At 46.1% G+C, this 288,358-nt stretch overlaps 1 protein-coding gene across 1 annotated transcript; it reads left to right on the plus strand.

Annotated features, from left to right (window-relative positions):
• Nucleotides 1–71,399: 71,399 nt before the first annotated feature.
• Nucleotides 71,400–220,093, plus strand: synpra (synaptoporin a). Its single transcript, XM_086001502.1, has 5 exons — nucleotides 71,400–71,677; nucleotides 115,408–115,532; nucleotides 171,566–171,764; nucleotides 204,810–205,001; nucleotides 217,170–220,093. The coding sequence occupies exons 1-5, from the start codon at nucleotides 71,654–71,656 to the stop codon at nucleotides 217,482–217,484; spliced, it is 855 nt and encodes a 284-aa protein (XP_085857628.1). The 5' UTR covers nucleotides 71,400–71,653; the 3' UTR covers nucleotides 217,485–220,093.
• The last annotated feature ends 68,265 nt before the right edge of the window (nucleotides 220,094–288,358 follow it).

Raw genomic sequence — 288,358 nt, forward strand, 5'->3', positions numbered from 1 at the left:
GCTCCGGCTCTAAATTCTGGGTTGACATCCAGTGGAATATTTGCGTCCGTGGGTGTGGGTGGCCCCCCCTCCTTGTATAGCTTGTGGGAGCCCGTAAAACCCTCCCGCCATAGGACTAACCGCCCTAATGCCTGGTTCAAAGATGGTTACGGTCACGGAATGAGCGTTAATCATGGCCATAAATCCTTCCACCACTTCATACAGTTCCCCAAAGGGAACAGTGTGAAGACACGTATGACGACGACATTGCTAAATAAATAAATGGAATTAAAAAAATTCTTTTAGGGCTTTTAAAAGTCTTTAAATTGCTTTAATTCTGTTTAAAACTACTTCAGATTACTCAAAATAATGTAAACATTTTAAAAAGTTTATAAAAGTTACCAAAATCTTCAAAAAACTTCCAAAAACCTATTTAAACTGCTGCTTTGCATGTAAAAATGCTTAGCAGCTTGACAGAAACATTGGGGGCGTGTCCAGTGAAACTGAGACCTCAAGGGGCGTGTCTCACTTGCACTGCACGCTCCTGGCTTCGCGCTGGCTGCACTCCTGGGCGGCGTGACGTCATACGCTGCCCGGGATTCTTCTTCTGGAAACACCAATTCCAGGCGTCCCTGGAGCTGATCGGCAGTAGCGCGGGGTAAGTGTAAATACGGGGCTTGCACACGCTGCAAGCCCCGTTCTGGAATTTCTGGGCCATTGAGTCCATGAATGGACCAGCAAAATCAATATGCACCCGTTGCCATGGAGATGAGGGCCACTCCCATGGGTGTAGAGGGGCATGTGGTGGTGCATTTTGGACCTTCTGGCATCCTGAGCAGCTCTTTGTCAGGTCCTCGATTTGCTGATCGATCCCCGGCCACCACACATAAGCCCTAGCAAGGCTTTTCATTTTCACCCCTCCCAGATGACCTTCGTGAAGCTCATTGAGCATTCTCTCCCTTAACTTGGGTGGAATTACCACTCGGGATCCACACATCAAGGTCCCCATGCATACTGACAGCTGTTCTCTTCTGGATGAGAATGCTGGCAACAGTGAGTTGCCATGTGCTGGCCATCCCTTCACCGTCAAATCATATACCCGAGACAGTGTAGGGTCATTTCGGGTCTCCTTCTCTATACCAGCGTTAGTTACTGGCAAGCATTCAATTATAGTCGAATGAAATATTTCAACAGGATCCACTGCTGGTGCTTCCTCCGCAGTAGGCAGTGGCAGGCATGATAGCCCATCAGCGTTTCCATGCTGTTTCGTGCCCTTATACTCGATTTCATATTGGTGCGCCCCTAGCAAAAGGGACCATCTTTGTAGCCGTTGCGCAGTCATCACCGGAACGCCCTTCTTTGGATTAAAGATGGAGACAAGTGGTTGGTGGTCAGTCAGCAAGGTGAACTTCTGCCTGTGCAGATAGTGATTGAACTTTTTCACTCCCCACACTAGGCTGAGGGCCTCCCTGTCAATCTGGGCGTAGTTACGCTCGGCTGAGGTTAGTGACCGAGACGCAAAGGCTACTGGCCTCTCCGAGCCGTCCGGGAATTTGTGCGACAGCACCGCTCCAATGCCATAGGGTGATGCATCACACGCCAACCGAATTGGTAGTGCTGGGTTGAAATGAGCCAACACCTCTTTTGATGTGATCAATGCTTTGCTCTTCTGGAAAGCTCGTTTACATTCGTCACTCCACTTCCATGGTACCCCCGTTTGCAGTAGAGTGTTCAGTGGGTGTAGTACGGTAGACAAATTCGGCAAGAACTTATGGTAGTAGTTCACTAGCCCAAGGAACGACCTCAGTTGTGACACATTTTCCGGTGCTGGAGCCTTGACTACTGCCTCAATCTTTTCAGGGGACTTATGTAACCCCTCTTTATCAATAACGTGGCCACAATACGAGATCTGCTTCTGGAAAAACTCGCATTTGTGGCGATTAGCTCGGAGCCCATATTCCTTCAATCTAGTGAGCACCTGCTCCAGGTTGGCGAGGTGATCACTGTCATTTTCGCCCGTGACCAGGATGTCGTCCAAATAACACTGGGTCCCTGGAATCCCTTGCAGGACTTGTTCCATTGCCCTTTGCCAAATAGCCGGAGCTGATGCTACCCCGAACACCAGCCGGTTGTATTGGTAGAGACCTTTAGGAGTGTTGATCGTGAGGTACTGTTTCGAGGCTTCTTCTACCTCCATTTGCAGGTACGCCTGGGCCAGATCAATCTTAGTGAAGCGTTTCCCTCCAGATAGCGAGGCGAAAATATCTTCAATCCGCGGAAGCGGATATTGTACAGTGTGAAGGACTGGGTTCACTGTCCCCTTAAAGTCCCCACAGATGCGAACCTTCTTTGGTTCCCCAGGCGTATTACTCAACGACCTCTTCAATACAGGAACGATGGGTGTAGCCCACTCGCTCCAGTCCACGTTGGACAGTACTCCTAAACGTTCCAAACCTTCCAGCTCTGCTTCGACGGCTGGGCGGATCACATAAGGTACCAGTCTGGCCTTAAAAAGCTTTGGGCTTGCATTTTCCTTTATTTTGATCGTTGCTGTTATGCCTTTTAGTGTTCCGAGTCCCTGCTGGAACACTTTTTCTGCGTCAGTTAGCATTTTTCACAGTCGTGCAGGTGTGACGTCGTCATCCTTTTTGGCATCTACAGTCAGAGCTTGTATGGAATGCCAATCTAGCTGTATCTTCCGGATCCATTCACGTCCTAGTAGTGGTGGTCCTCCATCTGGCAATACATATAGGTCCATTTTTGGTGTTTCCTTGCCGTCACATATAACGTTCACCCTTATTTTTCCTTTGGGGTAGACTTTTTGCCCCGTGTACGTCTTCAAGACAATTTTTGTATCTCTCAAGAGTATATGTGAGAATAGCCGCTTGTAGTCCCTTCGGTTTATGACTGTTAGGGCTGATCCTGTGTCCAATTCCATTTTCACTTGGACTCCTGCTATCTTGAGCGTGACCCAGATAGTTTGGTGATCCTCCGTTTTGATCACATTATGTAGTTTCAGACAACCCAGCTCCTTGCTTCCGGAGTCTGTATCACTCTTCTGTTCGTCTGAACTACTCTCCATCACCTTATGTACCTTCATGTACTTCTCCTGTGGAGATTTCTTGCTGCTGGTTTTCTTTCCCGACCTGCAGACTCTTGCTATGTGTCCTACTTTTCCACACTGTCTGCACACTTTGTCCTTGAACCAGCAATCATTATGGTCGTGTGTTGTTCTGCCGCAGCGATAGCACTTCACTGTTCCGTATGACATTTCATTTGTGCCATATTCTTGCGGTCTCTGTTGTATTTCTGCAGCGCCCCGTGCTGCTGCTTCGTGTGATACTGCCATGCTGAAAGCCTTGTCCAGCATAAGATGTTTTTCTGATAGAAGCCGTTTCTGGGTTCCTTCACTTTGAAGCCCACACACAAACTTGTCCCTTAAAGTATCTGCTAGTCCCGTTCCAAACTGGCAGTGTTTCGATAGCTTGCGCAGTTCCGTTAAATACTCAGCATTACTTTCATCTTTATGCTGGTTCCTTTTGTGAAACTTAAATCTTTCTGCTATCAGCAGCGGTGTGGAGCTTAAGTGGTCCTGTAGGATTGACACTATGTTTTCAAAATCCTTTTCTACTGGCTTCTCTGGGGTTACTAGGTTTCGTAGTAAGCCATACGTTTTTGCACCCATTGAATTCAACAATACCAGTGCTTTCTTGTCATCTGGCACTTCATTCGCCTTGCAGTATACTTCTATGCGTTCGACATATGTCGTCCAATCTTCGACTTCATTGTCGAACGCTGTGATACTGCCACTCTTCGGCATTTTTGGGTGTGGTTAGACTGGCTTAAAATGGCGCCTCACGCGCTTTCCTTTCTTCCCCGCTGCGGCTTAAAATGGCGTCTCCTGCGCTGCTGCCAACGCCGCTCTCGGCGGTCCTCGTGGCAAATGGCGACGCCTTGTGGGTTTCGTGCGCTGCTCCTGCGCTGCTGCCAACGCCGCTCTCTGTGGTCCTCGTGGCAATGGCAGCGCCTCGCGTTTTCCTGCGCGCCTCTCTCCCCCGTTGACGCTGCTCGGCCCTTGACCACCGGCTGCGCTCTGCTCTCTCTCGCCTCTCTCACCCGTTGACGCCGCTCGGTCCTGAACACCGGCTGCGCCCTGTGCGCTCTGCCCTCTCTCTCTCCCCCGTCGACACTGCTCAGCCTTTTTCTGTGCCGCTCGGTCGGGCTCTAGCCCATCGCTGTCCAGGAAGGGTCTGCGCAGTACCTGTTGCCAGCCCGTTTCGCTGGACCACCGTGACTGGAAAGCCAAGCCTGGCTCTCGATAGCCTCCCCTGCGATGCTCAAATCTCCGCTGGATGACTGGGCGGTTGCCCGTGGTCGACGCCCGTGCTTCTGGACTCGACCTTCTTCCACTGTTCTCCAGGAGTGAATCCCTGGGAGGTGATGCAGAGTTGCAGGTAGGTTCGAACTTGCTCGTTGCCACTGTTATGTCCGTGTATAATCAGACACAGACTGCGGAGAACGGTACAAATGGTGTGTGATAAAAATGCTAACTTCCGGGAAGTTATGTCATCACTTCCTGTGAACTATGAACTGTGAACTATGAACTGTGTACATACCTCACTTCCTGTCATATGTCACTTCCTGTTGGACTGGTATAAATACTGGTCTGTTCAGTATTGTAAGAGGCTTCTACCAGAGGCATGGTAAAGACCTCTCTTGTATATAGTGTGTTTATAAGTTACTTAAAGTTTACTTTAAAGTTACTTGATGGTAAGTCTCCTTTTTCTTACATCAATTTAAGTAACTTAGTATTTACACTGACAAATACTAGACCTTCAGACAAACTCGGAAGTTAAGGATCCAGGGAACCACCCATCATGGAGAAAATCCTTAGACCTATTCGTCTGGACTTGGACCCGAATACACCAGCAGCTGGCAGGGTATGGAAGCATTGGTATCGTACTTTTGAGAATTTTCTGGATGAATGTAAAGTGGATGCTCCTGCTAAATTGAAGATACTTGTCAATTATGTGACCCCAAAAGTGTTCGAATATGTTGATGACTGGGATAATTACGAAGAGGTGATTCGGGCACTTAAGAAACTGTATGCGAAGACCCCAAATGAGGTCTATGCTAGACATCTACTGGCCACAGCCCGACAAGGGCCAGGGGAATCAATTGACGAATTCCTGCAAGAACTTCGCAGGCTCAGCGTAGATTGTAACTTTCAGGCAGCCTCAGCTGAGCTGTACCGCCAAGAAATGATTCGTGATGCTTTCATCTGCGGGATTGCCTCTCCATTTATACGCCAGCGTCTACTAGAAAGTAAAACACTTGAGCTACAAAAAGCTTTTGACCTAGCTTGTTCACTGGATTTGGCAAAGAGAAATGCAGACCTCTATCAGCTGCCCAGATCTCGATCTGCTGCTGTAGCTGCAACCAGACAATTCAAGCGGTCTCAGGTGAACCCTATCATGGGGGAATCTAATTCTGATAATTCTGATGAAGAAGAGGAGGACGACCCCACTTTAGCAGCCTCTTGGCAATCTAGGAAGGAATGCTTCTTTTGTGGAGATGCTTTTCACCCTAGGAAAACCTGCCCTGCTCACAATGCAATCTGCAGTTATTGCGGGAAAAAAGGACACTTTGCTAAAGTTTGCCTATCAAGGGCCTCTACGAGGGCCAATCCAGCTAAGACCTACCGAACTGCCCCAATTAGGGCCTATCAAGATGCTCCAGCTAGGACCTATCAAGCTTCCTCTCGAGCTCTCTCCCGAAGAAGCACACCGAGAGTTTTAGCCACTCTCTGTGCAACGACACCAATTACAGCTGCTTGCCCACAGAACCTGTCTCAGGCAGCCACAAAAATTTCAATTAAAGGGCATACCTTAGATGCCTTAATTGACTCAGGAAGTACTGATAGTTTCATTAAGGAACAGATTGTTGCGAAATTGAAACTACATGTCTTCCCATCGGACCAGGCAATTGCGATGGCCCAGTCATCACTTAATACCAGAATCTCCGGCTTTTGTGTTGTTGATATGACACTTCATGGTCGTATGTATCCCTCCACCCGACTTTCGGTGCTCAAAGACTTATGTAGTGATCTCCTCTTAGGGCTGGACTTCCAAAAACAGCATAAGAAACTCACCATTGAGTTTGGTGGATCCAAACCCGGACTTACTATTTCTAATATACCATCTAAATTACCTTTTTGTGCATTATCAGCAGCTTCACTTGATGAACCCTCATTATTTGCCAGTATTCCGCCTCAATGCCAACCGATAATAACGAAATCACGGCGCTTTAATCAGGAAGACCAATCTTTTATTGCGGCTGAAATCTCTCGACTTCTAGCAGAGGATATCATTGAACCATGTTCGTCGCCCTGGCGGGCTCAAGTCGTCATTGTCAAGAACCCTCTAAAACCTCACAAACAGCGACTATGCATCGATTATTCGCAAACCATCAATCAATATACCGACTTGGACGCCTACCCATTGCCACGCATTGATGATATGGTTAATAAACTGGCCGAATACAAAGTGTTCTCAACTTACGATTTAAAAAGTGCCTATCATCAGTTACCCTTGAAGGTCTCAGATAAGCAGTACACAGCCTTTGAGGCTAATGGACGGCTGTACCAATTTCGTCGCCTCCCATTCGGGGTTACTAATGGAGTGGCTGCCTTTCAACGGGCAATGGATGGCCTGGTTAAGCAGGAAAACCTAAGGGACACTTTTCCCTATCTTGATAACATTACCATTGCAGGTCACGATCAACAGGAACACGACTCCAACCTCCAAAAATTTCGGGATGCCCTCCATCGCCGTAATTTGACCCTGAATGAATCCAAATCTGTTGAGTCGCAACCGACCATCAACATCCTTGGCTACTGCGTAGGCAATGGTATCATTAAGCCAGACCCAGAAAGACTTCGCCCGCTCCAAGAGCTCCCGTCACCTAAGAATCCGGCTTCTTTACGTCGGGCTCTCGGTCTGTTTGCATACTACGCTAAATGGATTCCTCATTTTTCGGACAAAATCCAACCCTTGCTGCATGCTAGATCATTTCCACTGGGAACAGTGGCTGTTGCAGCCTTTAACCTTCTCAAAAAACAGTTGGAGAAAGCGGCTCTTCACTCCATCGATGAGAATCTCCCTTTCGTGGTTGAATGTGATGCCTCGGAGGTGGCGATCTCGGCTACTCTGAATCAGGAAGGTCGTCCTGTAGCATTTATGTCCAGGACCTTACAAGGTGCCGAGCTACATTATCCTCCGGTTGAGAAAGAAGCCACAGCCATCATAGAGGCAGTACGGAAGTGGAACCATTTTCTAGCTCGCCAGCACTTTACATTGATCACGGACCAACGATCAGTCGCCTTCATGCTCGATAATCGAAAACGAACCAAAATTAAGAATAATAAAATACAACTTTGGAGGATGGAACTGGCCTCTTTTGGTTATACCATTCTCTATCGGCCTGGCAAGGAGAATGTGGCCCCGGACACCCTCACACGGGCATTCTGCTCCACTATGTCATCCTCCACTCTCATGGATGTCCACAATGGTTTGTGTCATCCTGGCGTTACGCGCATGCTACATTTCGTACGATCACGGAATCTCCCTTTTTCCACTGGAGATGTAAAGAAAATATGCTCAGAATGCCGGCTTTGTGCGGAATTAAAACCTCAGTTCTTCCGCCCCTCAGCTGGTATACTCATACATGCAACCCAACCGATGCAACGACTTAGCATCGATTTTAAGGGCCCAGTGCCCTCTTCAACTCGGAACACATATTTGCTCACCATGATCGACGAATATTCACGTTTTCCGTTTGCCTTCCCCTGCTCCAATATGCTGGCGTCCACAGTAATCTGCTGCCTTGAGCAGGTATTTTCTCTCTGTGGCATTGCGGCTTATATTCACTCAGATCGGGGTCCAACCTTTATGTCAAGGGAACTCAAGGACTACCTCTCAGAACGGGGAATTGCTACAAGCAAAACAACACCATACCATCCCATCGGAAATGGGCAGGTAGAGAGGTATAACGGTATCATCTGGAATTCCGTACGTCTCGCTTTAAGATCTCGGGGCCTACCAGACCAGCAATGGGAAACAGTGCTTCCGGATGCATTGCACTCTATACGGTCCCTGCTTTCTACAGCCACAAATACTACACCTCATGAGCGGTTCTTTGGATTCCAGCGTCGCTCATCTCATGGGACATCACTCCCGTCATGGCTAACTACTCCTGGACCTGTATTACTCCGAAGATACGTTCGGACGTCTAAAAATGACCCTCTCGTAGACGAGGTTGAACTAACCGATGCCAACCCCACCTATGCAAACATACGATATTCCGACGGCCGAGAATCTACCGTATCATTACGGGATCTGGCTCCCTGCCCACCAGGACCTAGTGGGACATCGGGTGATGGCATTTCACCAGGAAACTCTTGGGACCTATCGGGTACCCCTCTCCAGGATCCTGATCGGACACCAACTAGCTTGGTGCCGGTAGAACCCCGTGCTCAAGGTTGCGACCCTCCCAGTACCGCGCATGAAAGTACTGATCCGCCACAGACCAGCTCTGCACCTCCCTCTGAACAGAGGCAGTCCGACTTTGAACCTATTGGGGCTCGTACTCGAAGCCATGATCTCCCCGACCCTTCACAGGGCAATCCAGGCCACACAGACTCTGACCAATGGCCAACCGCATGTAAGCGGACCAGCGACCCTCTACGACGGGAATCCAAACGGGTGCGACTCTTCCTTGTTCGGCGGCTGCGGACCAAAAGGTAGACCACAGCCTTCTAATCCTGCAGGAGGGAAGAATGTGATAAAAATGCTAACTTCCGGGAAGTTATGTCATCACTTCCTGTGAACTATGAACTGTGAACTATGAACTGTGTACATACCTCACTTCCTGTCATATGTCACTTCCTGTTGGACTGGTATAAATACTGGTCTGTTCAGTATTGTAAGAGGCTTCTACCAGAGGCATGGTAAAGACCTCTCTTGTATATAGTGTGTTTATAAGTTACTTAAAGCTTACTTTAAAGTTACTTGATGGTAAGTCTCCTTTTTCTTACATCATGGTGTTTACTCAACGTGGTTCAAACTGCAACTGAAACAACAGATTACTACTCAGTGTTATATACAGGTGTGGTCACTGCCGGTACTATAGTATACATGAGCTGTAGAAAGTAGTTCCCCCCTTAAAGGTACATACATTACAGGGGGAGTTGGGGACTGGGGAGGCGGAGTCGGGGACGAGGAGTCGGGGACGGGGGAGTCGGGGACGGGGAGGCGGAGTCGGGGACAGGGGAGGCGGAGACGGGGGAGGCGGAGTCGGGGACGGCACTTTTGCAACAACTGATGTCAGGCTAACTGAGGATTGGGAGCAGTTTAGGATTCAGCAAAGGAGGACAAAGGGATTAATTAAGAGGGGGAAATAGATTATGAAAGAAAGGTTGCAGGGAACATAAGAACTGACTGTAAAAGCTTTTATAGATATGTGAAGAGAAAAAGATTGGTGAAGTAAAGCGTAGGTCCTGTACAGTCTGAATCAGGGGAATTTATAATGGGGAACAAAGAAATGGCAGACCAATTAAATACATATTTTGGTTCTGTCTTCACAAAGGAGGACACAAATAACCTCCCAGAGATGTCGGGGAACATAGGGACTAATGAGAGGGAGGAACTGAAAGAAATCAGTATTTGTAGGGAAATGGTGTTAGACAAGTTGACGGGATTGAAGGCCGATAAATCCCCAGGGCCTGATAATCTATATCCTAGGGTACTTAAGGAAGTGGCCCTGGAGATAGTTGATGCATTGCTGGTCATCTTCTAGAACTCGATAGACTCTGGAACAGTACCCATGGATTGGAGGATAGCTAATGTTACCCCACTATTCAAAAAAGGTGGTAGAGAAAAAGCGGGGAATTATAGACCGGTAAGCCTGACATCGGTAGTGGGGAAAATGCTAGAGTCCATTATAAAAGATGTAATAGCAGAGCACTTGGAAAGCAGTGACAGGATTGGACAAAGTCAGCATGGCTTTACAAAAGGTAAACCGTGCTTGACTAATCTACTGGAATTTTTTGAGGATGTAATTGGCAAAATAGATAAGGGAGAACCAGTGGATGTGGTGTATTTGGACTTTCAGAAGGCTTTCGAGTTGGCAGATAGAAAGCAAAGAGTTGGAATAAACGGGTCGTTTTCCGAGTGGCAGGCAGTGACTAGTGGGGTACCGCAAGGATTGGTCCTAGGACCCCAGCTGTTCACAATATATATTAATGATCTGGACGAGGGAATTGGATGTAATATCTCCAAATTTGCAGAGGACACAAAGCTGGGTGGGAGGGTATGCTGTGAGGAGGATGTCATGAAACTCCAGTACGATTTGGACAGGTTGGGTGATTGGACAGAAACATGGCAAATGCACTATAATGTGGATAAATGTAAGGTTATCCACTTTGGTGGCAAAAACAGGAAGGCAGATTATTATTTGAATGGCAATAGATTAGGAAAAGGGGAAGTGCAAAGAGACCTGGGTGTTCTTGTGCACCAGTCGCTGAAGGTAAGCATGCAGGTGCAGCAGGCGGTTAAGAAGGCAAATGGTATGTTGGCCTTCGTAGCAAGAGGGTTCGAGTACAGGAACAAGGATGTCTTGCTGCAGTTGTACAGGGCCTTGGTGAGACCACATCTTGAGTATTGTGTGCAGTTTTGGTCGCCTTATCTGAGGAAGGATGTTCTTGCCATGGAAGGAGTGCAGCGAAGATTCACCAGGCTGATACCTGGGATGGCAGGAATGACGTATGAGGAGAGATTGTGTCGATTGGGCTTATACTCACTGGAGTTTAGAAGATTGCGAGGGGATCTCATCGAAACCTATAAAATTCTGTCAGGCCTGGACAGACTAGATGCAGGAAGGATGTTTCCGATGGCCGGGGAATCCAGAACCTGGGGTCATAGTCTAAGGATAAGGGGTAAGCCATTTAGGACTGAGATGAGGAGGAATTTCTTCACCCAGAGAGTGGTGAACCTGTGGAATTCTCTGCCACAGAGGGCGGTGGAGGCCAATTCATCTATCTATCTATCTATCTATATATATAAATAAACGGATACTTCTTTCTGTCTGTCTATCTGTCTGTCCTTCTGTCTGTCTGTCCTTCTGTCTGTTCTCACGTGTGCGTCTGTCCGGCTATGCGCTCGAAAGTTATAGAGCGTACCTACGCGTGCGTTACGTCGAAAGAAAGCTTCCCTTTCCGAAACGGTGGTAAGCGTAATTACGTTTCGGCTGGACAAAAATCGCGCCCGCGGTATCCGAAAAACGTTCAAAATTCCGCTCATTAGCATCTCATTATCCGCTCATTAGCGACAGAGTGACCTCGAGGTCGACCAATCGTACGCCGGGTTCCTGGCGCGTGCGGCCGGGCCCTCCTACGGTCGAGTGACGGGACGATTGACCAATCCTACGCTTTGGTGACCTGACGGTCGACCAATCGGTGCGTGTGTGGGCGGGCCTTATCGTTCTGAACCGAGGTGAGTCGCCGCCATCTTGATTCCAAACTTTTCCTTTCTTTTTCCCGCTTTCTGCGTCTTTCAAAAAAACGTTGCTTTTAAAACACATATTGTTTTTTAAAAAAGTTAATTACTTTCTAAATCTTTTATCTAATCTCATTAATTTTCCTACCTTTCCCCGTTTTTCCAGGTAGGCCTCGAAGCCTCGGCCTCTCCTCCGCACCCACGCCCGAGCTAGGCACCTCCCGGCCCCAGTCAACAAGCGGCCCCCGATCGCCGCCATCTTTGTGAAGGCTGGAGGGGCGGGCCTCAGCCGAGTGCCGCTACCTTAGTAAAGGGTGCGCGCGCAGCAGGAGCAGCTGAGACGCGGCGTCTCTCTCTGTTCCCCGCTCGGCTCGGGCGGGGCTCTCGGGAGTGCTGATCTCGGGCGGGGCTTGGAGAGCGGGAAGGGTTACCCCGGCAACCGGGCCCGCTGGCCGTCTCTCACAGCCGCAATCGGCGCTCTTCAAGCCAGCTCGGGAGGGCGGGGCCATGTCAGTGCGTGGGGCGGCACGGAGCTCCGTGGAGCCATTGCCGGCGCTGGGCTTGGGTGCTTTGTGGCCTGCGGCCGAACAGCGGCTGCGGACCTCGAGCTGACCGGGGCGCTGGACTCGGCTGGGCCATGTCTTTGCGGGTGTTCGCCTCGGCCAACGGCATCAGGGTGACGGCCGAGGCCGCCAAAAGCGTCCAAGGGAACGCGTTCATCCAGGTGCCGAGGCCCGGGCCCCGGGGCGGAAAGAGGGATTGGAGCGGGGGATGAGGGCTCGGGCAGGGGCGAGGGAGAGGGGGGAGAGAGAGGGGGGAGGAGGGGGAGGTGGTGAGAGGGAGGAGGAGGGGGTAGGGAGGTGGTGAGAGGGAGGAGGGGGGGTAGGGAGGTGGTGAGAGGGAGGAGGAGAGAGAGAGGGTGGGGGGAGGGGAGAGAGAGGGTGGAGGGAGAGAGAGAGAGAGAGAGGGTGGGGGGAGGGGAGAGAGAGAGAGAGGGTGGGGGGAGGGGAGAGAGAGAGAGAGGGTGGGGGGAGGGGAGAGAGAGAGAGTGGGGGGAGGGGAGAGAGAGAGTGGGGGGAGGGAGAGAGAGAGAGGGTGGGGGGAGGGGAGAGAGAGAGAGGGTGGGGGGAGGGAGAGAGAGAGAGTGGGGGGAGGGGAGAGAGAGAGTGGGGGGAGGGGAGAGAGAGCGAGAGGGTGGGGGGAGGAGAGAAAGAGAGAGTGGGGGGAGGAGAGAGCGAGAGGGTGGGGGAGGAGAGAGAGAGGGGGTGGGGGGAGGAGAGAGAGAGAGGGTGGGGGGAGGGGAGAGGGTGGGGGGAGGGGAGAGAGAGAGAGGGTGGGGGGAGGGGAGAGAGGGTGGCGGGAGGGGAGAGAGAGGGTGGGGGGAAGGTAGAGAGAGGGTGGGGGGAGGGGAGAGAGAGAGGGTGGGGGGAGGGGAGCGAGAGGGTGGGGGGAGGGGAGCGAGAGGGTGGGAGGAGGGGAGCGAGAGAGGGTGGGGGGAGGGAGGGAGGGAGAGTAAAGCAGGGAGAGACGGGGGAGGGAGAGAGAGTGTGAGGGAGGGAAAGAGTGAAGGGGTGGGACAGGGAGGGAGAGCTTACCTTCTTCCTTCCTTTGCAGGGGTCCATCGGGCCACCTTCCCCTCCGTCGCGCTCTCTCTTCCCCCCCAGTCGCTCTCTCTCTTCCCCCCAGTCGCTCTCTCTCTTCCCCCCCAGTCACTCTCTCTCTTCCCCCCCCAGTCGCTCTCTCTCTTCCCCCCCGTCACTCTCTCTCTTCCCCCCCCGTCGCTCTCTCTCTTCCCCCCCCGTCGCTCTCTCTCTTCCCCCCCAGTCGCTCTCTCTCTTCCCCCCCAGTCGCTCTCTCTCTTCCCCCCCCCGTCGCTCTCTCTCTTCCCCCCCCAGTCGTTCTCTCTCTTCCCCCCCCCAGTCGCTCTCTCTCTTCCCCCCCCGTCGCTCTCTCTCTTACACCCCCCAGTCGCTCTCTCTCTTCCCCCCCCAGTCGCTCTCTCTCTCTCTTCCCCCCCCGTCGCTCTCTCTCTCTCTTCCAACAACAACATGCCCTCAAAAGACCCTCGGCACCGCCGGGCACTCCAGCTAGTTTAATATAAATCAGAGAGAATCGTGGTCAGGGCCAAGTCTAGAATAAAGGTAATGAAAGGAAAAAATTAAATGGTACAAAGACAAAAGAAAATGAAAATCTTTCTGCTCCACATACTACTACAGCATTACTCAGGTATTGAGCTGTTCCCAGTGAATCCCTTAAATTGGTGTAGGTTGGCCCGAGTATGCCTTGTGTTCGGTGATTTTGCAGTACATAGAATATTACAGTTTCTGACAGGATATCAGAATCATATCAAGCAGTGTTCAAAATTGTTTTTCAAATGAGTTATAATTTCCCTGGCTAGTCATTGTACTCCTAAGTAAAGTACTAAAAGTACTTTAAACACCCGTTTAGCATCTGTCAGACAATGTTTCTAGTTGACAGTATGTGATTAAAATGGGAATGTTAAGAAGATGTAGGTGATGGTTCCAACTTTTTTCCCCACTGATAGCAAAACCAGGGCAGTGATATCATAGCTGAATTATTAACTGATTGAAATCCACTTCACATAAGTGTTTTCATTCTGTTCACTCTGGGCTGATTAGATCATATCTTGTTCTACTAAAAATATTGCTTATGAAAACATAAGAGTAAAGTTCTGTACGTGCTAGTTTGGTGTCTTTCAAGCAAATGGCCTTGAATTCCATTCTCAGGACTGCTTGACGGTCATGTTTGCTTGCTACACTTAGGATAAATGTTATCAGTTGTCAGTGGAGACAGATGGACAAATTCTTGATATGACTTTTATAACCTTGGCATCAGCATACCTCCTTTCAACTGTTCACAATATTTTGCGTGCCCAAGAAAGTGAATTCATGATGGTGGTGGGGAAATCTGGTTAAACAATGTAGGAGCTGAAAGTGCAATTCTTAGCGCCCATAATGTAAATATCAATTGCGCCATCCAGATAGTAGTGAAAGTTCACAGTAATATTGCAAAATCTGCTCTCAAAATTTGGGCCGATTTTCCGAATGTGTGCTTTTGACATGGAGCCTCATCTGCTCCTGTAGCTATGGGGTTGTCATGGGTACACTCTTCACTATTTTTCTTTTTTACTTTTAACATTGACATTGGGACACACCTTTTATGGAGGGAGTGTATCCATGTTTGTAAAGGTCGGTACACTTACCTTAGCACTTCTGATACCAGCAAATTTCTTCCTCAGTTGATTCCAGGTATGACAGACTTAGGAGTGGGGTAGACGTTGACTGCAGGCATGTTTCGGGCCGCCGCTGTCACTGCTCCATTTGGTTCTCCTTGCTGCTGCTGCATCTCCCTCTCCACCCTCAGGTATCTGGAAAGGATGATTCCCATCCTCCAAACTTTCTAGCCCTTCCCTGGTGAAAATGTTGAATTCTAGAATAAAATACAAGAACAACAGCAACAACTTGCATTTATATAGTGCCTTTAACATAAAAAAAAGTCCCAAGGCATTTTACAGAAGCATAATCAGACAAGAAAATTAACATCAAGTCAAACAAGGAAATATTAGGAGGGGTGACTAAAAGATTGGTCACAGAGGTGGGTTTTAAGGAGGGTCCTAAAGGTCAGAATGTGGTGGAGATGTTTAGGGAGGGAAGTCCAGGGCTTAGGGTTTAGCCGGCTAAAGGCACAGCTGCCAATGGTGGGGGCAAAGGGGTTTTGGGATGCATAAGAGGCCAGAGTTGGAAGAACACAGAGTTCTCGGATGGTTGTCAGGCTGCAAAAGGTTACAGAGATACGGAGGGGTGAGGGCATGAAGGGATAAAATTTGAGACATTCGGGGGCCGGGAGCTATTTTAGGTCAGTGAGCACGAGTGATGGGTGAGTGGAATTTGCTGCTAGATAGGATACAGGCAGCAGAGTATTATATGAGCTGAAGTTTATTATGGGTGGAGGAAGAGAAGCCAGCCTGGAGAGTATTGGAATAGCCCAATCCAGAGGTGGCAAAGGCATGGATGAGGGTTTCAGCGGTAGATAGGCTGAGGCAGCGGCGGAGGTGAGTGATGCTACGAAGGTGGAAGTAGGTAGTCTTTGTGATAGAGAGGATCTAGGGTCAGAAGCTCGAGGTCAGTTAGGATGTCGGGGTCATATAAGGTGCAATATAAATGCAAATTCTATGTTCTTTAATGGCAAGCAGTAATTCTTTAAGAGCTACTGGCTTGGCCAATTTTGTGCCTTCCAGCCAACTGGCATTCAGGCCTGCCTGGCTGTGCATGTTGTCCGTGTGCAGGCAGCATTTGAAAGGGAGGGGCTTGTCTTGCGAAAATTAGCAAGGCAAGCTGTCCCCACTGTTGGCATCAGTGCATCTGTGCCACAGGCAAGCACAGCCGCTTATTTGCTAGACTCACACAATTACCTAGAAATGGACCTGAAACAACAACCCTGCTTTAAACATGAAGGGGGAAAAATTGGGTATCACCCATTTTGGGGTGCTAAAATCCACTGGGCGCAAAGTTTAGCGCCCGGCGCTAATTATCACTTCCGACTGCAAAATTCGCCTCTATCGCCCCCCTGGAGGTGATTTGAGCACTAAATCAGGTGCTACACACCTCTCTTAAGGCGCAAACATCGGGGAGCGAGGCGCTACCGAAGCTCAGGCGATGTCAGTTACCATGGAAGCCAGATAGACTGGCGCCGTCCAGTTCTTAAAGGGAAGGGGCCATCTTGCTGGCCAGCCACACCCTACTCATTGTAGCCTTGAATCGCGACCTGGAGAGACCTATAAAGCAATTTGTTGGAAGCACTAATGGATAGACCCAGGGAAAGACCTCGGCGCTTAGGAACCTCAAAAGTGGTGCTGAGGGCCAAAACTCCTTAGGACAGCGTTAAATCTCTCCAGAGGTCTCTCTCCTTCTCAACCTGCGTGTACCAAAAATTTTGCCGACAAGAAAAGGTAGGAAGCGCCTGCCTTTAAATAGCGCTCCCCCAGCCCCAGCCCCTTCCCCTCTGCCTGTCGTTCCTAGCGGCAGGCGCTAAGGCAGGGGACGTGACTCAATATCCGGTCAGGGGCGCTACTGGGGTGTTGCGCGCTTGATTGATGTCACGATCTGCGGGCGCAGGAGATCATGGTGGTAGTGTTTAGCACGGCCGCAAAATGACTGGTCAATTTCGTGAGCGCCGCTAAAATTGCCACCCTCGGGCGCCAAGTTCCTAGCGGGAGGCGCTAACCAACCAAATCTTTCCCCGAAGACTCTCCAGCTACCATATATTCTTTCCATCACTGTCTCTATGGTAACATCTCTCTCTCTCTCTCTCTAAGGGTCCTTTCACTAATAGCAACTTCCCTAAATGTGCATAATGTTATCATCCTCTTCCCCATGGTATTCAGCCAATGGCACTCCTTTATTCATCTGATTAACATTAGCTCTTCCCAGCCTGCTCTCTGTTTCTGTGGTCATGCCATAGACTTTCCAAAAACAGTCACAAATACTGACATTTGTCAATATAATATTCATACAACTTGTAGGTCTGACATCACAAAATATTCCTGGCTTTGTGTGTTACTCATTCAAGTCACCTTGTTTAAGCTTCACAATTGCATTTAATCTGATTCTACTATTTATTCTCGATTTAGCTCAGCTTGGTTTTCATGTTACACAGACCAAACAAATGAATACTGTCAAAATGATGCTGCATTTTTTGTTAATTCTTTGGACTGTATGCATAAGGCTCATACAAATCATTACAAATTGCTTTGAGATTAAATAAGGGACCGCATCTTTGGAACACTGTGGTAATTGTAACTTGCCAAAATTGGCGTTTACAGGCAACGGCCTCAAAACGGGGACGGTAGACTTGCTGTCCTGTTAACACCAGTGATAGACCCCTGTGAAAGTGGCTGTGGGCCAAACACTGGGCGGCCGATGCGCCTGCCTGTTTCAGGCAGTAGGCCCCTTTTAATATGCAAATTGAGGTCCTATGACGCACATAGGAGCCCGATTGCCACTTTAGGACAGAACTGGTCGGAGCGTGCCCCATGCACTCTCTGGCCTGTTTCACTGGCGATAGAGCTAAGTAGGTCCAAAAAAGGTAAGTTTTATTTTTGTGGGCCCGGAGGAGCAGGAGTGCCACCCCAGGCTCTGGCCTCTTCGCCCCGGAACTGGCGCACTCCGCTACCCAGATGTGAAAATTGACCCAACTGTCCCCAATTTAGAACTGGTGCAGTCAGCTGGTATAGTCAGATATTCTGTAAGTTTGTAAATAATGTTTGTCAGTGTTAAACTGTACTCTGAATATTATTATTCATGGTTATAATATAATTACGGCAACTGTGATTGTAATTGAGGTTGTAACCATATGGTAGTCAGAGTCGCAGGTCAGTACAGTATTGTGATAACAGTTACACAACCAAAGCTAAACTGTCACTATAACCAGTCACTTGGAAAGTTATTATCAGAACTGCAAGTCTACAATTAAGGCATATGGAACTAATTGCCAAGTATTTCACTGTAAGAGATGAATATAATGGATGTGTTTTATAAATCAGTGGGAAATATAAATAACTGTAGGCTTTTCTTATTGCACAATTGCTGTCCATTGACTTGTTTACTGTCAGGTTAAGTTTATTTTAAATAAATATTTTTTTTCGTTGAGTTAATGGTGTTCTTAATCCATCTTTAGTGCTCCTGGGCATATGGCCACAACAAAGAAATGTTAGCAAAGCTTCAGAGCATGTAATCTTTCTTTATAAAGCTCATTTCCTGGCAGTTCTGGAAGGCTCGGATACTGCCTAGTAATTCAGTGATATGTACAGACACGGTCACCTCCACATCCCCGACCTGTCCGGGTGTGCTGCCCGCTACCTGGCTCGTACGCACCGTTCACCCCCTCCCCCCCCCCCTGGTAAAATCGAGGCCAGTGTGCCTGAACAGAATAGCTGTGCAACAACTAGGGAAGAAAGAAGGCTTATGATAGACCAAGGGTGTAAGTGAAGAAGGCTGCAAAGAGTGTTACCTGTAAGTTGACAAGCAAGTACATTCCTTTCTGTTGCACTTTTTATTTCCTCCTCCAATTTCTTCCCCTTTTCTCTTGAAGACACTAACTCATGCGGGGCTACAGTTCCACAGGCACCAAATGCTTCCCAGCAGGTGTCACTGGCTGACAGTCAGTAGTGAACATAACCTGGCGATCGAAAAAGGTAGACACAGACAGACCCGGCTACCAAGAGAGGACAGGATATGCTCTCACTGCAGTCAGGGAGTGGTGGAGACAGAGATGCACTTCCTCACAGCTTGTAGAAAATATCAGGGCATAAGGGAGAATTTCTACCCAAAATTCACAAAAATATGCCCGGAATTCAAAAATTTGAATGACGACCAAAAACTCCCATACCTACTAGGGGAAGAGAGAAATTGCATAACACTAGCGGCACACTATGTTACAGCTTGCCATAAACAGAGGGTCAACCAGTAAATATAAGAAAAGAGTATATATAAATTATATGAAAGTATATATTTATACATTCAGGGATATATCTGTTTATACACTGTATGGATAGATCTGTATTTTTGTGAACAAACATGAATGTTTTCTGATGCTTTGGCAACATAAGATGTAACTTGTCATGCCAATAAAGCGATTTGAATTGAATTGAATTGAATAGTAGTGGGAACCTACTCCGTTTTTTCTCTTCCAAGCCAGAAATGCTAAGGCCAATTGTTGCACTCTTAAAGGCTAATTTATATTATCGGGACAATGGCAAGGCCATTTTTATTGGCTATCCCCTGTTGCCCTGAGAAGGTGGTGCTGGCCCTTCTTCTTGAACTGCTGGTTTTTTACAACCAAGTGGCTTGCAAGGCCACTTTAGGGTGTGTGTGCGGTATTGGGCTCCTCAATATAGGAAGGATAGTGAGGCTTTAGAGAAGATACAACACGGATTCACTCGGACACTGCCTGGTATGAGGAATTACAAATATGAATACAGGCTTGAAAAACTGGGGCTTTTTTTATTTGAGGAACACAGATTATGAGGCGATGTGATAGAAATGTTCACAATTATAAAAAAACGGGACATAGTAGATAGAGACAGAGGGGGTAATTATAACCCCCAAAATCGGGTGGGTTTGGGTCGGGTGGGAGATTAAAATGTTAAAAATCTGGATCAAGAAACCAACCTGCCCACTTCCAGTTTTAACAAAAGCAGGACGAGGAGCGGGCGACCAATCCGCTCTCAGGAGATGGGTCAGTCATTGAAATCTCCTGGGAAATCTGTGTGCCTTCATTTTAACATGATTTCTATTTTTAATCACTGTGGGTCAGGTTTCCTGGGCCTTGGGAAACCCAGGAGACAAAATGAGGCGAGAAAGGCTAGATTCACCAGGTAGGTGCCTTTACAACGCTGCTTGTTGGTCAGGAGGAGCAGGAGTATTACCTCACCGCCCAACAAGCTAACCTGTAAACCCCCACCTCCACGATCTCCCCCATCACCGACCCCCCCCCCGCTGATCACTAATCCCACTCATCACCAACCCCACCATCACTGACCCCCGACTTACCTGCAATCTCTGACTCTCCCTCGACCCTCAGGATCACCCCCAATCCTCCCTACCATGTTCTGCAGCCACCTTCCCCCCCCGTGCACCCCCCGCCCCTGCGCCCCTCCACTGCTCTTGGGTTGTGGCCTTGTGCCGCAGTATTTTCCTGCCTGACAGGAAGCCAAACCTGTCAATCAAGCTGGTTTAGGGTGGGGAATCTGTTTAAAAAACACACACACACGCCATAGAGTTAAAACTCCACGATGTGACCATAACTCCTGCTCCGAAACCCCGCTCCAATGAATATCGAGGCCAGACCAATCCCAGTTTTTGAGTGTTCACGAACATGTAGCCTTAGATACAAGAGTAAATATGGGATTTAGTACAGCGGGCAAGAGCAACGTCTTTACGCAGAGAATTGGGAGGCTGTGAAATTCACTTTAGCATTAGTGCTTGAGGCAGAAACTACATCAACATTCAAGAATAGCTTGGATAGGTGGATGAAGTAAAAGAGAATGACGGGATATGGGAACAGGACATGTACGTGTGATTAGGACTTGTTTGCTGGCATGAAGGGTGAACACTAACTTGGACTGGTTGGGCCGACTGGCCTGTTTCTGTGTTGTAATCTCTATGTACTTCTATGCAAGAGGCAAAAACTTAATCTGGCACTGGAGTCATGAGTTGGCCAGAACAGTTAGGGGTGGCAGGTTCCCTTCCCTGAGGGACATTAGTGAAATAATTGCGTTTAATTTTCATGGTCAGGTTTTCTGAGGCCAGACAACAAATTACCAGATTTATGGATGGCTAAGAGGAAAGGGAAAAGGAAAGAGAAAGAGGCATACAGGATCATAAGGAATACTGCACTGTAAACATTTTAATAACTTGTGTTGAAAATGGATCTGAGTTGTGCACAAAGTTTAAATTCTGATAAATAATTTTTATGAAAATAAAAATGTAAATATTACAAAATTCAGTTAACTTTAAAGGTGCAAGTCTTTACTATCATCTGGTGAAATTATTGTTCTGCAAATTACATACTAGTGATACATAAATATAGATCACCTGGAGTGATGCCCTAAAATAAATTCTTAAAAAGTTTAAATTAATGACAAAATTCAAATATTTTAATCTGCAGGATGTGGCATTTAATTAGACTCCATTTTTGAGCAATGATTCGCCCTGAGGGTCGTAATTAGAGATGCATTTTTGGTGCTGTGTTCATTTGTACTTCCTCAATTAAAAAGCAATACATTTTTTATGTTTCACAGAATGGTGAGGTTTAATAAACCGTAACTTTGCAAAAGTGCTCAGACTAGTTCAAAAAGTATTGTCTCTGTTATTTTCAAAGTATCTCTCCACAAAGTTGGGCTGATGTGGAGAGTGATAGTCATACCTGCTAGAGAAGTCACAGATTCAGAGCAGAGATTTGAATAGTACTTTTATTTAACACATTTTTACTGATAATCTAAAGATTACTGAAATGAGCCCTAAAGTTCTCGTAGTAGCATCTCCCAAATTTCTGATGATATAAACATCAGAAAGCTCAATCAGTATGATAGCTTGCTTTACTATTTCCCCCCTCTCATTGAAAGAGTATCACCAACTAGTTAATATTATATTTCTCATTAATTGGACTGATAAATATAGTTAGCCAATTTTTTATTTTCAAAATTTATATATAAGCTGCTTGACCTTGTTTTAGACTCCTTGACATCTTCAAACTTTTTCTGTATTACACCAATTTACATGTTAACTCGTCATTTGTCTCATTGTGGTTTCTGGTATCTTACTGTTTGTTGTTATGTAGCCAAATACAGCAGCCATTTTACGATCAGCTGTGTGCCCTGTACGCCTACAGATGAGCCCTAACTATTTCCAGCGCAGAATGAGAATCCACCCACCATATTGGTCCTTTAATGCCTGCAATCCAATTCTTGGGCCATTGTCTTTCATTCTGGGAGTCACTGCCTTTCACATGGTAAATGGAGTTGAGGTACAGATTAGCCATGATCTAATTGAATGGCGGAACAGACTCGAGGGGCTGAATGGCCTACTCCATTCCCTATATTCCCACACATGGTTTGACCTCACTTTTTCCTGACTCAGTGAGATCTTGTTAATCTTCAATACTACATTTCAGAATTCTCCGGCCACTCCATTCTCCAGCAACTCCGGTGTTGAAGCCTGACAGGATGCTATGGTGAGGGAGAGCGAAGTGTTCTCATGTGATTGTATCATATTGGAAAAAGAAAGGAAGATCTGCATTTTTGATCTACCATAGAGTTTTCGAACTCGGAAGATAATTAGATTGCTGGCTCCCTGCTCCACCCTTTAATTGTTGACTTAATTGCTTATTTTCTACTTGAGCAGTAATACTTACCATCTGTTTTTAATTAATAGCATAAAATACGACTTAGTGGTAATGACACATAAAGTACTTACTTGTTAACATTATTATTGTTTTGTCATTAAAATACTTTCAATACTATGATTCCAATAAAGTCCCGATTGTCATTGTGTAAATGTATCGGTCATTAAAGTGGGTACAATTTTGATGAACATATGATACTTGACAGAATATTTTCATCCTGCCCTGGGCACAATGTAGAGCTGACTTAAACTGCATATAAATCAGTGAAGCCTGCACCAGTGTGCTGATGGATTCATCATTGTTAAGGATTTACTGGGAAGAAATGGACACAGGAAGCGCCAGGTTATATCAGGGTTGAGGCTCTACCCCTCTTCTGAATGCACCTTCTAAAAAGCTATTTTTAAAGATAAGTGTCCTGAAGGGAACAGATGTCTTTTTTTGAATCGTTGTCATGTTTCTTTTAAATAATAATAAAAAAGAGGAAACACTGCACCCTGACTACATTCCCTCATGCCTGGCCTAAAATATGTCTTTAAATACACTGCTGTGAACTACTGATAAATTTAAAACTCCACATGGGGTAATCATCCATCCGGAGTGCTGCAGGCAAGTCCCTGTCACGTGGCATGACACGAGTTCCTAGCACCAATGCAAAAAAGGTTAAAATCATATTAATCCAGGCAATGGAACAAAATCCATTGCTGCAAAATACTGTTTATGCCATTTCTGACTGAAAAGTACTAGTGCTCACAATGTTAGGTTCATGCTTGTCAAATGTTTTGCATATATTGTAAATCACATTACATTATAAATTTAAATAAATGCAACCAATAAAATAATCTCCAGATTTTTTCATAATATTCCTAACTGGGAAATTAAACTCAAATCTTACCTAAACTGAGGTGAAGGTAGTAAACTGAGAAAAGGGAATCAACATGTTAATCAAATTTATTGTTAATAATTAAAACTAAAAATTTACACTTCTGACTTACAATGGGATTTCTAAGAACAATATAATGGGTAAGAATAAATGTTCAATAGAAGTGTCATTCAGCAACAGAAAAGTAATTGAATTTGAGACACTTATATATATTTCCTTGCAATAGACATATTATTCATTGTTCCAGCCATGTATTTTCAATCATTTCTAGTGTGAATATTACCTTCAGATGTACCATGAATAAGTACAGTCTTTCTAGCAGAACATTACCTGAGGAAGGAAGAAAAAGTCATGATTTATAATGTACATAACAATAACAGCAGTAACAAAAAAGCTAGTATTTCTCATAATGTATTTTAAGTTCAATATAATCTGAAATACTCACTGGCTAATGATACATTTATGTCTATGTTTTGATCTGTAGTTGCAATTATGTACATTTTTTGTTTTTGATTGATGCTGCACCTAGTATAGCCTGGGAATCACTTATGGTCACCTCCCTCTTGTGGTCCTCAGCAGATGTGCTGTCCCATGTGTCTCTGGATCCCTATATATATATGGAACCATTGAAATTTCAGCACAGAAGGAGGATGTTCAGCGCAGTGTGCCTTTGCTGGAGTTGGCTATTCAATTGGAGCTACCCGAATTCCATTTCCCTGGCCTACATATAGATAGATATATACATACATAGACAAATAAAAGGGAAAAAGCTGCATTAAGTGAAAACATTTGGACCTTATAAATAAAAAAAATGGATTACCTTATAAGTGAAGCCAATCAGAAAAAAATTAGACCTTAGCCAAAGGGGTGAAATAATTTTTAATGGAAATGGGAGATTGCCTATTTTTCTCCATAACTGACAGCCCACTGATGACATAGCAGCAGTTTAGTAACATGTGGTTTCTGAGAATATCATTTTATTAGTGGATACTTAATTACTAATGAAAACAGCAGTTCTCCCAATTTTTATTAAAAAGAATCATCCGCAAAGTAACTTGACGCAGCTTTGCTATGCAAGGAGACTTTGCAATTCTCTAGAACTAAGGATCATCTCAGGATAAGGGGTCGACCATTTAAGACTGAGATGAGGAGAAATTTATTCACTCAGAGGGTTGTGAATCTTTGGAATTCTCTACTCCAGAGGGCTGTGGTTGCTCAGTCATGGAGTATCTTTAGGACTGAGATCGATAGATTTCTGGACACTAACGAAATCAAGAGCTAGGGCGGGAAAGTAGAGTTGATGTTAAAGTTCAGCCATGCTCTTATTGAATGGCGGAGCAGGCTCGAGGGGCCATATAGCCTACTCCTGCTCCTGTTGCTTCTGTTCTTATTTCCTAAATTCCTGTCGTGCTGAGGCACTTACATTTTGTTTCTAAATGTCCACAAAAAGCAGGACAAATCCAATCCGGCCAATTACCACCCCATCAGTCTACTCTCAATTATCAGCAAAGTGTTGGAAGGTGTCGTTGACAGTGCTATCAAAGAGCATTTACTCAGCAATAACCTGCTCACCGATATTCAGTTTGGGTTTTGCCAGGACCACTCGGTTCCAGATTGTATTACTACCTTGGTCCAAACATGGACAAATGAGCTGAATTCCAGAGGTGAGGTAAGAGTGACTGCCCTTGACATCAAGGCAGTATTTGACTGAGTGTAGCATCAAAGAGTCCTAGTAAAATTGAAGTCAATGGAAATCAAGGGGAAACTGTCCACTGGCTGGAGCCATACCTAGTTCAAAAGAAGATGGTTGTGGTTGTTGGAGGTCAATCATCTCAGCCCCAGGACATCGCTGCGGGAGTTCCTCAGGCCCAAACATCTTCAGCTGCTTCATCAATGACCTTCCCTCCATCATGAGGTCAGAAGTGGGGATGTTTGCTGATGATTGCAGAGTGTTCAGTTCCATTCACAACTCCTCAGATAATAAAGCAGTCCATGTCCTCATGCAGCAAGACCTGGACAACATTCAGGCTTGGGCTGATAAAGTGGCAAGTAACATTCGTGCCACACAAGTGCCAGGCAATGACTATCTCCAACAAACGAAGATCTAACCACCGCCCCTTGACATTCAGCGGCATTCCCATCACTGAACCCTTCACCATCAATATCCTGGGGGTCACCATTGACAGGAAACTTAACTGGACCAGCCACATAAATAATGTGGCTATAAGAGCAGGTCAGAGGCTGGGTATTCTGTGGCGAGTGTCTCACCTCCTGACGCCCCAAAGCCTTTCCACCATCTACAAGGCACAAGTAAGGAGTGTAATGGAATATGCTCCACTTGCCTGGATGAGTGCTACTCCAACAACACTCACAAAGCTTGACACCATCCAGGACAAAGCAGCCCACTTGATTGGCACCGCATCCACCATCTTAAACATTCACTCCCTCCACCACCGGTGTACCATGGCTTCAGTATGTACCATCTACAAGAGGCACTGCAGCAACTCACCAAGGCTTCTTTGCCAACACCTCCCAAACCTGTGACCTCTACCACCAAGAAGGACAAGGGCAGCAGACACATGGGAACACCATCACCTCCAAGTTCCCCTCCAAGTTACACACCATCCTGACTTGGAAATATATCACCGATCCTTCAACGTTGTTCGGTCAAAATCCTGGAACTCACTCCCTAACGGCACTGTGGGAGTACCTTCACCACACGGACTGCAGTGGTTCAAGAAGGTGGCTCACCACCACCTTCTCAAGGGCAATTAGGGATGGGCAATAAATGCTGGCCTTGCCAGCGACACCCACATCCCATCTTCACTACCAAACTACCAAGATGTGATAAATCTATTGTCTGAACCAGTTCACAAATTTATTATTCCTTTTCCATAGAAAAAAAAGCTTTCAATGGCACCCTCACACCAAGGACTATTTCCCATATGATAAATATGTGTAGATTGCATGCTCCTGTGCCTCAGGTCTGTAACCAGTCGCTAGGTTTGTTCTCTATTCGTGTAGAAGTTACTTCACCTCTACTTGGTGAAATCTGGAACGTGGCCTAGCTGTGCCTACCTTAGTGAGCAGACTTTGAAAAAATGACTTCAAATAGCATTTGCTCTTAATCTTTTCATCTACAGTAAAACCATTACTCTCTCCCATCTTGGTTGTTCCCCCTAGTATGGCCCCCAGCTACAATCCCTCAAGTCCAAAGGGTGCAGATTTGAACATATCTGATAGACAACTGGTTTAGCCATCTATACTAGATTTAGCTGGATCACATTAAGTGCTATGAGGCCTGGCTCTCCTCTGCCAAAACTGCTCCCTGCCTCAGGATCAGAATGCAAAGATAACCCCTGGCTTCTTTTTTCCACTACCGACCGTCAACCTTCTCATTATACCCCTCTCCCCTGCCCCCTCCACCCTTACCCTCAACAAATGTGAGGAGCTCATGGATTTCTTTATCTCCTTATTCTTTTCATCCAACAACAGAAGAGTACTGGTTGCTCAGTCAGTGTAATGCACACAGGTGTGTATCGTGATAGGGTGACGGAAAGCAGTTTGCCTTTGAGCCAGTTTAGTCATTAGTGTGTAATTACATAATGTGTTCTACCATGAAATGGGTTGTCCTGCTGCAGATGCCATAGTTCAGAAAGGAACAGAGAACAGCTGAATGATAATTAGATGTCAAAGCTAATTATCATGATTATGACTTTCTAATGGCCATAGGGAACTGGTATAGACCTTACCTATAGATGTGACAAGAGTTCTCTTTTTAGAATTCTTACCAGCAGTGTAAAATTCAAAAAGAATAGAGAACATTTGTTTTAGTGACATCACAAAGTGACATTTAAAAAAAAAACTTCCCAAATATGATTGCAATTTTTCCACTCTTGTGCCTTGTTTCCACTGTGTATCCTTTTCCAGACAATAGAATGAGGAAGTCTGTTGAATTTCTTGATGACAGCAATGCTGCTCTGCGATTAACCAGCAGAAGGTGTGCCTGAAGGGTGCCTGAAGGGTGAGTCAGGCCATCTCTGGTAGAATACTTCCGAGTATACTGTGCTTCATCCAATCGTGGAGCTGAAAAGTGGCAAATCGGTCATGATTTAGGCATGGGGATTTGAGTGGCAGACAGCTGTAAGATTCAGTCTACATCTGTCTGGTTGGGGGAAAAGTTGCTGGTGGTTTTCATTTTCTGACCAGACCATAATACGATAATAGAGAGACACAATAGTCCCCAAATTACACCTTGGTCTCTCCCCTTACTCCTCTAGCACCTTCTCCTCCTTTAAGCATCTCACCTTGATCCACCGCTCTCACCTCCTTTAAAATCTTTGTTCTCCACCAACCCACCCCCAAGCTCCACTCTGAGTTTCTCACTGAGTTATCCTCACTCCTTTCTTCTCTTAGCCTCTGCACTGAACAATTCCTCATCCTCGGTGATTTTAATCTCCAACTCAGCTCCGCTTGCCCTCTCTGCTCTGATTTCACTGCCCTCCCGTCCTCCCTTAACCTTTCCCTCCATATAAACTCTCCTACCCATATTCATGTCTACTGCTCTGACCTTGCCAGTTCACATAGCCTCTCTACTCCCATCATCTTAATCACAGACATGGCCATCTCCGATCACCTCCTTATATCCCTCAACACTCATATCCCCCATTCCCTTCCAACACAACTTCTTTCTGTGTCCACCCCTGGAAACAAACTCTCCCCAAGTCACATACAACTGCACTTTCATACTCCCTGTGTAGCCTTTGGCCCTCCATTCGCCACAATATTGCAGCAGATGTCGATCTGCTTAATCACTCCCTCACCTCTGCATTTGATGCACTGATCTACAGTAAAACCATTACTTTCTCCTACCTTGGTTGTTTCCCCTAGTATGACCCCCAGCTACACTCCCTCAAGTCCAAAGAGTGCAGACTTGAACATATCTGATACATAACTGGTTTAGCCATCTATCGCTAAATTTAGCTGGATCACATTAAGTGCTATGAGGCCTGGCTCTCCTTTGCTAAAACTGCTCACTGCTCTGGGATCAATCTGGAATGCAAAGATAACCCCTGGCTTCTTTTTTCCACTACCAACCGTCAACCTTCTCCTTAAACCCCTCTCCCCTGCCCCCTCCACCCTTACCTTCAACAAATGTGAGGAGCTCATGGATTTCTTTATCTCCAAGCTTAAGACCATCTGATCAGCTGCCTCTGCCGCATTACCCCTTCTCCTTGCCCACTAAGCCAAACCTCTCCCAAGGTTTCCTCCTGCCTTAGCCCTAGACCTGTGTTGTTTTGAAATGTCTCTCCTATCTCTAAGCTCATCTTATCCATGAGTCCCACCTAATACTCTCTTGACCCCATTCCCACTAAACTGATGACCACCCAACTTCTCTTCCTGGCCCCAATGCTAGCTTCCATTGTAAGTGGTTCTCTCTCTTCATGTACTGTGCCCCTCCCTTTCAAAACCACCGCCATTAGCCCTTCCTCAAAAAACCTACCCTCGACCACGCTGTCCTTGCAAACTACTGCTCCATCTGCAATCTTTCTTTCCTCTCCAAAGCCCTCCCATGTTTGAATCTCTCTAATCAGCTTCCCATCTCTGCTACAGCACTGAAACAGCCCCAATCAAAGTCACAAATGACATCCTCTGCTACTCTAACCATGGTGCACTATCCCTCCTCATCCTTCTGACCTCTCTGCAGCCCTTGACATGCTCAACCACACCATCCTCCTCCAATGCCTCTTCTCCCTTGTCCAGCTGAGTGGGACTGCCCTTACATATGCAATTGTAGCCAGAGCATCTCCACCAATGGCTTCTCTTCCCGTCCCCACACTGTTATCTCTGAAGTCACCCAAGGGTCTATGAAGTGCCCTGTGAAGTGCCTTGGGATGTTTTACTACATTAACTGCACTATATAAATGCAAGTTGTTCTTTATTCTCGACCCCCTTGCCAACGCGGAGGCAGCACACCTGAGAGGGAGCGAGAGTGGAGCCTGAGGATATAAAGAGCGCAGCAGAGCGAGGCCCGAGAGAGGAGGCAGCGGACCTGACAACAAAAACAAGGAGTGATGTCACAGGAAAGCAGGGAAGTGATTGGTTGGTCAGTATTTCTCTCTTTATCTTGGGCATTGGTTTAAATTAAGAGCCGGGATTAAAAACTAAACGTTCAAAAAGCGGGAGCTGATTGGTGAGTATCTGGTAAGTGTTTTTTACTTGGCTTTCTTAAAGTTTTTAAGTTTATTCCAGCTAGGTTAGTAAATGGTCTGTTTATTAGAGGTATGGCAGAGCAGATCACACCCATGGAATGCACATTCTGTGCCATGTGGGAAGTCCTGGACACCTCCCGTGCTCTGGACAACCACATGTGCGGGAAGTGTCGCCAGCTACGGCAGCTCAAGCACCAGGTTATGGAGCTTGAGTTGCGGCTGCAGTCATTGCTGTGCATCTGTGAGGCTGAGAGCTACGTGGATAGCACATTTCGGGAGGTGGTCACCCCGCAGCTTAAGAGTGTGCACGCCGAGAGGGAATGGGTGACCGTCAGACAGAAGAGGAGGACCAGGCTGGTAGTGGAGGAGTCCCCTGAGCCCATCTTGCTCACCAACCAGTATTTGGTGTTGAGTACTGGTGAGGGCGATGGTTCCTCTGGGGAGTGCAGCCAGAGCCAAGTCCACAGCACCATGGAAGGCTCAGCTGCACAGGCGGGGGGAAAGAGGAGAGGGAGAGCAATAGTGATAGGGGATTCAACAGTTAAGGGAGCAGACAGGCGTTTCTGCGGCCGTAGACATGACTCCAGGATGGTATGTTGCCTCCCTGGTTCCAGGGTCAAGGATGTCACTGAATGGCTGCGGGGCATTCTGAGGGGGGAGGGTGAACAGCCAGAGGTCATGGTCCATATCGGTACCAACAACATAGGTAGGAAGAAGAATGAGATCCTGCAGGCAGAGTTTAGGGAGCAGGAAAGAGGTTAAAAAGCAGGACCTCAAAGGTAGTAATCTCTGGATTACTACCAGTGCCACGTGCTAGTGAGCACAGAAATAGGAAGCTAGAGCAGATGAATGCGTGGCTGGAGGGATGGTGTAGGAGGGAGGGCTTTAGATTTTTGAGGAATTGAAACCGTTTCTGGGGGAGGTGGGACCTCTACAAGCCAGACGGGTTGCACCTCAACAGGAACGGGACCAATATCCTCGTGGGAGGGTTTGCTAGTGCTGTTGGGGAGGGTTTAAATTAGCTTGGCAGGGGGATGGGAACCTAAGTATAGAGTCAATAGGGAGGGAAGAAAAACATGGTATTGGAAAACAAAAACGTAGAAAGTAAATTGGAAGGACAGAGGAATCAAGGGCTAGATAGTAGTCAACAAGGAGGCTTGCCTGTACTAAATGATGTTCCCGATGGCGGGGGAGTCCAGAACCAGGGGTCACAGTCTAAGGATAAGGGGTAAGCCATTTAGGACAGAGATGAGGAGGAATTTCTTCACCCAGAGAGTGGTGAACCTGTGGAATTCTCTACCACAGAAGGCAGTTGAGGCCAATACATTAAATATATTCAAGAAGGAGTTAGATATATTTCTTAAGGCTAAAGGGATCAAGGGATATGGGGAGAAGGCAGGGCAGGGTACTGAATTTGGATGATCAGCCATGATCTCATTGAATGGCGGAGCAGGCTTGAGGGGCCGAATGGCCTACTCCTGCTCCTATCTTCTATGTTTCTATGTTTCTATATATACTTCAATGCAAGGAGTATAGCGAACAAGGCAGATGAGCTGAGGGCACAGGTAGATACTTGGGACTATGATATTATAGCTATTACAGAAACGTGGCTGAAAGAGGGGCAGGTATGGCAGCTCAACATTCCTGGTTACAGAATTTTCAGACGGGATAGAGAGGGAGGTAAAAAGGGAGGGGGGGTCGCGGCATTGATTAAAGAAACTATTACAGCTGTGAGGAGGGATGATATGTTGGAGAGATCATCAAATGAGGCCATATGGGTCAAATTGAAAAACAAAAAAGGGGCGATCACACTGCTGGGAGTATACTACAGACCCCCAAACAGTGAGAGGGAGATAGAAGAACAAATATGTAGACAAATTTCTGAGAAGTGCAAAAACTATAGGGCAGTAATAGTAGGGGATTTCAACTACCCCAATATTAACTGGGATAAAATTAGTGTGAAGGGTATAGAGGGTGCGGACTTCCTAAAATGCATCCAGGAGAACTTTTTTAGCCAGTATGTAGCAAGCCCAACAAGAGGGGGCAGTTCTGGACTTAGTTTTAGGGAATGAAGCTGGGCAGGTAGAAGGCGTATCAGTGGGGGAGCATTTTGGTGCTAATGACCATAATTCAGTTAGATTTAAGGTAGTTATGGAAAAGGACAAGGATGGACCAGGAATAAAAATTCTAGATTGGGGAAAAGCAAATTTTGCTAAGCTCAGAGGGAATTTAGCCATAGTGGACTGGAAAGAGCTACTTGAAGGTAAATCAGTGTCAGAGCAGTGGGAGGCATTCAAGGAGGAGATCTGGAGGGGTCAGACCAAATATGTGCCCTTAAAGCAAAAAGGTGGGACTAACAAATCTAGAGCCCCCTGAATGTCTAGGGACATACAGGGTAGGATTAAGAAAAAAAGGGAGGCGTATGACAGATTCCGAGAGCTAAATACTCCAGAATCTTTAGAGGAGTACAAAAAGTGCAGGGGTGCAATTAAAAAGGATATTAGGAAAGCAAGGAGAGAGCATGAAAAATTCTTGGCAAGTAAAATCAAGCAAAACCCAAAGATGTTTTATAAATATATTGAGTAAGAGGATAACTAATGAAAGGGTAGGTCCTATTAGAGATCATGAGGATAATCTGTGTGTGGAGGCGGGAGACGTCGGTAGGGTTCTTAATGAATACTTTGCGTCTGTTTTCACAAAGGAGAGGGGCAAAGCAGACATTGCTATCAGGTGAGAGGAGTGTCTAATATTAGATGAAATAAACATAGTGAGAGAGGAAGCATTAAGGGGTTTAGCAGCTTTAAAAGTGGATAAATCCCCAGGCCCGGATGAAATGTATCCCAGGCTGTTAAGCGAAGCAAAAGAGGAAATAGCAGAGGCCCTGACCATCATTTTCCAATCCTCTCTGGCTTCAGGTGTGGTGCCGGAGGACTGCTAATGTGTTACCCTTGTTTAAAAAGAGAGAAAAGGATAGACCGAGTAATTACAGGCCAGTCAGCCTAACCTCATTGGTGGGAAAATTATTGGAAAGAATTCTGAAGGACAGGATAAATCTTAATTTAGAAAGACACAGATTAATCAAGGATAGTCAGCATGGATTTGTTAAGGGAAGTTCGTGTCTGAGAAACTTGATTGAATTTTTTGAGGAGGTAACAAGGAGGGTAGATGAGGGTAGTGTGTTTGATGTAGTGTATATGGACTTTAGCAAGGCTTTTGATAAGGTTCCACATGGCAGACTGGTCACGAAATTAAAAGCCCATGGAATCCAGGGCAAAGTGTCAAGTTGGATTCAAAACTGTCTCGGAGGCAGGAAGCAGAGGGTAATGGTTGATGGGTGCTTTTGTGACTGGAAGGCTGTTTCCAGTGGGGTTCCGCAGGGCTCAGTACTAGGTCCCTTGCTTTTTGTGGTATATATCAATGATCTAGACTTGAATATAGGGGGTATGATTAAGAAGTTTACAGATGATACTAAAATCGGCTGTGTGGTTGATACTGAAGAAGGAAGCTGTAGACTGCAGGAAGATATCAATAAATTGGTCAGATGGGCAGAACAGTGGCAAATGGAATTCAATCCGGAGATGTGTGAGGTAATGCATTTGGGGAGGGCTAACAAGGAAAGGGAATACACATTAAATGGTAGGACACTGAATAGTGTAGAGGAGCAAAGGGACCTTGGACTGCATGTCCACAGATCCCTGAAGGGAGCAGGTCAGGTAGATAAGGTGGTTAAGAAGGCATACGGAATGCTTGCCTTTATTAGCTGTGGCATGGAATACAAGAGCAGGGGTTATGCTTCAACTGTATAAAACACTAGTTAGGCCTCAGCTAGAGTACTGCGTGCAGTTCTGGTCACCACATTACAGGAAAGATGTGATTGCACTAGAGAGGTACAGAGGAGATTTACAAGGGTGTTGCCAGGAGTAGAGAATCTTAGCTATGAGGAAAGACTGGCTAGGCTGGGTCTGTTTTCCTTGGAACAGAGGAGGCTGAGGGGAGACCTTATTGAGGTGTATAAAATTATGAGGGGCATAGATAAAGTGGATAGAAAGGACCTATTTCCCTTAGCAGAGGGGTCAAAAACCAGGGGGCACAGATTTAAAGTAATTGGTGGAAGGTTTAGAGGGGATTTGATGGGAAATTTCTTCACCCAGCGGTTGTGGGGGTCTGGAACTCACTGCCTGAAAGGATGGTAGAGGCAGGAACTCTAACCACATTTAAAAAGTACTTGGATGTGCACTTGGGATGCTGTAACCTGCAGGGCTATGGACCAAAAGCTGGGAAGTGGGATTAGGCTGGATAACTCTTTGTTGGCCGGCGCGGACATGATGGGCCGAAATGGCCTCCTTCCGTGCTGCAACTTTCTATGATTCTATGAACATCTTCTTTAAACATTAAAACAAAAGCAAATACTGCGGATGCTGGAAATCTGAAATAAAAACAGAAAATCCCAGAAACATTCAGCATGTGTGGAGAGAGAAACAAAGTTAATGGGGGAAAAATTCAGTATCGCCCCATTTGGGGCGCCATTATCGGCCGCGCGCAAAGTTTAGCGCCTGGTGCTAATTATCGCCTCCGACGGCAAACTTGGCTTTTTATCGCCCCTGGAGGTGATTGGAGCACTAAATCAGGCGCTTCACACCTGTCTTAGGCAAAGGCCGAGGAGTGAGGTGCTACCTCAGAGTGCTGGCGAAGCAAGGAAGGGCAAATCAAAATGAACCTGCAAAGTGCTGCTCAGTACCCAAAACTCCTTCACACAGCGTTGAATCTCTCCAGAAGTCTCTCTCTCTCTCTCTCAGAATGCGTGGTGCAAAAATGTCACCAACAAAAAAAGGCAGAAAACGATCGCCTTTAAATAGCGCTCCCCCAGTCCCTTCCTGACTGCAAAAGGCTCCCCTCAACCTGTCGTTGCTAGCGGCAGGCGGTAAGGCAGGGGGCGCCACTCACTATCTGGTCCGGGGCACTGCACACTTGACTGACGTCACGATCTGCCGGCGCAGGAGATCGTGGCGGTAGTGTTTAGCGCCGCCGCAAAATGTCTAGTTAATTTTGCGAGCGGCGCAAACATCAGCGTGCCCGGGTGCTAGTTGCTTTGCGTCCCATTAGCGCCCTCTTAAGGCGCTAATGGGAGGTGCAAACAACTGAATTTTCCCCCCAATGTTTCAGGTTGATGACCAGTTCTGATGAAAGGTCTTGCTGAGTGTTTCCAGCATTTTTCTGTTTTTATTTCATCTGTAACATTGCTTGCCTTCACCCTTGCCTCAGCCATTTTGTTGCTGAAGCCCTCATCCAATCCAATGTCTCCTCCAGACTCAACTATTCCAATATTCTCCTGGCTGGCTTCCCATCCTCCACCCTCATAAACTTCAGCTCATCCAAAACTCTGCTGCCCGTATATAAACCCTCACCAAGTCCCATTCACCATCACCGCTGTCCTCGCTGACTACATTGGCTCCCTGTCCCCCAACATCTCCAGTTTAAAATTCTTATCCTCATGTTCAAATCCTTTCATGGACTCGCCCCTCATTGTTCATAAATCTCCTCCAGCCCTACAACCATCCCCACCCCCAGGTCTCTGCATTCCTCCAACTCTGGCCTCCTCTACATCTCCCACTCTCTTCGTCCCACCATTGGCGGACGTGCCAGCCATCAATGATCTAAGCTCTGGAATTCCTGCCCTAAACCGCTCTTCATTTTCACCTCTCCCTCCTCCTTTGATTTTGTCTAAAACCTACCTCTTTGACCAAGCTTATAGTCACAACCCTAATATCAGCTTGTTGACTGAGTGCCGGTTTCTGTCTGAATATTTAAATTAGTTTATAGTGACACAAATGTCTTGTATTATTTACATCTCATGCCACATCCATGGCATCAGAGTTTATGATGATCTTATCATGAAAGGTGCAAGAATGTGCAAATGAACGACTGAGGATGACTAAAGATAAGCATCCTTATATCCTCATAGCTTTCAGGTTCATTTTGGGTTTTTTGGACCATTGATAAATCGGCTTTTGCTGTTGGCAGAAATTGAAACGTAAATAACTCTTCACTCCACCACCAATTTGTGAAAATAGGTTAATGAGATTCTGCTCTGAGTTTTAATAATGTTGCTAAATCACTTCTAGTGGAGATAAGAGGATTTTTTGAGAATTGGAACCCAGTGTCGCAGTAACAATGCATTTTGTATTTTGAAGCAAACATTCTTTACATGCAAAACCTCTTAAAATCAGCCTCAAGGTAACCTATTTATGAAGTTTTTCATAAAGCTTTTAGCATAATTTTATCATAAAGCTGAAATGTTGCACAGAAACAAAATCAGCTTAGTGAGAAAAAGGAATCCAAATATGTATCTTTGTCTGCAGAAGCAGTGTGATTATTGCTGGCAGATGCCCAATTTTCTTATAGGCTGCTGATAAATGACATTTTCCCAGACTCTTTTTATTCTATTGCTGAGGTCCCGAATTTAATGGAGGAGGCAGGATGGTGGCGGGAGAGCTGATTTCCTGGTTTCAGTCCCGCTCCCAACTTCAGCCGCTCTGTAGATGTGATTTTCCCTTGATTGGCCTTGTTAAGCCCGCCCCGCGGGCTTCCCGGCCAATTAACAGGAAGCGGGTCCGATGACGTCATTTGATGACGCATCATCGGCCGGTTTCCTTAAAGGGACCACGTCCACATGGAGTTTGACAGTTGTTCTGTCAGTGTTTGACAGCATTGAGGTGCTTCAAACTCTGACAATCACTGCACAAATTGAATGCTTGCACCCAGGCTCTCCAGTGACCCCCTCCATATGCTTATGGAGGGAGTCACAGCACGCAGGGAGGTTCTCTTCCCTTCTAAGGGCGGAAGAGACCTCCCCAGGACACCGACGCAGTCTGGTTGCACATTGCACAGGAGGACACAAGCAGGGATGTCTTCAGGGGTCCCAGGCTGCAGTGGCACCAACCTTTCAATGATCTCAGTGGACCACAAAACGTGACTGCAAAGCCACACTCAAACTCACCCTGCTGTGCCACTCAACACATTCCCATCACTCTGCCTTCCATACCCTTCTCCTGCACATCCTTATGCACACCAACTTACCTTGCACCTCCACCCAACCCTCTCTATCTATTTTATCACTTCCCCATCTCACGAGCCACCCCTCACACTCACCCTCATCCTACTGCAAACATACCAACTAACAACACACAAGGGTAGGCACTTGAGAGGTTTAGCCAATGTCATGTGAAGTTTCTGGTAATGTGTTGTCATACAGTGAAATCTATTTTTCCAAAAGTGGCCCTATTTGGACAGATCTGAGTGCACATTGAGAAGTGTCTTACTGAGTTCCAGTGATTGTTCAGACATAACTTACCCCATCCCCCCGCCCCCGCTCTAGTGATGAGTGTGCATGAAATGGCTTGGACATTAAAGGGATGCTTCACGGTGCTGGTGCGGGATGTTGTCAACCCAGCGCATCATGTGGCAGCCAGGGTTTACAGCGTCAAGTGAAGAAAATCTGGCCATGGTGATGCCATCGCTGGCCTCCTGGGCAGCAATGTTGTCGGGCTGATGGCCTGTGTCCAGTGCAGCATCAGGTGATGGCGGAAAAGGTTGGTGATGTTGTTGGTGATGTTGGTGTTGGGGATGATTGTGGAAGGATTCGGAGGACCAAGGTCTGATTGTTTCATTGGCTCCGATGTTGCTGCAATAGATGGCAGCTGCAGGTGAGATGACAGAAGCGATCTGTCAATGGTGAGAGAGGTTCTTCCAATGAGGTGGCACTGGACATACAGTTAGATCTATAAACTTGTAAGCTAAAGAAATCTCTATACAGGTACACTGGCCTAGAAATTCAGTGCCCTTAGCACCGATTTTGCGGCGCTAGAGGGCCTAGCGCTGCAATTGGCGCCGGTTCCTAAATTGCCTGGGGCCCTTCCGCGGCGATAGACCGGTAGCGCTGCGCCGGCACCGATGACGTCATCGGTGTGCGCAGCGTCCCGGTTGCCGTGGTAACCCGGCCCCAAGCCGAAATTCAGTTGCGGCCGCCTCGCCAGTGGCAGCCGCAACTAAGACTCCGGCAAACGAGTGTTGCCGGAGTCTGCGCCGGCGCTTTAAGGAGGCGCGGCGGCCGGCCGCTTTCCCGCTGGCCGCCTGCCCGCAGCTCCCTCCCCGGACTTCTCCCCCCCCCCCCCCGGAACAGATGCAAGCCCGGCACTTGTCTGAGGTGCCGGGCTCATTTTTGCAGAGATTTGCGCGGGCCGCGGCCGGGTGCAGGCAGCTCCTCCTTAACGGAAGGAGGAGGCCTGCACTTCCTGAGCCTGCCGCACCGCAGCGGGCGCCGCAGCGCCGGAGTAGCGCCGCAATGCGGCGCGTTGTGCCAGTTTTCAGGCGCTAAAACCCTTCAGTAGCGCCGGCAGCCGTTTGGGCGCGGCGCTACTGAATTTTTGGCGCGCGCAAAGGGACTTAGCGCCGGCACTAACTTCCGGCGCTAAAGCCCTGGCGCAGCGCAAACTCAATTTCTAGGCCACTATCCCTTATCCGAAAGCCTTGGGACCAGCTGAGTTTCGGTTTTCGGAATTTTTCGGATTTCAGAAGGTATTATAAGACTGGGAAAATTGTATTTAATATAAATTTTAAAAGTTCAGGCTACCTCTTGCGACTGTTCCGTGTCTCATTCCCCTTCCTGCTTCTCTGGAAAGCCGGATATCGACCTACTCCTACTAAGCTGGCCCGCAAATCAGGTCAGGGGTCGGGTGGGGGGGAGAAAAGAATATCGGACGGACCGCGGTTCAGGTCGGGGGGGTCGTGGGGTCGGGGGTCGGGTGGGGTCGGGGTGGGTGTCTGGGGGGTCGGGGGGGAGAAAAGAATATCGGACGGGCCGCAGTTCGGATTGGGGGGGGTTTCGGGTCGGGTGGGGGGGGAGAAAAGAATATCGGACGGGCCGCGGTTCGGGTCGGGGGTCGGGTCGGGTCGGGTTGGGTGGGGGGGGGGAGAAAAGAATATCGGACGGGTCGGGGGTCGGGTCGGGTCGGGCCGGGTGGGGGGGGGAGAAAAGAATATCGGACGGGCCGCGGTTCGGTTCGGTTCGGGTCGGGGGGAGAAAAGAATATCGGACGGGCGGCTGCAGCTATCGGACGGGCCGCTGTATTGTTGGGTTCACTCTCCCGGTACCTCCTTCACACTGCCCAGCTCGGCCTGCAATCTCCTACCCAGGAGGGAACTCTGTGACCCTCTGCCCTGCTCAGCGTAAGTCGTGCGCCACTCTGGTCATGTCGTGCGCACGACTTATGCTGAACGAAAAAACTTTCAGTTTTTAGAGGTTTTCGGTTTTCGGAAGTTCGGATAAAGGATAGTCTACCTGTATATATTAAAAATGTAGTAACCAACATTTTCTGTGCTCTGAAATCACCATTTGCAACATGGCATCCTTGACACCACTTCTGCAGCTGTCAGCTTTTCAGAAACATCAGAGCAGACTCAAAACACGGCAGATTTAGTTGGCGTGTTCCCTGAACAGTGGGTAACCCATGGGGGAGAACGTAAAATAAGAAGTAAGCCTCAAAATAGTCTTAAATTGGCTCTTAACAAGCCATTTAACTAGCTGAATTGTCTCCCCCGCTGCTTGGTGTCGGGCCAGTTCTCCGCTGACAGACCCGACGCCTGGGAGACTCACGAGGAGGCGGGTTTCCTATCTGTTGTCAATCTTTCCTATTTTGACAGCGGACCCGCCGCCAAACCCGCCCTCTGAGCGCTATTAAATTTGAGGCCTGAGTGTCCTAAAACTCTAATGCTCTATTTTCCTCTGGGTGTCAATTTAAATTTAAAAGTAGTTGTGAGTAAATAGGTGAGCAAGCCTTTTTGTTTTTTATTACCATTACAATGAGTGTTACTCACAACTATGAATAAATGAACAAACTTGCATTTATGTAACACCTTTCATGATACTTCAGGCCATCCCAAAGCACTTAACAGCCAGTGAAGTCTTTTTGAAGTGTAGTCACTGTGGTAGGGAAGCACGGCAGCCAAATTGACCACAGCAAGATCCCACAAACTGCAATGAGATAGATGACCAGATAATCTGTTTTTAGTGATATTGGTTGAGGGATAGATATTGGCCAGGATATTGAGAGAACTCCATTACTCTCCTTCAAATAATGCCATGGGAACTTTTGAGTCCACCTGAGAAGGCAGGTGGGGCCTCAGTTTAATGTCTCATCTGAAAGACGGCACCTACAACAGTGCAGCATTCCCTCAGTACTGCACTGAAGTATCAGCCTAGATTGTCTGCTCAAGTATCCAGAGAGGGGCTTGAATCCGTGACCTTCTCACTCGACGGCGAGAACAAACATTTTTATAAGGAAATTAACGGGAAAAAGTGTGCCTATTAAGGGCATGTTAACTACGCTAAGTTTTATTCACAGCCTAAAATGGTTGTGAAGAAATTAGTGGAAATAATGTGCTTATCGAAGGCTTGTTATTTCCATTAACAATTAAAAAATTGTGCAGAATTGCATACAGGGAAGTGGGGAGAAGTAGTCTTAAAATCCAATCAGAACATGAGTCAGCCAGCTTAATGAACAAAAGAATTGTAAGTATCGCCACATTGTAGTGCAGCTTAAAGTTTTTAAACTGTTACAGCTACATCTCAAATTATTGTTTGTATTCTTCGCTGGATTTTTATAATTTAGTTTCTGTTTGTAAACAAAATGAATCCACTAAATTAATTCATAGTTTACTTTGTCTTCTACAAGCAGAGAAAAATGTATTCTGGAAAAGAGACTACGGCAGTTTTATAATTTTAGAGGATAATGAAAACATGGAGCCTCCTATTCCATGAACACTGAACCTTGTGGGTAAATTAGAATTTTCTCTATTTTCATGGAACGCTTACATGCAAGTTTTATAGCACTCCACAGCTCCATTATCAAACGTTTCATCTATTATACCACTTAAGTGGCTTTTTAGCTACTTGAAGTGTAACAGTAACATTACTTGAGTTGTAATTGGTTGGTGTTTTCTGTCATTCCTGCAAACGGAATCACAAAATTGCCTGCAGGAAAGTTAAGCTCAGCTGTATTATTGATTGGCAACCATTAAAATCTACAAAAAATACAGTCATTTGCTCTTTTATGGAAAGGAGAAAAATATGGCCTCTGAATGTTTATGTATTTGAGGGGCAATCCAGTCCATTCCCCGCTTTAGAACAAAGTACACAGCATGTTGCTTACTGTGCCATTAGAATGTGGTACAGTGGAAAGTAATACTTCTTTGTAACAAATACAAGAATTTAAAAATGTTATTTACCAAACCACTGAGCAAAATTCAAAATTTGAAATGTAAGATCTGTAGCACTTTCCTATTACAGCTTAAGCAGGGTAAATTTTCGGTTTCTGCAATGGAAATATATGCTGGGAGAGCACATCACAAACTAATGCAATCCAAGCACATGATTGTCCATCCATTCATTTACATTTACCCAGATGGATTCAATCTTCGCATATGTTTGCTGTACCTTTGAAATTATGAACTGTGGAATCTGATCTTTAATGAAAGTCTCTGTTATAGTCCTAAACTGCTTCTCAAGAGTCACATACTATACTTAAATTATTCAATCTAAGGGGGAAAATCTCAGTGGTTCATTTTTCCCAAGAGCAAAGCCATACACCCAATGGCCCTGAATTTATTCGAGGATTCTGCTGAACTCCTACTGGTGGGACCCCTGCAGAACCACTGAAAAAAGTTAGGGACCCTGTTACATCTGATCTCCCCTGACTCCAGGAGGTCTTGGTCTACCTAGTAAGTAGTGCCCACCCCTTACAATACCAAGGGGGCAGAACTGGGGGTGGGGAATCTCCGAGCTTGGAGTCGCCACTTCCTCAGCCCAGAAGGGACCTAGCATTTTACAGGAAGCCACTATGCCAAGCATTGAGGTATAACGGCCTCTGGAGGGACTTAAGTGGTCCCACTGAGGGAAGCGGCCTGCATCCCTGAAGAAAGCTCAGGTTTAAAAAAATTAAATTGGATCATTCCCCTTACACAGGGGCTAAGAGGAAAGCGTATGGGTCTTGGGGAGGGGTCCTTGGCAGTCCCTGATGATAGCGGGCGGGAGCCGGATTTTCTGCCACATTGGCAAGGTGGATGCTGGAGATGTGCCCATAGTGTTGTGGGCACCCACCACCCACCCCATGAAAATTTGGTGCAATGCTGCTGACCACACAAATTCCAGTTGGGTCAGTGCTGGTGGGCACCAGTGGGTGGAACCTCGGCCTAACTGCTGGGATCACAGCCTGTGGATTTTCAGTACCCCTATAATATTGGCCCAGGAATAAATGTAATTCATAGAGGAATATTTTGCCCATCTTCTAAGCACTGCAATCTTCAGGGAGAGATTAGCTCTGTACAACTAAATCAAATATCCAGTAATATCAACAGCCTCATCACTGGACCCAGGAGGTGGTAGTTCTTTTATAAACAGATTTTTCAGTAATTGAGTTGTAATAAAGCATCTTTATACTCTGGGTTTATGAATAGCTTAAAGCAATATCACAGAACAAGAAATGCTTGCACACAATTTGTACTTTTGATGGAATAACCAATTTGATGGCAGAGTTTCATCAGCAAATCAATGTCCTGAATCCACTGCAACACGTTAGCCTTTTGAGGGCTGCAATAGCTGTCCTCCTCCCTGCAGGGGCAGTGTTAGGGCTGCTCAGGCTGTGCATTTACACTGGGCCCCGAGCCAGTCAGCGGCTCCAAGTGATCCAGTCGCCGTAACCGGCCTGCCGCTGCCAGCGTTGGTCAGTCCAGCCAGGCTGACTCTCAGAATAATGTACTCCGTTTCAGCATGTCTGGTCTGTGTGGATCTTTCCCGTCATCCGCAAAGTTAGTGGTGGTATTAGGATCATACAACCCATGCGATTGTACAGTCAGGCATCCCTAGCCAGCCCAGTCCCTAAACCGAACCTTTGCACGGGGCCCCCGCAAGGCAGATCATGCCCCTGCTTCCATGGTGCCAAGTTGACCAAATTCCATTCAATCGAGGTTGGCAGGCGATAGCGGAGAGGGGGGGCCTCTGAAGGGTCCAACAACAACGGAGCAAACAAAACATCATTCAAAAAGCCGACCTTTTCTCCTTTCAGAGTGGCCTACAGCAATCCCTTTAAGGACCACTGGCTAGACCGCTCTACCTACAGTTCTACGGGGCTGGATTATAGGAACAGTGTCTGCAGTTCAACGGTCTAATTTAAATGAAGGCCGAGGCCCAAAGTCGAGTGCCCCTCAGGCCTATGCATTCAGGCACAGGGATCAGTGGCTGCTCCCAGTTTGCACCAGCAGGCGAACAAATTTCTAGGCCGTAGTGTTTCCACTGCCTGGATGAGTGCAGCTCAACAACGCTCAAGAAGCTCGACACCATCCAGGACAAAGCAGCCCACTTGATTGGCATCCCATCCACCACCTTAAACATTCACTCCCTCCACCACCGGCGTACTGTGGCTGCAGTGTGTACCATCTACAAGATGCACTGCAGCAACTCACCAAGGATTCTCCGGCAGCACCTCACAAACCCGCGACCTCTTCCACCTAGAAGGACAAGGGCAGCAGGCGCTGAGAACACCTCCACCTCCAAGTTCCCCTCCAAGTCACACACCATCCTGACTTAGAAGTATATCGCCGATTCTTCATCGTTGCTGGGTCAAAATCCTGGAACTCCCTCCCTAACAGCACTGTGGGAGTACCTTCACCACATGGACTGCAGCGGTTCAAGGCGGCGGCTCACCACCACTTTCTCAAGGGCAACTAGGGATGGGCAATAAATGCTGGCCTTGCCAGCAATGCCCACATCCCATAAACGAATAAAAAAAATCACCCTACCGAAGTCCCTTCTTTCTACTGCTGTAATTGTGCCTTTTATCAGTAGTGCTACTCCCCCTCCTTTCCTAATTTCCATATCCTTTCCAAAGATCCTATAGCCTGGAATATTTAGCTCCCAATCATGCCCAGCTTGTAGCCAGGTCTCTGTAATGGTTACTACATCATACCCTTTAAGCTGAATTTGTGCTTTTAGCTCAGATGAAGAGCTTCTACTGGTTAATGAGTGTAGCTTGGCATACGTGCTCTGTAAGGTATGAATCCATGGGTCCTACAGCAGCTACCCATCTGATTGTAATCCTCCCTTTGTCCTGTTGCTGCTCGTTTGATGCCACCTCAACTTACTCCTCCTCATTGGTGCAATGGGCTTAAGCTGGTGCTCCTTCTTGACTCTCCCTATTAACATCTCCTGAAGTAGATGTATCTGGGCTTGTTTGCAAGTCTGGAATGCTTGGCATGTGCTGAGATGATTGTATTATTTTCTTTGTGGGTTCAATGACGAGACATTTATGAAAGAGAATGTCTTTTTATCTAAAGTTTGTTCAACTCTGGTTAACAGCATTTACAGGAGACACCATGCTAGAAATCCATCTAAAACGAAACTAAAACTAAACTCTTTGTCTCTGTCACATGCCCTCTGCTGGTCAGGCATAAGTAATCAATCAGGCAACTATGCTGGTAAGGCATCATAATCAAACAGGCAAATACCATCACTATTTGCTGATATCATTACATCTCCCTTTCTTAAAACAAAAGTATTTTACTTTTATCTAACAACATGTTTTCTTTGTATTACTCTGCATTTTAACTGTAACACTTAATGAACTTACATTATCATTATCATTATCAAGGTTTTTTAACCTTGCTTTGTGTGTTCACATGAAATATGTAAATACACTAGAACTTGAAGAAAGAATAAGATAACATTACTTCCTTCTATAACAATAGTCCTTAAACTTGCTCAATGAGTCTCTCAGGAGGCTTCACGCGTCTTGAGGATTTTCTGATTGATTGTCCTTGAATCTGAGTTGTTGCCTCAGATGATGTGTTCTCAGCTGTGTGATCAGGTTGTTCAACAGTATCAGTCTTTTGACCTGCTGTGTGATCAGGTTGTTCAACAGTATCAGTCTTTTGACTTGCTGTGGCTGGTCTCATGAGAAGATCCCGACGATTTCTTCTCAGAACAGCACCCTCATCTGTCTGAATGGTGTATGATCTTGGTTGGACTTCACTCAGGACAGTTCCCTTCTGAGTCCATATGTTTGTTTTGTCTTTGAACCTTACTTGGTCACCAGTGTGGAGTTCAGGTAGGTTTTGTGTTCCTCTGTCATAGTAGTACTTTTGCTTTTCTTTCTGTTGTTCTTTGAACTTCCTCACTTTCTCCCCCTCTTTAGTTTTCAGGAGGTTCTCCGGGATGGGTAGGTTTGACCTTAGCCGACGTCCCATAAGGAGTTGGGCTGGTGACATACCACACTCGAGCGGTGTTGTGCGGTATACAAGCATGCTCTGGTAGAAGTCAGTTCCACTGTCTTTTGCCTTGTACATCAGTCTTTTCACTGGGGCTGCTTCCTGCTCCTCATTGGTACCAGCTTTCTCATTTTGCAAGATCCCTACACAAGGAGAAAGGACACATATATTAACATTGGATATGAAGCTAACAGCTGTGCACATAATACTTAGCCACTGTGGCACCTTGCTGCAGAAGGAGAGATGTGGCTGTCTGACTGTTATGGTAATTATGGTAGTTACTGTTGCAATTGGCTTTTTCCTGCGGCAGATTTTCTGACAGACAGCAATGGATAGTAGGCTTCTGTGTTTTTCATGTGGTTTGAACTGAAGTGGTGTACCACATAATTTGAACTAGAGTGACATTGTGAAATGCTATTTGAACTATAGTCTCATATTGGGTTTCAATCCCTGAAAATGTTACAGGAGATTAACATACCTAGTATAAGGTTCTACCACCCTTTCAAAGTTTAAATGAATTTCTGGTGCTCACTATTCCCTCTAGTGGTTTCCTGTGTCATCTTAACTCTTTGAATATGTAATACAGGTAGTATTTTAATGTACCTTAAACCCACTGTTCTTAATCTTGAGCACTAAACGGAACAGCAATTTCTTTCACTGTGGTTTGTAGCAAATAGATGCTTTAAAGAAAAATAACTTCAAACAGAGAATACTTTCCCTGATCTAGGTACATTGAAGTGACTAGCCAGTACTGACGTTTCTTAGCTCATGCACTTTGTGATTGAAATTTTTCCTCACTGCTGATCCATAGAATTCCCTAAGGGTTTATAATTATATAGCTATTTTCTACACTGGGATAGAAGACTGCTCCCTGATAAAGCACCGAAGGCGATCGTTAGATAAGGTGCATGTTAATTGCTAGTATTAAAATACTTTCTTAAAATTCAGACTGAATAGAAGCTAAATAATCAGTTGGATTAATGAATTTTAATAAGCTCATTAATGAAGCACAGCTGGAAGTTTAATGGTGGATAGCTTTTGCCTAATTCGTCAGGTGGGAAACCCACGGGTTCGGGTGGAACGCTGGTTTTACACCCCGCCAATATTACTCTGCATTTTCAATAGAGAGTAAAATCGGGCTGAGTGTAATACCAGCATTTCACCCGATCCTATCAGTTTCCCCACGGGCGGTTTCGATTACATTGCCCCAATATGTCTAATGTACTTGTGTATTGAACAATGGCACACTGGGTACGTCTCCAACTTGGACAAATGCTGCTTCTGCAGGCATGTTTGCAGAATACATGATAACATGCTTGTGAACAAGTGTGTATTGCCCCATTCATCAAGCAGCATAAAATGAATTACTTGTGAGCCTGACTCCACTAGTTTTGTAACGTCTGGTGTTACATGATTAAGTAGCTAGATTAGTTTCTGTCGTGCTGACTTCAATTATTATATTGCAGCTGGGACAACACTATTTCAGCTTTGAGCCATCTACTTATGTGGTCTGATTGGAGGAAGTGAGTATGACTTGGCTGTTTTCCTCGGATTTTTATGCTATAACTGATGAAAAGTCAGTGATGAATAGCCTAGTATAATAATCAAATGATGCATTCTGCATGTGCAGCTTTAATAGCAGGAGTATGAATCTCAAATACTACTATCGGAAATACCTTCAAACATTTCTATGCAGCCTCCATGGAAGGGGATTCACACTGTTTCTAATTTCTATGGGTTTTTTATTACATGATCTGCTCTGTCTCTCATCTGTCATTAAATACTTGTTAATGTGCCACTTTATGTCTCTCCACAGTTTAGTTCTCATCCTCAGCAATCTCTTTCTCTCTGGCTGCGTTGTCATCAATCTCCTGGTCTCTTTCACTTTGCTGCTGCTTTCTCCTTAATGGAGTTGTTTAATTTAAATTGGGTCACCTGGTGTTCTCTTTGCTAAATAGTGATGTATGCCATGGAGAAACCTGAAGTAGAGAGACTAAAACAACGTACACATTAAATCAGAGACTTTAAAAATGATAAAACCAACAATCCATGAAATATGATATACAACAGTGAATTGCGGAAAATAGAGAACACTTGACATGAAAGAAAGAACTTGCATTTCTATAGCGTCATGCTACCTGAGTGCTATCACTGAACCGACATGAACTTGATTCATTTCTGCCTTGAGCCTTGAGTGAATTATGTTGTCTTCCATTATCTGCTGCAACTTGCCACTCCCTGCCCTGTATTCTCCATGAGGTCGCTATAGTAATAGTTCTCAATCAGAAAATTAATTTGTACTTAATGAGGTGGAAATGTTCACTTTTAAAAAGTCATAGTACAAGTCTATTTACAAATTCTTCCATTGAATGAGCTTGATCAGATTTTATTTTCAGCTCCCTACACAATGTTGTTTCCACCTGTGTAGTTCCATGGCATTTCATGTTACTGATCACAAGACACACAGCAATCAAATGGCACCTAAACCAACACAATTGCAGTGCAAAATGAGCAAAAACTAACATATATATAGCATCTTTTGCATAACAAAGTGGCACAAGGCACCCTACAGGAAGTGCAGTGGAGACCAAACAGGGAGTAGGAGAGATGATAGTGGAGATGACTGAAAGCACAGCTGAAGAGGTATATTTTGAAGAAGCTTTTAAAGGAGGCAGGACTGAGACAAAAGTGAGGAATGTTAAGGGAATAGATCCAGAATGCAAAGTAGTGGGGCTGAAGGCTCTTATCACTGATGTGAAGCGAAGGGAGAGGGAAACACATAGGGTGCATGCAGGGGTGTTAGACTGGAGAAGATTGCATAGGTAGGACGGAGCCAGGCCATGGAGGGATTTACATTGACTTACATAGAATTTACAACCTAGAAACAGGCCATTCTGCCCAGCAGGTCTATACCGGTGTTTATGCTCCACAAGAGCATCTTCCCATCTTAATTCATCTCACCTTATTAAAATTTCCTTGATTATTTTATTTTGGAGAGTACAACCAGCACTATGATTTGCACTAGTGTCTGAGCAATCCTCAGGCCATCTGGTTCAGGCGTGCACTATTTGCTAATTTCTACCCCTAAATGTCAGTCATTTCAGAGCTAACTTCAGTGATTTAAGAAGGGTAGATTGGAAAAGGTGATTGCAGGGTAAAGCAGTAACGGAGCAATGGAAGGCATTCAGGGAAGCAAAAAAGACTTACATTTATACAGCGCCTTTCACGACCTCAGGACATCCCAAAGTGCTTTACAGCCAATGAAGTACTTTTGAAGTGTAGTCACTCTTGTAATGTGGGAAACACAGCAGCCAGTTTGCACATAGCAAGCTACCACAAACAGCAATGTGATAATGACCAGATAATTTGGGGCGGTCCATGGTCCAGAGGTCCATGGACATCCCTGTTATGAGGACTGTCAGGAGAGAGATGGGTCCTCATGGCTCCGCTGATGAGCAGCAAGGTGCTCTCCAGCTACTTGCTAGCAGAGAAGTGCGGGTGGCCCATGAGAGGGATGTTGGTGGGAGGCAACATGCAAGTGGGGGGCTCCTCTCCAAGCGCTCAAACTTCCAGCCCCTTGCCAACCCCTCAGTCAGAGCCCCAGATAAGCACCCAAGCAGTGATAGCCGAGTCTGCCCCTGTGCAGCCACAGGAGGAGCAGACTTTGGCGGGGCCTTCACAGGCTCCAAAACCCAGAGGACAACCGCCAAAGGCATCTAAGCAGGCGCAGCAGGGAGGTGAGCAAGGTGCCTCTACGTCTGCTGAAGCCACAGGAGGAGCACAACTTAGAAGCACACGTAAGAGAAAGCTGACACATAAATAAGCACAGGAGTTCTCATTTGGGTGTTCTGATAGAATTCATTGTGAAGTTTCTGTTCTTTTCTTAACTTGCAATAAATTAATGTTGCATGAATGTTTGACATCGTTGCCATATGTGTGCTGGCAAGTTGAGGTGGCACAGTGAAGGGTGAGGGCACCTTATATGTCCAGCAATGCAGGTGACAGGGATATAGAGTTAACACCACATACTTGCAGCCTAAACACAGAATGTGTCTAGCAAATTGTTAAATCACCAACCTCTGACATTTGAAATTGACCAGATTTGAGAGTGCAGCTTTTAGACTGCAATTGCAGCTGTGAAGTTTCCAGCTCATTGGTGTTCACAACACACTTACCTGGCGTGTTCTCTGAACGTCGTGAAACCCAACCCAAAACTTGGAAAATTGCAAAAGGCTGTCAAAATGGCTCTAAACAAGCACTTAACAAAGAGTTAAGTGCCTTAAATCCCTTACCCGCCTCTAGGTGTCGGGTCTGTTGTGAGATCGCAGACCTGGCAACCCTGAAACTCAGACGGAGGGCGGGTTCACGGCGGGTTTCCAACCTGTCGTCAATCTTTGCAACTTTAACACCTAACCCGCCTCCGAACCCGCCCTGAGTGCCGGCAAAATTGTGGCCACTAAGTGCAAGAGGTCAGCTGGAGAAAAAGTTGGGCCGATTAAGGACCCAAAGGGAAATCTTCAAGTAGAGGCAGAGGACATGCTATAGTATGAAATGAGTACTTTGCAACTGTCTTCAAAAATGAAGCTGATGATGTGAAGGTTATACTAAAAGAAGAAAGGGAAGTTATGGACAGGATAATCTATATATATAAAACAGTATGTCTCTCTGTCTGTCTGTCTCTCTGTCTCTCTGTCTGTCTCTCTGTCTGTCTGTCTTTTTGTCTGTCTGTCCGTCTTTCTGTCTGTCTGTCCGGCTATACAATCAAAAGTTATAGAGCGTACCTACACATATGTTATATCAAAAGAAAGCTTATCATTAGGGGACTCTCATAGGCGTATTTACTTTTTGGTCGGACAAAAATTGTGCCGACGGTATCCAAAAAACGTTCAGAATTCCGCTCATTATCCACTCATTAGCATCGAGTGACGTGAAGGTTCATTGCGTGTGCGGGCGGGCCATCCTAGAGTCGAGTGACGTGACGATTGACCAATCCTACAGTTCAGTGACCTGACGGTTGACCAATCGGTGCGTGTGTGGGCGGGCCTAATGCTTCTGAGTTTAGGTGAGTGGCCGCCATCTTGATTCCAAACTCTTCATTTCTTTTTCCCACTTTCTGCGTTTCTTTTCAAATCTAGATTTCCAGCAAAAAAAAAGTTGCTTTTAAAACACAAATTGTTTTTAAAAAAAGTTAATGAATTAATTAACCTCTATAATTTTCCTACCTTTTCACCATTTTTGCAGGTAGGCCTCGAAGCCTGGGCCGCTGTTGCCCAGCCATGCCTGAGCTATGCACCTCCCGTCCCGCTCAACAAGCGGCCCGCGATCGCCACCATCTTTCTAAAGGCTGGCGGCGCGGGACTGAGGCGAGCGTAGCCATCGCCGCCATCTTAGTAAAGGCGGGCGGGGCGGGAGTCAGCGCGCGCGTCAACGTCGGCCCGGAGCGTGATCGAATCGGAGGTCTTGAAGCCGGCTCGGGCGGGGGGCGGGGCTCGGGAGGGCAGGAAGGGGGGGGAAGGGTTACCCCGGCAACCAGGCCCGGCCCTCTCTCACAGCCTCAAGCCAGCTCACGCCCGTTCCCAGGGCTTGGCTCCAGCGCAGACAGACCCAGCCGCAATCGGCGGTCTTGAAGCCGGCTCGGGAGGGCGGGGCTCGGGAGGGCGGAGAGTGGGGCTCGGGAGGGTGGGGGGCGGGGCTCGGGAGGGCAGGAGGCGGGGGAAGGGTTACCCTGGCAACCGGGCCCGGCCGTCTCTCACAGCCTCAAGCCGGCTCACGCCCCTTCCCGGGGCTTGGCTCCATTTGTGGCCGCGGGCCACTCACCCTCTCTCTCTCCTTCCCTCTGTCTCTCTCTCCTCCCCCCCTCCCCTCTCCCCCGTCCCCTCTCCCCCCTCCCCCCTCCCTCTCCCCCCCTCCCCCCTCCCCCCTCCCTCCCCCCTCTCCCCCCTCCCCTCCCTCCCTCCCTCCCCCTCTCTCTCTGCCCCCTCCCTCCCCCTCCCCCTCTCTCTCTCTCCCCCTCTCTCTCTCTCCCCCTCTCTCTCTCTCTCTCCCCCCCCTCTCTCTCTCTCCCCCCAGTCTCTCTCTCCCCCCCGGTCTCTCTCTCCTCCCCGGTCTCTCTCTCCCCCAGTCTCTCTCTCCCCCCAGTCTCTCTCTCCCCCCAGTCTCTCTCTCTCTCTCCCCCAGTCTCTCTCTCTCCCCCAGTCTCTCTCTCTCCCCCAGTCTCTCTCTCTCTCTCTCCCCCAGTCTCTCTCTCTCCCCCCAGTCGCGCTCTCTCTCTCCCCCAGTCTCTCTCTCTCCCCAGTCTCTCTCTCTCTCTCTCCCCCAGTCTCTCTCTCTCTCTCTCCCAGTCTCTCGCTCTCTCTCCCCCAGTCTCTCTCTCTCTCTCTTCTCCCCCCAGTCTCTCTCTCTCTCTTCTCCCCCCAGTCGCTCTCTCTCTTCCCCCCAGTCGCTCTCTCTCTTCCCCCCAGTCGCTCTCTCTCTTCCCCCCCAGTCGCTCTCTCTCTTCTCCCCAGTCGCTCTCTCTCTTCTCCCCAGTCGCTCTCTCTCTTCCCCCCAGTCGCTCTCTCTCTTCCCCCCAGTCGCTCTCTCTCTTCCCCCCAGTCGCTCTCTCTCTTCCCCCCAGTCGCTCTCTCTCTTCCCCCCAGTCACTCTCTCTCTCTCTTCCAACAACAACATGCCCTCAAAAAAGCCTCGGCACCGCCGGGCACTCCAGCTAGTAATAGATAAAGAAGACATAATAAAAAGATTAGCATTACTGAAAATTGGTAAGTCACCTGGTCCAGATGGAATACATCCAAGGTAAAAGAAGCAAAGGTAGAAATAGCAGAGGATTTGGTCACAATCTTTCAATTCTACTTGGATACAGGAGTAGTGTCGGAGGACTGGAGGGTTGGTAATGCTATACCACTATTCAAGAAAGGGGAGAGGGATAAACAGGAAAGTATGGGCCAGTCAGACTCTAACCATCTCCCCTTGACATTCAATGGCATTACCATCGCTGAATCCCCCACTATCAACATCCTGGGGGTTACCATTGATCAGAAACTGAACTGGACCAGCCATATAAATACTGTGGCTACAAGAGCAGGCCAGAGGCTGGGAATTCTGCAGCGAGTGTCTCACCTCCTGACTCCCCAAAGCCTTTCCACCATCTACAAGGCACAAGTCAGGAGTGTGATGGAATACTCTCCACTTGCCTGGATGAGTGCAGCTCCAACAACACTCAAGAAGCTCGACACCATTCAGGATAAAGCAGCCCGCTTGATTGGCACTCCATCCACCACCTTCAACATTCACTCCCTCCACCACCGGCGCACTGTGGCTGCAGTGTGTACCATCTACAAGATGCACTGCAGCAACTCACCAAAGCTCCTTCAACAGCACCTTCCAAACCCGCGACCTCTACCACTTAGAAGGACAAGGGCAGCAGATGCATGGGAACATCACCACCTACAAGTTCCCCTCCAAGCCACACATCATTCTGACTTGGACCTGTATCGCCGTTCCTTCACTGTCACTGGGCCAAAATCCTGGAACTCCCTTCCTAACAGCATTGTGGGTGTACCTGCACCATATGGACTGCAGCGGTTCAAGAAGGCGGCTCACCACCATCTTCTCAAGGGCAATTAGGGATGGGCACTAAATGCAGGCCTAGCCAGCGACGCCCACATCCCATCAATGAATAAAATTTAAAAAAACATCGGTGGTGGGAAAGATATTGGAAACTGTTATTGGGGACAAAATAAACTTTCATTTGGAAAGGCATGGGTTAATCAAGGAAAGCCAACAGGGATTTATTAATGGCAAATCGTGTCTGACTAACTTGATTGAATTCTTTGATGAGGTAACAGAGAAGGTTGATCAAAGTAATGCAGTAGATGTTGTATATATGGACTTTTGGAAGGCATTTGACAAAGTGCCACATGGGAGGCTTATTAAGAAGATGGAAGCCTATGGAATTAAGGGGAAAGTGGCGGTATGGATACGGAACTGGCTCAGTGACAGGAAGCAGAGGGTGGTGGTGGATGGATGTTTTTCAAACTGGGAGGTGGTTTGCAGTGGTGTTCCCCAAGGGTCAGTTTTGGGTCCATTACTCTTTACAATTTTTATAAATGACCTGGACTTAGGTGTAGGGAGCAGCATTATAACGTTTGCAGATAATACAAACTTGGCAATGTAGTAGATGGTGCTAAGCATAGTTGTAGACTGCAGCAGGATGACATCGACAGGATAGTTAAATGGGCAGAAGCATGGCAGATGGACTTCAATGTGGAGAAGTGTGAAGTGATGCACTTTGGGAGAACTAATATGGAAAGACAGCATACTATAAATGGCATGATTTTGAAAAATGTAGATGAGCAAAGAAACCTTGGTGTCCATATACACAAAGCCGTAAAAGTGGCAGGGCAAGTTGATAAGGTGGTTAAAAAAGCATATGGGTTACTTGGGTTTATAAATAGAGGAATAGAATATAAAAGAAAAGAGATCATGTTGGAACTTTATAAATCACTGGTTAGGCCTCAGCTGGAGTATTGTGGACAATCCTGGGCACCACACTTCAGGAAAGATGCAAAGAGTACAGAGGAGGTTTACCCGAATCTTACCAGGGATGAGGAACTTCAGTTATGAGGAGAGGTTGGTAAAGTTAGGAATGTTATCCTTGGAACAGAGAAGGTTAAGAGATGATGATGAGAGGTTTTGAGAGTAGATAGAGAAAAACTATTCCCACTGGCGAGTGGGTCAATAAACAGAGGTCATAGATTTTAAATCATTGGCAAAAGATCTAGAGGGGAGATAAGGAGAATTTTTTTCACTCGGAGAGTTGTTGGGATCTGGAATGTACTACCTGAAAAGATGGTGGAAGCTGATTCCATAAATCATTTTAAAAGGGAGTTGGACAGGTACTTGAGGATGAAGAACTTATAGGGTTACGAACAAAAAGCTGGGATGTGGGACTAAGCACGATTGTTCTTTCAGAGAGCCAGCACGGGCACAACGAGCCGAATGGCCTCCTTCTGTGCTATATGTTTCTATGATTCTATAATGTCAAAATTACTCCAGAAATGGGAATGAAATAACTGATGACTGGGAAAGTCTTGTGAGTTATGGTTCCTCGACATGCGTGAGGTACATTATGCCATTAAGTATTAAGCATTCTGTTTATGCCACAAGCATATTGTAAAACATTTTTTTTTTTTTAAATTGACTGTATACTGGTCTCACTAGACGTGCTCTTAACTAGTTATCCAGCAAGTTTTAAACACATTCAAATAATTCCTCGAGAAGCCAGTTTGCTGTTTTGAAGCTTTACTTGAACAAATTTGTGAAACTGTAAACAAAGACAAAGTATGTTTTGTACATAGAACTGAGTACTATACATTAAATGTTACATAAGATATAAACATATTTATAACAATAGAATAGACTAATTGTATAACTAAATGTCCCTTGAACTAAACTTCTGTAAATACCAACTAATAACTTTTTATAAACAAGGTACAGGAAACTTTCTGATATCCGGCACTGACAGGACCGAGCTGGTGCCATACCATCAAAAGTGCCGGACATACCAGCGTTAATGTTGAAACATACGGAACTGAAAAGCTCCGTGTGAATCAACAAACCCTGTTGCTTAGCAACAGCTTCAAAACAGTTGGCTGCAGCTGCAAGCGTCTCTAGCTGAAGCTGTTGCTATAGCTACAGACCTTGCAGTGCCTGACTGGGAAAAAAAAGCAATGAGAACTAAAAAAACTTATAGAAAAGGGCTCCTGATTTTTGCCGTTAGATCGAGTATTCCGGACATATAACCTCCGGATAAACCAAAGTTTCCTGTATTGTCAAATACTACACTGACAAAGTTGCTATCATGTTAACAAAGATACTCACAGATATTGCGTCTGGCCTAGCACATGAGATGAGATGGCACTAGATTGAGAATCCCTCATGGAAGATTCTCCATTACTCAGTCAGGTTCTTCCTGGAATTCTACTTCCGGGTTCAAACAGGAACAAGAGGTCAACTGACCTCTTGCAGTATACTAACACTGCTATACAATAACTACCACCAGAGGGTGCTATCTGCATGTAATAAGTCCAGAACACTCCCCGTCTGGGGTCATTAGCGACTCCACATAATCCTAACTTTACTTGTCACTGGGGTCCTCTGGCAACAAAAGAAGGGCCACCTCAGAGACAGTCCGTCGGTGTCGACGATAGGATACAGCTTCCGTAGACTGCTGTGAGGGGGTAGGTTGCATTCTGCTGCTATGCACTTCAACTCTTCTGAGTAACACTCGTGTTGGACACTTCATCACAAGGATTTTGGCTCTCTTGAGCTCCTCTTCAGAGGGACTCTTACGACAGATGTGCCACCCATGGCAGCTACTCTCTTGTGTAGACTGGGAGAAGGTACGAGCTATGTGGGTTAGGCGTGCTACCATCTTTATGAGAGTGTTCCATTTGGAGAAACGCTCAAAGCGTTTGGTGCTCATCAGGTCCTTAGAGATTTGAGTAACATTCGCTGTGACTTGTGGGCGTATCTCGGAGTCAGAAACAGGGTTGAGGAGGTCGAATGACTCATTGAGTTCGGAGAAGTGTGGGGACGGATCCTGAAGAAAAGCAGGTCCTGACAGCCAAGTTGTGCTGCTGAGAAGGGACGCTGTTACAGATCTAGACCCATGGCCAGCTGGGTTCAGGTCTGTGGGGACGTACCTCCACTGGTCGGGGGATGTGGACTGTCAAATACGTTGGACCCTGTTGTTCACGTATACGTAGAACCGTCTACTTTGGTTATGGATGTATCCCAGCACCACTTTGCTGTCTATATAATATGTGATGCTGTTGAACTTCAGATCAATCTCCTCTTCTATGAACTCTGCAATCTCAACTGCTAATACTGCTGCGCACAGTTCCAATCTGGGTATGGTGAGGTCTGGCTGGGGTGCCAACTTGGCCTTACCAAAGACGAAGCCGACTTTGCTTTGTCCATCTTGAGTGGTGACCTTCAGATAAGCCACACCTGCAATGGCCTTAGCGGATGCGTCTGCAAAGACACAAGGCTCTTTGAATTGGGCATTTGAGGGAGAGAAGGACATATAGGAGTGAGGTATTCGGATCTCCTGTAAGTCTTGGAGTGAGTCTCTCCATCTGTCCCACTCTGCTTCCATCTCTTCAGGGAGGGGTGAATCCCACTCTTCAGCGCATGTGGAGAGTTCCCTGAGGAGCAGCCTGCCTTGTATGGTGACAGGGGCTAAGAAGCCAAGAGGGTCGTATAGGCTGTTGACTGTAGAGAGCACTCCTCTACGTGTGAAGGGTTTCTTGTCATCTAAGGCTTGGAACGTGAACGTGTCTGTTGCTATGTTCCAAGACACTCCTAGGCTACGCTGTAGGGGGAGGTCATCAGTGAAGAGGTCTAGATCCTTGACGTCCTTAGCACGATCTTCAGGGGGGAATGTCTCCATCACTGCTGGTCTGTTAGAGGCTATCTTGTATAGCCTGAGGTTGGATAGTGCAAGTAGTTCCTGGGCTCGTCCGAGGGTACTGATGGCCTCTGCTTCGGTCGGGAATGACTTCAGTGCATCGTCGACATAGAACTCTCGTTCGATGAACCCTCTCACATCACTGCCAAAGTCGTCTTCTTCTTCCTCGGCAGCCCTCCTTAGTCCGTATATGGCGACAGCAGGGGACAGGCTATTCCCGAAGACATGGACGCGCATTCTGTAGTCCACAATGTCTCTGTTGGGGTCGTTGTCGAGATACCACAGGAAGCGGAGGAAGTCTCTGTGGTCTTCCCTCACCACAAAGCAGTGAAACATGTGCTGGATATCGGCAGTGATGACGACGGGCTCTTTCCTGAATCTCATGAGTAACACCAAGAGGCTGTTGTTGAGATCGGGCCCTGTGAGGAGTACGTCGTTGAGAGAGACTCCCTGATATGGTGCACTGGAGTCAAACACCACGCGGATCTGTTCCGGCTTTTTGGGGTGATAGACTCTGAAGGAAGGGAGGTACCAACACTCTTGGCCTTCCTGGAGTGGAGAAGCTATCTCTGTATGATCGTTGACAAGCATTTTCTTGACAAACTCTAGGAAGTGTGCTTTCGTCTTCGGCTTCTTCTCTAGTGTGCGACAGAGTGAGTTAAGACGATTATAGGCATACTCCCTGTTGTTTGGCAGCCGTCGTCTGGGGTTCTGGAAGGGTAAGGGTGCAACCCAGCTGTTAGAGCTGTCACAAGAGACCTCATTGTCCATAATCTGGAGGAATCTCATGTCGTTGATCGATGGAGCAAGTTTGTGGTCATTGGCGGTGTGACAGAAGACTGACTGACCCGGGTTCTCTCCAGTGAGCATCATCTGTGTGCTGTCTGTGGAGATCGGCGCTGGGGGGTTCTGAGGCTGGACTGTATGACTGAACTTCTCTGTCACTCGGATCTGACTACTGCATCGGGTAAGGTAGCTTGGACGACCATTCGCCAAGGTGGAAGTCTTGAGTGTGCTCACCTGAGATGGCTTGTGAGCGCCCTTGAGGCACACGTCTCCAACAACGACCCAGCCGAGGTCTAGCCTTTGGACGAAAGGGGCATCATGTGGACCGTTGATCTGTTTCCTTATCTTATGTACCCTCAGGATGTCCCTTCCCAACAACAGAAGTATGCCTGCATCTGGATCAAGAGGTGGGATCTCGTCTGCAATGCGTCTGAGATGACGGTGATGATGAGCTGCATTCGGAGTGGGAATCTCAGAACGGTTGTCGGGGACTTGATTACATTCGATGAGTGTAGGAAGGGGGAGGCTAATCTTCCCGTTGGCTGACTCAATAACATAACCGCAGGCCCCCCTGCCGGCTGTCTCTGAAAGTCCAGCACACGTCTTCAGCGTGTAAGGCGACGGACTTCCTTTGACCTTGAAGATGTTGAAGAACTCGGATCTTGCTAGAGAACGATTGCTTTGTTTGTTTAGTATGGCATACATCTTTTCAGATTCTTGGCAACGTCCTACAGGGTACACGTTAACGAGGCATATCTTGGAGCATGCTCTTGCACTCACTCCTTCTCCACACACCTCGGTGCACTTGGATGTAATCTCCGGACCGGCAGCTCCCTCTCTCTCCCCGGCGTGCTCTGAGGCGGGAGGAGGTGACTCTGACTTCCAAAGGAGCTGGGCCTGGGTGGAGTGCTGAAATGTGCCGATCACTTTCACATTCTGTGCATTTTGCATCTACCTTGCAGTTCTTGGCAAGATGGTTCGTGGAAGAGCAGCACTTGAAACATATAGAATTCTCTTTGCGATACTGTTTGCGGTCTTCCAGGGACATCTCTCTGAAGCCTCTGCACTTCTTTAATGGATGCGGCTTGTTGTGGATGGGCATTCTTTGCTCATATCCTCAGCTTTCTTCTGATCCTTCGTGTTCTCGGTTGAAGACACTTACATTTTGTGGACAGATATTGGTGTCTTTCCATGTCTGTCAAACTTGTCTCTTCTGGCAAGTGCTGTGTGGGAGGAGAAGAGGTTGAAACTGGGGTCGTTCCTGGCTTTGGCTTCTTTACGGATGAATTTGGCAAACGCGGAGAATGGTGGGAAGGTAATGTTGTGCTTTAGCTTGAACTTTGACCCAAACGATATCCACTTCTCCTGCAGGTTAAATGGAAGCTTCTCAATGATGGGACTTACCCCTCTGGAAGTGTCTAAGTACGATAGGCCGGGTAGGTAGCCGTCCTGCTTTGCGGCTTCGAGTTCCGACAGCAGATCTCCAAGGTCGCGGAGCTTCTGGGGTTCCTTATTCGTCAACTTCGGAAAGTTCTCCAACCTGTCAAAGAGAGCCCTTTCAATGGCTTCAGGCAAGCCGTAGCTTTCTTCCAGCCTCGCCCAAGCCTTCTTCAACCCCGCTGGCGGATGTCCCACATTGACCGCTTTTATTCTGCGTGCCTGTCCGGCGGACTCTGGGCCGAGCCATTTGATAAGGAGGCCGAGTTCTTCTCCTGCCGACAGGTCTAAGCCCGATATGGCATCATGGAAGCAGGACTTCCAAGCCCGATAATTCTCTGGCCTGTCATCAAACTTGGTTAACCCTGTAGTCACCAGCTGGCTGCGTGCAAGGTATTTGGCAAGGTCGTAGGTGCTGGGACCTGTGCCAGGGTTGCCTTGAGTAGGGACTCTGTTGGGGGTCTCAAGGAAACGAAAGGGGGTCTGCTGCTGACTTTCTCTCTTCAGCGTTCTATTCCTCTGCACCGTGTCTTCCATTTTGCGGCTTGAGGCACGCTGTCTACTTTGACCTTGGTTGGCAACTTGGGGCATGTTATATGAAGTGTTTGCATCTGTAGAGATGTGCGGGCCTTCATCCCTCTCTCTCGTAAACTGTATGTTGGCATGGTCGCTCATGTAATCTCTGGTGCGCTGTCGTCGACTCTGCCACGGAACGGGAATTAAAGGTTTGTAAGCTGTCCCGGGATCAGCTCCCTCCAAAATTGCCTCGAATACTTGTGCCTCAGCTAATGCAGCATCTATCTCTTTTTGTTGCTGCAGAGCATCTAATGTGGCTTGGAGTTGGGCCTGGTCGGCTTGGAGTTCAGCTTGGAGACGGGCCTGATTAGCTTGGAGACGGGCCTGATCAGCTTGGAGACGGGCCTGATCAGCTTGGAGTTCAGCTCGGAGTTCAGCTTGTTCTACTTTTATTTCTATTTCTCTGTCGGCATGCGCAGCTCTGGCTTGAGCTGCTTCCAGCTTAGCCCATGCTTTGGCGATGGCCATGCTTACTCTAGAACCACCTGATGACCGTGAACCAGCTTGTGATCTGTAGTAACCGGAGCTTATAGACCGATTGTCACATTCTACAGTTTCGTCTGACTGTTTAAGGTCTTCTACTCGCTGAGTAGCGTTTTTGGTATTATCTTCTGACATGTTGATGTGAGGTAAGTGTGGTGTACAAGGTGAAGACTTAAGCTGGCTCTGTCGTGATGGCCTACTCTGAGTTCCTGCTTCTCCACTCTTCATAGCTAGCCGTATTGCTATCTTTTTACTAAACTGGTCTCGCTAGATGTGCTCCTATCTAGTTATCCAGCAAGTTAAACACTTATTCAAATAATTCCTCGAGAAGCCGGTTTGCTGTTTTGAAGCTTTACTTGAACAAATTTGTGAAACTGTAAACAAAGACAAAGTATGTTTTGTACATAGAACTGAGTACTATACATGAAATGTTACATAAGATATCAACATATTTACAACAATAGAATAGACTGTATAACTAAATGTCCCTTGAACTAAACGTCTGTAAATACCAACTAATAACTTTTTATAAACAAGGTATTGTCAAATACTACACTGACAAAGTTGCTATCATGTTAACAAACAAAGATACTCACAGATATTGCGTCTGGCCTAGCATATGAGATGAGATGGCACTAGATTAAGAATCCCTCATGGAAGATTCTCCATTACTCAGTCAGGTTCTTCCTGGAATTCTACTTCCGGGTTCAAACAGGAACAAGAGGTCAACTGACCTCTTGCAGTATACTAACACTGCTATACAGTAACTACCACCAGAGGGTGCTATCTGCATGTAATAAGTCCAGAACAGACTGCTTTAAATGGAAACTATTGTATTTCTTACTATCTAATGGGGGAGAAATTTGGTATCACCCCGTTTGGGGCGCAGTTATCGACCGGGCGCAAAGTTTAGCGCCTGGCACTAATTATCGCCTCCGACTGTAAACTTGGCTTCTATCACCCCTGGAGGTGATTGGAGCACTAAATCAGGCGCTACACACCTCTCATAAGGCACTAACGCTGAGGAGCGAGGCACTACCTCAGAGCGCAGGCGAAGCTCATGTGATGTCAGTCAGCAATGGAACACAGACACACTAGCGCCGGCCAGTTCTTAAAGTGGAGGGTCAATCTTGCTCTCCATCCACACCCTGCTCATTGCAGCCTTGAATCTCGGCCTGGAGAGACCTGTACATCAAATCTGCTGGAAAGAACAATGGAGAGACCCAGGGATAGATGTCACAGTGCAGCCCCCATTGTCTCTTCTAAATTGATGCAAGGAAGATCAAATCAAAATGAACCTGCAAAGTGCTGCTCAGTACCCAAAACTCCTCAACACAGCATTGAATATCTCCAGAAGTCTCTCTCACTCAGAATGCATGGTGCAAAAATGTCGCCAAAAGCAAAGGCAGGAACCGGTCGCCTTTAAATAGCGCTGCCCCAGTCCCTTCCCGACTGTAAAATGCTCCCCTGAACCTGTCGTTGCTAGCGGCAGGTGGTAAGGCAGGGGGCGCCACTCAATATCTAGTCCGGGGCGCTACCAGGTCATTGCACGCTCAACTGACGTCACGATCGGCGGGCACAGGAGATCGTGACTGTAGTGTTTAGCGCTGCTGCAAAATGTCAATTTCACGAGCGGTGCAAACATTGCCGCACCCGGGCGCTAGTTGCTTTGCGCCCCATTAGCACCCTCTTAAGGCACTAACGGGAGGCGCAAACCAACCAAATTTTTCCCCCAATAAGTTTATGTGAGGTTCCCAATCTCACCATTTTAAAAAATACTCTGCTTTTCTATTTTTTCTATCAAAGTGGATAGCTTCACATTTCTCCACATTATATTCCATTTGCCATGTTCTTGCCCACTCACTTAGCATGTCTATATCCCATTGCAGCCTTCTTGCATCCTCCCCACAACTTACATTCCCACCCAGCTTTGTATCATCAGCAAACTTGGCTATATTACATTTGGTCCCCATTACAAATGTAATGTCATGCATGTTGGTAGGGCCAACATAGAATAAACGTATCATTTGCAGGGAACAATACTGAAAGAGGTTGAGAGAGAAAAAGATCTAGGAGTTATTGTGCACAGATCATTGAAGGTTCATGACCAATGTATAGGGAAACTGTAGTTTATGCTAACTCAGTCGATCAAAACCAGTCTAGAAGATCATATGGACCAGGTGTTATCTATAAAGACACTTACCTTCTATATGATGGGATCTCTGGCCTAGTCAAGAACCAGTCCAGCTCCCTCATGCAGAGAGTCAGCACCCACCACACCAGCCGGCAGTGAGGCTAATTTTTCTCTGGGAAAAAGAAGAACCTCCTAACATCCCATCTATTCCTACTCTTACATTGTTTAAACTCATGTCCCCTTATCCATCAATAGGCATGCTATCTAAAGTAAGCAGACCAAGGTCCTTGTACCTATCTGAGTATCTGAGTAGCTCAGATTCTTTAAGCTAGGAATCATTCATGTAGCTCTCCTCCGGACCTTTTCCAAGGCCACTATATCATCCGCCATGTAAGGGGACCAAAACTGGGCATAGTACTCCAGCTTTGGTCTGAGCAGCGATTTGTAGAGTGACAAAATAGTGTCCTTTGCTTTATACTGAATGGTTCTGTTAATAAAACCTGTCAGTTTAACTACAGTTTCTCTACATTGGTCATGAACCTTCTGTGATCTGTACACAATAACTCCTACATCTTTTTCTCTCTCAACCTCTTTCAATATTGTTCCCTGCAAATGATACCTGTATTTTGTGTTGGCCCTACCAACATGCATGACACTACATTTATCTAATGAAATGTTATTTGCTATTGTGTGACCCACTCGCCTAACACATCTAAATCTTTTTGTATTTGATTGCACTCCTCTACTGTCTTAAACCTTGCACAGATTTTGGTGTCATCTGCAAACTTACTGACCACACTCCTAACACCACTGTCCACGTCATTACTAAAGGCAGTGAACAGTAGCGGGCCTAGGACTGATCCCTAGGGGACAGCACTAGTAATGTGCCTCCAGGCTAAACCACATCTGTTAACTACAGTTTTTTGGCTGCGGGATTGGACACAATTCCTAAACCAGCGTTTCAAATTCCTTCCGATACCACAAGATTCCATCTTGTGAAGTAAGCTGATGTGAGGTACCTTATCAAAGGCTTTGTGAAAGTCGAGGTTGACAATGTCTACCGGATTTCCCTCATTCACTGCCCCAGTGTTTTCCTCAAAAAACTGTTGACCAAATTTGTACGGCGCAACCTATTTTTCCATAATTTGTATTGTGAATTTCTAATGGCCCCTTAACTTTCCCATTGATCATAAAGGGCATCTCTTATGATCCCGTCTAGCATCTTCCCAATAATGGATGTCAGGCTAATATGCCTGTAGATCCCTGGCTCTGATTTGTCATCTTTTTTGAAAATAGGAACTACATGAACTAGCTTCCAGTCTATTCCAGCCTGAATCTGTTTAACTATTGAAGATGTGGGCAAGGGGCTCACAGAGTACGTGTCTCATAGAATGATACAGCATAGAAGGACGCCATTCGACCCGTCGTGTCTGTGCTGGCTCTTTGGAAGAGCTATCGAACAAGTCCCACTCCCCCGCTCTTTCCCCATAGCCCTGCAAATGTTTTCCCTTCAAGTACTTATCCAATTCCCTTTTGAAAGTTACTATTGAATCTGTTTCCACCACCCTTTCAGGCAGTGCATTCCCGATCATAAAAACTCGCTGTGTAAAAAAATGTTTCCTCATGTTACCTCTCGTTCTTTTGCCAATCACTTTAAAACTGTGTCCTCTGGTTACTGACCCTTTTGTCACTGGAAACAGTTTCTCCTTATTTACTCTTATCAAAACCGTTCATGATTTTGAACACCTCTATCAAATCTTCTCTTAACCGTCTCTGCTCTAAGGAGAACAATTCCAGCTCCTGCAGTCTCTCCACATAACTGAAGTCCCTCATCCCTGGTACCATTCTTGCAAAATCTCTTCTGCACTTTCTCCAAGGCCTTGACATCCTTCCTAGAATTGAACACAATACTCCAGCTGAGGTCTAACCAGTGATTTTTAAAGATTTAGCGTAACTTCCTGTTTTTTGTACTCTATGGCTGGAATTTTCTGGCGTCCATGTGGCCGCGATTGAATGTGGGTCAGGAACGAAATTTGAAAAACCTTGGAGCGGTTCGGGAACCCGCCGTCATCCCGCCCCCACGTGCCTTTCCCTCAGGCGCGTTTACCAGTTTGGAAGCGACCCGGACGGCTGAGGTCATTTAAATCATTATGAGGTACTTGTCAGACCCTTGAACCTTTTTTTAACCCTACCTTTCAAATTTCCCTGTATGGGCACGGGAATCACGCAGCTCGGGAACCACATCTGTGAACCTAAGGAAGAAGTTGAGTGGCCATTGATCCACTTCATTAGTGCACAGCATGAAAAGTACAATAAAAACTCCCACCTGACAGCTGGTCACTTTCCTAAGGTAGATGCTGTTGCTGAGTGCATTGTTAGCACAGATTTAGATTTCTAGAGGTGGCAAGTCTTTTCAGCAAAGTAGGGATCCACTGTCACCTCATTGGTACCACCTATCACACCATTGACAGATTGCTTCTGTCATCTCTACTTGACCTGCCATCTATTACATCAGCATGGGTGCCGTTTATACTGTCTCACCTTGGTCCTCAGAATTGGACCATGATGAGCGCCAACACCCGCAGCACCAGGCACACCAACAGCACCAACAACAATACCACCAACCTTCTCTTCAACCAGCTGATGCTGCACAGGACAGAGGGCATCAGAGCAGGGCTGTATCGCAATACCCTCAACACAGGGTTTATAGGCATGACTGAACATGACTGAGCAGCAGTGCCAAAGGAGGCTCAGGCTATTGCACCAGGTCATCGCAGACATTTGCACATTGCAGAAGCAAGACCTGCAGCCCAGAGGAGCGGGTGTACACGCCTTACCAGTTGCTGTCAAAGTCACCAGCACCCTCAACGTCTTCTCCTCAGGCTCCTTCCAGGGATCTGAAGCAAACATTTGAAGCAGCGTGCAGTCGGCCGCCCACAGATGCATCACACAGGCCACCAATGCCCTCTTTGACAAGTCAGCCAATTATATCAACTTTGCCATTGATGAAGCTAGTGTCACTGAGTGGGCGCTGGCCTTTGCCACTCTGGCTGGCTTCCCACAGGTGCAGGGTGTCATCGACTGCAAACATGTGGCCATCAGGGTACCCCATCATCACCCAGGAGTCATTGTCAACCACAAAGGCTTCCACTCTCAATGTGCAGCTCGTCTGCAACCATAGGAAGATCATCATGCATGTGTGTGCCAAATTCCCTGGCAGCTGCCATGAGTCTTTCACCCTGCACCAGTCCACCTTCTCTCAGGTCTTCGCTCCTCCAAACAGACTTTCCGACTGGCTGCTTGGAGACAAGGGCTATCCACTGAAGATGTGGCTCATGACACCCTTGAGGAGACCAAGTAATTAAAGCCACATTTCCACCAGATAGAAACATAGAAACATAGACGATAGGAGCAGGAGTAGGCCATTCGGCCCCTCGAGCCTGTTCCGTCATTTAATGAGATCATGGCTGATCATCCAAATTCAGTACCCTATCCCTGCTTTCTCCCCATATCCCTTGATCCCTTTAGCCTTAAGAAATATATATAACTCCTTCTTGAATATATTTAATAAGTTGGCCTCAACTGCCTTCTGTAGTAGAGAATTCCACAGGTTCACCACTCTCTGGGTGAAGAAATTCCTCCTCATTTCAGTCCTAAATGGCTTACTCCTTATCCTTAGACTCTGACCCCTGGTTCTGGACTCCCCCGCCATCGGGAACATCCTTCCTGCATCTAGTCTGTCTAGTCCTGTTAGAATTTTATAAGTTTCAATGAGATCCCCTCTCATTCTTCTAAACTCTAGCGAATATAAGCCTAATCGACCCAATCTCTCTTCATACGTCATTCCTGCCATCCCAGGTATCAGTCTGGTTAATCTTCGCTGTACTCCCTCCATGGCAAGAACATTCTTCCTCAGATAAGGCGACCAAAACGGCACACAATACTCAAGGTGTGGTCTCACCAAGGCCCTGTACAACTGCAGCAAGACATCCTTGCTCCTGTACTGGAATCCTCTCACTATGAAGGCCAACATACCATTTGCCTTCTTAACCGCCTGCTGCACCTGCATGCTTACCTTCAGCGACTGGTGCACAAGGACACCCAGGTTTCGTTGCACTTCCCCTTTTCCCAATCTATTGCTGTTCAGATAACAATCTCTTTCTGTTTTTGCCACCAAAATGGATAACCTCGCATTTATCCACATTATACTGCATCTGCCATGCATCTGCCCAATCACCCAGCCTGCCCAAATCATACTGGAGTTTGTCTGCATCCTCCTCACAGCACACACGCCCACCCAGCTTTGTGTCATCTGCAAACTTGGAGATATTGAGCAGACAATAGGCATGCTGAAAATGTGCTACAGATGCCTTGACAGATCTGGAGGAGCCCTTCAGTACATACCAGCCAGGGTCTCCAGAATCGTCATGGTCTGCTGCCCCATGCACAACATTGTGCAGCAGCGAGGATTAGTGCTGCATGAGGAGCAAGGCTCTGAGCGCACAGCCTCTTCAGAGGAGGAGGAGGAGCATCAGCTGGAAGACGAGGAGGAAGAGGAGCAGGAAGAACCTGCAATCCAAATCCCACCACCACCCGAGCACATTGCTGCCTGGGAGGCCAGGGACAGCCTCATCATGGCCAGATTTCCTTAACTTCAGGCATTACACCCATTTGGCTGCCCCATGCTGTGCCAGGTTCGCACCACCCCACAGCAACACCATAAAGTATCCCTACAATGACCAAGCCATTCCTTTCACACTGACCACCATTGCTGGAGGGAACGTTATGTCTCATCATTCACTCCAACTCACTAAGCTACTTCCAAAGTTGCACATAGATTTGACAATGACTGGAAAGTGGTGAAAATAAATATTTTTATCTGTGATATCACAGTAACAGAAACTTTACACAAACATTTATTAAAACACTCAAGTGGCTACTCTTGTGCATCTACTTATATTTCATCTTTCTCTTACGCGTGCTTCTACGAGATGCTACCCCTGTGGCTTCAGCAGAAGTAGAGGCAGCCTGCTCACTTCGGTGCTGCGACTGCTTAGATGCTTTTGGCGAACGTCCTCTAGGTTTTGGAGCCTGTGATGTCCCCACCAAAGTCTGCACCTCCTGTGACTGTGCAGGGGCAGACTCAGCCATTAGGATCTGAAGAGGCATCAGGGGCTCTGACTGAGGGGGGGGCAAAGGGGGAGAAGTATGAGCACTTTGAGAGGAGCCCCCACTTCCATGTCCCCTCTCACCATCATCCCTCTCATGGGCCACCTACAGTTCCCTGCTAGCAAGGAGCTGGAGAGCACTTTGCTGCACAGCAGTGGGGCCATGAGGGCCCACGTCTATGCTGACATCCCTCCTAGAGAGGAGGTCTATGAGCCTCTGCCATCTACTCTCCTTGGATAGCCATCTATTCTCCATAGAGACCATGTGCTCCTGTGAGTAGCGCATTAGCTGCTCCATGCAGGTGGCCAACCTTTCCATGGAAGAGCCTACAGTCGCCATCGCCTGCGACACGGTGGTGTTCATGTTGGAGATGGACTCCTCCATTCTCTGCACATTTGTAGACATCGCGTTCACATAACCTGTCAAAGCCTCCAGCACTTCTTCCTGCACCTCCAGGATCACCCTCTTTCTGGATGGCCCCCGAGGCTCAGCGTCTGCATGCAGCTGAGCAGAGCTGGGAACGTCCTGTGCCCTCCGGTGAGGAGTCTCCACTGTGGTCACTGTCTCCACCATCTGCACTTGCTCACTTGTGAGTTGTGAGACACCAGGTGACAACACTACTCTATCTCGTGTGGCACCCACTGAGGTGTGCGTATCTGCGCTGGTGCTGGGTGCGCTTATGTCTGGTGACGCTGCACCCTCAGAGGCTGGAGGCCCCTCGGAGGAATCATCTTCCTCTTCCTCCTGGGAAGTGGGGTGGGCTTTTGATGGACATGTGGGAGAGTAAAGAGATGAGTTAGGTATGTCATATCAAGAATGGGTACAGATACCATTATACACATGATGAACATTCACTGGCTGCTGATATCAGTCCCCATATGAGTGACTGCTGTATGCCATGTGGCTGTATGAGATGTAATTCTGTCACCAGGTTGCTGAGATGTCCCCTTCTCTCCGTCTCCCACCTCCAGCTGCTCTGCGACTCCTGACACTGCCAAGGCAACCTTCTCTGCTGCTGTTAAGTTGGCTATGATGGAGGCCACCTCCAGTTCTCTCCCTCTCCCTCTTATTGTGCGCTCTCTTCTCCTACAAGGAGGGAAAGAAGAGAAGGTTGAGTGAGAGTGATGGAATGAGTGTAAGGAATCGATGGGCTACATCTTTAGAAGGTGGCTATGATAGAATGGCGTGGCAATGCCAAGTGGCCTCCTTGTGTGTTGATAGATGGCATGATTGCATTAGGATGAGGGTGAGTGTGAGGGGTGCTTAGTCAGATGGGGATATGATAATGTAGATAGAGACAAAGGGATGGATGGATGTGCAAGCTATCTTGGTGTGAGTAATGATGTGCAGGAATAGGTTTGGGAAGGCAGAGTGATGGGGATGTGATGAGAGGCACAGCAGGATGAAGTTGAGTGTGACTTTGAACTCACCTTTCCTGATCTAATAAGGTCATTGAAACATTTGTGACACTGCACCCAGATCCTCCTGACCCTATCCCTCCTTTGCTATTTGGAGCCAAGCTTCCTTGGTCTGCTGGGGAGATCTTTTCCGCTCATCGGAAGGGAAGAGGACCTCCCTGCATGCTCTCACTCCCTCTACAAGCATATGGAGTGAGTCATCTGAGAACCTGGGCAGTCATGTTTGCCACTCTTTGCAACACTCCAATGGTGCAGTGTGCTGCCTACACTATCCTAGATAAACCTTCAAATGCAATGTGGTCATGGCTCCTTTAAATATCCCGGCTGAACACGTGTCATCAATGACGTCATCAGACCCACACCATTTAATAGGGCTGGGTAATGTGCAGTGCTGCCTTAATAGGTGCCATTAACAGAAAGTTGATCTCAGGAGTGGGATGGAATGAAGAACAGGACCCGCCACGGGGACAGCCCGCACCCGAACTGCCCTGGTACAGAAAATTCCAGCCTATGCCTTTATTAATAAAGCCTAGGATTCCATATGATTTTTTTACAGTCTTCTCAACTTGTCCTGCCACCTTCAAAGACTTGTGTACGTACACCCCCAGGTCTCTCTGTTCCTGCAGCAACTTTAAAATTGCACCATTTAGTTTATATTGCCTCTCGTCATTCTTCCTACCAAAATGTATCACTCTCACTTATCTGCGTTAAATTTCATCTGCCATGAGTCTGCCCATTTCACCAGTCTATGTCCTCCTGAACTCAGTTACTAAGTTCCTTCTCATTGTTTACTACCTCTTTAATCACCTTTGGATGGATATTATCCAGACCTGGAGCCCCATGCAATTTTGAGCTTTCTTAATCTATCCAAGATGAAAGAAAAAAGTCTTGCATTTATATAGTGCCTTTCACAACCTCAGGATGTCCCAAAGCGTTTTACAGCCAATGAAGTACTTTTGAAGTGTAGTTACTGTTGTAATGTAGGAAACATATTACTATCTGACATTACTGTCCATTTTAATATTAATAATGCTATTCAATACAAAGCACCCCCAATCTGAAACATAGGCAACACCTACAGGAGTATAGACTGGTGCAAGATAGTAATTGAGCAGCTCTCTTCCATAACCTGAGAATCAGTTTAAATCTGCCCTGCAGTATCCTTTAGTGGCCCTTTACTCATTTAGCTTTTATTTTTATGATCACATAATTGCAATTTTAACTAAATACTGATTAATCTCTATTGTAGACTAAGAGTAATGATGTCCACTGAGGGAAAAGTGTTGCCAGAAATTTTGAGGCTGTAGATGAATTGGCAGCCGTACAATAAAGTGACAGGCTTTTAAATGTCTTGAAGTTAGACTGGCTTATTCTTCAACAACCTCTTGACTCAAGACTGCAACCTTACAATTTAAGTAAATGTTAATGACAGAGTTATCAAGAGAGTGCCAGTAATAGTATCACACTTGCTGCTTCAGTTCTACAATTGACAGGTTGGGGACAGCTCCAGAATATGAAACTTAAGCAGGAAGTGAATTCCTGTTGGAATTGCTAAATAAATGATTCACATGACAGACTATTAACTAGAAATCCACCAATAATAAAATGTAAATGCACATATATTATAGAAAATGTTTACACTCCAAAGTCACAGGGTTAGAAATTGAAATGAGTTTAATTTCAAAGTTATTTAAATATAAATAGCTCTAGTTGTGCTTTTATGGTAACTATGGAGACTAAGAGAGGCATAAAAAGTCCTCAACCCAGTCCCCACATTTGAATAAATAATGCAAATACTAACCTATTGATTAAAATTTGTTCAGTAGTCTGTTTCCTCACACATGTGATATAAACATGTTTTTGTCAGGAAAATAGCAACATTATGCAATTCTTTCCAGCCAGAATAATAGCTAATGTGTTGAGTTGAACTATTATTGAGGATAGAAGATAGTCCATTAATATGTTTACCATGAAGAAATAGTTAAATGATTACATTGATTGTACAATCTGAAGACGTACCAGTGGTCATGATGTACAGATTGATCCAATAAATTTATAATCGATTTTCACTCATATAGTGCAGAACACCATCTGAACTTTTGAAGAAGTATGCATCATGTAGTAAATGTATAAACACAAGAAAGAATTAGGCTGATTAATTAGAGTACATTAAGTGACACTGCAACGGGCATCTGGTCTATTATATTGGCTAGGATAATAAATGAGGATGAGATACCTGGAGGGTAAGTAGGGCTGGAGACTGTAGGTGGTTAGTTCAGACCAATTTAGAATTGTGTGACCTATTGCACTTTGTAAAGCTGGCTTTATTAAATTAATGATTTTTTTTCCTCCTAGTTTTATGGTTGTTGTTTATTCTGCACTGGTGACAGTGATGGATAGTACCGGCAACAATTTTAGTGTACAGATGTTTTACATCTGCCCTGAGATTCAACATTTGAAATTAAATAATTACAGCAATCGAAAATTCACTTGGCATTGACAGGAAATAAATATGTGTACTGTGTTGAAAGCAAATGTACACTCCATCATCATTCTTTAAAAAGCCTGAAATCCTGGCACTAAAGGCATGCTATAATGTACATGTATAAATAATTGGTATAGGCATACATATTTGATAGAAGCTTGAATCACTAATAGTGCAAAGTCACCCATCTATTTTGATATATTCTGTTTGTTCTTTGTTCCTACTGAATAACATTTATTTTAACAGCAGTAGCTCCTTTGACAACCCTACAGTATAACGTTGTGCAGCAGGCATTCAGATATGAATGTGAATATTTCATGAAGAATAAATTATTTGCCAGCTATACCACAACTTCAAAATAAAATGAAACATTGAATATTGTATTGTTGAATAAAGATTAATTTATATGCAGTAGCACGCCAAATTTATTTCTGCTTTGATGCAAGAAAAGTTCTCAGAGCCAATTGCTATTGTAGACTGCACTCGGTGATTTGAGTACCTTCCTGTGTTTGATGAACTTTATAAGCTGTCGTGAGCTTTGTGGTTTCTGAAAAGTCTGCCCATTTTTTTGCAGACTCAGATTCCTCCAGTAAGATCGCAGCATTTCTTCTCTAATATGACAGTTCTGCCCTCAACAAATACAACTGAGGCAGCTGCCTGATTTGGGATAATACCTTTCTTGCTCTCACATTGATTTTTTTTTTGCTCTATATCTATTCCTAAAGTGAATCCAAGAGCTATTGTCCAGCGGAAACGTTTTGAAACCCTTCATTTTAGCATGTGCCAGACCCTGTTTGTTTGTGGAGTGAAATTGGATTATAATTTTTTCTGTAAATGTGTATGGTGATATTTGCTCCGGTAAGTAAAAAATTAATCCTTTAGCATCTGAAAAAAATTGTAAGCATTGTAGCCTTAGTTAATACTTTGTGGTCTAGTTAGAAAAACAGTGCTGTAAATATATTTGTATTCCTATCATTTAGAAGCAAGTAATTGGTACTGTTGGTATTATAGTCATTTTACTTTTGACTTTGGTAAATGTTTCTACATTTCCTTGTCAGCTACTTCTGTTTGATTAACAGTCATATATTAAATTAATGACTGTTAATTTTTCTACCAGCTTAACCGAGACTTGTAAAAATGCGCGCTATATATCGTTCCATTTAGAATTTGTTTTGCTTATATCCTCATATATAGTGAGAATCCCTTGAGGTTGAGTAACTAAGAGCTATAAAGGGAAAACGATAAGGATTGTATTTTTCCCTAGGAATCAGTGGTTTACCAATGGTTAATCATTTTAGAAGCCCTAACAATGTTTTTCTAAATGCATTTTAATCTTTGGATGGAACAATGACATAGCTTGCAAATGTATCTAGATGACGTTAAGTCTCTAGAATGAGGCATATTTGCAATTAGTAGACAGAGCACTGCTTTATATTCTGAGTTTCTTTTAGCAGCTAACAAGGCACCCTCTGTCAAAAAGAAAATGCAACCTAAAATAAGTATTAGAACCTGTTGCAGTCAGCAGCTTATTTGTGGCATATTTATTGAAATAATTTTGTTATTTGATGTGATTTGCATAAAGCTTGACAGTTTGGGACTATTTTGTCACGGAGAACAGCAATAAGGAAGGATTGACAAAAACACAGTAAACCTTTTAATATAAAAAGAAGAAAAAATGTCCCCTTTTATTTTGAACTTCATCTTCAAAGTCATAATATTGGAAGAGGTGACTTGTAAACTCAAGGAAGCTTGTGACTGAAATTCATGCTTCCTAGCCTAATACTGTAGAAGGTATCAGTTCTTCAACAGAGACTGCTCTGTGTGTTTTCGATCATGCTTACCAAGAATTTATGGTGATGGGTGTAATATACCACAGAAATGATAATTCATCATAAATATTGCATCTTGAATATGTAATTTGAGAAATAGTTAATTGGGAATACTGTACAAAAGAAATTGGGGGGTCAGTTTCTTTAAATTATTCTTTATCAACACCTATTTTTAATATGCTACCTGGAAGAGTCAGTCATTTGTTTCTGATAATGTGCCCTTCACATCCAAGACGATTTGGCTGTGCGGTGACAGCTTAACCTTAGAGACAGCATGTAGAAATAATGCACTTACCAGCATTGGCGGTACTTGAGTGAATGCTAAGCATTGTTTTCCCGTTTATATCTTTGCATTATTTTGTATATCAGCAGTTTCATGAAATTACAGCTAAAAATTGACAGCAATATAGGTGTTTTACCTTAATGCACTGCGGCGCCAATCCACTTGTGTTTTTGGAACTGAATATTGGCTTACACCTTTAGATACATTTATTTGTATCATGTTTGCAGGCGCATGCAGTACTGTGTTAAATTTTCTGGTTTGATCATACATACAGTACTTGGACAATACACTTTGAAGATGATGGCAATCTGTTATCAGTGGCCTGGGGGAGAAAATAATCAGATATTAAAATGGTTAAAGTCATCCCTACATTGGTTTAGGATGATGTTGAATTGGGATGATGATCATATGGAGCTTCAGGTGGGTTGGTGTTGTTTGCCCTGTCTTCCCTCTCATATCAGTGTTCTATCCCTCGTTCATGGGTGCCACTTGGGAGCGGTTATTGTGCCAATGAAGCCCAGACTGCCTGGTATTTCTCCAGTTTCAATTGGAAGCTGTACATCCCTCATTCTGATTGGCGCAGTTGGCTTGCTAACATGTTTATGGGGGAAGGTGCCCTGCTAATGAAAGGCAATGCTCCATTTGCTGCTAGCAATGAGAATTGTGAGTTTTATGTTATTATTAAATGAGCAGTTATTGCATGGACAAGTGCCCTTCTCCGTGGTACTGCACACTACAAATTTGTGAATAACGCAACTAACCTATTTTCCTGGTTATCATCTTGCTCAGGAGATAAGTATTTATAATGGCCTGGATTTTGCATTAAGAATAACAGGAAAGCTGACAGTGCTCACCGTTATTATGGAGTAAATCGGACAGCAACTTCTGTAAGTCTGCACTAGCGCAGTTAAATGTGGGAATCAGGAAGCTGCTGTCCAATTTACCCTGCTCCTCCACAAGCTGACAGGCTCATCATTGAAATCCATGTAAAGGCTTGAAGTTGCAGTACATACCCACTGAACATGCCGGAAAAAGTTAGGGCTGGTGCATTCAGGTATAAATGAAATTTTAACAGCAAGATAAGTCTTAATTACTGCCAAACAATATTTCTGACACTGAAAATTTAATTTTACAAGTGTAAAGTCTCATTCCTTCAGAATGTAATTGTTGTTGGAGATTGAAAAAAAAAAATAATAATTTTTAACATTTTTTTTCTGTCTCTTTTATCTCTCTCTCTTAATCCCATCTTTCTTTCCATCTCTTTATTTTGCTTTCTGTACATGATTTTACAGTGAATTAAATATTCTAATTTGTACTTCCTGGTTTAGAATTCCCTACCTTAGCGCCACCCGTTAGTGCGGTGTAATGTCAAGAAAGCAGCGGCTGCCGCTCTTCCACCAGATGGTGGCAGGACCCATGGTGTCCTCCATTTTTGAAGCCCTGGTAGCACTGCCATTACGAAGTAGCACCCTGCAAAAAAATGGCGGAGTGGTGACGTCAGCCGGCGTGCAACGCCAACTTAACGTCACCACGGTGAACTGCGACCCTAGCGCTGAGTTCAGCGCTGAGTCCTAAGCATGCCAGGTAAACCCAGCATGCAAGCAGATTGACAGAGGCACTGTCAGCACCTCTTAAAGGGACACACACATCTTTCAGGTAAGTTTGCATTTAAACTTTTGGACTGGGTTTTTTTGATTTTATTTAAGTAGTGGTTTGCTGCAATAGATGGTAAAAGTTTTTTTTAAGTGTGTAGGGAGTGCTGCTGGACACTTGCCAGGCCTCAGATGGTAAAGGAATGCATCTGAGAAGGCAGAAAATGCTTCAAATACTCAGCAGGTCAGGCAACATCCGTGGAGAGAGAATCAGAGTTCATGTCTCAGGTCAAGATGCTGCCTGACCAGCTGAGTATTTCCAGCATTGTATGCTGTCATTTCAGATTTACAGCATGCACTCACAGAGGGAAGAGGATCACAGAAGAGGAAGAAACAAAAGAGGAAGAAGCCAAGGAGGAGGAAGCAGAAGAGGAGGAAGTCGAAAAGGAGGAAGCAGAAGAAGAGGAAGCAGAAGGAAGGATGCAACCCAGACAGCCCCTTTCTGACTGGGATATCTGGGATGGAATCATCCGCCTGCAGTACCAGTGACCACAACCCCAATTTCCCTTTCAACATTTGTCCCACACCTTCCCTTCGCTACTGACCATCACAGCGTCCTCTTGGCCACAATATTGAAATAAATGTCACCACAAAGGAAACTTTCCAATCCAACTTTATACATCTATCCATCTAATATGACATCAAGAAATTAACTCATCACCCTTCTGCATTCTCTTAGTGACTGTCTTGTGTGTGCCTTTGCCTATCCTACTGATGCCACACAGTGCTACCCCAGTGGCTGCAGCATAGCTGGTGGAAGGCTGCTGACTTTCAGTGGGGGACACTGCAAATGGGCTTGCTGGTCGACCTTGAGGAGCTGGTGGCTGGGAGTGTCAAATCAATCTTCTTCTTCACTCTCCTCTCACTCTTCTTGGCCAACCACTGGCTGGGAGGGCTGCATTTCTTGAGTGTGTGGAATGAGGGAGCCACAAGGATGGAGTTGTGGTGAGGGGAGGGCGGGAAAGCAAGAGGTGCATGTGAGAAGGAGGATAACATATGAGGATACCAGCATCTTGTATCTTTCAGCCCTAATGCTGGCCAAGGGGTCAACCATGCCCCTGCCAAGAATGGCCTGCACCGTCTCCTCCAAGGGGGTGAGATGAGGCTAGGAATGGGAGCGGTCCCTCGTGATTGGTACAGATTGTTGCTAGGTGAGTGATTGGGGGGTGGTATATAGAAATATAGAAGATAGGAGCAGGAGCAGGCCATTCGGCCCCTCGAGCCTGCTCCGCCATTCAATGCGATCATGGCTGATCATCCAAGTTCAGTACCCGGTACCTGCTTTCTCCCCATACCCCTTGATCCCTTTAGCCTTAAGAAATATGTCCAACTCCTTCTTGAATATATTTAATGAATTAGCCTCTACTGCCTTCTGTGGTAGAGAATTCCACAGGTTCACCGCTCTCTGGGTGAAGAAATTCCTCCTCATTTCTGTCCTAAAAGGCCTACCCCTTATCCTTAGACTGTGACCCCTGGTTCTGGATTCCCCGACCATCGGGAACATCCTCCCTGTATCTAGTCTGTCCAGTCCTGCCAGAATTTTATAAGTTTCAATGAGATCCCCTCTCATTCTTCTAAACTCCAGCGAGTACAAGCCCAATCTCTCCAATCTCTCCTCATACGTCATTCCTGCCATCCCAGGTATCAGCCTGGTGAATCTTCGCTGAACTCCTTCCATGGCAAGAATATCCTTCCTCAGGTAAGGCGACCAAAACTGCACACAATACTCAAGATGTGGTCTCACCAAGGCCCTGTACAACTGTAGCAAGACATCCTTGTTCCTGTACTCAAACCCTCTTGCTATGAAGGCCAACAAACCATTTGCCTTCTTAACCGCCTGCTGCACCTGCATGCTTAACTTCAGTGACTGGTGCACAAGGACACCCAGGTCTCGTTGCACTTCCCCTTCTCCCAATCTATTGCCATTCAGATAATAATCTGCCTTCCTGTTTTTGACACCAAAGTGGATAACCTCACATTTATCCACGTTATATTGCATCTGCCATGCTTCTGCCCAATCACCCAACCTGTCCAAATCATCCTGTAGTTTTTTGGCATCCTCTTCACAGCACACACGTCCACCCAGCTTTATGTCATCTGCAAATTTGGAGATATTACATCTAGTTCCCTTGTCTAGATCATTAATATATATTGTGAATAGCTGGGGTCCAAGGACTGATCCCTGCGGTACCCCACTAGTCACTGCTTGCCACTCGGAAAAAGACCCGTTTATTCCAACTCTTTGCTTTCTATCTGCCAACCAGTTCTCTATCCAAGTCAATACCTTGCCCCCAATCCCATGTGCCTTAACTTTACACGCTAATCTTTTATGTGGGACCTTATCGAAAGCCTTCTGAAAGTCCAAATACACCACATCCACTGGTTCTCCCTTATCTATTTTACTAGTTACATCCTCAAAAAATTCCAGATTAGTCAAGCACGATTTACCTTTTGTAAATCCATGTTGACTTTGTCCGATCATGTCACTGTTTTCCAAGTGATTTGCTATTACATCTTTTATAATGGACTCTAGCATTTTCCCCACTATCGATGTCAGGCTTACCGGACTGTAATTCCCCGTTTTCTCTCTACCACCTTTTTTGAATAGTGAGGTAACATTAATTACCCTCCAATCCATGGGTACTGTTCCAGATTCCATCTAATGTTGGAAGATGATCAGCAATGCATCTACTATTTCTAGGGCCACTTCCTTAAGTACCCTAGGATGTAGATTATCAGGCCCTGGGGATTTATCGGCCTTCAATCCCATCAATTTCCCTAACACCATTTCCCTACAAATACTGATTTCTTTCAGTTCCTCCCTTTCATCAGACCCTATGTTCCCCGACATTTCTGGGAGGTTATTTGTGTCCTCATTTGTGAAGACAGAACCAAAATATGTATTTAATTGGTGTCCGTTTCTTTGTTCCCCATTATAAATTCCCCTGATTCTGACTGCAAGAGACCTACGCTTGACTTCACCAATCTTTTTCCCTTCACATATCTATAAAAGCTTTTACAGTCAGTTTTTATGTTCCCTGCAAGCTTACTCTCATATTCAATTTTCCCTTTCTTAATTAATCCCTTTGTCCTCCTTTGTTGAATCCTGAACTGCTCCCAACCCTCTGGATTACTGCTTTTTCTGGCCAATTTATATGTCCTCTCCTTGGATCTTCTGCTATCCCTAATTTCCCTCGTTAGCCATGGTTGAGTCACCTTTTTTGTTTTATTTTTATGCCAAACTGGGATGAACAAATTCTGTAGTTCATCCATGCGGTCTTTGAATGTTTTCCATTGCCTATCCACCGTTAACCCTTTGAGTGATATTCCCCAATCAATCCTACCTAATTTGCGCCTCAGACCATCATAGTTTCCTTTATTTAAATTCAGGACCCTAGTCTCTGAGTCAACTACTTCATTCTCCATCTTAATGAAGAATTCGATCATATTACGATCGCTCCAACCCAAGGGGTCTCGTACAACAAGATTGCTAATTAATCCTTTCTCGTTACATAATACCCAATCTAAGATGGCCTGATCTCTGGTTGGTTCCTCGACATATTGGTCCAGGAAACCATCCCGTAAACACTCCAGGAATTCCTCCTCCACAGTATTGTTACTAATTTGGTTAGCCCAATCTATATATAGATTAAAGTCACCCATGATGACTGCTGTGCCCTTTTTGCACGCTTCTCTAATTTCCCTTTTATTGCTATCCCCAACCTCCGCATTACTGTTTGGAGGTCTATATACCACTCCCACTAACATTTTCTGCCCCTTGGTATTTCTCAGTTCTACCCATACAGATACCACATCATCAGAGGTAATATCCTTCCTTACAATTGTGTTAATCCCTTCTTTAACCAGTAATGCTACCCCACCTCCCCTTCCTTTTTGCCTATCTTTCCTGAATATTGAATACCCCTGGATGTTGAGTTCCCAGCCTTCGCCACCCTGGAGCCATGTTTCCGTAATCCCAATCAAATCATATTCGTTTACCTCTATTTGCGCAGCTAATTCTTCCACCTTATTACGAATGCTCCTCGCATTAAGACACAAAGCCTTCAGGCTTGTTTTTTTAACGCTCTTAGACCTATTTGAATTATTATTTACTGTGGCCATGTTTGATTTAAACTGTTGATTTCTCTGACTGCCACTTTTGTTTTTCTCCTTCCTATCTTTTGCTTTTATCCTCGTTTCCTTTTCCTCTGTCCCCCTGCTCAGGTTCCCAACCCCCTGCCATTTTAGTTTAAACCCTCCCCCAGAGCTCTAGCAAACACTCCCCCTAGGACATCGGTCCCGGCCTTGCCCAGGTGCAAACTGTCCAGTTTGAACTGGTCCCACCTCTCCCAGAACCGGTTCCAATGTCCCAGGAATTTGAATCCCTCCCCCTGGCACCATTCTTCTAGCCACATATTAATCTGAAATATTCTTCTATTTCTACTCTGACAAGCACGTGGCACTGGTAACAATCCTGAGATTACTACCTTTGAGGTCCTATTTTTTAATTTACCTCCTAACTCCCTATACTCAGCTTTTAGGACCTCATCCCGTTTTTTACCTATATCATTGGTACCTATATGCACCACGACAACTGGCTGTTCACCCTCCCCTTCCAAGATGTTCTGCAGCCGCTCTGAGACATCCTTGACCCTTGCACCAGGGAGGCAACACTCCATCCTGGAGTCTCGTTTGCGCCGCAGAAATGCCTATCTATTCCCCTTACAATAGAATCCCCTATTACTATAGCTCTACCCCTCTTTTTCCTCCCATCCTGTGCAGCAGAGCCACCCCTGGTGCCAGGAAGTTGGCTGCTGCTGCCTTCCCCTGGTAAGCCATCCCCCCATCAGTATCCAAAGCGGTATATCGGTTTGAGAGGGGGATGGCCACAGGGGACCCCTGCACTACCTGCCTGCGCCTACTACTCTTTCTGTTGATCACCCATTCCCTTTCTGCCTGTGCCACCTTTACCTGCGGTGTGACCAACTGATTAAATGTGCTATTCACGATGTCCTCAGCATCGTGAATGGTCCAGTATGTATCCACTCGCTGCTCCAGCACCGCAATGCAGTCTGCCAGTAGCTGCAACTGGACACACTTCCTGCACACATGGTTGTTAGGGACACAGGAAGTGTCCCTGAGTTCCCACATAGCGCAGGAGGAGCATACCACAGCACCGGGCTGTCCTGCCATGACTTCCCCTTTAATTAATTTAAATTAAATCAAATCAATCCCACCAATTACACTACAGTTAAATGATATACTTAAGGGCCCTGGTTTACAAACAGTCCTCGCTACACCACAGAGACTTTAGAAACTATAAACCAAAGAGTTAAGGTTTAAAAAGAGAGAAATACTCACCAACCAATCACTTACCTGCTTTCTGGTGATGTCACACTTCATGCATTGGGATTCGTGCACTGAGCAGTGTGTGAGACTAGTGGGGCAGTTGGTAGGAGATGGCTTTTGAAGATGCATTCACTGACCTTGACCAGTGGTCTGAGGTCAAGAAGCCTCTTTGGGCACTGGAGCCAGGTGGTGGGGGTGACACTGCTGGCAGTGACAGCCTTGGTGATGTGGTCCCACATCGGTCTTTCTGGAGGGCCTCCTGGCCCTTGTGGGTAGAGGACTTCACTTGCAGTGTTGACCCCCTGCACAAAACTGGAGTGCTGCGTGTGAGACCCTGGGTGTCCCTTCCCTGGCTTGCTGAGCCATTTTTGTTAGTGTTGAAGCACTTTTCCCATTTTTTGAGGTTCGGAAGGCAATTCAGCTTTAACTGCTGAACGCTCCCATTGGGGACTTCTTTTTAATGGTCATTTTTTTTGAAAGGCAGTAAGGGCTGAAAACTGCATTTTTTCCAGTGCATTTTAATTTGTATTAGTTTTGAGTGCATTGCCCCTTTAATTAATAGCCCTTTTAATTGCCCGCAATTCCTTGCGAACTCCACAGCCTCGCTCCCAGAGGCTGTAAGATGCTGCAACACCGCTCCTGGACGGGAAATTCGGGTTGGATGCCTCCACTAACGCCACCAGAAGGGTGTTACATTGAATGTTTCTGCTGATGTCCAATTTCTAGGCCTGCATGTCTCAGTAAGGATTCTTCAATCTGATTGAGCACAAAATTCAGGCCAATATAATGAGATTCAAAGTGTAGGATGGTGGGCATTACTGGACTAAGATAAAATGCCCAAATTCAAATACCAAAATTTGGCCAATTTAGAGACTTTCGCACAAGACCAAATTTTGATTACAATGTTGTCTGATCAGTGCATGTACTATGCCATTTTGTTAGTGTGGTAAACCACTGTTATAGTTATCACTGTATATTGTTCTCACTGTTCTCACTGTCACATCACTACACGAGGTCGCCTCTTGTCGCACTGTTATACCTGGGCTGACCACCTCCGACTCCGCCCATTACCTGCCCAGGTATAAAGGTAGCTGACTGGCTAGTATTCCTCCCTGTTGGATCGGATCACCCACGAGGGTGGGCTCTGTTATTTAGCCAATAAAAACCTTCAGTTACGTTCTTAACTCGTCACCTTTTATTGGACTAATTGATAGGCATATCAGTTAGTAACACCAAAGATTTACATACTTCCATGTTTGTAGTCTTCTGGTGCAAGAAATTGACTGTCCAATCAATTACCATCAACACTTAATTATGTTTTTATTTCAAATATTGCATTGGTATCATCCCATTTGTTTTACATTTATGAATTTACAAAATTGGCAAGCAGGAAAAGACTAGCTGGTCCCATCAAGCCTGCCCCATCTGGAAAAGAGGCACCTTTGTTTGTGCAGTGCTTGTTTCCAAAAGGTTCAGAATATCCATCCACACACTGCCAGTGCAGTAAAAATCCTGGGGCTCTCCAACAACCTGGATTTAGATAATCTAAGTTTCATAGGGTGTGATGTCAGGGTAAAATGAATCCAATTGCTCTGTCTTACTTTTGGATGTCTGCTGGCTAGAAAAATGCAACAGTAGGCATCTCCCTGCCAATTTCGAGCTTAGATTTTAGAAAGCAATGCCTTTGACACAGATTAGTTCCTTTATTACAATGTGCTGTCTTTTGTCCCAGTTGTGCGGCACATTAACAAAGCTGCTGGAGAACTCACCAGGAACAGTTGATCACACATCATCCATGCTGCACATCTTCAGCTGCTAAGCAGCACACTTTATATACTTTACTTTTAAAAGTTAAAGACCTCAAGTTGGAATGCCATTCCTTTCCTCACCTGATATTTTAACTCCTTATCTACTGAAAGTGGTGATTTATGCGAGGGCATAGGCCCCAATATTTACTGGGGTGGGATTTCCAAGCTGGGGAGAGGAGTTCTGGTCTCCCCGAACGGCATAGAGTTTTAACTTCATAGCGTGAGTGGATTTTCTTTTAAACTGGTTCCCCGCCTGATTGACAGGCTTGGCTCTCTATCATATGGAGAAATGTAGGAAGTTACACAACACCAGGTTATAGTCCAACAGCTTTATTTGAAATCACAAGCTTTCGGAGCGCTGCTCCTTCTTCAGGTGGTGGAGAAATGCATAAAGACACAGCTTATATAGTCAGAGAATCATGTCAGATGTTTACAGGTAACCTTTCCAACTGCCATTTATCACACCTCGGCAGAGAGATAATCACAGCAGTCAAAGGTGTGAATGGTGTCCAAACAGGTCAGTCAGGGAAACATTACATCAAAGAACAATGAGGTGGGGTCACAGGGGGTCAAATATTACAGATGCTGGGGTCTGTATGAAAAACAAAAAAACAGACAAGAAACATTTTTTTTGGCTGGAAATCACAGCAGGACTGGCCGCATCTGTGTAGAGAGAACAAGCCAATGTCGACTCGAGTCTGGATGACCCTGCATCAGGTGGGGTTACATGTAGCGTGACATGAACCCAAGATCTCGGTTGAGGCCGTCCTCATGGGTGCGGAACTTGGCTATCAGTTTCTGCTCGACGATTTTGCGTTGTCGTGTGTCTCGAAGGCCATCTTGGAGAATGCTTACCCGAAGATCGGAGGCTGAATGTCCTTGACTGCTGAAGTGTTCCCCGACTGGGAGGGAACAGTCCTGCCTGGTGATTGTTGCGCGGTGTCCGTTCATCCGTTGTCGCAGTGTCTGCATGGTCTCGCCGATGTACCATGCTCCGGGGGCATCCTTTCCTGCAACGTATGAGGTAGACAATGTTGGCCGAGTCACATGAGTATGTACCATGTACCAACACCTCGCTAAGGCCATCCCCACGCCTCCACTACTCACTTTCAAACAGCCGCCTAACCTCAAACAGACCATCGTTCGCAGCAAATTACCCAGCTTTCAGGAGAACAGCAACCATGACACCACACAACCCTGCCACAGCAACCTCTGCAAGACATGCCAGATCATCAACACAGATACCATCATCACACGTGATGACACCACCCACCAGGTACATGGTACATACTCATGTGACTCGGCCAACGTTGTCTACCTCATACGTTGCAGGAAAGGATGCCCCGCATGGTACATCGGCGAGACCATGCAGACACTGCGACAACGGATGAACGGACACCGCGCAACAATCACCAGGCAGGACTGTTCCCTCCCAGTCGGGGAACACTTCAGCAGTCAAGGACATTCAGCCTCTGATCTTCGGGTAAGCATTCTCCAAGGTGGCCTTCGAGACACACGACAACGCAAAATCGTCGAGCAGAAACTGATAGCCAAGTTCCGCACCCATGAGGACGGCCTCAACCGAGATCTTGGGTTCATGTCATGCTACATGTAACCCCACCTGATGCAGGGTCATCCAGACTCGAGTCGACATTGGCTTGTTCTCTCTACACAGATGCGGCCGGACCTGCTGTGATTTCCAGCCAAAAAAAATGTTTCTTGTCTGTTTTTTTGTTTTTCATACAGACCCCAGCATCTGTAATATTTGACCCCCTGTGACCCCACCTCATTGTTCTTTGATGTAATGTTTCCCTGACTGACCTGTTTGGACACCATTCACACCTTTGACTGCTGTGATTATCTCTCTGCCGAGGTGTGATAAATGGCAGTTGGAAAGGTTACCTGTAAACATATGACATGATTCTCTGACTATATAAGCTGTGTCTTTATGCATTTCTCCACCACCTGAAGAAGGAGCAGCGCTCCGAAAGCTTGTGATTTCAAATAAAGCTGTTGGACTATAACCTGGTGTTGTGTAACTTCCTACATTTGTCCACCCCAGTCCAACTCCGGCATCTCCACACCATATCATATGGAGAACGCTGCAGAAGAGGCCCCAGCCCAGGAGCAAGTAAGCTTCTTGCTCTTCGGGGTAGAGATCGCGAGGGGGAGTGGAGGTTGGATAAATGTGGTTTGGAGGGTCAGAGTGTGATCGCGGGGGGTTGTAGAGAGATCGGGGCAGAGATGGGGGAGTCAGGGAGAGATCGGAGGGAGAAATAGGAGGTCGGGGGAGAGATCAGAGGGGGGTCGGAGAGAGATTGGAGAGAGAGATGGGGGTCAGGGAGAGCTGCGATGATGGGGGGGGTCAGTGATCACGAGGGAGGGGTCTAATCGTTGGGGAGGTTTACAGGTTTGCTTGGGGGCCAGCTGGAAAAGCATTTGCCTGTTCCTTGCAGCAGTCCTCGCCTCCCTTTCGCTGCCGGGTTTCCCGAAGCCTGGGAAACCCAACCGGCCAGCATTAAGCTTGAAACATGGATAATGCCTTAGGCGTGCACCCACATTAAAATATTTAAATGAGTGACCCTCCTCCTGGGAGCAGGTTGGTTGCCCGCCCCTTGTCCCACCTCTGTTAAAACGTGAAGTAGGCGGGTTGGGTTCGGGTTTGGGTTTGAGATTTTTTTAAATTTTAACTGCCCACCCTACCCAAACCCACCTGTTTTTGAGAGTTAAAATTGCCCCCATAGTTTCTAGTTCCTTGGGTAGCAATATGTAGGACTAGACAGTGGTCCTGAAATTATACTTTGGAATACTAGCAAACAAACACTAAAACATTCATCTGCTACATTAGTGGAGCCGTTAAGTTGTTTAAAATAATTGGGTTAACACCTCCTAAAATAGTGAATGGAGGAATTTCAGTAAAATGAGTTAGTGTTAGTATGTTGGTATCCCGCAGTGTAATTTCAAGGCCAATGAGTAATGATAGGCTATTCAACGTTTGGTGAACTCCATTTGATGTCCACAAATGCACACTTTAATACTAGAATCACTAAACAGCAATCAGCAGCAGACTCTGGAACAGTACCCATGGATTGGAGGGTAGCTAATGTTACCCCACTATTCAAAAAAGATGGTAGAGAAAAAGCGGGGAATTATAGACCGGTAAGCCTGACATCGGTAGTGGGGAAAATGCTAGAGTCCATTATAAAAGATGTAATAGCAGAGCACTTGGAAAGCATGACAGGATCGGACAAAGTCAACATGGATTTACAAAAGGTAAATCATGCTTGACTAATCTACTGGAATTTTTTGAGGATGTAACTGGTAAAATAGATAAGGGAGAACCAGTGGATGTGGTGTATTTGGACTTTCAGAAGGCTTTCGATAAGGTCCCACATAAGAGATTAGTGTGCAAAATTAAGGCACATGGGATTGGGGGCAAGGTATTGACTTGGATAGAGAACTGGTTGGCGGACAGAAAGCAAAGAGTTGGAATAAATGGGTCGTTTTCCGAGTGGCAGGCAGTGACTAGTGGGGTACCGCAGGGATCGGTCCTAGGACCCCAGCTGTTCACAATATATATTAATGATCTGGACGAGGGAATTGGGTGTAATATCTCCAAATTTGCAGACGACACAAAGCTGGGTGGGAGGGTAAGCTGTGAGGAGGATGTCGTGAAACTCCAGTACGATTTGGACAGGTTGGGTGATTGGGCAGAAACATGGCAAATGCACTATAATGTGGATAAATGTGAGGTTATCCACTTTGGTGGCAAAAACAGGAAGGCAGATTATTATTTGAATGGCAATAGATTGGGAGAAGGGGAAGTGCAAAGGGACCTGGGTGTTCTTGTGCACCAGTCGCTGAAGGTAAGCATGCAGGTGCAGCAGACGGTTAAGAAGGCAAATGGTATGTTGGCCTTTGTAGCAAGAGGGTTCGAGTACAGGAACAAGGATGTCTTGTTACAGTTGTACAGGGCCTTGGTGAGACCACACCTTGAGTATTGTGTGCAGTTTTGGTCGCCTTACCTGAGGAAGGACGTTCTTGTCATGGAAGGAGTGCAGCAAAGATTCACCAGGCTGATACCTGGGATGGCAGGAATGACGTATGAGGAGAGATTGTGTCGATTGGGCTTATACTCGCTAGAGTTTAGAAGATTGAGAGGGGATCTCATCGAAACCTATAAAATTCTCTCAGGCCTGGACAGACTAGATGCAGGAAGGATGTTTCTGATGGCCGGGGAGTCCAGAACCAGGGGTCATAGTCTAAGGATAAGGGGTAAGCCATTTAGGACTGAAATGAGGAGGAATTTCTTCACCCAGAGAGTGGCGAACCTGTGGAATTGTCTGCCACAGAGGGCGGTGGAGGCCAGTTCATTAAATATATTCAAGAAAGAGTTGGATATGTTTCTTAAGGCTAAAGGGATCAAGGGATATGGGGAGAAGGCAGGGACAGGGTACTGAAATTGGATGATCAGCCATGATCTCATTGAATGGCGGAGCAGGCTCGAAGGGCCGAATGGCCTACTCCTGCTCCTATCTTCTATGTTTCTATGTTTCTATGAAACCTGACCGATTTTTCCCCTTTCTAGTCTGCAAGCACCAAGACCATTTATTTATACCTATATAAATCCTCACAATTGAAATCAGCTAAATAGCCCATCAATTCCTTTCAGTCCTTAGAAACTCCATTAACAGACCAGTAATCACGGATCAATGCAAATGTTTAAGTATCATAAAAGCTAAATATTGCAGATGTTGGAAATCTGAAACAAAACAGAAAATGCCGGCAACACTCAGCAGGCCAGGCAGCTTCTGTGGAGAGAGAAAGAGAGTTAATGTTACAGGTCGATAACCTTTCATCAGAACTGGAAGATGTTACAGATGTAACAGATTTTAAGCCAGGGAAATATGGGCGGGGGGTGCAGGGTGAGTGAGAACAAAGGGGACGGTCTGATGAAAGGTCATCATCCTGAAACGTGTTTCTCTCTCCACAGATGCTGCCTGACTTGCTGAGTATTTTCAGCATTTTCTGTTTTCCTTCAGGTATCCTGCTTGGGACTTTGCCTTCCCTGATCCTAACAATGATTATCCACTTCTGTTTTTTAAAAGAACAGAACAAAACCAAGTTGGTGCAATATCTTTGACCAAAAACCCATCCACCAGCACTAGGAGTTATTTTACATCACAATATAGGGTACATTCCCCCAAAATCTGGGAAATTCCTCTCCGACACCCCGCAAGGTAATTGATCAAAAATAGTCCAGGAGATCACTCTGGCTCTGAATTCTCTGCAGTGCCTACCTTCTGTAAGAGGTGATCTCCGCCCCAGCCAGAAACAGGTCCAGCTCGCGCTTGAAGGAATTCAGCGAATCGGCGGCCACCGCAAGCTAGCAGCCTGTTCCAGAGGTCCACTATTCTCTGGGAAAAGAACCACCTCCTGACATCTAACCTAGATCGGGCCTTATACAATTTAAAATTGTGACCCTTGCTCCTCCTTAATCTATTCCATTGGAACAAACTGTCAACTCTTGCACAATCTATTCCCTTCATCATCTTATGTCCTCATTAACAATTTAGCTAACTCTAGCTTTCTGTAAAGTCTCTGATCATTCTATTACAGCATATTTTACTTGGTCTTGTAAATGAAATAAAAAGTTAACCCTTAACTTTCAGCAGGGTTAACTGTCCTGCTGGGTGGGCTAGTTTTGAAAGTTTTTAGATCACATGTTGTGATGCCGAAACAAGTAAATACTAATAATACTGATGAATGTAAACACTTCACTTCTTGCACACTTTTTCCCTTTCCCTATTCTGTTACTTTTGTTACTTTAACTTTGATTTTATGCCATCTAAGATAATTACCTATTTTTAAACTGTGTTCTTCTTCCAAACTTTTTACATTTATTTTTCTTGTCTCTGCCTCCTCTTGGCTGTCACCCTCCATGCTGGAGGTGGTAGAAAATTGTACAGCGACTCAGGCTTTGATCTTGGTGGTGATGCAGTGCAGTAGATTGTGCCTGAACTCAACTTGCCTGCAGTATGCTAGCTGTTAAAGCACTCCGCATTTCTTCTTTTTTGCTGTGAAATTAGTAGGCACAACAACATAATTTGCCATTGCTCTAGGGTTTTCCTCTCAGCATAAATTAAAAGAGTTTACATTTTTTTCATGGCTACAATTAGATAGGCATGATAAGTGTCTGTGCCTGAGATTAGTACGTGTTTTTAAAATGGTATGAACTAATAGCACTGAGTTATTCTCCCAATTCTGTAGTCAAGGGAGCACAGAGCTTTGCTTGTCAGTATCTAAATGCCTATAAAATGTTTATCCTTAAGATCAGAGCTTGCAGAGACTTGCAAAGGATGACTAAAAAAATAAGAGAGAAGATGAATTATGAGAGAAAACTGGCAAGAAACATTAAAACAGATAGTAAGAGCTTCTACAGGTATATAAAAAGGAAGAGGGTAGCTAAAGTAAGCGTTCGTCCTTTAGAGGATGAGACTGGGGAATTAATAATGGAGAATGGGGAAATGGCAGAGACTCTGAACAAATATTTTGTATCTGTCTTCACGGTAGAAGACACTAACAACATCCCAAAAATGGATAATCAAGGGGCCACAGGGAGGGGGGAACGAAAGACAATCACAATCACTAGGGAAATAATACTTGGTACTCCACACTACTACTGCAAATTTGGTTTGTCCAGTCTATATGTAGATTAAAGTCTCCCATGATTACTGTATTACCCTTGTTACACACGCCTCCAATTTCCTGATTTATACTCTGCCCTACATGCCCTGTTTGGGGGCCTATAAACAACTCCCACCAATGTTTTCTGCCCCTTGCTGTTTCTTAGCTCTACCCAAACTGATTCTACTTCTTGATTTTTGGAGCTAAGATCCTTTCTCTCTACTGTCTTTATTCCACCCTTTATTATCAGGGCTACCCCTCCTCCTTTTCCATTTTGCCTATCTCTTCTAAAAGTTAAGTATCCTGGAATATTTAGTTCCCAACATTGGCCACTTTGTAACCATGTCTCCGTTATGGCTATTAGATCTAACCTGTTCATTTCTATCTGCGCTATTAATTAATCTATTTTGTTGCGAATGCTTTGTGCATTCAGATACAGTGCCTTTAGCTTTGACTTATTTCTATTTTTCCCTGATGTCACCTTAGTCACTGATACCTTATTACCTTTGGTTCTCTCTCTGTCCCTTCCTGACCCACTCTGCTTATTTTTACCCAAAACTCTACTCTGCTCTAGAGCCTTGACATTTCTCTCACTGCTTTTAAATTTACTCTTTCCTGAATCCTTCCACCACCCCCCCCCCCCTTCATTAGTTTAAAGCTCTGTCTACTGCACTAGTTCTTCGGCTCACCAGGACACTGGTCCCAGCCCAGTTTAAGTGGAGCCCATCCCAATGGAACAGCTCCCTCTTTCCCCAGTACTGGTGCCAGTGCCCAATGAACTGAAACCCCTGCCTCCCACACCACTCTTTGAGCCACGCTTTGTCCCTATGCCAATTTGCACGTGGCTGAGGTAACAATCCCGAGATTATTACCTTTGAGGTTCTACTTTTTAATTTGGATCCTAGCTCCTCAAACTCGCTCAGCAGAACCTCATTCCTGACTGATAGTTAACTGCCACTGGCAGTCAGCTTCTGTTAACCACAGTTTTTAAAGTTCTAGGTTAAAATCAAAATCTTAAACTAAATTTCACTTTTTACAGCTTCTACTTACCCAATACTTACCAGAAATTCCCACTATTTCTAAATTCCCAAATAAAACCCTCTGTTTAATCTTGCTCTGTGCAGACCGCTCAAATAAAGAAATAAATGAAGTCCAATCAGACGAACTAGCTTGCTCTGTTTAGGTCCATACACATGACTAAGACAGAGCATCTTCATTTTCCTTTATTAAAAGTCTATAGTCCCATAATCAGTGGGTATTTTTTGGTTAGTCAGGTATCTGACATATGTGGAAACACATCAACTTATCTGCGTCTTCAAACCAAAATACTGAGAAATTCACATCGGTAGAATTTCTAATTGCCTGCTATGACATGACTACATTCCCCATTAGGACACAGCCATTTACCTAAGTTTAAAAAGCAGAGGCATAGGTTGGTGAGATCCAATGGCTATGGACTCACAGGGGTTTGCAGGAGTTTAAACAGCTATAATTGAGCAGCCTACCATCAGAGCATTGGTAAGCTTCCCACAGCTTGTCCACCCAAGACCACCTCCTGTGAACTTGCCACGTTATCTGGAGCTGAGTGGGATGAATCCCAATCCTCAATGACAGGACTGCTCCGCCTGGTCCCAATAATGAGCTAGGCTGCCTAAACAATTATCGATAGACCTGCCTGACCTATCCTAAATATTCCTCACAAGATGGAAACCAAGCTTCTCTTTTGTGATTATTCTGTTGACATCCAATATACATACAGTACCTTGACAACTCAACGAACCATTTTAAGAATCACTGACATCAGCAAGGTTCCTTAGTTGTATTTAGTCAAGGACAATTCCACATTTGTTGTGCTAGATGGCAGTCTATGGGATAAGTTAACAACGTGAAATGAATTGTAGTTACTCCTTAAGTTGCATTTGCATCAAACTTTTCTCGCTTTATAAGCTTGCCTTTTGGTTCAAGGGATTTTCACATAGAGCTCATTAATTCTCTTCACAAGTGCCCTTTTATTTGTTGATTGACATAGCCTTCTCCAGGTGGTAGGGCAAAACAATGCATTTAATGAATTTCTACCTAATCATTCTCAATGCCATGCCCTGATCAGCCAGCACAAACTGATCTGTGAGGATGAGTTAAAGTATATCATTTTCATTTCCCTTCCTCTGACCTAAAGTAGAACACTTCACATCCACATGGAATTCTTTCCATTAGACTTGCTGAGAACAGCTAAAGCTCCCCAAAGTGGGGCAGATGAGTTTAAGTCACAAGTAGTAAGAGAGGTTGAATATCTGTCTTAAGTGGAAGCTGAATGCTGCTGAGCACATTCCATATGTGACAGTGTTCAGAGTAAGATGAAACTACTGAATCCTATTACCTTTTTAAATTCCCTATGCTGCACTGCTAGACTGTACACATGGTGCAAAGGATTACATCATGGAAACATATGAACATAAGTAAAAGACAAACAGAAAAAAACCCAGCTGGTCCATCGGGTCCACTCCATTCAGCCTTGTTGCAAACAGGCAACAAGACCTCCGATGGTCCCCAACCACCGACAGTTTTGTAATCTCCTGGGAGCGGCAAAAAAGTAATGGTATTTACCTCCAGTCTATGTGCAAACACCAACTTTATGCCTTAATAACCATTCACATACATGGTTCTCATATGAACATCACATAACATTTGAACATTCATGGAAAATATCCCTTTCTGTTCATATATACCGCAGTATGGTTTCCTAGGTCCAAACTTTGCAACTTGAAGAAAGCTACCACTGAGAAAAAGTGTTTTAGCCCTTCTCGCTGCTACTGCTACTGTACAGGGAATTGCTTGTAGGTGGCTGAATATGAAAACAAGGCATTTGTCACATCCCTGATGGGAACGTGGACTGGATGTTGCCTCAGGCCAAATATATCACCTGATAGAAGTTTAATGACTTGACTATGTCTGCGGGCTCTGTTCTAACAGTTGGCATATGTCAGTGAAAATCTCTCTACCTAGCTTGAATCTTCTCAGGAATTGATCATCTAAGAGCCCAGGATATTTGACCCTGGGTCAATACACTAGGTGGCTAGAGTAAGGGCATGTTTATGTTTCCTTTTCTGACGGCCTCAGTACTCTCAGGCTGTCAATTCCTCTTCCTCCTTCATACCCCTCATTGAGATTGGTGCTGGCGGCTCCCTCCATGCTGATGCAGTCAAACAAAACTGATTGAAATTGAGTTGCTGCTAAACTCTACATCTCAACTGTGTCTGTACTTAGAAACTCCTATTTGGAGAGAAGCACAAAATAAACATGACTAGTATCAGAATGGTAAATTTAGCTGGATCTCCCCTTAATTGACATCTTTTAACAAGCACTTAGCAAGAAGAATAGGAATTGAAATGGAAAAATATTACTTCTCACAATATTACAGAAAACAAACTACAGCAATTTCAGTACTGGCGCTCTGAACAAAATTTACTTTGTCACAAAATCCCAACATAATTCACTGGCAACTCTGCCCTAATTTGTTTCTTAGCCTAATAACAGCATGACATCTCTAAAACTTTGATTTCCCTCCACTTTCAGAAGGCATAATTCCTCAAATTAATCTCCTTTCAAAAGGTGAACATGCAGACGTTAATAATATGGTTTATCAGACAGTATTCTACAACAACAAAAGTATTAAAACTTCTCCATTAATATCTGGGCCTAGAAGTTGGGTGGTTTGAGCGAAAAAATGGTAGCCGCTGCTCTTCCGCCAGCTGGTGGCGGGTCCCGTGGGGGCCGCCATTTTCAGGTGGCCAGCAGCGCTGCCAATAGCAGCGAATTGCGAAAATCATTAAAATAAAGCACATCGTGACATCTGTGAGTGTGCAACACTCACTTGATGCCCGATCTGCAAGATTGGACTTCGCCGCTTCACTTACCAGCATGCCTTAACTACGATGAGCTGAGCAAGTGTTGACAAGGAGGAAGGAGGCTCCAGCTGCGACATTTAAAGGGATCATCAGCAATCAGTTGCACCTGACATGTTTCTGCAGTTTGACTGGCTCTGTGCAACTTTCTGCAACTCCAGCAGCTTTAGTAACTTCTTTCAAGGTTCTAAGGTAACAGGGAGTGTTGTTGAAAGTGGAAAATGCCTTCATTCTTATTTCAAGGTTTCTGCTTACACCTCGCGCTTGACTATCTACGAGAGAGGGAGCAGAGGCAGCAAAGAAGACGAGAAGATATGCGCAGTAGGAGGAGGAGGGCCAGGAGGGCTCTCAACAGGAGGCTTTACCCACCTAGGGTCTTCCGAGAGCACTTCTCATATCCATTTAAGTGAGGAGCAGTATATTAGGAGGCTACACTTCACCAAGGAGGTGGTCACAGAACTCTGCCACCTCCTGCAACCAGACCTGCAGCCTGAGAGCAGGGTGAACACAGCTCTCCCAGTGGCAGTCAAGGTCACCGTGCCCTCAATTTCTTTGCCAGCGAATCCTTCTAGTCTGCAGTAGGAGACATAGCTAACATCTAGCAGTTCACCATCCAATGCTGCATCCAGGAGATCACTGAGGCTCTCTAGACCAGTAGAAGGGACTACGCTGTCTTCTCTCTGAGCAGAGCGAAGCAGGACGAGCGCGCATGTGGCTTTGCCAGGATAGCGGGCTTCCCCATGGTGTAGGGCACCATCGACTGCACACTCATGGCTTTGCGAGCACCGTATAACAATACTGAGATCTTCTGCAACCGCAAAGGCTACCACTCACTTAATATGCAGTTGGTGTGCAACAACGCCCAGTTATTCCTAATGGTCAATGCCCGCTATCCTGGCAGCAGCCATGATGCCTTCATCCTGCATCAGTCCAGTGTGCCAGCACTCTTCCAGCTGAAACATGAAACTCGAGGGTGGCTGCTCGGAAACAAGGGTTATCCGCTCTCCACCTGGCTCATGACTCCCTTCTGCAACCCCAACACTGGTGCCCAGCACTCATATAAAGAGAGCCATGCTTCCACCAGGAACATTATCGAGCAGAGCATCGGGCTACTGAAGCAATGGTTCCGCTGCCTTGGCCGCTCAGGAAGAGCCCTCCAGTATATGCCATAGTGGGTGTCCCATTTGCTGGTGGTCTACTGCATGCTTCATAATTTGGCCATCATGAGGGCGCAGCCCTTGCCACCAGGGATTGCGAGACCACCTCAGAAAGAGGACGAGAGAGAGGATGATGAGGAAGAGGAAGAGGAGCAAGAGGACGGGGATGAGGAGGGAAGGAGGAGGCAAGCAGCCAATCCACCTTCCGAATGAGCTGCCTGTGAACACCTTATCAGACTCCGATTCCAGTGAATGAAACCCCAGATCCCCGTTGCTCACCTCATCCCCATCATACATCCCTCTGTCACGGAATATCACAGCATCCTCCTGGGCACAAAGATGAAATGAAAGACACCACAAAAGATCCAAACAAAATTAATAAATGTATCAAAAATCACTTCACACATATTTACAGTAATGAAAGGAACTAATCACCCTTGTGCAATCCCTTAGTGCCTGTCATTCGAGTGCCCTTTCCTGCCTTCGTGCTCCTATGAAGTGCTCCCTCAGTGGCTGCAGCATGGCGGTGCAAGGCTGCTGAGTTTCTATGGGGTATACTTAAGATGGCCTTGCAGGATGACCTTGAGCAGCTCTGGCCCAAGAAGGCTGGGCTCCAAGCTCTGCACAGAGCCCTGTGCAATGTTGGAGGCAGACTCTTCCACGCTCCTTTACATTGCCACAAGACTTTTGGGCAGGCTTGCCACTGCACCTATCAATTCGGTGCATGTCCATCACTCTTCTTCTGAAGGCCGCCCCATCGAGGTCCCCATCTGAGTCCTGTGCAGCAGAACTTTCGCACGAACTCGCCCTCCGGGGAGCTGGCCCCAAGTTACCTTGCTCCCTGGCCTTGCTGCAGCTCACTTGTGCCGAGTGCCTCACTCTGTGAAGATGCCGCTACTACACTAGCCTCTAAAGTACACGCAGTGCCAGTTTCTGAGCTGGTGTCTGCGAGTGACAGATGCAGTGATGCAGTGTCTTCTTCTTCCTCTTCTTCCCCCCCTTCGCTCTCATGTATCACCTCAAGGACAGGCTGGTCTGGTGCTTGTTCTAGATTAGCTGAAAGCAGAAAGGCACAAGAGTCGGGTTATGGTGAGGGGAGGGGGTGGGGGAAAGCAAGATACAGTGTGTATGCATGCAGCATCAGTAGCTTGAAAGTGAGAAGAGATTGTGGGATGAAGGGAAAGTGGAATGTGGGAAGAAGGATTAGGAATGACCATACCATTGTTGTCCCCAAGGGGTTCAACCTTGTCAGTTACCATGGCCCCTAGGATCTGCCCCAATTATCTCCAGAACTCTCTCCTCCAGCTGGCTGTTGTGAGCCACCTCGGCCTGAAAGAGAAAGAGAAGATGTGTGATTGAGTGTGGTGTAATGTGTTTGGGTGATGTACCTGCCATAGTTGAATAGCTGACATTGTGTGCAAGGTACGAGATGTGGGTGTGAGTGTGATGAAATATTCCATTCATCACTCATCAGTATTTCTCTGCCTGTGACTGTGGTTGGTTTCAGTTTCATTTCCATTGTATTGTACTGTGTGTAGGGCTCCGCCCATACCTGGCTCCTATGTAAGCTGGCCCAGCCTGCAGCACATCCAGTACGGCAGACCTCTGGATGGAAGATACATTCTCCTCTGTGTGTTACCTTCTAAGTCAATAAAAGCCTTGTTTTGTTTCGCTAACATCGAGTCTCGGATTTATTGAGGCACATCAATTTTGACTTAATTTTCAACACAATGGATCAACTCTTCAAACCCGAACGTTTGGATTTGGACCAGCATGCTTCGGACGCATCGGCACGCTTCGGACACTGGTTTATGTGTATGGAATTCTTTCTGGACAATTCCGCAGCCGTCAAAGACGCTATGGATGCTGCGAGTATGAAACTCGGAATTCTGCGGAATTGGGTAAGCCACCGGGTTTACCCCCTCATCCAAGACGCCGACACGTACCCGGCCGCCTGCGACATCTTAAAGGCGCATTACCAGCAGCCTACGAATGAGGTGTATGCTAGGCATCTGCTCGCTACTCGCGCACAGCGACCTGGGGAATCGGTGGAGGAGTTCCTAGGCACCCTGAAAACGCTTGGCAAAGACTGCAAGTGCCAAGATGTAAAAGCCGCAGTGTACACTGACGAGCTTGTTCGCGATGCCTTTATCACAGGCCTCAGCTCCACTTACATCCGGCAGAGACTGCTGGAAAAAACGGGATTGGACCTGAAACAGGCTGCGGACACAGCACGATCCCTGGATGTGGCCCAGAGAAACTCGGACGCCTACTCTTCAGCCCACGCCGTCCACGCCGCCACGTGTGCACCAAGGGCGCCGCCATCTTGGAAGGCATCTTCCCCGCCCGGCAGCCCGACACCTTCGGGGCCCCGCTCTCCCCCCAGAAGCCCTACGACAGCCGCGACGCGTCGGGGACCCAACTGCTACTTCTGCGGGCAGCCGAAGCACACCTGAAACCTGTGCCCGGCGAAAGGCACCACCTGCTTTAAGTGCGGTAAGAAGGGGCACTTCGGGAAGGTGTGCAGAGGGAACCCCGCCAGAAAACCCGCCACCGCCGCGTGTGCGCCGTGGGAGCGGCCATCTTGGACGCCATCTTGCCCGACCTCGTGGGGTCCGCCATCTTGTGAGCAGACAGCGTGGACGCCATCTTGTCTCGATCAGGGCCCTACAGTGGCATCGGTCACAGTGGACCAGACCAGGCCGCACCCGCTATCCAAATCAATGGTGGACATCGAGGTAAACGGGTGCAGGGTTAAATGTTTAATTGACAGTGGAAGCACGGAGAGTTTTATCCACCCTGAACTGGTACAACAACTCTCCCTAAAGGTGGTCCCTACTCGGGGTACCATCTCTTTGGCTGATAAAACCCAGACATCGACCATTATGGGTTACTGCACGGTACAATTGTCCGTTAACGGAACTGTATACGATAATTTTAAAGTATTAATCATGAAGAACCTATGTGCGAGCGTGATCTTGGGCCTGGATTTCCAGTGCTACCACCAAAGCATCACGCTCAATTACGGTGGGTCCCAGCTGCCCCTCAGTGTGCGGTCTGGCTACCCTGAAGGTAAAGCCGCCTTCGCTATTCGCGAACCTTACCCCTAACTGCCGGCCAATAGCAACCAAAAGCAGGAGGTACAACTGGGAGGACAGGCGGTTTATCGCGACCGAGGTAGACAGGCTCCTGAAAGAGCGCATTATTGAACGTAGCAATAGCCCGTGGCGCGCCCAAGTGGTGGTGGTAAGGGGTAGCGAGAAGAAACGGATGGTGATCGACTATAGCCAAACGATCAACAGGTACACCCAACTAGACGCCTACCCGCTACCCCGCATATCAGAAATGGTGAACCAAATCGCCCAATACCGGGTGTTCTCCACCATCGACCTCAAGTCAGCGTACCACCAGCTCCCTATCAGACCAGAGGACCGCCCGTACACCGCCTTCGAGGCGAACGGACGCCTCTACCAATTCCTCAGAGTCCCCTTTGGGGTGACGAATGGGGTCTCGGTCTTCCAGAGGGAGATGGACCGCATGGTCGATGACCACCACTTGCAGGCAACCTTCCCCTACCTCGACAACATCACCATCTGCGGTCACAACCAGCAGGATCACGACTCGAACCTCGAGAGGTTCCTGAAAACCGCACAAAAACTCAACCTCACCTACAGCGAGGACAAGTGCGTTTACAACACCACGCGCCTCTGCATACTAGGCAGCGTGGTGGAGAATGGGGAAATCGGACCAGACCCCGACCGATTGCGCCCCCTACGGGAGCTGCCCCTGCCCAACACTCCCAAAGCCCTGAAAAGGTGCCTGGGGTTATTTTCTTATTATTCCCAATGGGTCCCCAACTACTCCGACAAAGCCCGCCCCCTCTTGAAAGCATCCTCTTTTCTGCTCTCTGCTGAGGCCCATGCCGCTTTCAAAAGCATTAAGCAGGATATTGAGCGGGCCACGCTACAGGCAGTGGACGAGAACACTCCCTTTCAAGTGGAAAGTGATGCGTCTGACTTTGCCTTGGCGGCCACCCTCAACCAGGCGGGGCGGCCCGTAGCTTTCTTCTCGAGGACCCTCCAAGGGCCCGAGATCAGACACTCCTCCGTAGAAAAGGAGGCCCAAGCCATCGTGGAGGCAGTGCGCCACTGGCGCCACTACCTAGCCGGCAAACGCTTCACCCTACTTACCGACCAGCGGTCGGTAGCGTTTATGTTCAATAATAAACAGAGGGGGAAGATTAAAAATGATAAGATTCTTAGGTGGCGGATCGAGCTCTCCACCTTCGATTATGACATCATTTACCGGCCAGGGGCCCTTAACGAATCCCCCGACGCCCTCTCACGAGGGATGTGTGCCAGCGCCACCGGGGATCGGCTACAGACCCTCCACAATGACCTCTGCCACCCAGGGGTCACGCGGCTGTTCCACTTCATAAAGTCCCGCAACTTACCCTACTCGATTGAGGAAGTTCGGTCCCTGACCAGGAACTGTCGCACTTGCGCTGAGTGCAAGCCTCGGTTCTACCGCCCAGATAGAGCCCACTTAATCAAAGCTACACGGCCCTTTGAGCGGCTCAGCTTAGATTTCAAGGGCCCCCTCCCGTCCGTCGACCGCAATGTTTACTTCCTGAACATTGTGGACGAATACTCTCGTTTCCCATTCGCCTTCCCCTGCCCAGACATGACCAGCGCCACGGTCATTAAATGCCTCAACAGCCTGTTCTGCCTGTTCGGTATGCCGAGCTACATCCATACGGATAGGGGGGCGTCCTTCATGAGTGAAGAGCTACGCCAGTACATGCTGTCCAGGGGGATCGCCACGAGCCGTACCACCAGCTACAACCCCCGGGGTAACGGTCAAGTGGAGCGAGAGAACGGGACAGTATGGAAAGCAGTCACTCTAGCTCTAAGGACCAAAGGCCTCCCTATCTCCCGCTGGCAGGAAGTCCTCCCAGATGTGCTCCATTCGATACGGTCGCTATTGTGTACTGCCACTAATGCCACGCCTCACGAGCGAATGTTTGTCTTTCCCCGGAAATCCACCTCAGGCGTATCCATGCCGTCATGGCTCTCCACCCCAGGTCCGGTATTCATGCGAAGGCATGTGAGGGGCCACAAGACGGACCCTCTCGTGGAGTCAGTGCACCTACTCCACGCCAACCCCCAATACGCGTATGTCCGGCACGCCGACGGAAGGGAGGACACCGTGTCCATAAAAGACGTCGCCTCAGCCGGTAACGACAACAACCACGACAACAGCAGCAACAACGACCACAGCAACTCTTACCCACCCACTACTCTTTCATCACCCCCGGAAGAACATCGACCAACGGTACCCCCACCAACTACCCCTTCAACAACCCTGGCGGCACCCCCGGCAGAGACCCAGGAGGCCACCGGGGACACCCAGCCGACACCCGCGGCACCACAACAGCCACGTCGGTCGCAGAGGACTATCAAACCCCCGAACAGACTAAATCTATAGAAGGGGTGAATGTGATGAAATATTCCATTCATCACTCATCAGTATTTCTCTGCCTGTGACTGTGGTTGGTTTCAGTTTCATTTCCATTGTATTGTACTGTGTGTAGGGCTCCGCCCATACCTGGCTCCTATGTAAGCTGGCCCAGCCTGCAGCACATCCAGTACGGCAGACCTCTGGATGGAAGATACATTCTCCTCTGTGTGTTACCTTCTAAGTCAATAAAAGCCTTGTTTTGTTTCGCTAACATCGAGTCTCGGATTTATTGAGGCACATCAGTGAGTGTTGCAGCAGTGTTAAGGTTGTGAGAGTGAAGTGAAGCTCTGATTGTGAGGTCTGAGTGGTGATAGGTAGAGTTGTTGGTAGGTGAGTGCTGGGGGTGAGGTGTGTGAGACTTGTGGTGCAGATGGTGGGATATGGCATTTGCTGAAGCCTTCACTCACCTTGACCACTTGTGTGATGTCATTAAACTTATTTCAGCACTGGATGGCCGACCTTGGCACCACAGTACTGGCCGTGACATGGGCGGCTGTTTCCAGCCACATCCTTCGGGAGGTTTGTGGTGAGGGCTTCCTGCCAGTGTTTGGGAAGAGGACAGCCCACCTCCTCTCCACGGCCAAAAGTAGTTCCTCCAGAGCTACGTCAGAAAATCTCTGGGCTCTCTCCCTTTGAGAATGCTCTGCCATGGTTTTGCAGTTCCTTCTTCTTCCTTCTTCCTCTGACAACTGCAGTTGGAATTGCTTGACAATGAGGTGTTGTAGCATCAGTGCACCTCCCCTTTAAGTACTGACTAAAGCCTGTGCCATACATGACTGGGAATTAGACTTGCCACGATATTGGTCCACCTGTTGAGCGTTAAGCCAATGAGCAGCAGTTTTAGCTGAAATCATGACTATAATCATGTTAATGAGGAGTGAGCACGAATTTTGTGTGCTATCTAGACCATTTTGAGGTGGCGCGGCTTAACATTGTTGGGCCTTAACACTACCCGTTTCGTGGCTATATCCAATTTCTAGGCCAAAGATTATAAACCACATCTAAAGCTCCTTTGTACTGCAAAACGGTTTGCAATTCTGTTTAAAGTGAAGTCTGCATTCATTCAAACTGTCTGTTACCATGACCACTATTTTGACTACCAGTGCAACAGTGAATGTATAGAGATTCATCCAATAACTCTGCAAGTCTAATATCAGTGTCTACAGATGGCTGCCTACACATATCTTCTCTAATTACATCAGAGAGGCGATTTTCCAAGTGCCTACTTTTGGCTTGTAATGGATGGGAAATTGTGGGGAGAACGCATTCAGAAATTTGCGCCTCGGGAGTATTAATCATAGTCACAATTGCACTGCAAAATATATTCTTCAGGATTCCTGGCAGTTATAATACAATTGGAAAATTATTGGATAAGCAATGATGCAGTCATATTGTACTTAAGCATTGTGCAGGCTATTCAATAAACAGCTCGCAACTGTTTGTCATCAGACTTAGCTGCATTATGCTTTTAAGAGGAAGTGATCTTGATGTAATATTGAATACATGGGAAAGATTAAGAGAAGACATTATTCAGGTTATGTAAAATTGTGAGAGAAATGGATGTTGTAGATGCAAACAGATTTCTTAATTTGAACTGAGGGCACAATATAAAATGAACATGCTTCAAGCAAGATTTGAGGTTAAAATGATTTTCCTAGACAGAGTAGTAGTAATGTGGGATAGACACCTAGCAAAGACAGTTTATGCTGTGTTGATTAATACCTTTAAAAAATCTGAATGAATACCTGGCTGGTAATAGCATTGAAGGTTATAAGGATAAGAATAGATGGAGATAATTAAATCCTATGGGGAACATGACAATTCCTGAGCTGCTGGGCCTTTTGAAAAGTCATGTCAGTGAAAGCAATTGGCAAAGGATGATTAATGTGTGAAAGGTTATATGAGTATTCTAAAGTATTGTTTGATTTGCCATTGGATGATAGGCAGAAACTGAAAAACTTTTCCACTCGTTTTAGGGGGTAAAATGTCCCCCAGTATGTTGAAGGAAAGTGCTTGATAGGTTGAACAGACTTTTCTTGTTGCATGTTTTATTTGTTTTTCAATACTGTATCCATATACTCCCTGCCATCCTGCATTGCTTTCTGCAATGGGAACAGTGTTCATTTTCCATTACAATTTTAGCAGCTAATTTCTCTGTTGTTAAGCCAATTAACTAGTTGGTATTCAACATGGAATCGATTTCTACTGATATTTACTATAGTACTGAAAGTAAAAAGTAGTGACTTATCACATTGACAGTAACTCCAATATGGAATTATTACATATCTGATCAACCAAGAGGAGCAGCTACCTCTTGGCTCCCTGATGAAATGGGCATGCAAAAATTGTAAGTGTAGCCAAATCGCTGAAGTATTTAACATCTGGAAACTGAAGCACCTTTAGCAAAATGCAGCAAGTTTTTTATGACTTTTTACAGCATTTACCATTTGAGCAGTAGTAAATCCTGATAAAATGTTATCAGTGGTAATGCAGTAGCTAGTTTTGTAGCTCTACAGTACTCAAATAATAAGGCTGATAAAATCAAAATAATATTGTTGGTAAAGGCAGTGTATAACTAGGCTGTTCATCCAGAATACCCTAGGAACTGATCTGAGCTGAATGCCAATAGAAGTGTTAAAACTGGCCTCAAAGTCCCTGAGTTGGGGAGGGAAACATCAACCAAGGTTCCTGTTAGCCAGTGACCCTTGCTGGTAAGTGCATTATGAGTAGATGTTGATTGAGGACAGGACGAGGCTTGGCTGTGAGGCCACTCATGTCCAAAAGGTCTGTCTACACTCACTGTAGTGTAATGCAGTGGCTGAGCCTGTGGAACTAGAGAGTTACTGGCTTCTGGAAGGAACAGGGAGAACTGGAAAGAATAAATACTTCATACAGTCGTAACCATCTGACCAGACCCCAGAATACTAAGGCCTAGAACTTTGTTTCGAGCGGTGGCACAAAACGAGCGCTATCGATCCAGCCGCCCGTTATACGCAGCCCCTGATATTTTGTTGCATTGACTGCAATGCAATTGAATATCAGGAGCTGCATTTAACGGGCGGCCAATCTGATACCTCCCATACTGCGCCACCACCCGAGACAGATTTCTAGGCCCATAACTCTGTAGACCTCCAACGGCTGCCCACCTGCTTGAGTTGTGATGCTCCGTCTAGCAGTTTCTCTACTCACCTGCATTTTCATTTTAATCAGGTGCATGTTTTAAAGAGCCGATGCTGTAAATCTCCTCACTCGTCCCACCATGAAGGTATATGTTATTCCTCCAAAGGTTAAATTGTTATAGTAGCTATAAAGCTAAAGATCAAGTGATAACGTGTTGCTGCTCTGAGGTAAAACATACATGTTGTATATATTCCCATCTCTACTTTTCATAATTCTTAATTTTATTCAAAAATTATTCATGAAGGTGAGATACTAAATTGTGTCCAGAATAATGCTGACATATAGAATTTAATAATTGTATATTATCTATGTCATTAAATTATGCAGATGAAAGTAGATTAAAAAAGTGAGGGGAGTTATTTTTAGAGCTTCATTAATATGTATAATATCAACCACAATGGTGTGTTAATGGGAAATCATAGCCAGTTACTTAGCAAATGAGAACAATGGCACAGTGGGGCTAAAATTCCTGTCTGTACTAATTTCAGCAGCAGAGTAGGCATGAGCATAAACTGCTGTAATATAGGTAGAAAGAAGTCATGGGCAATGCATCCCTGGTTAGTATTGCTCTGCTTGGCTCTGAAAATCCGTGGCCATTCAGGTGGACTTCCTCCCTAAGTGTGGCAGCTGTGCTGGGTCCCTGCCTTTAGCGCCAGTTTCTGAGAAAGGTGAGCCGAGGCCGAGGCCTGAATCCCCAAAGATTGTGTTGGGGGGTGGGGGGGTGGGAGGGGAGGGGGAATGATTTCTTTGAAATTTTTTAAGCTTGAGTTCCATTCAGCAACTTTCTATAGGGGAGGAGAGGGCTGGTCTCCTCCTTTTCCCCCCTCACTGACCCACTTCACCCAGCTTTTCTCACATATGCGGTGGGGGGAGGAAGGTGCCACAGATGTGCCCCAAATCATCAGAGGCCTGCTTCTGGAGGCCCCGCCCCCTGATTCAACAAATTTCAGCATAATTGCTGGGTTTGCGATCCTTGCATTTTTCAGGCTATAATTCCTATCCAAAAATTGTTTAATTAACATTATCAAAATTGAGGAACAAAAGATTCTTTTTTTTGCTTAAGGGTTTGTTGTTATTGAGAAACAATTTGCAGTATTCCATAGTTGCACAGTTAAATCTAAAGTGAATATTTTACTCCAAGTCAGACCAGGAGTTAATGATCTCAATGAATGGGTTTATTTTGAACCAGGACATCATTCATGTGAGAGATGTCAGTGTAAATTTGGGTTTTGGACTCCAGGCCCAGACCACTTTTCACTGTTGTGTGCAATGTGGCAAAAGGCTCCTCAATAGGGTGTTGCTGCTAGACCAGCTTTCATTTCAAAATGTGCCTACTCGGGTCTCAATTACTTGCGTTCATGAGCTATGCAATGCATCACCACTAAATCTCTGCATGCCTTGAGCCATTCTCTACTCCAATTGCACAGTACAAATTGGACTAACAAGCTTCCCCGCGTTTCACAAGATCGCAAGATAATTACGGTTGAGGCAGATCATTCAGCCCATCTTCGTTAATCTATCCAAAAATACCTTGAAGTCTGTGCATTGTGCCATCCAAATAGTCTATCTGGTGGTCTTAAATTCCCCGTTCAGTAGTTTGAGCCTGTGTTCAAATGTCCTACTCTCACAATTTAGTTTAAAGTGTTTATTTGTATTTTACCTTTTCTATACCATCAGACACCTTTTAAAGCTGAAAAGCCCATGTTTCACTTGTCTTCCCTTCTAACTCTGATCTCTAACTTGGAATCAGCCTCATGGCTCTTTGCTGCACAGCCTCCAGCACTTGAATATCTTCCTTGTGTCTTGGTGATCAGAACCGGACACAGTACCGGTGTGCTCTGACCAGAGTACTATACAGTTTGAGCATGATTTCCTCTGATTTATACTTTGCTGTCCTGGCTACATAGTTCAGCATTTTATTAATGCCAGTTATTGAGTTGTTAGCTGCTTAAGAGGCATCAAAGGTCAGTATTGCTGGAGCATTGTTATTAGCTACTGGTTTTTCATTTCCACTAACTAAAATGCAATCTTAAAAACTGCATATTTCAAAAATATTTTTTGTGAATCCCCTACTGGTTCATTAATCTACAAAAAAACGCTTTGTCTATTTTAGGAAAGATTTTAGCCCTTGGTGTTTGACAAAAAAAATCACTCTAAACCCCGCTATGAATTGAAATTATTGTGACCAGAAAGTGATTTTATAGTTTACAATCCTAAACCAATAACTTTGTCAATTATATTTTAATACAGTGCACAATGAACTGCTAACTTGGTTAAATACACAATGATTTAATCTGCTATTATTACAATAGTTAACATGGTTATAAGATGCTGTTAAACACATATTAAAAATATATATATGATGCTAGAGAGGTAAAGTGTGTGGTAGTGCATGATCGTGCAGACGTTTTATTGTTTGAGAAACTGTTTAGATGTGGCCTGATCTAGATAGATATGAGAATAAAGGTATTGAAAATAGAGCTCCGTATTCATGCTACGTATTTGAAATAATCATCCCCATGTCATTTCTGTACTTTGGAGCCACTTTGTCTAATATTTGTTATCATTAGGGCTACAAAGGATGACATGTGTACTATAGTGCAGATAAAGGACAAAACTCTCAAGTAAAATAATTCAATTAAATCTTTTTAACAAAATAAATGAGACTTGCCAACTTTTCATTTATTTGTCTTTCTTGGACCAGCAAATTGGGAGAGTAATTACTGCTAACACCTTTTCTTATATAGGAATGGCCTGTAACTGTGTTAGCAATTGGACCCGACTGTGCTTATTTGGTGATACAGCATTAAGAACGCAATGGGGGTAACTTTGACTTTGTGTGATAGTGTAAAATGGGTGATATCAAATCAGCAGCCCGTTTGAAGTCAATGGAAATAAAAATCGGGAGAGATGGAAAACAGGCTGCCGATTCGCTATCGCCCGTTGTCCAAAGTCAAAATTATCCCCAATGCTTGACACACTGTGATTGATTAAATCATGCTGAATACCTCCCATGTAACCTGCCACTCTTCTCTCCTTCCAACCCAGTTCAAACTGGTGCTCTTTTATCCCTCTCCTAGTTCCCGATGGCACTCTTCCCTTCCAGTTAACGTCGCCAGTCTCCTTCCTCCCTCACCCAAGCGTAGCTTCACTTCCAGCTTCTACCCTCTGCCACCCCAATACCCTGCTCTCCACTTCTGCCCTTCCTCTACCCTTCCTTGCCATCCATTAATTCCCCCTTTCCCTCTCTATCATTCCATTGCTACCTGAGTCCTGCAATGCTGAAATCCTCAATTTTTGATTTTGCTTGTCGCAGATTCCACAGAACCACAGTTTATTACTAATTTATTAGGGTTGACATTGATTGATAGGGAAGTTATAATATGTTTTCCAATATAGTTATAGCTCTGTAGGGAACTGGGATACTGTGCATTTCAATAAAACATCCAATTTAATTTGATAAAGTGTAATGGTTTTTTTCCTATATAAATTAAATCTTTTAACCTGCTAGTGATTTGATGGTATCATTTCCTGTAAATTATGCAGAAGAGCAGCACTACAGATAAAAGGAGAAACCATAATTGCTGGTGATCAGAACTGAAACATAAAATGCTGGAAATTCAGCTGATCGATTAGCGTCTGACAGTGAAAAATCAGAACTGCAACAATGAAGCACCACACCCACTACACTAATCTATCATTCTCTTTCAGATGCTGATCGACTTACACATTTTCTGTTCTTTTTTCAATTTTCCACTGCAATCAGATTACATTCAATATAGCCCATAAGTTGTAGTAACAGGATGGCCATTAATTGAGCTGTCACTTCTGACTGGCCCCTGCAGAATAGTCACTTTCACCCAAGCGAACAGCACAAAAAAAATAGCTGATGATTTCATTGTATTTCATATTACAAAATTATAGCTGGTATATTAAAGCTTTTTTTTTAATATAGCTCTTAAATTTTTCATTTACTGGACTATTGACATTTTTATATTGCTATAAATATTAAAAATTTTACATGATATTTGATATGTTTAACAAAACATATTGGGCCATTAATTCACTCGTGTTGAATGATGCATGGAATAATTTTGTCCAGGAAACTGCTGGATTTAAAAGAAACTGAGACTTTGTACTGTAAATAGGACTTTTCTTTTGTCTCCTCGAAATTAATTTTTCACTCACCAAAACCTATTACTTGAAGCTCCAACCAGCGTAGCTTAATTCTAAAAAGAATGGTCTGCACCTTTCGTGTAGACACTAAACTAATAAGGAGAACAACAGCAGCAACTTGCACTTGTATCGTGCTTTTAACATAGAAAAACAACCCAAGATGCTTTTCAGAAGCATAAGAAAAAACAGATGCCGAGCCAAAGAAGCAGAGATTAGGAATTGTGATCAAAAGCTTGGTCATAAGGGTGGGTTTTAAGGAGGGTCTTAAAAAGAGGAGAGGGCTGTGGAGAGGTGGCGAGGATCAGGAAGATAATTCCAGAGTGTGGGTCTGAAATCACGGGATGCTCATGGTTGGGGGAAAGGAGAGGAGAATGCTCAAGAGGCCAGAATCTGAGGAACAAAGAGATTGGAGGGGTTTTGTAGGGCTGGATGAAGTTACAGAGATAAAATCGTCATTGCGCCTGCGAATTTCGGGTAGTGATCTCCCGCGCCCTGTCTACCCCTGAAGTACATAGTTTGTCACATTGGATCAAGTGATTTTTAGTCATCCAACATGGCCACCTAAACGTGGCCTCCTGAATATATCAAAATTAGGGTCGTAAACCTAGTTAAGGACACTATTGCCAAATTGAACTGAGGGTGCACTGTGTATGTTAATTTTGAAACCCGCCCACTAATGCTTGGTGCCAACAGTCTGGAAGGAGACTGCTCAGTGATATTTAAAGGGATCCTCAGCTGCATTCAGGTAAGTCTCTCGTAAGCCTTTTTTTATGGTCATGTTAGCTGCTCGAACTTACTTAAGAAAATGTTGACACTGATTTTTTGGAGCTGCAGGACAACCTCTGTGCAGGGGCTTCTTCAAAAATTTATACACTGCCAACATAGCTGTGTTACTTTGTTTGCTATTGGGGCTGGAGGATGCGGAGGAGGAAGAGCAGCAAGTCAGATCGCAGAGACCTACAACTACTGCGAGAAGACGGCGAAGGAGGGGAGAGCATAGGAGACCTACAGGAACAGAGCACCTTACCTGTATTTAACTGAGGAGCAGCATGTCTGCTTCACCAGGGAGCCTGTGACAGAACTATGTCACCTGTTGCAGCATCAACTGCAGCCCAGCACCAGGTCATACACTTCATTGCTTGTGGCTCCGAAGGTGACTATCCCTTGAATTTCTATGCCTCACAGTCATTCCCAGTTACAACAGATAACATTATCAATGTCAATCAATTTTCAGTGCATTGCTGCATCAAGCAGGTGATGGACGCCCTCCTCGCTAAAAGCAACAAGTTCATCTGTTTCCCATGGAGGCAGTGAAGCAAGAAGAAAGTGTTCTGGGCTTCACCAGAATAGTAGGCTTTCCATGAATAAAGGGCATCATTCATTGTACTCACAAAGCCTTGCATGCTCCATATCAAGTACTCAGAGTGTACATCAACAGGAAGGGCTTCCACTCACTCAACGTGCAGCTGGCTTGTAATGACAGGCAGCGCATCATGCACTTTGCCCGGTTTCCTGGCAGTTCTCAGGATGCATTTATCCTGCTCCAGTCAATCCACTCTCTGACCCAGACCATTGGGTGCCAGGCTGGCTGCTTGAGGACAAGGGGTGTCCTCTGAGCAGGTGGCTCATGTCACCTCTCATTAACGTGTGCACAGATGCTGAGGAGCATTACAATGAGAGTCATGCCCCTACCAGATCTCTGATTGAGCAAACAATTGGCATACTCAAACAGAAGTTCCGCTGCCTGGATAGGTCTGAAGGCATCTTGCAATATAAGCCTGAAAGAGTCTCCATGGTGGTAAGCTGCATGCTTCATAACTTTTCCTTGCGAAGGAGGAAACCCTCACAGTCACCTGGGGAGGAAGAAGTGGAAGCGCAGGAGCGGGAAGATCAACAGGAAGCCATGGAGAAAGAGAAAGGAAGAGGAAGGGCCACCAATCCTGCCAGCTGCCATAGCTCTAACAGCAGGAAGAGGAGATGCTTGTAAGAGTAAGGTTTTGTGACAGTGCATCTGGGTCCTGCAGGATGTATCTCCAGCCTCATCAGTTGCAACGCTACTGACATGCCCCTGCCCACAATTTCCATTGTTACCTCTTCTAATGGAGACAAGATGTGAATGGATGGTGGCCATCCTCCTGTCTGTACCTGTTTGCAGATATTGTGTGCCAGCTTGTCCTACAAGAAGAAAGGGAGTATGTTAATGTGTGGTGTGGTGAAAGGTTGAAGATGTGCTAGAATAGTGGTAATGGTACGTGAATGATGGCAAAGGTGTGGGGAAGTGAAAGAAGTAATTGTGCAGACAGTAGCAAGCGCAGAATGTGTCAGTAGCAGCATAAGGAGGTTCAGTGAAGTATGCTGCTGTGATTGGAGGAGAATAATAGAAACAGGGGAGGGAAGCTGGTGAGTGTTTGGGCTAAATGTGGTGTAGGACTAAGGAGACAGTAAGAGAGATGTGAGTAGGAGTCTTACACTTGCAGCCCTCTGAGATATCTGTGCTCCTTCAATTATGGCCTCCTGCACATCTCCTATTTTAATTAGGGCCGTGCCTTCAGCCGCCAAGGCCCTAAGCTCTGGAATTCCCTCCCTAAACCTCTCTACCTCTCTTTCCTCCTTTAAGACCCTCCTTAAAACCTACCTCTTTTCTGCTGTAATATCTCCTTATGTAGCTTGGTGTCAAATTTTGTTTGATAATGCTCCTGTGAAGCACTTTGGGATGTTTTACTATGTCAAAGGCGCTATATAAATGCAAGTTATTATTGTTGTTGCTCAGATCATTAAACTTCTTCAGTCAACATCCGTTTCCCTTATGATAGCAAAATACTGCAGATGTTGGAAATCCGAAATAACAACAGAAAATGCTGGAAAAACTCAGCAGGTCAGGCAACATCCGTGGAGAGAAATTTGAGTTGACGTTTCGGGTCGAGCCCTTCTTCAAAACTGGAAAGAAAAGAAAATAGATCGAAGGCAGGGCTGCGATCGGACAAAAGAATTAAAAGAAACAAAAGAAGTAAAAGAGACAATAAAAGGTATTTGAAGCTAGATGAGATGGTAATAGGCTGAGATTAGGTGTGAAGTGTACTGGCAGGGCAAGAGATAGCTGCCAGGTGTGTGAGAGAAACAAAAGGAAAGGGGGGGGGGGGAGAAAAGGAGTGGAAAAATTACAAGAAAAAATGTAATGGGGGCCGAGGTTATGATCTGAAATTGTTGAACTAGATATTGAGTCCGGAAGGCTGCAGAGTGCCTAATCGGAAGATGAGGTGCTGTTCCTCGAGTTTACGTCCACGGAAGCTCAACGTAAACTCGAGGAACAGCACCTCATCTTCCGATTAGGCACTCTGCAGCCTTCCGGACTCAATATCGAGTTCAACAATTTCAGATCATAACCTTGGCCCCCATTACATTTTTTTTTGTAATTTTTCCACTCCTTTTCTCCCCCCCCCACCCCCTTTCCTTTTGTTTCTCTCCCACACCTGGCAGCTATCTCTTGCCCTGCCAGTACACTTCACACCTAATCTCAGCCTATTACCATCTCATCTAGCTTCGAATACCTTTTATTGTCTCTTTTACTTCTTTTGTTTCTTTTAATTCTTTTGTCCGATCGCAGCCCTGCCTTTGGTCTATTTTCTTTTCTTTCCAGTTTTGAAGAAGGGTTCGACCCGAAACGTCAACTCAAATTTCTCTCCACGGATGTTGCCTGACCTGCTGAGTTTTTCCAGCATTTTCTGTTGTTATTTCCGTTTCCCTTATACCTATCTGAAATGCCTTGGTGACATACTTTATATTATAGGTGCAAACTGCTATTACTGTTGGAAGAAATCAAGATGGGAGGATGAATAAATAAGGATATAATGGAAGCAATTTGCTAAAAAGTCATGAGACAACTATTGCAATAGGGGATGCAAAGCAATTAATTAACATGAGCAACATGAAAATTATTTTTATTATAAAAGTTTTACTATATAAAAATGAACAGTAGGGAAATATAAAATAAAATTGAGCATTTCTTCCATTGGTAAGATGATTAGAACATTTTAACTTAATGATAGAGGCCTTTCTAATGATGGGCTTCCCAACTATGTTTAGAGCGAGGCCTACAAATTGTCACCCATTCATAGTTAATGGGTAGAAAATGTAGCCGACAGTATCTATACATGAGCTATTTGATAGTTAGCATAGGAAAGGATCTTATTAAAGCAAATTATGTTGTCAAAGATGACAGATATAATCACTTTGTAATACATTTATGGAAGACATTCCTGAGATTTCTGAGATTTTCTTTTTGAAAACCCTTAGTGTAATCATTCTGTGAAAACTCCTGCTCAGGACTCTCTTTGGTGCATATAGAATGATATTTGCCCTTGGGCACAATTTTAGTCCATTATAACATAAGCATAACTCATACTCTGACAGCTGTGGCACAATTGGTAGCACTCTCGCCTCTGAGTCAGAAGATTGTGGGTTTAAGTCCCACTCCAGAGACTTGAGCACAATAAATCTAGGCTGTCACTCCAGTGCAGTACTGAGGGAGTGTTTTGGATGAGATGTCAAACTGAGGTCCTGTCTGCTCTCTCAGGTGGACATAAAAGGCACTATTTGAAGAAAAGCAGTGGAGTTATCCCCAGTGTCCTGGCCAATACTTATCCCTCAACTAACATCACAAAAACAGATTATCTGGTCATTATCACATTGCTGTTTGTGGAAGCTTGCTGTGCACAAATTGGCTGCCGCGTTTCCTACATTACAACACTGACTACACTTCAAAAGTACTTCATTGGCTGTAAAATGCTTTGGGACGTCCTGAGGTCATGAAAGGCGCTATATAAATACAAGTCTTTCTTTCTTTCTACTTCCTCTGTTGGCTGGAGCCTGTAGTACCATGTTGGAGAGGAGCAGGTATGATTTATGGAACGCCATGATCTGTGGTCATGAATAAGCTGGATGTTGAGGGACTGGAATCCTTTTCTACTGACAAATAGGCCAGGATGGTGATGGGGAGCACGCAAGACAATGTGGGTGCAGTCTATGGCACCTTGTATGCTAGGCATGCCTGTAATGTGGGCAAAGCCTAATGCTCTCTTGTCCTGCTTCATTCTGTCCTTGGGGAAAGGGATGGAGTTGTTAGTCCTGGACAGAGCCTCGGTGACCTCCCAAATTAAAAAAGACTAATGGAATGTTGGCCTTTTTCTCAAGGGGGCTGAAATACAAAGGGGAAGAAGTTATGCTTTAGGGTTATCGTTTCTGCTTTGGGTGCAATCGGCGATTCCGGCACAAATTGCACCTGTTTCTGCTCAAACTCATTTGCATATCGCTGAACACAAAATAAGAATGCTGGAACATAAGAATTAGGAGCAGGAGTAGGCCATATGGCTCCTCGAGCCTGCTTCGCCATTCAATAAGATCATGGCTGATCTTTGACTTCAACGCCACTTTCCTGCCCTATCCCCATATCCCTTGTTTCCTCGAGAGTCCAAATCTGCCATGAACCAGTGCAATCGGCAAAGTTTTAAACTGTAATTTAAAAAAAAAAATTGCTTTAAATCATATTCCTTGATAACTTGATAAAGTTTGATTAACACAGCTGAAAATGGGTTTATCACAAAAAATAAGCATTTTTAATCACAGTCAATCCACTATCTGTGAGTAACCTGATTTTAAATGACTGAAAATGACTTTTTAAAAATATACAAAACTATTTTCTAGTTAGATTGGGGTACAGTAGTCAGTTCCTTAGTAAATTAAAGAAAAAATTACATTCAAAACCTTTTAAAACAGATCGATTAGTGTCCTTTCACCAAAAAGGGCCAGCTTAATGTTTGGAGCCTCCTCGAAGGCCCGCAAACAAGCACAATTAGCGGAAACTCCCAAAGGTGATTAATTCACCCTGGGGGTGTGGCCAGTTTTGTGGGCGGGGCCTGCTTCTAGGACGATGTTTTTAAAACTAACGTAAAAGATTGCAGAAACTCGAGTTGCGCTGAATGCAATTTGTGCTTAAAATTCTGCAATCTTCCGCGGCGGTTACGCCGTTTCGGGCGAATTGCATGAAAAACCAGCGCAATCAAGTGGAAACTCCAGGCCCAGTTGTTAGAGACTGGGTCAGACCCCAGCTGGAGCATTGTGCTCAGTTTTGGGTACCACAGCTCAGGAAGGATATGTTGACCATGGAGGGGGTGCAGCACAGATTCACCAGACTGATACCAGGGCTTAGAGGGTTAAAATGTGTGGAAAGGTTGCATAGACTACGCTTGTATTCCTTCGAGTATAGAAGATTAAGGGATGATACAATTGAGGTGTTTAAGATGATTAAAGGATTTGATAGGTAGATAGAGACAAACTATTTCCTCTGGTGGTGGGGTCCAGGACAAGGGCGCATCACCTTTAAAATTAGAGCTAGGCTGTTCAGGGATGATGTCAGGAAGTAATTGTTCACATAAAGGGTAGTGGAAATCATAGAATCATAGAAATTTACAGCACAGAAGGAGGCCATTCAGCCCATCTTGTCCGTGCCTGCCGACAAAGAGCTATCCAGCCTAATCTCACTTTCCAGCACTTGGTCCGTAGCCTTGTAGGTTACGGCACTTCAAGTGCATATCCAAGTACTTTTTAAATGTGATGAGTGTTTCTGCCTCTACCACCCTTTCAGGCAGTGAGTTCCAGACCGCCACCACCCTTTGGGTGAAAACATTTCTCCTCAAATCCCCTCTAAACCTCCTACCAATTATTTTAAATCTGGAACTCTCTCACTTAAAAACCTGTTGAGGCTAGGTCAGTTGAAAATTTCCAAACTGAGATTGATAGATTTTTGTTAGGCAAGTGTATTAAGGGATATGGAACCAAGGCGGGTAAAGGGAGTTAAGATACAGATCAGCCATTATCTAATTAATTGGTGGAATATGCTCGAGGGGCTGAATGGCCTACTTCTGTTTCTATCATCCTGCCTGTTAATGCCACAAGTTGCTGTGCAAGTTTATCATGTGACAAGTCAGATGCTGGGGCAGGCCAATATCACAAAAGGGTCCTACAACAAGCATAGGACCCTTATTTAAATATTTTAATCGGCCTTTAACACTTCCGGTGTGCACTCTGAGCACCTATGGAGTAGCCCAATCCAATATGGCAGGCGGCACACTTCTGGTGTGGAATGAGCACACGCATGCCACCCACCAAATTGGACACTTAGGCACCCGTTATGCAACTGAGAAATGGGTGTGGCACTAATTAATTTCTAGGCCAACATGTAAATATTTTCTGGGGATATCTATATTGCTATCTGGGCTGGCAGGTGTCCCAGAGGAAAGTCATTACATATAGTCACAAGTTAATTGCTTTAAAAATCCCCTAATATCTTTGAACTGTTTAATATATGTGAAACTTGCAGACACCTGTCAGACACGGAGGTGTTATTCTCTGAGCTAAACTATTTGATATGTAAATCAGGTATCAAAAGCAATTGAAACCCACAAGAACATTCAGAGCCTGCTGTTCACATGCTATCTACCTGAATTCATTAATAACATGATTGTGTGCCTAGTTGGGGGAAAATGTCTTTCATCTGGGGTGTTGAAGCCTGTATTGGAATGGTACAATGTTGACTTTCCCTATTCTCCAGTTCTGTTCACCTGCTAGTTTCCAACATGTTATGGCAGTGGGAGGAGCTCAGTGGAGCTAAATCACTCCTTACAGAGGCTCAGTTAAAAGATTCTGGAAAGTAAGCTAAGACTTTTTAGTTATTTTCAGGTAGTTTAAAGTATTGTGCAAATCAAGAATTGTGTTGTCTTATTCTTAATTCTTGTAATTAATTTGACCACTAACGTTAATTTGAACTAAGTGTTCTGACAGTGTGATGTTTTTCTGCCTTTTAAACTGAAAATGATAGGCATCCCAATTCTTAATACCAGGATTAAAGGATCATTGTTAATTTTTCAGTACAATGTCCCAATACACAACGCCTTAAATTTGACCTTAAATTTCAGATTACAGGAGATGCAAGTCTGCTACAGTAACTTCCTTTTTGCAGTGAACCCAAGTAATGGAAGAAAACCCAAACTGTAATTTATCCATTTTTTACTTATCATTCTATCATATCCATTCAGTCTGCCATATATTGGCCCATCATTTGCGGCCAGTGCTGAAGCAAAGGTGTTTGCCGCTAATGCCTCCCGCGAAATTCAGTGGGAGGTTAGCGGTGATGATAACCGTTAGCGCCCCGCGGCGCTGCGCCTCCATCGCCATGCACAGCTTCCAGCAGCGCCCCGCCTCTCTTTTGGGGCGCTACCAGTGAATTTCGGGCGTGGGGTTGCTAACTTTTTTGGGGCGCTAAAAGGGGGCGCGACCCAATTTTGCCCCCTTACAGTCAATAGCGTGGTCAATGAAACATAGCATGGCAAATTTTTTTTTTTAAAGATTGCAAAGAATAGGCATGGAAGTGAAGGAAGAACTGAAGTCGGTTGCGTTGCCCTTCATTTAGTTACACTTTATCACTTTTTGAGTATACAATGGAATCAACATGTATTTCGAATTACAGTTTATTTGTCATCTACGTATATCCAGCTTTGGATTTACATTGGCGTTCTCCATGTTGGCACCTGAGAGCTAATGTTTGTGCTTTGTCATTCACATTAGAATTGTTGGTAGGGGATGAGCAAAAAACTTTTTCCAGACTTAACCTTTGATTCATGCATATTGTAGCTGTAGTGCCCTCTAATTATTTCATTCTAGGGAAGAAGTCACATTTTTTAAATGTTAAGAAGGTAACTGGATTTGCATTGCTTACAATGCTGATCTCTCTTCTTCCGCTCCCATTCCCAGAAGCCTCAAACCCATGAATAAGTCCAGGAGCACCAGTCAGTTCCAGAAGTACACAATGCAATCTATTCTGACTACTAACATCCACATATTTTCCAAATGGATCATGTTACAAATGTAACTTTTCACAACTAAGAATCTTGAATCTGCCTCGTCAGTAGAAAAAGTATTGTGATGTGCTAGACATTTAAGTTTAAAATGTCAAATTATATCAAAAGCCTAAATATTTCTTTCTCTTGACAGATTTTTGCAATCTTTGCATTTGCAACATGTGGTGGTTACTCTGGAGCGCTGAAAGTCAGTGTGGACTGTGCGAACAAGTCAGAAAGTAACCTGAACATTGAGATAGGATTTTCTTATCCTTTCAGGTATGCTTTTAAATTCATACTGAGTTGTGTATATCAGAATTCAATGTAGGAACCCTTAAGTCCTTCATTTGTGAGTTGAGAGATCTGTGAGAGTTCTGTGTGAAGTTCTACAGTGTCAGAATTTTCATGGATTGCCTGCTTAATAATCTTCAGAAGTGAATTAACCAATTATTCTATCCTGACGTTACATGAATGTACATTTGGTTACATTCAAAATTGATAGATCTCAGAAGGCCCAGCTGCAGACAGTATAAGGAGCGGGAGAGTGCGCGAGGCCCAGACTCACCGGCAGCGGCAGCAGCGAGAGCTGCCCTGGGAGGAGCCTGAGCGACAGCGGGGAGTATAAGGAGCGGGAGAGAGAGCGAGGCCCAGACTCACCGGCAGCAGCGAGAGCGGCCCCGGGAGGAGCCTGAGCGACAGCGGGGAGCATAAGGAGCGGGAGAGAGAGCGAGGCCCAGACTCACCAGCAGCAGCGAGAGTGGCCCTGGGAGGAGCCTGAGCGACAGCGGGGAGTATAAGAAGCGGGAGAGAGAAAGAGGTCCAGACTCACCGGCAGCAGCGAGAGCAGCCCCGGGAGGAGCCTGAGCGACAGCGGGGAGTATAATGAGCAGGAGAGAGAGAGAGGTCCAGACTCATCGGCAGCAGCAGCAGCGAGACTGGCCCTTAACAGGCAGCATTCTAAAGTGACGTCAGAGATTAAAAGTGACATTGGCACAAGGGAAGCAGCTGATTGGTGAGTAATGGGTGAGTGGTTTTTTTTAAGTTTAAAGTTTATTCTGTTAAGTTAGTTCTTAGTCTTTAAATAAAGGGTAGTTCTTAGTCTTTTAAATAGAGGTTAGTACTTAGTCTTTTAAATAGTCTGTTAGATAAAGGGATGACAGGAATGGCAGGGTAGCTCAGTCCAGTGGAGTGCACATCCTGTGGCATGTGGAAAGTCATGGACGCTTTGCATTGCATGGATAACTACAGTAAGTGTCACCAGCTGCAATGACTCAAGCGACGGTTTACGGAGCTTGAGCGGCGACTGGAGTCACTGTGGTGCATCCGCGAGGCTGAGAACTACGTGGATAGCACGTTTAGTGAGGTGGTCACCCCGCAGCCTAAGAGAGAGCGGACAGAGAGCAAGTGGGTGACCACCAGACAGAAGAAGACCAGGCAGACAGTGCAGGAGGCCCCGGAGGGCATCTCGCTCTCCAACCGGTATTTTATTCTAAGTACTGGTGGGGGCGATGGTCCCTCTGAGGAGTGCAGTCAGAGCCAAGTCCTCAGTACCACTGGTGGCTCCGCTGCACAGGGGGGGAGGAAAAATAGTGGAAGAACAATAGTGGTAGGGAATTCAATAGTGAGGGGAGCAGACAGGTGTTTCTGCAGCCGCAGACGTGACTCCAGGGTGGTATGTTGCCTCCCTGGTGCCAGGGTCAAGGATGTCACCGAACGACTGCAGAGCATTCTGGGGGGAGAGGGTGAACAGCCAGATGTCGTGGTCCATATTGGTACTAATGACATAGGTAGAAAGAGGGATGAGGTCCTGCAGGCAGAGTTTAGGGAGCTAGGAGTCAGATTAAAAAACAGGACCTCAAAGGTAGTAATCTCCAGATTACTCCCGGTGCCACGTGCTAGTGAGTCCAGAAATAGGAGGATAGAGCAGATGAATGCGTAGCTGGAAGGATGTCGCAGGAGGGAGGGCTTTAGATTCCTGAGGCACTGGGACCGTTTCTGGGGGAGATGGGTCCTGTACAAGCCAGATGGGTTGCACCTCAACAGAGCTGGGACCAATATCCTCGCAGGGGGGTTTGTTAGTGCTGTTGGGGAGGGTTTAAACTAGCTTGGCAGGGGGATGGGACGCTAAGAATAGTGTCAGTAGGAAGGGAAGAAAAATTGGAAAACAAAAACGTAGAAAGTAAATTGGCAGGACAGAGGAATCAAGGGCTAGATAGTAGTCAACAAGGAGGTTTGCCTGTACTAAATGGTATATACTTCAATGCAAGGAGTATAGTGAACAAGGCAGATGAGCTGAGGGCACAGATAGGTACTTGGGACTATGATATTATAGCTATTACAGCGACGTGGCTGAAAGAGGGGCAGGTATGGCAGCTCAACATTCCTGGTTACAGGATTTTCAGACAAGATAGAGAGGTAAAAAGGGGGGGGTCACGGCATTGATTAAAGAAACTATTACAGCTGTGAGGAGGGATGATATGTTGGAGGGATCATCAAACGAGGCCATATGGATCAAATTGAAAAACAAAAAAGGGGCGATCGCACTGCTGGGAGTGTACTACAGACCCCCAAACAGTGAGAGGGAGATAGAAGAGCAAATATGTAGACAAATTTCTGAGAAGTGCAAAAACTATAGGGCAGTAATAGTAGGGGATTTCAACTACCCCAATATTAACTGGGATAAAATTAGTGTGAAGGGTATAGAGGGTGCGGAATCCCTAAAATGCATCCAGGAGAACTTTTTTAGCCAATATGTAGCAAGCCCAACAAGGGAGGGGGTGGTTTTGGACTTATTTTTAGAGAATGAAGCTGGGCAGGTAGAAGGCGTATCAGTGGGGGAGCATTTTGGTGCTAGTGACCATAATTCAGTTAGATTTAAGGTAGTTGTGGAAAAGGACAAGGATGGACCAGGAATGAAAATTCTAGATTGGGGAAAAGCAAATTTTGCTAAGCTCAGAGGCATTTAGCCATAGTGGACTGGAAACAGCTACTTGAAGGTAAATCAGTGTCAGAGCAGTGGGAGGCATTCAAGAAGGAGATCCGGAGAGAGCATGAAAAATTCTTGGCAAGTAAAATCAAGGAAAACCCAAAGATGTTTTATAAATATATTAAGAGCAATAGGATAACTAAAGAAAGGGTAGGGCCTGTTAGAGATCATGAGGGTAATCTGTGTGTGGCGGCGGGCGACGTCGGTAGGGTTCTTAATGAATACTTTACGTCTGTTTTCACAAAGGAGAGGGGCGAAGCAAACATTGCTATCAGGGAGGAGGACTGTGAAATATTAGATGAAATAAACATAGTGAGAGAGGAAGTATTAAGGGGTTTAGCAGCTTTAAAAGTGGATAAATCCCCAAGCCCGGATGAAATGTATCCCAGGCTGTTAAGCGAAGCAAAAGAGGAAATAGCAGAGCCCCTGACCATCATTTTCCGATCCTCTCTGGCTTCAGGTGTGGTGCCAGAGGGCTGGAGGACTGCTAATGTTTAAAAAGGGAGAAAAGGATAGACCGAGTAATTACAGGCCAGTCAGCCTAACCTCGGTGGTGGGAAAATTATTGGAAAGAATTCTGAAGGACAGGATAAATCTTCTTTTAGAAAGATACGGATTAATCAAGGATAGTCAGCACGGATTTGTTAAGGGAAGGTCGTGTCTGACAAATTTGATTGAATTTTTTGAGGAGGTAACAAGGAGGGTAGATGAGGGTAGTGTGTTTGATGTAGTGTATATGGACTTTAGCAAGGCCTTTGATAAAATTCCACATGGCAGACTGGTCACGAAGTTAAAAGCCCATGGGATCCAGGGCAAAGTTTCAAGTTGGATTCAAAACTGGCTCAGAGGCAGGAAGCAGATGATACTAAAATCGGCTGTCTGGTTGATACTGAAGAAGGAAGCTGTAGACTGCAGGAAAATATCAATAAATTGGTCAGAACAGTGGCAAATGGAATTCAATCCGAAGAAGTGTGAGGTAATGCATTTGGGGAGGGCTAACAAGGAAAGGGAATACACATTAAATGGTAGGACACTGAGTAGAGTAGAGGAACAAAGGGACCTTGGAGTGCATGTCCACAGATCCCTGTAGGTAGCAGGCCAGGTAGATAAGGTGGTTAAGAAGGCATATGGAATGCTTGCCTTTATTAGCTGTGGCACAGAACACAAGAGCAGGGGGTTATGCTTCAACTGTATAAAACACTAGTTAGGCCTCAGCTAGAGTACTGCATGCAGTTCTGGTCACCACATTACAGGAAAGATGTGATTGCACTAGAGAGGGTACAGAGGAGATTTACAAGGATGTTGCTGGGAGTAGAGAATCTTAGCTATGAGGAAAGACTGGATAGGCTGGGTTTGTTTTCCTTGGAACAGAGGAGGCTGAGGGGAGACCTTATTGAGGTGTATAAAATTATGAGGGGCCTAGATAAAGTGGATAGAAATGACATATTTCCCTTAGCAGAGGGGGCACAGATTTAAAGTAATTGGTGGAAGGTTTAGAGGGGATTTGAGGGGAAATTTCTTCACCCAGTGGGTTGTGGGGGTCTGGAACTCACTGCCTGAAAGGGTGGTAGGGGCAGAAACCCTAACCACATTTAAAAAGCACTTGGATGTGCACTTGAGATGCTGTAACCTGCAGGGCTATGGACCAAGAGCTGGGAAGTGGGATTAGGCTGGATGGCTCTTTGTTGGCCGGCGCAGACACGATAGGCCAAAATGGCTTCCTTCCGTGCTGTAATTTTCTATGATTCTATTCTATGATTCTATGAGCACCACCTCAGCATGGGGCTGGCTGGCTGACCGGCAGCGGCAAGGGCAATGGCGGAGTGGCAGTGGTGGGAACAGGAATGCTGTTATCTTAAGGGAGCACAGCAGGATCCTGTTCCACTGTCCCACTGCCACTCTCCCAGGGCGGCGCATCAACATAACTAGCATTCTGTTGGAGCACAGATTGCTGGGCTGCTGCAAAACCCTGCAAGACACAGTCGACAGTGGTTCATGCAGCCATGATGGCAGCAGTATGAGCATGGGTGGCATCAAACTGAGACTTCATGAGAGCGGTCTGAGTCTGGATGGCACCAAGCAGAGACTGCATGAGAGCGGTCTGAGTCTGGATGGCACCAAGCAGAGACTGGATGAGAGCGGTCTGCGCTGGCATTGCAGCACTAAGACATTGGGTCGCTTCCACCTGTGCTGCAATGGCAGCCGTGACATCACCTATCACACGCAGCATCGTGCCTGGGTCGACACGGTCTCTTCGGGAGTCATCCATCATTTCCAGCCTGGAAATCCTGGGCTCCAAGCAATGTTAGAGGCAGACTCCTCCATGTTCATTGACATTGCCAAGAGGCTCTCTGGCAGGTTTGCCATTGCATCTAGCAATTTGGTGTGCATGCCTATCACCTTCTCCTGTGCAGCAGAACTTGCGCGCGAACTCGCCCTCCCGGGAGCTGGCCCCCAGCTACCCTTTCCCCCAACCTTGCTGCAGCCCACTCGTGCCCGGTGCCTCATCCTGTGCAGATCCCGCTTCTGCATTAGCCTCTAAAGTACGCGCAGTGCCAGATTCTGAGCTGATGTCTGCGAGTGATAGTTGATTATCTGAAAGCAGAAAGGCACAACAGACACTCACTAGAAGGAGACACACTATAAGGAGGTCGGGACCCAGGGGCGAAGATGAGACCCAGGAGCAAGGTCAAGGTCCAGGAGTGAGGTCGGGACCCAGGAGTGAGGACGAGGCCCAGGGGCGAGGATGAGGCCCAGGAGCGAGGACGAGCCCAGCAGCAAGGTCGAGGCCCAGGAGTGGTGCAGCGTGGACCAGCAGCGGAGTCTGGAGGACCACACTGCAGCCTATGAAACCCAGGCAGAGAGGACCTGCGGGAAGGAGGGAGGAGGACAGTAGAAGTATGGTTGTGTGTGTGTGCTGGGCTGATGTAGCAGAGCCTGGTCTCCAATCGTCTTGGATCCCCTTGCCATTGGACCAAGACCTTGCTCTGTCAAGCCTGTGTGGTAGCTGGTGTGCAACGGCCACCCTACGTTAAAAGAATTCATGCACAGGCATCTTCCACCCTTTAAAATGAAGTTCGGGACCTGGAAAGTCAGGACTCTCATGGACAACCCCAACAGCGACAGACCGGAACGCCGTACTGCTATCGTTGCCCGGGAGCTCAGACATTTCGACATAGACATCGCCGCCGTAAGCGAGACCCGGCGAGCATGGGAAGGCTAGTTCAAGGAGCAAGGTGGTGGTTACACCTTCTTCTGGAAAGGCAAACCCGAAGAACACCACCTCCATGGGGTTGGCTTCGCCATAAAAAATGAGCTAGTTGAACGTCTCAGAGACTCCCCTTGTGGAATAAACGAACGCCTCATGACTCTACGACTCAACCTAGCCCGGAACCAGTGCGCTACGGTCATCAGTGCGTACATCCCAACACTGGAAGCCACAGACGAGACCAAAGAGGAATTCTACTCCAGCCTCGAACAATCCCTGTCCCGAGTCCCAACGGGCGACAAGCTGATCCTCCTTGGCGACTTCAATGCCAGCGTTGGGAAGGACACAGACCTCTGGGGCGGTGTGATCGGCAGAGAGGGGGTAGGGAAAGCCAACTCCAACGGTACCCTCCCTCTGACAAAATGCTTAGAACATTGCCTTGTCATAACCAACACCTTGTTCCGTCAGAGAGACAAGTACAAGGCTTCATGGCAACACCCTCGCTCCAAGCACTGGCATCTGCTGGACTACGTCATCGTCCAAGCGAGGTACCGCAAGGACGTCCGCATCACCCGCGCCATGACAGGAGCTGATGACTGCTGGAGAGTCCACTACCTAATCCGCTCTATCATCTCCATCAACATAGCCCCAAAGCAGCGGCGGCAACAGAAGCAATGCCGCAGGATAATCAACACTAGAGCACTCAAAGACCCTGCTAAGAAAGCCCAATTCAGCCTGCGCCTCACAACCAACCTGACGACTCCCAGTGATTCAGAGACACAGAGTGTCCACAGCGCTTGGTCTGCACTCAAGGCCTCCATAATCAGCACCTGTGAAGAGACGCTCGGTCACTCGACCAAGAAACACCAAGACTGGTTCGACGAGAACGACCAAGAGATCCAGGAGCTAATAAGTCGCAAGCGCAAGGTATTCCTGATCTGGAAACAGCAACAGAACTCAAGAACAAGAAAGCAGCTCTACAGACGTCTGAAGGCCGAGATCCAACAAAAAACTCGCGACCTAAAGAATAGATGGTGGGTGGAGGAAGCGCAGGAGAGCCAGCAGCTAGCCGACAACCACGACGTGCGTGGATTCTTTAGCATAGTCAAGACCACCTACGGCCCAAGCACCCAAGGTCCTACCCCACTGCGGGCCAAAAACGGAGAGGTACTCATCAAGGACAGAGAGGCAGCCAGTGCCCGCTGGAAGGAGCACTTCGAAGATCTCCTTAACCGAGACTCTGTCTTCGACGCGAGTGTCCTCAACTCCATCCTGCAGCATGCTACCCGCCACCACTTCAGCACAACTCCAGCCCGGCATGAGGTTGAAAAGGCCATCCGACAACTGAAGAACAGCAAGGACTCAGGAGCAGATGGAATCCTGCCAAGGCACTAAAACATGGCGGAGAAGCATGATTGGCGCAAATACATGAACTAATTTCTCTTATTTGGAAGGAGGAGAGCATGCCAAGGGATCTCAGAGATGCCGTAATCGTGACCATCTTCAAGAAAGGTGACAAGTCCGATTGCGGTAATTACAAAGGAGGCTCCCTGCTGTCTGCCACAGGGAAAGTCATCACAAGAATCCTCCTCAATCACCTTCTCCCAGTGGCTGAAGAGTTCCTCCCAGAGTCACAATGCAGATTCCGCTCATTAAGGGGCACAATGGACATGATCTTCACCGCGTGTCAACTACAAGAGAAATGCAGGGAACAGCATCAACTGCTGTACATAGCTCTCTTTGACCTTACAAAAGGCCTTCGACACTGTCAACCATGAGGGATTATGGAGTGTCCTCCTCAAATTCGGCTGCCCTCAAACGTTTGTCACCATCCTCCGCCTGCTTCACGACGACATGCAAGCCGTGATCCTGACCAACGGATCCACCACAGACCCAGTTAACGCACGGACCGGGGTCAAGCAAGACTGTGTCATTGCACCAACGCTCTTCTCGATCTTCCTGGCTGCAATGCTCCATTTCACCTTCAGTAAGCTCCCCGCTGGAGTGGAGCTAATCTACAGAACAAACGGGAAACTGTTCAATCTCCGTCGCCTCCAGTCCAGATCCAAGGTTGTCCCATCCTGTGTCATTGAATTACAGTATGCAGACGATGCTTGCGTCTGCGCACACTCTGAGGCCAAACTCCAAACCATCGTCAACACCTTCACCGAAGCATACGAGAGCATGGGCCTTACACTAAACATCCATAAGACAAATGTCCTCTACCAACCTGCCCCCGCCACACAGTACTGCTCCCCAATTATCAAAATCCATGAAGAGACCTTGGACAATGTGGACCACTTTCCATGCCTCGGGAACCTATTTTCAACAAGGGCAAATGTCGATGACGAAGTCCAACACTGCCTTCAGTGTGCCAGTGCAGCCTTCGGTCACCTGAGGAAGAGAGTGTTTGAAGACCAGGGCCTCAAACCCGGCACTTGTTGTGTCTGTGTGTTGATAGAGACACTGAAGACAGGAGTTGGTTTCATAGGTGTTTACTAAACAAAGTCTGGAGGGGAACTAACTGATACAACACAATATACAGGCTTATATAGCCCGAGTGGCCATTACCGGCATTACAGTACACATGGGGCTCTTAAAGGCACATACACGACAATTCCTCCCTTTTTAGCAAACCAGTACATAATATTTTAAGTAATTATTAATTACATGTTACAAGAAAAATAATCTACACATTGCTGCAGTTAATTAATTATAAGTCAGTCTCTCTGGAGGCTTCCTGACTCGGTCCGGATAACGCCTCGGTGGTGTAATAGTTTCTGGTGGTGTAGTAGGTTCTTTTGGCAAGGCTGATTCGGCTTGAATGCCAGTGTCGGGTTCATCGGGTTCCAGTATCACCGGATCGGAGGTAGATATGGGTATCTCTACTTCACCGTTAGGCATATAGAGTTGTGGTGTAGGTTGTCCCTTTTCGGATGACTCTATGATTTGGTCAGCATGGCGCCTTATTATGCTTTCTCCGATGTCCACGGTATACATCAGCGGTCCTAGTCCTGTGCAGATAGTTCCAGGCTGCCATTTCTCGGTACGGTAGTCCCGGGCCAAAACTTGTTGACCTATCTGGAAGGTTCTAGTTGGCCTTTCATTCATGCCTTGAAATTGCTGGTTCTCCACGTCCCTTCTGATGTTGGGCTTGATCAAATCCAGCTGGCATCTTAGGCTTCTATTGAAGAACATCATGGCGGGAGTTTGGTTTGTAACCATATGTGTTGCATTCCTGTATGCGAACAAGAAGTTATCCACCTTGTGCTGAAGTTTTATGTCTTCATTACCCATGGCCTTTATGGCCTTCTTGAAGGTCTGGACAAACCTTTCAGCCAATTCATTGGTGGCAGGATGGTATGGGGCGGACGTGTAGTGCTTAACCCCATTGTTTTTTTAAGAACTTCCTGAATTCTTTGGACACAAATTGCGGTCCATTATCAGAACAGATCTGTTCCGGCAGCCCATTCCTGGCAAATATGGTCCTTAATACTGTGATGGTTTTTTCCGTGGTGGTGGAGGACATCTTTATTACCTCCGGCCACTTGGAGTGTGCATCAACCGCGATTAAGAACATTGAGTCCATAAATGGACCAGCAAAGTCGATGTGTACCCTTTGCCAGGGAGATGAGGGCCACTCCCATGGATGTAGAGGGGCTTGGGGTGGAGCGTTTTGGACCTTCTGGCATCCTAGGCAGCTCTTGGTCATTTCTTCGATGTCTCCATCGATACCTGGCCACCATACAAACGCCCTGGCTAGGTTCTTCATTTTCACTCCACCCAGATGCCCCTCGTGAAGCTCCTTTAGAACTTTATCCTGGAGTTTGGGTGGAATCACCACTCTGGATCCACACATCAAGGTTCCTCGGCACACTGACAGCTGTTCTTTTCTTTGCGAGAATGCTGGCAACAGTGGTTCGCCATGTGCTGGCCATCCCTTCACTGTTAAATCGTAGACTCGTGAGAGAGTCGGGTCATTTCTAGTTTCCCTTTCAATGGCAGAATTTGTTACTGGTAGACATTCGACTATGGTAGAGTGGAAAATCTCCACTGGGTCTACGGTAGGTGCTTCTTCTACCGTTGGCAATGGTAGGCGCGATAACCCGTCAGCATTCCCATGCTGTTTTGATCCTTTGTATTCTATGTTGTATTGGTGTGCCCCTAGAAAAAGGGACCATCTCTGTAGCCTTTGCACTGTCATAATGGGAACACCCTTTTTAGGGTTGAATATGGAGATGAGGGGTTGATGGTCAGTCAACAAGGTAAATTTTTGCCCGTGTAGGTAATGGTTGAATTTCTTCACTCCCCATACCAGGCTGAGTGCTTCCCTGTCGATTTGGGCATAGTTACGCTCAGCTGAGTTCAATGAGCGTGACGCAAAAGCTAACGGCCGTTCCGAGCAATCAGGGTATTTATACGATAATGCTGCTCCTACGCCGTAAGGGGATGCATCGCACGCCAGTCTGATTGGCAGTGATGGGTTGTAATGAGCCAAAACTTCTTTGGACGTGATTAAGTCTTTGCAGTTATGGAAGGCACGTTTACAGTCTTCGCTCCATTTCAAATTACTCCTGTTTGTAGCAGTTCATTAAGAGGGTGTAGAAGAGTTGATAAGTTCGGTAAAAATTTATGATAGTAATTTATTAATCCCAGGAACGACCTTAATTGTGAAACATTTTCAGGTGCTGGGGCTTTTATGACCGCTTCAATTTTTTCAGGTGACTTATGCAACCCTTCCTTATTAATTATGTGGCCACAATATGATATTTGATTTTGGAAAAATTCACACTTGGGGCGATTTGCTCGTAGGCCCCGTTCTCTCAGCCTAGTGAGCACCTGCTCCAAATTGGCAAGGTGCTCGTTGTCGTTTTCTCCTGTTACAAGGATGTCGTCTAGGTAGCATTGAGTCCCCGGAATCCCTTGGAGGACTTGCTCCATAGCTCTTTGCCAGATAGCTGGAGTGGATGCTGCTCCGAAAACCAGTCGATTGTACTGGTACAGACCTTTGTGTGTATTTATCGTGAGATATTTTTTAGAGGCCTCTTCAACCTCCATCTGTAGATATGCCTGTGCCAAGTCAATTTTGGTGAAACGTTTCCCTCCGGATAGTGAGGCGAAAATATCTTCTATCCTCGGAAGAGGATACTGTACCGTCTGAAGGACCGGGTTTACAGTCACCTTGAAGTCTCCACAGATGCGAATTTTTCTCTGTTCTTCAGATTTATCATTATTCAATGCTTTCTTCATGACTGGAACGATGGGTGTTGCCCACTCGCTCCAATCTATTTTGGATAATACGCCTGCCTTTTCCAAATTCTCCAGCTCTGCCTCGACTGCTGGACGAATTGCGTATGGCACCAGTCTTGCCTTAAAAAACTTGGGAATTGCTGCATCTTCCACTTTTATTGAGGCGGTGATGCCTTTCAAGGTTCCTAGTTTCTCTTGAAACACTTCTTTGGCGTTGGCCAAGATGTCTTTTAATCGTTCAGGTATGACGTCATCATCGTTTTTTTTCTTACTGGTCACCGTCAGTGCCTGAATGGAGTGCCAGTCTAAACATATTTTCCTGATCCATTCACGTCCCAACAGCGGTGGACCACCATCTTGTAGAATGTATAAATACAACTTTTGTATTTCCTTGCCGTTGTATACAACAGGCACCCTTATTTTTCCTTTGGGGTATACTTTCTGCCCCGTATATGTTTTCAAGATAATGGATGTGTCTTTTAAAGGTATATGCGGAAATAGCCGCTCGTAATCCCGTCGATTTATGACGGTCAGAGCTGATCCTGTATCTAGCTCCATTTTAACTGGGGACCCTGCTATCGTGAGGGTAACCCAAATGGTCTGGTAATCATCTTTGGCAATTACATTATGTAATTTGAGACAGCTTAGTCTCTTGTTTTCGGAGTCGCTATCGCTCTTCTGGTCTTCGGAGCTACTGTCCGTCATCATTTGTACCTTTCTGTACTTTTCTTTATTGATTTTTTTTTTTCCTGTCTGTGGATTTTTTTTGTCCAGATCGGTATACCCGTGCAATGTGTCCAATCTTTCCGCATTGCCTGCATGCTTTGTCCTTGAACCAGCAGCCCCTCTGGTCATGGGTGGATCTGCCGCAGCGATAACATCTCTCGAAACCCTGTGTCATTTCATGGGTGCCGAAGTCTTGTGTCTTTTGTTGTATCTCTGCAGCTCCTCTTGCGGCTGCTTCGTATGATACAGCCATACTGAAAGTCTTGTCCAGTGTTAAATCTTTTTCAGAAAGCAGCCTTTTCTGTGTTCCTTCACTTAAGAGACCGCAGACGAATTTGTCTCGAAGATAATCTGCTAGTCCTGCCCCGAATTGGCAGTGTTTTGATAGCTTTCTTAATTCGGTGAGGTAATCAGCGTTACTTTCATTCTGGTGTTGATTTCTCTTGAAGAATTTGAATCATTCCGCTATCAGCAGCGGTGTTGGGTTTAAGTGCTCCTGTAGGGTATCAACAATTTCTTTTAAATTCTTGTCCTTTGGTTTGGCTGGAGTGATTAAATTTCGTAACAGCCCGTATGTCTTTGCGCCCATTAGATTTAGCAGTACTGAAGCTTTTTTTTCATCTTCTATTCCATTTGCGGTGCAATATACCTCCACTCTTTCCACATATGTGGACCAATCCTCTATCTCATTATCAAAAGCATCAATATTGCCAGACTTAGGCATCCTAGAAATAAAATGGCGCTTCCCGCGCTTTTCTTTCTTTTCTGCAGAAAAGATATGGTGCTTCCCGCGCTTCCCCGCCGCTGCTGCCGATGACAACGCTGTTTCCCGCGGTTTCCGTTCTTTTTATTTATTTATTTACAGTTGGAGACTCGTTCCCACCGGACTCTCTCTCTACGTCTGAATGCCGACCTGCTTGTAGCGCCGGCCGTCTCCCGAGTGCTCCCTTCCCGTCTGTTACTGCTTGCCTCCGCTTTCGCTGCTTGGCCCAGCTGTAGAGCCAGCCGCTGGAGCCCCAGCCCGATGCCCAGGAAGGATTATTGCAGTACCTGCCACCAGCTTGGCTAGCTGGTGAAACCACAGCTTTTTCTTTTTCTTGATTTTTCTTCAACTTTGGACGCCAGAGGAATCGATGTCCTTGAGGTGCTGCCGAATTGCAGGTAAGTCCGTTTCCAATTCGTCGCCACTGTTGTGTCTGTGTGTTGATAGAGACACTGAAGACAGGAGTTGGTTTCATAGGTGTTTACTAAACAAAGTCTGGAGGGGAACTAACTGATACAACACAATATACAGGCTTATATAGCCCGAGTGGCCATTACCAGCATTACAGTACATATTTGGCTCTTAAAGGCACATACACTACAGCACTAAGCTCATGGTCTACAGAGCAGCAGTGATACTCGCCCTGCTGTATGCCTCAGAGACATGGACCATGTACAGCAGGCACTTCAAAGCACTGGAGAGGTACTACCAACGCTGCCTCCACAAGATCCTGCAAATCCATTGGCAGGATAGGCACACCAACATCAGTGTTCTCGCTCAGGCCCACATCCCAGGCATCAAAGCATTGACCACGTTTGATTAGCTCCGATGGACGGGCCACATCGCCCGCATGCCCGATATGAGACTCCCAAAACAAGCTCTCTACTCGGAGCTCCGACACGGCAAGAGAGCCCCACGTAGGCAGAGGAAATGCTTCAAGGACACCCTCAAAGCCTCCTTGAAAAAGTGCGACATCCCCACCGACACCTGGGAATCCCTGGCCCAAGACTGCACAAAGTGGAGGAGAAGCATCCATGAAGGCGCCGAACACCTCGAGTCTCTTCGCCGGGAGCAAGCGGAAGCCAAGCGCAAACAACGGAAGGAGCGCACGTCAACCGAAGCACCCCTCCCACCCGCCCCTTCAACCACCGTCTGCCCCACCTGTGACAGAGACTGTAGGTCCCGCATTGGACTCATCAGTCACCTGAGAACTCATTTTTTGTGGAAGCAAGTCATCCTCGGTTCCAAGGGACTGCCTAAGAAGAAGACAAGAGTCGGGTTATGGTGAGGGGAAGACGGGGAACAAAATATGCACACAGACAGCATCAGTAACTTGAAAGTGAGAAGAGATTGTGGGATGAGGGGGAAGTGGGATGTGAGAAGAAGGATTAGGAATGATCATACCGTTGTTGTCCCCAAGGGGTTCAACCTCACCGGTTGCCACGACCACTATGATCTGCCGCCCAATTATGTCCAGAACTCTCTCCTCAAGCTGGCTGAGGTCATGGATGTCAGCCTGCCTCCCGCCTGTCTGCCGCTGCTCCCTCTGGTTATGTGCAACCTTGGCCTGCAAGAGAAAGAGAAGTGTGTGAATGAGTGTGGTGCAATGTGTTTGGGTGATGTGCCTGCCATAGTTGAATAGCTGTCAGTGTGTGCAAGGTGTGAGATGTGGGTGTGAGTGTTGCAGCAGTGGTACGGTTGTGAGAGTGAAGTGAAGCTCTGATTGTGAGTTGTGAGTGGTGATAGGTAGAGATTGTTGGTAAGTGAGTGCTGGGAGTGTGGTGCATTGAGCAGTGTGTGAGGCTTGTGGTGCACCTGGTGGGATATGGCACTTGCTGAAGTCTTTGCTCACCTTGACCACTCGCTTGAGGTTATTAAACTTATTTTGGCACTGGCTGGCCAACCTTGGCACCACAGTGCTGGCTATGACATGGGTGGCTATCTCCTGCCATTGCGTTCGGGAGGTATGTGGTGAGGGCTTCCTTCCAGTATGTGGAAAGAAGATAGCCCGCCTCCTCTCCATGGCCATAACCAGTGCCTCCAGAGCAGCTGCTTCTTCTTCTTCTTCTTCTTTCCCCTTTAAGTACTGAATAAAGTCTGTGCCACACATGACTGGGAACTAGACTGGCCCCAATATTGGCCCACCTGGGAACTAGACTGGCCCCATTATTGGTCCACCTGTTGAGAGTTAAGCCAATGAGGAGCAGTTTTAGCGCTGAAATCAAGACGATAATCATGTTAATGAGGTCTGAGCACGAATTTTCAGTGCTACCTTGACCATTTTGCGGTGGCGCAGCTTAACATCGTTAGGTCTTAACACTGCAAGTTTCGTGGCTAAATCCAACTTCTAGGCCTCAGTTCCTGTAGAGAAATTCTCTGCATGAGTGTGCATGAGATGTATCATGAGATTGTGGCTTTCATTCTGCTCCTCTGGATCCAGTAGGTTCTGTGAGCTAATTAGAAAATTTACAAATACCAACTATGAGGCATGATTTTGGAAAAAATATTAAAAGAATTAGAGGAAAAATTCCCTACCTTAGCGCCACTCGTTAGCGCAGCGTAATGTCCATAAAGCGGCGGCAGCCGCTCTTCCGCCAGCTGGTGGCAGGTCCTGCGGCATTCTCCATTTTCGAAGTCCCGGTAGCGCTGCCGTTCTGAAGCAGCACCCCGTAAAAAAAAAAGCCGGAGTAGTGGCATGCAACGCCAACTTAACGTCACCACGGCAAACTGCGACCCTAGTGCTGAGTTCAGCGCTGGGTCCTAAGCACACCAGGTAAACCCAGCGTGCAGGCAGATTAGCAGAGGCGCTGTTAGCACCTCTTAAAGGGACACACACATCCTTCAGATAAGTTTGCATTTAAACTTTTGGACTGGGTTTTTTTGATTTTATTTAAGTAGTGGCTTGCTGCAATAGATGTTAAAAGGCTTTTAAGTGTGTAGGGAATGCTACTGGATGCTTGCATGGCCTCGTATGGTAAAGGAAGGCCTCTGAGAAGACAGAAAATGCTACAAATACTCAGAAAGTCAGGCAACATCCATGGAGAGAGAAACAGAGTTCATGTCTCAGGTCAAGATGCTGCCTGACCAGCTGAGTATTTCCAGCATTTTATGTTGTCATTTCAGATTTACAGCATCCGCTCACAGAGGGAAGAGGAAGACACAGAAGAGGAGGAAGCAGAAGAAGAGGAAGCAGAAGGAAGGATGCAACCCAGACAGCCCCTTTCTGACCGGGATGTCTGGGATGGAAGCATCCACCTGCTGTACCAGTGACCACAACCCCAATTTCCCTTTCAACATTTGTCCCACACCTTCCCTTCGCTACTGACCATCACAGCGTCCTCTTGGCCACAATATTGAAATAAATGTCACCACAAAGGAAATTTTCCAATCCAACTTTATACATCTATCCATCCAATGTGACATCAAGAAATCAACTCATCACCCTTCTGCATTCTCTTAGTGACTGTCTTGTGTGTGCCTTTGCCTATCCTAATGATGTCATGCAGTGCTACCCCAGTGGCTGCAGCATGGCTGGTGGAAGACTGCTGACTTTCAGTGGGGGACACTGCAAATGGCCTTGCTGGTCGACCTTGAGGAGCTGGTGGCTGGGAGTGTCAAATCAATCTTCTTCTTCACTCTCCTCTCCCTCTTCTTGGCCAACCATTGGCTGGGCAGGCTGCATTTCTTGGGTGTGCGGAATGAGGAAGGCACAAGGGTGGAGCTGTGGTGAGGAGAGGGTGGGAAAGCAAGAGGTGTATGTGAGAAGGAGGATAATGTATGAGGATACCAGCATCTTGTATCCTTTTAGCCCCACCACTGGCCAAGTGCTCAGCCAAACCCCTGCCAAGAATGGCCCGCACCGTCTCTTCCAAGGGGGTGAGGTGAGACTAGGAATGGGAGATGTGCTTCGTGATTGTTGCAGATTGTTGGTAGGTGAGTGATTGGGGGTCGTGCATTGAGAAGTGTGTGAGGCGACTGGTGCAGTTAGTAGGAGACGGCTTTTGAAGATACATTCACTGACCTTGACCACTGGTCTGAGGTCATGAAGTTTCTTTGGGCACTGGAGCCAGGTGGTGGGGACGACACTGCTGGCAGTGACGGCCTCAGTGATGTGGTACCACATTGTTCTTTATGGAGGGCTTCCTGGCCCCTGTGAGTAGACTGCCTGTCTTGCAGTGTTGACCCCCTGCACAAAGCTGGAGTGCTGTGTGCGAGACCCTGGGTGCACCTTCCCTGGCTTGCTGAGCCATTTTTGTTAGTGCTGAAGCACTTTTCCCATTTTTTGAGGTTCGGAAGGCAATTCAGCTTTAACCTTACTGCCTTTCAAAAAAAAATTAACATTAAAAACTAGTCCCAAAGGCAGTAAGGACTGAAAGCTGCATTTTTCACTGCATTTTAATTTTTATTAGTTCGTAATGCATTGCCCCTTTAATTCATAGCCCTTTTAATTGCCCACAATTCCTTGCAAGCTCCAAACACTCCCTTCACAGCTTCAACAATGAATACAAATCCACTTTCAATGGTAACTTTCAAAAAGAATTGGATATATACTTTTTTTTTATTTGTTCCTGGGATGTGAGCATCGCTGGCAAGGCCAGCATTTATTGCCCTTGAAAATGAAACGTTTTGCAGGGCTATGGGGAATGAGCAGGGGAATAGGACTAATTGGACAGCTATTTCAAAGTAACAACAGAAAATGCTGGAAAAACTCAGCAGGCCTTGGCAACATCCGTGGAGAGAGAAATAGAGTCAACGTTTCAGGTCGAAATCCTTCGTCAGGACTGAAAAAACACAGGAAATGAAACAGATTAAAAGGCCAGTTTGGGGGCTGGGAAATGGGGATGAGAGAACAAAAGAGAAGTGAAGAGACATTAAGAGGTATTCAAAACGAGACGAGATGGTGATAGGACTAGTAAAGAGACAAAAGACGGCTCTAGATTAGGTGTGAAATGCGCTGGCAGAATGGGAGACAGCTGCCATGTGCCTATCTCCAAGCTATTTCAAAGAGCCGGCACAAGCCCGATGGGCCAAACGGCCACCTTCTGTGCTGTGTGATTTAACTTCTTTCTGTGAAAGAAAAGGGAGAAAGTATCAGGGGAACTTTATCTCCTGGGCGGAAAGCTAGCAAGGCACGCAGGGCGCCCACCCAGGAGCAGCAGTGCAAGGCCTGATCCATTTTCATGGCTGGCCCTAATTAGCATTTTGCCAGCTGGCTGTCTGCTCAAAACCGGCATCCAGAGGAAGCTTGCTGACTTTGGACCTGTGAAGATCTGGCGATCTGGAGGCCACCAGGCTGGCAGTCAGGCAAGTCACTGGGGGTTTTTCGCAGGTGGGAATGTTTGGGTACCCGGGAGGACAGCGGCCCAACTTATTTTGTGTGGCCCAGAAAAGCACTTCTGCTCCTCCTGGCTCCAGGTAGATAAGTTTTAAACTTACTTGATAGGGCCTCCACTTGGTGTCCACCAGATTATACTGAGCAGAACATCCATAGCGGACGCGCTGCTCAGTAGGCAGTTAAAATTGCATTGGGGACCCAGTGACATCATAGGACCATGGTTTACATGTATTCATGAGGCTCCCGCCTTAGTCAAGCGGTTGAGGGTGGAAAGAACAATATTTCTTGCACCTTAAGCAGGTTTTGTAAAGTGGCAGTAACTAGTATTACAAATATTATTATCTATGAGGCCCATATGATGCAATATTTTTATCTGGAATTAGTCATGTGATATAGTGCTTCTGTGAATTTGCTGTATTACAGCGATGGGTAATGGTTGCAGAGGGAATGTCGCAACTGTCAAAAACAGCATCCCAGATTCTGGATAATCCATGAGCGATGCACAAAATTACCACTAGTAGACTGTAAAAAGACTATTGCTTAAGGTATCAATATCTTTAGCCAATAAATTATTCATAAAGATTTTGAAAGGAGCAGACAATAATTTCTCCATAAATTTTAATCGTAAATTGGCAGTCTCTGAAGAAATCTCTCAATATTGTGAACAGAACATCAAACAAAATGAACACAAGACAGTGGTGTATTCCCCAAAGAAAAGAAATCTCTAATAATGCCCTTTCAAATGATATGTGGTTCAGAGAATATTGGCTATCCTTACATCTAGACTTGTGAAGTGTGAAATTACTATTGTTCAGTGGTGTACCTTTATCAAACCTTGGATGAAATGATAAATTTTAAATTGGCTTGGAATTAACACCAGTATACATAAAGTCAAGCCCCACTGGAATCCTAATATATGAAATGTTTAAAACATTTGACTTGATTCACAGTTAAATCTGTTTCTGAGCATGATGGAGCTCAGAAACGCACTCAACTTGCTAAACTGGGCAAATTCATACCATTTAAACTCCTTGGAGGAAAAATTTGGTACCTTAGCGCATCCCGTTAGTGCCAGCAGATGGTGCTAGAGCATTATCGCCAGGGCTACACGACAAATCCCGCACCCCCCGCAGCGCCACCGGTAACAGTTATTGCCGGGAGCCTCAATGCCAGGTGGATCGTGATGTCAGTGAGTGTGCAACGCTCACTGACCGCCTGATCTGTGAAATTGATTGTTGCCACCTACCTTAGCACCTGGAGTAAACAGCAACAGGGAGAGCTGGCGTGAAGCACCAGGAAGCCGGCTTCAGGGACATTATTTAAAGGGATCATCAGTAATGACTCACAGTTGTCAGATTACTGGAGTTTCAATGGTTTCTTGTCAGTTTCATGTAGTCCAACAGTTTCATTCAGTACTTTTGAGGTTATTTTGAATCAGTTTTGTGGCAAATAAAATAGCTACATTTATTCTTTAAAAAATCAAACTGCTACACTTGGCAACATTAATGGGGGCTGTACTGGCATGCCACCTCACCCTCCAGAATCAATAGAAGAGGGAGCGTAGGCAGAGGGAATGGCGGAAACATGTGCGCAGAGAGATGAGGGGGGACATCAGGGCTCTCAGTAGGAGGCCTTACCTGCCGAGGGTATTCCGAAAGCACTTCTCCTACCTTCAATGAAGCGAGGAGCAGTATATTAGACAGCTCCGCTTCACCAAGGAGGTGGTCACAGAACTCTGCCATCTCCTTCAAACAGACCGCCAGCCTTAAATCCCACATCCCCTTTGCTCACCACATCCCCATCATTCCATCCCGCTCGCAGGCCGTTTCACACCGCGAAGCTGAAATGACAGACACGACAAAATAATGGTAACTGAATTAATAAATTTATCAAAAATCAGTGAACACAGATTTACAACAAAATATTAACTATTCACCCTTGTGCAATCCCTTAGTGCCTCTTGTTTCTGTGCCTCTAACTACTCTCATGCTACTACGCAGTGTTGGCCCAGTGGCTGCAGCAGGGCTGGTGGACAGCTGAGTGTCTGTGCGGGAGACTTCAGATGGCCTTGCAGGATGCCCTCGACCAGCTCTGGGCCTGGAAGGCCCGGCTGTAGACTGCACCAACTCAGGATGGGTGGCAGCAGTCTGGGCTGGCTGGATGACAGGCAGCAACAAGGGCAGTGGCGGTGGTGGGAGCAGGAATGCTGTCATCCTGAGAGAGGACAGCAGATTCCTGCACCACTGACCCACTGCCACTCCCCCAGGGCAGCACCTCAGCATCCCTAGCAATCTGTTGGAGCACAGATTGCTAGTCTGCTGTGACACCGTGAAAGCCCCGGTCGACGGTGGTAGACCCAGCCATGATGGCAGCTGTCAGAGCTTGCGTGGCATCAAGCTGAGACTGCGTGAAAGCAGTCTGAGATTGGATGCCATCAAGCATAGACTGTATTACAACACTTAGATGTTCCATCGCTTCCGCCTGTGCTGCAATGGAAGCTGCTAGATTGCGCATCACACGCAGTATCAGGTCTGGGACACCACGGTCTCTCTGGGAGTCTACCATCCTTTGCAGACTGGAAATGATGGGATCCATGGTGTGCACAGATCCTGTGCAATGTTGGAGGCGGACTCCTCTTTGCTCCTTCTCATTGCTGAGAGGCACTCGGGCACCCTTGCCATTGCACCTATCATCTCCGTGTGCATGTTCATCACCCTTCTTCTAAATGCTTCCCCATCGAAGTCCTCATCCGAGTCCTGTGCAACAGAACTCACATGCAAACTCGTCCCCGAGCTACCCTTTCCCACTGGACTTGCTGCAGCCCACTCGGCCCCGGTGCCTCACCCTGAGCAGATCCCGTTACTATACTAGCCTCTAAAGAATGCCAGTATCTGAGCTCTTGCCTGCGGGTGAGACATGCAGTGACGCGGTGTGTTCTTCCTCCTCCTCCTCTTCTCCCGCCTCGCTGTCTGCGGTGCCCTCAGGGACAGGCTGCTCAGGTGCTTGCTGATTATCTGAAAGCATAAAGGCACAAGAATCGGGAAGTTGAGGGGAGGGGGCAGGAAGGGAGAAATGCATGCATACAGCATGATTAGCTGGAAAATGCAAAACGCCTGTGGGGTGAGGGGAAAGTGGGACGTGGGATGTGAGAAGAAGGAGTAAGGATGAACATATCGTTATTGTCCCTAATGGGGTCAACATCACCGGTGGGCACGGCACATACCACCTGGTGCCTAATGATCTGCAGCACTCTATTCTCCATCACAGACAGTGTTTGGGTGTTGACTTGTCCCCCGCCTGTGCGCACCTGCTCCTTCCTGTTGTGAGCCACCTTGGCCTTCAAGAGAAAGGAAAGTCTGTGAGTAAGTGTGGAGCAATGTGTTTGGGTGATGTGCCTGCCATAGTTGAAAAGCTGTCATTGTGTGCAAGGTGTGAGATGTGGATGTGAGTGTTGGTAGGTAGAGATTGTTGGTGGATGAGTACTAGGGGTGTGGTGTTTTGGGCAGTGTGTGAAAATTGTAGTTTAGATGGTGATATGTAGTATTTGTTGAAGCATTGACTCACTCTGACCACCCAAGTGAGGTTGTTAAATTTCTTCCTGCACTGTGTGCGGGTCCTGGGGACCACAGTGCTGCCCGAGATGTGCTGCGCTACCTCCCTCCACATGGTGCGGAAGACTTGTGGCAAGGGACTCCTGTCACTTGCTGGGTAGAGCACCGCCCTCCGTCTCTCCACAGCAAACACCAACGCCTGCAATGCTTGATCGCAGAATCTGCGGCCTCACTCCCTGGAGCGTGGATCTGCCATGAGTATAGCTGCTTCCATCCTCCTTGTCCTTGTCCTGCTGCTGCTGCTTCTTCTTTTTATTGCTGAGGCAGCAATGCTGAGAATGAGGTTCTGCAGCATCAATGAACCTCCCCTTTAAGTACTGAAAAAAGCCTGTGGCAACCATGACTTGCAATTAGACTGCACCTGATATTGGTCCACCTTTTGAGTGTAAGGCCAATGAGCTTGGGCTTTAAGACTTGATTTAGGACTCCAATCATTTTTTTGAGCAGTGAGCATGAATTTTGCGTGCAGTCTAAAGCACGAGAGCCTGGCGCTCATTCTCCAAGTTTTCTAATGATATCCTGGGCTATAATGAATTTCTTGCCCCTTCACTCTCTCATATTTAGCATCTTTCATTTTAATGCAAATTCTAGAAATTACACACTTTAATAGTTTTCTAACTGAACTTTTGTCGACTGAGGAAACTTTAAATGTGGAGTTATTACTATCGTTATTGCTAAGCTGCTCTGGTAAAGGCCTTTTTAGCTGCACTATCTTATCTTGTGCACAAAGGGCACATTTGATAAATTTAACTCTTAAAATAAGTCCTTTGCAAATGATGTGCCTCATAATTTAAAAGAGAGGGACTAATTTTTCTCTACTGGTGTACATCATGCCAAAAAACTTAAGAACTGGTGCTAATCCTGACTGAATGAAAATGTGCTAATAGCACTCAAATTTCCTGGGTCAAGTTATTTGCATAAATATCCTGTTGCAGACTCGAGCAGATCCAGGTGCAGATCTAGGGAGATATAGGGAATGTACTAGTGGTGGGAGTCAAAAATTGTGTGTAAGTAAAATATAAAGGGATGGAGACAATTAACAGGGCACATCACAATGAGTGGGCCAATTTTTTTTAGCGTCCCTTAGAAAGGCTGAAAAAAGCCAATGCTGAAGAGGCAAAAGACTAAGTAAAGCCAGGCGAAAATTAATGGAAATGAGATCCCGGGCTGGATTTTTCTCTGAATTAGTACACATTTTGGGGCTTTAAAGGGAATAAAATAGATCCTCAGAGGCTATTGCCTCAAATCCACTACTAGAAAACCGCACCCAAATTATCTTCCAAAAAAATCACCAGTCCCACTTTAAGGCCTACCAAGAGCCTGATCTGCTGCATAAAAATAGGGTTGAAAACTCATGGCTAATCCCTCTGACCCATTTCCCTCAACTTCTGCTCCCAAACCACCCCAAGTTATTACCACCACTATCTGTAAGGCAGATACTACATTGAGGGGGCCATTTTGTGTGCAGCTACACAAGGTTGGTGTTACATTGCCTGCACATTGATTGCTTTTGTACTTTGGAGGTTTACTCAGGACTTATTCTGCTAGCTTTCCTCATCTCTGCTCAAAGTACTGCTTTGCATTGGGAAAATGGAATCCCTCTATTTTTATGCTATGAAGGGGAGGACAATGCAGATATGGAAGAAGCTAGATTAGAGGCTCTTAGAATTATCGTCCCTATGTGCACATAACCACACACCAGAGTCTGCAGACCAAGAAAGTCTTACTTTAACTTTTCTGACCATCAGTGCCTCAGAAGGTTGTGCTTTCTATAGGGAAATATCTCAACTGCTGGCTGAAGACCTGCAGCCCACTTCTACCAGATACAGTATAGCATTGTCTGTACCAGTCAAGGTCACCACTGCTTTGAATTTCTTTGCAACTGGATCCTTCCAAGCAGCATCTGGTGGCTTTTGCCACATTTTCAGGCAGCTGCAACAAGAAGGGCACTGAAACTCTATTCAGGTGAGATGCAGAATTCCTATCTTTTCCAGAATGCATGTGCCATTCAAAGCCCCATATTACACCTTTCAATTTTATGCACAGCGAAAACTGCCAAAGGACCTCCGCGGATGTGTCTGAGAATCTTGGAGCTTTCCGGCTGTTGACACCTCTGAGGCTGCTGCTGCTTCAGCCTTTCTTGTGAAAAAGTGACAATCCCCTTTAACTGGCTGCAGCCTTCTAAAGGCTGCCCCAGAACTGAACAGCCCTCTTTCCCAGTAACAGTAAAGCTATCAGCAGCAGTATTGCTGCTCCAAACCCATCCTACACAGCAAATGAGGGCCCATGAAAGACGTTGCAGTGGGTTAGCAGTGGATTCATTTGGGCAGGCAGTATTACCATTTTACCACTAACCTACTAACAGGAGGACTCAGCCCCTGGACTCCAGCTCCGATCTAGGGCAGTTATACAGAGAAAAGGAACATTTTTTGAAACACCAGCATGGATAGTACGTGTAGGGGTTAATTTTTGTCTTCATCACCTACTGGTAATCTGGCAAAGCTTATTGTAGAACCTGCCTGAATTTCATTCCATTGAAATCTGGGTTTACTGCCAAGATGAAAATTTACCCCATATTGTTTAAAAACAATGTAAATATATATAACTGTCCAATAACAGTGCAACAATGCTATGAATAATTCAGATGTGCTTTACAAATTGTTATTCTACATTCAAAATAATTTATTGGCATGCAACGCAGCTTCTTTGTGCTCAATACATTGTACAAACTCAATTATATTTTCTTTAAACAAAGGCAGAAGTCAATTAATTGAACACTAATTATTAAACGCAGTAGTATAATTTAACAATGGATTGATTGCACCAAATACATGTCTGAACTTTATGTGAAGCTGCTGATGTTACAAATATAAATTTTATAAATGATTTGCACTTAACAGTGTGTAAGGGTGGCTGGAATCCTGAATGTCTTTACATAAGCTAACCCGATTCCTACTCTCTATAAAGTGAACTCTAATCCTTAAGCCTACCTTAAGCCACAAGCCTACATTTCGTTGTACTGCACTTGTGCACTAACAATGACAATAAAAGTTGATTTGATTTGATTTGATTTAATGCTTCCTGCTTATACTGGTATTTCATGTTTATCCATGACCTTGTTTCGGCCTAAGTAAGTCCGGGGAGGGATCGCAATCTCGTAGGAAGGGGGAACTAGGGTGGCAGAGGCCCAGATCACTTTTGTGCGATCCGGAGAAGCAGTCCTCTCCTCCTGTCAGCACAAAAATCATTTAAAACTTACTTTTTCGGGGCCTTCTCGGCTCTATCACCAGTGAAATTGATTGGAAAGTGCATTGCGCATGCGCCAAACAGTTCTATTCTAAAATGGCCATCGGGATCCTATGCAAGTCGTAGGACTCTGATTTGCATATTGAAAGGGGCCTATCACCTAAAACAGGCAGGCACTTTGTCCGCCCAGCGATAGACCTTTGTGAAAGTGGCAGAGGGCCAATTGCCAGTGTTAACTGGGCAGTAAGTCTACTGACCCAATTTTGAGGCCCTTAAGCTGATTTTGGCAACTTAAAATCGACCCCACTGTATCTCAGATGGATGTTGTTTGCTTTCAAGCCTCTCATGATATTGGTAAATGCATCATGTAAAATGTATTAAATATTTGTGTAAATATGTCCTGTAAATCTTGCCACCACAAGTGCTATAAAATCTGTTTTTTTTAATTATAATAATTATTTTATTTAGATCTCCCATATCTTATATAAATAAATATATTCAATAGATCCCAATTAGAAATTCATGTTGGCTTTGTGATGGCTCTGACTACTGCAAAAAGAAGTAATTGTCACAGCTGTAACTATGGCAACTGTCATTGTCTTTTCCCTAACATTGCTTATATGGATAGGTTGTGAAGGTTTTTCCGTGAATGATTTTGCAATACAGCGCATGTAGATCAACAAAGGGCAAGCACTGCCCTTAATTATCTGAGTTTATCATTTTTACAGGGCATTTACATGCTGGTCATAATCCACACAGAAGCTACATAACAGACTATTCACACAGTAAATAATGCACATTGCACACAAAGAACTGTATATTTCAGTTCATCTATTGGCTGAAGGGAGAAAGTGGACAAAAATAATAACAGATGGAGCATGATAGTTGACAAGTACTGTGCATATGGCACGTCGGAATTCTGGCTCGTCAGTCATTGGCACTTTCTTCGTTTTCCTTTTTCTATTATTTTCTTTCTCAATCCAACAGCTACAAACAACTTGCATTTGTAAAGCACCTTTAACCTAGTAAAATGCCCAAGGCACTTTACAGAAGCATTATCAGACCAAAATCTTGGTCAAAGAGGTAGATTTTAAGCAGCGTCTTAAAGGAGGAGAGAGAGGCAGAGAATTCCAGAGCTCGGGGCCTCGGCAGCTGAAGGTAGGGCTGCCAATGGTGTGACAAAGGAAATCGGGGATGCTCAAGAGGCCAGAATTAGTGGAGCGCAGAGTTCTCGCATGGTTGTAGGGCTAGAGGAGGTTATAGAAGGATGAGAATTTTAAATTTGGGGTTTTGCTGGACTGGAGCCAATGTAGGTCAATGAACACAGGGGTGATGGGAGAACATGACTTGATGCGAGTTAGGACACAGGCAGCAGAGTTTTGGATGAGCTCAAGTTTACGGAGGCTGGAAGATGGGAGGCCGGGCAGGAGAGCGTGGGGTAGTCGAGTCTGGAGGTAACAAAGGCATGGATGAGGGTTTCAGCAGTAAGTTTCAATGCACATGTATGGTTCCTTTAAAAATAAATTTCCCATTTCATTTTGACATTGATATTCCTGACCTAATCACTGTCTGTTTCTAAAAATATATATATATGCCTATATCTACACAAAATTCTCCCATTCACTAAATAGACATTAATTTGTTAATAAATAGAAGATACAGTGATAGTCCCAGAGAGGAATAAAAGTTATTGCCTGGTTTCCTGTACTTGCCTCTAATGAGAGAGGGTTTCATGAAATTGCCCACAACTGTCCATTTGATTGACAGCCACTAAATTATACAATAAAGAAGATTTTTTTTTCTCCACCAGAGAGAAAAATACACCTACTTAGTTACTTGTGATGGCTCACAATTTTTTTTTTTACGTTTTTAGTTTGTGCAGTGGGAGAACCTTCACCACACGGACTGCAGCGGTTCAGGAAGACGACTCACCACCACCTTCTCAAGGGCAATTAGGGATGGGCAGTAAATGCTGGCCTTGCCAGCAACGCCCACATCCCAGGAACGAATAAAAAAAAAACATAATTTTTGCACATTTAAGTACTATCAGATCCAAGGGGCTGTCACATTGCATTAGGTCGGCACTTGCTTCTGCCACTGCTCGCTGCCAGCAATTGTAGGGTCTAAAATAAACCATTCTGAGAAATATTATTCATTCTGTTGCTGTTTGTGAGATTTCAACAGCCACGAAACATGACAATTAACTGTAGTTAAAATAGAAATAACAATAGTTAATTATCAGTTAACAGTTCACACTACATGACAATTTCCTGAAAGCGATTAACATCAAACCCATCACAATTTAATCGCACCTGTTGTTTCACATTCGTGAAATCATTCTCTTGCTGCACTGGAAATGATGCACTATTCTAAATATGAGTGGACCTTCTGTGGTGCTACATCTAGTAAGTTGGAAAATATGGTCTCTTACCTGTCTCAGTTGTCTTTCTTTTGCCATTTTTCTCTCTCTCTCTCCTGGCTCTTTGATGTGTTTATCTCCGTCTTTTTCTTTGCTTCTTTCCTTTCGGGTGGGAAATGGTGGGTGGTGTGGCATAGGGTGATGTGCAGGGAGAGGAGACATCTATGTCTACAGGCTATATTTTTGGTGGAACCCCTTCTCTTCTTCCCATCACTTTGGCTTCTCCTTGTCCTCATTTCCAGCATGTCCCCTGTTTCAACGCCATCCCACTGCCATGCCCCTTCCTACTAACCCCTCACTCCCATCACTAACCTACTTCTTCCCTTTTGAACTACCTGCTCAATTGTATCTTTCCATTCCTCTCACCCTGTTGTTACTCCCTTCACCCTTAACCCTTCCGCAACTTCCTCCCCTCCTCGCCCACACCTACTTCCCCCAACGGTAGGTAGAAAAAGGCTGGAAACCCCCTTACCCTCAACCTGACTTCCTTTTCCCCTCCATCTCTTATCCGTTTCCTTCAAAGAGATTTTTTTGCTTTCCAAATTCAACATTTGTTTTTTAAACAAAATAAAATTAAAATGAGGAAAGACATGATGGGTTGGTTTTCCTTTGTCCATCCAGGATAGACGGAGCATGACTTACATCCACTGCCCTGACCCGACCAGTTTCTTTTCTGGGCCTCATTACAGATTCAGGGCAGGCATCCAGTGGAATCTCTGCCAACAATAGGAATCCCACCACTGTGGAAGGGCAAAATGCAGTGTTGTAGCACCAGAAGAGGAGGGTGCAGCCTCAAAGGGGAGTAACAGCCCCTAAGACTGCAGCGCAGTGTTTGGGGTCTACATGGAAAGAGAGGAAGCCACGATTGGCCCTTCCCCTGCATCCAGCAAATGATTAAACTTACCATCACTACCCAGGGATTACAAATATCTTTCTTGTAGTCCCTGTGCTTGGCAAAAATAGTTGTGGAAAGTAAGAAAATCAGATGGCTTGGCAGGCCCCACCTCCCCACTTCCCCACCAAAGTTATATTGGCGGGCAGTGAAAGGGCACTGGCGTCCTTGCTAGCTGGGATGAGAGGAGGAAAGTTGAGGTCTTTTTCTTCACAATCCTGCCTGATTTGGGCTGAGATTATGGAAGAAAATGAATTTCTCTATCTGCCTCTATCTGTGTCTCTAACTCTGTTTGCGCTCTTCTCGCTCGGTCTTTCTCTTCCTCCTCTGTCTCATGGTTGTTAGTAATAAGAATCACTGCCTCACTGTTATTAACAAGTAGAGCATTTCCTTTTTCCAACAGTTAACAAAATAGAGGTGCGATAATTAGAGGTTTTAAATTAAACTTGTTTTTTGGACAATGAACTAAAATGGCCATGAGGAAAGACACTCTTTCTCCTCTCCCACCCTCCCATCACCACCCCCCCCCCAACTTAATATACTTTTTAATGTTTATGGAATGCAAAACAAAGTCATAACTGTCATTATTTCTCACATTCTCTCACTGTCTAAAACACTCACAATAAACTGAGAATAGATTTTTCTAACCATAACACCCAATATTTGGGTGTAAAGTCACACTAATGATTGGCATATGGGGCAGAGATAAGTTACAATGAATTTCCTCCCATTTTGCACATCACACATATTTCTGTTGCTGAATTTAATGGGGGTGGGGGTAGATGGGCCCTTCATTGCAATATTTAAATGCAGTTGCAATTATATTATTTTGGCATGCATGGAATGTCTCAAGATTTGTGCATACTTCACACTGAATGATTTATCTACCACCTCATATAAAATGGGCATCCAGGGTTGCTTTGGGCTGAGCTATATACCCAAGTTAATTTAAAGGGCCAAGTAAGAACATTTAGTGAGCAATTTACAGGCCATTTCATCACTCCTTTTCTTGTGTTTTTTTACTCTTGTTACTGAGGTACAGAACCAATAGTACAACAATGGTTTTCCCTATAGAAAACCTCTCCCCCTCTCTCTCTCTCTCTATAATGTATGCTTTTACAAGGAAGAAGAAAAGTAGCAACAGAAGGATGTCTCACAAGTTAGGCTGCACCCACCCACCAGTATCTCCAATCCAGAATCTACAGGCAGAGGTGCACCTTCAATTCTCAGAGGAGCAGTGCCTTTGGAGATTGAGATTTACAAGGGATGTTGTGACATTGTTATGCTGTTTGATCCAATCTGAGCTGCAGCATAACTCCTCCGCACGGTGGCACAGCTGGTGGCTGTCAAACTCACAATCACGCTTACCCTTTATGCTTCTGGAACGTTGCAAGCTTGCACTGGGGACATCAACAACATGAATCAATCAGCTGTCTACAGCTGTTTAAAGGAAGTGATAGGTGCTTTGTTTGTACAAGCACACAATTTCATCTCCTTCCCCATAGAGAGCCAACAGGAGCATGAGAGGGCTGTGCAATTTTACCAAATAGGAGGATTCCCGAAGGTGCAGAGGGTTTTCAATTGTACCCATACGTCCATACATGCTCCATTACACAATGCCACTACCTACAACAAATCTCTCATTATTTTTGATCCAGCTAGTACTGATGATCCAAGAGTAAAATTCATCAACAAGACAAGAGAAAGCAGATGGATCACTGTGCTGGTGTTCAAGTGTCCAACGATCGCTCCACTCCACAATATATAAGTATATTAAGGGCAAGAGGATAACTAGGGAAAGAGTAGGGCCCATTAGGGACCAAAGTGGCAAGCTGTGTGTAGAGCCAGAGGATGTAGGTGGGGTTTTAAATGAATTTTTTGCATCTGTGTTCACTATGGAGAAGGACGATGTGGACATAGAAATCGGGCAGGGGGACTGTGATATACTTGAACATATTAGCATCGAGAGGGAGGAGGTACTAGCGGTTTTAGCAGGCTTAAAAGTGGATAAATCCCCAGGCCCGGACGAGATGTATCCCAGGCTACTATGTGAGGCAAAGGAGGAGATTGCAGGGGCTCTGACACAAATTTTCAGAACCTCTCTGGCCACAGGGGATGTGCCAGAGGACTGGAGAACAGCTAATGTAGTACCATTATTCAAGAAGGGTAGTAGGGATAAACCAGGGAATTACAGGCCAGTGAGCCTAACATCAGCGGTAGGGAAATTATTGGAAAAAATTCTGAGGGACAGAATTAGTCTCCACTTGGAGAGGCAAGGATTAATTAGGGATAACCAGCATGGCTTTGTCAAGGGAAGATCATGTCTGACCAATTTGATTGAATTTTTCGAGGGGGTGACTAGGTGTGTGGATGAGGGTAGTGCAGTGGATGTGGTTTACATGGATTTCAGTAAGGCTTTTGATAAAGTCCCACATAGGAGACTGGTCAGGAAGGTAAGAGCCCATGGGATCCAGGGTGCCTTGGCACATTGGATCCAAAACTGGCTTAGTGGCAGAAGGCAGAGGGTGATGGTGGAAGGTTGTTTTTGTGACTGGAAGCCTGTGTCCAGTGGGGTACCGCAGGGATCGGTGCTGGGTCTCTTACTGTTTGTGGTCTACATGTGATGTGAATGTAAAAGGTATGATCAGTAAGTTCGCAGATGACACGAAAATTGGTGGGGTGGTAAATAGCGAGGAGGGAAGCCTCAGGCTACAGGACAATATAGATGGGTTGGTCAGATGGGCGGAACAGTGGCAAATGGAATTTAACCCTGAAAAGTGTGAGGTGATGCATTTTGGACGGACTAACAAGGCAAGGGAATACACAATGAATGGTAAGACCCTAGGAAAGACAGAGGATCAGAGGGACCTTGGTGTGCATGTACATAGATCCCTGAAGGCAGCAGAACAGGTGGATAAGGTGTTTAAAAAGGCATATGGGATACTTGCCTTCATTAGCTGAGGCATAGAATAGAAGAGCAGGGAGGTTATGATGGAGCTGTACAAAACGCTGGTAAGGCCACAGCTGGAGTACTGTGTGCAGTTCTGGTCGCCACACTATAGGAAGGATGTGATTGCTTTGGAGAGGGTGCAGAGGAGATTTACCAGGATGTTACCTGGGCTGGAGCGCTTCAGCTATGAAGAAAGACTGGACAGGCTGGGGTTGGTTTCCTTGGAGCAGAGAAGGCTGAGGGGGGACCTGATTGAGGTATACAAAATTATGAGGGGCATAGATAGGGTAGATAGAAAGGAACTTTTCCCCTTAGTAGAGGGGTCAATAACAAGGGGGCATAGATTCAAGGTAAGGGGCAGGAGGTTTAGAGGGGATTTGAGGAAAAACTTTTTCACCCAGAGGGTGGTTGGAATCTGGAACTCACTGCCTGAAAGGGTGGTAGAGGCAGGAACCCTCACAACATTCAAGAAGCATTTGGATGAGCACTTGAAATGCCATAGCATACAAGGCTACGGACCAAATGCTGGAAAATGGGATTAGAATAGACAGGGCTTGATGGCCGGCGTGGACGCGATGGGCCGAAGGGCCTCTTTCTGTGCTGTATAACTCTATGACTCTCTCTATGACTATGACACTCCGTCCAGCCAACGCTACCGCTCCCCCCCCCCCGCCGGGCCTGAGGCCTGAACAGCCACGCACCCCCAGCCAACAATTGCTCCTCTTTGTCAACGCTACCCCCTCCCGCCCCCACCCCCCACAGCTAATGATTCCCCACCTCACCCCCTGTAAGCGATCCTCAAAGGGACCGCTGGAGGCTGCTCAAAAAAGGCCGAAGAAATTTTAAGTTTCATTTTTTAGGGCCAGGAGAAGCAGGACTTAGCATTTAAATGAAGTTCGAATGTGAATATGGTTCAGGCCTTCTGACACTGGCTTCAGGCGACTGATTTGGCGACTGCCAAATTTGCGCCTGATTCGGGCAGATGTTAAATTCCTCTTCCTCCCATTGGGGGTAATTTTAACTTCCAAGAATGGGTGGGTTGGGTGCTGGTGAGAAGTTAACATTTTTAAAATTTCAAACCCAACCTCAACCTGACCCCGACCTGCGTACTTCCAGTTTTAATAGAGTCAGGTCAGGGGGCAGGCGACCAATCCGCTCTCAGGAGGCAGTCGGTCGGTTTATGGCTTTTAAGGAGGCTGCGTGCCTCCATTTTTATAGGCTTTTTATTTTTTACCCATTTCGATCAGGTTTCCCCAGCCTCGGGAAACCTGGCAGGTAAAAGGTGGCAAGAAGAATCAGATCCATAAGGTAAGTGCCTTTACAGCACTGCTTGTGGGCCAGGAGTAGCAGAAGTGTTTCCTCCAGGCCCAACATGTTTACCCGCTTCCCTCCCCACGACTGACTGAACCCCCACCTCCACGATTTCCGACCCACCCAATTTCCCCCCGAACCTCGCAATCTCCGACTCCCCCCAATCTCCCACCTGACCCCCCGCGATCTCGAACTCATCTACACATCCACGCTCTCCCCCCAACCACACTAGCTCTCTCCCTACCACTATCTCTCCTCAAAAATGTCACTTTTTATTTCCATTGTTCATGTAAAAAGTCAACATTTCCTCCTCTCTCCTAAAAGTGCATCACCAATATTGTACCTTCAGCATTTGGATTCAGAATCTGCTAAGTTTCTTTCTCAATACAAGTGAATGCATGTTGGATTTCGTTGCAGTTTAAGTTATAAAAGCTCAAATAACTATTGTTTTTTACAAGTCATGCCCAATCTTGAGATGTCAGCTTTTGGGGGTTCAATCAGCTTTCTGAAGCTGCTGATCTTCTTTTGCTAATTTTCCAGGTATGCTTCTTGAGCCTTGTGCACAGTCTATGTACAGGCTGTAAATACACAAAAGTGCTTGGGGCCCATATTAATGGGGCACTGTGCACCATCAGGCATTGAGTGGGTTGCAGTGATTTGATGCCACTGACCACATTCCATACTCCATTATGTTCCTGATTAAACAATATATACGCTGTGAAAAAGATTCGGAGTCAATGCTGTGAAAATAGTTAGTACCGAAACTATCAAATCAGCAGTTCATGTACTTTTAATTGTATAATTCTTAACTTACTGTAAACAGTAACCAGCATGAGATTTTTATGATCAGCTGTTACTCTATAGCTTACCAAATTAAAAACAATGCAATTTCAAGCTCTACTGCTTTAATGGGAGTTGCAAGTGATATCCAGCTATTGCAGTTATATTTATGTCTCTTTGAACAGCATTGTCAATCTGTTAGCTTAAAGTATAATTGTATATATGTGTTAATCATAGGAACAAAGACCAAGAAAATCCATAGTCAGCCTGGTAGTTGCATGATACAATGATAATGGAGTTGTTGACTAATCGTGGCAATCAATCGCTATCAATTAGTCTACATCAGTCCCAGACATGATGTGAGAAAAACCCCAGTGGTGGAGAGCTTTGGGAACCAAGGGCTAAAAATTGAGTAGGGGCGCTAAAGTCGCCGGCATGCTACTTCTAGCACCCCAGAAAAATTAGCGCCCCCGCACCGGAACTTGAGTGGTTGCACCCCAAGAGGGAAGCGGTGCGCTACTGGAGCCCCTCTTGGGACACTACGAGTCAATAACGCGGCGCTACGTACTGCAGCACCACATGCTGCGGAATGTCACGCAGCAGTATTGCAGGCCTTCCTCCCCTTCTTAAAGGGGAGGGGCCTTGCGCAGCGCGACCCAGCTGGGCCCCTGGGGATTGGGAGTGCCGGCAAAAGAGCCCGGCACTCAAGAGAAGTGCCGGGCTCTTGGAGTGCAGCCGGCACTCTGCCAGCAGGGGTGGGGGGGTGCATTCAGGAGGCCAGCAACAAAAATGGCTGCCCCGCACCTCACCTTTAAATTGCGCCTCCCCAGCTACAGGTAGGCCTCCCTGACCCCGTCGGACATAGCATCCAGCGGTAAGTCAGGGGGCGCTCCCGAAGATCGCAGCTGTGATGCGAGCGGGGCACTGCGCACGGCGATGACATCATCACCGGTGGAGCAACGCCACGGGGCGCTACCAGTCAGCACCACTGCTAACCTCCCGCTGAATTTCGCTGGAGGTGTGGGTGGCACCATGCCCGGGAGCTAATTGCTTTGTGCCCCATTAGTACCCTCTTAGGGCGCTAAAGGGAGGCGCAAAGCAACCCAATTTTCCTCCCATAGGTTCAAAGTCACCTGTTCCCCCCATGCTACACGTACCATACGTAACGTCTCAAATTACTCATATACTGTATCCTAAAATATCATTTTCTGAAAAAAATCTACCTAATTTCCATTTGAACGAATCAATACTAACTGCTTCCACCATCTCCCTAGGGAATCTGTTCCATAGATTGACCACTCGCTCACTGTTTCCACAGATTAGTTTTGACCCGCTTCAAGTGCAGACTGTGTCCTCTGGTTCTAATGTTCTGGACAAGGTGAAACAGCTTGTCATGGTGTATCGCTGTACAACAGGATCTATTATGAATGAATCATCAATGTACATCTTCAAGTACCAATAAAAATTGCAGTCAAGGCAACATTTTTAGAATTAATTTCCCCAGGCTCGTTTCCCAGTTTTAATTAGGCCTGTGTGAGTTCAAGCCACATTAATAGTTTCTGTGAGATTGAAATTAAGTGCTAGAGCTACACAGGAGGATAGACTGCAAAGAAATTCCAGACAAGGCAGAGACAATATAATAATATATATAAATAAGAATCACAGAATAAAATACTTTTCCCAACTTCTCCTTTCTGCTTTTTTCATCACTGTTTTCCTGTTAATTGTCCAGACTTCGCATATGCCCTCTGAACAAGATGATAAAGTATCAGAGTCAAAAAGACTTAAAAATCAAAGTGTTATAAAAAATATGTACAGAATATGTAAGAAAGAAAGACTTGCATTTATATCGTGCCTTTCGCGACCACTGGATGTCCCAAAGTGCTTTACAGCCAATGAAGTACTTTTTGAAGTGTAGACACTTTTGTAATGTAGGAAACGTGGCAGCTAATTTGCGCACAGCAGGCTCCCACAAACAGCAATGAGATAATGAATCTGTTTTTGTTATGTTGATTGAGGGATAAATATTGGCCAAGACACCGGGGATAATTCCCCTGCTCTTCTTCGAAATAGTGCCATGGGATCCTTTACATCCACCTGAGAGAGCAGACGGGGCCTCGGTTTAACATCTCATAAAAAAGACGGCACCTCCAACAGTGCAGCACTCCCTCAGCACTGCACTGGAGTGTCAGCCTAGATTTGACTTTAAACTAGGGACTAAATGATATCTGCATACCTTGGTCAAATTATAACCTGCCCTCTCACCCCTCTTCACTTGACTACTACATTGCCCATGTGCAGTGCCATGCTCCATGGAAACCTCCATGTAAACTTTCCCATGGCAATTCCAATGTAGAAATGTCTGCACATACCTGTTACATACCCTGCTATGTTCACTGCAACACCAGGATTTCCAATGCTAATCTGATCAGTAACCTGTAACACAGCACCTGTAATATCATCACATGATGCGGTATTCTCTTTTTCCCAGGAATCACTCAAAATGTTATCTGAAAAAAAATGTCAGCTGCTATTTTATTTGCAATAACTGAAATTTTTAATTTTGAAAACAAGATTTTAAACAAAATCATGCATACGTGAGGCAGTTGCCTCAGCCACCTAAATGAAGTCAGGAATTAAAATGGCGGCCAAATGATAAAAGTGAGTATGGGTAACAGTGGGAGTGAGGGGTGGTAAGAAAGGGAAGGGATAAGTGGGAATGCAAAGGACTAGGATGATGGGATCCTGGAGGCTCAGGAAAGTAACTACACCAGTCATCCTGAAGGCTTTGGGGGAAAAATTCAGTATCGCCCCGTTTGGGGCGCTATTATCGGCCGTGCGCAAAGTTTAGCGCCTGGCGCTAATTATCGCCTCCAACAGCAATCTTGGCTTTTATCGCCCCTGGAGGTGATTGGAGCGCTAAATCAGGCACTTCACACCTATCTTAAGGCGCAAAGGCCGAGGAGCGAGGCGCTACCTCAGAGCGCTGGCAAAGCAAGGAAGGGCAAATCAAAATAAACCTGCAAAGTGCTGCTCAGTATTCAAAACTCCTTCACACAGCGTTGAATCTCTCCAAAAGTCTCTCTCTCTCTCAGAATGCATGGTGCAAAAATGTCACCGACAAAAAAAGGCAGGAAGCAGTCGCCTTTAAATAGGGCTCCCCTAGTCCCTTTCTGACAGCATAACGCTCCCCTCAACCTGTCGTTGCTAGCGGCAGGCGGTAAGGGAGGGGGCGCCACTCAATATCCGGTCCGGGGCGCTAACGGGGCATTGCGCGCTCGACTGACGTCACGATCTGCCGGTGCAGGAGATCGTGGCAGTAGTGTTTAGCGCCGCCACAAAATGTCTAGTTAATTTCGCGAGCGGCGCAAACATCGCCGTGCCCGGGCGCTAGTTGCATTGCGCCCCAATTGGCGCCCTCTTAAGGTGCTAACGGGAGGCGCAAACAACTGAATTTTCCCCCTTTGTGTCTTAATGCGAGGAGCATTCGTAATAAGGTGGATGAATTAGCTGCGCAAATAGATGTAAACGGATATGATATGATTGGGATTACGGAAACATGGCTCCAGGGTGACCAAGGCTGGGAACTCAACATTCAGTGGTATTCAATATTCAGGAAACACAGGCAAAAAGGAAAAGGAGGTGGGGTAGCATTGCTGGTTAAAGAGGAGATTAACACAATAGTAAGGAAGGATATTAGCTCTGATGATTTGGAATCTGTATGGGTAGAGCTGAGAAATACCAAGGGGCAGAAAACGTTAGTGGGAGTTGTATACAGACCCCCAAACAGTAATGCTCAGGTTGGGGATGGCATTAAATGGGAAATTAGAGACACGTGCAATAAGGGCACAGCAGTTATCATGGGTGACTTTAATCTACATATAGATTGGGCTAACCAAATTAGTAACAATACTGTGGAGGAGGAATTCCTGGAGTATATACGGGATGGTTACCTGGACCAATATGTTGAGGAACCAACTAGAGATCAGGCCATCTTAGACTGGGTATTATGTAATGAGAAAGGATTAATTAGCAATCTTGTTGTGCGAGGCCCCTTGGGGCGGAGCGATCATAATCAGATAGAGAGTGAAGTATTTGACTCAGAGACTAGGGTCCTGAATTTAAATAAAGGAAACTACGATGGTATGAGGTGCGAGTTGGCTAGGATGGATTGGGGAACGTTACTTAAAGGGTTGACGGTGGATAGGCAATGGCAAACATTTAAAGATCGCATGGATGAACTATAGAATTTCTTCATCCCTACTTGGCATAAAAATAAAACAAAAAAGGTGAATCAACCTTGGCTAACAAGGAAAATTAGGGTTAGCATAAGATCCAAGGAGAGGACATATAAATTGGCCAGAAAAAGCAGCAAACCTGAGGATTGAGAGCAGTTTAGGATTCAGCAATGGAGGACAAAGGGATTAATTAAGAGGGGGGAAATAGAGTATGAGAGTAAGCTTGCAGGGAACATAAAATCTGACTGTAAAAGCTTCTATACATATGTGAAGAGAAAAAGATTGGTGAAGTCAAGCGTAGGTCTCTTGCAGTCAGAATCTGAGGAATTTATAATGGGGAACAAAGAAATGGAGAAACCAATTAAATACATACTTTGGTTCTGTCTTCACAAAGGAGGACACAAATAACCTCCCAGAGATGTCGGGGAACATAGGGTCTAATGAGAGGGAGGAACTGAATGAAATCAGTATTTGTAGGGAAATGGTGGTCGGGAAATTGATGGGATTGAAGGCCGATAAATCCCCAGGGCCTGATAATCTACATCCTAGGGTACTTAAGGAAGTGGCTCTAGAAATAGTAGATGCATTGCTGGTCATCTTCCAAAATTCTATAGACTCTGGAACAGTTCCCATGGATTGGAGGGTAGCTAATGTTACCCCACTATTCAAAAAAGGTGGTAGAGAGAAAACGGGGAATTACAGACCGGTAAGCCTGACATCGGTAGTGGGGAAAATGCTAGAGTCCATTATAAAAGATGTAATAGCAGAGCACTTGGAAAACAGTGACAGGATCGGACAAAATGGATTTACAAAAGGTAAATCGTGCTTGACTAATCTACTGGAATTTTTTGAGGATGTAACTGGTAGAATAGATAAGGCAGAACCAGTGGATGTGGTGTATTTGGACTTTCAGAAGGCTTTCGATAAGGTCCTGCATAAGAGACTAGCGTGCAAAGTTAAAGCGCATGGGATTGGGGGTAAGGTACTGATTTGGATAGAAAACTGGTTGGCAGACAGGAAGCAAAGAGTTGGAATAAACGGGTCTTTTTCCGAGTGGAAGGCACTGACTGGTGGGGTACCGCAGGGATCGGTGCTCGGACCCCAGTTATTCACAATATATATTAATGATCTAGACGAGGGAACTAGATGTAATATCTCCAAGTTTGCAGACGACACAAAGCTGGGTGGGCGCGTGTGCTGTGAGGAGGATGCCGAGAAACTCCAATATGATTTGGACAGGTTGGGTGATTGGGCAGATGCATGGCAGATGCAGTATAATGTGGATAAATGCGAGGTTATCCACTTTGGTGGCAAAAACAGGAAGGCAGATTATTATCTGAACGGCAATAGATTGGGAGAAGGGGAAGTGCAACGAGACCTGGGTGTCCTTGTGCACCAGTCGCTGATGGTAAGCATGCAGGTGCAGCAGGCAGTTAAGAAGGCAAATGGTATGTTGGCCTTCGTAGCGAGAGGATTTGAGTACAGGAACAAGGATGTCTTGCTGCAGTTGTACAGGGCCTTGGTGAGACCATACCTTGAGTATTGTGTGCAGTTTTGGTCGCCTTATCTGAGGAAGGATGTTCTTGCCATGGAGGGAGTGCAGTGAAGATTCACCAGACTGATACCTGGGATGGCAGGAATGACGTATGAGGAGAGATTGGGTCGATTGGGCTTATACTCGCTGGAGTTTAGAAGAATGAGAGGGGATCTCATTGAAACTTATAAAATTCTAACAGGACTAGACAGACTAGATGCAGGAAGGATGTTCCCGATGGCAGGGGAGTCCAGAACCAGGGGTCACAGTCTAAAGAAAAGGGGTAGGCCATTTAGGATAGAGGTGAGGAGGAATTTCTTCACCCAGAGAGTGGTGAACCTGTGGAATTCTCTACCACAGAAGGCAGTAGAGGCCAATTCATTAAATATGTTCAAGAAGGAGTTAGATATATTTCTTAAGGCTAAAGGGATTAAGGGATATGGGGAGAAGGCAGGGACAGGGTACTGAGTTTGGATGATCAGCCATGATCTCATTGAATGGTGGCGCAGGCTCGAGGGGCCAGATGGCCTGCTCCTGCTCCTATCTTCTATGTTTCTATGTTTCTATCAATCCTTATGTAGTAGCTGTTTTGTGAAAATGCATTGGCTGAGATAAGCAGTACGTTGCATGGGGTGGAAGGAATTTGTATTGATGGGACTTACTATACATTAATTATAAGATGCTAATAAATAGTATTGCAATATCTTGGTCTTTCATTGGTTATCCTCTTGTTTGTCACAATACTTAGTTTTTGTCACATTCCTTAGTTATTACAATCATACAAATGCACACTTCCAGGGTTTAATTCACTGGTAGAGTAGCAGTGAGATTCTCTGAGATTTTGCCCATCTCGGCGGGTCCGGTGCGGCGGCGAGTCGCAGCCCCGCTGCTGGCTCCATCCCGCTGCCTAAAATGAACTTACCTCAATGGGGCTTGTTAAGCCCGTCCAGCATGTTTCCCGGCCCAATTAGATAGCGCGGGTCTGGTGACGTCATTCATGACGCATCTTCAGCCGGTTTCCTTAAAGGGACCATGGCCACCTTACTTTTTGACGTTTGTGCTGTCAGTGTTCTACAGCATTGAGGTGTTGCAAACACTGACAATCACTGCACAGAGGTGCAAGGCTGCACCCAGGTGCTCCCATGACTCCCTCCATATGCTTATGGAGTGAGTCAGAGTATGCAGGGAGGTCCTCTACCCTTCCCATGGGCAGAAGGGACCTCCCCAGGAGGCCAAGACAGCCTGGTTGCACATTGCAGAGGAGGTCACGAGCAGGGATGTCGTCAGGAGGACCTGGGTGCAGTGGTGCAAACCTTTCAATGATCTCATTAGATCAGGAAACGTGAGTACAAAGCCACAATCACCTTCATCCTGCTGTGCCTCTCATCACATCCCTATCACTCTGTCTTCCCTACCCTACTCCTACACATCCTTACACCAACTTACCTTGCACCTCCACCCATCCCTCTCTCTCTATCTACATTATCATATCCCCATCTCACTAGCTACCCCTCACACTCACCCTCATCCTAGTGCAATCATACCTGAAGGGTGAGACATAACATTACCCCCCCCCCCGCCAAAGGTGATGAGTGTGAAAGGAATGGCTTGGGCATTGTAGGGATGCTTTATGATGTTAGTGTGGGGTGGGGTCAACCTGGAGCATCATGTGGCAGCCAGGGTGTACAGCATCAAGTGAAGTAAATCTGGCCATGGTGAGGCCATCCCTGGCCTCCCAGGCAGCAATGTTCTCAGTTGCTGATGCCTTCTGTCCTGTGCAGCATCAGGTGATTGCGGAGAAGGTTGGTGGTGTTGTTGGTGCTGCTGGTGTGCCTGGTGCTGCTGGTGTTGGGGCTGATCATGGTGGGATTCTGAGAACCAAGGTGAAACATTATAAATGGTACACATGCTGAAGGAATAGATGGCAGGTGAAGTTGAGATGACAGAAGTAATCTGTTAATGGTGAGAGAAGTTGTTCCTATGAGGTGACACTGGATGGAAAGTTTACTCTAAACACTTGGGCCTAGAAATTCAGTATAGCCACTTTTGGGGCGGTAAAGTCGGGCGGGCGCTAAAGTTTGCGCCCGGCGCAAAGTCGATGGCACTTCGCCGATATTCAGTAGCTTCGCCCTAAGAGGTTGCTTGAGCGCTAAAACTGGCGTTGCACGCCTATCTTTAGGCGCTAAGCCAGCGGTGCAGAGGGATAGTGCCGAGGCCGGGCGCAGCGCAGGTGCGGTCATTTCTTGATTGACAGCAGACACCGTGGCGCCAGCCAGCTCTTAAAGGGGGAAGGGTCGACTTGCTCTGCTGCAACGGCCTGCACACTGCAGCCTTCCAGCTAGGCCTGAACACTGCTGGTGATCAGAAGGAGCCATGGCAACGGTACAGAAGGCCCGTGAGCGTGCCCTGCGCTTCTCAGCCCATGACCTGAAGGTGATGGTGAGGGCCTTGGAGAAGAGACAGCACATCTTGTTCCCGGACACTGGCAGGAAGCCTCCCACCAGCGTCTATAGGAAAGCCTGGAGGGAGGTCGCCCGCTGGGTGTCGGCCACCGGCGATGCCCCCAGGGACAATGTCCAATGCCAGAAGAAGTTTAATGACCTGACCAGGATTGTCAGGGTGAGTACCCTTTCCAGTCTCCTCCTCATCCTTGCATGTACACCTGACATGATGGGCAAAGGGACCTGAAAGCCCTAATGGCCAGCCCTCAGCCAGCAGCTATGGGACAGTCATGAACATCAATTGCACATTCTGCACTTTACACCATGGGAGGCAGTGCACACCACAGCAGGGCTACACACTGGCCAAGCTATTCCACCATGGGAGGCAGCGCACACCACATCAGGGCTACACACCGTACTTACAGGCCGTCCTTTCTCTTGCAGGCAAAACTTGCCAACAACCGAAGGCACCAGGAGCAGACCGGGGGAGGCCGCCCCCAGATCCAGGAGCTCACTCCCCTGGAGGAGCGCGTGAGTCGCCTCATGGGACCCCGGGTGATTGGGCCCGTCGCCTGTGGAGATGCCGACCCTCTTCTGGGCCACAATGGTATGGACATCACCTTTTGGACCTCTCTCGTCGCACTTGCGCATCCGATCTACCTCCTTTGCCATTGTCCGACCAATGCGCTGAATGCCACCAGTCATGCCTCCCTCGCTGACGCCCTCTCCTCACTCTAAAGCTACTCTTGTGCCTTCCTGCTTTCAGCTGGTGACGAGGAGCTCCCTGAAGCTGCCAGTGACAGCCCCTCCGAGGAGGAGGAGGAGGAGGAACAGGAAGGCGGACCATCAGGGCAGCAGTCAGGTGCGGCTGCAGATGCCGAAGTAGTGGACACGTCTTCCCTGGAGGAGAGCCTGGAGGAAGTGTCGGAGGGGAGTGGAGCTGCTGGGACCAGTGGCGTCCAACAACCCAGGAGGGCTGCGGTTGGTCCGCGGCCTTCCCCCCAGAGGGGGGAAGGATCGGAGGGGAGTGCAGTTGCTGGGCCCAGTCGCCGCCGGCAACGTGGCAAGGGTCGGCCAGCTCTGCCCCCTGCTCCCCAGCGGGAGAGTCCGGACTCCAGTCCGGCCACCTTCAACTCAGAGGAGGTGCGCCACCTCGATCAAATGGCCCAGGATTCGGATCGCCGGCACACTGAGCTGATGGGGGTAGTGGCACGGATGCCTGAGGCCATCGAGTCCCTGGCTAGTAGTGTGCGCGAATTCGGGGCCTCACATTCCGCGAGTGGCCGGCTGATCAGTGATGCCGTCCAGACAGTGGCTGCTCTGTTGCGGTCGCAGACCAGGGCAACAGGGGCACTGACTGCTGCCACACGCGCTGCGTCAGCCAGGCATCGCCTGGACACCCGCCGCGCTGCAGCAGCACAGCGGGCTGCCCTTCGGCAGATTGGTGCGCATGCTGCAGTGCGGGCCCGTGCGAGTGCCAGAGTGGCACATCACCAGCCAGGGCCGACCATCCGCCAGATTGCACACATTCCTCCAGCCGTCACCGCCACTCCCCAGTGGCGCCTCAACGGCAAGCGGCTGCGAATGATGTTGGCCAGGCACAGCTGCGCCAATCACCAGCCGGCCCCTCGAGGGGCAAACCCCGTCTAGGTCGCCCCCCAAGGGCATCTGCCGGAAGGACATCTAACCCTCAGGAGCCTTTCCCCAGCCTCGCAGCAGCCACTGGGCAGAGCTTGCGGAGGAGCAGCAGGGCGGGCAGGGGCCCCAAAAGGCTTGACAAGGTCTCGCCCTCGCGGCCCAAGAAGTAGACGGTGTGGCCAAGTGTTATTTTATATGGCGATGCCTATGTTTCTTTTGGGCATGGTTGTTTTGTTTCTGGGGATGTTTTTTGGGTTAAGGCCGAGGATGAAGGCCATTTTTGAACAAATGTTCAGTTATTCCTCCCCAGGTTGTGGGAGTGAGTCATTTGATGTACTGTTTTTTGGGGCCGTTTAATGTTTCTGGGTTTCATGTGTGAAGGGGTTTCATTGGTCTAAAATAAAGATTTCTCTTTATTCAGACAGTGTCCATGTTTGTTGCTGTAAGTGCTTGTTGCCTTCGCCGGCTGAGGGCTTGCGGAGCGGCTGCGTTCATGTTCCTTCATGGCCACAAGGCATTCCCTGACAGGGGGCTTAGAAGTGACGTTCAATAAGCCACCGACGGACAGCCCTTGGACCTTCTCGCTCCCTCCTGGGATGGTACTCCTCCTCCTCCTGCTCCTCCTCCTCATGCTCCTCCTGCTCCTCCTCCTGAGGTGGTGGTCCAACGTGAGGTGGCAGTGCCTGAGTCCTGCGGAGAGCCAGGTTGTGCAGCATGCAGCAAACAACGACGAATTGGGACACTCGGTCCGGGGAATACTGCAGAGATCCGCCGGAACGATCCAGGCAGCGGAACCGCTGCTTGAGGACGCCAATTGTTTGCTCGATTATGTTCCTGCTCGCTTGATGACTTTTGTTGTATGCCTCTTCAGCAGGGGTCCTGGGCGCGCGGAGCGGGGTCATGAGCCAGGTACACAAAGGATAGCCTTTGTCCCCGAGAAGCCATCCTCTTGGGGGAGGCTGTGCCTCGAACATGTCACGCACAGTTGTCTGCCGCAGGATAAAGGCATCGTGGCTGCTGCCTGGAAAGCGGGCATTGACAGCTAGGATGCGCTGCTTGTGGTCACACACCAGCTGCACATTGAGGGAATGGTAGCCCTTCCGGTTGCGGTAATCCTCGGCATGCTCCACAGGTGCCCGCAAAGCCACATGCGTACAGTCAATGGCGCCCTGCACCAAGGGGAAGGCCGCGAATCTTGCAAATCCCAGTGCACGCTGATGCTGCCTCTCCAGGGCCATGGGGAAGGAGATGAATTGGCGTCTCCTTCTGAAAAGGGCATCGTTCACCTGGCGGATGCAGCAATGCACGGCGAACTGGGATATGTTAGCGATGTCCCCAGCAGCGGATTGGAAGGAGCCGGTGGCATAGAAGTTCAAGGCCACCATCACCTTCGCCTCCACCGACAGAGACGTTCTGCTCCTGAGCTTTGGACGCAGATCTCTGCGAAGCAGATGGCAGATTTCTGCAACCACCTCCTTTCGGAATCTCAGCCTCTTTACACATCTCGCGCCACTCATGTTGAGGTAGGTGCGCTGCTGGCGGTATGCCCTGACTGGGTAAGGCCTATGTTGCCGACGCCGGTTGCCCCCTCTGCGTCTAGCCAGGGCTGCCCCTCTCACACCGCGTCTGCGAGCCCTACGGACATGACGCTGAAACTCAGCGTTGGCACCCCATGCAGCCCCCATAATATGCTGCCAAACAGTCAAATATACAAGAGGCCACTTGGTACGCTCTGGCCTGAAGCCAAAAATACCTGAGCTAGTGTTGGCCCAAACCAGAAAGCTGTCTTCCTTGGTCTCTCTCCAGAAATCCGTTGCACAAGAGTGTTTGCTGCAAAATGCCTGCCCTTTATAGTGCAGGGTAGGTGCCCTTTAATTTACGCTCCCCGGGTCCCGCGTCGGCTGTTGCGTTCCACTAAACAAGCGTGCGGGCCGCCGGCCGCACAATGGGGCGGTCCCACTGAAGTTCTGGATCGGGGCGCGCAAAGGGCGTTGCACGAGGATATGACGTCATTTTCTGCGCGCGCAGGTGAGTGCGCGCTAAACTTTGCGCCGGCGCTAAATGTCTACTTAATTTGGGGCGAGGCGCAGATCGCGCTGCGCCCGGACGCTACACGCATAGCGCCCAAAATTCACTTCTCTTAAGGCGCTAACGGCTGGCGCAAGCAACTGAATTTCTAGGCCACTGAGCCTGCATAAAGCTCAATCTGTGTTCCAAATGGAGTAAGCAACAGTTTCTGTGCTTGGAAAGTGAACAGCTGTGAGCTTTTATAGTACATTTCAAGCTTTCAACTAATCAGCTGATTCAATGGCTATTCAACTCCCACCTCAGGTTAATCGACGTGGCCCACGAGCAGCGTGGACCCCGTGGGCGAGCAGTTAAAGTTAAAAGCTAAGGTTAAAACCGTTATTAAGGTCTGTCAACAAGCCAATAATTGCTTTAATTGGGTTGCCCGCCTCTGCGAGTCGGGTCCAATCCGAGATCACAGATGCGCCATTGGGAAAGGTGCATTGCGGCGGGATGACAGCGGATTCCCAACCCGCTGTCAAAAAAATCAAATTTCCCACCCGACCCACCACAGATCCTACCCGCTGACCCCCAGGGAAATTCCAGCTATTGTATCTGTATGTGGATATTAACAATATATCCATAATTCATGAATTCCAAGAAATGGGTACAGTTAATATTTGCTTCTTCATAGTTTGCAGATCTTTTGGGAATAGGTTCATTTTCCAGTTGATTTGGCAGACTCGTAGAAGCATTTATTATAGTTCTGGCTAAAAGAGCCAAAGTGCATGAGTCAGTTCAAATCTGACTGACAGACAGAATATTATTTAGTTTTACAAGGTATCAGACTCTGTCATCACTAAGTTGAAGTCACTACATTACATTAAGTAAGTAACCTGTGTCAGTACCCCAAGCAAACTGCTTAAATTCCACACAAAAATTTCATCCTGTTTATGTGGCATACTACTTTTAGAAGATGATCTGTAACTGTATAACTATGATTTAACATTTTAGGTGGAAAAGCCAGCTGGTACATTTCTGGTCTGCAAAGTATTAACCTTGAATAACCATCACAGTGTTTAGCTTTATTTTTCTAACAGAAAGCCTGCATTTAATGTGTTGCTGTCTTACCTTAATGTGAATGCTGGACATAAAAACAGGAGTATTTAAACAGTTATTACAGGGGAGTGTTACTTAAAAAACTAAAACCAGAAAATATGGAAATCTGAGGCAAAAGCAAAAAATACTGGCAGCAACACAGAAAGATTTACTTTTTACTGCTTACTTGCTGAAGGGTTATGCATGTAGGACTGGTACACCATGGGCTGGATTTTCATTCAGAAGTCAGGAAGGAGGCGGGACTACAACTTTCGGGTTTTAGTCCCGCCTCCATCGACATCCGGCCAATCCACGCGATTTTCCCTTGATTGACCTTGTTGAGCCCGCCCAGCGGGCTCAGCAGGCCAATTAAGGGCCACCCGGCAACAGGTGACGTCACAGACTGCAATTTCATCTGTCAAGACGTGCTGACAGATGAAATATCAGTGTTTCACAGCTGTTTGAAGCTGTCAAACACTGACAGTCTGACTTCTAGCCTGAATCCTTCTACACAGACTCAGTTAGAACTCTCGCCGGCACTGAAAGCTGCAGGCTGTCACTTTTGACAGCTCACGGCCATTCTGCTTTCAGTGCCGGTTGAATGATGGACTCCCGAAGCCTACAGGAAGAAAGGCTGTTAAGGTAAGTACAGGTAATTTAAACTTCTTTACACACTTTAGACACACCAAACACACTTACCTTTGCACTCATGCACCCATCACTCACCTGAACACTGACATCTCAACCCCTCCAAGTCCTTCAACCCGACGGCCCGCCTGCTCTAACCTGGCGTGGTTTGGAGCCGTCGGGAATCCCACACGACACCCCTCAAAATAGGGATTAGGCTAAAAACTGCCTGTTAACTGCCTGTTAACAGACAGTTAATTGGCACTAATCCCTTCCTTCCTCGGGTCAGCGGGTCCCAGTGCGGACCCGCCTCCTTTGCAACTTACGTGGAGGCGGGTTTTGGGCGGGATGGTGTTGGGTCCCCCGAATTCGGGAGTTTAGCCCCCCGCACGCCTAAAAGCCTGCCTCACGGCACACTGAAAATCTAGGCCCATGTGTGGCGATTGCTTGGAGAACCAAGTAAGCCCCAGTGGGAGGAAGCTGAATTCATATGCAAGAATAAATTTTGCAAGGCAAGACTCCTGGGGATAACTTTTTTGTCTTCATTGCATGGGCGGTAATCTGGGGAAGTGGATTGCCCGCTCGTTATAGAAATCATCTGATTTCCATCCCATTGATTTCAATGGGCTGAAAATCGGGCAGCCCCTGTTGGTGGGTGATCTGTTCTGCCAGATTACTGCCCATGTTGCAAAGACAAAAATTTACCCCCTGGTGTATAGCCTCGCTGGACAGAAATGTACCGATTCTATGTCCCCTGCTCCTGTCCAGCGAGCATCAGCGCTGGGAGTTTTGCCTTGTATCGTAAAATTTCCCCACACCGTTGTAATAATAATACCATCATGTATGTTACCATGTCCTTTATAGACACAGGTGTAACAGAAGTTTAATATACTGGGTTAATGATAGTATCTGCTGGTGTACATTCAATTACCTCTGACTACCCACCTCAGAAACATCTTCAAGCCAGTTCTTGTAATCAATCATTTGTAATCCAGATACATAGAAAAAATGAAATAGAAAGAAAATAATTAAATCAATTAAAATTAAGTAACATTCTCTGATAGTTAGAATTGCTCTAAAATGTTCAAAGGATGCCAGTAGTAAAAAAACTTTTTTTATAACTCAGCTTCCATTCCCAATATATTTTTACTGCAGCATTTTTGAAATCACTGTCTTAACTCAAAAGCTCGTGAAACACAGGCATAAACAAAACCCTGAGGCCATTGTATGATGTTATGCATGGATAGAATGTACAAGAACTACGAATTGATGCAGCATGTATTATTTTCTTTTTCCCATTTTTGAAGAGAAGGAAGACAAACTATCAAGGTGAGGAACGTCATTGCAGGAGAATGCAATTCTCGTACACTTTTTGCACCCAATGCTAAGTGTTATACAGAACAGATACAAAATAAATGTCTGTGTTTCATTTGCTTCTTTGTTCTTTTAATTTTATTCTCCGTTGGCCAAATCTGACAATCAACAGATAAATGCGGGCCACTGTCATCATAAGAATACACAAATATCCTAGTCATCATTCTACAGAATCATTTGTACTTTTTACAATTGCTTTGTTTTTCAAAACCCAGTAAGGTTTGGGGCGGTGTCTCCAACTACATTTGTGATATTGAAAATAACTAAACACTAAAGAGGGGAATTTTACCCATCCCACCTAGTGGGATCGGGACAGGTGGGCCTTTAAAATGGAGCATTCAGCCTTGCTGCCCCATTCCGTTGGAAGCCTGCTGGCCGCCATTTTAACTGCTCACTGCAGTTAGGTGGCTAAGGCACCTGCCAGAAGCTGGAGGGAGCCTCATACATTTATGTAAATCAGGGTCCATTATGCCAGTAGGACCCCCGATTGCATTTTAACCTGGACCTGAGCAGAGAAGTCACCATGGCCTTCCCGCCAGGTGAAGACAGATCAGGAGGGCAGAGAGGCCCTACAAAGTAATTGTAAATCTTTCTCCTCTGGGCCCCTGATCTCGGTTGTTACTCCCACCTGCCGGCCAGCTACAGCTTTCCGCCCATTTCGAGGAACATGTAGATGAGGCCAAGAAGTTAAAATATCCCGGGCCTCAAACTTACAGCTGCAAGTTCTGCACTCAGCCTGCCCATCACTCCGCCCACCTGAAACCCGTTGTTCTGCATAATGGATACATTATGTAACCATTTCCTTTGGAGGAGTAGGTGCAACAGAAATTTGAGTTCTCAGTTGAGTTTGGTGCTCAACCTTATATGGCCTTGTGTCTTGGTGGCCAAGGCCAAACACAGTGTGACCTAGGTGGGGCAGTGTCACAAGAGAAATGCAAGAGAAGGTGATTCAACAATTCGTATTAAACCCAGTAGACAAGGTTTGATAAAATAAACAGAGCTGCCTCAAATCATGCTTATCGGACGTCAGATCACAACACCCAGAATTTGGTAATATTGGCACTGATTAGGATAGCAGAACAAATGGGAGAATGATTTGGAAAAAGGGAATGGTATCCTGGTGTAGAGGTTCTTATTTGAGCTTGTGTTAAACATAGAAGGGCCGTTTTTTTGAATGCGCACTCACCATGAGGGAAAGTATAAGCGCACTTCCCATGATTTTCTGTTCATTAATCTCATGGACAGAAAATCATGGGGCGCACACCCACAATGTGCCGATTTGCAAGTGGCCAAGGCTCCAAGCCAGAACTGCATTTGGAAAATTTGCCCTTCAGAAGAAGCTTTATTTTGTATCTTACCCACATACAACTTGACCTGGGAGTGTTTTGAGCTTGTCACTGTACACACAAATTTGAAGAGCATTCTGATCTGCATCACCATCATCCTATACCTAATGGGCACAAAATTCTCCTGCAAAATATTTTTCACAACAAAAGCAGAAAAAATGAGTACAATGTTATCTCTAATCCATACACAATGTTTTAAATATTCTTCTGAATATACATTGAACTGTAAAAGTAAAAATAAAATCAGAAGCTGTACTTTGAAAGGTATGCTCGAGACAACCTTCTGTTTATTCCTTCCCAGTTCCCATCTCTATTAATGGAATGGAACTAGCTACAGCTGGCATAGCAAAACCAAAAGCAAGAATGAGACCCTTGAGTTTACAAATTATAATTATTTAGAATCTGAGGTTATACAACTTTTTGAATACGCTCCAAACAAATCTTCTTTTAATTTTGCATGAATTTTTCATGGGGTAATACTGCACAAATTTTCACTGCTAAGAGGCCTTATCACAGAGGCCCCGGGCGATGAAGGTACTCATGGGCAGCTAACGCATCAACAAAAGGAGCAGCACTGGCCTGAGGAGGCTGCAGACGGCAATCCATTGCAGAGGGCAATCCATTGCAGACATTCGTGCCACTCTCACACACGAGACCTTCCATTGACTACAGCCTCTGGCCTATGTATTAATAACCTTGTCTATATCTATCCCCATTCCTTCCACAAGGATGCCGTTATCTTCAGCCCCCTTCCCAAACATCCCATTCTTGCTTCCCAATGTAAGCAACTTCCATATCTTTCCAAAAACAAATGCGTATGCAGAACAACTTTAGTGCCACAGAAATTTTATTGTGCGTGCCTAATGCCTTTTACCACGGTGTTTCCTATTGGTGCCATTGTGTGAAGTAAGAACTCTTAACCCTTATCTAGTGCTTTTCCTGGGTGCTGCCTGAGTGACAGCAATGTGTGAGGTGACTGACTGCTGTGTGTCAAGAGGAGGCTCCTATGACTAAGATAGATGACCCTCATCTCACAGCAGCAACGTTTTGCGATGGACCTGCTGCAGACTGAACTTTGTGCTGCTGCATGGGCCTGACCCTTTCCATTCTCTGCCACGTGTACAGGCATCAGGGGCGGGGTTGGGGGTGGGGAAGGGATGGGTGGGGGTGTGATGGGGGGTGGGGTGCATGGGGGTGGCAGGAGAACATGCAGGTGTTGCTATCCTGGGAGACAACATCATCAGCTGTATGCATTCCTGCCATGCTACTAGTACTGGGCATTGGCTCTGCATGGCAATTGAACTGTGGGAGAGCAGACCTAATGAGGCTGGAGTAATACTTGGGCTGGCTCTGATCCTATCCAAATTTTTGAGGTCAGGGCCATTTAAATGTTTTGGGCGGGTGCCTGTGCCATTTCCAGTTGTAGCACCCCGGGGAGGGGGAGGAATGCAGTTTTATGCAGCACGTTGCTGCAGCATATGGGGCTTTTGGAGATAAACCAACATTTTAAAATTCCTCAGTTTGCTCTGCTGCCAATTTTGGCAAGATGCCCCTGGCCAAAGTATCCTTAAAGCTGTAAATGAGGAAGTATGTCATATTATTTGCATGGCCTGATAATATACTTGCCCATCTGTGGGGTGAAAAGAGGTGAAACTGCTGACGGGGAGGTTAAGCTAGAACTGTACAAAACATTAGTTAGGCCACAGTTAGAGTACTGCGTACAGGTCTGGTCACCACATTACAGGAAGGATGTGATTGCACTAGAGAGGCTACAGAGGAGATTAACAAGGATGTTGCCAGGACTGGAGGACTTTAGCTATGAGGAAAGATTGGATATGCTGGGGTTGTTTTCTTTGGAAAAGAGGAGGCTGGGGGGGAGATTTATTTGAAGGGTATAAAATTACTAGATAGAGTGGATAGGAAGAACCTATTTTCCTTAGCAGAGAGGTCAATAACCAGGAGGCATAGATTTAAAGTAATTGGTAGAAGGATTAGAGGGGAGTTGAGGAGACTTTTTTTCACCCAGAGGGTGGTGGGGGTCTGGAACTCACTGCCTGAAAGGGTGGTAGAGGCAGAAATGCTCAACACATTTAAAAAGTACTTGGAGGTGACGTAACCTACAAGGCTATGGACCAAGAGCTGGAAAGTGGGATTAAGCTGGTTAGCTCTCCTTCAGTCAGCCCGGACACAATGGGCCGAATGGCCTTTTTCTGTGCCATCAATTTCTATGATTCTGTGATTTACTCCAAATTCTGGCCTCCCTGCTGCCAGCGCACTCAAATCTACTCTCCTCGTCCCAGGAATCTTTGACTCATAGTTTTGACTTTTCCCGTGTTCTGTTGCTGACAAATTGTTTCATGTTGTGGTTTTGAGTGAGACATAGTTCATGTCATATATTGCACGTTATTAAAGGAACACTGTGTAATGAGATTATTGTGTTTAATTATTATCCCCATTTCAATGAAATTTCAATATTTATTTTCCTCTCCAGAGCTGAGAAATTATTCCAGTATAAAATTGGATCATGTAGTGCACAAATTATATTAACTGCTCAAAAGATTACAGTCATTGTATAAAATCCATTGAGACATCTATTCACAATGGTTTTACATTTAAAATGAAGAACTGGGAGAGACATTGGCCCTGATTTTGCAGCATAAATAGCGGTGAGGCGAACAGCGCTCATCATTAAGGAGTAAATTGGGCAACAGTTAAATGCGGAAATCAGGAAGTTGCTGTCTAAGTTGCCCTGCGGCTCCAGAAGCTTCGCTAGAAAAGTATCTCGCCGAGAGACTCGGCATTCACACACATGCAATGGCATGAAGTTGCGGTACTTACATGATAGATACCCACTAAATTTGCCAGGAAAAGTTAGGGCTCGTCCATGCAAGTGTAAGTGGTATTTAACGGTGTGATAAGCCTTATTTACTGCTAAACAACTTCTCTGGCACTGAAATTTAACTTTTATAAGCGTGGAGTCTCATTCTTTCAGACTTTAATTAATGTTGGAGATTTTAAAAAATTAAAAAATTAATTTTTTTTAACTTTTTCTTTCTGTCTCATTTATCTCTCTTAATCCCATCTTTCTCTTAATCCCATCTTTCTTTCCCTCTCTTTATTTTGCTTTCTGTTTTTCTTCATTTGTTCCTGGGATATGGGCATCGCTGGCATGGTCAGCATTTATTGCCCATCCCTAATTGCCCTTAAGAAAGTGGTGGTGAGCCGCCTTCTTGAACTGCTGCAGTCCGTATGGTGAAGGTACTCCATAGAGCTGTGAGGAAGTTCCAGGATTTTGATCCGGGCCAATGTATTCTATTCATTTCAGCTCTCCCCATAGATCTTTTGAAGCTGTTTGCAAATGCCCCATCTGCAACTTGTGGTGAGGATGTGGAACTCACTACCGCATGGAGTGAGAAAGGAATAGAAGGATATGTTGATAGGGTGAAATGAAGTAAGGTAGGAGGAGGCTCATGTGGAGCATAAACACTGGCATAGACCTGTTGGGCCGAATGGCCTGTTTCTTTGCTGTAAATGCTATGTAAATCCATGTAATATTGCTCATAATGTGGAGGACTGCATCAAAATACCAAAAGATATAAACAATGAAGTAACTCCATAGTTGTTAGCAGTGCAAACAGCTGACTGGAGCGGCTTGGAATGTTTTACTATGTTAAATGCAACTATATAAATGCAAGTTGTTGTTGAAGCTATCTGAAGTTTCCACTTTCCGACTGCCTCCTGGAATTGTTAACAGCGCCAACAACTGATTGAAGCTGCTTGAAGACCTGATTTTGCCTGAAATCAGCAGAGCTTTTAAATGGATAAGTACAAGGTAAGTACTTATTGAACTGCACAAAACAGCCAGCCCACTTAATACGTTTTAAGCGCCACCTTTGTAATTAACTCCTATGGTAATGACAAATGGTTAGGACCATTTGCCCAATATAGGCGGCTGCCTGTGCTAAGCGTAGACAGTGGTGGGGTCTGTATTAAAGTCTCTCCTATGATGTCTGCAAATATTAAAAAAAACCAGCAATGCACTGTGTGTCCCAAAATGATATTTTATCTAACGAAGTGAAAACTCAGGAAGAATTTCAATACATTACTCTTTAATGATAAGAGTAGTTTCCAGCTTTATGCCACCACCAAAACTACCACCTGGAGCAGGTTGTGGCAACACAACAGGAACAAATGATAATATTGCATCCTTATACTATGATTTTCACATTGCACTTATTTAATAATATTACCATTTTGTTAAAACTAGTCATTACTGGCACATACACCTGAGGTTGACTTTTTGCAAAGAGGTTGACATTTCTACTTCTGAAATTTCACAGGGGCTCCACTGGACTCCTGCCGGAAGTCCAGGAGGAGATTTGCCATGTCTCTGCCATTTTCTGGGGATTTTCCCACATTTTTAATAAGGGCAAGCAGCCTGGTCCACCAAAAAAAGGAGCAATTTAAAATAAATATATATCTTGATCACCACCGCCTTACACATGGCCCAAGGGGGAGGTGGGGGAGGGGACTGGGCAACCTTACCCCCTTGGCGGGCGGGCGCTGGATTTTCCAGCTACATGGGGCGGGTGGGCACCGGAGATGTGCCTGTAGTGGTACTTGTCCCATGCAAATGAGGTGCCTTCCCACTGGCGCTGAAGGGCACATGCGGGCAGTCTCACCACCAAAATTGCATCCTGAGGATTTGGGGATCCTGGTGTCCGTCAGTGAAGTGCATGGGCAAACCTGCCAGGGGAGATTGGCTGCAAGCTCCCCACAACTGTGTCTACATGAACACAGTGCCGATGACAGTGAGTGTGCACGTGTGAACACACCAATTGTAACAGTGCAAACTGGCTCAAATATTTTTGGACACACTTAATATAACAGAATATTTCTGTAACATTCAGAGTGGGAATCTGAAGTTTTCAAACATAATGCAATATGTTAATGCATTACTAGTTTCAGAAATACTGGGGGTCCTTTTGATTTCAATGGGATGAAACGTGGATGGGCTCTGCAACGGGCAGTGATCAGGTTACCACCCGTATGATGAAGTTGAAGATTATCCTCACTTTGTTTGCTGCAGCAGTACTAAATTAGACAGTGAAATATTGTATGGTGTTATTTTTGCCAGGAGGAATATGAAATATAAACATAGAAGAACAGAACAGTAATTGAAAAGCTTTACATTTTCATTTTAGTGATGTTACAGGTTTCACAATTATACAGTGTATATTACAAAGATTTAGTAGTTACAAAATGTATTATATTTAAAATAAATGTTGTAAAAATAGATAGATAACCACCCATTCTTAGCATTCCAATCAATCTCATTGTTGATTCAATTCATGCCGTGGAAGCCCAGTTATTTCTCAAGTTATATTGACTTTATTCCTACTTCAGGTCAGAACTTTATGCCGTCAGCCTAAGAGTGCTTTGTCCTCCTCAAACCTGGACTTCCTAATCTCTAATACTTAGCTATTGCCTATAACTATTCCACTGAAAACACCAACAAAATGATACAAACAGAAAAAAGCATTTAGTTTTAAAAATAACACATAACCTTCAAGGAAAGACAGAACTCAATATCAGGCAGTTTGCAGGAACCAGCTTCTTGCCTAAACTAAATCCCTCATAGTAGTGATGTCCTTCTTGGATACAGGTCCATTGAGTTATGCCTTGTACCTTCAGTAAGGTCACTCATGACAACTTCTCTCCATGGCCCATGGCCCTTACAGAGGCAGTTCTCATCTGTGGCAGGAGAGATCAGAACCACATATCATGTACAAGCAATTTCTGACTTAGTCTTTCAAGAATTCTACAGTCCCAGATTCAAACTAACCCTAGCTCTATCCTCCCTATAAGAGGCAACAATATGAGTTGTTTGGAATTTTATTCATGCATTTAAATTTAGAGCCAAGCTTAAAATACAATTTAACAATCATCAACTATTAACACTTGTGTACTTTGGGAATAAACTTGCCTGAGAAAAGCGGCTACCTATAGTGACACCACTATTCCCAGCCAGAATGGAGATATTTGAGTAATTCCCCTGTCAATCACGCCTGGAGACCGCGCTGCTGTGTGTGACTGGAATTGATTTTACACACATATTTTGTATGTAACTATCCTCTAACTCACTGCATTTTGCTGACGAAATCATGGTGCTTTTATCTGGAGAAGTTGCGGCAGTTGGATCATACGTGAGTTCTGTGTGTTGCAGTTCGTGGAGAATCTTCCTAAATAGACTCTGAATAGACGTTGTTTGCTTTGCTGTTTGCTTTGTTTGGTGTAAAATACACCTGTTTGCCGTAAGTCCGGCCCCACGTCCAACTCATTGGCTGACACTGTGGTGTACTCCAGAGAAAAGTATTGTAGCTAAAATAATGCCTGATTGAGTTATGTCTACTGTGAAACAAACACGTGGCTTGAGGACTTTATAGTGTAACTTAAAAAATACCTTCAAAAAAGATTCAGAAAAACAATGATGCTGTGCCTAACGCTGATACATTATTATGTCTACTTCCAGGTTACACCAAGTGTACTTTGATGCCCCAACCTGTGAGGAAACAAAGCAGGAGAGGCTGTTTCTGATAGGCGACTACTCTTCATCCGCGGAGTTCTTTGTCACCATTGCTGTCTTTGCATTCCTCTACTCGCTGGCAGCTACAGTCGTTTATATCTTTTTTCAGAATAAATATCGCGAAAACAACAGGGGCCCTCTGGTTGTAAGTAGTATATATCTTTGCTGTCAAAAAAATGTCTCTCTTTCATCTAGCCTTGTGCTAAGTTGAGTCTATCCAGCCTATTTCAATATTTTAGACATCACTGAGACTGTGTAGAGAACCAAAGAATTAGGCACCAAGTCATCAACACATTCCTAATTTCTAAAGGTGAGGGTTAATTCCATGGGCCTTTGGGAATATATTTAAAATATTACCTCTCGGAGAAATTGGGCTGCCCTGAGTGTAGCGGGTGGCGGGCCTGCTCTGTTCATGTTTTCCTGGCGTGGATGTGGCCGAAGAACCAAATCACAGCGTTTCTGTAGCTTTCAGTGGCTTTTAGGCTAGTTCTCAGTTTGGTGCTGATTGTTGTTGTTTATTTTTCTGCGGCTTCCATTCTAGGGAGTTGCCTTTGACTTACCAAAAAGGTAAAAAATAAATTCCTGTGGAACCAAAAGGAGCAAGAGTGCACCTCCTGGCTCCACGGCATTCCTGACTGCCACTGACAGCCGCAATCGGCTCCCCTCCCCTTCCTGCACTTACCTGAGGGCCACTACCAGTGAGGCACGTCAAAGGCAACTTCCTAGAATGATGGGTGCAGACAAATAAACAACAGAAATCAGCAGCAAACTGAGATTTGGCCTAAAAGTCATTGAAAGGTACAGAAACACAATAAGAACTAAACCTGTTTTTTTTTTAAAAAAAGCAAAAAGCGCTACTTCCCTGTCACTCGCAATATTAAGATACTTTACAGTTTTGACAGCTTCAGTGCTGCAGATCAACAAATCCATTTCCAGGTGCAGTTTCTTATACAGGCTCACAATGATATTGTGGTGGTGGAGCAAACCAGCAGGAAATACAGGGCAGAGAAGGCTTGGCCTCATTAACATGTTTTACAAAGCTTCAGTTAGGCTCACACACTCCAGTTGCATGAGCCCATTGATGCCCCAGCGCTATCCAATTGGGAAATCCCAGGCAGCACGCTCTGGGCGCATTTCTAGCACTTGGACTCTGTGCCCGATTTTCCAACCACTCCACGCACAGTGTGCATGGGCCACCTGTGGAAAATTTCCCTTTTCATTTTAATTCTCATAATTTGAGGAACAGAAGACCACTGAATTATTAAAAATGTTTTTATTCTGCAGAAGGTGCACTGTAAGAGTTGGGTCAAGCTTATTATCTTATAATACCCAAGCCCAGATTTTGCTAAAAAAAAATTCGGGGGGGGTGGGGTGGGTGGAGAATCAAGAAGCCACAGTGCAAGGTTAATGTTACGTGTGTGTGCTGACAGAAGTAGGCATCAAAATTGCATGACGTTCCTCTTCCATGATACTTTCAAATTGCCAGGACTGCTTGTCTTCCCCAGCCCCCAGCTCTTTATATGTGATTGTGCCTCTGCTGACTTGCCATATTAAGTAACAGTGTTGCTGGTGTGTCTTAAAATTTCCACAGTCGCAGCAGAGTGCCTTTACAAACTGGGGGAGTGACGGGTTGAATGGGGAAGAGCAGACTGGTGAAAATATTTAAAAGTTTACTTAATGGTCTTGTGCCATCATTTATTGAATAATTGTTATAGTTTCTTCCTTCATTTAAATTACAATGAGACATCTTCCCGTACTTGAGGAGTGCTAGAGAAATACTAGTTGTTCTGTTCTTTGCATCAATGGTTTATGCATTAAAAATGTTCAATTATTTATGTTTGTTTCAATAATTTTATGATTTTGTAAGTAAGCCTACAGACTGTTATAATTTACATTTACATTATTTAGATTATCATCTCCTTCAGTTATGGTACCTGCTTACATGTAGGGCTTCTGTGTTGCATTCACTGAATATTCTGATGTGCAAAATTCAATAGTCAATTGTGCATTCAATTTAAGATTATATATATATATAATAAAACCAATTCAGAATTAACAAAAAATGTGATTATATGACAGACATTTACTTTAAACACTAAATTGCAAATACCCTGTACTTCAAAATAATGGAAAATGTAGTAAAAAGTGTCAAAAATCAAAATTTTCTGGTGGGCCATGCCTCCAGACCACCAGATCTTCCATCTCCCTTCAAACATTTCTAAATCCACCACTGCAAAAAGTTTGATGTGCCTGATTTTTTCCCCCTACAATATAACTGATGGAAAATTGGGTATCGCTGCAGCTTAAGTCATGACAAGTTCACGTCCCACTGCACTCCCATTGTAACTACTTTTCATATGTCATAGGTGAAGTCACTGGATTTCAGTTTTCACAGAAATGTAATCAAAATGCAGTAATAAAAATCCTGAAATCCATTGTAACAAAAATAAATGTAACTTATTCAGTTGCCTTGAATCAGTCGCCTTGATCATAGGTCTGTATTCAAGGTTATTTTTCAGTTGTGCAGTGTTTTTGAATTGTACTATTTTGAGTTTTGTAGGTTGGCAGGTATGAACTATACAGGAAAAAGAGTAGATCCTGGGAGGTGCGGAGAGGCGAGGCTGAGGGGGGTCGACAATGACCCACATTATTTTTGTGGAACCCGGAGGAACACTTCTGCTTCTCCTGGCCCCGCAAAGATCAACACATTTACCTGTGGGAATGTCTTCGGCTGGTCTGCCAGCTGACCCTGGACGGAGCATGTGTGGTGCACATTTTTTAAATTTGCTATGAGATGTGGGCATCACTGGCAATGCCAGCATTTATTGCCCATCCCTAATTGCCCTTGAGAAGGTGGTGGTGAGCCGCCTTCTTGAACCGCTGCAGTCAGTGTGGTGAAGGTACTCCCACACTGCTGTTAGGTAGGGAGTTCCAGGATTTTGACCCAGCGACGATGAAGGATTGGCGATATACTTCTAAGTCAAGATGGTGTGTGACTTGGAGGGGAACTTGGAGGTGGTGGTGTTCCCATGCGCCTGCTGCCCTTGTCCATCTAGGTGGAAGAGGTCGTGGGTTTGGGAGGTGCTGCCAAAGGAGCCTTGGCTAGTTGCTGCAGTGCATCTTATAGATGGTACACCCTGCAGCCATGGTATGCCAGTGGTGGAGGGAGTGAATGTTTAAGGTGGTGGATGGAGTGCCAATCAAGTGGACTGCTTTGTCCTGGATGGTGTCGAGCTTCTTGAGTGTTGTTGGAGCTGCACTCATCCAGGCAAGTGGAGAGTATTCCATCACACTCCTGACTTGTGCCTTGTAGATGGTGGAAGGCTTTTGGGAGTCAAGAGGTGAGATACTCGCCGTTGATTACCCAGCCTCTGACAGTTCGCCCAGTACTCTCCTAAAATGGCAGTCAGGGTATGTCATAGGACCTCGATTTGCATTTAAAACGGGCCAACTCAGGATTTGCTCTGCCTGCCCAGTGGTAGGCCTGAGAGGGAGGATTGCCGCGGCCACAGCAATGCTAGGAACAGGGCGGTATGTCATTCCCAACACTTTTGTGGAGGCACTATCACCCGTTTCCACCAGGCAGGAGGCCTCAAAATCTACCCCTGGTTTGTTAACAACAACTGAACATTTTATGATAGTATATAAGAAGTTAACATCATACTCTGTATAGTGTGGTGCACTCTTCTCTTTGAAACTATGTCACCTAAATTGTGCAGAATTAACATATAATTTGATTATATGACAGACATTAAAAATAATTACATAGAACAAGCCTACACTTTCTGTCACCAGTAACCCTGAGTGGTATTCTCTCTCCCATCAGCTGCCTTAAATTACAGTAAGCGTTGTAATTATGAAAAAGATAATATTGCAGAATGTAAAGTAGTGCAGTCCTCATTTCAATCACCTGTCATCTCTTGTCCTATAATTATTCACATTTTTTGCAAAGTTCTTCCTAATTAGTGAGTTTATATTTTTTATTTGCCTTTCTCCTGCTCTGCAAAGGCATTAAATTGTTTGGTCGTGTTAATAAAACTTACCGACCACATTACTCAGCATTAACTGGCAACTAAAATATCTTTGTCGACAGTTTACAGAAGTTAAATTGTTTGTAAGAATATTCACACCAGAACAACAGAAAATGGGGTCTGATGTTTGACATGCTTTCATTGTTGCTAACATTTCCCATTTTATGATTCATGGGATTAGACATTAAGGGATAGAACTTTCCCATAATCTTACTAAAGAATTAGGAACATAGGAACATGAGTAGGTCAGTCAGCAAGTTGGTTCCACCATTCAGTTAGATCACGACTGATCTGTACCTCAACTCCATTTGCCCGCCTTTGATCCATATCCCTTGATACTCTTCATTAATGAAACTCTTGTCGATTTCAGTCTTGAAAATGTCAGTTGACCCAGCATTTACAGCCACTTGGAGGAGAGAATTCCAGATTTCCACTACCCTTTCTGTGAAAAGATGCTTCCTGATTTCACTCCTGAATGACCTATCTCTAATTTTAAGATTGTTCTGTATTACCCCACCAGAGGAAAAAGCTTCTCTGTATCTATTCTGTTGACTCTTTTTTATCATTTGAAACATCTCAATTAGATCACCCATCAATGGTCTCTTCTGCTTCCAATCCTCATCACCTGACTTTACCATGCAGGAAAGTCGTAGTGGCTTCCAAGCTCAGGTCAAGAGTTAAAATCGCAGTCATGATACTATCACGTCATCGGACCCCGATCTGCTTATTTAAAGAAGGACCCTGCCGGATTCAGGCAGGTGCCTTTTCCACCTTCTTATAAGAGCAGGTTAAAATTGAAGATTGCTTGATCCAAGAAGGACATCGGCGGGTAAATCACCTGGTTAATTTTAACTACCCAGTTTCTGCCGGACGAGTAGGGTTAAAATCAACCCCTTATTGTTTTAATTGCGAGAGTGAACAGCCTTTTCTTCAAGATCTGTACACCATTGTCACTGTCTTTGATTTAATTTTCATCCATTTCTCTCTCTTTTGCCTCATCCCCTTGTGTTGGTCATGTAGTTTAGGGAAACTAGTTGCTGTCTGAAGATGGTGAAAAGATTTATATAAAATTAGGTGACCAGTTCTTACTAAAACATTTTGAAGTTATCACCTTCTGTGTGAGAAATGCTTTGTGAAACAAAATATGACAGTGCTGTGTTTTGCCTAGTGATTCAAGACATATTTAACACTAGAACTGATAAACAGTTTGTCTGCATTTATCTTGATTAGAAAGTAGGTAAATGATACATCCAGTGTAGGATTGAGCCACAAAGGCCAAGAAGGTCCCAAGATCAATCCTATACAGAGTTAGCTGATCTTAGAAGAGTGGGTAGAGTGTTGCCACAATTGGCCTCAGTGGTTCTTGGCTATAGTAAGAGTATCCATCGACTCCTGTTTTAAAGGGTGTGTGCTGTTGCACATTAGATGAGACAGGGATCAGGTTGAGGCTTGATTCCCTTCATGGGTGAATAGGCTGCTAGTACTCACTGTCTAGCCTCCCAAATGAAGATTGGTAGTTAGAATCATAGAATGATACCACACAGAAGGAGGCCATTCAGCCCATCGTATCTGTGCCAGCTCTTTGGTAGAGCTATCCAATTAATCCCACTCCCCTGCTCTTTCCCCATAGCCCTCTAATTCTTTTCCCCTTCAACTATTTATCCAATTATCTTTTGAGTGTTACTACTGAATCTGCTTCCACCACCCTTTCAGGCAGTGCATTCCAGATCACAACAACTCACTGTGTAAAAATATGTTTCCTCATGCCGCTCTGGTTCTTTTGCTAATCACCTTAAATCTGTGCCCTCTGGTTACCGACCCTTCTGCCACTGGAAAAAGTTTATCCTTATTTACTCTATTAAAACCATTCATAATTTTGAACACCGCTATCAAATCTCCTCTTAACTACACGGACTGCAGTGGCTCAAGAAGGCAGCTCACCACCTCCTTCTCAAGGGCAATTAGAGATGCCAGCGATGCCCACATGCCGTGAATGAATAAAAAAAACCTTCTCTACTCTAAGGAGAACAACTCCAGCTTCTCCAGTCTATTCACATAACTGAAGTCCCTCATCCCTGGAACCATTCTAGTAAATCTCTTCTGCACTCTCTCCGAGGCCTTGACATCCTTCCTAAAGTGTGGTGCCCAGAATTGAACACAATACTCCAGCTGAGGCCTAGCCAGTGTTTTATAAAGATTTAACATAACCTCCTTGCTTTTGTACTCTATTCCTCTATTAATAAAGCCAATCTTCCCAAATGGCTTTTTAGCAGCCTTCTCAACTTATCCTACCATCTTCCTGCAACCCCTTTAAAATTGTACCATTTAGCCTCTCCTCATTCCTCCTACCAAAATGTATCACTTCAAACATCTCTGTGTTAAATTTCATCTGCCATGTGTCTGCCCATTTCACCAGTCTGTCTATGTCCTGCTGAAGTCTGTTATTATCCTCCTCATTGTTTACTACATTTGTGAGTTTCGTATCATCTGCAATCTTTGAAATTATGCCCTGTATACCCAAGTCCAGGTCATTAATATATATCAAGAAGAGCAGTGGTCCTAATACCGACCCCTGGGGAACACCACTGTTTACCTCCCCCCAGTCTTAAAAACAACCATTCACCACTGCTCTCTGTTTTCTGTCCCTTAGCCAATTTTGTCTCCATGCTGCCACTGTCCCTTTAATCCCACGGGCTTTAATTCTCCAAACAAGTCTATTTTGTGGTACTTTATCAAAAGCCTTTTGAAAGTCCATATACATAACATCAACTCTACTATCCTCATCAACCCTCTCCGTTACTTCATCAAAGAACTCAATCAAGTTAGTCAAACATGATTTGCCTTTAACAAATCCGTGCTGGCTTTCATTTATTAGCCCATACTTTTCCAAATGCCAATTCATTTTGGCCCAGATTATTGTTTCTAAAAGTTTCCCCACCACCTATGTTAGGCTGACTGGCCTGTAGTTGCCAGATTTATCCCTCTCCCCTTTTTTAAACAGGGGTGTAGCCTTTGCAATCCTCCAGTCCTCTGGCACTGCCCCCATATCCAAGGAGGTAGCACAGGGGTGCCTGTCACTGTGGAACTCTCGCCCAGTATTAGTCATTGCCTTGAGGAGGGGCAAAGAGGGACGAAAATTGGGAAAGAAAGGATCACTGGATTCTGCTTATAACATCACATAGCAATAGAAAGTAATGCATAGGAACAGATTAACCTTGACTCGGGCATGCTAAAGGATTTTTTCCTATAAGTATTGGAATCTCAAAATGTAGGTACCTGCCATACCAGCTGTCAAAATAAAATCGGTGGTATGTTACAGATTTAAATCATGGCCTGTAGTTTGCTAGTAAGCCAATTTTCCACATATATTTTCCACTTCAGTTGAGCGTTACTGTTACTGGAGGTTATTTTCTTTCATTTTTTGCCATTAACAATAAACATTTTTTGAAAACTCTTTGGCAATGTGCCTGAGATAGCAACATCTGTGGAGAGCAAGCTTTTAATCTCATTTATAGATAAATATTGAAGATTGCTAATTAGTGGTGGCTATTGAAGCTAACGAATCAGATAAGTTAAGGGAATTTTAATTAATCAGCAGAGAATAAAATGCTTCAGCATAAAACAGTACTAATCTAGAATCTCCAACCCTGAAAGAACTGAGCTGTGTCGCTGTAGGATGGATTGGCTTGTCATACTGTTAATAAGTTTAGGGTGGAATAGGTCAAGAACATGGCACTAGAATGGCATTCACTGTGCTTGGTCTAAAGGGTGCTTATGTAGTATTACTATCTGAGAGAACCACTTGTACGTCAAGTATCCAATCTAGTACAGATTTGGTCAGATTGATTGATTGCAATAAGCAAAAGCTAAAGCTTTTTAAAAAAATTACTAGTCAATCTACCTTGGTGTTGCACATGGGGAGTCAAGACTAAGTGCAGTATTCAGGCCAAGCAGAGTTAGAGGACAGGGGACAATTGGACCAAGGGAGGGGGGGGAAATGGCAGATGATGGATGAGAGAGGAAGGGGAGGAGGGAAAGAGAAGGAGAGGAGGAAAGGAGTTGAGGGAGAGAGGAGGGGAGAGAGTGGTAAGAGGGAGTAGAGGAGAAATAGGGGAGGAGGAAGACAGGGAAGGAAGGAGAGGGGGAAGGGGTTGAAGTGGAGGATGGAAGATGGGGAGAAAGAGGAAAGGAAGGGATGGGGAAGAGGCACGACGGGGAGCAGGGGAAGGAGAGAGGAGGGTGAAGAGGAGCGGAATGGTGAGGGTGAAGAAGAGGGGAATGGTGCAGGTAAAGCAGAAGATGGAACAGGGAGAGGTGGGTGGGAGGAGAGAGCTAAGACAGGGAAACAGTACCAGCAAGGGGTGGTTCAGGAGTTGGGAATTTCTGCCATTAGGGAGGAGGGCTGAGGCTGGGGATTATGGTAGGTGGTGTGGGGTGGTTTTCCGATACCGTGAAAATTAGATACTGGGGCCAATTCCAGCTAAGTCGTAACTTACAATCTTCAAATTCAGCATTTGTAAATTCCACTGAGCAGGTAAGAAGTGAGCAACCAGCATGATTCTGCATATCAGGAATCTAAGTTATAAGAAAAGATTACGATAATTGGGCTTGTTCGCTATGGAAAAACATCTCCACAGTGACGTAATTGAAGTTTCCCAAACTGGGGAGGGATTTACAAAAGGTAAATCATGCTTGACTAATCTACTGGAATTTTTTGAGGATGTAACTGGTAGAATAGATAAGGGAGAACCAGTGGATGTGGTGTATTTGGACTTTCAGAAGGCTTTCAATAAGGTCCCGCATAAGAGATTAGCGTGCAAAGTTAAAGCACACGGGATTGGGGGTAAGGTACTGTCTTGGATAGAGAACTGGTTGGCAGACAGGAAGCAAAGAGTTGGAATAAACGGGTCTTTTTCCGAGTGGCAGGCAGTGACTAGTGGGGTACCGCAGGGATCGGTGCTAGGACCCCAGCTATTCACAATATGTATAAATGATCTAGACGAGGGAACTAGATGTAATATCTCCAAGTTTGCAGACGACACAAAGCTGGATGGGTGTGTGTGCTGTGAGGAGGATGCAGAGAAAATCCAGTATGATTTGGACAGGTTAGGTGATTGGGCAGATGCATAGCAAATGCAGTATAATGTGGATAAATGCAAGGTTATCCACTTCAGTGGCAAAAACAGGAAGACAGATTATTAGCTGAACGGCAATAGATTGGGAAAAGGGGAAGTGCAACGAGACCTGGGTGTCCTTGTGCACCAGTCGCTGAAGGTAAGCATGCAGGTGCAGCAGGCTGTTAAGAAGGCAAATGATATGTTGGCATTCATAGCGAGAGGATTCGAGTACAGGAGCAAGGATGTCTTGCTGAAGTTGTACAGGGCCTTGGTGAGACCACACTTTGAGTATTGTGTGGTCACCTTATCTGAGGAAGGATGTTCTTGCCATGGAGAGAGTGCAGCGAAGATTCACCAGACTGATACCTGGGATGGCAGGAATGATGTATGAGGAGAGATTGGGTCGATTAGGCTTATATTCGCTAGAGTTTAGAAGAATGAGAGGGGATCTCATTGAAACTTATAAAATTCTAACAGGACTAGACAGACTAGATGCAGGAAGAATGTTCCCGATGGTGGGGGTGTCCAGAACCAGGGGTCACAGTCTAAGGATAAGGGGTAAGCCATTTAGGACTGAGATGAGGAGGAATTTCATCACCCAGAGAGTGGTGAACCTGTGGAATTCTCTACCACACAAGGCAGTTGAGGCCAATTCATTAAATATATTCAAGAAGGAGTTAGATATATTTCTTAAGGCTAAAGGGATCAAGGGATATGGGGAGAAAGCAGGGACAGGGTACTGAATTTGGATGATCAGCCATGATCTCATTAAATGGTGGAACAGGCTCGAGGGGCCGAATGGCCTACTCCTGCTCCTATCTTCTATGCTTCTATGTACAATAGGGTTTGACAAAGCTAATCCAACAAATTGTCCATTATGCGGAAGGATCCAAATACCAGGAAACATAAGTTAAAAATGAGGAAGCTAGTAATAAAAAGAGAAGTCTAATAGAACTTTCTTGCTTAGAAGCTAACAGAGTTGTGTAATAAATTACCACAGAAGGCCAATGAAGTGGGCAGTATAAATCAGATCAAGAGATAAGTACTTGTATTTCTAGAAAAGGGATAAATCACATGATAAGAAGGTGGGTAGGCAAGTTGAGTTAAATGAAAAAAGGACAGGTTTGTTTGAACAACAGGCCTTTCCCTGTTGCTAAAACCCTTTATATTTACCCCTTGAATGCAGTTAAACCACTTCCTCTAAAGGTGGTGTCCATATAGTCTTTTCCTGCTTTCATTTTTAAGCAGAGCCTATCTGGTCAAAGGAAACTTCATTTTATAACATAACATAGATCATACAAATATATAGTTAATAAGAAACGTGTAAACAAAAACACTTTTATTTTGCACTGAAAATCACTTATGTAACTGGAGGAGACATTCTATTTTGCAGCTTTATGCTCCAAAAACCTTAGGCAGTTATGGTTGTCTGACTGCATTTCTGTATTCATTTCAGGGAAGGTGCCAGCTAGTTCATTTTTTCTACTGGCGGGCACATTACTCACCTCTGTCACTGAGCTGTCTAAATATATCATCCAAATATTAACCACTGATGAATGTTATTGGAACAGGCAGGGATCATTTGTCATGAAAGGTTTACTTTACGACATCTACAGAGAGAATAAGAAACATATAGAAGAGAGAAGAGACGGTTAAGAAGAGACTTACAAGAAAAGGAAGAGAGAATGAGAAATGCAGAGATATATGATAGTATTAAGAAATTGTGCAAGCCATACAGGTAGGGAGCAAAGTAGGCAGGTTGGGGGTGGGGGACCTCCGAGGCGAATGGGAAACCCGGGAGGCCGAGTTTCCCGCAGGCCCTGCCGACTTTAACGGCAGAACCTGATTTGAATGTGAGGCCTCGGATTCCCGCCCGCAACCAGCCAGCTTGAGAGGCTGGCTGGCTGTGGGCGGGTAGGCCTCAGAAGTGAGGGGCCAATCCAGGGGAGGGATTGCGGGAGGAGAATTGATAATTGGCAGGGGTCGGGGATCACTGGGGGGAGGATCGACAATTGTCAGGGGTTGGGGATCACTGGGGGGAGGAGAGAGCATTGGCAGGGGTTGAGGATCACTGGGGGGAGGAGAGAGCATTGGCAGGGGTTGGGGATCGCTGGGGGGGGTGCGGTCAGCCAGGGATCAAGGAGGGGTCGGTTGGGGATCGCGGTGGAGGCGCATCGGCCGGGGATCACGGGGGAGGGAAGAGGATCGTGGCCGACCTCATCATCATCATTGGAGGTGGGGCAGCCTGGGGGGGTGGGGGAGTCGGAAGGCCTGGGAAGGTGATCGGAGGCCTCGTGAGGGGGGTGGGTATGGTTGGGACCCTGGATCCAGGAGGTAGGTATAAAGCCACTTACCTCCTTGATGCAGCAGTCCCCGCATCGGTTTAACTGCCGGGTTTCACGAATTGTGTGAAATCTATCCACATGCAGTTAAATTCAAAATGGAGGGGAAAAAAGAGGCTTCCAGCCTCATTACAATATTTAAATGGAGGTACCGCCCCCTGGGAGCGGGTTGGTCACCTGCCCACCGTCCCACCCCCATCCCATCTCCGGTAAAACCGGAAGCGGGCGGGTTGGAGGCAGGATCAGGTTGGGAATCCCTTTTTTAACACTAAAACCCACCTGTTTTTTTAGGAGAATATTCCGGCCAAAGAATGAAAAACAAATAAAAACAGAAAAAATTAGATTGTGAGAAACGCTATGGAACATCAACTAGTGACTAATAAATTTGGGCTTGCCTTTTTTTGGACATTCTGGCCAGAATTTTCTTTACCAGGTCGCGACCCCGCTGCTGGCTCCATCCCACTGCTGAAAATGAACTTACCTTAATGGGGTCTGGACAGGCTGGGGTTGTTTTCCTTAGAGCAGAGAAGGCTGAGGGGGGACCTGATTGAGGTATACAAAATTATGAGGGGCATAGATAGGGTAGGTAGAAAGGAACTTTTCCCCTTAATAGAGAGGTCAATAACCAGGGGGCATAGTTTCAAGGTAAGGGGCAGGAGGTTTAGAGGGGATTTGAGGAAAAACTTTTTCACCCAGAGGGTGGTTGGAATCTGGAACTCACTGCCTGAAAGGGTGGTAGAGGCAGGAATCCTCACAACATTCAAGAAGCATTTAGATGAGCACTTGAAACGCCATAGCAAACAAGGCTACGGACCAAGTGCTGGAAAATGGGATTAGAATAGACAGGGCTTGATGGCCGGTGCGGACATGATGGGCCGAAGGGCCTCTTTCTGTGCTGTATAGCTCTATGACTCTATTACTCTATTAAGCTTGCCCAGCGCGTCACCTGGCCCAAAGAGATGGAGCAGGACTGGTGACATCATTCATGATGCGTTTTCAGCTGGGATCTTTAAAGGGACGATGGCCACATTACATTTGAAGTTTCATCTAACATAGTGAAGTAAGTGTACTACAGCATTGGAGTGCTGCAAACACTGACAATGACTGCACAGAGGCAGAGGGCTGCAGCCAGTTTCTCCAGTGACCCCCTCCATACGCTTATGGAGGGAGTCACAGCACACAGGGAGGTCCTCTTCCCTTCCGATGGGCTGAAGGGACCTCCCCAGGAGACTAGGACAGTCTGGTTGCATATTGCAGAGGAGGGCACAAGCAGGGATGTGGTCAGGAGGACCTGGGTGCAGTGCCACAAATGTTTCAATGATCTCATTAGATCAGGAAACGTGAGTACAAAGCCACACTCAACTGCATCCTGCTGTGTCACTCATCACATCCCTATCACTCTGCCTTCCCTACCCTACTCCTGCACATCCTTACACCAACCTACCTTGCACGTCCACCCATCCCTCTCTCTCTATCTGCATTATCACATTCCCATCTCACTAGCCCCCCCTCACACTCACCCTCATCCTAGTGTAATCATACCAACTAACAACACACAAGGGTAGCCACTTGGGTGTTTTATCCAATGTTTATGTAACGTTTCTGTTAATGTGGTGTCAAACATAAAAATCTTTATTTTGAACACTTGGACAGATTTCTGTGCACCTTTGGAAGTGGATAAGTGAGTTGCTGTGAATGGTGAGTACATAACGGTACCCCCCGCAATGGTGATGAGTGTGAAAGGAATGGCTTGGTCATTGTAGGGATGCTTTATGGTGTTGCTGTGGGATGGTGCCAACCTGGCGCATCATGTGGCAGCCAGGGTGTACAGCATAAAGTTAACTAAATCTGGCCATGATGCGGCTATCCCTGGCCTCCTGGGCAGCAATGTGCTCGGGTGCTGATGCCCTGTGCAGCATCAGGTGATTGCGGAGAAGGTTGGTGTTGTTGTTGGTGCTGCTGGTGTTGGGGCTGATCGTGGTTCGATTCTGAGGACCAAGGTGAGACAGTATAAATGACATCCATGTTGATAGAATAGATGGCAGGTGAAGTACTGATGACAGAAGCATTCTGTCAATGGTGAGAGAGAGTTCCTCCAATGAGGTGAGACTGGATGGAGACTTTGCTGGAAGCACTTGCAGCCTCCAGAATCTGTGCTGGAAATGGACTGAGCAACAGCTTCTGCCTGAGGAAAGTGATCATCTGTCAGGTGGGAGCTTTTACTGTACATTTGATGCTGCCAAATAATCAGCTGGAGCAATGGGCACAGAACTCCCGCCTCAGGTTGACAGACGTGTTTCCTGAGCTGCATGAATCCCGTGGCCATGCAGGGATAATTAAAGAGTAAGTCCCCACCATTGGCAGTCCTGCCTTCTTCTGTCTAGGCCCTAAGCTCTGGAATTCCCCCCCCTAAACCTCTCCGCCTCTCTACCTCTCATTCATCCTTTAAGGTGCTCCTTAGAACCTAACTCTTTGGCCAAGCTTTTGGTCACCTGTCGTAACAGCTCTTTATGTGGCTTGGTGTCATTTTTTGTTTGATAATGCTTCTGTGAAGCGCCTTGGGATGTTTTATATTACAATAAAGGTGCTATATAAATGCAAGTTGTTGTTGTTGAAAGGGTACAGTGCAGATTCACTAGGTTGCTGCTTGAGATCAGAAAATACAAAGAAAAACTTGAGTTAGGACCTACCTCGGCACAGTGCAACGGACAGACATGTTGTTAACCCCTTTTTTAAACTCATTACAGTCTCCCCTGTTAAAATTTAAACAAAATTATTACTGAACTTCTCACACCCTTCTTGAGCATTCTGATCACTGGATCATGGATGCCGCCCTATAATCCCTTATGCACCACAGTTGGGTCATTACTAAAGGTTGGATCCAGAATAGCCTTATACTGCTCTGGCTGTTTGACAACCAAGTGGGAAAGTAATCGTGTACCCAGAAACAATGAACTTGAAATTCCACAGTGGTTCACCCGATCTCCAAACGTAACTTAGGTGGGAGATCAGTGGGACCCTCAGAGAACAGCTGAAAACAGCCATTCTCACTATTTCTCTGGGGTTCTGCTGTCTCCTACTGACCTGAAGCTACAGCAGGCCACGAGGAGAACCCCATGGAATTCTAGGCTAAATACATTCGCTTAGTTTTCCCTCTGCTATTTTCCCCCCCAAAATCTTATTACTGTAACATTCTGGCCTTTCTACAATCCTCTATCTTATGAGAACGTAGAGAAGGTGTTTCCACCTGTGGGGAAGACCAAAGCTAAGGGCCATAAATATAAAATAGCTACTAATAAATCTAATAAGGAATTCAAATAAAACTTCTTTATTCAGAGTGGCTCGAATGTGGAACTCGCTACCACATGGTGTATTTGAGGTAAATAGCATAGATAAATTTAAGGGGAGGCTAAATAAACACGAGGGAGAAAGAAATAAAAGGTTATGTTGATAGGGTTAGATGAAGCGAGGTGGGAGGAGGCTCATGTGAAACATAAACACCAGCATGGACCAGTTAGGCCGAATGGCCTCTCTCTGTGTTGTACATTCTATGTTATTCTATGTAATGTTACCCTGCTATCTCGCTCCTCCTATGCAAGAGTCTATAACAACATCCAGCGGCAGCTTCCAGGCAAATTGGCCAATGTAGGTTAGGTATTGTGTGCATCACAGACTGCCTGTAGAATCATTGAGCACACTCTTGGGACTAGATTTTGGTAAGACTCATATAATCTATTACATTGAAAACCCTGGAGAAGCCAGTTGCTTCGTAAAAATCTTAAGCTGCTGCTCTCTTGCTTCTGTGAACTAATTTGTAATCTACTGCTATAAAAAAAAATGCAGCCGTTAGCCAAAATAATTTAATATCGCAAACTACCTGAGGTTGCTATAACACATCAGGGCCCTAGGAAGTGGCAGCAGAATTTAAAATGAGAACAGTATTCACGTTCAGCGCTGCAGTCACTTTCACTGTCAAGAATTTGCTTACTATTTGATTTTGTTTCTAATTCAGTCCTCACCCCCTTGGCCAGCAACATCAAGCCAAGAACCGATACATGGGGTTAAATGCATTCTTACAGAAGGCTATCTCCTCCTCCTCTCTTGCATGCTTTGTATATTCTGCCTCATAATCTCCTAGAACAAGTGAATGCTGTAGTGTAGTTTGGTGCTGGAGCCGACCAATTTGTACTTATGCACACACATTGACAGTTACCAGCAATGTAATAATGCATTAATTTGCACACAGAATTGAATGGGAAAATAGAAAGAAGTGGCAAGAGTGTTTGGCTCTGTCCCTACTTCACAGAGTATGTTCAAACAAAGGCTTTACTATCTAGTAGTTTAGCTTTAAAAATCATAGAGTGGCAACTTTTACATTTTATTGTACCCTCATTTTTATGTTTTTCAGCTATGCTCATACATTTGCCTCATCTCATTCACCAAATCCTTTCCCCACTAAGAGAAGAGACAAAAGGGGTTAATTTTCAACCTCCCCAAAGACTTGTCTTTCTATTATTTGCACCTGACTTTCCCTATATGTTCTTCTGACAGGCAAAGCTCCCCTTTAGGAGCACAAAATTGGAAAATCACTTTTATTAATTCTATTAATCATAGACACAAGAGGGTAGATTTTCTGGTCTTCAAGAAATTCAATTCAGAATGGGTAGATGCTGGTGCAAAGCTAGCCAGAAATGCAGTGAGCCGACTGCACACAATTTTCCTTGGTTAGCTCATTTGCATAATTGCTCATAGTTCTCTGTGCAATTTAGATTTTCTTGCACCTTTCAGTCCTCCGACTCTAGCTTTCTGTGGAAACACCCTCTCTTCACCCCCACCACTGGCAGCATAGCTTTCAATTGTCTCCACCCAACTCTCTGAAGTTCTTCCCTAAACCCCTATGCCTCTCTATTTCACAGAGGCCAACTCCTTGGCTTAGTTGGTAGAGCTTTTACCTATGAGTCAGAAGGCCATGAATTGAAGATACTTGCTGTAGTACAGTACTGAGGGAGTGCTACATCACCAGGGTGCTATTGATCAGATGAGGTGCTTTTTATAAACAGAGGTCCTGCCTGCTCAAGTGAATGTAAAAGATCCCAAGGTACTCGTCAAAGAAAATCAGGAAAGCCAGACTGAAGATGCAAATATATCACAAGGCATATTGTGGGCTCGCTTTTTCTTATTGAGAAACCTATTTGAAGGGTCAATGATCATAGTGGAAGCAAAGGATAGTAAGAAGCTGAGGTGAATCAAGGAGGTGGGGGCTGTTAAGATTGGGTTTTGAAAATCTGCAGGTGGTAAAATATTTAATCCCTAATGTTACCAGCACACATATATCATGAGGTAAAAAGGGAAGTGCTTGCCTTACAAGAAATAACTTTGAAAGAAATCTGCATGAAAAATGGTGTTGATCCATTAGCCTCTGGGTTATACCCCAAGCACACTTTTTTAAAAACAAAAATAAGCTTATTGGCAAAACATACAAAACCTTGATTGTTAAAATAGTTTGTAGAGGTTACCCTTTCATATATAAACGTAAACCAACAGGCATACCCTATTAGTCAAATTTACAAGATCCTGCATCACCAAATTCTCCTGCCCCCATCAATGAACAGCTCACCTCAAAACAACTTCATTGTGACAATGACATTTTAATTAATCTAGATCAAACGTACTGCAGAATGCAACAAAGTTCCGTCGCATAAAACATTCCAAGCACACTTTTGCCGTGCCACTCTGCTTCATAAGTAATGATACATATGCCAAAAACACAGGCTGATGCTAAGCAGTTTTTCACATCCCAAAAAACAAGACCAGTTGTGGGGTCAAATGCTGTCAGATGAATATTTACCACATACATTGCTTTGCTCCCACTGATGGCAATACTTCACTGACAGTAATTACCACACATGTGCATTTTCTACAAGCTATTAAGCCCAGCTGCAATGGATTAGCACACAATAACGAAAGTGCCAATTATCTCAATTATTAGAGACAAGGCTGACTGGCAGAGTCCAGGCTGGTATTTTTTTATATTGGTATGTCTTGGGCTGCTTAATATGCATGCAAGGCTATGAATCACATTTGAAATGTATAACTTGAATAAATGTATAACTGTAGCAAAATCCTTTTCAGATATATGATTTGTTTTCTGACAACTGTGAATCTGCTTTAAAATATACACTGTTATGGTTAATATACACTGTTATGGTTAATCATCATTATCATAATTTTGATGCAATTTGTGATGTATTCTAGATAGTATAGGTATTGTGTAATATTCTAAAATTACCAACTATGATTAGATGTAATTGCCTTATATTACATGACTTCTAATTGATTAATTCTGATTACATTGAATTAAAGACTCAATTTAATGGGGTACTTCTAGATCTAGATAAATGAAATTATCCTGCATTCAAAATACTTCAATAAGTGAATTGGCACAAGGCAAGCCACCTGTGACAAAATGAAGCATTTTTGTCTATAATGTATCATTGTATTGGGTCCTTTCTTTATGTCACAGTATTTATGGGGTTAAAAACCAGATTCATTCACAAAACGTGGGCCTGCTTGTTTTGATTACAGACATCAACAAGGATTCTCCGCCCAGTGGTGGAGTTCCAGCTGAGCAGGACTTCCGCATGGCACTCTGCTAATGCCCTAATTTGGGTTGGGAGTCATGTAGGGTGTGGGCTCCCAGCAGGATCACCACCACCAATAGGAAGCCCACTCTGCAGAATGGGGAAATTCTGCTGAAGAGCTGGAAGCAACATTAAAGGACTAGAAGCACTCTGCAACGCCTGTAACCATTAGAAATCATCTCTTCTGTTCACTTACCCGTTTACTTTTTAATAGATACGGTCGACAATTTATAGCCTAAGACAAGGTCTATTAATGTGTTTATCCTACCGTTTTTGAGTCAAAGCGGATTATGTAAGGGCAAGTGATATAATCAGCAGCTGAAACACAGTGACTAGAGCTTTCTGTTCAATCTCTGGGTTTGCTACAAATTACCTAGATACTGTATTGAGGCAGTAATGGCACACTCCAGGTCACAGGGAACGAAAGGTTGCCTATCGGAGTGGTCTAAGAGGCTGAACCTGAGAAAAATATCCAGAGTAAAATCCCCAAAATATAAAACCACTTTCTGTACTTATTAAGGAAATCAGGAACCAGAGGCTAAAATTGCCAGAACACTCCAGAAAATGAAAGCTTTCAATTTAGGGATGCTTTTATTTTAAATTCTGAAATTGTAACTGGGTTTCCAGGATCAAGAAATTGAAACTAATGCCTTTAATGGAAAAAGTGAATAGATTTAATTGAATTGTTTTTCATGACATTTAAAAATTCTCTCTGCTTCAGCCAACAATTACTAGAAGTGTAACGCTGTCAGTCACATTAATTTGAAGGAACCTCCACAGCCTCTGAGTGGAGTGGCATTCTGCAGTCTCCAGTATTCTACTAGGCCGATCATGACAGTAATCCAAGGAGGTCTGACTGGCAGCATCACTCCGCTATGTGGAAGAGGGTGATTGATTTGTGATTAGTGTAAATCAGTAGATTGACTGCACAGCCAATCTGTTTGGCTAACTGCACTTACTCATCTGCAGACATGATGTATGGGTCACTATTCAGTTGGTGTTACAGTCTGTGTTGTATCCATAATATTCCTGCACCTTAAGGACATGGAGCGCTCCATGGGGATGTATTTTCAATTTTAGCTCAAAATCGCACAAAGTCGGCAGTGCCCAAGGAGGCCCGAATCCATTTGCAGTTTCGGGCTTCATTTGAATTTTGCTGGCAGGCTGCAGGTGCCAAACGGATGCTGCGCTGCAGTTCGTTGGTTTTGGACAGCACAAAAATCGACAGGCTTCTGCACGGAGCCAGCTACGGGGCGGGGTGGAGAAGATCATGGGGGGCAGTGAGAATAGACCAGCAGCTGGCCGGAAGATTTTTGAAAGCTCTTCCCGGTCCCACAAAAATCTTTTAAAATAAACAAAATCTTGCCTTTTCCTGAGTGGCTTCCAGCGATCCCTTTAATGACTGTCGGTTAAACTGCTCAACGTCCGGTACAACTGGGACTAGCATGCATGGCACATGCTTATGCCCATTAGTACATTAAAATTGCAATTGGGGTCCTACAACCAGCAAGAAATGGGCGACCGGCAGTTGAACTCCCCCCCAACCCAATGCCTCCCACTCACTCGAGGTGTGTAGTGGGGCACTTGGGAGAAGAAGGAACACCTGTGTCCTTTCATATGTTTTGGGTGTTGTCAGCCTGAGGAGGATCTTAGTTATGTTGCTTTTATTTATTTGGCTCGTCTGTATTATGCTGGAAGATTCCATTTCCTTCAGTCAGTGCCAGAGCAGCAGGGCTCAGCTGAACAAGTTGAGGATCAAGCCTACTTCCTCCCACCTCCCCGTCTATTGCTAGGAATTTTTAAATCCTTTTGTCTGAATAGGGGCATTGAAACTACAGTGTAAGGGAGCTGAAGTAATATCAGTAAATACAGTCATTAGTTCAGGATGCTTCAGTGGTTTTATCAGTTCTGCTGTGCATGTTAATTGAGCTCCCTGTAAGATGAAGTAACTCCCCCAAGCCAATAATGCCAACGATGTCAGTACTTACTGTTGAAACAAACATTCAACAAATTAACAGAAATGAAAAGGCCATTACAACCTCGACGCTGCTGTTGATCCCTTATTCAGGGTAAACTTCTGATATGAAGAGTTTTTAGAAGTACAGGTAATAAAGCCTGCTGACTTGCTCAAGATTTTGTAGTTTTCAGTCTGTGGGCTAAAGTGTGGGCTGTATCTTCCATAAAGTGGGCTAGCCAATGAAAAGGGAGAAGCACTAATTCTCCCAATCAGTTGTCAGCTGCAAATAGGAGTAGTTACGGAGCATTCACACTACACGTTTAGAATCGGTGAAGAGGCTTGGCGTGGCACTGATGCTAAACTTGCTGAGCCTAAACACAGTGTTAAGACCCAAACTCTGCTTCACTCTGGTGTTAGTAGGGCCCTAACTCCGCATTTATACTTTAACTACAGTACCATTGTGATGTGAAGCTACTTCGTGCTGATGCTACAGTTGTGGTGTGAATGCAACCTTAAGCAAAAGCAGATGGTGACTCTGCAAAATTGCTGTCAAATTGGACACTATAGAGTGAGGAAAGCCAGTTCTGTGGACCAAAAATTGGAAGCACTATTGCAAGGAATCAGGGAGAGGCGGGTACAGAATATATGGGACTGATGGCCACATACCTGCTAGAAATGCCTGATGGCTGAACGCAGGCCTCATCAGTCAACCATTACAATCTCGGACATGGCTCACTCACATGCAGGGCCCTTGCAATGCACAGTTCAAGGAAGCCCAGAGTCAACAGAATACCAGCAGCACCTGGCACATCAGTCACTAGTGTTTCATGAGCTTCTTCCCCATTCTCACTGCCTCCCCCCTGCACTGGCATGCCTTCTGCTCTTCCATCCACTCAAGTTTCTCTTCAAATAAGGCTAGCGCGGATGACTGTTGCAAAATAAATGCATCCTGGGAATTGCTGTGAATCGGGCACTGACCTTCATGATTCTGTTCTGGTGGTCACAGGCCACCTGCATATTGTGAGTAAAGCCCCTATGTTCATGTAGGTCGCAGCATTATGGGCAGAGGTTCGAATGGCTACATGGATACAATCAATTACCAGTTGTACTCATGGAAAGCTAGCAATGCATTAGAATTGTGCAGCCATCTCATGCTGCTGCTACTATTCAGTGGTGAATGTTATGATAGTGTTGGCCTTGTTGAATAAAGCACCTGTCACTTCCTCGATTCAACTCTGGGTGGCAAACTGAATGACACTACATATGTCCCCAGCACGAACCTAGAGGGAACCAGAATAGAAATTGAGGGCTATAGTTATCGCGAAGATACTGGTAGTGATATCCAGCTAGGCATCGACAACGACGAAGACACATCCAGCTCAGTCGACCCTGATAAGTCCTCCTCACTAACATCTGGGGACCTTTGCCAAATTTGGGAGAGCTGTCCCACAGACTAGTCAAGCAACAGCCTGACATAGTCATACTCACAGAATCATACCTATCAGCCAATGTCCCAGCCTGCTTCATCACCATCCCTGAATATGTCCTGTCCCACCAATACATATGAATGAAACAGATTCAACTCTATATGACTCATTTACCTTTTTTGTATAATATGCAATGAAGAAAAAAAATGATGTCCATATAACTGAAGAACATTTCACTCAAAAATGTTCCAAACAAAACCAGACAGTGCTATTAACAGACTGGTCTACATATATTGAATCACTTGCAGTTAGAGAATAATAATAATGCCATTGACTTACTGATAAATGGTGACTTCTTGCCTATTAGAGGATTTTATAGGCACAATATTTCAACCTGACCACACATCATGAAGCAACTTTTGATGCAGATTATGGTTGACCAGGATCAGTTTCTCATCTATTCTCCAGATTTAAATGTCAGATTCAATTATGTATAAATGGTTCTTGTCATTAAATACTGCCTATTAATTGATGTAGAGTACAATTTTGCAGTAGCCATGACTTCAGATAAATGCATATCAGCCTTGGCTCAGTGGTAGCACTCTTGCCTCTGAGTCAGAAAACTGTAGGTTCAAGTCCCACTCCAGAGACTTGAGCACATATTCCAAGCTGACACTTCAATGCAGTACCGAGGGAGTGCTGCACTGTCGCAGATGCCGTCTCTGAGATGAGACGTTAAATCAAAGCCCTGTCTGTCCTCTCAGGTGAACATAAAACATCCTATGGCACTATTCAAAGAAGAGCAAGGGAGTTCTCCCCGGTGTGCTGGCCAATCCAGGAATACATCCCGAGAATAAATTTAAAAAGTGAATGCTAGCAATATGACACCCCTAGAAACGCTGCTTCACATGGCAACACATTACAGTTGCGACTTTGCAAAATGTGAGAGAAATGTAATGAGTGACTGATGAGATAAGGAATGAAAAGCAAAGGATACCAGCCATGAGCTTGGGCTCTGATCTCCCCTGACCCCTAGCTTATTGTCTTCATGCCCAGAATCTCCTCATAAGGAATCGAGTGGCAGCTTTGGTAGCCCTATCTGGTCCTATCTGCATGGACTACATCTAATCGTGTGCGGCCTTTGTAAGCAGTGCTGAAAGAATATATTTTGAAAAAAGGAATGTGAGAGGCATATGTGATATGCAAGGACCAGGCCACTATTATCTTTATGATTATGTATTGACATACAGCTTTCAGGTTCTTTGTGCTGGCAGTGTACTTAGTGCTTGTTGCTTGCTGCATTTAATAGCTGATGTAGATATGACAACATTACACAATGAGCAAGAACAACATGAACCTTTGTATTTAAAATTTTGGATTGTTTGTTTATTTTCTAATGTGTTCTTAGTGATGGTGGAGGTTCGTAGAATCACAGAAACTTACAGCACAGAAGGAGGCCATTCAGCCCATCGTGCCTGTGCTGGCTCTTTGAAAGAGCAGTCGTGCTTAGTCGCACATCCCCGCTTTTTGTCCATAGCCCTGTAACTTCCTTACCCTCAAGTACCTGTCCAACTCCTTTTTAAAATTATTTATGGCATCAGCTTCCACCACCTTTCCATATCCCAACAAATCTCTGAGTGAAAAATATTTTCCTCATCTCCCCTCTAGATCTTTTGCCAATGATTTTAAATCTATGACATCTAGTTATTGACCCACTCGCCAGTGGGAATATCTTTTCCCTACTTTATCAAAACCTCTCATCATCTTGAAAACCTCTGTTAGGTCACCTCTTAACCTTCTCAGCTCCAAGGAGAACAGTCCTAACTTTTCCAACCGCTCCTCATAACTGAAGTCCCTCATCCCTGGTAACATCCTGGTAAACCTCCTCTGTACCCTTTGTAACGCCTTTACATCTTTCCTGAAGGGTGGTGCCTAGAACTGCTCACAATACTCTAGCTGAGGCCTAACCAGTAATTTATACAGTTCCAGCATGATCTTTTGCTTTTATATTCTATGCCTCTATTTATAAATCCAAGTAACCCATATGCTTTTGACATTGACGTACATACAATTTAATACCTCCTTCATCACTTTTGCTATTTTCTTCAATCTGGTCCCTACAATTTTGGGGATATTTCTAATTTTACTGCTGTTTATATCTCTCTGCCCTCTGATCTCATTTCTGCTCCCCCTGCCAAATTAGTTGAAACCTTCCCCAACAGTACCATTTAACCTCTCAGCGAGCACATTAATCCTGGCTTTGTTGAGGTGCAACCCGTCCATCTTATACAGGTGCCTCTTCCCCCAAAACCAGTCCCAATGCCCCAAGAATCTGAAACCCTCCCTCCTGCACCACTTCTCCAACCACGCATTTACCTGCACTATCATCCTGTTTCTATACTCACAAGCACGTGGCACTGGGAGTACTGTTTCCCTATTTCTTTTTGGTCTGTGAAGCCTTGCAATAAAAACAACCATATGATTAAAGAATATAGACAGTGTTTAACCCGTAACTGCAGTATACATCCTCTTTTTACTTACATTGTGAAAGTCTGATTTCTACTTATTTTGCAATGAAAATATATTTGCATAAGTTTAATGCCTTTTAAATGACATTTTGCATACCAGAATGCAATGTGTATCATCTCTAGCCTAGGAGAGCAAGACTAGCAGTAACTAAATTTAAATTGGCCGGTCACATCTAATGGATAAGTATTATAAATATGTAAACTTTCGTATCATTTTAATTATAACTGATCCCCAATTTGTCACAAATCTCAAACCACCCAGTAACTTTTTCTATATTGATTTAAGTTAGATTTGAAAGAAACGTTGCAATATTTTGCATCAGTGATAACAGCATCTTCCTCTGATAATGGCATCATTTATAACTGACAGTGTTGTCAGCCAATGTTTCATCTTAAAATGCACGCCCTCCATTACCTGATGTATTTTAACAACAACAACTTGCATTTATATAGCGCCTTTATCATAGTAAAACGCCCCATGGCGCTTCACAGGAGAGTTATCAATCAAAATTTGACACCGAACCACTAAGGAGCTATTAGGACAGGTGGTCAAAGAGGTAGGTTTTAAGGAACATCTTAAAGGAGGCGAGAGCGAGGTAGAGAGGCAGAGGGCGTTCCAGAGCTTAGGGCCTAGACAACTTAAGGCATGGCCCCTAGTGGTGGAGCGATGAGATCTCAGAGGGTTGTGGGGCTGGAGGAGGTTACAGAGATAGGGAGGGGCAAGGCCATGGAGGGATTTGAAAACAAGGATGGGAATTTTAAATTCGAGGTGTTGCCGGACTGGGAGCCAATGTAGGCCAACAAGTACAGGGGTGATAGGTGAGCAGGACTTGGTGCGAGTTAGGATACGGGCAGCAGCGTTTTGGATGAGCTCAAGTTTACAGAGATGCAAGTTAGGAGGCCAGCCAGAAGAACATTGGAATAGTTGAGTCTAAAGGTAACTGTAAGAGCCATAAAAGCTTAAGAAAATACTTTAAAATAGTGGCTAAATGGCATAATACAGTTAATTTACCTGAACGACTTATTGTATTAAGAAACCCCCTATTTTCTTGCTCCAGTAGTATAGTCCGACACCCCCTTCATTCTTGCCACAATGGAACAGTCCCTAAGCCACACATGGGTGCAGCCATCTTACAGTTTTAAACTGCACGTGGTGAAAGAGGCAGAAGCTGTGAGGTTTGGAGCAGTACAGTTTTTGACCGTGTTCGTTTATACGTGTTTGCTTTGTAATTCTGTTTGTTAAGTGTTATAGTAAACCGTTTAAAAGACAAAGCTACGTTTGGGAACGTTTTATTTCGACACGCGTCTACTCGATGTTAAAAGCCCCACAGCCCAGTGGCCTGCCTGTTTGGAAACTAAGAAGCGCCACTACATTAGTCAAAAACTAGCTCCCTAAGAAGGAAGGGACGGAACCGTCGGCGAACGTATACATGAATGGTCACGGAGCCAGACGACAATTTAAGAAAGCGAAGGTACAGTGACTGTTACTTGCTTTGTTCATTCTGTTGAGAAGCTAAATAAGAGCTGCGGGTAAAATGGCCGAGGCCTTAAGGAGCCAGGAGCTTCCCCCAGCCAGAAGGATTGCTGGCCAAAAGAGGGAAATAAAGCTCACCCCAAAGGCAAGGGAAGAGAAGTTACATAGAAGCATAGGTGCAAGGAAGGCTAAATTAGTTCAGATAACTGGAAAAATGAAGATAATCGATCGTCTCATGGAAGATAATGCTAATATTAAGAAAGCTGAAGACATGATGTATTACGATTTCTCCAAGCTGCATGAAGAATTTAATATACTCAATGAAGATGTATTAGCACTTCTGTCTGAAGAAGAGGGAAACACTGATCAGCACGACTGGTTTGATCTTAAATCAACCAGCATTAAGGACTATATCAAGGCCACGGAGCAGTGGATGTTAAAAATTCGTCAAGATGCTGATACAGCAGAGAAAGATAAGGTTGACGATGAAGTCGGACCAGACGATAGCATTTCAGAGACTTCCGCCAGACCGAGCAAAAATCGAAAAGAAGGTAGCTCTGTTTCTGGACGCAGGTCAGTCGCTTCTACCACGAGCTCGGCGCGACGCATGAGAGCGGAGGCTGAACGGGCGGCGTTGATGGCGCGCGCAGCATCTTTAGATGAGAAGCAAGCTCTTGAACGGGAAGAGGCCCAACTGCAGGTCCAAGAGGCCCAACTGCAGGCCCAACTGCAGGCCCAACTGCAGGCCCAACAGGCCCAACTGCAGGCCCAAGTGCAGGCCCAACAGGCCCAAGTGCAGGCCCAGCGGGCCCAGGTGCAGGCAAAGAAAGAACGGCTGGAGATGAAAACAGCTATCGAGGTCTCAGATGCCAGGTTGAGTGCGTACGAAGATTATGAAGGCTCACGGGACGGCGGGAGCCACTGCCAGTCAACGTTGCCACATAGAGTTGGATCCAGGGCACCTTCAAGAGTTACAACAGAGCCCGAAAGCAATTCCCCGGCATTACAGCGTGGAAGAGTGGCCTCTCCACTAACAGGAGCACGTGATGCTACCCCAGACGTCAGACGGTCTAGACTAGACCCTGCTGATGACCACCAGAGGCCTGAAGACACAGGGAGAAGCCTATACCGAGTGATGCAACATCAGAACGAAATTACAGAGATGCTTGTAAAACAACAGAATCTGTTTCGACTCCCTCAAAGAGACATACCAGTGTTCCAAGGCGACCCACTCAAGTATAAGCCCTTCATCAGATCCTTTGAACAAGCCATTGACTCCAAGACAGAGAGCAGCAGTGATAAGTTGTACTACCTGGGACAGTACACCAGTGGTAAACCACAAGACCTGGTCAGAAGCTGTGAACACATGAGACCGGACCGGGGATACATAGAAGCCAGGAAGTTGCTGCAGGAGCACTATGGTAACGAGCTGAAGATAGCCACTGCATATATCGAAAAGGCTACCAAGTGGCCACAGATCAGATCGGAAGATGGAGAGGCATTGAACGCATATGTTCTCTTCCTCATAGGATGTCGCAACACCATGGAGGATGTTGAATTCATGGAAGAGATGGACAATCCTACGACTATGAGAATCGTCATCTCTAAGCTTCCTTACAGGATGAGAGAACAATGGAGAAGAACAGCCTTTGAGATAATGGAGAGATGGAAAAGTAGAGCCAGGTTTGCAGACTTAGTGAATTTCATAGACAAACAGGCTAAAATTGCTAGGGACCCATTGTTTGGAAACATCCAGGATGTCAGCCCGACCACCGATGGAAGAGTGAAAGCCAAGCCTGCTGAATCAAAGACTCTCAGGAAAGGTGGTTCCAGGGGAAGCAGCTTTGCAACTATCGTCACTCAGGCCGAGGAAGAAAGGCCCCAGAACTCATCTCCCAAAAAGAGCAGCACAGTGACGCCTGCTAATGCCTTTCAGAAGCCATGCTTATTCTGCCAGAAGAATCATACATTGGATTTCTGCAGCGACATCAAAGCACAGCCACATAAGGACAGAATCGAATTCCTGAAGTACAACGGCCTATGTTTTGGATGTCTCTCTCAGGGGCACCTGAGTAGAAACTGTAAGCAAAGAACAACATGCAGAGAGTGCACTCGGAAACATCCCAGTCTGCTGCATATCCATAAAGAAGAACAAGTCTCTAAGAAGAGTGAAGAAAACAATACCGACGAGAAGGTTGTTTCAAGTGCTCTGGTGTCGCTAGAACCAGAGACTTGTGGACTCACTGGGGCCAGTGACAGTGACTGTATTCTTGCCATCGTACCAGTAAGGATCAAGTCTAAGAGGAGTGAGAAGGTTGTGGAGACTTATGCCTTCATGGATCCAGGTAGTTCAGCAACGTTCTGCACAGAATCACTCATGCGACAGCTGAACGTTAGAGGCAGAAGAACAGAAATCCTATTACGCACCATGGGTCATGAGAAGTCAATGCAAAGCTATATCCTGTCAGACCTAGAAGTGTGTGGACTTGAAGAGAAGGACTTCATAGACCTGCCTAATGTTTTCACACAGAGGGAGATTCCTGTTAGAATAGGGAACCTAGCCCTGCAGAAGGATGTGGATAGATGGCCCTACCTAGAAAAGGTGCGTCTCCCATACATTGAAGCAGAAATTGGCCTATTAATTGGAACCAATGCCTACAAAACTATGGAGCCATGGCAGGTGATAAACAGCAAGGATGACGGACCCTACGCCGTCAGGACAGCCCTTGGATGGGTAATCAATGGACCGGTAAGGAGAGATGATGGCCACAAGTCGAACAAGGAGGAACGACAAAACGTCACAGTTAATCGCATCTCTATCGCAAGCATTGAAGAGCTGTTGATGCAGCAGTTCAACGCAGACTTCTCAACGCAGCTGTGAGGAAAAGACAGAGATGTCACAAGAAGACCATCAGTTCATGGGTTTGATGACAAGGTCTACACAGTTCATTGATGGCCACTATCACATTGGTTTGCCACTGAGAAGATGCCGAACAATCGCTGCATAGAGCAACGCGCCATCAATCTAAAGAGAAAGCTGAACAAGAACCCCGACTTTCACGAAGACTACAAAGACTTCATGAGAAACATCATAGCGAAAGGCTATGCTGTAAAAGTGCCCGAAGAACAGTTGAACAGAGACGATGGAAGGGTCTGGTACATTCCTCATCACGGGGTGTATCACCCAAAGAAGAAAAAGATCCGTGTAGTGTTTGACTGCGCCGCCTCATTCAGAGGAACTTCATTGAATGACCAGCTGCTTCAAGGTCCTGATCTTACTAATACCCTCATTGGCGTCTTGACTAGGTTTAGACAAGAGCTCGTTGCCATGATGGCAGACATAGAATCAATGTTCTACCAAGTCAGAATCCCTGACGAAGATGCTGATCTTCTGCGTTTCCTTTGGTGGCCAGATGGCGACGTTAGTGAAGCGATGGTGGAATGTAGAATGGCCGTACACCTGTTTGGAGCCACATCATCTCCCAGCTGTGCAAGCTACGCTCTCAGAAAAACTGCAGAAGATGGCAAGGGCAAAGCACCATCCGAGGCTGTGGAGACAATCTTCAGAAACTTTTATGTCGATGACTGTCTGAAGTCCGTGTCAACAGAAGACGATGCCATCGCACTGTCAAGAGACCTTAGAACTCTGTGTTCGAATGGAGGATTCCATCTGACTAAGTGGATAAGCAACAGCAGAGCAGTTCTAGCTTCTATCCCAGAAAAGGAAAGAGCCACTGAAGTCAAAGATCTGGACCTGAGCCACGATGTCCTTCCTATCGAGAGAGCTCTTGGTGTACAATGGTGCATCGAGTCAGACACGTTCAACTTCAGGATAATGGTGAACGAAAGACCATCCACAAGACGAGGGATTCTCTCCGTGGTCAGTTCCATCTACGACCCTCTCGGATTCCTGGCACCACTCATTCTGCCGGTGAAGCTGATGCTACGAGAGCTGTGTAGAGACAAGAGAGGATGGGATGAAGATATCCCAGAAGGTCAAGCTCAGAGATGGCACAGATGGCTGACAGATTTGCAACAACTTTCTAGCTTCAACGTCAGTAGATGCATCAAGCCCGCGAGTTTTGGAGTTACAAAGACGGCTCAACTACATCATTTCTCGGACGCCAGTGAGGACGGCTATGGCACGGCTACCTACCTCTTGCTGACAAATCAACAGGGCCAGAAACATTGTGCCTTCCTCATGGGAAAATCCAGGGTGGCTCCGCTGAAGCAGGTCACCATCCCGAGACTGGAATTGACGGCAGCGGTTGTTGCAGTTAAAGTTGACCAGGTGATGCGTAAAGAGTTACAGCTCCCATTAGAAGAATCTGTCTTCTGGACGGATAGCACGACGGTGCTGAAGTATATAGAGAATGAGAAGATACGCTTCAAGACCTTCGTAGCAAACAGAATCTCATCCATTAGAGAAGCTACACAACCATCTCAATGGAGGTATGTAAACACCTCATTAAACCCAGCAGATCAAGCCTCACGGGGATTGAAGGCTGAAAACTTCATGAGGAGTGAAACTTGGATACAAGGCCCAAGTTATCTGCTGGAAACAGAGAGATCATGGCCAGAAAGACCAGATATGCCAAGTCAGATTACTGAAGACGACGTCGAAGTCAAGAGATCAGTCACAGTAAATTTCATAACTACGAAAGAGAACTTTGACACAGTGAACAAGCTTGTTAACCATTTCTCAGGATGGCACCAGTTGAGGAAAGCAGTTGCATGGTTTCTAAGGTTGAAAGAGTTGCTGCTACACCTGAGCGGTAAGAGAAAAGAGTACCGAGCCACTATCAGTCAGTCTGAAAGTAACCCTGATAAGCAGAGAATGCTTCTACAGCAGTATATGCATCAGCACAAGACCACATTGAGCAAGAATTCATTGACCGTGGAGGATTTGGCCAAGGCTGAGAAGGAGATAGTTTGCTTCAGTCAAAGACAAAGATACCCAGAAGAAACCAAAGCTCTACAGCAAAATACTCCAATCAAGAAAGGTAGTCATATCTACAAGCTGGACCCTACACTGCAAGATGGAGTACTGAGGGTGGGAGGGAGACTAAACAAATCTGCTATGCCAGAGGAGGCCAAGCATCCTGCTATCCTTTCTAAGGACCTCCGGGTTGCTACTCTCATTCTTCAGCATATACACCAGAGTATTGGACACAGTGGGAGGAATCACGTGCTTGCGAAGCTAAGACAAAGATACTGGATTCCAGGAGCTAATTCCGTAATAAGAAAAATACTCTCTGAATGCATTGTTTGCAGACGGTTACACGACCCTGGAAAGACCGATCACAAAGCTCTGCCTGCTACAAGAAGTAGCGTGAAAGGTTCCTGAACGAAAAAAGTGGACATTTATATTGTAAATATGTTGAACTCATTAGTTTATGACTCTTAAGAATGTTTGAGTAATTGATATGCTTCATGTGCCTAGTCAATTAGGGGCCGGAATGTAAGAGCCATAAAAGCTTAAGAAAATACTTTAAAATAGTGGCTAAATGGCATAATACAGTTAATTTACCTGAACGACTTATTGTATTAAGAAACCCCCTATTTTCTTGCTCCAGTAGTATAGTCCGACACCCCCTTCATTCTTGCCACAATGGAACAGTCCCTAAGCCACACATGGGTGCAGCCATCTTACAGTTTTAAACTGCACGTGGTGAAAGAGGCAGAAGCTGTGAGGTTTGGAGCAGTACAGTTTTTGACCGTGTTCGTTTATACGTGTTTGCTTTGTAATTCTGTTTGTTAAGTGTTATAGTAAACCGTTTAAAAGACAAAGCTACATTTGGGAACGTTTTATTTCGACACGCGTCTACTCGATGTTAAAGGCCCCACAGTTCAGTGGCCTGCCTGTTTGGAAACTAAGAAGCGCCACTACAGTAACATAGGTATGGATGAGGGTTTCAGCAGCAGATCAGCTGAGGCAGGGGCAGAGACGGGGGATGTTACGAAGGTAGAAATAGGCAGTCTTGGTGATGGAGCGGAAATGGGGTCAGAAGCTCATTTCAGGGTCAAATAGGATGCCAAGATATAGAACACTCTGGTTCAGCCTCAGATAGTTGCCAGGGAGAGTGATAGTCAGTCTAGGGAATGGAGTTTGTGGCAGGGACTGAAGACAATAGCTTTGATCTTCCCAATATTTAATTGGAGGAAAATTCTGCTCATCCAATACTGGATGAGGGCCAAGCAGCGTGACATGTCAGAGGCAGTGGAGGGTTCGAGAGAGGTGATGGTGAGGTAGAGCTGGATGTCATCAGTGTACATGTGAAACCTGATGTGTTTTCGGATGATGTCGGCGAGGTGCAGCCTGTAGTTGAGAAATAGGAGGAGGCCTAGGATAGATCCTTGGGGAACTCCAGAGGTAACGGTGCGGGAGCAGGAAGAGAAGCCATTGCAGGTGATTCCCTGGCTATGAGTAGATAGATAGGAATGGAACCAGGCAAGGGCAGTCCCACCTAGCTGGACAACAGAGGAGTGGTGTTGGAGGAGGATAGTATGGTCAACCGTGTCAAAGGCTGCAGAGAGGTCGAGAGGATGGGGACGGATAGTTTACCACGGTCACAGTCACAGAGGATGTCATTTGTGACTTTGATAAGAGCAATTTCAGTGCTGTGGCAGGGTCGAAAACCTGATTAGAGATGTTCAAACATGGAGTTGCGGGAAATTTGGACACGGATTTGGGAAGCGACAACAAGTTCAAGGATGTTGGAGAGGAAAGGGAGGTTGAAGATAGGGCGGTAGTTAGCAAGGATAGAGGGGTCTGATGTATTTCCTTTCATCCTGCTGTTTTACTGTTGATATTTTACAGCCTGAACAGTCAGCTTTATGTCTTTTGACTAAATTAACGTACTGTGCTTCCTCGCTTCTGACAGATTACTAACGACTATCATTGAGCTGTGGGTGTCTTCTAGTCCTACAGTTTTGAAGTTGAATTATTTGCTTAGATAGGCCCTTAATTTCCGCTTTTAGCTGTTTCCACCAGTGGTTTCTGCTGGTCTCCTGCCAGAGGTACAGTGAGAGACTGGTAGAATCCCCATGGAATTTCAGGGCCATAGTGATTTTCTTCCAAGGTTAACTATTAATTCATGCAAAGATTTGTGTAGAAACAATGTTTTAGTTTATTATCCAGCAGTGCTTAACTATAAATTAAAAATGTATTGGTTTTGAATGAGTAGAATGCAGTGAAGCAGTTCTGGTGTCATATACCATAAGCATAAAAAAGAAGTGACTTTGAGACCGATGCTACTCCTAAGACAGGTTTGTGATATGCTCTTTTAGTCAGGTTTTCTTTCACTGTTTATCAATTCCATTTTCTCTTTCTATATCTCTCTTCTACAACCACCTTTAGCTTTTTTAGATTCACACCTTCTGCAGTTTTCATGGTCAAACATGAATCTTCCACAGTCACCATAGCAACTGGAAAAAAGCAAACTGAATAGTGGAGGATCAAGTGACTGAAGGAGATTATGGGGCCAATTTTCCTCCGTGTCTTTGCACGGGAACAGGGTGGATGCACAAGGATTCCAAACACTACATTTATTTATATCACTACATTTATAGTATAAATGGAATTTTTTATTTTTGACCACATGTAATGATTGTGTGCTTTTACAACAAGACTTATGCAAATTTTAAGTGATTGTTTTAAAAATCTTTTCCAGGATTTCATTGTGACTGTGGTCTTCTCATTCATGTGGCTCGTGGGATCATCAGCCTGGGCAAAAGGACTCTCTGACGTCAAGGTTGCTACGGATCCCGATGAAGTGCTTTTGCTAATGTCAGCGTGCAAGCAGCAGGGCAATAAATGCTTGCCTGTCAGAGACCCTGCAATGTCAGGATTAAATACATCCGTTGTAAGTTGAACATTAGTATTAATGGATATTTGAAAAGAAGGCTGGTTTGTTGATGCAACATGTTGGTGTGCCAACATCCTATGTCACGGAGAGGTAAGATGAGGGTCCATGCCTGCAGCCCTCCATGAAGCAACTTCCCAAACTCAGCTATGTCATTAGAGCAGGAAAGACAGAACAAAGAGTAACTAGATGGTTGTGCACAGAACAGCACTGGCAGAGTCCTGGGAGCAAAGATCAACGAATTGCACGTGTGTAGGGGCCAGTAGGGAAAGAAGGGAATGACAATAAATTGGAAATTGGGTGGATGAGTGATTTAAAGAGAATAGAAATAGATGAAGGGCTGCCGATACAAAACACAACAATAAAATAGAACCACAACTGAACATTTGTCACTTTAATGGTAAGATTATTCATAAAGTGATAGGCCCTCAAATTCCTCAGGTTGTGATCCCAGCACTATGCCAGGATTGCATCCGATGGTGCCCTCCAGTACTGACTCTACTGGGGGGAACCATCGTGTTTATGGGGTCAGTGGGAGGGCATCTCCTTAGCATAGGGTAAGTGGGCAAAAGCGTTATATGTTCCATGGCCATGGAAGCTTCAGCCTCTGCCCAACCTTGGAGAGTGCTGGGTGGGGGTTGTCCAAGCCTCCAGACCCCACCATGTTCCCCTTGGTCCCCTAATCTCTGGGGTTGATCTGTAAAATTTTCCAAAAACTGACCTGCTGTTTCTTCAGGATCCAAGGTCTCTACCAGTGGGGCCCACGTGCACCCCTCATTCAGTGTACCGACCACCACTATCACCTGAGTCCCACTGGAACTGAGGAGCATGAACTCCCAGCTTAGTAAGTCCCATTCCTGGCTCCATCCCTTGGCCATTATTTGCCTTGTAAGAGGTGGATGGAAGTTCTGCTGGCCTTGCACTACAGTTAAAGTTACGCTTTGTTCTTTTTTTCCTGCTCCAATGGCACAGCTGAGTTTGAGAACTTACTTCATGCAGAGCTGCAGTCAAAGACCCTCAACCTACCACTCTGTGGCAGAGGACCGGTGGAATCCCCAAAGAATTTTGGGGCAATATTCTTTATGATCTGCAGTTTTTCTTTTGCAAGTATTCCTACAAGCTGGATGTCTGAATACACTCAGTTCCCAGGTGCTATAGAGAGGAAAAGAGGTGGAGAACCATTATATCCGATCTCCGTACCCTTTACATTGCCCTAGATGGACCTGTGGCTGCACCTGTAATGGACCTTTGGGGCCAGAGGTCTTCGAGCTGCTGTTCTCCAACAGCAGCCACAGCAGCTAGAAGGCCTCAAGGGCAGCAGCCAGTCCTGCAACCATGGACCTGAGAGGCATGTGCCTGTGTTTCCACCCCTGCTTCACAGTACAAGGCCCTGCCAGGGAACGAGTTTGTACCAGGAGTGTGACAGGGCCTTGCAAATGACCCAACCCACAAAATTCAGGCACTCTGAGGCCTGAACGGTGCAGCACAGTTTGGACTCTTCAGTGTCCAAAGAAAGGAGGGGTGGAAATATCAGAGGCATGATGTTTTACTAATTCAATCTGATCAAACAACCATTTTCTTGAAAGAAGAAATATTTGTCTGGTTAGTAACTAATCTTGGATGCAGTTTCAAGAAACTATGTACAGTACCAGTCTAGATACTATTACAAAATGGTGCAGTTACAGAAATGATTAGTCACCACTGCTGATTTTGTAGGCTTGAATCCTTACACTGCTACATGTGTCAGATGTCTTACCGAGCAATATGGAAGAGGAAACTGCTTGCTACTCTAATTAACACAGCTAATATTTCAACATAAGCTATTGCGATAACAAAGTCCAGAACAGATCAGAATATTAAATGAATGTGACTTGTGCAGCAAACGATTGCAGCGTTTGAATACTTTGATATCATTGCTCATTAGAAGACTGTAGTCCAGGTGGACTCGTTTAAAGGACACTGAAAGGAACCAACTTGGAGCAGCTGAAATTGTCTTCATTTCAAATTGTATTATTGCAACTTCAGATAGTTTCCAAAGTATACAGTTGCAAATTACTGGGAACATTACTTTTTAATTGCTGTCAAGAATTGGACATTCTCCAGCCAAAGAATGATGTAGTTCAAATTACAATACAATAGACCTGTGAAATTCCTTTAATGTGCAAAAGCACAACAAGCATCCATAATATGCTGCATCAATCAAAAACAGTTCTCTCCTATTGCAATTTTCCACCGTGATCTATCTTATTTTTCTTGAAATGAGAGACAATGGTTTGTGGGGATATGTAATTTTAAATGGCAGGCTGGAAAATGGAGAAAATATAAACAGTCAAGAAGAATGAAAAAGGGAGAAGCACACAGGAAGAAGACAAAAGAAAAACAAGTATCAGAGGCCACATTAACTTGCACTCGTTAATAAGTAGATTTCAGTCACATTATGTGTTTCCCTGTCTATAATTGGCTTTTTTTTACCTCCTATGGTACAAAGTTATGGTAAGTCAAAGGAACATAGTGGGGCCAGTGAGATGCACAAGGGGAATAAACTCTTGGGCAGGAATCCTGCACAACGTGCAGGATGCCTGCTCGAGTGTCTCCGTGGGAGGCCTGGCCAATATTAATGGCGGGTCTCGTTTGCATCCTGCCGGTCAGCCGCCCGCCTGAAACAGGAGTAAAGAGTTCAGCAGCCCACCTGCCGGCACTCGGGTAAGTCATGGGAGGGGGTTCGTCAGGGTCTCACGGATGGGGAGGAGAGGAGCCCTGGGCAGCAGAGGTCCAGACTCTCATTACTGCTCCTCCTGAACCCACAAAGACAAGTTTAAAACTTACCTTTTAGGTTATAACTCTCTGCTTCTTCCCCGACTGGTTTTAATGAATGGGTCGCCCGTAACCATCGGGGTCTCCTGTACACCAACAACAACTTGTATTTATATAGCGCATTTAATGTAGTAAAACATTCCAAGGTGCTTCACAGGAGCATTATCAAACTAAATTTGGCACTGAGTCACATAAGGAGATATTAGGACTGGTGACCAAAAGCTTGGTCGAAGAGGTAGGTTTTAAGAAGTGTCTTAAAGAAGGAGAGAGAGGTAAAGAGCAACGTTCCCTCTAAGCGGCCGTGCAGCTTTCTGCCAGTCCCGCGCAGCCTAGGACCAGCTTTTTCATTGTAAGTTTTCTCGCATACTGTGAATGGGCCACACAGTGCCTTAAAGGGGCCGCGCACCCCCAAAAAATTAAGGGGAACATTAGTAAAGAGGCAGAGAGCTTTAGGGAGGGAATTCCAGAGCTTAGGGCCTTGGCAGCTGAAGGTACGGCTGCCAATGGTGGAGCAATTAAAATCAGGGATGTGCAAGAGGCCAGAATTGGAGGAGTGCAGAGATCTTCGAGGGTTGTAGGGCCGTAGGAGGTTACAGAGATAGGATAGGGTGAGGCCATGGCGAGATTTGAAAACAAGGACGAGAATTTTTAAATCGACGCATTGCCGGACTGGGAGCCAGTGTAGGTCAGCAAACACAGGGGTCACGGGTGAATGGGACTTGGTGCGAGTTAGGATATGGGCAGCAGAGTTTTGGATCAGCTCCAGTTTACGGAGGGTGCAATTTTGGAGGCTGGCCAGGAGAGCATTGGAATAGTTGAATCTAGAGGTAACAGGCATGGATGAGGGTTTCAGTAGCAGATGAGCTAAGGCAGTGGTGGCAGTGGCGGAGACAGGCGATGTTACGGAGGTGGAAGTCGGTAGTCTTGGTGATGGAGCGGATATGGGGTTCAGAAGCTCACCTCGAGGTCAAATAGGATGCCAAGGAATCGAACGGTCTGGTTCAGCCTCAGACAGTGGCCGGGGAGAGGGATGGAGTCGGTGGATAGGGAACAGAGTTTGTGGCAGGGACCGAAGACAAAGGCTTCGGTCTTAGAATAGGAACATAAGAATTAGGAGCAGGAGTCGGCCATACGGCTCCTCGAGCCTGCTCCGCCATTCAATAAGATCATGGCTGATCTTCGACCTCAACTCCACTTTCCCGCCCGATCTCCATATCCCTTGATTCCCCTGGAGTCCAAAGTCTATCTATCTCAGTCTTGAATATACTCAACGACTCAGCATCCACTGCCATTTGGGGTAGGGAATTCCAAAGATTCGATATTTAGTTGGAGGAAATTTCTGCACATCTAGTACTGCATGTTAGACATGTATGTCACAGAACACTACTTAGCATATATTAAAGAGGCTCCTGCCTGAGTCAGGTGGGTTAAATCTGCTGGGAAATGGAGCAGCAAATCGTGCCACTCGAATTGAACTCTCGTTCCACCCAGTTTCCGATTGTGACTTGTGCAATTTCTGTACAATCAGAGTTCACACTCGTGAAAATAATCATTATCTCTTGCATATCTAAAAATATCAGGATACAGGTCAGCAATAATTTCATATAAACAACTCACAACCTGTTCCTTAGAGATTGGGCCAGAAATTGGTGAACGGGGCTTGCAGCCCCGTTTCTGCACTTACCCCGCGCTACTGCCGATCAGCTCCAGGGACGCCTGGAGTTGGTGTTTCCAGAAGAAGAATCCCGGGCAGCGTATGACGTCACGCCGCCCAGGAGTGCAGCCAGCGCGAAGCCAGGAGCGTGCAGTGCAAGTGAGACACGCCCCTTGAGGTCTCAGTTTCACTGGACACGCCCCCAATGTTTCTGTCAAGCTGCTAAGCATTTTTACATGCAAAGCAGCAGTTTAAATAGGTTTTTGGAAGTTTTTTGAAGATTTTGGTAACTTTTATAAACTTTTTAAAATGTTTACATTATTTTGAGTAATCTGAAGTAGTTTTAAACAGAATTAAAGCAATTTAAAGACTTTTAAAAGCCCTAAAAGAATTTTTTTAATTCCATTTATTTATTTAGCAATGTCGTCGTCATACGTGTCTTCACACTGTTCCCTTTGGGGAACTGTATGAAGTGGTGGAAGGATTTATGGCCATGATTAACGCTCATTCCGTGACCGTAACCATCTTTGAACCAGGCATTAGGGCGGTTAGTCCTATGGCGGGAGGGTTTTACGGGCTCCCACAAGCTATACAAGGAGGGGGGCCACCCACACCCACGGACGCAAATATCCCACTGGATGTCAACCCAGAATTTAGAGCCGGAGCTCCGACTCCACTTGCCGGGACTGTTTGGAGCGGGGTTCGAAACCCTACCCTGATCTGGCCCAGCGGCGGGGATCCTACCGCTATGACAAAGGCCCAATCCGATTAGCAACGTGAAATGGCAGCATAGGGCTCCAGTCACGGGGAGGGAAAAGGCACAGGAAACATATGGGTGTCACCTTTTGTGCGGAGTGGGCCTTTTGCGTAGCAGTAAGCATCCCCGCCGCTGGGCCAGAAGGAGTAGGGTTTTGAACCCCACTCCAGACAGTCCCGGCAAGTGGAGTTGGAGTTCCAACTTTAAATTCTGGGTGGACATCCAGCGGGATACTTGTGTCCGTGGGTGTTGGTGGCCCCCCCCCCCCCCTCAGATGGGTTGTGGGAGCCCGTAAAACCCTCCCGCCATAGGACTAACCACCCTAATGGCTGGTTCACAGATGGTTATGGTCACGGAATGAGCGTTAATCACGGCCATAAATCCTTCCACCACTTCATACAGTTCCCCAAAGGGAACAGTGTGAGGATACGTACGATGATGACCTCTTGCGCAATGCACCTCCTTGGACCCTCAGTCGCAGATGCGAGGGGGCAAGTCGTGCAATTGTTAAATTTTTCATTTTATTGACATGTAAAATGTTGGCCCAGTAATTCCCTTCCAACTGCGCGAGTACGGTCGGGGTACTTACGCATCTGGCCGGATGAAATGCCGGTTTTCAGCAAGCACAGTGCTTTTGGGGAAAACCGGCATTTCCTGTCCTCTGAACGAAGGGGTTCAGAGGCAGAACGCGTGCGACTGCACAGGCAGCGCGTGCGCAGTATAATTCGCCGCTTTCATTACTGCTTTCAGTGAGGTCAAGTCCTTACAACTTACACATGAAAAAAGCATGGGTACAGTTGCTCCAGAGGCTGCGGAGGAAGATATTTCTTATCATGGAGCTTCTGAAAGTATGTATGTCTGTATATATTCCTTTGCGTGTTATGTATATATTCCTTTACTTATGTGTATGAATGTATTATTTAATTATGACTTTCAGAGAAAGTAACTTATTGGAAAATCATAATTAAAAACATACATTCATACACATTAGTAAAGGAATATAAAACATACATACATATACGTAAAGGAATATATGTGGACATACATACATAACTCATTCTCACATTCCATTCACACAGCCACAATTGCTCCTTCTACCTACCGTTCTGAAAACCCTTTTTAAAAAAAAAAAAAAAAAAAAATTTAACTTTAAAACTTACTTAAAATTTCTTAAAATAACTTCCCTCCCTTTCCCAAACAAAAATATTGCATTTCAGAAGCTCCACGATAAAATGTTTCTTCCTCCGCAGCCAATGAACCACTTTACACTTGCTTTTTTCAAGTGTAACTTCTGAGGACTTACCCTCACGGATTTCATGAATGAAATCTACGAAGTTCACTGCGCAAGCGCTGCCTGTGCAGTCGCACGCGCTCGAGGTCTGGAAATGCCGGCGTTCCCCGCATGCGCTGTTCATGCTGAACGGCGGCATTTCCAACGGCCAGATGCGTGAGTACCCCGAGCGCACTCACGCCTTTGGCCGCGAATTTCTGGCCCAATATATACACATGCCATGGCATTTATGGGAACTCTTAATGCTGCACTCCTACCATTTTCTTCTATTAATGTACATAGAATGAAAACTGTATCAGATGCCAGTAATGCATTACTAGGCAACTTATGGGAAAGTTAGACTCATGCCTATGGGATTCATGAATATGGTTCTTTTGCACTGAAATAAAGATCAGCAATAATAGAATAACATCCTGTATATAATCCTCTCAAAACTGTGTATTCCAATAATTCCCATACGTCATACAGTTACACATCAGAAATCAATTTTAATATTAGGTACCCCAAATTACTGCTTGCATTCTTGACTGAATAACAAGACAGCTAGAATTTGGTGTAGGGATGTGGTGGAAATGATAATGATTAATTACATGTTAATTCAGTTCCTAAAGATAATTATGCTGAGAGCTGAAATTGTATTTGTCATTTCTACTTGTTAAGTAGTATGATAAATGGTTTTAAAGGTCACATAACACCTACAGTATGTACATATCAGGAGTAATTTTCTAAAGACATCACAGTTTTCCTGCCGTCCTGCATTTTTTGGGTTGTCTTACAAGGTCTGATTTTGTTGATGGCATAATAATAGCAATTACAGGTGTTGGAACTATTCAGACTCACTTGGAATCATGAATGTACACAGTCAAGGAAAACTGGTTCTGTTTTTCCAAATAATTATTTTTGAATTAGAGTGCTAGAGATTTACTGTTAAGAAAATTAAAATAGATAATTTAAAATAAAGAAAATGTTACGTATATTTATATATATGTGTGTGTGCATGTGTGTAGAAATTCAGCAATATGATAGTGTAGCAGTTCATTTACTCACTTTAAATTCCTGTTGTGTTGATTTTTAAAGTCTTTGGGCAAGAAATTGATGGCCTTACCGCCACCTGGTAGTGCCAGCGATGTGTGAAAAAATGGCAGCCACCGCTCTTGTGCCAGCTGGAGGCGGTCCCGGCATGACCGCCATATTGGTTGCCCCCTTTGCGCTGCTGGTAACTGGCAGTGCTCTGAAAAAAAAATGGTGGTGTGGTGACCACCGACCTAACGTCGCCTACGCGAACTTCGACCCTAACGTTCAAGTCAGCGCTGGGTCCTAAGCACGCCAGGTTAACCTGCAGGTTGACAGACGCTGACGGGGCGATATCTTCAGCTGCTAAAGGGACACACACATAAGAACATAAGACATAAGAACATAAGACAGGTAAGTTTGAATGGAAGGATTTGGACTTTTTTTTTATATTATTGAAGTGGTTGCTTGCTGCAATAGATGTGAAAAGTTTTTTTTAAGTGTTTCGGGTGTGCTGCTGGACACTTGCAAGGGTTCAGATGGTAAGTGAACACCTTTGAGAAGACAGAACATGCTGCGAATACTCAGCAAGTCACACAACATCCGTGGAGTTCACGTCTCAGGTCAACATGCTGCCTGACCAACTGAGTATTTCCAGCATTTTATGCTGTCATTTCACATTTACAGCATCCACTTGCAGAGGGAAGAGGAAGATGCAGAAGAGGAAGCCGAAGAGGGGCAATCAGACAGAAGGATGCATCCCAGACAGTCTCTTTGTGGCCGACGTATCCGGGATGGAATTATCTGCCTGTGGTCCCACAGGCTGGGCAGGATGCATTTCTTGGGTGTGTGAAATGAGGAAGGCACAAGGGTGGAGTTGTGCTGATGGGAGGGCAGGAAGCCTAGCGGTACATACCAGAAGGAAGATAACATACAAGGATACCCACATCTTGCATCTACCCCGCCACTGGCCAAGGGCTCAGCCATGCCCTTGCCAAGAATGGCCTGCACTGTCTCCTCCAAGGGGGTGAGGTGATGCTAGGAAGGGGAGATGTGCCTCGTCATTGATGCTGATTGTTGGTAGGTGAGTGATTGGGGGTCGTGCATTGAGTAGTGTGTGAGGTTAGTGGTTCAGTTGGTAGGTGACGTCTTTTGAAGATACATTCACTGACCTTGACCAGTGGCCTGAGGTCATAAAGCTTCTTTGGGCACTGGAGCCAGTGGTACGGGCGACACTGTTGGCAGTGATGGCCTTGGTAATGTACTCCCACATTGTTCTTTCTGGAGGGGCTCCTGGCACTTATGGGTAGAGGGCCAGTCTTGCAGTGTTCACCACCTGCACAAAGCTGGAGTGCTGCGTGCGAGACCCTGGGTGCCCCTTCCCTGGTTTGCTGAGCCATTTGTGGTAGTGCTGAGGCAGTTTTCCAATTTGTTGCATTTAGCAGGGTAATTTAGCTTTAAGTGCTGAATATTAACATTTGGAACTTCTTTTGAATATTGATTATTTGTTAAACAGAAAGGGCTGAAAAATGTATTGAATTAGTGCATTTTATTTGCCCTTGCTTCAATGTGCACAGCCCTTTAAATTACAGAGAGCCTCACTGCCCACAATGCATTGCGAGCTTCACAGCCTCACACACAGACGCTAGGAGAAGCAGCAACGCCACTTCAGCACAAGAAATTGGTCCTGGATCCCTCGTGCAATGCCACCAGGATGGCGTTGCACCTAAGGTTAGCACTGCGCCACCTACCACCATGCTCCCCACACCGATTTACCTTGTTTAGCGCGGCAGCCATTAACGGCAGTTGGCGAGGACACCGGCTGCTTTCCGGGCAAGAATGAATTTTTCCCCCCTATCTTCAGTTTTCATTTTTACAAACAAGAAATTCTTCTTTGTAAATTAACTGGCAATCAGGAGTACCAAGCATGGTGGTCAAAAATACAAATCCACCGCTTTGAACCTTGTAATAATGACATTTTGGGGATTTGACTAGACGGAGCAGGGTGAGATGGTACTTGTGAGAGCAACTTAGACAACTTGCTTACAGTTTCATCATTCCAGAGACTTGACCACAAAAATATAAAAAGGAAAAGATGAGCGAAAGTAAATGTGGGTCCCTTACAGACTGAGACAGGAGAAATTATAATGGGGAATAAGGAAATGGCGGAGAAATTAAACAAATATTTTGGGGGGAATTTTCCCAGCACTGTGGAGGCGGGACTGCCGGGAAAATGGCAGAAACTGGGAGTGGGTACTGACCCCACTCCCAACCCGCCTCCGTGCCATCTTCCCGGGAGGCGGGCCCCCTAGTCGCGCAGGGACCCGTCTCCTCGAGGCGGGAGGGGGATTAGAGCCAACAGGCAGTTTTGAGGCTTTTCCCCATTTTACGCCTGCAATTGCGGGCTTCCTGAGTGCTGCGAACCTCGCCAGAGTCAGCGAGGTGAGCAGTGGGTCTGCGGGGGTGAGAGGGATCGATATATCAGCTGTAGAGGTGAGTGATGGGTGCAAGTGTGGATGGGTAAGTATGAGAGGTGAGTGTAAAGCGTTGGAAAAAGTTTTCTTACCTTTGCTTCTTTCTGCAGGCTTCAACCGTTGAGGATCAGGAGGTGCCTCATTTCAACAGCAGAGATAACAGAATGGCTGCTGATGTCTCAGATGCAGCAGCCATCTGCTTTCTGCTGAGGAGAGAGGTCTTGGTGAGCCTTTGTGCAAGGGCTCACCTTAGAACAGAGATTGTCAGTGTTTAACAGCTTCTCAAAGCTGTCAAATGCTGACAATTCATCTGTCAAAAAATTTTCAACAGATGAAGTGTCATACACTGACGTCATCTGTCACCGGCTTTCCCTTAATTGGTGGGGGCGGGCTTAACAAGGCCAATCAAGGGAAAATAGTGTGGGTTCGTCAGACATCGCTGGGGCGGGACTAGAACCCAGAAGGCAGCAGTCCCGCCCCCAACTCGCCTCGGCTGGCAAAATCCAGCCCAGAGAGTCTGTCTTCATGGAAGAAGACGCAAAAAACTTCCCGGAAATTGTGCAGTTCCAAGGGTCTAGCAAGAATGAGGAACTGAAAGAAATTAGTATTAGTAAAATACAGGGTACTGAATTTGGATGATCAGCCATGATCTCATTGAATGGTGGAGCAAGCTCGAGGGGCCGAATGGCCTACTCCTCCTGTTCCTATCTTCTATGTTTTCTATGTTTAAAAAAGTAGTACTGGAGAAATTAATGGGACTGAAAGCCAATAAATCCCCTGGACCTGATGGCCTACATCCTAAAGTTTTGAAAGAGTTGGCTGTAGAGATAGTGAATGCATTGGTTGTCATTTTCCAAAATTCCATAGATTCTAGAACAGTTCCCGCAGATCGGAAGGTAGCAAATGTAACCTCACTATTTAAGAAAGAGGGAGAGATAAAACGGGGAACTACAGACCAGTTAGCCTGGTGAGACCACACCTGGAGTATTGTGTACAGTTTTGGTCTTACCTAAAGAAGGATATACTTGCCATAGAGGGAGTGCAACGAAGGTTCACCAGACTGGTTCCTGGGATGGGGGAATTGTCCTATGAGGAGAGATTGAGTAAACTAGGCCTATATTCTCTAGAGTTTAGAAGAATGAGAGGTGATCGCATTGAAACATACAAAATTCTTACAGGGCTTGACAGAGTAGATGCAGGGAGGATGTTTCCCCTGGCTGGGGAGTCCAGAACCAGGGGTCACAGTCTCAGAATAAGGGGTCGGCCATTTAGGACTGAGATGAGGAGAAATTTATTCACTCAGAGAGTGGTGAATCTTTGGAATTCTCTACCCCAGAGGGCTGTGAAGGCTCAGTCATTGAGTATATTCAAGATAGAGATCGATAGATTTTTGAATATTAAGGGAATCAAGGAATATGGGGATAGTGCAGGAAAGTGGAGATGAGGAAGCACATCAGCCATGATCTTATTGAATGGCGTAGCAGGCTTGAAGGGCCAAATGGCCTACTCCTGCTCCTATTTCTTATGTTCTTATATAGGCTGACACTCCAGTGCAGTACTGAGGGAGTGCTGCCTTGTCGGAGGTGCCGCCTTTCGGATGAGACGTTAAACCGAGGCCCAGTCTGCTCTCTCAGGTGGATGTAAAAGATCCCAGGGCACTATTTAGAAGAAGAACTGGAGTTATCCCCAGTGTCCTGGCCAATATTTATCCCTCAATCAACATCACTGAAACAGATTATCTGGTCATTATCACGTTGCTGTTTGTGGGAGCTTGCTGTGTGCTAATTGGCTGCCTAATTTCCTACATAACAACATTGACTACACTTCACAAGTACTTCATCGGTTGTAAAGCACTTTGGGACATCCTGAGGTTGTGAAAGGTGCTATATAAATGCAAGTTTTTTTAAAGTTATAATGCCAATTTTGTTTGTGCTATAAACATAGTACTGTAGCAGCCCATTCCCATCGAGCATTGTCTATTCATATGGAGGTGCCAGTTCTAAAATTCTGTTAAGAGCTTTGCTTCTTAGGTTTGACTTGTTTAGTTTAGCCTTCTTCAGATTATTAACTTGGATTATTATCCACAATGATTATTAACTTAAGGTTATAAAAATGTAATTCATAATGAAAATAAAACCTACAAATTGCCGTTTTCTCACTTCCATAGGTCTTTGGATTTCTTAACTTTATTCTGTGGGCTGGAAATATTTGGTTTGTGTTCAAGGAGACTGGCTGGCAAACTTCAGGTCAACGACACTCTCAAAGCACCATGGAAAAGCAGCCAGCTCCAAGTGGCCTCAAACAACCCTACAACCAGGGGCCATCCGATCAAGAAAGTTATGGTCAAACAACTGGATACAACCAACAAGGCTATGGACAGCAACCAGGTTATGGGCAACAAGCTTCCTATGGCCAGATTGGAGGATACAATCAGGGTGGTTATGGCCAGAATCCTCCAACTTCTTTTACCAATCAAATGTAACCTGTTCCAGGTCTGGCATATGTGCACCTTTTGTCTGAGATCACCATAGCACCAAGCTTTCAGTTAGTCAATTCATGATATGGCATTGAGTATTTCTGTGATATTGGTAATGAGAAATATCAGTAGAAAGTGGCAGTGATTTTAATCACTTGTTAATAATAATGTCCAGGTGTCCAAATATTAACATGTTGATGTAAGTATTGATGGTTACCATAAGTAAATATCACTTTATAAAATACCTCCATGGTTGTTGTATTTTTTATGTTGTATTGAAATGGTAAAACCTGTAAAATTGTTGAAATGCACAAACCGTGTTTTGCTTGTATGCTGTTTGTTCCTGCCATTGTGGTAGATGCTGTCTGAGCAAATAGAGGTAGAATTGAACTAATCTTTTTGCATTTTTGGTGAGAAATAAATAAGTGGCCCTTGTGTGACTACTAAATATTGCATTGTGTGTATTTAAAAATAGCTTGTGCATGAAATTGTTACAGCTTATACACTCTGTGGCCTACTTTAGTGTGGTGTTAATTACGAGCACTAAGATCTCACCCTTATGTGATGTTAGTAGAACAACAATGTTTTTTATTCTGTAGCTACAGGTATTACAGTAGAATGGAATTTACATCTGTATGTTCATTTTTTAAAAATTGCATTTTGTTCAAAAATCTTTGCTTGTTGAATGTAAGAGTTATTTTGTTTACTTTGTGCATTATTTATAAGTAAAGAGGTATAAATGTGATTTTTTTCAGCTTGCAGGTGTGTTTTTGTAATGTATCTTTTAATTCACTACAGCAGTGAAAGACTGCATCAGACAAGCCTAAAATACTGAAAAGGTCTTTACTATGGATAATGCTTAACTTTTTATGAACGTAAATACAACCGGCTTCTACAACTTGCCACAACTCTTTCTCCCAGTTATTCCTTGGTACAGTAAGTTATGCACCTGCCTGCAGTGTAGTGTCACTGTGTTCTCACACTAATGAAACAGTGGTTGTAGACTGAATCTGTATGTGTGTAAAACAGTTAATATATTATGCTAGATCTTTTGGCGTAAGCTGTAGTTATTAAAGCACAAAGCGACTATGATTCCTTCCTGTCTTTTTAACGTATGGTACTATGGTATTGTGTTAATGATTGCAAAGTGAGTGTGTGAATGTATTCAAAGTAATCTCTAGCATCTGTGACCAAAACCATTGACCAAGCAATGTAAACCAGTTGATAAACCTTAAAATCAGCTGCATGATTTCCAAAATGCACACTTAATAATCTTATGTCAGCACAACGACATACAAAGTGTGTTTCGTAGGCTGTGTTTTCAAATAGACCGTAATTTGCTGTCAAAATAACAGTGAGGCAAATAGCGTTCACCGTTGTTTATGCACAAGTGGTACAGCAACTTCAGGCGAGGTGCAGGTGCGCGGCTAAACTCAAAAATCCAAATGTTGCTGTCCGAGATGCGTCGCTCCGCCGTTAGCTTTACGAAAGCGACGTTTCGGTGTCTGGCTCACTGGTGAGTGGCATGAAGTTGCTGCATTTGTGTGGTAGATACAAACTAAACTCGCCGCAGCAAGTTAAGTCTTGCCCATTTCAGTCTAAGTTACCTTTTAATGTCGTGATAAGTGTTAATTATTGCCAATCTCTCTGGTGCTGAAAATTATAACTAAATTATTAATACTGAAAATTATTTTTTATTGCAATTCACTACTGTTGCGACTAGTCTCATTCCTTCAGGTTATAATTGTTGAAGATTTTTTTTTTATATAAAATTTAAAATTTAATTTTTTTACTTTTCCTTTCTGTCTTTTTTTTTCTCTTTCTCTTAATCCATTTTTTTCTTTCCCTCTATTTCTCTTTCTGTACCAGGTTTGACATTGAATTTACCCACTCTAATTTACAGTTCCTTCTCAGACCGCACTTTGTTAATTTCATAATCCTTTCATCTGATTGGTTAAGGAGCTGCGCAGTTGCTTGACCTGTTCCCTCAGATCCCAGATGTCCTGTTTCCCTCGTTGCGACATTATTAGCTTGCACTTTCAGCAACTTGCAAAGCAAAAAAATTAAAAACCTAAATATATAAGGGCAAATCTAACTGATGGCAGACGCCGTTAGATGCCCTGCTACAGCAAATTATGGCCCAGTGTTTTCTGTTTTCTATTAAACCAATAATTTTAACATTACTTTTAGCACCACAATAAACCTTCTTCTGAACCAGGGAATTATTTACTACCCAGACCAAAGTTGCCTAATATAAATCAGAATTTCAACCGGTTACATTGTTCAGTTTTTACCAATATAACAATTCAATCTGACGAAACAAAAAGCATTTGGCTGAGACAAGTTTTTTTTGAATGAAGTAATTTAGTTTTATACAGAAATGTAAACTTAAATGACAATTTTTCTGTGTTGCTCCCATCAAAACTTCTGCATACATTTTCTAAAAAGGTGTTAGCTGAATTGTGTACTTATCTAAATGCTCTCCGACGTTTCAGTATTGGTGTAAAGCAACGGTATCATTGATGTTCATTGTATCTGTATATGATTATTTTGGTTGTTAAATGTACAGTACATTGTGATTTCCACTTCAAATTAAAGTACAGTACTGCATTCAAGTGAAGGTGGTGTGTTCATTATTGCTGCTATCAAAAGTAAATTTAAAAACATTTGCTGGAAAAATAACAGCGGGTGGACGACACACACTATTAATATGCAAATTGGCCAGGAAGTTCAGGAGATTGAGATACGCATGAATTGCTAATCTCCAGAACTTGCTAGTCGATTTACAATGCACCACTGTTTGCTTTGTATAAACAGCATCTGGTCCTTAGCCTCCCTGTTAATTAAGAACTTGCTGGAGTTGCACATTAATTGCCCATTAAACTCACCACAGAAAGATAAGTCTAGTAATTAATTGCATAAGCACCCTTTTAACAATGTTATAATTGTTAATGACTGCCAATCAACCTCTCTGGCCCAGAAAATGAACAATTTAAAATGTTCAGTCTCATTCCTTCAGGGAGTGAATTGTTGTTGGAGATTCTAAAAATGTCAATTTTTTTTATTTTACCTTTTTTTTTACTTTTCCTTTCTGCCTCAGTTTTCTCTCTCTCTTAATTCAATCTTTCTTCCGCTCTCTTTATTTCTCTTTCTGGACCTGATTTGATATTGAATTCACCTGCTCTAAATCATCCACCTGCTCTAAATCATCCTCCTTCTCACTCCTTTCTCTGTTTATTTCTCAATCTTTATATCTCATTGCTTAAGGAGATACACTGTTGTCTTGCCATTCACTAAGGTCCCAGATGCCCCATTGCCCTTGCCACACCGTTATCAGCTCGCACTTCCAGCAAGTTAGGGGGCAAAACATTGTTGAGCTGACTGGTGCATGAAAAGTCCGCCTAACGACCTACACCGTGAGATGCCCCACCCCAACAAATTTCAGCCCCATTACTTTCAACAGATTTTTACACGACAAAATGTAAAAACAAAGCAATATAATTTCATTTTTATTTTGACAATACTAATATTTGTGGAGGATTATCAAAATGCTGGTCTTTTTACAATGGTTAAGCTGGAAGGAATTTATATATGTGGAGAAAGTAAAAGAGAGAAATGTTTCTTTTACTAAATTGAGACAGTACTCTGCGGCCCGTCGCCCCATGCAGCCTGAAATCCACCACCTGCCTGCCATTGTGGGGAAGTGGCTAGGCCCTCACTCATGTGCTATTGTGCCTCCCTTGATGGTAAGCAACCTCCTTTCTCCTCTGGTTCACAACAATATGTTTCAAGTAACCATGAGACTTCGTAATGGAGTATACGGAATGGACTTTATTGATACACAGAAAGGTGGTCAGCCTTTAACTGTATACAGAGAGTGACTTTACCGGTTTCTGTATCTTTCGCGTGCACGCTAACAGTTAAAAACCATGATCCTTTATACACCATGGCCTAGAAATTCGGTTGGTAGCGCCGGCGCTGAGCGCCTAAAGAGACCTAGAATTGGGGCGATACCCTATGTTGGGGCGGTCGCTATGAAGATAGCGACAACTCAGATATTGACTATACATTTAACGCCTGCGCTAAGTGTTTGCGCGCGCCCGCGAGCGCAAGCAGATCATGACATCATTTCGGTGTGCAACGCCTTTTAGGAGCGCCTGAGCGCATATTGGGTGGCGTCCGGAGCCTTAACGCCTAGCGCTATTAGTGACAGTTCGAGGGAGGGCTAGCAGGCCCTTCTCTTGAGTAGGGGGGCGCTATTTAAAGGGGACAGCTCTAGTGCAGAAGCTTCAGCCACTTGGCCTGCTCATTGCGATCGTTGCTGGAGAGAGTTGGCGAGCTACTGTGGAGCAGAGTTTTGGGAATTTAGCTTTAGAGTACTTGGGACCTTCAAACCTGTCCGAAGCACTTGCAGCACTACACCTAAAAGCCTTTTGACCAACTGGCATCGGAATGGGAACTGCTTTGGAGGGCAACGGCCTCATGGCCCAACACTGTGAAGGGGCAGAGAGACGGCGGGAGAGAGGGCCGGCATTGGCCAGAAGGAGGAGGGGCAATGGAGGTCGGCCAATCCGACGGGATGCGGCGAGGGTCTTTAGGCAGCAGGTGTCAAGCCTTGACATGTCGGAGGAGCAGTGTTTGCGAAGGCTCCGATTCTGGAGGGACATTGTTACTGATCTGTGCCACCTGCTTGCTCAGGATCTGCAGCCGCGTGAACGGTGCAGGACCTCTCTGTCCGTGATCGCTAAACTGACTGATGGCCTCAATTTTTATGCCAACGGATCCTTTCAGTCAGCTATTGGGGACATTGCGACTATCGCTCAGGTTGCAGTCCACTGTTGCATCCGGCAAGTTACAGATGCCCTTTATAGGCGAAGGCGTCAATTCATGACCTTCCCTCTGACCCTGCACAAGCAGGCGGAGCGCGCGCAGGGTATTGCTTCTATTGCGGACTTCCCCATGGTGCAGGGGGCGACTGACAGCACACACGTGGCTTTGAGGGCGCCATGCCAGCATCCTTAGGACTCCCGCAACCGCAAGGGGTTCCACTCCCTCAACGTGCAGCTGGTCTGTGACCACTGCCAAATCATCATGGCAGTCACCGCGCATTTCCCAGGGTGCAGCCACGATGCCTTTATCCTGCGGTTGACCTCAGTTTGTAACCTTTTTGAGGGGCTGGCTCGAACACGAGGCTGGCTTACTGGGGACAAGGGCTATCCTCTCTGCCCATGGCTGATGACAACACTCCGTGTGGCCGACACCCCAGCAGAAGAGCTGATCAGCAGCGGCCATCAGGCGACCAGGCACAGTAAACAGCACACTATTGGTGTTCTCAAAAAGCGTTTCCGATGTCTGGAACATTCAGGGGGATCCCTGCAGTACTCGCCGCAACAAGTAGGACACATCGTCGCCGTCTGCTGCATGCTCCACAACTTGGCGAATTGACGCACCCAGCCAATTCCACCTGTCCCTCAATGACCAGCAGAGCAGGCGGAGGAGGAGGAGGATGAGGAGGAGGAGGAAGAGCAGGTGGAGGAGGAGGAGGAGGAAGAGCAGGCGGAGGAGGAGGAGGAGGAAGATGGAAGGGCTCCTGAAAGTGGAAGGGCCATACGTCAGAGGCTCATCACGACTACTTTTGAGACCCCTGTGGCGGAATGATGAGAGTCTTAACTCCTGCGCACTTTGGATGTTTGACGGCCTCTGAATGCCAGCATCATTGAAAGTAGTCATGTGCACCATGCCACATTGAAACTTCTGTTTATTGTCACAAAAGTCTTTCATTACAGCAAAACAACGTAATGTCAACAGAAACCATAAGTAACAAAATAACTGTGAACTCTTCGGCAAAGCCGCAAAACTCAACAAACCTTCTGCAAATATAACAACAGGTGAGGGTGTTCTTGAATTTGGACAAAGAAACGTCTCAGCACCTCCCTCTACAACTGGCCCCTTGAGGGAGAACGACTTCTGTTTCGCGCCCGGCCCCTTCCCTCCCTGCTGCTCCTACGTAATTGGACCCCAGTGGCAGGCTCAAGGCTGGGGGACGCCTGCTGACTGGCTGGAAGCGCAGAAGCCCCTGAGGGACGGCCTGGCCGACCTCTGTGCTTGGAGGGTGCGGACGCAGGATGCTTGATGTGACCATGGCTGGAAGCAGTGTGCCCTGCAGGTGGTGGCAGCTGCACTGCAGACGTACCAGCGCTGGCATGTGCAATGGTCACCTGCCGAGAGTGGACACCTGCACCATGGTCGGACAACACACTGGCTATCTGAGGGGAGCGGCTCGGCTCATCCACCACAATCGCATGCTCCACTGATTCCTGGCCTTGTATGGGACTGGAAGGGCCCGGGGTGATCCTAACTGATGCAGAGAGGGTGGCTGCAGTGAGAGATCGCGTTGCCTTAATCTGGGTGTGGAGAAGCCCAGCAAGTGACTGCGTGGCAACAGTGAGGACCTGTGTGCCAGGTGCCAGTGCTTCGGAGAAGCCCTGGACAGTTCTTCCCATTGCTTCGGACAAGGCAGGTGCCGACCACTCCACTGCCTCAGACAAGCCCTGGACAGACCTTTCCAGGGATTGTCCGAAGCCCTGAATAGTCCTTTCCATAGCGGCCTCAAAGCCCTGGACAGTCCTCTCCATTGTTGGGCCGAAGCCCTGGATAGTCCTGTCCATTGTTGCCCCGAAGTCCAACATACTCTTAGCCAATGAATCTATTGACTCAGGCATCTTCTCCACTGCAGCCATCAGCTCCGTGTGTCTGAGCCGGACCTGTTTGCTCATTTCAGCCAGGCGACGCACCTCCTCTGCACTCTGTGCAGCAGTCATCACTACCTGCCTTGCCCTTCGGGGAGACGGTGGGCGAACTTGCCTATCCCCCTTGCGTTGCTGCATGCCGCTTGTTCCGGCAACTGGTTCATCCTCAGAGCACCCCCCCTCCCCTCCAGGGGACTACTATCCCCAGTCTGTAGATGTGTCCGCTCCCCGGATTCTGCAACGGCTGGTCCGGATTCCTCCTGCTCCTCGCCTCCGGTGGCACTGGCACTGGCAGCTTCAGTGCGTTGAGCCCGAGTTGGTGCTGATTCATCTGAAAGCAGGGAGGTGGAAGAGTGGCTTTAGCAAAAGGACAGGTTTGCAGAAAGGCATGCCAGATTGCGGCAAGGCTCTGACATGGCTGCACACTGAGGAAGCATGCTGGCGGCGGGACCAAGTGGAAGGCAACAGGTGAAAAAGGTGAGAGACTTACCCTCGCTGTCGGAAATGGGGTCGGCAGATGCAGTGGTCACAGGACCAGACAGACGTCCTCCAAGAATCTGGTGCACTCTCTCCTCCAGATCCGTGAGAGTGACCACTTGTGGAGGTCCGCCACCGGTTCGACGCTGCTCCTTTCGGATTGTCGCCAGCTTGGACTGCAGGGGAAAGAAGGGGAAGTTCTGTTACATGATGCCTTGCGAGATCATCTCATGCCCCCCATGGTGCAAGAGCCCTTACATGATGCCTTGAGAGATCATCTCATGCCCCCCATGGTGCAAGAGCCCTTACATGATGCCTTGAGAGATCATCTCATGCCCCCCATGGTGAAAGAGCCCTTACATGAGGCCTTGAGAGATCATCGCATGCCCCCCATGGTGAAAGAGCCCTTACATGAGGCCTTGAGACATCTGTCCATGTGTGTGCCCAGAAAGGGCCATGGGTGCTTGCTGACAGATGGCCATTGGGGCATCATGGCAACAGGGTGGCCGAAGTCAGCTGCAGATGGAGGGAATCAGAAGTTTGCTAAACCATCACTCACCCTAACGATCCGTGTGAGGTCGTTGAATTTCTTCCTGCACTGAACAGGGGTCCTGGTCGCCATGCTGCTGGAGTTGACCCTCACAGCAACCTCCGTCCAAGATCGTCGGTAAGCCTTCTGATTCGGCCTCTTGCCATTGTCCGGATACAGGACATCTCGACGGCGCTCAACTGCAGCCACCAACTGGTCCAGAGCCTCAGTGCTGAAGTGCTCTGCTCTCTGTCTAACCTTCTCCATGCTCAACAAGTTTCTAACGCCAGAGAAGGGCGAGCGCCGAATCTGAGGCCTACAGGGCGTTGGGTGTTGAAGCTCAGGCTGACTGACCCACCCCTTTAAGAGCCGGCCAGCGCCTGGAAGTCTCGTGGTTTCCCGTAATTGAGCTCACCTGCGCTGCGTCTGTCCACGTCGATATTGAGTAACGCCTGAACTTTTGCGCCTTAGGAGCACCGTGCAACGGCTGAATTAGCGCCTCAATCCCCTTTGGGGGCGATGCAACCCAATATCTCGCCAGGCAGCGATAAGTTTCGTCTGGCTATAAACTTTGCGCACCGCCAGTTCTAGCGCCTCAAGCAGGGCTATACCCAATTTCTAGGCCCATATATTTTGACTACATCAAAGGAAAATGTCAAAATGACGTATCTATTTCCCAAATCCTCTGAAAACAGATTATCTATGTAAATAGTTTGCAACTGTTTACCTCAGAACCACTTCCCTTAAACAAAACTTCCTTTACCTACTGTTATCTTTAGTAAAAGGACTCGCTACCCCTGTTTTATTACCCCACACTTATTTCCTTACACAAGCACTTTGGCCACAATTTTAGGAACCATGGCGGGTCCTGACCCCGCTGCTGTCTCCATCCTGGCCTCTGAAATGAATTTTCCCTGATTGAGCTTCTTAAGTCTGCCCAGCGCGTTTCCCGGCCAATTAAAAGGAAGCAGGTCTGGTGACGTCCGGTTTCCTTAAAGGGACTAAGTCCAAATTTCTTTTGACATTTGTGCATTCAGTGTTCTGCAGCATTAAGGTGCTGCAAACACTGACAATGACTGCACAAAGGCACAGGGCTGCACCCAGGCTCTCTCATGACTCCCTCATGGAGGGAGTCACAGCATGCAGGGAGGTCCTCTTCCGTTCCCATGGGCGAATGAGACCTCCTCAGGAGATCAACACAGTTTGGTTGCACATTGCAGAGGAGGGCACAAGCAGGGGTGTGGTCAGGAGGACCTGGGTGCACTGCCGCAATCGTTTCAATTATCTCATGAGATCACGGAACGTTAGTACAAAGCCACACTCAACCTCATCCTGCTGTGCCTCTCATCACATCCCCATCACTCTGCCTTCCCTTCCCTACTCCTGCACATCCTTATACACACCACTTACCTTGCACCACCACCCATCCCTCTCTATCTACATTATCACTTCTCCATTTCACTAGCCACCTCTCACACTCACCCGCATCCTAGTTCAATCATACCAACTAACAACACACAAGGGTAGGCACTTGGGTGTTTTATGCAATGTGCACGTAAAGTTTCTGTTAATGTGGTGTCAAAACATTGAAACCTTTATTTTGAACACTTTGGAGGAGAAATTGAGTATAGCCCCATTTGGGGCACCAGCCTTGCCAGGGCGCTAAAAGTAGCGCCCCAGAAACAATCGTGCCCCCGCACCGGAAATTGAGTGGTTGCGCCCCAAAGGGAAGCGCGGCGCTACTGGAGGTGCCCCACATCAATCTTGGGGCGCTGCGAGTGAATATCATGGTGCTACGCGCTGCGGCACATCGCGCTGTGGTATTGCAGGCCTTCCTTCCCTTCTTAAAGGGGAGGGGCCTTGCGCAGCGCGATCTGGGGCCCAGCTGGGCCCCCGAGGATCGAGAGTGCAGGCAAAAGAGCCCAGCACCGAAGAGAAGTGCCGGGCTCTTGGAGCGCAGCCAGCAATCCGCAGGGGGCGGGGGGTTTCAGGAGGCCGGGGACGGGAGCACAGGCAGGTGCTGGCAGGCGGCCAACAGCAAAAATGGCCGCCCCGCACCTCGCCTTTAATTTGCGCCTCCCCGGCCGCAGGTAGGCCCCCCTGAACCGGTCGGACATAGCGTCCGGCGGTAAATCAGGGGGGCGCTGCCGAATATCACGGCCGGGGCATCAGCGGGGCACTGTGCACACCGATGATGTCATCGGCAGCGGCGCAGCGCTAACAGTTAGCGCCACCACTAACGTCCCACGGAATTTAGCGGGAGGCGTGGGCAGTGCCGCGCCCGGGCGCTAGCTGGCTTGCGACCCGCTTAGCGCCCTCTTAAGGTTGCAGTAAATGGTGAGACATAACGTTACCCCCACAATGGCGATGAGTTGTAAAAGGAATGGCTTGGACATTGTAGGGATGCTTTATGGTGTTGGTGTGGGCTGGTGATAACCTGGCGCATCATGTAGCAGCCAGGGTATACAGTGTCAAGTGAAGTAAATCTGACCATGGTGAGGCCATCATTGGCCTCTCGGGCAGCAACGTGGTCAGGTGCTGATGCCCTGTGTCCTGTGCAGCATCAGTTGATTGCAGAGAAGTTTGGTGTTGTTATTGGTACTGCTGGTGTGCCTGGTGCTGTTGGTGTTCATGCTGATCATGGTGGGATTCTGAGGACCAAGGTGAGAGAGTTTCAAGGGCACCCATGCTGATGGAATGGATGGCAGGTGAAGTAGAGATGACAGAAGCGATCTGTTAATGGTGGGAGAGTTAATAAGGTCAGACTGGATGGAGACTTGGGTAAAGACTTGCAGCATCCTGAATCTGTAGTGGTTATGCAGTTTAGAGACTCTAGTGGTTAGGGGAACATATCTCAATCAGCTGGGAGCTTTGACTTAACATTTGAAGCTGTCAACTCATCAGTTGATTCAATGGCCACTGAGCTCCCACCTCAGCTTCACAGACGAGTTCTAGGCACAGCAGGAAACCGGTGGGTGACCTGTCAAATCCAAAAAGTTGTGAAAAAGTCATTGATAAGTGGCTGTAAACAAACCACTAATTATTTTAATTGCCTCCCCTGCCGTTGCGTGTCGGATCTGTTTAGAGCTGACAGACCCGACATTTGGTAAAGCCACGTGGCGGTGGGTTCACAGCGGGGTCCCAACCCACCAGGGAAAAAAGTCACTTTCCCACCCGACCCGCCAGGGAAAAAAGCCACTTTCCCACCCGACCAGCCACCGATCGCACCCACTGACCCCCCCACCCCCGCAAAATGCAGCCCTTTACATATCAAAAGACAAGCCATGCTGTCTCCTCACGACACTTCAATGTCATCCTGTTTATATCGGAATGCCTGACAATGCATTCCTTTTCCGACTCTTCAATGTCATCCTGTTTAACAAAGAAGTTCGACTGTTAAACTTTTAACTCCCCCAAGATGTCTGACATACATCTCTCCAGGATGTCTAATACTAGGCCCCTTGAGCCATGTCCGTACTGACCAGAGTAGTGGGACTTTCAATGTAGGGAGTCCAGACACCAGCTCCAATCTCTTGGATTCATAGGCCTTGAAAGGGGCAGGTGGAGATTCCATCCCTTACAGGACTGACCAGGACATCTTGGACTTGGCAGGAACTTGGCATAGCTGGGCTCCTGCCTTTTTCTAGTGGGTTCTGCTAGACTCTTCCTAGAGTGACAATGGGAGTCCAGCAGCTCTCATAAGGAAATTTGGAGCCTACTTATTGTCTCGGAATGAATCAAAAAATACCAACCATACTCTGGCTGAGGGGATCTCTTTCAAACATCTTTACAAATCTTTCATAGAAACATAGAAGATAGGAGCAGGAGTAGGCCATTCGGCCCCTCGAGCCTGCTCCGCCATTCAATGAGATCATGGCTGATCATCCAAATTCAGTACCCCGTTCCTGCCTTCTCCCCATATCCCTTGATCCCTTTAGCCTTAAGAAATATATCCAACTCCTTCTTGAATATATTAAATGAATTGGCCTCCACTACCTTCTGTGGTAGAGAATTCCACAGGTTCACCACTCTCTGGGTAAAGAAATTCCTCCTCATCTCAGTCCTAAATGGCTTACCCCTTATCCTTAAACTATGACCCCTAGCTCTGGACTCCCCCGCCATCGGGAACATCCTTCCTGCATCTAGTCTGTCCAGGCCTGACAGAATTTTATAGGTTTCGATGAGATCCCCTCTCAATCATCTAAACTCCAGTGAGTACAAGCCCAATCGACCCAATCTCTCCTCGTACGTCATTCCTGCCATCCCAGGTATTAGCCTGGTGAATCTTCGCTGCACTCTTTCCATGGCAAGAACATCCTTCCTCAGATAAGGCGACCAAAACTGCACACAATACTCAAGGTGCGGTCTCACCAAGGCCCTGTACAACTGCAGCAAGACATCCTTGTTCCTGTACTCGAACCCTCTTGCTATGAAGGCCAACATACCATTTACCTTCTTAACCACCTGCTGCACCTGCATGCTTACCTTCAGCGACTGGTTCACAAGAACACCCAGGTCTCTTTGCACTTCCCCTTCTCCCAATCTATTGCCATTCAAATAATAATCTGCCTTCCTGTTTTTGCCACCAAAGTGGATAACCTCACATATGTCCACATTATAGTGCATTTGCCATGTTTCTGCCCAATCACCCAACCTGTCCAAATCATATTGGAGTTTCACAACGTCCTCCTCACAGCATACCCTCCCACCCAGCTTTGTGTCGTCTGCAAATTTGGAGATATTACATCCAATTCCCTCGTCCAGATCATTAATATATATTGTGAACAGCTGGGATCCTAGGACCGATCCTTGTGGTACCCCACTAGTCACTGCCTGCCACTCGGAAAATGACCCGTTTATTCCAACTCTTTGCTTTCTATCTGCCAACCAGTTCTCTATCCAAGTCAATACCTTGCCCCCAATCCCATGTGCCTTAATTTTACAAGCTAATCTCTTATGCGGGACCTTATCGAAAGCCTTCTGAAAGTCCAAATACGCCACATCCACTGGTTGTCCCTTATCTATTTTACCAGTTACATCCTCAAAAAATTCCAGTAGATTAGTCAAGCACGATTTACCTTTGGTAAATCCATGTTGACTTTGTCCGATCCTGTCACTGTTTTCCAAGTGCTCAGCTATTACATCCTTTATAATGGACTCTAGCATTTTCCCCACTACCGATGTCAGGCTTACCGGTCTGTAATTCCCCGTTTTCTCCCTACCACCTTTTTTGAATAGCGGGGTAACATTAGCTACCCTCCAATCCATGGGTACTGTTCCAGATTCCATCGAATGTTGGAAGATGATCAGCAATGCATCTACTATTTCTAGGGCCACTTCCTTAAGTGCCCTAGGATGTAGATTATCAGGCCCTGGGGATTTATCGGCCTTCAGTCCCATCAATTTCCTTAACACCATTTCCTTCCAAATACTGATTTCTTTCAGTTCCTCCCCTTCGTCAGACCCTATGTTCCCCGACATCTCTGCGAGGTTATTTGTGTCCTCCTTTGTGAAGACAGAACCAAAATATGTATTTAATTGGTCAGCCATTTCTTTGTTACCCATTATAAATTCCCCTGATTCTGACTGCAAGGGACCTACATTTGACTTCACCAATCTTTTTCTCTTCACATATCTATAAAAGCTTTTACAGTCAGTTTTTATGTTCCCTGAAAGCTTACTCTCATATTCTATTTTCCCCTTCTTAATTAATCCCTTTGTCCTCCTTTGTTGCACCTATCATCTCGGAGTGCATGGCCATCACCCTTCTTGTGAACACCTCACCATCGAGGTCTATAATTCCCTGCTTTTTCTCTACCACCTTTTTTGAATAGTGGGGTAACATTAGCTACCCTCCAATCCATGGGTACTGTTCCAGAGTCTATCGAGTTCTGGAAGATGACCAGCAATGCATCTACTATCTCCAGGGTGACTTCCTTAAGTACCCTAGGATGTAGATTATCAGGCCCTGGGGATTTATCGGCCTTCAATCCCATCAACTTCCCCAACACCATTTCCCTACAAATACTGATTTCTTTCAGTTCCTCCCCCTCATTAGTCCCTATGTTCCCCGACATCTCTGGGAGGTTATTTGTGTCCTCCTTTGTGAAGACAGAACCAAAATATGTACTTAATTGGTCAGCCATTTCTTTGTTCCCCATTATAAATTCCCCTGATTCTGACTGCAAGGGACCTACGCTTGACTTCACCAATCTTTTTCTCTTTACATATCTATAAAAGCTTTTACAGTCAGTTTTTATGTTCCCTGCAAGCTTACTTTCATAATCTATATTCCCTTTCTTAATTAATCCCTTTATCCTCCTTTGCTGAATCCTAAACTGCTCCCAATCCTCAGGTTTGCTGCTTTTTTTGGCCAATTTATATGCCCTCTCTTTGGATCTTATGTTATCCCTAATTTCCCTTGTTAGCCACGGTTGAGTCACCTTTTTGGATTTATTTTTATGCCAAACTGGGATAAACAAATTCTGTAGTTCATCCATGTGATCTCTGAATGTTTGCCATTGCCTATCCACCGTCTCAAGGTCACCGTCGCCCTCAATTTCTACGCCAGCGGATCCTTCCAGTGTGCAACAGGAGACATATCTAACATATCGCAGTTCGTCGTCCATTGCTGCATCCGCGAGGTCACCGATGCTCTCTACAGAAGGAGAAGGGATTACATTTCCTTCCCCATGACCAGAGAGAAGCAGCGCGAGCGTGCATGTGGCTTTGCCAGGATAGCGGGCTTCCCCATGGTGCAGGGCGCCATTGACTGCACCCACGTCGCTTTGCGGGCACCACATCACAATCCAGAGGTATTCCGTAACCACAAAGGTGACCACTCACTTAATGAGCAGTTGGTGTGCGACCACACACAGCGAAACCTCACCGTCAATGTCCACTAACCTGGCAGCAACCACAATGCCTTCATCCTGTGCCAGACCAGTGTGCCAGCCCTCTTCCAGCCACCACATCAAGCCAGTAGATGGCTGCTGGGAGACGGGCTATCCGCTCTCCATCCAGCTCATGACTTCCCTCCGCAACCCCAACACTCCTGGCCAGCACTCATATAATGAGAGACATGCTGCCGCCAGTAACATCATTGAGCAGGTCATCGGAGTGCTCAAGCAACGGTTCCGCTGCCTTGACCACTCAGGAGGAGCCCTCCAGTACTCGGCTGAGCCGGTGTCCCTTTTTGTCATCATCTGCTGCATGCTGCACAACTTGGCCATTATGAGGGCGCAGCCATTGCCACCAGGCATAGCCGCACCACCTCAGGAGGAGGAAGAGGGAGACGAGGAGGATGAGAATGAGGAGGAGGAGGACGAGGAGGAGGAACAGGAGCAGGAACAGCAGCGATGGAGGAGGCCGCCACTCAATTGGCCTCGTGGAAGGACAGTCCATGACCGCCTCGTCAGACTTCGGTTCCAGTATATTTGAGGCCACTTCCCAGTTGCTCAGCACATCCCCATCATTCCATCAATTTCTCATTCCCACCACACCTCAAAGCTGAAATGAGACAAAGCACCAAGTCTGCAACATTCCAGTAATAAATGTATCCAAATTGAGGAGCCACATATATACAACAACAATATTAATTAATCACCCTTGTGCACCCTTGCACTTCCCCTCTTTACAGTGACTTTCCCTAATCTACTGCTCCTACATAGTTTCTCCCCAGTGGCTGCAGCAGGGCTGGTGGAAAGCTGCTGAGTGTCGGTGCCAGAGACTACAGATGGACTTGCAGGGTGCCCTCGACCAGCTCTGGGCCTGGAAGGCCCAGCTGTACACTGCACCACCTCAGGCTGGGCAGCGACAGTCTGGGCTGGCTGGATGACAGGCAGCGACAAGTGCAATGGCGGAGTGGCAATGGTGGGATCAGGAATGCTGTCATCCTGAGAGAGGACAGCAGATTCCTGCGCCACTGACCCACTGCTATTCCCCCGGGGCAGCACCTCAGCATCCCTACCAATCTGCTGGAGCACAGATTGCTGGCCTGCTGCGACACCGTGAGATCCCTGGTGGACTGTGGTGGACCCAGCGACGATGGCAGCAGTCAGAGCTTGCCTGGCATCAAGCTGAGACTGCATGAGAGCAGTCTGAGATTCGATACCACCAACCATTGACTGCATTACAGCACTAAGACGTTGTGTCGCAATGGAAGCTGCCACATCGCGCATGACACACGTCATGAGGTCTGGATCCACACGGTCTCTGGGAGTCCACCATCCTCTGCAGAGTGGAAAAGATGGGCTCCATGGTATGCGCAGAGCTCTGTGCAATGTTGGAGGCGGACACCCCCACACTCCTTACCATTGCCGAGAGGCCCTTGGGCATCCTTGCTATTGCACATAGAAACATAGAAGATAGGAGCAGGAGTAGGCCATTCAGCCCCTCGAACCTGCTCCGCCATTCAATGTGATCATGGCTGATCATCCAAATTCAGTACCCGGTCCCTGCTTTCTCCCCATACCCCTTGATCCCTTTAGCCTTAAGAAATATATCCAACTCCTTCTTGAATATATTTAATGAATTGGCCTCTACTGCCTTCTGTGGTAGAGAATTCCACAGGTTCACCACTCTCTGGGTGAAGAAATTCCTCCTCATTTCAGTCCTAAATGGCCTACCCTTTATCCTTAGACTGTGACCCCTGGTTCTGGACTCCCCGACCATCGGGAACATCCTTCCTGCATCAAGTCTGCCTAGTCCTGTCAGAATTTTATAAGTTTCAATGAGATCCCCTCTCATTCTTCTAAACTCCAGCGAGTACGAGCCCAATCGACCCAATCGACCCTCATACGTCATACCTGCCATCCCAGGTATCAGCCTGGTGAATCTTCGCTGAGCTCCTTCCATGGCAAGAACATCCTTCCTCAGATAAGGCGACCAAAACTGCACACAATACTCAAGATGTGGTCTCACCAAGGCCCTGTACAACTGCAGCAAGACATCCTTGTTCCTGTACTCAAAGCCTCTCGCTACGAAGGCCAACATACCATTTGCCTTCTTAACCGCGTGCTGCACCTGCATGCTTACCTTCAGCAACTGGTGCACAAGGACACCCAGGTCTTGTTGCACTTCCCCTTCGCCCAATTTATTGCCATTCAGATAATAATCTGCCTTCCTGTTTTTGCCACCAAAGTGGATAACCTCACATTTATCCACGTTATATTGCATCTGCCATGCTTCTGCCCAATCACCCAACCTGTCCAAATCATCCTGGAGTTTCTCGGCATCCTCCTCACAGCACACACGCCCACCCAGCTTTGTGTCATCTGCAAATGTGGAGATATTACATCTAGTTCCCTCATCTAGATCATTAATATATACTGTGAATAGCTGGTGTCCAAGGACCGATCCCTGCGGTACCCCACTAGTCACTGCCTGCCACTCGGAAAAAGACCTGTTTATTCCAACTCTTTGCTTTCTGTCTGCCAACCAGTTTTCTATCCAAGTCAATACCTTGCCCCCAATCCCATGTGCCTTAACTTTACATGCTAACCTCTTATGCGGGACCTTATCGAAAGCCTTCTGAAAGTCCAAATATACCACATCCACTGGTTCTCCCTTATCTATTTTACCAGTTACATCCTCAAAAAATTCCAGTAGATTAGTCAAGCACGATTTGCCTTTTGTAAATCCATGTTGACTTTGTCCGATCCTGTCACTGTTTTCCAAGTGCTCAGCTATTACATCTTTTATAATGGACTCTAGCATTTTCCCCACTACCGATGTCAGGCTTACCGGTCTGTAATTCCCCGTTTTCTCCCTACCACCTTTTTTGAATAGCGGGGTAACATTAGCTACCCTCCAATCCATGGGTACTGTTCCAGATTCCATCGAATGTTGGAAGATGATCAGCAATGCATCTACTATTTCTAGGGCCACTTCCTTAAGTACCCTAGGATGTAGATTATCAGGCCCTGGGGATTTATCGGCCTTCAGTCCCATCAATTTCCTTAACACCATTTCCTTCCAAATACTGATTTCTTTCAGTTCCTCCCCTTCGTCAGACCCTATGTTCCCCGACATCTCTGCGAGGTTATTTGTGTCCTCCTTTGTGAAGACAGAACCAAAATATGTATTTAATTGGTCAGCCATTTCTTTGTTACCCATTATAAATTCCCCTGATTCTGACTGCAAGGGACCTACGTTTGACTTCACCAATCTTTTTCTCTTCACATATCTATAAAAGCTTTTACAGTCAGTTTTTAGGTTCCCTGAAAGCTTACTCTCATATTCTATTTTCCCCTTCTTAATTAATCCCTTTGTCCTCCTTTGTTGCACCTATCATCTCGGAGTGCATGGCCATCACCCTTCTTGTGAACACCTCACCATCGAGGTCCTCATCTGAGTCCTGTGCAGCAGAACTCATGCGCGAACTCGCCCTCCGGGGAGCTGGCTTCTGAGCTACCCTTTCCCCTTGGCCTTGCTGCAGCCCACTCATTCCCTGGTGCATCATCCAGTGCAGACCCTTCTACTAAACTTGCCTCTAAAGATCGCGTAGTGCCAGTATCTGAGGTGGTGCCTACGGGTGAGAGATGCAGTGACGCGGTGCGTTGCTCCTCCTCCTCTTCTCTTTCTTCACTCTCAGTGGGAGGCTCAGGGACAGGCTGGTCAGCTGGTTGCTGATTCTCTGAAAGCATAAAGGCACAAGACTCGCGCTGTGAGGGCAGGGGGGTGCAGGAAGGGAGCAAGGAATGCAGACAGTATCAGGAGCTGGAATTTGGGAAAGGCTTGTGGTGTGAGGGGGATGTAGGATGAGAGAAGGAGAGGGGATGAACATACTGTCATTGCCCCCGAGGGGGCCAACGTGGCCGACAGCCACGCCATCCACCACCTGCTGCCGAATGAGTCGCAGCACTCGCCACTCCAGGTCTGAAAGCTGCTGGAGCTGCGCATCACCCACGCCTGTTCGCTGCTGCTCCCTCCTATTGTGAGCCACCTTGGCCTGCAAGAGAAATTAATGTGTGTGAGTCAGAGTCCAGCTATGTGATTGGGAGATATGCCTGCCGTAGTTGAATAGCTGTGATTGTAGGTCAGGCGTGAGATGTGGATGTGAGTTTGAGTAGGTGCAGCGCTTTGTGGTTGAGTGGTGGGGGTGTGGTGTTTGTGCAGCGTGTACAGACTGAGGTTCAGATGCTGGTATGTAGAACCTGTTGAAGCATGTACTCACCTTGACCACGAGTGAGGTCGTTGAATTTCTTCCGGCACTGTGTTAGGCTGCGTACGACCACACTACTGGCCGAGACCTCCTGGGCCACTTCCCTCCACATTGCCCTGAATACCTGGGGCAATGACCTCCTTCTAGTGTCCGGGAACAGCACTACCCTCCTTTGCTCCACTCCTGTGACCAATGCCTCGTCCGTGAAATGACGTGCTCTCTCCCTGGGAGTGGAATGAGTCATCACGATCAGGGGATTGAGTTGTTAGCAGGTCGCCTTCAGAACCAGCAGTGCTCATAATGAGGACCTGCACAATGATTCTGGAAGGGGCCAGTGTGAAGGATCATTCCCGATTGCATTGCACCTGAAATTCATTATCACTCTATACACACACCAGCAGCAGCAGCAAGAGCAGCCCTGGGTGGAGACTGAGTGCGGAGACCAAGGAGGTAAGGAGCGGGGAGAGAGAGCGGCCCAGACACACCGGTGGCAGCAGCGAGAGCGGCCCTGGGTGGAGACTGAGTGCGGAGACCAAGGAGTTAAGGAGCGGGGAGAGAGAGCGGCCCAGACACACCAGTAGCAGCAGCGAGAGCGGCCCTGGGTAGAGACTGAGTGCGGAGACCGAGGAGTTAAGGAGCGGGGAGAGAGAGCGGCCCAGACACACCGGTGGCAGCAGCGAGAGCGACCCTGGGTGGAGACTGAGTGCGGAGACCGAGGAGTTAAGGAGCGGGGAGAGAGAGCGGCCCAGACACACCGGTGGCAGCAGCGAGAGCAGCCCTGGGTGGAGACTGAGTGCGGAGACCAAGGAGTTAAGGAGCGGGGAGAGAGAGCGGCCCAGACACACTGGCGGCAGCAGCGAGAGCGGCCCTCGGTAGAGACTGAGCGCGGAGACCAAAGAGTTAAAGAGCAGGAAGAGAGAGCGGCCCAGACACACCGGTGGCAGCAAAGAGAAGTAAAAAGTAATCGAAGGGTGATGTCACCAGGAGGCAGGTAAGTTATTGATTGGTGAGTATTTCTCTCTTTCTCGCTTTTTTCCAAACTTAATTTTTGTGGTTTAAAGTTTCTAGGGTCTCTGTTGTGTAGCAGGGAGTGGTAGTAAACAAGAGCCCTTGAGTAAAGCATTTAATTGTAGTGTAATTAGTGGTATTGATTTGATTTAATATAATTTAAATTAATTAAAGGGTAAGTCATGGCAGCACAGCTCGGTCCCGTGGCATGCTCTTCCTGCACTATGTGGGAAATCAGGGACACTTCCTGTGTCCCTGACAACCATGTGTGCGGGAAGTGTATCCAGCTGCAGCTACTGACAGACCGCATTGCGGTGCTGGAGCTGTGAATAGATACATACTGGAGCATTCGCGATGCTGAGGACATCCTGGATAGCAGGGTGGCTGCAGGGCATTCTGGAGGGGGGAGGGTGAACAGCCAGTTGTCGTGGTGCATATAGGTACAAACGATATAGGTAAAAAATGTGATGAGGTCCTAAAAGCTGAATATAGGGAGTTAGGAGGTAAATTTAAAAATAGGACCTCAAAGGTAGTAATCTCAGGATTGCTACCAGTGCCACGTGCTAGTCAGAGTAGAAATAGAAGGATATTTCAGATGAATACATGGCTAGAGGAATGGTGCAAGGGGGAGGGATTCAAATTCCTGGGACATTGGAACCGGTTCTGGGGGAGGTAGGACCAGTACAAACTGGACGGTTTGCACCTGGGTGGGGCCAGAACTGATGTCCTAGGGGGAGTGTTTGCTAGTGCTGTTGTGGAGAGTTTAAACTAAAATGGCAGGGGGTTAGGAACCTGTGCAAGGAGACAGAGGAAAGGGAAGCAAGGACAGAAACAAAAGACAGGAAGGAGAAAAGCAAAAGTGGAAGGCAGAGAAATCAAGGGTGTAAATCAAACAGGGCCACAGTAAATAAGAATTCTAAAAGGACTAAGAGTGTTAAAAAATCAAGCCTGACGATTTTGTGTCTTAATACGGTGGATGAATTAGCTGCGCAAATAAATGTAAACGGATATGATATAATTCGGATTACGGAGACATGGCTCCAGGGTGACCAAGACTGGTAATTCAACATCCAGGAGTATTCAATATTCAGGAAAGACAAGAAAAAAGGAAAAGGAGGTGGGGTAGCATTGCTGGTTAAAGAGGAGATTAACACAACAGTAAGGAAGGATATTAGCTCTGATGATGTGGAATCTGTATGAGCAGAGCTCAGAAATACCAAGGGGCAGAAAATGTTAGTGGGAGTTGTATACAGACCCCCAAACAGTAATGCTGAGGTTGGGGATGGCATTAAATGGGAAATTAGAGATGTGTGCAATAAGGGTACAGCAGTTACTATGGGTGACTTTAATTTATATATAGATTGGGCTAACCAAATTAGTAACAATACTGTGGAGGAGGAATTCCTAGAGTGTATACGGGATGGTTTCCTGAACCAATATGTCGAGGAATAAACTAGAGATCAGGCCATCTTAGACTGGGTATTATGTAATGAGTAAGGATTAATTAGCAGTCTTGTTGTGCGAGGCCCCTTGGGGAGGAGCGATCATAATATGATAGAATTCTTCATTAAAATGGAGAGTGAAGTAGTTGACTCAGAGACTAGGGTCCTGAATTTAAATAAAGGAAACTACGATGGTATGAAGCACGAGTTGGCTAGGGTGGATCGGGGAACATTACTTAAAGGGTTGACGGTGGATAGGCAATGGCAAACATTTAAAGATTGCATGGATGAACTACAGAATTTGTTCATCTCTGTTTGGCATAAAAATAAAACAAAAAAGGTGACTCAACCGTGGCTAACGAGGGAAATTAGGGATAGCATAAGATCCAAGGAGAGCACATATAATTTGGCCAGAAAAAGCAGCTAACCTGAGGGTTGGGGGCAGTTTAGGATTCAGCAAAGGAGGACAAAGGGATTAATTAAGAAGGGGAAAATAGAATATGAGAGTAAGCTTGCAGGGAACATAAAAACTGACTGTAAAAGCTTCTATAGATATGTGAAGAGAAAAAGATTGGTGAAGTCAAGCGTAGGTCCCTTGCAGTCAGAATCAGGGGAATTTATAATGGGGAACAAAGAAATGGCTGACCAATTAAATACATACTTTGGTTCTGTCTTCACAAAAGAGGACACAAATAATCTCCCAGAGATGTCAGGGAACATAGGGTCTAATGAGAGGGAGGAATTGAATGAAATCAGTATTTGTAGGGAAATGGTGTTAGGGAAATTGACGGGATTGAAGGCCGATAAATCCCCAGGGCCTGATAATCTACATCCTAGGGTATTTAATTATAGACCGGTAAGCCTGACATCAGTAGTGGGGAAAATGCTAGAGTCCATTACAAAAGATGTAATAGCAGATCACTTGGAAAACAGTGACAGGGTCGGACAAAGTCAATATGGATTTACAAAAGGTAAATCATGCTTGACTAATCTTCTGGAATTTTTTGGCGATGTAACTGGTAGAATAGATAAGGGAGAACCAGTGGATGTGGTGTATTTGGACTTTCAGAAGGCTTTCGATAAGGTCCCGCATAAGATATTAGCGTGTAAAGTTAAAGCACATGGGGTTGGGGGTAAGGTACTGACTTGGATAGAGAACTGGTTGGCAGACAGGAAGCAAAGAGTTGGACTAAACGGGTCTTTTTCCGAGTGGCAGGCAGTGACTAGTGGGGTACCGCAAGGATCGGTGCTAGGACCCCAGCTATACACAATATATATAAATGATCTCGATGAGGGAACTAGATGTAATATCTCCAAGTTTGCAGACGACACAAAGCTTGGTGGGCGTGTGTGCTATGAAGAGGATGCAGAGAAACTCCAGTACCATTTGGACAGGTTGGGTGATTGGGCAGATGCAGTATAATGTGGATAAATGCGAGGTTATCCACTTCGGTGGCAAAAACAGGAAGACAGATTATTATCTGAACGGCAACAGATTGGAAAAAGGGGAAGTGCAACGAGACCTGAGTGTCCTTGTGCACCAGTCTCTGAAGGTAAGTATGCAGGTGCAGCAGGCGGTTAAGAAGGCAAATGGTATGTTGGCCTTCATAGCGAGAGGATTCGAGTACAGGAGCAAGGATGTCCTGCTGCAGTTGTACAGGGCCTTGGTGAGACCACAGCTTGAGTATTGTGTGCAGTTTTGGTTGCCTTATCTGAGGAAGGATGTTCTTGCCATGGAGGGAGTGCAGTGAAGATTCACCAGAGTGATACCTGGGATGGCAGGAATGACGTATGAGGAGAGATTGGGTCGATTAGGCTTATATTCGCTGAAGTTTAGAAGAATGAGAGGGGATCTCATTGAAACTTATAACATTCTAACTGGACTCGACAGACTAGATGCAGGAAGGATGTTCCCGATGGCGGGGGAGTCCAGAACCAGGGATCACAATCTAAGGATAAGGGGTAAGCCATTTAGGACTGAGATGAGGAGGAATTTCTTCACCTGGAGAGTGGTGAACCTGTGGAATTCTCTGCCGCACAGGGCAGTTGAGGCCAATTCATTAAATATATTCAAGAAGGAGTTGGATATATTTCTTGAGGCTAAAGGGATCAAGGGATATGGGGAGAAAGCAGGGACAGGGTACTGAATTTGGATGATCAGCCGTGATCTCATTAAATGGCGGAGCAGGCTCGAGGGGCCGAATGGCCTACTCCTGCTCCTATCTTCTGTGTTTCTATGTTTCTCTGCTGGGAGCGTCCCTGTAGCGCCCTGCCTAGGTAATTCCCGCTTGATTCAGCGCTCCAGCTCTTTCCAGGGGCGCTGACAGCCAATTTAGGGGAAGCTCAGAATCATTCGCGCCTGGCGCTAATTTTTCACGATCTCAAAAATTAGCCCCCCAAATGGGGCAATACCGAATTTCTCCCCCTTAATCTTTAACTTAGTTTGACCTATCTGCAGCTTTATAAGAAATAATTGATTTTTTCCACAGGTATTAAATTGCTTTATATTAATATTTACACTAAAAGTGTATAAGCTTAAACAAGCATTTGACATTTATTGCTGCCACTGAAAGTGCTCCAGCTGTGGGAATTCTGCACGCTGAGGCCAGGAAATCATGAATCTGTAAAGTGGTTCACTTTGCGCCTATTCTGCATTTCAAGGTAATTTCCTGGCCATGTTGCACAGAATGGGGTAGATCTCGACTTTGTGCGATAGTGTAAAAGCGGTGATAGTGTCAGGAGAGATGTATTACGGGCTGCCGATTCACCATCACATGTTTTACACTAATGCAAAAAATCAAGAGCTACCGCAATGTATGAAAGCTTCATCATGCGTTCTACATTCAAATTCCACGCAAAGCAGATATTAATGAACAAGCCTGTGATATTCCTGATTTCTCACATCACTCTATGCTAATCTCAAATTTCAAATGGTTGTCGGAAGCCAGCCAGATTCCTCACTGTCAGAATACTACACTATCCATTGCTTTTTGCTGCTGGACAGCCAGCTGTATAACTCAGTCTCTCCGGATGAGCTACCAACGGTAATGATGCTTGCTTGTTGCAAAGAAATAGAATTGCTGTAAAATATTAAAAACACAAAAAGCTGCATGGCAATAGGAATGAATATACTGTCAAATATGTACAGTCAAATAAAATCCTTTTCACTATGGATGTCCAATCCCTCTACACCTCCATCCCCAACCAGGACGGCCTTCGGGCGCTCCGTTTCTTCCTTGAACAGAGGCCCAACCAGTCCCCATCCACCACTGCCCTCCTCCGCCTGGCTGAACTTGTTCTCACATTGAACAACTTCTCCTTTGACTCCATTCACTTCCTCCAAATTAAAGGTGTTGCTATGGGAACCTGCATGGGTCCTAGCTATGCCTGCCTGTTCATGGGATATGTGGAACATTCTTTGTTCCAGTCCTACTCAGGTCCCCTCCCTCACCTCTTTTTCCGGTACATCGATGACTGTATTGGTGCTGTTTCCTGCTCTCGCCCTGAACTAGATAAGTTCATTCACTTTACTTCCAATTTCCACCCTTCCCTCACCTTCACATGGTCCATCTCCGACTCTTCCCTTCCCTTCCTTGACTTCTCCGTCTCCATTTCTGGCGATCGGCTTTTGACAAACATCCACTACAAGCCCACCGACTCCCACAGCTACCTGGCCTACACTTCCTCCCACCCCGCTCCCTGTAAGGACTCTTATCCATTCTCCCAGTTTCTCCATCTCCGCCGCGTCTGTTCTGACGATGCCACCTTCCATACTAGTGCTTCCGACATGTCTTCCTTTTTCCTCAACCGAGGATTCCCCTCTACCGTGGTTGACACGGCCCTTGACCGTGTCCATTCTATTTCCCGCACTTCTGCTCTCACCCCTTCCCCTCCCTCCCAGAACCATGATAGGGTTCCCCTTGTCCTCACCTTTCACCCCACCAGCCTCCATATTCAACGGATCATCCTCCGCCATTTCCGCCACCTCCAATGTGATCCCACCACCAAAAACATCTTCCCCTTACCTCCCCTTTCTGCATTCCGAAGGGACTGCTCCCTCCGCGACACCCTGGTCCACTCCTAAATCACCCTCAACAGCCCTTCTCCTTCACCTGGCACCTTCCCGTGCAAGCGCAGGAGATGCAACACATGCCCTTTTACCTCCTCCCTTCCCACTGTCCAGGGCCCCAAACACCCCTTCCAGGTGAAACAGCGATTTACTTGTACTTCTTGCAATTTAATATACTGTATTCGCTGCTCACGATGCGGTCTCCTCTACATTGGGGAGACCAAACGCAGATTGGGCGACCGCTTTGTGGAACACCTCCGTTCAGTCCGTAAGGGTGACCCTGAGCTTCCGGTCGCCTGTCACTTTAATTCACCGCTTCACTCCCACTCTGATCTCTCTGTCCTCGGGCTATTACATTGTTCTAATGAAGCTCAACGTAAGCTCGAGGAACAGCACCTCATCTTTCGATTGGGCACTTTGCAGTCTGCCGGACTCAACATTGAGTTCAACAATTTCAGATAATTCTCCCTGCCCCCATTTTTCATGCAGTATGGTTTTTGTCATTCCCATTTGCAACATTTTATCTTTCCTGCCTCTTACAAAAGTACAGGATGTTCTTTCTATTTCTTCCTCTCCTCCCAACCGCTCCCCCTCCCCCCTGTCTCTGCACCTGCTTAATATCTGTTACATCTCCAGCTTTTTCCAGTTCTGATGAAGGGTCCCAGACCTGAAACGTTAACTCTGTTTCTCTCTCCACGGATGCTGCCTGGCCTTCCAGCATTTTCAGCATTTTCTGTTGTTATTTCAAATAAAATCTGTGTTTTTGGGGGGGAAATTTGGCCCATGAAAATATACTTACTGCAATTATTTAGGCTTTTTGGAGCACAGGGTTTGAGCACCAATATATTTGTCATGAAAATGAGCACTTCTTGCTCCCACCTAATGGACTTGTGCTCTTACATCATGCATAGTGAAAGCGGATTTCCCGTGGTTACGATTGCAACAAAGGGTTATTAGTCCTGCAACAATAACTTCCACGTGATTCAGGCCCGAGTAGTTTTAAACAACCAGCTTTAATATAGATTGACTAATAACAGTATTGTTCTTATACAACAGTTCTACAGTATTACATTAAATGACAAGCAATTAATCAACCTGTTTCCACCACAAAGATCAAGATGATCAGACTTGAGCACGTGGGCTACTGTTAAGGCAAATGGACATCTGACTGTTCCAACAGCTCTAACCTTTGGAGGGAATAGGCTCTACCTTTATACTATTCAGCTACCATGGGCTACAAGTACTCATAACAGTATTCTTATTATTATCCCACCAAGCTGGCACCACGCTACCAACTCCTAATCTCCTCGACCTCCATCTCTATCTTACAGCTTGCTATTATCCTCTCCTCTTACCTGTAAGTGTTTGGTTGTTCACAATTTGTTCCAGTCAGGAATGCGAGAGTACCAGTTTACTTATGGAATTGCATGGTGCCTTCACATACTAAAACTAGAGCAGTTTCCCATGTTAGGTATGTGGGTCTCCTAGCAACCAGCTAAGTCATATCAGGCCTGAGGCAAAGATGAATTGAATTTTTTCTTGCTGTACCCTAGCATTTTTACCTACAATTTCTGGTATACAGCAGTGAGTCTCAACCGGAATTTATAGAAATCTGCAGATCCCAAGTTGGTTTCGTGCCATTATAAAAAAAAACAGACGGACCACCCGGCATCGACCTCGGCACCGGCTACGGGCACGACAATGGCATACCCAGCCCAGTCGACCCTGCAAAGTCCTCCTCACCAACATCTGGGGGCTTGTGCCAAAATTGGGTCAGTTGTCCCACAGACTAGTCAATCAACAGCCTGACTTAGTCATACTCACAGAATCATACCTTTCAGCCAATGTCCCAAACTCCTCCATCACCATTCCTGGGTATGTCCTGTACCACCGGCAGGACAGACGGGCCAGGGGTGGTGGCACAGTGGCATACAGTCGGGAAGGAGTGGGCCTGGGAGTCCTCAACATTGAACCTGGACCCCATGAAGTCTCATGGCTTCAGGTCAAGCATGGGCAAGGAAATCTCCTGCTGATTACCACCTACCGCCCTCCCTCAGCTGATGAATCAGTACTCGTCCATGTTGAACACCACTTGGAAGAAGCACTGAGAGTAGCAAGGGCACAGAATGTACTCTGGGTGGGGGCTTCAATGTCCATCACCAAGAGTGACAGGTGGTGAGAGAACCAACACGAGAGAAAAACCAACTTGGCCTCATCCTCACCAATCTACCTGTCGCAGATGCATCTGTCCATGACAGTATTGGTAACAGTGACCACCGCATAGTCATTGTGGAGACAAAGGCCCATCTTCACACTGAGGACACCCTCCATCGTGTTGTGTGGCACTACCACTGTGCTAAATGGGATAGACTCAGAACAGATCTAGCAGCTCAAAACTGGGCATCCATGAAGCGCTGTGGGCCATCAGCAGCAGCAGAATTGTATTCCACCACAACCTGTAACCTCATGGCCTGGCATATCCCTCACTCTACCGTTACCATCAAGCCAGGGGACCAACCCTGGTTTAATAAGGGTTGTAGAAGAGCATGCCAAGAGCAGCACCAGATGTACCTAAAAATGAGGTGCCAACCTGGGGAAGCTGCAACACAGGACTACATGTATGCTAAAAAGTGGAAGCAGCATGTTATAGACAGGGCTAAGCGATCCCACAATCAACAGATCAGATCAAAGCTCTGCAGTCCTGCCACATCCAGTTGTGAATGGTGGTGGACCATTAAACAACAGGAGGAGGTTCCATGAATATCCCCATCCTCAATGAGGGTGGAGCCCAGCACGTGAGTGCAAAATACAAGGCTGAAGCATTTGCAACCATCGTCAGCCAGAAGTGCCGAGTGGATGATCCATATCGGCCTTCTCTTGAGGTCCCCACCATCACAGAAGCCAGTCTTCAGCCAATTCAATTCACTCCACATGATATCAAGAAACGGCTGAGCGCACTGGATACAGCAAAGACTATGGGCCCCGACAACATTCCAGCTGTCGCGTTGAAGACTTGCGCTCCAGAACTAGCCGCACCTCTAACTAAGCTGTTCCAGTACAGCAACAACACTGGCATCTTCCCGATAATGTGGAAAACTGCCCAGGTATGTCCTATCCGCAAAAAGCAGGACAAACCCAATCCAACCAATTACTGCCCCATCAGTCTACTCTCAATTATCAGCAAAGTGATGGAAGGTGTCGTCGACAGTGCTATCAAGCGGCACTTACTCGCCAATAACCTGTTCGCCGATGCTCAGTTTGGGTTCCACCAGGATCACTCGGCTCCAGGCCTCATTACAGCCTTGGTCCAAACACGGACAAAAGAGCTGAATTCCAGAGGTGAGGTGAGAATGTGACGTGTCTGAACGACTATCGACCTGTCGCACTCACACCCATCATAATGAAGTGTTTCGAGAGACTGGTCTTAGCTCACATCAAAGCCAGTGTTCCTGCCTCCCTTGACCAACACCAGTTTGCCTATCGGGCAAACAGATCAACGGAGGATGCAATCACTACTGCTCTACACTCGGCACTGAATCACCTAGATGGTAAGGAGACCTACATCAGAATGTTGTTTATAGACTACAGCTCAGCATTCAACACTATCGTCCCCAATAAGCTGGCCACCAAACTCCAAACTCTTGGCCTGAACACTTCCCTCTGCAACTGGACCCTGGACTTCCTAACAAACAGACCCCAGTCTGTCAAATTAGGCAACCACACCTCCCCCCCCCGACCCTGAACACGGGGGCCCCACAAGGATGTGTGCTGAGCCCCCTCCTCTACTCCCTCTTCACCCACGACTGTGTGGCTGTTAATGGTTCCAACACCATCATCAAGTTTGCAGATGACACCACAGTAGTAGGCCAGATCACCAACAATGATGAGTCAGCCTACAGGGAGGAGGTCCAGCATCTCGTGAAGTGGTGCGCCGACAACAACCTGGCCCTTAACACCAAGAAAACAAAGGAAATAATCGTGGACTTCAGGAAGTCCAAAGGCGGAAGTCACACCCCCATCCACATCAATGGGGCGGAGGTGGAAAGGGTGGCCAGCTTTAAGTTCCTCGGAGTCCACATCACGGAAGACCTCTCCTGGTCCCTCAACACCTCCTCTCTGGTGAAGAAGGCCCAGCAGCGCCTATATTTCTTGAGGAGGCTGAAGGGATGTAATCTGTCACCCCCGATCCTCTCTAACTTCTACCGCTGCACTATAGAGAGCATCCTGACAAACTGTATCACGGTATGGTACGGCGGCTGTAGCTCCCATGACCGGAAAGCCCTGCAGCGGGTAGTCAAAACTGCCTAACGCATTACCGGCACCCGGCTACCGACCATAGAACATATATATCAGAAACGCTGCCTACGGAGGGCACGGACCATCATCAAAGACCCTACCCACCCCAGCCACAGTCTGTTTGCCCTCCTACCATCTGGAAGACGCTACAGATGCAGTCGCACCCGTACGACCAGATTTAGGAACAGCTTCTTTCCCAGGGCTGTCATCCTACTGAACTCCACAAATAAACACTAAAGCCTGCACATCTGCCGATGCACTTTATTCACTTTATTATGGTCATATTTATGCTAATATATATGTACAAATGTATGTTGAAATGTTTAAGTGTCCTAATCCAAATTGTACACTCTCGGGAGCCGCAAGCCTACATTTCGTTGTACTGCACTTGTGCACTAACAATGACAATAAAAGTTGATTTGATTTTTGATTTGAGAATGACTGCCCTAGGTATCAAGGCAGCATTTGACCGAGTGTGGCATCAAGCAGCCCTAGTAAAACTGAAGTCAATGGGAATCAGGGGGAAAATGCACCACTTGCTGGAGTCATACCTAGCACAAAGGAAGATGGTTGTGGTTGTTGGAGGTCAATCATCACAGCCCCAGGACATCACTGCAGGAGTTCCTCAGGGCAGTGTCCTAGGCCCAACCATCTTCAGCTGCTTCATCAATGTCCTTCCCTCCATCATAAAGTCATAAGTGGGGATGTTCACTGATGATTGCACAGTGTTCAGTTCCATTCGCAACTCCTTAGATAATGAAGCCGTCCATGCCCGCATGCAACAAGACAGTGACGACATTCAGGCTTGGGCTGATAAGTGGCAGGTAACATTCGCGCCACACAAGTGCCAGGCAATGACTATCTCCAACAAGAGAGAGTCTAACCACTGCTCCTTGACACTCAATGGCATTACCATCACCAAATCCCCCAGCATCAACATCCTGGGGGTCACAATAGACCAGAAACTTAACTGGACCAGCCACATAAATACTATGGCTACAAGAGGAGGTCAGAGGCTGGATATTCTGGGGTGAGGGTCTCACTTCCTGACTCCCCAGAGCTTTTCCATCATCTACAAGGCACAAGTCAGGAGTGTGATGGAATACTCTCCACTTGCCTGGATGAGTGCAGCTCCAACAACATTCAAGAAGCTCGACACCATCCAGGACAAAGCAGCCTGCTTGATCGGCACCCCATCCACCACCTTAAACATTCAGTTCCTCCACCACCGGTGTACCGTGACTGCCGTGTGTACCATCTACAAGACGCACATCAGCAACTCACCAAGGCTTATTCGGTAACACCTCCCAAACCCGCAACCTCTACCACCTAGAAGGACAAGGACAGCAGGCGCATGGGAACACCACCACCTCCAAGTTCCCCTCCAAGTCATACCCCATCCTGACTTGGAAAAATATCGCTATTCCTTCATCGTCGCTGGGTCAAATTCCTGGAACTCCCTCCCTAACAGCACTGTGGGAGTACCTTCATCACATGGACTGCAGCAGTTCAAGAAGGCAGCTCACCACCACCTTCTCAAGGGAAATTAGGGATGGGCAATAAATGCTGGCCTTGCTAGCAACACCCACATCCCAGGAACGAATAAAAAAAAATTCAGGCCTAGCATATTTAGCTTTTAAAAAATATATTTTTAATAACTGCATCATGATGATACCAGAGATAATGGCCACAAAATTCCAAAATGGTGTCCGCAGTGTGCGCGCGCACTTCAGGTGCGGGCCGCGCAGGACACCATCTTGAGGAGGGCATTAGCGTGGGCGCAGGGAGTGTGCGCCGGAAGTTTGCAGAATTGGCAGATGGTGACATCAATCAGCGTGTAATGCTGCCAATCAGCTGCCATTTTGGAACTCAATGCTCCAGCAATGCCCTCTCTTAAGCTTGCACAGTTGAGCACGTGTTCAGCAGCAGGAAGGACTCCCCCACCAGCGCTATTTAAAAGGACCATACTAACAGGTTAGTTGCTGGTTGATTTCCACCGGCTGTTGCTGCATTTGTAGAAGTGTTTGGTGGTTTGTATTGTTATTTATAGTTGCTAACATCTACAGGGAGTGGTGTGGTAGCTGTTGAAGGACTTTGTCCTGGCTTCAAGTATTCGGCACAGACCACTTGCTCCAGGACATGGGTGCAGTAGTAAGCATTCCACTTGGCTGACAGCACGACAGAGAGAATGAGCAGAGGTGACACAGAGCAGGAAAGGCTGCTGGAAAAAGGAGGAGGAGGCTCTCAGCAGGAGGCCACATCCACCCAGGATGTTCAGGGAGCAATATTCTTACCTGAAACTCAGCGAAAAATACTGTCAGAGGTCCGCACTTCCCCAGGAATGTTCTCACTGAAATCTGCCGCCTGCTGCAGTCAGAACTGCAACCTCAGAGCAGGACAAGGGCCGCATTGCCAGTGGCTGTAAAGGTCACGGTGGCCATGAACCTTTATGCGTCGGGCTCCTTCCAGGCTTGAGCAGGAGATATTTGCAACATCTCCCAGTTTGCTATCCAGTGTTGGGAGGTAACTGAGGCCCTGTATTCCAAGAGAGCTGAATACATCTCCTTCTCTTGGGCCAGAGAGCAGCAGGTGGAGCTGTTGTGTCCGTGTATAATAAGACACAGACTGCGGAGAACGGTACAACAGGTGTTTACTCAACGTGGCTCACAGTGGAACTGATCTGTACAGATTACTACTCAGGGCTATATACAGGTGTGGTCACTGCCGGTACTGCAGTATATATGAGCTGTAAAAGATAGTTCCCCACTTAAAGTTATATACATTACAATTCCTCCACTTTTAGATTAACAGTACCATAACACTTTTAACATGCAACATTAGCTGAAAATAGTCTATTTATATATTCAGTCTTTGGGGAGGCTTCCTGATCCTTTCTGGATAGCGCCTTTCCCGAGTGTCTTGCTCTTGGTGCAGAGGCGATTCTGGCCCCCTGTCGTCGGTTGGTTCATCAGCTTCCGATGCTACTGTTTCTGGGGTAGATGCAACCTGTACGTCGGGTTCATCACCAGGTACGTATGGGCGAGGCATGGGGTTGACTTGTTCCTGTGACTCTAGGATCTGGTAAGCATGGCGTCTCACAATGCTCTGCCCAACATCCACTGTGTACATTAGTGGGCCCTGCCGTGTGCATAGCGTTCCTGGCTGCCATTTTTCTGTTCGGTAGTCGCGGGCCAAGACTGGTTGCCCTACATTGAAGCTCCTTGTTGGCTTCTCATGGATGTGCTGGAATTGCTTACTCTCAACATCTCTTCGTACGTTTGGTCTGAGCAAATCCAGGTGAGATCTTAACCTTCGGTTAAAGAACATCATGGCTGGGGCCTGGTTGGTGACTGCATGGCGAAACTGCATGGCGTGACTGCAGGAAATTGTCCACCTTGTGCTGCAGCGTGATGTTGTCATTGTACATAGCCTTTATTGCCTTCTTAAAGGTTTGTACGAACCTCTCAGCCAATCCATTTGTGGCTGGATGATACGGGGTGGATGTGTAATGCCTTACCCCATTCTTTTGCAAGAACCTCCGGAACTCTTCGGACACAAGCTGTGGTCCGTTGTCGGAGCAAATCTGTTCTGGCAAGCCATTCCTGGCAAAAATGGTCCGTAGGATTGCAATAGTTTTCTCCGTGGTGGTGGAGGACATTTTGATGACCTCAGGCCATTTCGAGTGCGCATCCACGGCTATTAAAAACATTGAGTCCATGAATGGACCAGCAAAATCAATATGCACCCATTGCCATGGAGATGAGGGCCACTCCCATGGGTGTAGAGGGGCCTGTGGTGGTGCATTTTGGACTTTCTGGCATCCTGCGCAGCTCTTGGTCAGGTCCTCGATTTGTTTATCGATTCCCGGCCACCACACCCTGGCTAGGCTTTTCATTTTTACCCCTCCCAGATGACCCTCATGAAGCTCATTGAGCACTCTATCCCTTAACTTGGATGGAATTACCACTCGGGATCCACACATCAAGGTCCCCCGGCACACTGACAGCTGTTCTCTCCTTGTCGAGAATGCTGGCAACAGTGAGTCGCCATGTGCTGGCCATCCCTTCACCGTCAAATCATATACCCGAGACAGTGTCGGGTCATTTCGGGTTTCCTTTTCGATACAAGCGTTAGTTACCGGTAGGTATTCAACTATAGTTGAATGGAATATTTCGACAGGATCCACTGCTGGTGTTTCCTCTGCAGTAGGCAGTGGCAGGCGTGATAGCCCATCAGCATTTCCATGCTGTTTCGTGCCCTTATATTCAATCTCATAGTGGTGCGCCCCTAGAAAAAGTGACCATCTTTGTAGTCGTTGCGCAGTCATCACCGGAATGCCCTTCTTCGGATTAAAAATGGAGACAAGAGGCTGGTGATCAGTCAGCAAGGTGAATTTCTGCCCGTGCAGATAGTGATTGAACTTTTTCACTCCCCACACTAGGCTGAGGGCCTCCCTGTCAATCTGGGCGTAGTTACACTCGGCTGAGGTTAGTGATCGTGACGCGAAGGCTATTGGCCTCTCTGAGCCGTCCAAGAATTTGTGCGACAGCACCGCTCCAATGCCGTAGGGTGACGCATCACATGCCAACCGAATTGGTAATGCTGGGTTGTAATGGGCCAATGCCTCTTTCGGTGTGATTAGTGTTTTGCTCTTCTGGAAAGCTCATCTACATTCGTCACTCCATTTCCATGGCACCCCAGTTTGTAGTAGGGTGTTCAGTGGGTGTAGTATTGTAGACAAATTTGGCAAGAACTTATGGTAGTAGTTTACCAGCCCGAGGAACGACCTCAGTTGTGACACATTTTCCGGTGCTGGAGCCTTGACTACAGCCTCAATCTTCACTGGGGACTTATGTAACCCCTCTTTATCGATAACGTGGCCACAATACGAGATCTGTTTTCTAAAAAACTCGCATTTGGGGCGGTTAGCTCGGAGCCCATATTCCTGCAATCTAGTGAGCACCTGCTCCAGGTTGGCAAGGTGATCACTGTCATTTTCGCCCGTGACCAGGATGTCGTCCAAATAACACTGGGTCCCTGGGATCCCTTGCAGGACTTGTTCCATTGCCCTCTGCCAAATAGCTGGAGCTGATGCTACCCCGAATACCAGCCGGTTGTATTGGTAGAGACCTTTATGGGTGTTGATTGTGAGGTATTTTTTTGATGCTTCTTCTACCTCCATTTGCAGATACGCCTGGGCCAGATCAATCTTAGTGAAGCGTTTCCCTCCAGATAGCGAGGCGAAAATATCTTCAATCCGCAGAAGTGGCTATTGTATGGTGTGAAGGACCGGGTTCACTGTTACCTTAAAGTCCCCACAGATGCGAACCTTCCTTGGTTCCCCAGGCGTGCTGCTCAATGACTTTTTCATCACAGGGACGATGGGTGTAGCCCACTCGCTCCAGTCTACCTTGGACAGTACACCTGAATGTTCCAGACTCTCCAGCTCTGCTTCGACGGCTGGGCAGATCGCATAAGGTACCGGTCTGGCCTTAAAAAATTTTGGGCTTGCGTTTTCTTCAATTTTAATCATCGCTGTCATGCCTTTTAGTGTTCCGAGTCCTTGCTGGAACACTTCTTTCGCGTCAGTTAGGATCTTTGACAGTCGCCCAGGTGTGACGTCGTCATCCTTTTTGTCAGCCACTGTCAGTGCCTGTATGGAATGCCAATCCAGTTGTATTTTCCGGATCCATTCACGTCCCAGTAATGGTGGTCCTCCATCTTGCAATACATACAGGTCTAGTTTTGGTGTTTCCTTACTGTTATATATAACGGTCACCCTTATTTTTCCTTTGGGGTAGACTTTTTGCCCCGTGTACGTCTTCAAAATAATTTTTGTGTCTCTCAAGGGTATGTGTGAGAATAGTTGCTCGTAGTCCCGTCGGTTTATGACTGTTGGGGCTGATCCTGTGTCCAATTCCATCTTTACCTGGACTCCTGCTATCTTGCGAGTGACCCAAATGGTTCGGTGATCCTCCGTTGTGATCACATTATGTAGTTTCAGAAAACTCAGTTCCCTGCTTTCGGAGTCGTTATCACTCTTTTGTTCGTCTCAACTATTCTCCGTCATCTTATGTACCTTCTTGTACTTTTCTTTGATAGGTTTCTTATTGCTGGTTTTCTTTCCCGACCTGCAGACTCATGCTATGTGTCCTACTTTTCCACACTGTCTGCACACTTTGTCTTTGAACCAGCAATCATTCTGGTCGTGTGTTGTTCTGCCGCAGCGATAGCACTTCTCTGTTCCATGTGACATTTCGTTTGTGCCATATTCTTGCGGTCTCTGTTGTATCTCTGCAGCGCCCCATGCTGCTGGTTCATATGATACCGCAATGCTGAAAGCCTTTTCCAGCGTAAGGTCCTTTTCAGATAAAAGCCGTTTCTGGGTTCCTTCACTTTGAAGCCCACACACAAACTTGTCCCTTAAGGTATCTGCCAGTCCCGCTCCAAACTGGCAGTGTTTTGATAGTTTGCGCAGTTCTGTTAAATAATCAGCATTGCTTTCATCTTTATGCTGGTTCAGTTTGTGAAACTTGAATCTTTCTGCTATCAGCAGCGGTGTGGGGTTTAAATGTTCCTTTAGTGTCGTTACTGTGTCTTCAAAACTCTTTTCCATTGGCTTCGTTGGGGTTACTAGATTTCGTAATAAACCATACGTCTTTGCACCCATTAAATTTAACAATACCGACGCTTTCTTGTCATCTGACACCTCATTTGCCTTGCAGTATACCTCTATTCGTTTGACATATGTAGTCCAATCTTCGACTTCATTGTCAAATGCGGTGGTACTGCCACTCTTCGGCATTTTGGGTGTGGTTTAAAATGGCGTCTCCCAATGGCTTAAAATGGCGTCTCCCGCGCTTTCCTTCCTCCCCCGCTGCTGCCAACGCCGCTCCCGGTGGTTCTCATGGCAATGGCGGCGCCCTGTAGGTTTCATGTGCTTCTCCTGCGCTGCTGCCAACGCCGCTCTCGGCGGTCCTCGTGGCAATGGCGGCGCCTCGCGGATTTCTGTGCGTCTCTCTCTCCCTCTCTCTGACGCTGCTCAGCCCCTGAACACCGGCTGCGCCCTGTGCGCTCTGCCCTCTCTCTCTCTCCCCCGTCGATGCTGCTCGGCCCTTTGCTGTGCCGCTCGGTCGGGCTCTAGCCTGCCGCTGTCCAGGAAGGGTCTGCGCACTACCTGTTGCCAGCCCGTTTCACTGGACCACCTCGACTGGAAAGCCAAGCCTGGCTCTCGACAGCCTCCCCCGCAATTCTCGAGTCTCTGCTGGATGACTGGGTGGTTGCCCGTGGTCGACGCCCGAGTCTCTGGCCTTGACCTCCAATCCACTGATCTCCAGGAACGAATCCCCGGGAGGTGATGCAGAGTTGCAGGTAGGTTCGAACTTGCCTCGTCGTCAATGTTGTGTCCATGTATAATAAGACACAGACGGCAGAGAACGGTACAACAGGTGTTTACTCAACGTGGCTCACACTGGAACTGATCTGTACAGATTACTACTCAGGGCTATATACAGGTGTGGTCACTGCCGGTACTGCAGTATACATGAGCTGTAAAAGATAGTTCCCCACTTAAAGGTATATACATTACAGGAGCGAGCACGCGGCTTCGTGAGGATTGCAGCTACCCCATGGTGCAGGGCGCCATTGACTGCAAGCTCGTTGCGTTGCGGTCACCACAAGTAAAACTCTGAGACCGGAAGGGATTCCACTCCCTCAATGTACAACTGGTGTGCGACCATACTCAATGAATCCTGCAGGTCAATGCCCGGTATCCTGATAGCAGTTATGATGCCTTCATTCTGCGTCAGTCCGCTATCCCATCTGCATTTGAGCCACCACGACAAACCAGAGGGTGGCTACTGGACAACAAGGGCTATCCATTAGCAACATGGCTCACGAATCTGGTGTGCAACCCAAGCACATGTAGGCAGCATGCATATAACAAAAGCCATGCTGCCACATGAAATATCAACTAGCAGACTATTGGTGTGCTGAAGCAACGCTTCCACTGCCTGGACCGCTCTGGAGGAGCCCTGCAGTACGGGTGTCGAGATTCATGGTGGGCTGCTGCATGCTGCACAACCTCGCCATCATGAAGACACAGCCCTTGCCACCAGCCATACAGCGACCAGCTGAGCACCAGGAGGAGGAGGAGGAAAAGAAAAGGAGGAGGCAACACAGCCAGCCCTGTTCTGGTCGGGCTGCAATACCAGTAAACACAACCCCAATTGCGTTCACCAACAGTCCCACACCTTACCTTCCCTCTGCCACTGACGATCACAGCGTCCACTTGGCCACAATGCGAAAATAAAAGCCAATACAAAAAAAATTCCAAACTAATTTTATAAATCAAATCATGCCATATTGCATACAAACTTAAACCCTTGTGCATTCCATTAGTGCCTGTCTTCCATGTGCCTTTGCCTGTCCTAGTGCTCCTATCGAGTGCTACCCCAGTGGTAGGAACAAGACTGCCTTGGAGGATGACCTTAAGCAGCTTTGGGCCTAGAAGGCCCGGCTGCAGACTGCACCACCTCGGCATGGGTGGCAGAAGTCTGGGCTGGCTGGCTGACAGGCAACAGCAAGGGCACTGGCGGTGCAGCAGTAGTGGGAGGACGAATGTTGTCATCCTGAGAGAGGACGGCAGGTTCATGCTCCACGGTGACACTGCCACACCCCCGGGACGGCACCTCATCAATCCTAGCAATCTGTTGGAGGACAGATTGTTGCACTGCTGTGACACCCTGCAAGCCCCTTTGAACACAGGTAACCGCAGCCACAATGGCAGCAGTCTGAGCTTGCGTGGTAGAAGTCTGAGCTCCCACGGTGCTGTGTATTCATCATCACTGCCTTCTTCCTCTTCCACCTGTTGTTGTTCCGCCACTGACTGGCCAGGTTGCAGTTCTTGGGTATCTGAAAGGAGAAAGGCACATGGTAGAGTTGCGGTGCGGGGAGGGAGGAAAGTAAGAGTCAGCTTTTAAATCAAAAGATATTGTGAGATGAGGGGGAAATGGGATGTGAGAAGAAGGATTAGGTATGAGGATACTGTTATCGTCGATGGATTCAGCCCCACCGCTGGCCACAGACTCAGTGATGGCCGCTCCAATGATAGTGACAACTGTCTCCTCCATCGGGGTAAGGCCATGCAGGCATGCCTGTCCTCCACCAGTTAGCTCCTGCTGCCTCCAGTTATGTGCCAACTTGTTCTGCAAGAGAGAAGAAAATGTTTCAGTGAGTGTGGTACAATGTGTTTGGGTGATGTGACTGTCATGGTTGAATAGCTGGCAATGTGTTCAAGCTGTGAGATGTGGGTGTGAGACTTGAAACAGTGGGAAGTGTGTGAGGGTGAAGTAAAGCTATGAATGTGAGGTATGAGTCCTGTTTTATAGAGACAGTTGGTAGGTAGTGATGGGTTGTAGTGCACTGAGCAGTGTCTGAGGCTGGTGGTGCAGTAGGTGGGATATGGCATTTGAAGATGAATTCACTGACCTTGACCACTCGCGTGAGATCCTAGAACTTTTTGCGGCACTACATCCAGGTCCTCGGGGCTTGACTTCTGGCATCAACCGCCACGGCTACCTGCTCCCACTGCCTTCGCAGAGTTTGTCTGGAGGGTCTCCTGGCCCCCCTGTGAATAGAGGACATCTCTCCTCCTGTCCACCTCCTCCACCAAGGCCTCCACTGCAGCGTCTGATTAATCGGTGTTCTTGCAGGTCAGACTCGCTTCCCCAGCCACTTCTGAGGAAGGTTGTTCTTGCCATGGAGGGAGTGCAGCAAAGATTCACCAGGCTGATATCTGGGATGGCAGGAATGACGTATGAGGAGAGATTGGGTCGATTGGGCTTATACTCGCTGGAGTTTAGGAGAATGAGAGGGGATCTCATTGAAACTTATAAAATTCTAACAGGACTGGACAGACTGGATGCAGGAAGGATGTTCCCGATGGCGGGGAGTCCAGAACCAGGGGCCACAGTCTAAAGATAAGGGGTAAGCCATTTAGGACAAAGATGAGGAGGAATTTCTTCACCCAGAGAGTGGTGAACCTGTGGAATTCTCTACCACAGAAGGCAGTTGAGACCAATTCATTAAATATATTCAAGAAGGAGTTAGATATATTTCTTAAGGCTAAAGGGATCAAGGGATATGGGGAGAAGGCAGGGACAGGGTACTGAATTTGGATGATCAGCCATGATCTCATTGAATGGCGGAACAGGCTCGAGGGGCCGAATGGCCTACTCCTGCTCCTATCTTCTATGTTTCTATGTTTCTTCCAGCACTTGGTCCAGTCAGAATGCACCACCCCTTTAAGAGGTGCAGGCTGGCTTTAAGTAGTGCAGGCTAGCTTTAAGTGGTGCTAGGCTCACACGAACTTGGACCCCCGCTGTCGTTCAGCCACTCAACGATGCATTTAGCGCTGCCTCAATGCTGCAATCATTTAAATTAGCAGGCAGCGCAAAGTTTGCATGCTGCCTGCATCGGAAGCAACAGACGCAGGTTAATCACGCATTGCGATCCCCATGCCCATTTTTGGGGGCTATCGAATTTAGCCCCCAATTGATTTTTATACAAATGTTACCAGCATGAGAAACAAAAATCAAGATTCCACATTTCACATATAACTATACAATGCAGCAGGACATCTACGATCCAGAGAAATAAATATGGATGGGAATTTGCATTAGAATCCATTAGGACTGGTGTCCATTAAAAACCATGTTACAATCTCCTAGTGTCATCTCATCAGCAGCTTAATGAAGGTTGAAATTATCAGTTAGAATAAGAAATTAGTAAAACAGCTCAATTCAAGTATGAAAGAAAGAAATCCTTGTGTTAATGACATCGGCTTCAGTTATTTTAAGGGATCCTCCTGCTGACAATAATGATCTAACTTTGCCGCAGACTCCGTATACAAACGAGACCCTTAATCCTGGGATTTTGGTAACTATTATTTGTCTAAGAAATAAGTGCAAAAATATTTGTAAGGGTATCTTCTAGTAAGAAAACAGCACCGCTGTCGACTGACAAAAAAGCACAAGATAAATAGTTTGGGGGTGATTTTCATTCAGAAGTCAGGAAGGAGGCGGGACTACAACTTTCGGGGTTGTAGTCCCGCCTCCACCAAGATACAGCCAATCCATGCGATTTTAACTTGATTGACCTTGTTGAGCCCGCCCAGCGGGCTCAGCAGGCCAATTAAGGGCCACCCGGCAACAGGTGACGTCACAGACTGAAATTTCATCTGTCAAGACGTTTTGACAGATGAAATATCAGTGTTTCACAGCTGTTTGAAGCTGTCAAACACTGACAGTCTTATTTCTAACCTGAGTCCTTCTACACAGACTCAGTTAGAAATCTCACCGGCACTGAAAGCTGCAGGCTGTCACTTTTGACAGATCGCAGCCATTCTGCTTTCTGTGCCGGTTAGATGATGGACTCCCGAAACCTAAAGGAAGGAAGGCTGAAAAGGTAAGTACAGGTAATTTAAACTTCTTTACACACTTTAGACACACCAAACACACTTACCTTTGCACTCATGCACCCATCACTCACCTGAACACCGACATCTTGACTCCTCCAAGCCCTTCAACCCGACGGTCCGACTCCTCTAACTTGGCGTGGTTTGGAGCCATCGGGAATCCCATACTTCAAGCTTTAAAATAGGGATTAGGCTAAAAACTGCCTGTTAACTACCTGTTAACAGGCAATTGATTGGCACTAATCCCTTCCCGCCTCGGGTAGGCGGGTCCCAGTGCGGGGCGGGTACCCGCCTCCTTTGAAACTTACATGGAGGCGGGTTGGGGGCAGGATGTTGTTGGGACCCCCGAATTCGGGACTTTAACCCCCCGCACGCCTCCAATCCCGACTCCACAGGTCAATGAAAATCGATCCCTTTGACTACATTCTAGGCTACATGGTCAGGTTACAAGCTGATGTTGTGACTTTTGTATTGACATTGCAAAGAACTAGCATTATAATATTTCACAGCATAGCCTATAAAACACAAATCCTACAATATGCTAGTCTACTGTATCAATTAGTGTGGCACAGCTAGCTAGGGCCATTAGTAACAAAAATACCATTAAATCTGCTGTAGGTCAAAATTATCTCCACATTTGTGTGTTACACACCATTAACTATATTACACACAGCAAATATTTGGTATTATATATTCCAAATAATTTGCACATTTTATGTACTTTAGATAACAGTTGTGATCTTTACATAGCATTATATAGAATTACATAGAAAGGGGCCATTCGGCCCAACCAGTCCATGCTGGTGTTTATGCTCCACTCAAGCCTTTTCCCATCCTTCCCCATCTAACTCTATCAGCATGTCGCTGGGTCAAAATCCTGGAACTCCCTCCCTAACAGCACTGTGGGAGTACCTTCACCACGCAGACTGCAGCGGTTCAAGAAGGCGGCTCACCACCACCTTCTCAAGGGCAATTAGGGATGGGCAATAAATGCTGGCCTTGCAAGCAACGCCCACATCCCATAAACGAATAAAAAAAAAGCATAACCCTCTGTTCCCTTCTCCCTCATGTGCTTATCTAGCTGCCCCTTAAATGCATCTATACTATTTGCCTCAACTACTCCCTGTGGTAGCGAGATCCACAGTCCCACCACTCTCTGGATAAAAAAGTTTCTTCTGAGTTCCCGATTTGATTTCTTGGTGATTATCTTATATTGATGCCCTCTAGTTTTCCTCTTCCCCACAAGTGGAAACACTCTCTCTGTGTCTACTCTATCAAAACCTTTCAAAATTTAGGTCACCCCTCAGCCTTCTCTTTTCAAGAGAAAAGAGACCCAGCCTCTTCACCCTTTCCTGTTAGGTATAACCTTGCATTTCTGGTATAATCCTTGTAAATCTTTTTTTGCACCTTCTCCAGTGCCTTTATATCCTTTTTATAATATGGCGACAAGAATGACCAGAACTGCATACAGTACCCTAAGTGTGGTCTAACCAAGTTTCAATGCAAGTTTAACATAACCTCTCTACTTTTCAATTGTATCCCTCCAGAAATAAACATAAGAGATTGGCGTGCAAAATTAAAGCACACGGGATTGGGGGTAAGGTACTGACTTGGATAGAGAACTGGTTGGCAGACAGGAAGCGAAGAGTTGGAATAAACGGGTCTTTTTCCGAGTGGCAGGCAGTGACTTGTGGGGTACTGCAGGGATCGGTGCTAGGACCCCAGCTATTCACAATATGTATTAATGATCTAGACGAGGGAACTAGATGTAATATCTCCAAGTTTGCAGATGACACAAAGCTGGGTGGGCGTGTGTGCTGTGAGGAGGATGCAGAGAAAGTCCAGTATGATTTGGACAGGTTGGGTGATTGGGCAGATACATGGCAGATGCAGTATAATGTGGATAAATGTGAGGTTATCCACTTCGGTGGCAAAAACAGGAAGACAGATTATTATCTGAACGGCAATAGATTGGGAAAAGGAGAAGTGCAACGAGACCTGGGTGTCCTTGTGCACCAGTCACTGAAGGTGCAGCAGGCAGTTAAGAAGGCAAATGGTATGTTGGCCTTCATAGCGAGACGATTCGAGTACAGGAGCAAGGATGTCTTGCTGCAGTTGTACAGGGCCTTGGTGAGACCGCACCTTGAGTATTGTGTGCAGTTTTGATCGCCTTATCCGAGGAAGGGTGTTCTTGCCATGGAGGGAGTGCAGCGAAGTTTCACCAGACTGATACCTGGGATGGCAGGAATGACGTATGAGGAGAGATTGGGTCGATTAGGCTTATATTCGCTACAGTTTAGAAGAATGAGAGGGGATCTCATTGAAACTTATAAAGTTCTAACTGGACTAGACAGACTAGATGCAGGAAGGATGTTCCCGATGGCGGGGGAGTCCAGAACCAGGAGTCACAGGCTAAGGATAAGGGGTAAGCCATTTAAGACTGAGATGAGGAGGAATTTCTTCACCCAGAGAGTGGTGAACCTGTGGAATTCTCTACCACAGAAGGCAGTTGAGGCCAACTTATTAAATATATTCAAGAAGGAGTTAGATATATTTCTTAAGGCTAAAGGGATCAAGGGATTGGGGAGAAAGCAGGGACAGGGTACTGAATTTGGATGATCAGCCATGATCTCATTAAATGGTGGAACAGGCTCGAGGGGCCGAATGGCCTACTCTTGCTCCTATCTTCTATGTTTCTATGTAAACCCTAGTGCTTGGTTTGCTTTTGTTATGGCTTTTTTGATCTGCGTCGCAACTTTTAGTGATTTGTGTATTTGTACTCCTAGATCTCTCTGCTCCTCTACCCCACTTAGATTCTGCTTTTCCAAGTAATATGTGACCTCCTTATTTTTCTTACCAAAATGTAATACCTCACACTTATCTATGTTGAAATTCATTTGCCAATTATATGCTCATTCTGCAAGTTTATTCATGTCTTCTTGTAATTTGTAGCAGTCCTCCTCAGTGTTGACTATCTCCCCCACCAACAACCCCCCCCCCCCCCAATTTGGTGTCTCTGCAAATTTAGAAATTGTGTTTTTGATTCTAAAGTCTAAATTGTTAATATAAATTGTGAGCAACAGTGGTCCCAGCACTGATCCTTGTGGGACCCCACTTCCTACCTTCTGCCACTTTGAAAAGCTATGTTTTACCCCTGCTCTCTGCTTTCTGTCTTTCAACCAACTAGCTATCCATTCTGCTAATTGTCCCATGACTCCACATGCTCTGACCTTATTCATTAGTCTATTATGTGGTACATTATTGAAGGCCTTTGGAAATCTAGATATATTTACATCTACTACATTACCCTTGTCTACTCTCTGTTACCTTTTCAAAGAATTCAATGAGATTGGTCAAGCAAGACTTTCCCTTTTGAAATCCATGATGACTATTCAATATTATATTTTTGTTTTCTAGATGTTTTTCTATTTCCTTGCCAGTCCTCTGGCACTACACCTTTTTCTAACTAATTTTTAAATATGTGTAATAGTGCCTCTGCTATCTCTTCCCTAGATTTTTTTTAAATGCGCAGATGCAATCCATCCAGACCAGGGGTTTTATCCTCTTTGAGTTGTATTAGTTTATTTAATATATCTCCTCTTTTTATTTTAAACGCAATTATTTCATTTCTAATCTCATCTTCTGATGTCATGCCCACCTGCTCTGTCTCCCTGGTAAGTACTGAAGCAAAATAAGTATTTAATAATCCTGCCATTTCACTATCGCTGCCTGTGATTTTATCTGGACCATATCTTAGTGACCCTATTACCATCCCAAATTTCCTTTTTTTATTTATGTGCCTGTAGAATATTTTACTATTTTGTTTTATGCTCCTTGATAATTAAATTTCATAGTTCCTCTTTGACTTCCTAATTGTTTTTTGACTTCTCTCCTAATCTCTTCATATTCTGACTTGTCATGCTTTCCTCTGCTGTCCATGTACTTAGTGTATGTCCCTTTCCTTACCCTCAATGTTTCCCTTATTGTTTTATTCATCCATGGTGTCTCATTAGTGTTTAGTTTGTTTTTGTCTTTTAGCGGAATATATTTTTCCTGGGTTCTGTTGAACACCATTTTAAATGTTTCCCACTGCTGTTCTACATCATTGTTTGCCAAAATTGTTATTCATGTTATTTTCCCAAGTTCTATTCTCAGCCCCTCAAAATCACCTTTTCTCCAATCTATTACCCTGGTCTTCATCATGCTTATGTCCTTCTCAATTATTATCTTAAACCGTATTATATTATGGTCACTATTGCCTAAATGTTCCCCTACTTTTACTTTTCTTATCTGCTCTGGTTCATTCCCCATTACCAGATCCAGTAGCGAATCCTCCCTTGTTGGGCTATTTACATATTGGGTTAGAAAGGAGTCCTATACATATTCCAGGAACTCCATTTCCTTATCCCTTTTACCTACCTCTGCTGTCCAATTAATTTTGGGGTAGTTGAAATCCCCCATGATTATTATTCTATGTTTGTTACTCATTTACCTAATTTTATTGCATATTTCTTCCTCCACCTCCCTTCCACTATTAGGTGGTCTGTAGACTATCCCTATTCGTGTGATTGATCCTTTTTTATCTCTTATCTCTATCCACGTGGATTGTATTTCTGTCTTACTGGTGGCTGCATTACTTTTTTCTACTGCCATTATGTTATCTCTAATGAGTAAAGCTGCACCACCTCCCCTTTTTCCCATTCTATCTTTTCTACATATATTATACTCTTCAATGTTTAATTCCCAGTCCTGATTTTTCTGTAGCCATGTCTCAGTAATCCTGACTATATCTGGTTCCTCGCAATGTATCATTGGCTCCAGTTTCCCTGTTTTATTACGGGCACTGCATGCATTGCTGTACAGACAGTTTAACTCATTTTTAATAGTAGTCCTTCTCGCTTTATTTTTAACCATGTTTTTACACTCCTGTCCTGTAACTTTATTTATTCCCTAGCCATTTATTTCCTCCCTTAGTTTAAGCTATCCAATGTCCCACCTTTTGAGATGTGATAACGCCAGTGTGAAACTACTTTTTTTGAAGAGCAGTTTTTAATTATCGTGAGTTCATTGTCGCACCATGCGATCAGATTTCACACTGAAAGGATTATTTTGTCCTACAGATGAAAATAAATATGATAAGGCAAGGGATAATTTATCACATTGTTACACAGAAAGTAAAGGTGATGAAAATAGAATTTTCATCCTGTGATAAATGGGGAAATGTTCAACCTTTATTTCATACAGTGTTTTAAAATAACTAAAATTAGAATGAGTGCTGTCTTTCCTTTTCTTATTATGTCTTCCTGGGGTGTGGGTGACACCTGCCATTCTTGATTGACTTGAGGACATTTAAGGATCAACCATGTAGTGTGGGACCGGAGTCACAAGTAGGCCAGACCAGGTGGGGTGGCAGATCTTTCCCTGAAGGACATTGGTAAACCGATTGGGTTATTACTATAATTCAGCAGCTTTAATGGTCATTTTCTTGTGCTGGTCCACAAATCACCAGATTTCTTCAATTCAATTTTACAAATTGGGATTCGAACTCACAACCTTTAGGTTTGCTAATCCAGTTACCATAACCACTACACTACTGAATCAAACTTCAAAACAGAGACTGGAGCCCAGCTGTCTGTGAGACTCAGACTAGGTTATTTGTTTTGTAAATATGGACATACAGCCTTTGTTCTAGATGCTAACTAAATTAATTAAGTCAAAACTAATTAGGTGGCTGCAGCAACCTAATTGGAATGTTAATGTACTTGAACTAACAGACTGTGAGATAGTCAAATTCAATCACTCTGGTGGTTGAACCATTAAAGGCAAATGTTTGCAGGATGATATTAATTTGTTTTTAATTCTTGGGAAGTGGACATCGCTGGCAAGGCTAGCAGTTATTGCCCATCCCTAGATGCCCTGAGAAGGTGGAGGTAGGCCTTCTTTAACCACCGCTGTCCGTGTAGTGAAGTTGCTCCCACAATCCTGTTAGGTAGGGAGTTCCAGAATTTTGGCCCTGCAATGATGGAGGAATGGCGATCAATGTCTAAATCAGGATGGGGTGTGACTTGGTGGGGAAATTGGAGGTGATGGTGTTCCCTGCACCTGCTGCTCTTGTTCTTCTAGGTGGTGGAGGTCGTGGGTTTGGGAAGTACTGTTGAAGAAGCCTTGGTGAGCGATTGCAGAGCCTCCTGCAGATAGTACACACTGCAGCTATGTTACACTGCTCTTGGAGGGGGTGGATGTTTAGACTAGTGGCTGAGGTGCAGATCAAGCGGACTACTTCATTCTAAATGGTGTCGAGCTTCTTGAGTGTTGTTGCAGCTGCACCCTACCAGGCAAGTGGAGAGGATTTCATTACACTCTTGACTTGCGCCTTGTAGATGGTGGAAAGGCTTTGGGGAGCCAGGACGTGAGCCACTTGCCACAGAATCCCCAGATTTTGACTTGCTCTAGTAGTCATGGCAGTTATATGGCTGGTCCAGTTGAGTTTCTGGTCAATGGTGAACCACAGGATATTGATGGTGGGGGTCTCGGTAATGATAATGCCATTGAATGTCAAGGAGAGGTGGTTAGGCTCTCTCTTGTTGGAGACACATTGCTGGCACTTGTGTGGCACGAATGTTACATGCTATTTATCAGCCCATGCCTGGACGTTGTCCAGGTCTTGCTGCATATGGGCAAAGACTGCTTCATTATCTGAGGAATTGTGAATGCCCATGAACACTGTGCAATCTTCAGTAAACAACCCCACTTCTGACCTTATGATGGAATGAAGGTCATTGATGAAGCAGCTGAAGATAGTGAGGCCTAGGACACTGCCCTGAGGAACTCCTGCAGCGATGTCCTGGGGCTGAGATGATTGGCCTTCAATCACCACAACCACCTCCCTTTGTGCCACAGATGACTTTAGCCACTGGACAGCTTTCCCCCACTGATGCCCATTGACTTTAGTTTCACTAGGCCTCCTTTGTGCCATAATCGATTGAATGTTGCCTTGATGTCAAGGGCAGTCACTCTCACCTCGCCTCTAGAATTCAGCTCTTGTGTCCATGGTTGGACCAAGGCTGTAATAAGTTCTGCAACCGAATGGTCATGGAGGAACCCAAACTGAGCATCGGTGAGCAGATTATTGATGTGTAAGTGTTGATGCCGCCTTCATTACTTTGCTGATGATTGGGAATAGGCTGATAGCACAGTAATTGATTAGGTTGGATTTGTCCTGCTATTTGTGGGAAGAACATACCTGGGCAATTTCTCACATTGTCGGGTAGATGACAGTGTTGTAGCTGTGCTGGAACAGCTTGGCTAATGGTACGGCTAGTTCTGGAGCACAGGTCTTCAGCACTGCACCCGGGATGTTGTCGGGGCCCGTAAACTTGGCTGTGTCCAGTGCACTCAGTCATTTCTTGATGTCATGTGGAGTGAATTTAATTGGCTGAAGACCACAGCCTGTGATGGTGGAGACCTCAGGAGGAGACCGAGGTGGATAATCCAACTTAATCTACTAATGTTTACAGTTTCTCCTCAATATAAAAGTTCCGTTGTGTTTCCACGTTGCCTTTGGACTTCAGGGGCATTGTCATAACTTGAACGGAATCCCATGACAATAAATTGCAGCTCTGGTCACTCAGCTTCAATTCTTTATAGAGATCTAAACTCCAAGGATTGGTCAGTTGCAACATCATGTACAATTTTGCATCATGAAGGTCTACAAAATACTTCTTTATCCAAGAGTCCTCTCATTTATTAAGCAATGTAAGAAAAGGGTATTTAGCCACTTGTGGACTGATTCTATCTTTATTATTTGAAATATTGCATTTTTAGTATCTTAATAGGTCTTACTGCTTCTGTGTATTACTCTATTTGTAAATATATCTGTCTATTAATTTAACCTGCATGTTTTGGTCTAATAGTATGGCGTTTTCTGTCTTTTGGAGAAAAAAGAGAATGTGATGCACAACCCACATTACATAGAAATCATAACATGGAAAGATGTCATTCTGGCTAACCAATCCATGTTGTTATTTAGCCATTACATGAGCAGTCGTCCTAATCTCATGTAATCTTTTTACTCCCCCTTCCCTTAAATCACCTACTTAACCTATTCCTCAGTGTTGATAAGGTCTCTGCTTCAATCATTAACTCCAGTAATGCATTTCACAGTCTCACAACCCTCTGTAAAAACGTTTCTCTTACTCTTCGTCCTAAATTTCTTACATTTAATCATCAATCTAAGTCCCCTTATTCAAGACCTCCCAACCAGTGGAAACAGCGGGGCCAATTTTCAACTGGAGTGCACACAGGGCACATGGGGGGTGGAGCATTCACACCGCCCGATAGCATTAGCAAGAGACACAAACCATTTTTATGGTCAGGCCTCATTTGTATGTGATCAGTAAGCTGTCAGTGCTCAATGAGTGTTGATAGGGTACTTACTTGACCAGTTTCTTGCCCAGGAGTTAAAACTCTTCTCCATGGTGCCCTATTGCTAGCAACACTGTGCTTTTCTCTTTGTACTTCTTACTCTGTGAGATGCCACTCAAAGCATTTTTATCTCTAATAGATTCATAACTAGATGTTGCGAAGAGTTTTCATAACAATACCCTACTGCTGATTCTAGCCTTTCTGCTTTCCGTTACTGACTGACAAATATTCTGTGTCACCAAGGGTTTTATCTGAACTGTTTCTCTGCCTTTAGTGAATCAGAATATGCTTCCATCAGCACCACCTAGACCTCAATGAACATTTTACATTTTTGTTCCACTAACATCAGGCCAAACTTCCCACTTTCCAAGAGTTTCTGAAAATATAGAGGTGAATGGGATAAATCAAGTGGTCCATATTCTAAAGTTACCATCCTTCAGTACAGTGTCCTCGAGGAACCAGAGAGCAATCAGCTGCCAACCCATTCCGATATTAGCACCAAAGATCTGATACAAAGATGTCTGACCTAAGGTGGATGACTTTGATCAGCAAGTTCAAAATCATCTTTTTATTAGAAAGTTTTCACATCCTGATAAAAGGTAATAAAGAATTATATATCACTCAAATTTAGAAAGTCAGTAAAATAATTAGAATGGCATAAGTCTGTGTACAAATCTCTGAGGAATAGAAATCTGCACAGAACCTGTTAAATAATTTAGTATGTTTTGATTTATTATAAATGAGTTCTGTATAAAGTTACCAGGAGTGAAATTCTAAAAAAAACTCTCATAAATTGTCACAAATAATTGTCTGTAGCTTTCATTCAATTGTTTTCAATCTATTTTGAATTATTCCATTTTTACAAAGACAATTAAGAGTATTTTAATAACCTTACTTTTGGTCATTAATGCTAATCAAAATTCCTAACCATTCTACCAGGGCCAAAAATGTTTTCTTAATAAGCTTGTTCACAAATAATTTGTTGTTAATAATGAAATAAAGAATGGGAAATATACATAGGATTAAGGTAGAAGCTGAAATATCAAAAACAAACTTAAAAAAAATATATTATTTTAAAAACCATGTAATTCTTCATCATATTAATGGCAAAATTTGACATTCCACAAATATAAAATTAGCTTTTCAGGGCCAGAACAGTTGTTTAGCAGTCAATATGCCATTAACAAACAAGTTGTGCCTCTTTCAATAATGCTTAACTTTTTCAGGGCTGAGGGCAGGTTTAACAGCGATATTCCGGCATAATAGGGGACGTTTTCGTCCTTCCGAGTGATTTGAATTGGTTGCCGGCACTGGGGAGTTCCACAGCGCAAATGTGATGGCGCAGGGAATGACTGACAGCAACTTCTGGATTTCCACATTTATCTGAGCATGCACTAAATCCTGAAGTTGCTGTTAGTTTCAGAGGAGTAATGACTCGAACACTGACAGTTTTGTCATCAGTACCACCGCAAAATCCGGGCCAACATGTCTAAACCTATGGAAAATTTTACTCAGCGAGGAAGTGTTGACAGATTGATATTATTATTTATACCTGTAGTGTATGTACCTTTAAGGGGAGAACTACTTTTTACAGCTCCTGTATACTGTAGTACCGGCAGTGACCACACCTGTATATAAACCCTGAGTAGAGATCTGTACTTTTAGTTTTAGAGTAACCCTCATCCAGTAAACACCTGTTGATTGTTCCTCTGCAGTCTCTGTCGATTTATTGAAGGACACCATACATCAAAATTCACGGATTTAACATTGGCGACGAGTCGATTCGAACCTACCTGCAACTCTGCAGAAGAAGGCCGATTCCACCAGTGCGGGCGTCGACCATCCAGAGAGGACTTGAGCATCACAGAGGAGGCTGTGGAGAGCTGGGCTTGGTTCTCCAGTCGCGACGATCCAGCGCAGCGGGCTGGCAGCAGGTACGGCGCAGACCCTTCCCGGACGGCAGCGGCTGGAGCCGACCAACGGCACAGAAAAAGGCCGAGAAGCGTCAATGGGGTAAGAGAGAGGGTAAAGCGCACAGGGCGCAGCCGGGGTTGAAGACCGAGCGGCGTCGATGGAAAAAAAAAAGAGAGGGTAAAGTGCACAGGGCGCAGCTGGGGTTCAGGACCGAGCGGCGTCAACGAAAGAGGCGCACAGGAAAACGCGCAGAGCGCGGCCGGTGTTCAAGGGCTGAGCAGCGTCCGCGGGGGAAGAAAGGAAGCACGGGAGACGCCATTTGAGCCGCAGCAGAGAAGAAGGGAGAGCGCGGGAGACGCCATTTTTGAGCCGCAGCGGAGAAGAAGGGAGAGCGCGGGAGACGACATTTTGAGCCACAGTGGAGAAGAAGGGAGAGCGCGGGAAGAAAGGAAAGCGCGGGAGACGCCATTTTGAGCCAGCAGAGAAGAAGGGAGAGCGCGAGAGACGCCATTTTTAGCCAGTCTAACCACACCCAGGGATGCCGAAGAGTGGCAGTGTCACAGCGTTCGACAATGAAGTCGAAGATTGGGCGACATATATAGAATGCATAGAAGTGTACTGCAAGGCGAATGAAGTGCCAGATGCCAGGAAAGCACTGGTATTGTTGAATTCCATGGGTGCAAAAACGTACGGCTTACTGCGAAACCTAGTAACCCCAGAGAAGCCAGTGGAAAAGGATTTTGAAAGCATAGTGGCAATCCTACAGGACCACTTAAACCCCACACCACTGCTGATAGCAGAAAGATTTAAGTTACACAAAAGGAACCAGCATAAAGATGAAAGTAATGCTGAGTATTTAACGGAACTGCGCAAGCTATCGAAACACTGCCAGTTTGGAACGGGACTAGCAGATACTTTAAGGGACGAGTTTGTGTGTGGGCTTCAAAATGAAGGAACCCAGAAACGGCTTCTATCAGAAAAGGATCTTACGCTGGAAAAGGCTTTCAGCATGGCAGTATCACACGAAGCAGCCGCACGGGGCGCTGCAGAGATACAATGGAGACCGCAAGAATATGGCACAAATGAAATGTCATATGGAGCAGTGAAGTGTTATCGCTGCGGCAGAACACACGACCATAAGGATTGTTGGTTCAAGGACCAAGTGTGCAGACAGTGTGGAAAAGTAGGACACATAGCAAGAGTCTGCAGGTCAGGAAAGAAAACCAGCAGCAAGAAATCTCCACAGGAGAAGTACAAAAAGGTACATAAGGTGACGGAGAGTAGTTCAGACGAACAGAAAAGTGATACAGACTCCGGAAGCAAGGAGCTGGGTTGTCTGAAACTACATAATGTAATCAAAATGGAGGATCACCGAACTATCAGGGTCACACTCAAGATAGACGGAGTCCAAGTGAAAATGGAATTGGACACAGGATCAGCCCTAACAGTCATAAACCGAAGGGACTACAAGCGGCTATTCTCACATATACCCTTGAGAGATACAGAGATTGTCTTGAAGACGTACACGGGGCAAAAAGTCTACCCCAAAGGAAAAATAAGGGTGAATGTGATATACAACGGCAAGGAAACACCAAAAATGGACCTATATGTATTGCCAGGTGGAGGACCACCACTACTAGGACGTGAATGGATCCGGAAGATACAGTTAGATTGGCATTCCATACAATTACTGACGGTAGATGCCAAAAAGGATGATGACGTCACACCTGGACGACTGTCAAAAATGCTAACTGACGCACAAGAAGTGTTCCAGGAGGGACTCGGAACACTAAAAGGCATAACAGCGACGATCAAAATAGAGGAAAATGCAAGCCCAAAGTTTTTTAAGGCCAGACCGGTGCCTTATGCGATCCGACCAGCCATCGAAGCAGAGCTGGAAGTGTTGGAACGTTCTGGAGTACTGTCCAAAGTGGACTGGAGCGAGTGGGCTACACCCATCGTTCCTGTAATGAAGAGGTCGTTGAGTAATACGCCTGGGGAACCAAAGAAGGTTTGCATCTGTGGGGACTTTAAGGTGACAGTGAACCCTGTCCTTCACACGGTACAATATCCGCTTCCGCGGATTGAAGATATTTTCGCCTCGCTATCTGGAGGAAAACGCTTCACTAAGATTGATCTGGCCCAGTCGTACCTGCAAATGGAGGTAGAAGCAGCCTCGAAACAGTACCTCACGATCAACACTCACAAAGGTCTCTACCAATACAACCGGCTGGTGTTCGAGGTAGCATCAGCTCCGGCTATTTGGCAAAGGGCAATGGATCAAGTCCTGCAAGGGATTCCAGGGACCCAGTGTTATTTGGACGACATCCTGGTCACGGGCGAAAATGACAGTGATCACCTCGCCAACCTGGAGCAGGTGCTCACTAGATTGAAGGAATATGGGCTCCGAGCTAATCGCCACAAATTCGAGTTTTTCCAGAAGCAGATCTCGTATTGTGGCCACGTTATTGATGAAGAGGGGTTACATAAGTCCCCTGAAAAGATTGAGGCAGTAGTCAAGGCTCCAGCACCGGAAAATGTTTCACAACTGAGGTCGTTCCTCGGGCTGGTGAACTACTGCCATAAGTTCTTGCCGAATTTCTCTACAGTACTACACCCACTGAACACCCTACTGCAAACGGGGGTACCATGGAAGTGGAATGACGAATGTAAACGAGCTTTCCAGAAGTGCAAAGAATTGATCACATCAAAAGAGGTGTTGGCTCATTTCAACCCAGCACTACCAATTCGGTTGGCGTGTGATGCAACACCCTATGGTATTGGTGCGGTGCTGTCGCATAAATTCCCGGACGGCTTGGAGAGGCCAGTAGCCTTTGCGTCTCGGTCACTAACCTCAGCCGAGCGTAACTACACCCAGATTGACAGGGAGGCCCTCAGCCTAGTGTGGGGAGTAAAAAAGTTCAACCACTATCTGCACGGGCAGAAGTTCACCTTGCTGACTGACCACCAACCACTTGTCTCCATCTTTAATCCAAAGAAGGGCGTTCCGGTGATGACTGCGCAACGGCTACAAAGATGGTCCCTTTTTCTAGGGGCGAACCAATATGAAATAGAGTATAAGGGCACGAAACAGCATGGAAACGCTGATGGGCTATCACGCCTGCCACTGCCTACTGCGGAGGAAGCACCAGCAGTGGACCCTGTCGAAATATTTTATTCGACTATAATTGAACGCTTGCCGGTAACTAACGCGGATATAGAGAAGGAGACCCGAAATGACCCGACACTGTCTCGGGTATATGATTTGACGGTGAAGGGATGGCCAACACATGGCGACTCACTGTTGCCAGCATTCTCATCCAGAAGAGAACAGCTGTCAGTATGCCAGGGGACCTTGATGTGTGGATCCCAAGTGGTAATTCCACCCAAGTTAAGGGAGAGAGTGCTCAATGAGCTTCACGAAGGCCATCTGGGAGGGGTGAAAATGAAAAGCCTTGCTAGCAAATCGAGGACCTGACAAAGAGCTGCTCAGGATGCCAGAAGGTCCAAAATGCACCACCACATGCCCCTCTACACCCATGGGAGTGGCCCTCCTCTCCATGGCAAAGGGTGCATATTGATTTTGCTGGTCCATTCATGGACTCAATGTTCTTAATAGCCGTGGATGCGCACTCGAAATGGCCTGAGGTGATCAAAATGTCCTCCACCACCACGGAGAAAACGATTGCAGTCCTACGGACCATATTTGCCAGGAACGGCTTGCCAGAGCAGATTTGCTCTGATAACGGAGCACAGTTTGTGTCCGAAGAGTTTCGGAAATTTATGAGAAGGAATGGGGTAAGGCATTACACATCCGCCCCATTTCATCCAGCCACAAATGGATTGGCTGAGCGGTTCGTACAAACCTTTAAAAAGGCAGTAAGGGCCATGTGCGATGACGACATTCCACTGCAGCATAAGATGGACAATTTCCTGTTAGCCTACAGAAATGTGACACATGCAGTTACCAACCAGACCCCGGCCATGATGTTCTTTAACCGAAGGTTGAGATCTCGTCTGGATTTGCTCAGACCAAATGTACGAAGAAATGTTGAGAATAAGCAATTCCAGCACATCAATGAGAAGCCGACAAGGAGCTTCAATGTAGGGCAACCAGTCTTGGCCCACGACTACTGAACAGAGAAATGGCAACCAGGAACGATATGCACACGGCAGGGGCCACTAATGTACACAGTGGATGTTGGGGAGAACATTGTGAGACGCCATGTCGACCAGATCCCAGCGTCACAGGAACGAGTCAACCCCATGTCTCGCGTACCTGGTGATGAACCTGACATACAGGTAGCATCTGCCCCAGAAACAGTAGCATCGGAAGCTGATGAACCAACCGACAACAGGGGGGCAGAATCGCCTCCGCACCAAGAGCAAGACACTCAGGAAAGGCGCTATCCAGAAAGGATCAGGAAGCCGCCCCAAAGACTGAATTTATAAATGGACTATTTTCAGTTAATGTTGCATGTTAAAAGTGTTAACTGTTAAATGAATGTTATGGTACTGTTAATCTAAAAGGGGAGGAATTGTAGTGTATGTACCTTTAAGGGGAGAACTACTTGTTACAGCTCCTGTATACTGTAGTACCGGCAGTGACCACACCTGTATATAAACCCTGAGTAGGGATCTGTACTTTTAGTTTTAGAGTAACCCTCATCCAGTAAACACCTGTTGATTGTTCCTCTGCAGTCTCTGTCGATTTATTGAAGAACACCATACATCAAAATTCACGGATTTAACAATACCTACTTATGGATCTTCCATGACACTGTTCAGCATGAGTCAGAGGGGACATACTATACTGTAACATAGGCCCAATAAGTGCATTGTGGGATGGAGCACAGGCAGACCCAGGAGAGGAAGCACTCAGGAGAGGAGAGGAAGTACAAGCTGGATATAATAATTGTCATTTGCCTGGAATATGTTCGCTCACCTGTTAAAATTAGCTGCAGACATTTTTAATAGCCACTTTACCCATTCCCATTGGTTGGGGTTTTGTGACATGTCTTACCTGATTGATTGTTCACCCTTGTTACAGTCCACCCCTCATTGATTGAGAGTGCTATAAATAAAATCAAAGTACTGTACTGTAAATTGGCAAACATGATAGTGAGCACAAACACAAAACTTGTTGATTGATAGATAGATAGATAGTAGTGTGTTCCTCTATCCTGCACCGCGCCCTTATTCTGTTGACGACTGGAAAAAAATTGATAAAAAGAAAAGACATAAAGATAGAGGAGGAAGGTGAATTATGAAAGTAATTAAATAAAGAAAGGAGAGGGAGACATAGGGTACAAAAATGGGAGAAATTGGGAGAAAGATAGTGAGAGATGACGCAGCAGGAGAAAGATAAAAGGAAAAAACAGTTAAATAGGGTTAGAGTTAGGAAGAGGCAGAGATCAAGGTGTAGCAATTCGTATGCATCGCCACTAAATAATCGAGTTCGACTTCGACGAACTATAAATAAGTTGTTTATTTACAGGAACAGGTTAAATACAACAGGTAAGGTAGCAGGTAAGATGGCTGACTGTAGGAGCACCGTGGTGCAGGTCTTTCCCCAGCGGGGACGCCACGAGGACTGACTGTAGGAGTACCGTGGTGTAGGTCTTTCCCCAGCGGGGACGCCACGAGGACTAACTAGAAGTTTCCGAGCTCCACTGCCAGCAGGTTCCGAGCTCAACTACCAGCAGGTTCCAAGCTCTGACATCATGACGTCATCACGCAGAGTACAGGAATGAAGCCTGAGTGCAGTAACAGATACATTTAAAGGTAAGTTAAAGGGAATTATGTATCTCAATGTAAGGGACAACCGGTGGTACCACCACATAGGCCCCCCAGAATTCGCTTTAACGAAAGTCCAAGGATGAGATGGTCTGACGAGCTGGTGGTCACGGCGGTCGTGCTGTCTCGACTTGGTAGGCGAGGTCTGAAGATGCTGCTCGTGAGCGGATCCTTACGCGCGTCGTGGCGAATAAAGTGTATCCGTCAGGTGAAGGAACATGGAAACGTGCGAAACAGCAGGCCTTGTCAGAGTGACGGTCAGGTTGGGCGGACGCGGACGATCGCTCTGTTGATGTTGGAACAAGTCCTTGTTCTGACGAACCCTGCCGGAAAGCCAAACGAGCGATCCAGAAGGACTTGACAGATGAGGTCGATGAACTCGCTGACAGGTGAGCAAACTCTTCGGGAGGCTGGAACGCACGGAACGGTGCGTGCCATAGTGCTACGACGTGAACACAACAGAGGGTGAAGAGTTGCTGCGTTGATCAGTGATCGGTGAGGCCAGCAACTTTCACGTGGCTAATCGCGGCCGCAGGATGCCCGTTGGACCCGTCCTCGATGAGTGCAGCGTCAGTAGAGGTTTGCGTTTGTTAAAGGGAAAACTGGAGAAAGGGCGGCAACGGTCCGGGTTGTTGTTGCTTTCAGGAGGGGTCAACTCTGGCTGGAGGGCGGCAACACTTGTAACTGTTGTAGATTTAGGAGAACACAGCCGGGAGGGCGGCACGCTTTTTGTTCACGCCGAATCGTGTAGTAGGTAACAGAACCAGCAGGCTGAAGGGCTGGTGCATCGTCGGCGGAGAAGGAGTCGTCGTTTTTCACAAGGGATAGGTCCTCGTGGTTCGCGAGGGATGGGTCCTCGTGCGCGAGGAGTGTGTCCTCGTGTTTCGTGGGGGTGAGTCCTCGTGGTATCCCCGCAGGGCACGCTCCGATTTTGTGGGCCCGAACATGCTGTGCCCCGTGCTTGGAGAGATGTATACTTGCTGTTGCTTTGGACGTAGAGGCGGACGATCCGTGTGGCGGTAGAAGAGACGAGTACGGGGACCGTAAGCAAGTGCGTGGTCGGCGCCGCATTGATGTTCTCATCGAACGGGGCTTCTACCTTTATAAAGCACGAGGGAGACTGTGGCTCCCTGGATTGCGGTAGCGACAGCAAAATACCTGGTGCTTCCATGGCATGCTTCTTTTGTGAAAATTGCTCACAAAAAAACGGGGTCCGGTTGAGTTTTGTCCGTGTCAAACGGGATCTGCTCCAGGCTGCGCTTACCTTGCGAATACGTTCGCAAAGACGGGGTCGCCTTTGGAGGAATCGGTGTTAGGCGGTTGCTGTTCCGTGGTTGTTCGTCGGTTGTGCGTCGGTCGTCTTGTGGGAAGACGAGGTTCAGGCTACGCGTTGCTACCGTGAAAATTGTTCACGGATACGGGGTCATCAATTGTAGTGTTGGAATTGATGAGCTCCCGTACTCATGTCGTTGGGTCACCAATGTAACGATTCGTGTGCATCGCCACTAAATAATTGAGTTCGACTTCGACAAACTATAAATAAGTTGTTTATTTACAGGAACAGGTTAAACACAACAGGTAAGGTAGCAGGTAAGATGGCTGGCTGTAGGAGCACTGTGGTGCAGGTCTTTCCCCAGCGGGGACGCCACGAGGACTAACTAGAAGTTTCCGAACTCAACTGTTAGCAGGTTCCGAGCTCCACTACCAGCAGGTTCCGAGCTCAACTGCCAGCAGGTTCCAAGCTCTGACGTCATGACGTCATCACGCAGAGTACAGGAATGAAGCCTGAGTGCAGTAACAGATACATTTAAAGGTAAGTTAAAGGGAATTATGTATCTCAATGTAAGGGACAACCGGTGGTACCGCCACAAAGGTGTTATTGTATGGTAGACTGTGAACAACGGGAACTGTGATGAAATCATAGGTAGGCCATGACTCCCAAGAGAAGTGAGGATTGTGATGCAGAGGAGACCTGCCAGCACAGGAGTCACAATGGATAGAGACAGAGGCCAGGAAGGTGGCAAAGGTGGAGAACAATGTTGGGTTAGGATGTGAAGAGCAGAAAAGAAGTAGAAGGTCTGCTAGCAGCGGTGGGTGAGGCTGGAGCTGGAGCAAAGGCAGGGGCACAGATTCATAGGGAATGGGGCAAGATGGAATGAATTAAATATACTAAATAACTGAAATGAATGGTGGAAACTATAAAGAAATGCATTAATCAGAGGCCTTTATTGAGAAGCGCACTTTATAATGGAAAAGTTCTTGACATTTTTTGAGAATTCAATTTCCAGTTTGTTTGAGGTAAAAAAATGTCAAAGTCTAGGCTTCTGACATAGGCTGAGATCGTGAAGTGAAAACTTTAAAGAAGGCATTGAAACACACAAAATACATTTCAACGTGTAAACTTGATCATATTATTGTGAAATATGTAGTTTTAATTTTTAAATTTTGTTTGAAAACTTCTTTTGGACATAATAAATTTCAGTTACTGAGAAAAAATTGGCAGGTGAATTTTTTTTTAGGAAGCATTTTGAGTGATTCAAATAAATCATCAAGCAGTCATTATGCACAACTGTTTATATTGGATATTCCCATTATAAGTATTGAAATAAAAGCATTAGCAAAAATCATAACAAAACGTGCGCACATACTGAAAAATGTAATGATAGATAGGTAAGGAGAGAATAAATCATATATTTGATGGTGTCAATATAAATCAAAAATAAGTGCAGCATTATTGTTCTCTATCTCAGAGATAGAAAAATCATAAAGTCAAAGTTTAAAGTCTAATTTAAAATCTCCTTTGTGTTATAAGCTTATGTAATTAGCTGGCACTTTCTACCGGGAACAATCACAGTATTAGATGCTTCCCGATGAGGTGCCTAGACAGTCTGCATTTTTCATTCTATGTTAATCATACAGACATGTGACTCCAATTCAAAAATATTTTTTGTAACAAAAAATCAAAACTTCACCAAAAAAATTTTTGTAGGAGAGATGCCAAAATACATGTACTAACATGCCAGCCACAATGGTCAACAAATTTACCACTCAACATGCCTGAACAGGTGCTATATGCGAATATAAAAGGTCAAAGTGGCAGTAAACAAGACAAACTATGTTTGGTACCTTTGTAATGTAAAGCTGCTGATTTATTACTGTTTATAACCATCAGTTGGTATTTGTTTTACTGTACCAGTGAGAGCTCTTTAAATTAAGATTTTCAAACCCTGTGCCCTAGAAATGAGTGCCTATTTTTGAGCGTGCTGAGGTGCAGGGACTGTACCTGTGGCCGAACAGTGAGGCCCGAGGCGCACGCAATGTTGGGGCTCAGGCCTCACATCAATGGAGCCAGCAAAGTGTGCAGAGTGCCAGCGAATGGGGACTGAAGATTGGGTCACTGCTGGCATCGCAGTGACCCTCAGGTAAGTGAGGAAGCGTAGAATAATTCAATAATCATCTTTCCGTTAACTGAAGTAAGCACATAGAAAGGAATGGGCAACAGGGGCATAAGCTGGGAGAAGGCAGGAGTCTGAAACACTCAAACTCACGTACAAAAAGTCACCCATAAAAATTCGTACCGGCTCATTCAAATATATTCACATGTAAACAAACACACGCACACCAATATAGTTCCACTCATTCACAGATATAAATGCGGTAGATTTTCACTTGATGTGAGTTTTTGGCGGGAAACCTCTCTGGTGAGTTAATTTCCTGTCCGCCAAAGGTAGTAGGAGGCCAATGCGATTTTAACCGCATTTTAACTCATTTAATTGGCGCCAGTCAAGGCAGTTGCTGGCAGGGGAAGATTGGGCAGCCAAGGGCAGGGGACAGGGCAACTTTCCATGTGGAGCCCAGAAGAATTCAACTGTGAAGTTAAGATGGACGCATAGCCGAAACAGCCCTGCCCCCAGGCCTTGCATCCTGACACTCTGAGGAGTAGCAACAGGTAAAGGGAGAAAAACATAATCAGAGCTGGGTCAAAATCTTGTTTGTCAGAGAGTGATAGGAGGCATGCTGGCCACATCAACGTATGTTATTCAGGGCTGAATGAGTCAGAAGATTCAAGCCTGGGTTGGCTTGTCAGTGTGGCCAGGCTGGGCTTGGGTCAGGCACGAGACAGAGGGTAGGTTGAGATTGGATTGGGCAGGACAGGTCTGGGTCAGGCTCAGACAAAACCGACCTCTGGGCAGACAGCTACACTTGAAAGCGTGGGGAGAGTCAACTCATGTAAAGCTGAGAGGTTTTGTGGGAAAGAAATAAAAAGGGAAGAAAGTTCAAAATAATTAAACAAAAAAGAAAGCTGAAAGTAGAAAATGTAAAAATGTTTTAGTTGCTTTATATACTCTTCTGGGGATCGAATTGTTTCATTGTGTCATATGGTCAGCATTGAATGCTTTCAAAATTACAGAAACACAGATACAAATCTGATTGGATTTTTCGAGGGGGTGACTAGGTGTGTGGATGAGGGAAATGCTGTGGATGTGGTTTACATGGACTTCAGTAAAGCTTTTGACAAAGTCCCGCATAGGAGACTGGTCAAGAAGGTAAGAGCCCATGGGATCCAGGGTGCCTTGGCGCGTTGGATCCTAAACTGGCTGAGTGGCAGGAGGCAGAGGGTGATGGTCGAAGGTTGCTTTTGTGACTGGAAGCCTGTGTCTAGTGGGGTACCTCAGGGATCGGTGCTGGGTCCCTTGCTGTTTGTGATCTACATAAATGATTTGGATGAGAATGTAAAAGGTATGATCAGTAAGTTCGCAGATGACACGAAAATTGGTGGGGTGGTAAATTGTGAGGAGGAAAGCCTTAGGCTACAGGAAGATATAAACGAGTTGGTCAGATGGGCGGAAAAGTGGCAAATGGAATTTAACCCTGAAAAGTGCGAGGTGATGCATTTTGGACGGACAAATAAGGCAAGGGAGTACACAATGAGTGGTAGGACCCTAGGAAGTACAGAGGGTCAGAGGGACCTTGGTGTGCATGTACATAGATCCCTGAAGGCAGCGGAACAGGTAGATAAGGTGGTTAAAAAGGCATATGGGATACTTGCCTTCATTAGCCGAGGCATAGAATATAAGAGCAGGGAGGTTATGATGGAGCTGTACAAAACGCTGGTGAGGCCACAGCTGGAGTACTGTGTGCAGTTCTGGTCGCCTCACTATAGGAAGGATGTGATTGCTTTAGAGAGGGTGCAGAGAAGATTCACCAGGATGTTACCTGGGATGGAGCGCCTCAGCTATGAAGAAAGACTAAACAGGCTGGGGTTGTTTTCATTGGAGCAAAGAAGGCTGAGGGGGGACCTGATTGAGGTGTACAAAATGATGAGGGGCATAGATAGGGTAGATAAAGAGGAACTTTTCCCCTTAGTAGGGGGGTCAATAACAAGGGGGCATAGATTCAAGGTAAGGGGCAGGAGATTTAGAGGGGATTTGAGGAGGAACTTTTTCACCCAGAGGGTGGTTGGAATCTGGAACTCTCTGCCTGAAAGGGTGGTAGAGGCAAGAACCCTCACAACATTCAAGAAGCATTTGGATGAGCACTTGAAATGCCATTGCATACAAGGCTATGGACCAAATGCTGGAAAATGGGATTAGACTGGACAGGGATTGATGGACGGCGCAGACACGATGGGCCGAAGGGCCTCTTTCTGTGCTGTAAAACTCTATGACTCTATGACTCTATGACAAAGGGCTAAATATTCAGGTGCTTAATGCTACCCATTACCAGCATAATATGGTGAAAAACGGTGGCTGCCGCACTTCCACAAGCTGTTGATGGGTCCCGCAGCGGTCATCATTTTGCAAGGGCTGGCAGCGCTACTGATAAAAGTGCTGGTCCTGGAAATGCAAATGGGGAGAGGGTGACGTCAGTCGGTGTGCGACGCCGACTTAACGTCACCTCAGCAAACTTGGACCTTAGCGCTGATGTCAGCGATGGGTCTCAAGCTTGCCATGAAAATCCACCATTCAGCAGACTCACAGATGTGCTGTCAACACCACTTAAAGGGGCACACACATTTTTCAGGTAAGTTTGCATTTAAGCTTTTGGACAATTTTTAAAAATTTTATTGAAGTAGTGGCTTGGTGCAATAGATGTTATAAGTTTTTTTTAAGTGTGCAGGGAGTGCTGCTGGATGCTTGCAAGGCCTCAGATGGTAAAGCAAGGTCTCTAAGAAGACATTCAATGCTGCAAATACTCAGCAGGTCAGGCAGCGTCCGTGGAGAGAGAAACAAAGTTCAGCGCCGTGATTTTGCTGACTTCAGCGGGTCCATGGAGGGTGATGTCGGTGACGGGTCCCGACCCCGCTGCTGGCTCCATCCCGCTCTGTGAAATTAATTTCCTTTGAATGGGCTTGTTAAGCCCTCCCAGCACGTTTCCCGGCCAATCAGAGGAAGCGGGTCTGCTGACGTCATTTGATGACGCGTCACCAACCGGTTTCCTTCAAGGGACCATGTGCAAATTGATTTTGACATTTGTGCCGTCAGTGTTCTACAGCATTGAGGTGCTGCAAACACTGACAAGCATTGCACAATGGCACAGGACTGCACCCAGGCTCTCCAATGACTCCCTCCGTATGCTTATGGAGGGAGTCACAGCACACAGGGTGGTCCTCTTCACTTCCCATGGGGGGAAGAGACCTCCCCAGGAGATCAACACAGCCTGGTTGCACATTGCACAGGAGGGCACAAGCAGGGATGTGGTCAGGAGGACCTGGGTGCAGTGCCACAAATATTTCAATTATCTCATTAGATCACGAAACGTTAGTACAAAGCCACACTCAACCTTAGCCTGCTGTGCCTCTCATCACATCTCCATCACTCTGCCTTCCCTACCCTACTCCTGCACATCCTTACTCACACCAACTTACCTTGCACCTCCACCCATCCCTCTCTATCTACATTATCACTTCCCCATCTCATTAGCCACCCCTCACACTCACCCTCATCCTAGTGCAATCATACCAACTAACAACACGCAAGGGTAGGCACTTGGGTGTTTTGCGCAATGTTCATGTAAAGTTTCTGTTAATGTGGTGTCAAACATTGAAACCTTTATTTTGAACACTTTGCACCTTTGGAAGTGGCTTAGTGAGTTGCAGTGAATGGTGAGACATAACGGTGCCCCCCGCAATGGTGATGTGTGTGAAAGGAATGGCTTGGACATTGTAGGGATGCTTTATGGTGCTGGTGTAGGGTGGTGCCAACCTGGCATATCATGTGGCAGCCAGGGTGTACAGCATCAAGTGAAGTAAATCTGGTCATGGTGAAGTCATCCCTGGCCTCCTGGGCAGCAATGTGGTCGGGTGCTGATGCCCTGTGTCCTGTGCAGCATCAGTTGATTGCAGAGAAGGTTGGTGTTGTTGTTGTTGCTGTTGCTGCTGGTATGCTTGGTGCTGCTGGTGTTGGGGCTGATCGTGGTGGGATTCTGAGGACCAAGGTAAGAGAGTATAAAGGGCGCCCATGCTGATGGAGTAGATGTCAGGTGAAGTAGAGATGACAGAAGCAATCTTTCAATGGTGTGAGAGGTAATGAGGTCAGACTGGATGGAGACTTGTGTAAAGACTTTCAGCATTGTGAGTCTGTTGTGGAAATGCAGTGAGGAAGAGTTTGTGGCTGAGGGAAGATACCTCTGTAAGGTGGGAGCTCTTACTTTACATTTGAAGCTGCCAACTCAACAGTTGATTCAATGGCCACTGAACTCCCACCTCAGCTTGATGGACGTGGTCCACAACCAATGTGGACCCTGTGGGCGAGCTGTCAAATGCAGAAGGTGAGCTGAAAATCATTCTTAAGTGGCTCTAAACAAGCCACCTGAATTGGGTCCCCTGCCACTGCGTCGACTCAGCGCTGACAGCGGGTTCCCGACCCACTGTGAAAAAAAAACACTTTCCCACCTGGCCCACCATCGATCACGCCCGCTGACCCCCCACAAAATTCTGGCCCAAGTCTTTCGATTAGGCACTTTACACCCTTCTGGACTCAACATCAAGTTCAACAATTTCAGACCATAACCTCTGCCCCTATCATTTTTTTCTCTCTCTCTCACATGGCAGCTGTCGATCATTCTGCCATTGTCATTTACACTTCATCTAGCGTCATCTTTTGTTTCTTAACTTGTCCCATTACCATCTCCTTTTGCCTTGCACCATCATCTCTTTTGTCTCTTAATCTCTCCTGCCTTCCATCCTATCACAGACCTTCCCTTTTGTTCTTTCCTCCCCTCCCCCCTCTCCCTGCCCCTACACTTGCTTAAGAACCTGTTACATCTCCAACTTTTTCCAGTTCTGACGAAAGGTCATCGACCTGAAACGTCAACTCTGTTTCTCTCTCTACAGATGCTGCCTGACCTGCTGAGTATTTCCAGCATTTTCTGTTTTTATTTCAGATTTCCGGCATCCGCAGTATTTTGCTTTTGTCTCAGGTCAAGATGCTGCCTGACCTGCTGAGTATTTTCAGCATTTTATACTTTTATTTCAGGTTTACAGCATCCGCTCACAGAGGGAAGAGGAAGACACAGAAGAGGAGGATGCAGAAGAAGAGAGAGCAGAAGAGGAAGAAGCAGAAGAGGAAGAAGCAGAAGAGGAGGAAGCGGAATGAAGGATGCAACCCAGACAGCCCTTTTCTGGCCGGGTTATCTGGGATCGAATCATTTGCCTGCGGTACCAGTGACCACAACCCCAATCCCCTTTCAACATTAGTTCCACACCTTCCCTTCCCTCTGTTACTGACCATCACAGCGTCCCCTTGGCCACATTGCTGAAATAAAAGCCACCACAAAGGAAACTTTCCAATCCAACTTTATACATCTATTCATCCAATATGATATTAAGAAATCAACTCATCACCCGTATGCATTCTCTTAGTGAGTGTCTTGTGTGTGCCTTTGCCTATCCTACTGATGTCATGCAGTGCTACCCCAGTGGCTGCAGCATGGTTGGTAGAAAGCTGCTGATTTTCAGTGGGGGACACTGCAAATGACCTTGCTGGTGGACCTTGAGGAGCTGGTGGCTGGGAGTGTGAAATCGATTGACTTTTTTAACATAGAATTACTTAGAAAAATGCTATATAATTCTATGCTTGACTTCTTCTCCTTCTTCTTCTGGTTGGGCAGGCTGCATTTCTTGGGTGTATGAAATGAGGGACGCACAAGGGTGGAGTTGAGGTGACGGGAGGGTGGGAAAGCAAGAGGTGCATGCGAGAAGGAGGATAACGTATGAGGATCCCAGCATCTTGTATCCTTTCAGCCCCGCCGCTGGCCAAGGGCTCAGCAATGCCACTGCCAAAAATGGCCAGCACCATCTCCTCCAAGTGGGTGAAGTGAATCTAGAAATAAGAGGTGTGGTTCATGTTTGGTGCAGATTGTTGGTAGGTGAGTGATTGGGGGCGGGGAGTTGTGCATTGAGAAGTGTGTGAGACTTGTGATGCAGTTGGTAGGCAATGACTATTGAAGATGCATTCACTTACCTTGACCACTGGTCTGAGATCATGAAGCTCCTTTGGGCACTGGAGCCAGGTAGGGGGCACTGCTGGACTCAGTGATGTGGTTCCACATCGTTCTTTCTGGAGGCCCTCCTGGCTCCTGTGGGTAGAGGACTTCTCTTGCAGTCTTGACCTCTTGCACAAAGCTGGAGTGCTGCGTGCGAGACCCTGGGTGCCCCTTCCCTGACTTGCTGAGCCATTTGTGTTAGTGCTTGTTAAGTGATGCGCTATCAATTACTCATAAAAGACCGAGAGTTAGAAGAGTAACTAAAGGCTTTTATTAACAACAGAATGGAGGTCTGCCTCGAGTGGTCGACCGGTCCAGGATACAAGGGCTGGGGAGCAGTCACCTTTATACTAGGACCTGTGGGAGGAGTCAGCCGAGGCATGTCCAGGCATGTACACAGTGGAATACAAACAGGACAAACAGGAATACAAACAGTGGTTTACCACATTCACCCCTTGTTTAAAATTGAGTCCGGCGGGGTGAAGTGTATTAAAAGTTAGTGTATTGGAGTCTCTCTGGAGGTCTTGTCTGCCGCTGTGATCGGCGTGGCGACGGCAGGGGTAGTGGAGCTTCCGGCGTCGAGTCCTGTGTAGGCTGTGGCACAGGCGTGTCGTCCTCGTAGATGTCGAGCGGGTCGCGGGGCCCAGGCCTGCCGTCTGCTGGGGCTGGATATCGGATCGTGGGGGGGGGTGGTAGTGGGTAGTGGGTTACTGTGGTCCCCGAGGGTGCAAGGTCTCTTATGGAGACTGTGTCCTCCCGCCCGTCCGGGTATGCGATGTAAGCATACTGGGGGTTGGCGTGGAGGAGGTCGACCCTCTCGACCAGGGGGTCCGTTTTATGGGTCCTCACGTGTCATCTCAGTAGGACCGGCCCTGGGGACGTCAGCCATGGCGGTAGCGATGTCCCTGATGTGGACTTCCTTGGGAAGACAAACATTTTCTCATGAGGGGTGGCGTTAGTGGCAGTGCAGAGCAGTGACCGAATAGAGTGGAGCGCATCGGGGAGCACATCCTGCCAGCGGGAGGTTGGAAGGCCCCTAGACTTTAAGGCTAGCAGGACGGCCTTCCAAACTGTCGCATTTTCTCTTTCCACCTGTCCGTTCCCCCGGGGGTTGTAACTGGTGGTCCTGCTTGTGGCAATACCCCTAGTTAGCAGGTACTGACGGAGTTCGTCGCTCATAAACGATGAGCCCCGGTCGCTATGGATATAGCTGGGGAAGCCGAACAGGGTGAAGAGGTTGTTCAGACATTTAATGACCGTGGCACTGGTCATGTCCGGGCAGGGGAAGGCGAACGGGAAACGGGAGTACTCATCAATAATATTGAGGAAGTACACATTGCGGTCGGAGGAGGGGAGAGGCCCTTTAAAATCAACGCTCAGGCGCTCGAAGGGGCGAGTGGCTTTTATCAGGTGGGCCCTGTCTGGTCTATAAAAGTGTGGTTTGCACTCAGCGCAAACTTGGCAGTTCCTGGTCATGGTCCTGACCTCCTCAATAGAGTAAGGCAGGTTGCGGGCCTTGATGAGGTGGAAGAACCTGGTGACCCCCGGGTGGCAGAGGTCATTGTGGAGGACCCGTAGTCTATCGATCTGCGCGCTGGCGCAGGTGCCACGCGATAGCGCATCCGGGGGTTCATTTAGCTTCCCGGGCCAGTACAAGATCTCGTAGTTGTAGGTGGAAAGTTCGATTCTCCACCTCAAGATCTTGTCATTTTTGATTTTGCCCCTCTGCTTGTTGTTAAACATAAAAGCAACTGAACGCTGGTCAGTGAGCAGGGTAAATCGTTTTCCGGCCAGGTAGTGCCTCCAATGACGCACAGCCTCCACAATCGCCTGGGCCTCCTTCTCAACAGCGGAGTGTCTGGTCTCCGGGCCTTGGAGGGTTCGTGAAAAGAAGGCCACGGGTCTCCCCGCCTGATTGAGGGTAGCGGCCAGGGCAAAGTCGGACGCGTCGCTTTCCACCTGGAAGGGGATGGATTCGTCCACTGCGTGCATGGTGGCTTTGGCAATGTCCTCCTTGATACGGTGGAAGGCTAAGCGGGCCTCTGCCGTCAAGGGAAAAGAGGTGGACTTGATCAGCGGACGGGCCTTGTCCGCATAGTAGGGGACCCACTGGGCGTAATAGGAGAAAAACCCTAGGCACCTCTTCAGGGCCTTGAGGCAGTGGGGCAGTGGAAGTTCCATAAGGGGACGCATCCGGTCGGGGTCGGGGCCGATGACTCCGTGTTCCACAACACAGCCAAGGATGGCGAGGCGGTTTGTGCGGAATATGCACTTCTCCTTGTTATATGTCAGGTGCAGGAGTTGGGCGGTGCGGAGGAATTTTTCGAGGTTTGCGTCATGGTCCTGCAAGTCACGGCCGCAGATGGTCACATTGTCCAGATATGGGAAAGTGGCCTGCAACGCATTTTGATCTACCATCCGGTCCATCTCCCTTTGGAAGATGGAGACCCCGTTGGTGACGCCAAAGGGAACCCTAAGGAAGTGATAGAGGCGGCCGTTTGCCTCAAAGGCAGTGTACTGGCGGTCCTCAGGGCGGATGGGGAGCTGGTGGTACGCTGATTTCAGGTCAATGGTCGAGAAGACGCGGTACTGCGCGATCTGGTTGACCATATCAGCTATACGGGGGAGTGGGTAGGCGTCCAGCAGGGTGTAGCGATTTATTATCTGGCTGTAGTCGATGACCAGGCGCTGCTTCTCGCTGGTCTTAACGACCACAACCTGGGCTCGCCAGGGGCTGGTGCTGCCCTCAATAATCCCTTCTTTCAGGAGCCGCTCCACTTCGGTTTTAATGAAAACCCTGTCCCCGGCACTGTATCGCCTGCTCTTTGTGGCGATGGGCTTACAGTCGGGGGTGAGGTTAGCAAACAGTGGTGGGGGGGTGACTCTGAGTGTGGAGAGGTTGCACCTGGTGCGCGGCGGGCAATTTGGAAGCTGCTGGCTGCGGACTGTGAGTGGGGGTAGGGGTCCACCGTACGCCATCGTAACACTTTTAAGGTGGCACTGAAAATCTAACCCCAGCAGGACGGCAGCGCAGAGGTCAGGCAGGACCAGAAGTTTAAAATGATCGTACACGGTCCCGTCTACTACGAGTGTCACCACGCAGTAGCCGCCGATGTCCGCCGACTGGGACTCGGAGGCCATAGAAATCCGCTGTTGCGCAGGCAGGACTGGGAGAGAGCAACGCCGCACCGTGTCGGGGTGGATGAAGCTCTCCGTGCTCCCAGAGTCAAAAAGGCAGATTGTATCGTGACCATTTACCTTAATGTCCATTGTGGAACTGGCCAGTTGGTGCGGTCTCGCTTGGTCCAGTGTAACGGATGCCAGCGTAGGGGTCGGTGTGTCGCTGCGGGTATCAGATGAGGCGGTGTCGGGGGCCTGCTGCGTCCCGGCTGTCGTCCAAGATGGCGGCGTCCATGATCCCCATGTGGCTGGAGGCGTCCAAAATGGCTGCTGTACCGGTGATTCGCACACGGCCGGGGAGGTCCAAAATGGCGGCCCGCATGGCCCACACGCGGCGCTGCTGGGGTTCGGGGTGGCTTTGGCCCTGCAGACGCTAGCGTAGTGTCCCTTCTTCCCGCAGCCCGAGCAGATCGCGTTTTTCGCCGGGCAGCGCGCTCTGGGGTGTTTTGCCTGGCCACAGAAGTAGCATTTCTGGCCTTGGGGCACTGCTGTCTGGCCTTGGGACACTGCTGCGGTAGTTGGGCCGTTGTTGGGGTGTGGCTGGGGTGGCACGGCGCTATGAGGCGGTCCTACCGTGTCCCAGGCTGTCATTCCCCGCGGCGTCCACGGTGCAGAGGAGTAGGCATCCATGCCCTGGTAGGCTGCATCCAACGATAGTGCGAGTTCAGAGGCCTTGTTGAGGTCGAGGTTACTCTGCTCCAACAGTCGCTGTCGTGTGTAATTGGATCTGTGGCCCGCTACAAAAGCGCCCCGGACAAGTTCCTCTGTGTACACGGCGGCCTTTACATCCTTACAACCACAGGCCCGGCCAAGCACAGACAGTGCCTGAAGGTATTCCACGGTCGATTCCCCAGGTTGTTGTTTACGACT

This window comes from Somniosus microcephalus, chromosome 11 (assembly GCF_052327205.1).
Source record: "Somniosus microcephalus isolate GS21.2 chromosome 11, FLI_Smic_1.0, whole genome shotgun sequence".
In the NCBI taxonomy this organism is placed as follows: Eukaryota; Metazoa; Chordata; class Chondrichthyes; order Squaliformes; family Somniosidae; genus Somniosus; species Somniosus microcephalus.

Excerpts from the sequence above, each read along its gene's own strand:
- synpra (XM_086001502.1), top strand. The coding sequence starts at position 71,654 with ATGTGTATGGTGATATTTGCTCCG. Across the intron at positions 115,533-171,565 it reads GGATTTTCTTATCCTTTCAG|GTTACACCAAGTGTACTTTG; the intron begins GTATGCTTTTAA and ends GTCTACTTCCAG. Across the intron at positions 171,765-204,809 it reads ACAACAGGGGCCCTCTGGTT|GATTTCATTGTGACTGTGGT; the intron begins GTAAGTAGTATA and ends AATCTTTTCCAG.